Source organism: Phallusia mammillata, chromosome 6 (assembly GCF_965637545.1).
Source record: "Phallusia mammillata chromosome 6, kaPhaMamm4.hap1.1, whole genome shotgun sequence".
NCBI classification, from domain to species: domain Eukaryota; kingdom Metazoa; phylum Chordata; class Ascidiacea; order Phlebobranchia; family Ascidiidae; genus Phallusia; species Phallusia mammillata.
In genome coordinates, this window is record NC_137257.1 from 2,699,370 (window position 1) to 2,904,863 (window position 205,494).

Consider the following 205,494-nt stretch of genomic DNA (forward strand, 5'->3'; position numbering starts at 1 on the left):
CGACGAATTTACAAAAAAAAACGATTTTAAGTTGTTTTGTTTTCAGGAGAAAAGTATGTGGTCAAATGGTTGGTTATATAAAGCCACCACGCAACCTACAATGTCGCGTTGTTAAAGCTCTTCCAAGATTTTATACCTTTCAGAAGTGATGCTGTTTTTACAATAGTAGGTAATGCGAATTGGCTACAAAGTAATTGGTTTCGTAAAGTTTGTTTTAAGGGAGACTTGTGGTTCTAAGTTAAGAGCAGGGAAAGCCTAAACGTTTTTCCACAAAAGTCTTCTCTGTTTTGCGCGATGCAATAAATAGTGATGTGGTTTATTGTTTCAACATACCTACAGTGCTATGGTTTGGTTCCCTAAAGTTCAAACCCTCTACAAATAGAACTCGTCCCGTTGGGCAAATTAAATCGTTTCTTCACGAAACCTGAGGCAAACATTAAAAACCATCATTAGGAACCACAAGCCACCACAAGGCGGTTTATTCCGGTTTAAACCGGTTTAAAATCCAGGATATTTTCACAATATGTGCCTGCAGTTTGGTTGTTGGGCAAAATAACAGATACAAACAAAACCGAATTGTGCCTGTACCATGGTCAATGTGTACATATCATAACATTGAAAACCATCAATAGGATCCACAAGGCCACACAAGGCCACACAAGGCGGTTTATTCCGGTTTAAACCGGTTTGAATCCGGGGTATTTTCACAATGTGTGTCTTCAGTTGCTGTTTGTTGGGCAAGAAAATCTTTGAGCTGAATATTCAACACAGAACGCGCGGAGATTTAAAAGTCGTAACCACCGGTGGAGAATGCTTTACTTAGGATCTTGTCAAAGTAAACAGTTAACCTTTTTGTGGCACAAAGATCATGGAGGTACAAAAGAACGGCAAATTTTACCGGACTGCAAAAGTTTATTGGACTTACAACAACGTAGCTTAAGACGCTTAAATTTTTACAGTCAGCAGCCTTCATGAACAGAGGTCACAAAATTATGTAGGATCACAAATAACCAAATATATAACCTGGAAAAATAGCATGAACGCACAATGTCTTGTCACCAGCTGTACTGATGGTTCCATATAGGTTAAAACAGTGTGCACTGTCTGCAGCTAACATATGTATGGGCAAATTGATTTTAAATTAAACCAGATGAATATTCACAAAGTAGTCACGAAAACACCTTGGCTCAGAGATTACAACTAATAACCTAGGTTTTAGGTTTACAAAGATAAAAGCATTTTATCATTTTTTGCGTGCAAACACAATGCAACATGTCAAACAGTGGCCGTTGCAAGTTAGCTAACGCGTTTTAGCAGAAAGTTGAACTGGTTAAACAGGGTCAGGGCGACATCGACAGAATTATTGACAAGGCGCAAACATACCTACCGGTTTTCGCAACAACGGGGCCACACATAATCGTAAGCGTTGTGTGCATAACGGTGGCGCGATCTTAACCGATACGGTAATGTTGGCGAATGCCCCATGCTTGAGACGTAGAAACGGTTTCCACTTCGGTGTAAGAGCGTTGGGGTTGTAACGTGTACAGAGTTGTAAGCAGAACCTAAATTAGGACCCAAACCCCAAAGCATGGGGTTGGCAACCTTTTTTGCACTGCGGAACGTTTTCAAAAAAGTGAAATTTTTCGGTCTTCAAAAACTACAAAAATTTAGCAATGAAAACGCCTATAGTTTATCATCCCCGGGATACATGGGCAAAATGTTTCATAGCATTTAACCTGAAAAATTATACGGCCCGGTAACGAACTCCTCGCGGACCGGCGGTTGCCGACCACTTCCCTAAAGTAAAAGCCCCAAACTCGACCCTAAATCGATTTTTTAGGCTTAAACCGAAGTAAAGCCTGAAACAGACCAAATACCCACAACAACTTTAGTATATATGTCGCCGAGTGTAAATGCAGGACCGAATTACGCCAGTCATAATCAAACATTGGTCCAAACCCGAACCTGACCCGAAAAATCGGACCGACTTACAAATTTTGATATCAAATTCGTGTTAAGACTTTTGCTACAATATTGGCGTGGTTCTACACAAATACTTTTTCTTCATGCTGCTGCTCAACTTAAATGATCCTTCACCAAAACCAAAGTCAAACAAGGCACTGCATAAAACTATTCACAAACTTATGTTTTATCATTCATGCAATGTCATATATGAGCATGCTTGTAGGTATGTATCAAAAGTGCAGTGTCATGATCAAAATGACTCAGCAAACTTCTACATAGGAAAACTTTCTACAAAGCACATTTTTTTATTTACGAAATGCTACTCATTTATAAAGAGGCAACTGTGTCAAACACAGCAAAATATTTTCGAAAAACCGTTGCACGGGACTAAAATGGATATATTGGTGGTATATTCATTACCATAACTATAGACAATATTTGAAATTGTGGGAAACCATTAATGTTGACCCCAATTTGCTCAAATCAAAACGAATACGTACATGTATTGTTTCTTATGTTTTGTTCAAGAAACCCCACCGGGTGAAATTCCTTGTTTCAGCGGCGCAATCACTTCTTTGGTTTGTCACAATGTTAACACGTACATCACACTACATCAAATGGGATTTGTCGACAACCAAGTCTGATCAGACAGTTCTACGTTTACAAGGTGGTAACACGTCCGACTACACATGTCCACAAATACGAAGTAATATTTGACCGTGCTTGGGACACTGGTTTAGCAAGGCATGCGGTTAATCCCTTCATCGCCCCATTAACGAGCTCTTTTTTCACACAACGACGGCGCTTGTTTCTAAAAGGTATAAAGAATTCTTATATAATGCACAGGCAGTGCTACTGGGTGCAAAATAACATGGCTACAGCTTCTTGTGTAAAACTCATTTGAACATTCTACCTCTAGCGTCCAGAATTGTTTTAAAAATAAAGTCTTCATTACAACTCTATTTAGAGTTAAGCACGCGATAATAAAATCAATTATATTACTTCGCGACGAAAGCCATATATCTCTTAAATATATTGACATCCTAAACCAGTGGTTCTCAACCTTTTTTACTATGCGACCCCCTTTAGAGATTTTCTAACACCACGCGACCCCTTTACACACGCACACACACAGGAAGTTTAACTACCAGCATGTGTTGATTGTGTTCATCACACATTTGCAATCTAACGTGGCTCCGATAGTTCGGCGTTTTGCTGTATTCCGGAAAACGCCTATTTTTCACTAACTATTTCACTATGTCGTGTTTTTTTTATGTTAAGAAAAAACAAAACCCGCAATTATAGAAGTATACAATCGCAAATATTGTTGCGCCCGTTCTAAATCAAACGGTCGTGTGAGTTACTATATGCTAAACAAAAGTCACAGGGAAAGTTTTTTTGATACAGATAAAATAATTCCGTGTTCGGTTGCGTCTCCGCGACCCCCTCAAAAGTGCTTGGCGACCCCTTGGGGGGTCGCGACCCCCAGGTTGAGAAACACTGTCCTAAACCAAAAGTTAAGATTTTTTAGCCGCAAAACGCAAAAAGAAGAGTTTAACAAAAGAACATTTTTTTAGTTCAATTTGTTGCTTTTGTAAATAAATTGTACGACTACATTTTATTGCTGAAACAACATTTGTTTTTAAACTTACATAAAAAGATTTAAAACTTTTTTGACTACAAAATAATATAAAAAATAAAGTTTGTTTGTTGATATTTTAAGAAATTTGTCATTTATTTTTTTAATTGTTTAGGTTTAAAAACCTGACGAAAAGAAGATGCATACGAGACCAGGCATGGCGGGATATAAACTTGTAGGCACTGGACACAGCAGTTTCTGTTGGCGGACGCAATTCGGATCAACCTGCCCATTCGGTAAAGCTTCGTTTTTGGCCCCCAATTTTTTTAATTCGCCCCAAACCAACCTTATTTTCACCATATGAACTGAATACTCTAGTTTTAGTAGAAAATCTCCAATGTAACAAAAAATGTCGGTCACTTTGAAAAAAAAGTGCTGTAAGAGTAACAGAATTAGACACAAACCTTGTTTCATTGAGTAAAATCAGTGTTACATTTTTCACTGTATAAGTAGGATTTTCAAGCTGTTTGCAAAATATTTCACATTTTGTGTACCATATTATTTGCATTAGCTAAACTAAAAAAATAGTATCAACTAGTTTTCTTATATTACTAACAAGTCCTATTCAAAGATTTCACAAGAACGATTTTTTTAGATTTCATGCTTAAGTTTTTAGGCGGATGTTCTATGCTGAATGATGATAGTGACGTCACAATCACCAGCGCGGGTAAGCCTAAACGTGACTGACTCGGCCATTTTGCACGGCGACTCTCTGCCACAATTTCGCATTTATATCGATATTCTAAAATTGTCCGAAAAACTTTAGAACGTTCAGTATATTGTCATCATTATTGTTGCCATCAACAGCATGATGTAATGGGTTTTACTGTTTTTTTAAGGGTGTAGGCCACAGATTATTTTAATTTTTAAGTCTAAAAAAACAACTAGAAAATCTTCCAGCGCCTGCGTTGTATTAAATTTTAAATTAAAATTTAAATGATTTTTTAACGTAATGTCACATTATGACGTCACACAATCACACATCGAAATTTGCCTTGATTATTAAACGGCAAAATTTATAAAAAACAATTAAACTTTTCTTAAGGTATATTGCTTGTGAAAAAAAAGTTTTCAATTGTAAAAGAAACGAAAATGTTCAGAGACGCAAATATTGTATTTTCGAGAATTTTTTTTGAATAGTTGTCGCAAAATATTAGCGGCGTGAATTTCTCTGTGCAAAGTAGTGACGGGACAAAAAATTTCCACTTGGCCAAAAGAGAAAAAAGAACAAAGTTTTAAAGTTTTCGACGCTTCACGTTTGCCGAAGATCTTAGGAGACCAGGTGACACGCATGACTGATCACCGATCAACCGTAACGCGCCTTCCAAGCCGACAAACACTTTTTGACGTTAAACCGCACTAATTAAATCTTTGACGAAACCGTTGTAAGCACGGTTTTTAAATTCAAAAATAAACAAAGAAACAATTTCAATACTGTTAAAATGCCCTAACGTGTTCTTTCAAAATCACACACATGTACGATTAAAAACATTTTACGTAAAGCATAATTTGTTTTCAATGTATTTATGTAAGGTTTCTGACGAAACTGCCTATATTTTTTTTAATTTATAAAAGGAAAAGTGTATTAAGCTCATGGAATTTTTGAAACTCTTAGGAAGGGTTCAGTTTATTTCGCTTGGTGAAAGAAACATTTTGCAAAGTTTGTGACCTATTTGTTTGGTATAATATTTTTTAGCTGTATAAAACACGCCTTTAACCTGCAGGTACTTTACACTTTATGCTGTTGGACAAAAGATAGAATTTCACCGTACGTAAAATTTCGAATACGTTCTTAACCAGTCGACCGCGTTGGGAGTTCGAAATTTTATGACCGGCTGGCGCTTAGGCCTTCAAACTTTACATATGTACCCGAAACGTAGGCAGAAAGAGAACTGGCTTTAACGTTCCGCTTGAGCGAGCTCACGTGACGAGATAAAATTACAAACATTTTTCAAAACATAAAAATTAAAAGCGTTTTTCTTTTCAGCAACGAAACATACATGGTTTCGAAAAGTTACAAATGTTTTTGTTTGCAGTTTCGTAAGTTCTGAGCCTTCGCCTTCCGAACACTTTGGCTGGTTTAGCAGAATGAAGAACCTATGCGTACAATTGGACAACAAAGAATTTTGGACCCAATGGTGTTTAAAATTGAATTATATCGATGTGTTGGTGTCTTTCAAAGAGTGTCTAAAAATAAAGGCCCACATCGCAAAACAGGTAATTGAACACTGGTCATTGCCATGTACAAAAGATAACCACTAAGTTTAAAAACGCTCTGACACCAAATTTTTTTAGGTAAAGTGATTTAATACTTTGGTGCTAAACAACTTTTTCATCGCCTGCCGATGCGAAATTTGAGAATTTTTGACCGACGCACTTAAACAAAATGGGGAAAAATGCGAGAGCGCGCGCATAAAATGCCCTGGGTGAATCAAACTCACTGGCGATGACAGCAGTTTTTTCCGGGGACGGAGGGTGAGTGTAAGGCGGCCCTGTGGTAACTTTGTGTGCTGCTGGACAAATTTTCTTTCGCGCATAATTTGTGCTTTTTAAGTGTGTGGGTATCAAATTTATTTAAAAATCCCCTTTTTTAAATGCAAATGCAAACAATCAGATATTTCACGATTGCAGTAAAAGTAAACACCCAACTTTTTCATGATTAAAGTTAAAACCAACAACCTAACTTCTTCAGAATTTTAGCATTACATAAGACAAATTTATTTTACAATTTTACAAAGAGTGATTACACTGTATACTACATTGATTTGTTACTGCACTTTTGGCTTAGCTCCCGTCAGATGAGATGAAAACAATACTTTTGAAGTATAGGACAATCACCTTCAACCTAAATTATTGCCTGGTGGCTTTGAAATGATTACGCTAACCGATGTACATTTTCACAGGACTATCTACAGGCAACTCTCAATGTCCAAAACAAAATGAAGTGTGTGATCTTGAAGCAAATGAGTTCACCGCACTTTATGCCTAAAGGAGGACAGGCATGTTGGCAAAAGCTTTGTGGCTGTGCCATGGTTGACGTGCCAGAGACCAAACAGACCTGCACCGGACGGGGTATAGCATTGCATTTACGCAGCAAAGCACGCAACGCTAGATTCATTTTAAATTCCTACTCTCGGTCTCTATGTGTATAAGACGCATTTGCACACTTGCTATTTTACAACAAACGTCCAGATTTGGCCAGCATATTTAAACCTTTTGTGCAAGATTCTATTTGAAAAAGGAACTGCAGATGCGAGTTAGGCGAAATAATCCTATACTAATTCCATGGACATTCATTGACTGATTTTGTTCCTTGTAACACATTTTCCATTCTCAGTTATTTATTGTCATAAACAGTGATCATCAATGACCATGTTGTCTGTTAGAGGGTCTGATACTGCTCAGTATCACGTTCAGCTTTGTACAATTTTGTATGAATCTAAACAGCCACCGTTTACGCAGACTTTAATAGCTTTAAACTTGCGAAAAACATGCCATTTTTTGTTTACTAACGCATGAGTTGTTTTGTTGTAAAACATGTCTTCAGAATCCAAAGAGACCATTGTTACGCGTTTATTCATCAACTAACTCTTTGAAGACCACATCACAAAGTTTGCACAGTTTTCCGGTCACTCTTGCAAACCATATTTAGGAATGCTGGCCAGTCACGTGACAAATTATGACGTCAGATGTTTGGTAGGATTACATGTGATGTTTCAAAATTGTTGCATTTAATGGATGTAGTCATGGTCAAGTGCAAAAAATGGGAAGAGGTAAAATAAAAAACTGACTATTTTACAGGTAAAACCAAGTGAAGTTGAATTAACTGGATTGAAAGCCATTGTAACAAAAGTATTGTTCGCGAATTTACGGCACACATTGCATAAAATTTAGAAAAAAAACATGTTTTCCTCTATTGAGTGGTGCTCGCCCGTTTTAACGACAACTGGCCTAAAATACTCTTTGACATTGCATTTATCTTTTTAACGATAGTCACAATTATCTATGTTTTCTTTAATATAAGACGAAACCGAATTTAAAGACAACAAAAAGTGTCTCGATGTCATCATTTCCCTCTATGTAGTACCACCGAAACAACAACACCAACATCGGCTAAGGTTTACGTTTTACTGCGAGAATTCAGCACATCAAGTAACAGTCTACATCCGCTTGCTTGGATGGCTGCTTCGTAATTTGACCTCCACCCTTTCGTGCTAACATCTGCTAAAGTTCTTTTCTGGTCTGAAATGCTTCGTCATTGAGGAACCTTACGCCTTTAGGGGTCAGAGATTTGGGTAAACGACTCCAGACAGAAGTGGGGCAAACATAGGTTGGGGTTTGCTGTGAGGCTCACATGAAACTGTGTACAAAAAGTTGAGGTACGCCGCTGAGTGTAAGTGTGGACGACTTAACTCACTAAAATTGAACAACATTTTGTTTTCAAATATTAGTCACAAAATATTGCACTTTTTGTATTGTTCGAACAACAAAACGTGTAAAAGCTTATCTTGAACGAAGTTACATATTGTTTCCACTCCGTTGTGAGACATAATGCAAAGTTTTAATCAACAATTATTTTATAACATCCAAATTATGTTTTATGAAATTCTAAAGGTAGTTTGCTACAGATACAACCATGTTAAAAGTTTGTCTTTAAAAAGTTATAAATTAATGTTAACCAGTGTAGCTGTGTACTGTTGTACAGCCACATTGTATGTATATATACTAAAACAAACAAATTCGAATAATTCTAATAATAAATACACGATATTTAGGCAATACGATTTTAGCAATGAAGATGACCTGCAATATAATCAATCAGAGACATCAGATTCAACTTCTCTCGCCGAATGGTCTACGTTTTGCGATTTTGATCTCCATCGATCTTCAATCAGCTGTTCAGTGATTGACCAAAGCTTGGCAGCGGCGGTGGGATTCGAACCCAATTCGCTTGATTCACATTGACAACAATTGTTGAAATACATTCCACCGATGCCAGATAACTCTGGAGCCGTGGCCACAAATACGGTGCAGGCTGCGCCTTGTTTCTGCAAAGACGATTACGTATCACGATCAGATGAAAGCCGTGATACGTTCAAGTGGCATATTGGGATCACATGAAAGCCGTGATACGTTCACGTGTCACGATATTTTGTACATTTGCAAATTGTTTTGTTACCTTTCGCGTGCATAATGTTTCGACAAAATTTTAAAAAAATCATAACTTAATGAAAACAAGTGATTGCCAAATTCGATCAAACCTATTGGGACTTTATTCGAATATTTCTCGAAAGTCTTTCAAATTGCAAACTAAATATAAATGTAGGCTAGTAGGGGAAAGTATAATATGTAGTTCGTTGATGGTTACAAAAAAAAAACGTTAGAAGGTGGAATAGTCCATCTTTAAACAGAATTGCCTTTATAAAGTGTGTTGTAGTAAAAATAAAAACATTTGTTTACACTAATCTTGATTATTTTTTCTCTGTTTAAGATGCTAAGACAATTGACAGGAAGGCCTGAACGTCTAAAGTTGTCCAAATTTAAGTATTTTATGTGTTGCACAAAAAAACATGGACGAAAAAATTTTTTCAAGTAATTTGAAAATTTTAAATGCAAACAAAAACACTTCTTGTAAAGAACGCACAATTATGTGGCCTTTAAAACGATTCTAATTATTTCTTCATAGCGTTTACTTATTATACTCTTATGCTAGAGTTTGAATTATAGCACACTTCTATACAGTTCAAAAAAAAGTTACGCGTTGGCGGATGAAACTTCTAATAATACAGTGCACGAACAATTGCTCACAACCAGAGCAGCGGCGGTTTGCGCCACAACATCGTCGTATCGATTTACCGCCGTAACGCCTTCCTAAAAACCACAAGGGTGACGAGGCTAAGGGCCTGAAACTGAAAAACCGGTCCCTTGCAACAAGCGGCGTAGCTGCAGCGCGTTTAGCCACCATCCAACAATTGTTCACTTTTGTTTTGCGTTCCATAACGTTTTAACATTGCGCCGCTATTTCCCGCTATAGGCCATTGAAAGAATATATTTTTCTTCAAAACAAGTACATGGTAAATTTAAACTTTGAGCAAAAACCACTTCACAAAATGTACATTCCGCAATCTTGGTCAGTGTAACTGTGGACAAAATATTTGATTTTATGCTTGCAACAAAGTTTAAGAAATAGAAAAGGGTTTGCTGTAAAGTTTCAATGTAACAAAGGCTTGACATTAGTTTTAAAACAAAACAGAAAACTGACAATACGACCCAATCTGCAAACAAACAACCCAACCTTTACAATATGTCGAATAAGCACACCAACCTTCAAAAGAGAAAACTAGTTTCAGAAATAAAGAAGTGTTCGTATTCTATATGAATTACAGTAAAACCACAACAGTTTGAAATGTGTACAATATCAGTTAGACCTCTAGCTTAATAACAACCACAGGAAAACAAATACAACGTAACTTAGTATAAGTCCAACCAGCAGGGAAGGCATGTGCGATAGTTTTCCTTAGCAAAGTCGAAAACGAAACTGTATTTCGGCAATTTAACATAGGTCAGACTTCGTTCCGGTTGAAACCTTCATTCCGGTTCAATGCAAGTGCGTTTTTTTGGTTTTGCAAGATGCCTCCTCGTTAAAGCGTTGCAGAGGAGTCAGAATTTTCGAATTGGCGGTTTCAGGGGTCACGAAAAATGGGTCAAACGTTACTACAGTCTGTTTTCATATAAAGCGACAGGCAGTTTAAGTTGGAATACGCCAGTGTTTGAAAACCGTATTACTTACAAAAAAGTTTTATGGGCCAAAATTATAACAAATTAATTTGATTTTAAACGTGAAATATGAATCTCGGTTTTAAGAATTTTTTGTTTAGTGATTCGTGTCAAAGGCATTGCTTCCTTTTTAACGTTACTTTTTTGAGTAGTTAGGAGATCGTTGAAGTTAATATGCCTTTTATTAAAGAGGCGAATCCCGTGAAAACCGTTATTATTCAATCCAATTAAACGTTCCTCAGGTTCTCAAAAATTCAATGCAAGATGTGGGTTAAAATAAGACTTAAAAATCGTTTTCCACTGACGATAACCCTTCAGTTTGTCGAATAGAATTGATTCTTGGGTTTTCAGTGTTTAGGAAATTTTAAAACACTAAAGTAAAATTATTTCATCAGGCCATAAAAACATATAATCAAGAGGTAACACTAGGATAGGTTCAACGGCATTATAATCAGCCTACTTACATGCAGCAACAACATTAAAAGTTTGCCAGGTAAGAACGAACGACAAGCAGTTTAACGGGTATAAAAACGAATCAGCGAAATAAACAACTGTTCATATTACACTGATGTCTTGTGTTTTGTTAAATGTTTCGAAAGAAAGACATTATTATCAGTAAATAAAAAGCAATGAAACAGTTGGCATATAATACAAGCCGATAAATGACAAAAAAATGACAGTCTCAATTAATCAACTAATATGGTGACATTTAGTATTTTGCATGAGATATTTGTCTCCAATATTGTTCAAGTATATTTGAATAAGAGACATAGATGAAAAAGATCATAGATTAGGCAACATAATGTCTATTCAAAACCAGGAAGTTTCTCGAAGGTAGACCAAAAAACCCAAACACCATTTTTTCCTATTTAATTTTCCTATCTCTTCAATATCATTCCCAGGAGTTACGAATTACACCAACAACCTAAGTACAAGCATCCCCATGTTACTGTGGCACGCAATACGCAAGCAGAAACATGTTGTGGTGATGGCCATTTACGTTCGTTGAAACTGATAGCAGGGAATCCTGTAAAACGCTGTCTGCTAGACAACGTCATAGCTAGGGCCTCAAACGTCACTAAAGAACCGCTCACAGGCCTTGATTGTTAAGTTTTTGGTAAGTCACATACATAGTGAGGTTTTGTGTTTCGGAAATGTAGCGTTTTGTTATGTGCATTTTATGTGACGTATATCTAATGCGCATTTTTTTTCTACGTGCTAAACAAGCGCTGTAATTACGGGTCCACAAAACAAGTAATATCTAAATAGAAATGCATTTTTCAGAAGTGGGACGTGTATTAAAATCAAGGCATATTTTGTAAAAACTTAGGAAAATGTTCTATCAGTGAGAAGATTTTTTAAATTGCGCATTTGTATGTGTCAGTCTACTTTAAACTAGAATCTTCCTCCTCGTTGCTTGGTGGATGAAGACTATAATGAACCTTATGCTTATTGAATTAAATTTGAGAAACATTCTATTTGAATAAGATAGCGATGATGCCACATAGGTGAAATTTATTTATCCTGAATTCATAAGCATGGATGACTTGATGTTTTAATAAATTTGTATGTGATAGTTTTAATTTAAAAAACAAACAAACACATGTGCACGTTCCCATAATTGTAAAAAAATATGCTCACGATAACATATCATCGGTGATACAATTTTTTTTCATTTTCAATTTTCGGAAACAATTTTCCAGTACAAACAGCCCTTCCATAATTTCTTGCAACGATTAGCAAATTCTTTGCCTTTACTCCAAGTTAAGTTCATTTTTTGTTTTGTTTCTCATTTGAGTTTCGTGCGAAGCCCTAGTGCAAGCGGGGTCCATGGGGACGATTTGACGCAGACTGTGGATTTTTTGCAATTGCTGCTTCACAAATTCCGCTGGCTAGTAAATTCCTCACAGCTTCGCACGCAAACTGGATCCAATCAGCAGTAAACCAATGCAAAACATGAACCCCTGTCGTGCAAAGACTTCCACAAAAACATATCCACGAGCCGTCAACATACACAAGCCGAGCTTGCTCTTACGTCACCGGCTGACGCGCGCCCATGCCCTGAACCCGCCGCTTTCGTCAGGGTCGCCGCGCGCCGCGTGTCTGTGACGTAACAGGCAAAACAAACCGCCCTGTCGCGCCCCAGTGCGCACAACCCCAGGCGATCCCGCCGCACCGGGACTGATCACGCAGCGACCGCGTGATAGCTCCCAGCTTCCGCGTGCGCTTTGAGGCAAGGGTGGGAGCCTGGAGCTCTTTTTTGTTTGATCAAGGTGCGCTGAAAAGACATGATTTGACCCCATCGGGCGACGCTGGCAGGTTTACATAGTTTATGGTTGTTTAATGAGAACCGTGTTGACCGAGTATAAACGGACCCAAGGGCTAATTATAGATTGATGCTTGGTGCCGGCACAAGTGCAAATAGCGCCAGTATAAAACGAAGTGATTATGAAACACAAGTAGCTACAATAAGTTCTAGGTTCGTGACAATTGATATACAACCCACGGGAATTCGGGTGCGAACTTAGACAAACACACCCTCTTCTCGCTAAGACAATAAAGTTAACCGACAGTGTATAAAAATCTATTTTGCAAAAATTCGAAACGTTCTGCAATTGAAAATTAAGCAATTTTACAACAAAATCACCATGTATGGGACAACTAAGTAACAAAAACAAACAATTTGGTGACAGCAAGTATCAAACTTTGCAGCAAAAGCAACTATGTGATTGACCTGGTTAACCATTCGAAATTACATATTGCACAAAACGATTCGGCATCAAACAGTAAGCAAAAAAACAAGACAGGGTAAGCGCCGGTCCAAAGTAAAGCCACAAGGTGTGTTAAGTTTCGACCGCAAACGATTCTAGTCGGCTTGTTGCGCATGATTTCTCTAGTAGAGGCGGCATTGGTCCTGTTTTCACGCCTCTTCAGGCCTACCATGCAACAACACCAAAAAGAAACAAGAGACAAATAGAAGACAATTCAAGAAACGTGCGAAACTGTTTCTTTTTTTACGCGAAACACCTATATTGTGACTTCAATTGTTTGTGGTCTCAATGTGGAAGTCCACTGCGCATGCGCACTAATTCCGCCCCCATTACACATGCGTGAATGCTGTCTAACAAAGCGGCAAAATAAAGTCTAACTTCAACGGCGTAGAGTTTCAACCAATGCTGCAAATGGAACCGTATAAGTGCAAAAAATGAAGCGTTAGGTTGACAACAACAAGGGCACATTCAATGTTCACTGAAAACGTCAAGCAATCATACCATACCCGAACCTCAAGAAAATAGCATCTAATCAAAACGCCATAACGTAAACACAAAGTGGACTTCAGTTAATAAATTATATTCTTGATTTTTACGCGAAAACAATTTCTTTACTGCAAAAATTCGTTTCAAACTAATCCGAAACAAAGTCAATTAACACAAAAAACGGTGTTAATTGATTATTTATTATCAAAACAAGCATAAAAAGTTGGGTTGTCAAGACGGTTTAAAATGCAAGAATGGCTCGTTACCCCGATGGTATTCAGCAGTTGATTAGAAACCACGACGGAGACATTTTTTAAACAAACTAATCTCTAAACTAAAAACAAAACCATTAAACAAAACATATGATCAAAGTCTAAACGAGTAACGCTCATCCAGCAGTTTTATTATTATCGACGTTCCGACGTCCTATATTTATATGAAAAGTCGTTTACATTTGTTTAGCAAGCTCACATATACCAAGGAATAGGTGACAAATAACGTTCCTGCCAGATTTATGTTAGAAAAATAAAATTAGCCAGTAGAACAGTCATGGAAAAATATGTTTGTCCCCCATAAGAAAGGCCATAATACCCAATACATAGCCTAAATATGGTCAAGCTAGAATGTTTGCGGCAATTGAAGGCATGAATGCACACTCGCGTGCAATGAAATAAACGTAGGGAGAATGGATTCACCAGTAATAGAGCACCTACATAGGAATTGCCCCGTCATTGCAGATCAATTGGGGCGTAAAGGGAGAATGCTCAGTAAAACCAAGAGCACGGTTTCGCTGTCATATACCCGGTACAGCTGATGGCTACGGCGATGCATGCTTTGCTTCACGCAACAACACAGTCGGCGCGCAGACAAGGACAGATTGTTCGGCGTCGTTTTGCCGGCGCGATTTTGAAAAGGTCCTATCGGTTTCCCGGGGCAACCATGCAAAACCGAAAAACGTTTGCAAGATATATGTGAGCGTTGCAAAGCATTTTTTGCCACGATGCACAGTGAATGTTGAAACAATTTATATTATTAAAACTCTCACTTAAATATCTCACTTACAACAAAAGAAGACTCATACTGTACATATTTGTTAATATTTTTTAATAATGATTGTTTATAATCTTGAAAACACTCGAGCTGTAGATCAGGCGGGTTTTCCGTGTCGGGTTCAGGCAAAAGTTTAGATCAAACAGGTTAATTCGGACCTAACTTCACATTCAGTCACATTGGGGGAATTTAATTTAATTTACTACTCGGCCTGCAATTCGAGCTGATTTTGAAACGAATTCGGATCCAGGAACACTTAAATCTTTGATTCTGGTGGGAGGCAAAGCAAATGATAAAAAACTAACAATTTATGGCCTACACTAAACATAGTGAAATAGTTTTATGTGGTTTCAGGTCTGATGTACGTACTATGTTTTGATGGTTTGTATTTGTACATAAACATCTCAAAGTGCGGCTGGAATCAGTCTGTACCAACAAAAAAACCAAATTCTATATGAATAATGTACTGACGGTGCCAGTATAGGCGAACTGAATTGTACGTTTATTTTAACGTACCCACCGATCCTTATATGCAGGTAAACCGTTTTCTGGCGTGGGCATGGATCAAAAAATTTACATGTTCACATCATAGAACAACCACATCACAATTGACTTTTTGTACCACATCAAATCGTGGAAAAACGTATTGAGAAATTTGAAAGTGTTTTTCACACTAGCAAGGTGATTTCCTTCCCGCAGTTGTAGATGAAAAACCACAAAATGCAGCATGTTTTTGTCACAGTCCAACCCACAACATTCGCATCCAATACGGTTAAAATCACGAACAAAATCAACGGGACTTTCTAAGGTTCCGAGAGATTGGGAAACATGTTCTTTGCTGTTACACGTGCGCACCACAAACATAAGCCCGACGCGGGATTACTTAAATCGTCCACAAATCCGCGCTCGTTTCCAGTTAAAAATCAGGGATCGGTAAATGTAATCCCATTCAATCCACCTTAGTTAATCCCAGACAACACCTGGTGACGAACCAATGATTTTGTGACCTTTGGCTGCGCAACGTACATGAGTGATAGGTCAAAATCGCCCCGTGAGGCTAAAGGATGGACGTGACGTGTGGTGGTACGGGCGCTGGACTACAATGCTTGTGACAATGACCGATTGCGGGTGGTTGGCGTTAAGCACGTGCCGTAGTGTGATAAATATGTTACGCTCTTTGGTGAACAAATAGAAACGCAAACAAGTTGAAACTGAAATTAAAAGTTATTGTTTACCCCAAAATTTACAACTTAAAATGATAATCAATTTACTGAAAGTCTAACCCCTTATTCTAAAAAAAAATTTTTTGTTTATTTCAATCAGGATTTTTACAAGCTTTACAAGCTTTCTGTGCGTGTTACCAAAAACAAACTTGTAGGCAAAAAGTAATAAAACCATCCGTAACATAAAACTTTAACACCATCTTGGCTACTTTTTTACTTATGTTCTTATAGACAGGTAAAAAACATACAACAATATATAGGCGAACAACAAAATTGCAAGACTTGTCGTATACCTTTGGAAATCACCATGAATAAAAAATCGATATTTCCAAAGACTTTCTTGTAATAAATACGAAAGCGACGGTGTCCATATAGGGCAGTGACATCGGTAGGAGGACAAAGTATCACACTTCAACATAAAAAACACCGATATGACGCTGGGAAGCCGCAGAGATGAAGGTGCCAAGCACGAAACCACAATTTTCTGCGAGGATTCGGGCGAAATGAAAAGTTCAACATTCGATTTGTGTTAATTCTCGATCAACAAGGTCGAACTGCGTTTTACCACAAACCACCACTCACACCACCTCCCTTTAGGTCTTTTTTACCCGAATCTTAACCGAATAAAGATGCGCTTTGGACTTTTGTAATGAGATAAAATCAAGTTAGGGCATCAGATGAGAAAAGTCATAAACTTTCGACAAGAACATTATACATGGTCCTGACGAATTAAATCTACCACAGCGATAGTTTGCACGACAATTGCATGACTCACGACACGGTGTTGTGACGTATTGAAGGTCAACCGCAAGGTCACAGACATATGAATTGGCGGCTGTTAGAGTTGCATCCATCCGTATAATATTCCACATTACCGAAAATACCCGAAATTATCTAGGGCCCTTATCTTTGTCTATAGCAGTGGTTCTTAACCTTTTTTCCTTGCTGCACCCCTTTCAAATCACAAACCAATTTTCGCACCCCCTTTCAAATCACTAACCAATTTTCGCTCCCCCTTCTGTAATTGCTTAAATAGAATAGACCTAACCAACCTTAATGGGTCAGCATCCCCGCACCCCCTAGGAACAGTTCTCGCACCCCTTGGGGGTGCGTGCACCCCAGGTTAAGAACCCCTGGTCTATAGTATCTAGTTTGAAAAGTTAAAACAGTTGTGTTTTTTCACAATGTACCAAAAAAGCAAGAAAATTAAACGTCCAAAGACGTTCACAAACGGTGTAGAATGCACCAATGTTCACCACGCTGCTTCAAAGAGAAGCATCTAAAAACTCTAGTACCTAATACAAAAGATGCTGTAAAAGTATATATTTTGTCTTCAGAAATATAAGTCATTTTTTCACTTTTAAAATAGTGTTTCCTAAATTTATCAAGTCTATAAAAATTTAAAGCCTATCTCTAAAAGTGTGTTTGGTGCTGCGTAAAAAAACTTGCCGCCGTTTTTAACACGCAATAGCCATTGGCCAAGTACGTAAACAACCATTTAAAGAAAATAGTAAAACCGGGTCACAACAAAACAAAGTCTAATGTTCGTTCTCAACTCCGCAGCCAAGGTAAATAAACATGACAAGCAGATTAAACCAAGACAAAGGCTGGTACTTGTAGTTGCCCGCAGGTTGTGTTAGGACTTGCTGCTGTGGCCACGCGTCTGCAAGGAGAAGCTCTAGTGAAGGTTACTAAGTGTCACCGAAAACACACCTTGCCTCTGATTGGTTAGGTTTACCCACGTGGTCGATGTGATTGCGGTTAGACTTGCGAGATGTGTTTACACTTCGGGTGTTGTGCAATAGGGAATAAAACTGTCATTATATGCCGCGATGGCGCAATATACGCTCGAACTGTGAGGCGTGCGGTTTAAAGAGTTGTACGCTGGCTGTCAATCAACAGATATTGTGACATGAATAATGTTAAGGTGGTAAATAACGTGGACACGGAGTCACTTGTGGTCTAAAGTGCTCCTGTCAATTAAAATGTTCAAGTTATTTTGTTAAATGTAAAACACGCAACCACCGTAAGAACGTAAAACCAATTTTGGTTGAAAGTAATGTACGATTCTATTTGAATAAGTTGAACCTAGATCAATTTTCGTTAAAGCAATCATGATTCTATTTGAATAAGGTGAACCAAGATTAATTTTCGTTTAATAAAATGTATGATTCTATTTGAATAAGGTGAACCAAGATTAATTTTCGTTTAATGAAATGTATGATTCTATTTGAATAAGATAAACCAAGACCAATTTTCGGTTAAAGCTATGTGACAAATTGGACTTACAACTAAGATCGCTTCACACCCGAAACCAAAACTAAATACAAAGTGCTGATGTACGTTTTGTTTTCAACATCTTAACAACAAATACAGGGCCCCGAAAGCCAACAATCCAACTTAATACAAAAACAAAGTCCAACATCAGCTGGAATAGGATTGGATTTGGTGTAAGAAGCTTATTCACACACTCAACCACTGAAGCCTCACAGTAGGATAATGAACAAAGGCCAATTCGGCTTTAAAGGGCAACCTAGCCACCAACGACAGCTGATTTGTGGGTCACGTGCTCTGCGGCAAACAACCATCACGTCGCGTTACTTATACGGCCTTGGAAACGGATAAATAAGGCCATCGTCGCGGATTAAACATTGGAAAGTCGTGTTACAAAAAGTTGCCAAAACAGGATCAAGTCTCTTGCGGTCAAGACTTTGTTTGTTTTCAGTCAATAGGGATTCGAGCGAATGCTGAACAAGTTTTTCTGGTTGTTTTCCGCCACTTACGGCCAGGCGTCCATGGCGTTAGGCCCTTATTCGATGACAAATTGAGTTCGAAACAAACTGCAATGTGGCTACACTAGCCAATATAATTTTTGGTAACCAACTGCACTGATCTTATACGTCAACACAGTGTGTATTGCATGCTGCAAACTTAACGTGTAAATCTGCGACGAAATTATTAAGAAAACGTTACCCTACCCAAAGACCGGATTACGGTAGGAGGGACAGATAATGCATTTGGCAACACTTCCTTAGTACGAAGGACGTTTTTTTTGAAAAAAAACAAAACTACAAGATTTTTCCCTATTTGGTTTTGAGTTAATGATTTAGCACCAAGAATAACAACAGCGATTATCACAAAGCTTGCCGTACAACAGAGGTTCCCAACCTGTGGGTCGTGGGCACCACATTCCTTCCCTTCATTGTTTGTTAAAGTATGTAAAGTAGTAACTACATCTGGGGTGGATCTTTAATTTTCGAAGACTTAATTGTTTTCACAAAATGCTAATTATTGCCTTGTATTACGTAATAATACTGCATTCACATAATCATAACCATCTAGTCAGAACCTGCCAACTTGTTTTGTATTCTCGCGATAATATCACTATCCTCCAATTATAACTTGATAGTCAACAGACCTATAATTTAATTTGTAAAAATTCAGGCTGTCAATGATGCATCGAAAGACAAGTATTAAAAGAAAGTATAGTGAGAAATAAATTTTGCGGTATTTAGAAGTCAATGTTAATGTATAGCCTACTAATTTTATCCCTGGGGTCATAGGCGCCGTATAGGCGGTGGCGGCGGAGTGGTGGCAAACACCGTGGATATTTGGGTTTGTTTGTATCGGTATCTTACGAAACACCGTAAAATCTGAACAAATTTGGGAAAAGTTTTGCTTTTGAACAAGCGTGCTGACGAAAAAGCAACTAGTTTGGTTGGTGCCTCACTTGTATGACGTCAAACACACAATTGTTGGCAGTGAATGATTGGCCACTATGGTGTACAATGCGATTGTTCTGTAATAAATGGTCACTTTGGGTGATACAAAAGCAACGACTTGACGAAACTGTTTCTAAACATTGCTAAACCAAAAAAACGTTACTGTTCCAAATCAATATTATTTTAAAAACAATTTTTTGTTAAAATTGACGAACTTTGCATTTTATTAAAAGTATATTGGGCTTTGAGTTGGAGCTCGTTTGGCTGCACGCATTAGTGACGTCATAATTTAAATCCACCACCTTGCATTTTTGTAAAACTCGGCGCCTATGCGTGGGGTCACTGCAACTTGGGAACTGTTATCAAGAGGACACGGCACCAGAAAGCATTGGTACGCAAAATAACGTTGGATACAACGAAATGCTAACATACGAACACATCTAGACCATACAGTGTCGCAAAAAAACAATTCAATCATGACTAGCAACATGATAGGCGGAGCGGGTCGCCGGCATGTGCACGCATGCGTGACCGACACCGGCGGTTTGAAACGCATGAATGTACTTCAGGAGGTTAGCTTGCAGCGCAATGTTCTGCACAACCCGAAAAGCTAAGAAAAAAGTGTCCGATTTTTGGAATGCATTAAAAAATGTAAAATGTGTTTTGGATTACAACTTTGTTTTGAGAACGAAGAACTCAACCATATCCACCTGAACTTTACACTTAAAAAGGTATTTCGGTTCGTTTCCTTTGACATATAATTCGAAAACCTACACCAAATATAGTTTCGTGGGGCCTGTGGTTTTTAAATACAGAATGCGCTAATTTGTAAGATTATACAATTACGGTGCCTGCGTTGAGTAATAGCGGTTTGCAGCAAACCCTTTCACATGACGCACAAATTTTGTCATATCGAGGTATTGTCTCAGTCATAGAAATAAGACTGGAGACTTCAACAGAGAAGATGGTTGCTTACTACTGTTACAATGAGCATAAAAACTCATCTATGGCCCCTATTACGGGTAAAGTTAGTCACATATGTTTGATAATTTAATCATAAACAAAACTGCCAAAGTACTGGTGTACATAGAATACATCATGCATACGTTTCAACAATATCTGTTGTCGTCATCAGTGCAAGTTGTGATGTATTCTATATACGCAAGCACTTTGGCAGTTTTGTTTATGATTAAATTACTTTTGAAGTCGGTGTATAGTGTTCCTATGTTTAATAATTGTTGTAACACAAAACACAATATTAACAACTTTATCGGTTTAAATACAACAGTTAAAACAAAACAGTTTCCATCTGCGCCCCACTTAAGGCATAGAGAAACAGCACGAGCAATGAGACCGGTCGACGGGCGGCAGTTTTGTCACGCATGGGAACACAGATCCAAAAGATACCTGGCAAGTGGACATGCATTGACAGCTGGCCCTTAACATTCTTGCACGAACGGAATGCGACAAAAACGACCGTCGCTTTGGAGTTCTTTCCCGCAACTGTTACGTCTGTTTTTTTTTTAAAGTTTGAAGCACTCTTTTTTGACCAAACAGGTGAAACAAACCAGCGTTGGGCATAAGAAAACTAGGGACAAAAACAATATGTTCCATAAGTTTAGTGATGAAAATAACGGCCCAAATCGAAGTAAAAAGCGAGATGCTTTATTGTTCAAACACTGCGGCAAATGCTCATGTCATCATCAGTGGTGTGAGAGGCCACATCAGTTACACTCGTAAAAATTTAACTTATGAACCTATATATATGCAGTGTTCCAAATATGTTACCTTCATGAAAGAGGCTATAAAAATAATTGAAAACTGTGCTGCCTACCACTTAGTATCATTTTGGGGCCATAACATACAAAGTGAAATGTTCCGATATATCGCCAGACGATATATCTACAAAGTCACATGAAAAAGGAGACAATAAATGAAACATTCATTCCACCAAGCGATTCGCTATTGCGACAAACTTTGTGGGGAGAAATTGAAAATACAAAAATGCTACATCATCATGTTGAACATGTTGTAAGCATTTTTTGCGTTCACTAATTGATCGAAAGCCAATTAAGAACGCATGATATTACACATCTATAAATCAACAACGCCTCTTCGGTAACAACACGTCAGCAATTTGGAGTTGCATTTTGAGATGACGTCATACGTTAAAAAAACGCAAAACCTCGGTCAGACTGCATGGCCAATCAAAGAATGCATTGTTTGGAAGAAAATAAATACAATTATGCGTATGTTGATATTTTGTTTCATTCTGGTTTGTGGCTCTTTTAATATGGGTAAAATGTTAGCCGACAAAAATAACTAGAAGTTACTTTGAAACACATGTTCTGAGTAGAGTAAGTTTTTAAATACTTTCACTGATCACTGATGAAAACAAGAAACTCGGACAGAAGGTTTTGAACACCAAAACACCCAAAAGATTTATCTTTACAATTACAAACAATAACGTATTTTCCACACAGCAGGAATTCCCATAATCCACAAAGCGTGGTTCAAAAACCGTTACCTAGCGACCGTGCAAAGTGGTGCAGAGCACTCGACGTAACGTGCGTGCGAATGGGTCGCAGTCAATTCGGGGTTAAAGGTCACCACAAGACATTGAAACCGGCACAGATCTTGAACTGAGTTGCCTTCGGAAAAGTTCACAGTCTGCTGGAAGCGTAACGAACGTTGGCACACTTGCTTTCTGGGGCATACGAGTTTGGGTTTGCTGGGGCCTTATTGTCATGCCCGGATGTAGGTTTAAATTCCGCGCGTGTCTCCGAGAAAAAAGAACAAATTGTATTGAGGATTGGCAATGGCGTTTAGGCCTATATTTCTCCGCCTTTCCGATTGATATTTGTGCTCTTTGGTGAACGTATGAACAGGATTTTTTTGGATTTTGGTAATATGCTGAGCAGGATTTTTGTTTTGTATCTTGGTCACTATATCCCTACACCAGTGGTTCTCAAAGTGTGCGTCGCGACGCCCTGGTGCGTCGTTTCAATTTTCCAAGGGCGTCGCAGAATATTTCCGTTTCGTGACTGAACTCAGTTTATCTCATAAAAATGAGGTTTCAGTGCGGTTAACGTATCTACGTCCAAATACGTTTTGCGTAGAGTGCGGATTGACGTAAATTTACCTAAAATGTTTTTGATAAAAAACGCGGCAGTCCGTTAATGTACGTCGAGACCAAACAGTACAAGCAGCAAGTGCGTGATTGACAATTGCCGGTCGCACTAAAAGTGTTGAGTGCAGTTTTATAACTTTGTCGAAAAACAGTTAGGCTAAAATTGTTCTCCAAGTGCTGTTTAATAGATTTAAATTAACTGTTTATTGATAAGTTTCCTCATTACCTTTTATTTGCTGGTGCGTCGCAAGTCCAGAAAACTTTTCCAGAGGCGTCGCAACAAAAAAAAGTTTGAGAACCACTGCCCTACACATACACATCACATTTATTCATGATTGATTTTTGATATCACCGATGATGGCATAAGTATTTGCCGAAAAGTTTGCATTATAAAGCATGTCGCTTTTTACGTCATTTTGGGCCGTCTTTTTCCTCATTAAACTTTTTTTAACTTAATATTTTAATTTTCTAAATGAGAGAGACTACACATAGAACAAATTTTGGTGAACTAACTCAAAAAAGCATTTAATGGTTTGAAGTTATGAACGACGGTAAACGCACTGGTTGATGAAAAAACAAGTATTAGGGTTTGGATTTTTGCCTCGAACACTTATAGACGAGGTTCAATATAAAACACATTGACATAAAAAAACAAAAAACAAAAAAAAATATCATCAATTTGAAAAACCTAAACATACAACCAAACTTAACGGCATTTTTTTCTACTTTTTTTACGGGGTTCGAACCCAGGACACTCTCGGGGACGAATCCCGATCATGGTTTTTTATGTCTGTATATGGGTCAGGCGCGCCAGACCATTCGGCCAAGTTTCTGTCCCAACTTAACGGCATTCCTATTAAATCTGGGCTCACGTACATACAGCGCACTCAAGTGTCGAAAATAGCTTACATGATCACAAATATGATTTACAACCGGTCAATGATGCACAGCATTCACCATAGCGCCACTCTCTAACCACTTCCATCAACAAGAACGAACGCAACATGCCAGAGAAGAATCACTTGCGTTTGCAGTTTATGTTTTGACCCCCGTGGACATTGCGACATGCGGCCATTTGTCACCTACCGCTGAGACAACGACTTGATTTCGCAACGAAGACTTTGGACTTTAAAGCAGGCGAAAATACAGTTTATGGCCTCTAAGAATTTCGCGCCTTGTACTCCAAGAGTGTTAATCAGCGAAATTCTTCTGATCAATCCAATTAGCTGAATGATGACGAATTAATACCCCAACTTAACAGGGCTTATAACAAGGAATAAATGCTATATGAGTGGTTTTCTATACAATGCAATTGCCGTTAAGCAAAAAGATAGATTAGACTTGAGGAATGCATGCGCTGTTGCATTGTATGTACTTTACATACTGAAGTATTGTTTGTTAAAGTCGTACGGTGTGACATTATTTTTAACACAAATGGTTTACGTTTAAACGGGGTCGTGAAGCTTTTTACAGCCGGTTCAGTAATCCTTTATGTATTGCCCAAAAACATGTTCTGTTGATACGTTTATATGCTTAGGGTTTGCAGACATATTTCTAATAAAAACCCTATGCCGAAATTAACCGTTAAAAGATTACGCCTCGGTACGGTCTTGCTCAATACTTTACGTGCCGGCTCCAGTGTTTAATGGCACGAAATGTTCCCCACAATGAACACGACGATAACATAACATGATTGATAAGTCTGCCATAACTTATCGAGCAATTCAAAATTACGCACCGACGAAGGAATGCTTCAAAACACGATGAACGTTACCAAATCACGGTCGAACAATGTCCGAAGAAAGCACGCTTGTTGGACAGTACACCGAAACGGGGCATGACCGCTGCATAACAAGCTTGCGGTAATATATGCGAGCGTGGATCCAGTCTCTAATTGCCCACCAACCTACAATTTCGACAAGTGTATGATTACAATGTTGTAAGAGCGATTATCACCACATTGGGAGCAGGCCGTGCTAGGCGAGAGCGTTACGCCATGGTGTTGTTATGCATACAACTGCTTTGTAATCCTTGAAGTAATAAAATGAGCCATGGAAGATTTTGAAGACAAATTTTAAGTGATGTGATGACGTGATGTAAATAAAACAGCGCCACAAGCGGAAATAATGTTCTCTTGAGTTAGATTTGAAGTTTGAGTTACAAGATCTACACACAAGCAAGTTTCAACTGTTACAAAAAGCTGGGAAATTTAGTATCGCGTTCGTTTAATCGTTTAACAAAAGTCATATCAGGTCGCAGTAAAATCCACACTGTGGCCAATATAGAGTTGCTAGCGGACCGAACGCGAAAGCACAAGACCAAACCCGGCCCTAAGCCGAATTCTTTTCAATAAAGCCCGAATTAGACCCGAAATTTGTTCGAAATTGATGACACCCAGCCTGAATTTCCGCCAAAATCAAGCCCATTTTATCAAAACCCAATCCCGAACCTACAACTCTGTCTCAAGTATATTGTTTTGCATTGGGTAAATCAAAATCACGCCTAGACATACATCGCCCCATCTGCAACAAGATAACCTTATCACCCGATGTCGAAATACGTGTGCCGATTAGATAAGATAACCAACATCAGCACACGAGCACTCCCTAGCGGCGATAAGCACAAAATCGCGGTTAACCCCGCCTCTTGCAAATCATATTGTTGTGTAGCTTTGCAGCGATAATTGCGGCTTGAGATTGAAATCTAGGTTTAAGATACCCGACGTGTTAAGAAAGTTCGAGAAGGCTTGGGAGTTGGTTTACGGTTTGTGGTCGAGATAAGGCGACATGCACGTGTCCAACGTCAAGCTAATTGGCGATATTGATGGGAGGTGAATATGGAAAGATGATTGTTGCGCTACAGTGGCGTGAAAAACAAGTTTAGATTGACACTTTTGTGCACGTAGAGTGTTTCTTGAGGTACAAAAACACTTACATATTTACAATATAACATATATATTTAAGCAACAAAACGCTTTTTCTCGGCTTACAATAATGCATTTAATGTTGCCATCGTCCATAATATGTTAAAGTATGTATGAACTTATTAACGACTTAGACCTGATTAAAAGAGCAAATGAATGACAAAGTCAAAAAGCGAAAAACTAGACTGAAAGGGTGTTTGAAAAGAGAAAGATACTTAAACATCAACAAACAAGAAAAGATCTATGATAAAAAATTGAAAAAAAAGTTGTTCTCCAGTTTTAGCAATTCACAATGCATAAGCCTTTAAGCATGTTGCCATTTTGGTGTAAGAGGACCTTTTTACTGACCGCTAAATCATGTTAAAACTCGTTTAAACCAGTTTTCCCGACTCCCGTTTAGTGCGGAAAGGCGGCATGTGAGTCACATGATAAGCTGACACCAATCGGAAGACGCTGACTCCCTAGATCACGTGTCGCTTCCGTCACAACGCCCATTGTTTCGCAATAAACCGGTGGTCTTTCAAATACACAAGGCCTTATGTGCACAGCAAAAGGCGTAACTGCAGCAACTGCAAAATCAGCAGAGCTTTAAACCATTTTTGCAGAAGTCTTCGTTGACACATTTTCAACACAAAAAATAGATTTAAAGAACTTGTCCAAAACATGCTTAAAAAACGCTCCGCTAAGGCCCAGTAATTCTGGATAGCAAAACATGTAGATTAGGGATGTCCGTAAACGCGTGGATCACTTGGAAAGATGCAAATGTTCTGTTTACGAGGCAATGGGGAATTCGGGAGAACAACATTATGCAAAAAAGTCTGCAGCTTGTAGGATGTGAATCAGATTAAGGAAAAATTAATGGTGCTACGTGGGAAGCCAGAATAAATTTAAATCAGTGACCGCTATCCCAATTGGAAATTCCAACTTTATTTTTAACTTCGTCCGTTTGCACCACTTGCACCGCAAAACATCTGGAAAAGGGGTCACTTGCAAAAAAAACTGTTACCTAAGAGTTATCCCAAGATATTGCGCAAAGCCGATTTAAATCCGTTTCCAATTTGGAAGCCTATTTTGTGATCGTTGTCGTTTATCAGATTTCGTGCGACTCAACCGCGTCAATTACGAAAACCGCGATTTCACCAACAAGCAGAGTCAAGTTCGGACCTGCCCAATATCTCGAATCGTCAAAATAAACACAGCAAACCACGTGACTCGCACACCTGCGGTGCCGTCCCGTCACATGACAAGACTTTTGGCGCCAAGGTTTCGCGCCCAAACTGCTGTCAACAGCAATAATGATAAGCTGTGGTCAACCATATGCAAATGTGAGATTGCGATACATTTTTATGAAAGTCCCAGTTTTTAGCCCAGACGCAGAGGCCGGCTCCCAAGATTGGATCCGGTCCCAAACTTTGGGATATGGTCCAAATTTTTTGAGATCCGGTTCCAATTTTAGGATCCGGTTTCCAAAAATTTAATCCGGTTCCAATTTTGGGAGATAGTTCCTACTTTAAACTGGCCAAAATAATACAGATTTTTGGAGTCAGTGTTAGTAAGATTCATTTAGTAAAACAAGAACATCTTACAAGCTTAGGGTTTTCACATTTCACACAAAAACCATTCATAATCCACAAAAAGTCAACATGGCAACAAAGACCGGACCGTTAAACGAGTTAACTCTCGGAGAAGCCACCCCCAGGCGTTCACAATGGTTGATATACAGCCACGCGTCCTAAACGCGCCAGACGACACCAGAATTTGTGACTAAATATAGCGAAGGTTGCGCCACGAGAATTGAGGTCGCTCTGGGCCCCCGGGCTGTAATAAGTGTTGCAACTTTGGCGATGGTCTTGTTTTGACTGCGTTTGTTTACTACAGCCGTATGCCACGGTGCTATATTCACTTTAGGAAGATGGCTGAAGGTTTGCAGCCGAAAAGGCACCACCACGCGCCACAAATATAAATAAATCATAGTGCGCAAGGTCCAATATCAGAAAAACAAATACTGTAATGTGGAAAACCGAGAAACAGCAGTCCGAAAATGTATTTAAGGCACATTTCGGTTAAGAACCTTTAACTTTCATTCACGTCAAAAGAATCTCCGTTATTCTTTCACAATATTTGAACCCAGGACGCTTCCTCAATACGAATTCAGTTAAAATTCGTTTGTAGGCTATAAACCCCAGACCAGGGGTCCGCAAATAGTGGGTCGCGAGACCTTCCAGTCTGGGTCGCAAAATATTTTAAATTTTCCATGAATAAAAGCATCGCATCTATAGTATTAATGAACTTTCAGCTTTTTCAACCAAATTATTATTGCATTGTTACATATGACTACGTAACTGTTGCATGCAGTCTATGTAACAATGCAATAAGTTAAGCGTACCTCCGCAAGCAGTCATGCTTTTCTGTTACCATTTTGCTGAATAAATACGTTCGTTTACCTACTGTTTTATGTACTGAGTTTCGCTTTATTTTGTTCAAAAACATTTTTTAGGGTCGCACCAAAAAGTATTTGCGGACCCCTGCCTTACAGACCATCGACATTGCGTTTAAAAATCCTATTTTTTTTCAGAGTGCCACAGCATCACAAGTTTTTTCAGAGTGCCACAGCACCACCCAGTGGATAAACAAATTTTCGCGGTTGAAAGGATTTAAGACAAATATATTCATACTGGGATAAGCCCTAAAGCGTCGATGCAGTCCAGTGATCACGGCAAACTTATCGGTATAATGCCTTTAATAGGCCTGGTGTTCTTTGATTATCATGATTTAGGCCTAAAATTTACTGCTAGCAAAATACGTGGTGCTATATTACCATGGATTTGGTGAACGGTCTTGCGAGGAAGAAAAGTATCCGCATCGTCCAAGAGGGATTTGCCAGTGACGTATACATCATGTTACCCGGATGTAAAGAGTTTGACGTCACTCCGCGTCTCGACAAGCGTCGGTTGAGCTCGTTGCTATGAAGACAATATGTTACATGATGTAGAAAAAGTAAAAATAGCAAAATAAAAAAAATATTATTTGAAAGTGTTTTTTGATAATTTCCGTTTATTTCGTTCAAAGAGCTGAATGCGCAAAAAATAAAATTATGCGCAAAAAATAAATATGTTTAAACATAAAGCAATTTAACAACGATACAGTGGTTAGTTTCAAACAACAGTGGCAAGCATATAAGAAAGAAATTACCTGCATATAAGTAAGCGCTGAAAAGTTCAATTTGTTATATTTACACGTTTTAAAAAACGAGAACTTGAAATCTTTAAGACATTTCGATTTGCATCTTACATAAGCAAACTGACTGACAAGCTAATTTAGCAAATCTACAGGGATTGGCCCAACTTGTTGTGGATTATGCCGGACTATGGACCCACGCAGACACACTAAACATATCTAAACAAAACTTAAACCGCATTTCAAGTGACTTTAAGCCCAATTCTTCCGACTGTGTTACGGCATAGGACGAAAATTAAGCTTAAAACATGATTTTTATCACGCAAAAACGTCGGTACCAGCTTGGTGCCAGGAACAAGAAAATTTTAGCGTATGTTACACGACCGTGCATTCCCATTTGGAAACGAAAACCTTGGTTTTCGCGACTTTAAGCGGACGACTTTTAAAATAAAATTTCATCGCCTTGGGTGCCGTGATGTTGGAAAATGACTCTAGGTCGAATGAAGGTCAAACTATAAGCGGATTGCACGTGCACAAGCTTAACTTCAGGTCCTATCAATTCCCAGTTGGTTTTCAGCGCACGTGCAAATTACACAACACTGGTAACAAATCGCATTAGATCATGCATTAATATGCAATCTACACTTAGTCACCGCATTAAAGCCAAACCCACGGGGGACGTTCTATTGTCTGTTGACAGGCTCAACGACGCCATGGCAAGGTTACTATAGGTCAACCGCGAACGAGGTAATTATAGGTCACTCAAAGTTGGTTTCGAAAGGAACAGTGTCCCAAAGTGATAAAAAGTGACACATTTTTGACATTATCCCGCTTGATTTTGAGATGGGCAAACCGTGACCTCAAAGTTTTGACAGCTAACGCCGGTGACGTCATAGCAACGCCTTCTAAATGTTCGAAATGGATCAAGGGCGTACGCATCACACAACAAAGTTGGTATTTATCGATTTATTGTATCTTTAGGCGTTAAGCGGCAAGAGATACGATTATTTGAACCACATTCACACGCTAATAATCCATTTCACATTGGTTATCTATTGGTTAATTCATGGCGTCGGAGATAGGTATTGTGAAAAACAGCATATACTACAAAGATGTGTTCTTACAGAAATAACCCGAACCTTTAGTGCTTAATAATCCTGTTGTGCAAAAGAAAATGAACAACTCCATGATTATATCAGGCCTATGCGATAAATTGATGTAGCAGCCAGAATTGAAGGAATTGCGTTTAAGCAGCTCACACAACACTGCTATCAATTGTATAACTATACAGAAACACGCTTAGAACGCAAAAATGTAATACAGCGAAATTTTGCAATTATTTCCTGTCAAACACATAGAAATTGTCACTATTTTCTTGATTTTTTGCACGAAAAATATTTCTGTTTTACTTTGGCAAATTTTTAGTTAAAGGGAGTTTTAATGGATTTATAACCGTTGCAGGAATATCACCTTTGGTGGTCGTGGGCTTACCAATCGGTTAACCGGGATCAAAAGAAACAAAGTACAACTTTATACAAGTATCTATTACATGTGTAAATTTGAATAAGTTTTAATTACTGAAACGTGAGAATAGTGGGTCATGAACGAAAACAATATGCGTCCCCTTCAAATGACTTCACCAGTACGTACAAATATATTGTGATTTCACAATTGCGGTACACGGGTCGACATCGCAGATCTGCTGTCGTATAACAAGAGGTAGCCACACGCGATACCATAGGAAATGCCAATCAGCTTTAAGTGTTCTGTAAGTTAGACACCAACCTGAAGAGCACGTTGCATAACTTGGATCTGTTATACTGGGTCATGAACCAGAATTTGGATTTCGGCGGAGAAAGTTGCGCCAAGTTCATCTCGTTCAGATCCACGGGAAATCTGGAATACAAGTTTAAAGCCTTATGGAGCCATTTTGTATCCATAATCATGCAGCGGGAGCGGGTATAGGAACAAAAACGATTTTTACAAGCTGGAGAGCTTAAACGGGAATTTGATTCGTCAAATTAAATGAAAATTTCGGGTTTTAACATTTTAGCGTAATACTGCCAGCTGAATTGCTGTTCTTCATGTACATTTTGCCGCATATTTTTCATGTTAACTTTAAATAATTGCATGCATTGGAACGTTCGGACAGAAAGGTCACCAAAAGTATGAGCAAAACATTTTGAACCTAATTTCCTTTTCAAATGAAAATTTAAACTTCAAATCAGGGATTAATTTCTGTAAGGATTAAACAGCAAAAATATTTTTTGTACGATATGCATCTACTTTTTAGGTATGATTTAAAACGTATTTAAGCACAAAAGATGCAGAAGACTACAGCATATTTTAACACATAGGATCTCCAGCGACACCTGTGGGATTCCGACGACACGACCACCACCCGGGCGGGGGCGCTACGGAGCAAGGTGCTTTCAAGTAATCTGGTCAAATAGAAATGTCCAACGTGGTTAGTGGCGAATGTGCGCTCTATTTCGTCCTCTGTCTCTTCCCATGGCAACGCAAACACGGCGGCATTAAGAATAAGCATATGAAGCGGCCTGAAAGAGAAACACGTCGTATTTATATTTTTGAATCATATTGTTAAGGCGATGGGCCTTTTGTGTTGTACTTTGTAGTTTTTACTCTAATCAAGAAAATAACATTTGTATGTATGAAAAATACTCAAAACGGGCGGCAGACCGTAAGCGTTAGTGTTAACTATTATTTATAAAACAGAAATTTCAGTTTCAGTCAGTTATTCAAATAGAATGTTTGAATATAAGTATAGACTTCGGTTAAACAAGACTAGTTTGGACCAAACATTTGTCCTGATTAGACAAAGATCCGTTTTTATGTATCATACGTTTTGTTACTGTATGATATGTTTGAGACCAACTATATGGCCAACCTAGCCAACAGCACGAAACAACTAACTGTTTTACAAACACAATTTCCACTTGCCACTTAACACATTGCATACCCAAATTGTAGCCTTTGATGCGTAGTTTGTAGTACAAATAATAAAAGATAGTGCAATAAAACGAAACAAACCATTTTAAGGGACTGCAAATAATTGTTAGTTTATTGTTACTAATGGAAGTCAACATTTTTGTTTATCCTCTCATAAATTAAAATCCCATCAAACTGGACAAACATATACAGGTGAAAATGTTTGTTGTATGCTACACTGCGTTAGTAAAGTGAACACGTATTTTCAAGAGTTGATGGAATCATTAACTAGTGATATGTGTTGTTTAATCAGCGGTTTACTCTGAACACTGTGTTGTTTGACAAGGGCCACAGAAGACCTTTGAAAGGCAATTGGCAGCAAGATGTTCTTATAAGAACTAGCATGCTGTTGTTTTTAAATTTCAAGTAGACCGGACTTTGCTAATTTAGTGCCGATTGAGGTTGTTATTTCCAAACAAATTAAAATAGTAAGAAATTAATTTCGAACATCTTATGGTGTGAAATTGCAAAATGAAGAAAGGTTTTATGAGCACTAGAAATTAGTTTCCGTTTACTGAATTTGGATCTAGGAAAGTGCAAGTTAACTCCAGCCATCTTCTTTTTTGTGCTAAGAAGAGTACGTACATACCGACCATCAGCCCTGTAGCGTCTATGTAGATCAGTTATCACGGTATACTTATTCATAAGTCATAGTATACCTGGCCCATTAAAAGGCGTACCGAATCAACTCGAGACTGGTATGATTCTGTAACGCCTTCAATGGGTTCTATGATTCTTTTTTATGCAGTTGAACAGTGGTGTAAAGCAGTCAACACTTCCGCTATTGCACGGAAGGTATGAGATTAAGGCATGATCACACTTCGATGATAAAGAACGAGGAAACCTTTCCAAATATTAAGCGAAAAAAACTGCCGCCGATGGGATACCCACAACAGATAAGGGGCTTGACGGAATTAGAAGGACTGCTCAATCGGATATTTAAAAACATATAAACCTGTTATCTGTATGCCGGGTGTAGTGAACAGTGGTGCTTTCTTTGCTGTTGACACTCTGACCGAAATTTTCTTATTGATTTGACTATAAGGAAAGTTTATGCGAAAATTGTTAGCGTTTAAGATCAATGGTTTCGACCATCAGCATTCGATTGCGTGTTTCAATGATTAAACCAAATCAAATGCCACCAAACCTGAAGGTACAAGTCCGAAACCCAACTATTTTCAAAAAAGCCCGAGTAGAGTACAAAGTTGGTGAAATTGCGACCCAAATGAATCCAAATATAAATGAGGCCTGAATCAGGTTTATTTTGTTAGAGTGAATTCCGAACCTAGGCGCGACCTACCCGGAAGTTCGGACCCACTTACAACTCTAAACTGAAATGTTATGATGACACACAGAAGGAAATTTGGATCAAACAAAATACGTTAGAAGTGCCGGCATGGCATTGTGTGTTTATTTATTGACAACATATCAAATTTCGAAGCTTTCGTGGATTTAGTTTAGTGGCTGGCTCAAAATAAAGTCCACGTATTTGAAATAAAACAGTATTCCGAAGCGTCAAAAACCAAACAGATTAATTTTATTAAGGTCTCTTGTGAGTATATGTTGTATATGTAGTATATGTACCTAAACATACAATACGACTTGATAAGATTCATAAATTACGTAAAAAGTTCGTTTTTAGAAGATAACCGTTTTTACCAAAAAAGTGTTTTTCCAGCTTTAATGAACAAAAATACGGGCAATATTACGCCATACATACGTGACGTCATCATAGCTTGAATTGGACCCCAAGGTTACATGATGATTTGTGCTCCAAGCTTTAGGCCTATTCCCTACTAAAGAAGAATTTTATAACATCAAGCAGAAAACATATCTTACAAATTAATGGAAAGAATGTCATTCCTAACCGCTTAACAAGCTTGTGGTGAAGCGACAGACATACACACATCGGCAATATTAAATGTCCAAAATCGCTGCGTTGCAGCATTTACACCCAATATGCCGTGGCCGACGCGAAGCATATCAAGTAACCCAGGCATTGTGCGTGTTGTTGTGGTCGGCTCAAGGGACAAAACAATCTTAGTTAAACGTAATTACATGGCAGTCATCACTGTATATGCTTGTGTGGTGAAAATCTAGTTTTTACTTTACGTTTTGTACGTGGTTGGTGGTAGTATATGTAAACGTATATTCCATTATGTGTGCTGCGTTTTTGGTGTCCACATTAACAAAAAATATCACTTAGGTAAACTATATTTGTCTTTTAAGCGATCTGTCCGCTTTTTAGGGTGTTAGTTTAAAATTAAGGGAGTAGAAGTTAAGGTTACCTTGATCTATTGCTCAGTGGCGCAACGTACAAAGGCAACAGAATCAAACGTCATCGAAAAACAGGAAAAAAACGGATTATAACCTTTGTGCGGAAAATTAACAAAAAGCCAATTATCCAGCGCTCGAGTTACGGATAATTAAGAGTCGCCGGGATGGATGAGCGCAAGGCAAGTGCTACGTCGCAGTTTCGAGGCGAGGAGTTAACTGAAGGCGACATTGAGAGTATTTGGAAAACCATGATGGGCGGCAAAGGTGTTAAAACTGCAAGCAAAACCGGGCGTAACCCCACATCGGTGGATACGACCCCAACAACAGGTAAGAGTGTGTTGTTTAATAATGCAAGGTGACGCTACTTGCAAGAAGCCAAATCATTTGAGCAACCATGAAGGAAATTTTGCGTCTCAGCATTTCGACATAGGTCGCCTATACTTTATAAAGTGTTCGTAAACGGTATTACCCACTGCAGAAACCGTTCAAACCAGCAAATATATAGCGTATAGAGAGTGGAAAGGTGAATGGAGTCAACTATAAACGATCGCAACGTTAAAACGTTAAGAAGGGCACAATTTGTGGATCAAGACTAAACGCGCTGCAGCTACATCGTATTATAAAACGTTATGTGCTCACAAGAAAGCTCACAAGAAAGTGAGTTTGTGGCACTGTGAGTATAACACGACTGGGTGGAATCAGTCGAGAGGGAACCCAGAATCTAACCATCCGTGTTAGGAAAGAGGGTGGGGTTCGATAGTAAAAGAAAACACCGAAAGAAACCCTGCCAGATAGTTTCAAGCGCCGGAAGGAAGAGTACACAAAACATGAAACCTGAAGGATTTAGGCCTACTGCTAATATTTTTTATGTATGAGAAAGTAGTTTTGTTTTCATCCGATTTCAACATTTATACGAACTCACAACGCTAACAGTTGTTTAGTTGTAGGAAAAAGTGTTTAGTTGGGCTTGATACTAGCAGGTATCTTATATTAGCATATCTCACATGTGACAATGTTTAAAGATTATGGTGGGAACCTGATTCCCCTACACCCGGAAACTTTGGAGGAGGAACTAAAACAAGACCAGAACCTGGCAAGAATGACCAGCGTGCTTCGTTCCAAGAAGTTAAAACCAAAGTCGAATTTACCACAAGTGGGTAAAAGTAAAGCGAGGTTAAAAGAAAGCTTGGGCCGCCAAACGAAAGACCACCAGCCTTTATGGATTAGTGTGCTTTAATATGATCTATTTTTAGTTTATGTCGTATTGCATGGTAATAGGAAATTCTGAAATTCAATCATGAATCTAATCACAAAAGTGTCACGCAGTGTGCACGGTATCATGCCGTGATTCATAAACGCATGGTGAATGTAAGTCCCGGATCGAACTGACCGCGTTAAATTTCTGTCTCATGAAAATGCTCACGAAGTTATCACGCAGGTGATACTTTATGACAACGTGAGTCATGATCGAATGCTGAACATGAGACTCCGTGAACTTCGTGACGGAACAGTATATACTGTATAAAAAAGCCTACCATAACTGAATGCTTATCACCGGCATAATGATCGTTTAATTATGAAATTCAATGACATGAATCTCACCACAAATGTGTCACCCAGTGTCAACTGTATTATGCAGTGATTCATGACCAAATGCAAAATAGGAGCCCCGAGTTGATGTGATTTGTGTCACATGAAAATGCTCACGAAGTCGTCACGCAGGTGATACTTTATGACAACGTGAGTCATGATCGAATGCTGAACATGCGTCTTGGTGAGCTTCGTGATGCGCACCGAGTAGAGGCGAGACGAGCGAAGAGGCGACAAGAGTCATTCGTGAGATCGCTAGAGCGAAAACAAGATGAATGGCAAAGAAGAGACCTGAGGGCTGTTGCCAAGGTAACAAAATCAACCTACACCACCACATAATGTCAAGATGCAACAAACAAATTCTGACATTAATATGTTTTCTGTTTGCAACATAGCTCATTGCAACTTAGTTTACTTGAATTGTGTTTCGAAGATAACACATGTTTCATGTTTATGCTTATTATTAATATTGTTGATTCTATTTGAATAAGGAATTTATGTAAAAATGCTGTTGTCGATCACAAGAACTGGCGAAAACAGCGAGTTAAAAGATGTCGGAAGTAATTGACTTGTGTGCCAACTGAAAATGTTGTGTTTCACAGCTTGAACCTGAAAATCTTCCAGAGCTGACGTTTACATTTGGAAGATTATACAACAAACCGGATTTTCCTTACCAAGCTGCGATACAAACTTTAAGCACCAAGCAACCCCCGGCCAGGTAACATAAATAGTATGAGAACGCCTGAACAAGTTAAGTTTAAAACTTCCGATCAACACTTTTTTAAAGAGCTTGATCAACAAAAAGTTGTCAAACTAGTGTAAAGAATACCGCTAGTCTAGTAGAGTGTCTTCGCCTGTGTTATTACTTAAAAACAACTCGAAAGCCTATTGGAAGGTATTTTCCACCCAAGAGCTGTCTGCGAATCGAAAAAAAGCGTTTCAGACAAAAGCAAACGCAATTTAGACGCAAAAGTTAGATTCGCCAACATAGCATTTCGACACAATTTAAAAAAATAAGCTTCTACAACCATAAACATACGGTGAAAAAATGGGTTTACCTACTACTATCAGCTATGAAAAAAAATGAATACAGTTTTGTAGGCTACAAAATTTGTTTCATAATTTTTATTATTGGCACGCAATGTACTATTAGTTTATTGTTGTAGAGTACTAGCAGACCACGCCCGAAGAAGACCCACCATTTTACCCCAAGTTACAAACCGACCTATTTATGACGATGAAGAAGACGAAGACAAAACATTCATAACAAAACTACCCAAGGTACGCAAAATAACGTACACAGTAGGGTACATACCAGGGTAGCGCTTTTCTAGCCCAATTGGGCTCCTTTTTTAACATCATGTTGCGGGTTGCGTTTTTTGTGGGGTTTGTCGAAAGATATTTGTTTGTTATTTTACATGCATTTCGACATGTATGCATATTTGCAAGCATTTAATCGGGAGTGGAATTGGATTAATTTTTTATTAACTTTGTTGCGATTAAGGGCTTATTTTGACAAGCACAGTTGCGCTTTTTAAAAGTTCAAACTCGCAACCCCGGTTTATTTATGGTTCGTGCGTGCGTGCGACCAGGAAACGCCTTGTCCAGAAAGTTGGGTTTGTTTCAACAAGATTTCCACAGTAACTTCAAACTCTGTTGGCTAAACCGCTAAACGTTCAGTTTAGTACAGGGGTGGGCAACCTTTGTTACTGTGGGGCCAAAAACAATTGCCAAAATTAGATCGCGGGCCGCACTTGTGTACAACACAAGGTGATTTTACTTCGTTGCTTACCAAATATGCTTAACTACAAGTAAAACTCGCATTTGATTCTAGCCACATATTGCCAGGTCGCAACAAAATAGCATCAGCGCATTAATCTGCTCAAAAATGTATAATAGTTGGACTCGTTTGTCAGTACATTTCAAATTCAACCGTCTCCGCGGGGCGCACAACCTTGAATCAAGGGCCGCAGGTTGCCCACCCCTGGTTTAGTGCAACACTTCTTAAAATAAACTTTTCGATTTTCAGATGCACAGTTTGCGAAGAACCAACGATATGGATGTAACTAAAAACAAACTCCCGCCAGATGATGCCAAAGAGTCGACGAAAAGACGCGGCAGGCGCGAACGTCACGAGAAACGTCGAGACGATTGGACGTCAGATGCGAGGTTTAAGACACTTACAGACTTGTTGGGGGAGCGATACAGCCCCCAAAAGAAAGTCCGACCTCGAGTGACCACAAAAACTGAACCCCCAGGCTTGCTACAGCCAATTCTCTGAGCTTTTCAGTTTTGCTTCTTTATTTCAACGTTATTTACCGAAGATTTAAACCAAAGAGTTTTTTTCAGGTTTAAAAGTATTTTTCAAAAACACATTTTTACCAGATTTTGTTTTATGTGTGGCTTTTTCTAGTGTTACCTCATTATTATAGTCACATTTTATGGATGACACACTTAAATAAAGTTGCTCATTACATTTTTGTAGATGTTTGCAGTTCAGCTTTTAATTTTTTAAGTAAACATGTTTCAAATCATCCAACACTTACCAAGATTTTCTTTTAAACTCATCAGCAAATTCTTTTACACTTTGAAGAGAACATAAATCCAAATATATAAAGTGAACATCAACGCTTTCCTGAAATATCAAGAAACACATTGAAATATAAATTCATACACCATGTTGCTAACAGAATTAAGTCATAAAACCCAGTTTATTGGCAGCAACTAAATAGCAAAAGCAATGAGGTTGTGCGTTTTTGCAACTTCTTATAGCAGAAGTGAATATGTAACTTTTACACATGTTTTACAAGCATCAAGATAGCATCAAGAAGAAGTGCTTGGTGCAAATCTTGTGTTTACAGGGTTATTTCTAGTGATGCACCAAACTCGCCTAAAAAGGTTCGCGCCGAAACCGAAACATTGGAAAACAGCGTATTCGGCCGAAATGTTTGAGTCAACTGAAACTTCGGTGCATCACTAGTTATTTACCTGCACAAGAAACTATTTGGGCAAAGCATTTGAGAAGGATTGTCGAAACCAAAGCACACAAAGGGTTAAACCAAATTAAAATCAACTAAATTAGGTCGAAAAAAATTCTAAAACAAGTTCTTAGTAACCAATGTAACTGAAACACCATCACCAAATTTAACAACTGAAAATTTAAAGTAACAAACAGTACATAAGACTTTTTGCCCACCATATCATTTTTTATTGCTTTTATAGCTTCATGAGCTTTTCCTCCATTCCGGCAAGCTAAAATCACTTTTGCACCGTGACAAGCAAGTGAGCGAGCTGTTTCTAAACCTAAAACAAAATGTTGATTTTTACAACAATATACTTTTCATACTTTCTGGTAATTATAAGTATTTAAAGAAGTATTTGGGAAAAAGTGGCAAAATCAAAAACTTATTTGGGCAAAAAGTTGCGCAAAGTTTTAGCAAACTTTGAGTAAGTTGCGACATGCTGTCACACATTAAAAGGAGAAAACAGTTTTTCACTATAGGACTTAACACAAAACATTTCATGTCAAACTCATTTCGTAGTTACAAACACTACGATTTTATTGTGTCACACTTTCATGCCAAAACAACTCATGAATTTTATGGCAAATATAACAGCCCAAACATATGTAAAAACCTACATGCTTCATTATTCAAAACACAAGCTTTTTAATGCAATTACCGGACTATTTCCTCTACTATGTATTTTACAATCTCGATGCATATAAATGGAATATGTGCTGACTGATATGTGAATAACTGGATTCATCAGTACCATAATGTATAGGTAAAATTATTCATCTTTGTATTTTTATCATTAAGCTAACAAGGGTTTGGCTCAGCTTGGCCTATGTGTTATCAAATAAACTCTCATATTAAAAAGAAATCTAAAACAATACCTATGCCACAGTTTGCTCCAGTTACAATTGCTACTTTCCCTCTTAAATCAGTTCCCTGCAGAACTTGATCAGTGGTGCTACTTCCATCAAATCTTTGACGAAAATCATCTTTTGGTTTGTTTACCTCAGTTGGAAATGCAAGACGAGGGTCAGTATAGGTTGTCCTCTTGTTCAAGTGGCTGAAACAGACGTTGGCATTTTTACAGAAAATCACTCTCATATAGACATTTAGCTAAGATACGTTCTTAATGTCCAAGTTGGTCACTAAATTACTGCTATTAGAACCTTTTGGTGATGCCAATCTAGTGATTGATTTAATTTTGCATGTGGTTTGTCACATGTAAAATTTTTAGAGCTCTTCTGGCAATTGTGTTTTTATACCATTGTTTTTTTTTCTTTGTCTGTGCACTGTTTTGCATGCACACTGCATTCAGTGTTATTTACCCCGATGAAGGCGACCTGTAAAGGCTGTCAAAACAGCGGTATAAATACAATTGCCAGAAGACCTCTTAAAATTTGATATTATGCCCGGCAGCAACAGCATATATGTTTGTCACATGCATTTAAGTGATTATACACCTACTTTACTTACTTGATACAGTCACTAATGGGTAAATCTGAACACTTACTCCACATAATAAACTCTGTCTTTTTCATCTTGCATTCTCTCCCAGCCATATGGAAGATCTAAGCAAAAAGTCAATTAGCTTTATTATAAGAGATTATTATAATTCATTTTTACCAGCTGCAACTTTTTTTCTTTTGTGACTTTTTGGATGCTCCCATTTGGTTGATTTTGTAAAATGACTGCAAAACAATGTTTTTTTTTAACAGACATCAGCATACACTAAAGATAACCTGGAAATCCAATTTTGCTGGTTAGGTCAGTTTACAATAATTTCAAACGGGGGATTTGAAACATTTTGGTAAACTAATTTTATGTAGTGCTAGCAAGTGATTTCAATTATTTTATGGTTTCTGAATAGATCAATGCTTGCAAAGCTTTCAGAATAAGGCTGTTCCTGACATGATTGTGGGCATGCAGGACCACCATGTCCCGCGTGTATAACCTTAAAGTGTGGTGCAAAGTGATAAACAGGGCCAGGCAGTACTTTATTCTAAATTTCCATATGCCAAACAAAAATCACGAGTGCAGCTGCAATACCCTGCAGACTGGCGAAGTTTTTTCACCATTTGAATAAACCAAGTCTTTAAAAAACAGGATAACCTACTTGGCATAATAAACCCAGCCCTCAGGTGTAACCCTCTCTTCCCAGCCATGAGGAAGCTCATCTTCACTGTCCGTATCAAATTCAGGGTCATTCATTAAAACTTCGATATTTCAAACTTCTTCCAAACACCTAAAAACCATCTGAGAATGTGGGTGAAATTAATATGTGAAAACCAAAAAGTACATCCTACACAAAAGCATATATCAATATCCTGATTTTTGTAAGAACTTTTACTTTTTATATCCTTTACAATTTTAACATTTTTAGAAATTAAACAAGATTTAAGGCAAAGACATTCTACGAGTGGCAGGGAATCACAAAACACAGGTGTAAAATGGGTAAATATTCACATAACAAAATCACCTACCTAATATTCAAGCTTATTCGCAATTATTTGGACAAAATTTTGGTGAAAAAGCAAGCAGTTTAGGTAACACAGGGTTAAAAAAATTGGTAGATACCAGCTGGTTAAAAACAGAGAAAAGTAGACAACAACAACAATAAAAAAATACACCATGTCATAGTAAATGTTGTACAAACAAGAACTAAAGTATGGATTAAGACAAAATATTGTTATTATGTTGTTTTGTAAAGAAAGTGTACTTCAGTAAGCAAATACACAGAGCAAAGCACAAATTTTTGAAACATGCATTATAGTTAAGATTTGCTTTAGAAACAAATCAAATACAATAGTATTAAACAAGGAATGCAACCAGTTTCTTAGGGTAAAGAGGCTGACCTGTAAAAGTTGCAAAATCAAGCTCAACTAAACGACTTGCAACGGATTAGAAAAGTAAGTGTGGATGGTAACACGAAATAGAGGATGCAGGGCTAGTAAAATGCATTTTTGTAACATAAATAACGAATGCTAAATTGTCTTAATCATTTTTACAACCAAGTGCGATTACAAATTCATTCATAGATATCATATCAAAACAGGGGCTTTACCTGTGAATTTTTAACGAACATTGTCAAGTGTCCGGTTATGTGAATGGTGGTTGAATTCCCTTTTTCCAGGTATGTTCTGGCATAGGATCGCAACCGACCGCGTGAACCTGGCGGGGTACGTCTGGTTGCATAAGACGGTTGTGGACAGGTTCTGCTGGCCCAATCAAACCCGCATAAACGGAAACACCTGCTTCATGTGATCCCGTAGGGCCTACGGCGTAGGCCGACTTGGGCCCAAGATAACGACACAAATATCAGGCGAACTGTTTTGGGGCGGTTACGGCAGACTGCTATCACAGCGGTCATGGGTTCTAATCCTATCTCGGTAGCCTATGTTTCCCTGAGCAAGAAACTTAAGCGGCATTGCTTCAACCCAGCGGTTCCCGATGAATTGAACTAAAATTGAAGACGCCAACTGCCCAAGTAAAAAAAATCAAATTAAAAAATGTTCAATGGACTTGCGATAAAAACAGGCAGCTCGACGGCGGACTCATTGCGAGCATTAACGTATTCAGGCGTTGCCCGCCCACCGACGATAAACATGAAACAAACAACAATAACAAATCTACATGCGTGTCACGGGCCTTTGCAGCAGTTGCAATGTGTAATATTTGTGAGCGATTTGTTGAATCATTCTTTTTTACAAAAGCGTAAACAGATTTGATGGTTTAAAATTTTGCTGACGTTGTTACTGTACAAACATGACACATTCTATTCTTGTTGTGTAAAATCGTACTCCTCTCCTTTGTTTCAAAAACGTCAATTATTTTCTGTCGCTTTTAGATGCTTTTAGATGATTCACTATGATTATGAAACGTTGAAAAACTTTTGTTGCACATTTCGACTACTACCTTACTTGCTTTATCTTACTTGCTTTCAAGTGTTTTTTTACCACAGAACTTGTTTGAAATATTCTGTAAGATAGGATGGTGTTTTGGCGTTGTTCATTCCGTATTCTGTTGTTATTTTTTTGCTTCGATATATCTTTGGTTGTGTCGTCAATAACAGGTACGAAATCATATACTTGGTAATGTTTTTTTGTTTCGTGCAATCAATTTATAAGTAAGGGTGGTTATGTTAAGTGTTAAATTTTACACAAATTTAGCTGGCGGCTTTGAACGGTTTGTAATGATGATTTTGAGCTTTTTCAGTAATATTTTATGTTAATTCATATTTTAGCAGAGTTGAGTTGAGTTTATTTCGCTTGGTTAACAAAACAGGTACAAACATTTTGTATTAATTTTCAGCAAGTTGTGATACGAAATTCTCAGAGGTCACTCACCCTATAACTAAGGTCACATGTCCTTCTGGTTGCATGGAACTTGTGTTGAACGAATGTAACTTTTTCCACCAACCTGAAGAGCCCATTTGCTCTGCAGCAATAGCACATGGAGCATTGAGTGGTAAACTGAATTGTAAATTGTATTTGGCCGCCCTATTTGATTTAATAAGGACTGGATATTGCTAAAACCTCAAAAACATTCTGAATTACCATCAAAACGTTTTTTTGTCTGGTTCACATTGTTTGGCGAAACTTTCAGAAACACTTATTTACGTATTGTCGTTTTGTTCACTGACAGAGAGTGGTGGAAATGTAACTGTTTACGAATCTGAAATGAAGACATGTACGACTATGGTTTCTCAGTCTGAAGAACATTCTTCTTACTGTTCAACAGAAATCACAAAGTGGTGCAAGTTTACAAGTAAGAACAAACTAATGTCTAAACTGTTAAATGGAGAAATGCTTTGTGTTCAAAGTTTTTTTTTTATACCCGGGCAACTTATGAAAATTACCAGATAGATTAAGCGTTCAATTTTCACCTTCATATGTTTAATATGAAACCAAGCACATCTATTCAAATTTAGACAATAGCGTTGAAAAAAATTAAAAATAATCATTTAAACGGTAACAAAATTTTAATTGCCAAAAATGTCATTGGATTTGCCTAAATGAACAAACGTAAAACTGCTTTAGTCGGATGTACAACAGCGGGAGATTTTTCGGACACATATGCTGTAATAAATTGCCCGGCTGGCTGTTCCAATTCTCACACCGATTCGTGTGGCTCAGGAACGTTTCATCCAAGCAGCTCTTTATGTGCAGCAGCCGTTGAAGCGGGAAGCATTACAGGTTGACGTTTCAGATAATGGATAATATTCTGTATTTCTTACAAATATTTTTGTTAAGGTGGAGGAGGGCAAGTATTTTTTCAGATGATTTCGCATGAGAGCGACGTTTATAATCCGTGCGCACCCCAACCAGTGTTTCATTTTCCAGGTCAGAAAAATTTACACCTAACCGCGCGGTATTTTTTTTACTTGTGTAGTAGAACTGTTTTTGGTTCAACTGAGATCAAAATTCCCGACAAAAGTACATTTGGACATGTAATGAACCTTGAAACGAAGACGTCATTTTAAATTATTATCTATTTGTCTAGCGCATAAACTTAAACCTAGTGCCCCGTGTGGTTTAATTTAACAAATTCTTAGCTTTACAATCTTATTTTGACTCTAAAACAAATACAAAATTTGTAAAGACTTGGTATGTATGTAGCGAATTACTGTATTAAACGTCTGCAAAAACAATCGGCTGCTTTACTTTTTTAAAGAAGGTACTTTTTTATGTTAACATTTGTCAACGTGCATTATTAGTTGAACGTCACATTGTGATCACAACTCTAATGAACTGGCAAGATGCAAGAGATAATTGTCGTTCGATTGGAAGAAAACTTGCCACTTGGGGTCTGAGAGACGAAACAGTTCGCAAGTAGGTTTTAATGGAGTTTAAACCTGGCCAGGTTTCAACGTACTTATCTTCTAAGACGCCATATAAAACGCATAATAATTATTATCTCATAAGCTTCTACAATAGCTCATCAATCTTTGTGTGTGTGATAAATTAAAGTAGTAAGTCTGGGCAGACATTTCGGGTCGGGTTCAGACATTATATTGAATAATATACTGGTGATTCGGGCTTGAATTCACACTGACCCTATTTGTGCCACAATTTACAATTTTGTTTTTGTTTTTTATTTCGAACAAAACTAGAGATTAGGCCGGAATTGCAGTTTCAACTACAGTTTCCAACGACTCATGCGATGATTTCTTAAGGGGGGTATATGTAAAAAGGCAAAAAAATCAAATTTAAAGATTATTAAAGGGTAAAATTTTTTATTAAGGGTAATTTACATTTTGTTATTTTTTAAAGCTGGATAATAGACAAACTAATACGTCCCCTTTCCTATGAATATTTATGGATTGGTGCAACTGACCTAAACAATGAAGGAAATTGGGAATATGTTGATGGAGTTGCCATGACGGAGCAAAACTCGTTTTTCGGAAATACTGAACCGAACGGCGGGAGCGGTCAAAATTGTGGCAGATTAGCTTCCGTTAGTAACTACCTGGTTGACGATTTTGTTTGTGAAACACTTCATCCGTCAGTGTGCGAGAAAAAATAGTTCATTTTCCCTTTTTTGCAAGGTCTGCTGTTTGCAATGATTTTTTTTGCAATTAAACAGTGACAAACTACTTCCATTTTATTTCGTTTTTACCAGCTGCTACAAATATAAAATTTATTCATTAAAAGTGATTAAAAGATTCCACACATGGATAAAAAAATGACAAATAACAAAACATTAACAAATATATTCTCTTTTGAACTGGTTTTATGATTAAATCAATGATCCTGTTGACTAAAAACATCCACAACACATTTATGTGTTAGGGTTATAGTAATATATGATTTGGTGGCATCTATTTTAAGCAACTTTAATGACAAAAAGTGAAGGCGATTTTGAGTGATTCACCATTGTTATGACAATGTGTCGATTTGTTCACTTCAGGGTACAATCAAATGTTATACAGGGACATAAGCATTTGTTTGTAAGCTTTTAAAGTGAACCAAAAAACAGCAGAAAGTTGGAATGTAGTTTCGCAAACACTATGGTGTTGGTAATTTTATCCATAAATGTTTGTACGTTTGTAGTGACAACAGGTATTGAATGTTGACTTTGTAAGTAACAACACACATGTAGTTCTGTTATAGTTCTCTGTGAAATCGTAGTTGTTGAAATTGACAACAACGTGACCAAAAAACTTAAAAGCTATACTGGTTCCATTCCTTGTTCAATATTATTGTATTTGATGTTTTTAATAAAACATATAAGGATAAAAATAAAAACATATAAGGCATATAGAAATAGTAGAAATAGTAGATAAAATAAAAGACCAGCATCATAGGCTACTATGATGTCTATATGAGTTTGTCGTGATCTAAATTCTTAGGGACTAAATTTAGTAATAAGCTTAGATGTATGTTAATTTTACCTACATAATGGGTATTTTTATGGGTAATTAAAATGCACACCTTATGCATCACATAACGGAACACTTGACTCGATAATCCATGTCTTTTGGGTGTACGTGCTGTTTTAATGCAAATAAGACTTTGGCTTGGTAACATTTTTGTCTTCACTGAAATGTTTTTAAAATGAAATGCGCTGAAACGTTTTAAATATGGTTAGACTATCATGTATTTTGCCGGTTTAAACTGTGTTACAGCCTTTCACAGATCTGACGTTGGCCCTTCATGTTAAAAAAACTGGTTCCATTCCTTTTTCAATACTATTGTTTGTTTGTTTTTAATGCATATCTGAAACTTGCAAGTTTCATAAATTTGTGCGTTATACCCTTTCACAGATCTGACGTTGGCCCTTTATGTTAAAAAAACTGGTTCCATTCCTTTTTCAATACTATTGTTTGTTTCTTTTTAATGCATATCTGAAACTTGCAAGTTTCATAAATTTGTGCATTATACCCTTTCACAGATCTGACGTTGGCCCTTTATGTTCAAAAAAACTGGTTCCATTCCTTTTTTAATACTGTTGTTTGTTTGTTTTTAATGCATATCTGAAACTTGCAAGTTTCATAAATTTGTGCATTATACCCTTTCACAGATCTGACGTTGGCCCTTTATGTTAAAAAAAACTGGTTCCATTCCTTTTTCAATACTATTGTTTGTTCGTTTTTAATGCATATCTGAAACTTGCAAGTTTCATAAATTTGTGCATTATACCCTTTCACAGATCTGACGTTGGCCCTTTATGTTCAAAAAAACTGGTTCCATTCCTTTTTTAATACTGTTGTTTGTTTGTTTTTAATGCATATCTGAAACTTGCAAGTTTCATAAATTTGTGCGTTATACCCTTTCACAGATCTGACGTTGGCCCTTCATGTTAAAAAAACTGGTTCCATTCCTTTTTCAATACTATTGTTTGTTTGTTTTTAACGCATATCTGAAACTTGCAAGTTTCATAAATTTGTGCATTATACCCTTTCACAGATCTGACGTTGGCCCTTTATGTTCAAAAAAACTGGTTCCATTCCTTTTTTAATACTGTTGTTTGTTTGTTTTTAATGCATATCTGAAACTTGCAAGTTTCATAAATTTGTGCGTTATACCCTTTCACAGATCTGACGTTGGCCCTTTATGTTCAAAAAAACTGGTTCCATTCCTTTTTCAATACTGTTGTTTGTTTCTTTTTAATGCATATCTGAAACTTGCAAGTTTCATAAATTTGTGCGTTATACCCTTTCAAAGATCTGACGTTGGGCCTTTATCACAGCTGCGAACAGATCACAAAGAGTAAAATTATTTTTTTTCACACACTGACGATAGAAGAGTATTACAAGCATCATCGTCCAACAGATAATCAGTGTCGAAATATAATCTCCCACAATTTGCACTGCTTCCTCCGTTGGGTTCAAGAGGACCGAAAAACGAGTTTTGCTCTGTGAAGGCAACTCCATCAACATATGTCCAATTCCCTTCACTGTATAGATCACTTGCACCGACCCAGTAATGTTCAGGGGGGCGAGGACGTATTAGTTTGTCTAATATCCAGCTTAAAAAAAATAATCTGAATTAGGAGATTTTTCTTTATAGAAACTGAAAAAATCATTTTATTTGCTTTCACACATATAATCTAACGTAATCATCCCATTAAATTCCGGAAAACTTTAGTAAAAAACTATGATTTGCACCCAAATTATTGTCCAAAAAGTCCAAACTATGCCTGAAAGATGATAAAATTGTGGCTAAAAATAATGCCTAGTGCAGGGGTTCTTAACCAGGGGTGCCCACAAGGGTACCGATAGCTGTTCCTAGGGGGTGTGGGGATGCTGAATCATTAAAGTTGGTAAGGTTTTTTTTATAAGCAATTACGTAATTCTGTACAGAAGGGGTGCGAAAATTAGTTTGTGATTTGAAAGGGGTGCAGCAAAGAAAAAGGTTAAGAACTACTGGCCTAGTGTGAAGCCAAGCCTAAATCAAGCCGGTTTCATTCAAGTGAGGCCAAAACCTGAACCTAAAAGTCCGGCCAGACTTACTACTCTTATTTACAAACACAAGTATTAATGGTGACGTGAGCTAATGCAGAAGCTTACAAAATACCGCTTTGACGTCTTATATGGTTTGTCTTTGAAGATGTGTGCATTAAAACCCGACCAGTTTTCAGCCACATGTGTGCATTGAACCTGGCCAGGTTTAAACTGCATTAGAACTCACTTGCGAACTGTTTCGTCTCTCATGCCCCAAGTGGCAAGATCTCTTCCAATCGAACGACAATGATCTCTTGCATCTTGCCAGTTCATTAGAGTTGTGATTACAATGTGACGTTTAACTAATAATGCATGTTGACAAAAATTAACATAAAAAAGTAACTGGTTTAAAAAAGCAAAGCAGCCAAAAAGCTATTATTGTTTTTGCAGACCTTTAAGTACCTAATCCATGTTTAATAAAGTAATTTCATACATTTATGCCAAGTCTTTTTGGATTTGTTTTAGCGAAAAAATAATATTTTAGAGCTTAGAATTCTGTAAGTTTCAATAGCATTGGGCAGCGGGTTAATGTTTTACAATTAAAAAGAGGCCTTCGTTTTTGGTTTATTACACACCAAAATGTACTTTGATTTCAGTTACACCAAAAACGGTTTTACTGCAAAAGTATAACAGATACCGCGCGGTTAGGTGTAAACTGAAAATTTTTCTGACCTGGAAAATGAAACACTGGATGAGGTTCGCACGGATTATAAACGTCGCTCTCATGCGAAATCATCTGAAAAAACACTTGCCCTCCTTCACCTTAACAAAAATATTAGTAAGAAATACAGAATATAATCCATTTAGTAAACGTTAACCTGTAATGCTTCCAGCTTCAACGGCTGCTGCACATAAAGAGCTGGTAGGATGAAACGTTCCTGACCCACACGAATCGGTATGATGATTGGAACAGCCAGCCGGGCAATTTATGACAGCATATGTGTCCGAAAAATCTCCCTTTGTTGTACATCCGACTAAAGAAGTTTCACACTTAGGAAAATCCAATGACATTTTAGGCAAAAAATAAAAATTGTTACCGTTTTCATTATTTCATTTTACCTTTTCATAAACGCTCTTGTTTAAATTTGAATAGACGTGCTCGGTTTTATGTCAAACATAAGCTAATGTTAAAACTGAACTCTTTCAGTCTATCTGGTAATTTGTACAAGTTGCACAGGCATAACACAAAATAGGAACTCTGATCACAATGAATTTCTCCATTTAACAGTTTAAACCAGTGGTTCTTTACCTCTAGTACGCTTGCCATTAGTGTTACGCCGGAGCTTATCAGGTGGCACAGGCTAGTAGCTTTTTGTCATACTGAATTGAAGTCAAACTTATCAACCCTAGGTCAGGGCGAAACTGTCTTAAACATTCTTTTGAAATTGCTTTTTGAAACTATACTGGTTTTGAAATTATTCCAGCCAAAAGACTTATTTCTTGATCTATTCATCGAAACAGGGTTTAGTGGTACGCAGCAATAAAATAAGTTGTCGCCATTAGTAAAAAGAAACCCACTGGTTTAGACATTTGTTTGTTCTTACTTGTAAACTTGTACCACTTTGTAATTTCTAATGAACAGTGAGAAGAATATTCTTCAGACTGAGAAACCGCAGTTGTACATGTCTTTACTTCAGATTCGTAAACAGCTACATCTCCACCACTGTCTGTTAGTGAACAAAACCACAATAAACAAAGTGTTTGATGTTAATTCAGAAAAAAATGGACTTATCCACTCCAGATCCTCGGTCTGACAGAACATAATAAATGAAATAGGGTGGCCAAATTTAATTTACAATTCAGTTTACCACTCAATGCTCCATGTGCTATTGCTGCAGAGCAAATGGGCTCTTCAGGTTGGTGGGAAAAGTTACATTTGCTCAACAAAAGTTCCATGCAACCAGAAGGACATGTGACCTTGGTTATGGAGTGAGTGAGCTCTGAGAATTTCGTATCACAAGTCGCTACAAAAAGTAATACAAAATTGTTGTATCTAAATTATTAAGTATTATTAAGCAGACGAAATAAACTCAACTCAACTCTCTAAGGTTTGGAATTACATAAAATATTACTGAAAAGCTTAAAATCAACATTACAAACTATTCAAAGCCGCCAGCATAATATGTGTGAACTTTCCCACTTAACAAAACCACTATAGTTTATAAATTGATTGCACGAAACAAAAAACCTTGAGTATATTATTTCATACCTGTTATTGTCGACACAACCAAAGAAATATTAAAGCACAGAAATAACAACACAATATAGAATGAACAACACAAACGCGACATGCTAGCCAACAGATGCTACTAAACAATTCTAAGACGACAGTCTATGGCAGGGGTCACCAAACTTTTTTCACTGCGGGCCTGATAAGTTTAATAATGATTCGCGCGGGCCGCATAGTTGACATGCCCTTGCGCCGTCTTTCCAAACTTAGCCCGCAAAGCGATTTTTATAGGGGCGTCAAGATTTTTATATTTTTATAGGGGCGTATTTTTATAGCGACAACCCGTTTAAAATCCGGTTATGCGACTTTAAAACTGTATATTTCGTCACAAGTAACAAAAGAAGGCAATTATTTCCGCACAATTAACACTTGTAGTCTTATCTATAACGTAACAAGCGGGCTTTGGCTTAGTCCTGGGCGTTGTAATCCTGTGAGACTACGTAACATTGATTCTACATATCGCGACAGAAAAACTTTCGTAAGGAGTAGATTACTTTTTGAATGTTACAAAATTGTCAATACAATTTGACGAACCAAACAATGTAGTCGCGGGCCGGATGAAATAACCTCGAGGGCCGTAGTTTGGTGACCCCTGGTCTATGGTAACAAAACCACATTTGAAAAATACAGCAAAATATATGCCGGTAGTCTACGTGCGACCCCAAAAGTTGTATCATTAGAGAAGTGAATCGTATGAACTGCCCTGACTGAAAATAATTGACGTTGCTGAGAAAGAACAGAGTAAATGACATCGATATCATAACAGTTCTTTGCTTCAAAAACTTGAACAGAAAATTGTTATGATGTGACGATGACAAAATATAACCTGACATTCATAAAGTCATTCGTATGCTGGCTAGGGCGTATGTTGTATCTTATATAAAAAAAATATAAAATTACGCAGCCGTACAAACAAACATGACACATTCTATGCGGGTTTGTGTTATGATATCGATGTTATTTACTCTTGCTCATTTTCAGCAACGTCAATTATTTTCAGTCAGGGCAGTTCATATGATTCACTTCTCTAATGATACTTTTGGGGTCGCACGTAGACTACCAGCTTATATTTTGCTGTATTTTTCAAATGTGGTTTTGTTACCATAGACTGTCGTTTTAGAATTGTTTAGGAGCATCTGTTGGCTAGCATGTCGCGTTTGTGTTGTTCATTCTATATTGTGTTGTTATTTCTGTGCTTTAATATTTCTTTGGTTGTGTCGACAATAACAGGTATGAAATAATATACTCAAGGTTTTTTTGTTTCGTGCAATCAATTTATAAACTATAGTGGTTTTGTTAAGTGGGAAAGTTCACACATATTATGCTGGCGGCTTTGAATAGTTTGTAATGTCGATTTTGAGCTTTTTGGTAATATTTTATGTAATTTCAAACCTTAGAGAGTTGAGTTGAGTTTATTTCGTCTGCTTAATAATACTTAATAATTTAGATACAACAATTTTGTATTACTTTTTTCAGCCACGTGTGATACGAAATTCTCAGAGGTCACCCACCCCATAACTAAGGTCACATGTCCTTCTGGTTGCATGGAACTTGTGTTGAACGAATGTAACTTTTCCCACCAACCTAAAGAGCCCATTTGTTCTGCAGCAATAACACATGGAGCATTGAGTGGTAAACTGATTTGTAAATCGAATTTGGCTGTCCTTTATCTTTATTTTGTGCTGTTAGACCGAGGACTGGATATTGCTAAAACCCCAATTTTTTATGAACTAGTCAAAAAAGTCCCCATTTTTATGAAATAGTTTTTTGTCTCGTTCACATTGTTTGGCGAAACTTTCAGAAACACTTATTTACGTATTGTCGTTTTGTTCACTAACAGACAGTGGTGGAGATGTAGCTGTTTACGAATCTGAAGTAAAGACATGTACGATTGTGGTTTCGCATTCTGAAGAATGTTCTTCTCACTGTTCAAAAGAAATCACAAAGTGGTACAAGTTTACAAGTAAGAACAAACTAATGTCTAATCTGTTAACTCAGTGGTTCTCAAACTTTTTTTGTTGCGACGCCTGTAAAAAAGTTTTCAGGACTTGCGACGCACCAGCAAATAAAAGTTAATGAAGAATTAATTATTAAAGTTGTGTTTATTGATATATCAACAAAAAGCCATGAAACGGAACTATTCTGCGACGCCCTTGGAAAATTGAAACGACGCACCAGGGCATCGCGACGCACAGTTTGAGAACTACTGCGTTAACTGAAGAAATGCTTTGTGACCAAAGGTCCTTCTTTCTATTATGCCTGTGCAACTTAAAACTATGCTTTTTAACACTGGCGTTTCAAGTTACGGACAATTATATCATTCATTCAATGTTTTATTTGTCACGCTTTGAAATTTAAACAATTGCATAACCAAAATATAACGAACGTAGTAGAAGCGCGACCGGGTCAGTGAGAGCCAAACATTGGCCATCGAGTCACTTGACCCGTCAAAATGAAGCTTTCAGCACAGTCTAATCAGTCTACTAATTTTACCTTAGCATACTTTTGCTATATAACCGTCACTTATATTTAAATTTAATCATGTGCAAACTATTTTAGTTAGATGTACGACAAAGGGAGATTTTTCGGACACATATGCTGTCATAAATTGCCCGACTGGCTGTTCCAATCCTCACACCGATTCATGCGGCTCGTTAACGTTTCTTTCTACAAGCTCTTTATGTGCAGCAGCCGTTGAAGCGGGAAGCATCACAGGTTAACGTTTTCAGATAATGGATAATATTCTGTATTTCACAAATAATTTTGTTAAGGTGGAGGAGGGCAAGTGTTTTTTCAGATGATTTCGCATGAGAGCGACGTTTATAATCCGTGCGCACCCCAACCAGCGTTTCATTTTCCAGGTTAGAAAAATCTGCACCTAACCGCGCACTCTTTATTACTTTTGCAGTAAAACCGTTTTTGGTGCAACTGGCTTTAAAAATCCCTACAAAAGTACATTCGAACGTGCAATAAACTTTAACAAAAGTCGTCATTTTAAATTGTTATCTACAAATACAAAAACTTTTAAAGACTTTGTATGTAGCCTATGTAGTGAATTACTGTATTAACATGATTTGCTTAAGCTATTTTTTAAAGAAGGTACTTTTTTATGTTAATATTTGTAAACTTGCATTATTAGTTGAACGTCACATTGTGGTTACAACTCTAATGAACTGGCAAGATGCAAGAGATAATTGTCGTTTGATTGGAAGAGATCTTGTTACTTGGGGCATGAGAGACGAAACAGTTCGCAAGTGAGTTTTAGTGGAGCTTGAAAAGGGACTTGTTCAAAAAATTGACTCGCACACATCTTCTAGGACAAACCATGTATAACGCATAATAATTATTATCTCATAAGCTTCCACAATAGCTCATCAATACTTGTGTGTGATAAATTAAAGTAGTAAGTCTGGACAGACATTTCGGGTCGGGTTCAGGCATTACCTTGAATAAAACACTTTGATTCGGGCCTGACTTCACACTCAGCCTCAATTGTGCAGCAATTTTATCAACTTTTCGGCATAATTATTATTTTATTATTTTTGAATCGGGTTTTGGCACAATTCGTAGTTTTCAACGGGACTTTGGGAATTTCCCTTGAGTTAATGGGATGATTCGATTAGGTTTTATGTGTGAATGCAAAACATGGATTTTTAACTTTTCATAAGCTTATTTTTTTTTTTTTTTTTTTGTCATTTTTTTACATGAAGCTGGATTTTAGACAAACTAGTACGTCCACGTTCGCCTGAAAATTACTGGATTGGTGCAAATGACCTAAACAGTGAAGGGACTTGGACATACGTTGATGGTGTCGCCTTTACTGAGCAAAACTCGTTTTTCGGAGGTCTTGAACCTTACGGCGGGAGCGTTGAAAATTGTGGCACATTGTGGTCCGATGATAACTACTTGTTGCACGATAATATTTGTAATAAACTTTCATCATCAGTGTGCGAGAAAAAATAGTTCAATTTCTTTTTGTGCACGGTTTTCTGTTCGCAGTGGTTTTTGCTGCAAAGGGTGACAAACTACTTCGCTTTATGGATAAAAAGTTTTGTGGGCATTCAAAGCCAATCAAAAACAGCAGAAAATTGATATGTCGTTTTGCAATTACTATGGTGTTGTTAATTTTATCCATAAATGTTTCTACGATTGTAGCAACAACACGTATTGAATATTGACTTCGTACGGTAAAGCACACATATTGTTCTGTTTTCAAACTCAGTTCATGAGTTAAGAATGGTCTGGTGACTAAAAGCGCTAAGTTATATCATTTTTGACAAATATAAAAATTATTATTGTTACCTTTTTCAGTATGTTTAAAAAAATGTTGCAACGCTTTTACTTGTCCTGTTTATTGTGAATTATTATTACGTTTATTATGTGCGCTGAAAACAAATAAATTGATTGATCTATTGATTCATTGATCAACATTAGCTTTGCACCTGCAGCGAATTAGTGCATGTGTGACCCCTTATTTTGCTGAGCAATCACTCACATGAGCACAGAATATAAAGCGATGACTTTATCAACATTTTGACTATGCATGATTGACTGGTTTAGTAGAATGGTACTGTGATGAAATCATGTGATAAACAGCTTTAAATGTAGGTTTCGGTCAATTTCGATATCTTTTATAATAAAAAACGATCCTAAAAACACTATTTATTCAACATTTGTTTTGTGTACCGGTGCGCTTTTGGTACTCCCCCTCTTGCCCCTACGTGCCGGCGCCCATTATCCTAGTTTCTCTTTTGATGACGCCAATCTTGTTTTGAGCAGTTTTCGAGTAGCGGCCCAGAAAATTGCTTGCTCAAGTACATGCTTTTCCTCTCCAGGGCCCTGCTTTGCCTGCCTATATTTTTGCGACGAGACTTTAACGTTGGTAAATAAACCGTGAAAATGGCGACGATGATTACTCTGCGTATGATCTGTATATTTCAGTCCTTTTTAAATCCATTAGACTGATTTGAGTGTTCTAAATTTGTCAGCTAAGTAATTACTAAAATGGTCGATTGTACGAGCTATCAAACTTGAACAGAAAATTGTAATGATGTGACGATGACAAAATATAGCCTGACATTCATAAAGTCATTCGAATGCTGGCTAGGGCGTATGTTGTATCTTATACAAAAAAATATAAAATTACGCAGCCGTGCAACAAATATGATACATTCTATGCGGGTTTGTGTTATGATATCGATGTCATTTACTCTGTTCTTTCTCAGCAACGTCAATTATTTTCAGTCAGGGCAGTTCATATGATTCACTTCTCTAATGATACAACTTTTGGGGTCGCACGTAGACTACCGGCATATATTTTGCTGTATTTTTCAAATGTGGTTTTGTTACCATAGACCAGGGGTCACCAAACTTTTTTCACAGCGGGCCGGATAAGTTTAATGATGATTCGCACGGGCCGCATAGTTTACATGCCCCAGCGCCGTCTTTCCAAACTTAGCCCTCGAGGCGATTTTTATAGGGGCGCCAAGAGATGGTCTTTCCACAATCCCATTCAAAATCTGGTAATGCGACTGTTAAACTGTACAGTTGGTCTCATCATACGAGCAATGCTTGTATATTACGTCACAAGTAACAAAATGAGGCAATTGTTTGCACACAATTAACACTTGTAGTCTTGTTTGTGACGTAACAAACCGGCTTTGGATCAATCTTGAGCGTTGTAATCCTATGAAACTAGGTGATATCAATTCTACATATCGGGTAAACTTTCGTGAGGAGTAGTTTAATTTTTGAATGTTACAAAGTTATCAATACGATTTGGCAAACCAAAAAATGTGGTCGCGGGCCGGATGAAATGACCTCGAGGGCCGGATGCGGCCCGCGGGCCGTAGTTTGGTGACCCCTGCCATAGACTGTCGTTTTAGAATTGTTTAGGAGCATCTGTTGGCTAGCATGTCGCGTTTGTGTTGTTCATTCTATATTGTGTTGTTATTTCTGTGCTTTAATATTTCTTTGGTTGTGTCGACAATAACAGGTATGAAATAATATACTCAAGGTTTTTTGTTTCGTGCAATCAATTTATAAACTATAGTGGTTTTGTTAAGTGGGAAAGTTCACACATATTATGCTGGCGGCTTTGAATAGTTTGTAATGTCGATTTTGAGCTTTTTGGTAATATTTTATGTAATTTCAAACCTTAGAGAGTTGAGTTGAGTTTATTTCGTCTGCTTAATAATACCTAATAATTTAGATACAACAATTTTGTATTACTTTTTGTAGCGACTTGTGATACGAAATTCTCAGAGCTCACTCACTCCATAACCAAGGTCACATGTCCTTCTGGTTGCATGGAACTTGTGTTGAACGAATGTAACTTTTCCCACCAACCTGAAGAGCCTATTTGCTCAGCAGCAATAGCACATGGAGCATTGAGTGGTAAACTGATTTGTGAATCAAATTTGGCTACCCTTTTGATTTATTATGCATGTGCCGTTAGACCAAGGACTGGATAGCGCTAAAACCCCATTTTTTTCTGAACTAGCATCAAATGTTTTGTGTCTGGTTCACATTGTTTGGCGTAACTTTCAGAAACACTTGTTTCCGAATTGTCGTTTTGTTCACTAACAGACAGTGGTGGAGATGTAGCTGTTTACGAATCTGAAGTGAATTCATGTACGATTGTGGTTTCACAGTCTGAAGAATATTCTTCTCACTGTTCAACAGAAATCACAAAGTGGTACAAGTTTACAAGTAAGAACAAACTAATGTCTAAACCAGCGGTTCCCAAACTGGGGTCTGCGGTCCTTTAGGGGTTGAATTAATTCTATAATCTTATTTGGCGTCAGTTTGTGCCACTAAATAAGTTTAAATCAAAGTAGAATTGAGAATCGACTGTCTCCATTGCTAAACAATGGCCTTTATTAAATGACAACTATCAAAAATGCAATTGTTCGCGCACAATCGTAATGTTTTTGTCCTGTTTGTGATGTCACATGCTGTCTTTGGATGATTGTTATGCGCAATTTTGCAAAACTGGCTAAAATCCTGCAATCAACTTTCGTTTGTGTGAAATACACATTTAGGCTTAAGGACCGCGAGCCCTCGAAAAAATGGCGAAGGGACCGTTTTGAAAAAAATATGAAAAAGTTTGGGAACCACTGGTCTAAACTGTTAAATAGAGAAATTCTTTTGTGTTCAAAGTTTTTTTTTTATACCCGGGCAACTTATGAAAATTACCAGATAGATTAAGCGTTTAATTTTCACCTTCATATGTTTAATATGAAACCAAGCACATCTATTCAAATTTAGACAATAGCGTTGATAAAAATTAAAAAAATAATCATTTAAACGGTAACAAAATTTTAATTGCCCAAAATGTCATTGGATTTGCCTAAATGAACAAACGTAAAACTGCTTTAGTCGGATGTACAACAAAGGGAGATTTTTCGGACACATATGCTGTAATAAATTGCCCGGCTGGCTGTTCCAATTCTCACACCGATTCGTGTGGCTCAGGAACGTTTCATCCAAGCAGCTTTATGTGCAGCAGCCGTTGAAGCGGGAAGCATTACAGGTTGACGTTTCAGATAATGGATAATATTCTGTATTTCTTACAAATATTTTTGTTAAGGTGGGGGAGGGCAAGTATTTTTTCAGATGATTTCGCATGAGAGCGACGTTTATAATCCGTGCGCACCCCAACCAGTGTTTCATTTTCCAGATCAGAAAAATTTACACCTAACCGCGCGGTATTTTTTTTACTTGTGTAGTAGAACTGTTTTTGGTTCAACTGAGATCAAAATTCCCGACAAAAGTACATTTGGACATGTAATGAACCTTGAAACGAAGACGTCATTTTAAATTATTATCTATTTGTCTAGCGCATAAACTTAAACCTAGTGCCCCGTGTGGTTTAATTTAACAAATTCTTAGCTTTACAATCTTATTTTGACTCTAAAACAAATACAAAATTTGTAAAGACTTGGTATGTATGTAGCGAATTACTGTATTAAACGTCTGCAAAAACAATCGGCTGCTTTACTTTTTTAAAGAAGGTACTTTTTTATGTTAACATTTGTCAACGTGCATTATTAGTTGAACGTCACATTGTGATCACAACTCTAATGAACTGGCAAGATGCAAGAGATAATTGTCGTTCGATTGGAAGAAAACTTGCCACTTGGGGTCTGAGAGACGAAACAGTTCGCAAGTAGGTTTTAATGGAGTTTAAACCTGGCCAGGTTTCAACGTACTTATCTTCTAAGACGCCATATAAAACGCATAATAATTATTATCTCATAAGCTTCTACAATAGCTCATCAATCTTTGTGTGTGTGATAAATTAAAGTAGTAAGTCTGGGCAGACATTTCGGGTCGGGTTCAGACATTATATTGAATAATATACTGGTGATTCGGGCTTGAATTCACACTGACCCTATTTGTGCCACAATTTACAATTTTGTTTTTGTTTTTTATTTCGAACAAAACTAGAGATTAGGCCGGAATTGCAGTTTCAACTACAGTTTCCAACGACTCATGCGATGATTTCTTAAGGGGGGTATATGTAAAAAGGCAAAAAAAATCAAATTTAAAGATTATTAAAGGGTAAAATTTTTTATTAAGGGTAATTTACATTTTGTTATTTTTTAAAGCTGGATAATAGACAAACTAATACGTCCCCTTTCCTATGAATATTTATGGATTGGTGCAACTGACCTAAACAATGAAGGAAATTGGGAATATGTTGATGGAGTTGCCATGACGGAGCAAAACTCGTTTTTCGGAAATACTGAACCGAACGGCGGGAGCGGTCAAAATTGTGGCAGATTAGCTTCCGTTAGTAACTACCTGGTTGACGATTTTGTTTGTGAAACACTTCATCCGTCAGTGTGCGAGAAAAAATAGTTCATTTTCCCTTTTTTGCAAGGTCTGCTGTTTGCAATGATTTTTTTTTGCAATTAAACAGTGACAAACTACTTCCATTTTATTTCGTTTTTACCAGCTGCTACAAATACAAAATTTCTTCATTAAAAGTGATTAAAAGATTCCACACATGGATAAAAAAAATGACAAATAACAAAACATTAACAAATATATTCTCTTTTGAACTGGTTTTATGATTAAATCAATGATCCTGTTGACTAAAAACATCCACAACACATTTATGTGTTAGGGTTATAGTAATATATGATTTGGTGGCATCTATTTTAAGCAACTTTAATGACAAAAAGTGAAGGCGATTTTGAGTGATTCACCATTGTTATGACAATGTGTCGATTTGTTCACTTCAGGGTACAATCAAATGTTATACAGGGACATAAGCATTTGTTTGTAAGCTTTTAAAGTGAACCAAAAAACAGCAGAAAGTTGGAATGTAGTTTCGCAAACACTATGGTGTTGGTAATTTTATCCATAAATGTTTGTACGTTTGTAGCGACAACAGGTATTGAATGTTGACTTTGTAAGTAACAACACACATGTAGTTCTGTTATAGTTCTCTGTGAAATCGTAGTTGTTGAAATTGACAACAACGTGACCAAAAAACTTAAAAGCTATACTGGTTCCATTCCTTGTTCAATATTATTGTATTTGATGTTTTTAATGCATATCTTAAACTTTAACGCATGTTTCATAAATTTGTGCTTTACTCTGTACATTTGCTTACTGAAGTACACTTTCTTTATAACACAACATGATAATATTGTCGGGTTTGGGGCTTCAGGAAGATCGGCCACAAAAAGTGCCCGTTCAAACCTCTGCTGCCAACTATCATTTGCCCCAGTGAGGAATTAATGTCGTTTATGAAAAAAAAAAAGGAAAAAAGGCGGATAAAATAAAAACATATAAGGCATATAGAAATAGTAGAAATAGTAGATAAAATAAAAGACCAGCATCATAGGCTACTATGATGTCTATATGAGTTTGTCGTGATCTAAATTCTTAGGGACTAAATTTAGTAATAAGCTTAGATGTATGTTAATTTTACCTACATAATGGGTATTTTTATGGGTAATTAAAATGCACACCTTATGCATCACATAACGGAACACTTGACTCGATAATCCATGTCTTTTGGGTGTACGTGCTGTTTTAATGCAAATAAGACTTTGGCTTGGTAACATTTTTGTCTTCACTGAAATGTTTTTAAAATGAAATGCGCTGAAACGTTTTAAATATGGTTAGACTATCATGTATTTTGCCGGTTTAAACTGTGTTACAGCCTTTCACAGATCTGACGTTGGCCCTTCATGTTAAAAAAACTGGTTCCATTCCTTTTTCAATACTATTGTTTGTTTCTTTTTAATGCATATCTGAAACTTGCAAGTTTCATAAATTTGTGCGTTATACCCTTTCACAGATCTGACGTTGGCCCTTTATGTTAAAAAAAACTGGTTCCATTCCTTTTTTAATACTGTTGTTTGTTTGTTTTTAATGCATATCTGAAACTTGCAAGTTTCATAAATTTGTGCGTTATACCCTTTCAAAGATTTGACGTTGGGCCTTTATCACAGCTGCGAACAGATCACAAAGAGTAAAATTATTTTTTTTCACACACTGACGATAGAAGAGTATTACAAGCATCATCGTCCAACAGATAATCAGTGTCGAAATATAATCTCCCACAATTTGCACTGCTTCCTCCGTTGGGTTCAAGAGGACCGAAAAACGAGTTTTGCTCTGTGAAGGCAACTCCATCAACATATGTCCAATTCCCTTCACTGTATAGATCACTTGCACCGACCCAGTAATGTTCAGGGGGGCGAGGACGTATTAGTTTGTCTAATATCCAGCTTAAAAAAATAATCTGAATTAGGAGTTTTTTTCTTTATAGAAACTGAAAAAATCATTTTATTTGCTTTCACACATATAATCTAACGTAATCATCCCATTAAATTCCGGAAAACTTTAGTAAAAAACTATGATTTGCACCCAAATTATTGTCCAAAAAGTCCAAACTATGCCTGAAAGATGATAAAATTGTGGCTAAAAATAATGCCTAGTGCAGGGGTTCTTAACCAGGGGTGCCCACAAGGGTACCGATAGCTGTTCCTAGGGGGTGTGGGGATGCTGAATCATTAAAGTTGGTAAGGTTTTTTTTATAAGCAATTACGTAATTCTGTACAGAAGGGGTGCGAAAATTAGTTTGTGATTTGAAAGGGGTGCAGCAAAGAAAAAGGTTAAGAACTACTGGCCTAGTGTGAAGCCAAGCCTAAATCAAGCCGGTTTCATTCAAGTGAGGCCAAAACCTGAACCTAAAAGTCCGGCCAGACTTACTACTCTTATTTACAAACACAAGTATTAATGGTGACGTGAGCTAATGCAGAAGCTTACAAAATACCGCTTTGACGTCTTATATGGTTTGTCTTTGAAGATGTGTGCATTAAAACCCGACCAGTTTTCAGCCACATGTGTGCATTGAACCTGGCCAGGTTTAAACTGCATTAGAACTCACTTGCGAACTGTTTCGTCTCTCATGCCCCAAGTGGCAAGATCTCTTCCAATCGAACGACAATGATCTCTTGCATCTTGCCAGTTCATTAGAGTTGTGATTACAATGTGACGTTTAACTAATAATGCATGTTGACAAAAATTAACATAAAAAAGTAACTGGTTTAAAAAAGCAAAGCAGCCAAAAAGCTATTATTGTTTTTGCAGACCTTTAAGTACCTAATCCATGTTTAATAAAGTAATTTCATACATTTATGCCAAGTCTTTTTGGATTTGTTTTAGCGAAAAAATAATATTTTAGAGCTTAGAATTCTGTAAGTTTCAATAGCATTGGGCAGCGGGTTAATGTTTTACAATTAAAAAGAGGCCTTCGTTTTTGGTTTATTACACACCAAAATGTACTTTGATTTCAGTTACACCAAAAACGGTTTTACTGCAAAAGTATAACAGATACCGCGCGGTTAGGTGTAAACTGAAAATTTTTCTGACCTGGAAAATGAAACACTGGTTGAGGTTCGCACGCATAATAAACGTCGCTCTCATGCGAAATCATCTGAAAAAACACTTGCCCTCCTTCACCTTAACAAAAATATTAGTAAGAAATACAGAATATAATCCATTTAGTAAACGTTAACCTGTAATGCTTCCAGCTTCAACGGCTGCTGCACATAAAGAGCTGGTAGGATGAAACGTTCCTGACCCACACGAATCGGTATGATGATTGGAACAGCCAGCCGGGCAATTTATGACAGCATATGTGTCCGAAAAATCTCCCTTTGTTGTACATCCGACTAAAGAAGTTTCACACTTAGGAAAATCCAATGACATTTTAGGCAAAAAATAAAAATTGTTACCGTTTTCATTATTTCATTTTACCTTTTCATAAACGCTCTTGTTTAAATTTGAATAGACGTGCTCGGTTTTATGTCAAACATAAGCTAATGTTAAAACTGAACTCTTTCAGTCTATCTGGTAATTTGTACAAGTTGCACAGGCATAACACAAAATAGGAACTCTGATCACAATGAATTTCTCCATTTAACAGTTTAAACCAGTGGTTCTTTACCTCTAGTACGCTTGCCATTAGTGTTACGCCGGAGCTTATCAGGTGGCACAGGCTAGTAGCTTTTTGTCATACTGAATTGAAGTCAAACTTATCAACCCTAGGTCAGGGCGAAACTGTCTTAAACATTCTTTTGAAATTGCTTTTTGAAACTATACTGGTTTTGAAATTATTCCAGCCAAAAGACTTATTTCTTGATCTATTCATCGAAACAGGGTTTAGTGGTACGCAGCAATAAAATAAGTTGTCGCCATTAATAAAAAGAAACCCACTGGTTTAGACATTTGTTTTTGTTCTTACTTGTAAACTTGTACCACTTTGTAATTTCTAATGAACAGTGAGAAGAATATTCTTCAGACTGAGAAACCACAGTTGTACATGTCTTTACTTCAGATTCGTAAACAGCTACATCTCCACCACTGTCTGTTAGTGAACAAAACCACAATAAACGAAGTGTTTGATGTTAATTCAGAAAAAAATGGACTTATCCACTCCAGTCCTCGGTCTAACAGAACATAATAAATGAAATAGGGTGGCCAAATTTAATTTACAATTCAGTTTACCACTCAATGCTCCATGTGCTATTGCTGCAGAGCAAATGGGCTCTTCAGGTTGGTGGGAAAAGTTACATTTGTTCAACAAAAGTTCCATGCAACCAGAAGGACATGTGACCTTGGTTATGGAGTGAGTGAGCTCTGAGAATTTCGTATCACACGTGGCTGAAAATTAATGCAAAATTTTTGTACTTGTTTTGTTAACTAAGCGAAACAAACTCAACTCAACCTTGCTAAGGTATGAATTTACATGAAATGTTAATAAAAAGGTCAAAATCAACATTACAAACCGTTCAAAGCCGTCAACATAAAATGTGTGAACTTACCCACTTAACATAACCATTCTTACTTATAAATTGATGGCACAAAACAACACTATCTTCATGCATGAAGAATATTATTTCGTACCTGTTATTGACGATACGACCGAAGGAATATCGAAGTACATAATTATCAACACAATATAGAATGAACAACGCCAACGCGACATGCTAGCCAACAGATGCTCCTAAACAATTATACAACAATAGTCTATGGTAACAAAAAAACACAGTTGGAAAATACAGCAAAATATAAGCTAGTCTATGTGCAACCAAAAAGTTATAACGTTAGTGAATCATATGAACTGCCCTGACTGAAAATAATTGACGTTGCTGAGAAAGAACAGAGTAAATGACATCGATATCATAACACAAACCCGCATAGAATGTGTCATGTTTGTTTGTACGGCTGCGTAATTTTTAAATTATATACCATACAACATACGCCCTAACCAGCATACGAATGACTTTATGAATGTCAGGCTATATTTTGTCATCGTCACATCATTACAATTTTCTGTTCAAGTTTGATAGCTCGTACAATCTACCATTTTAATCATTACTTAGCTGACAAAATTCAGAACACTCAAATCAATCTAATGGATTGAATAGGGACTGAAATATACAGATCATACACATACTGATTTAAGTGTGTGCTAAATTTGTCAGCTAAGTAATGTCAATATATGTGACTGGAAACGTCTCTTGAGCATCCATAGATCAGCGCGATTACTGTGTTAGTACATCTTTATGCTACCGTTATAATCATCATATTATCGTTACCATTTTCGCCGTTTATTTGCCAACGTCAAATTCTCGTCGCAAAAATATAGACAGGCAAAGCAGGGCCCTGGAGAGGAAAAACATGTACTTGAGCAAGCAACTTTCTGGGCCGCTACTCGAACACTGGTCAAAACAAGATTGGAGTCATCAAAAGAGAGACTAGGATGACAAATAGTACAGTTTGGTGCGCAGTTAAAAAGTACGGTAGGGCCTACGTTGGTACACAAAGAACACCAAAGTATGGTACCGTACTTAGCTCCACCACCAGAGTATACCACCGTACCAAAAGCGCACCGGTACACAAAATAAATGTTGAATAAACGGTCTGATTGAGATCGTTTTTTATTGTAAAAGATATCGAAATCGACCGAAACCTACATTTAAAGGTGTTTGTCACATGATTTCATCATAGTGCCATTCTACTTAACCAGCCAACTAGTAGTCAAAATGTTGATGAAGTCATCGCTTTATATTTTGTGCTCATGTGAGTGATTGCTCAGCAAAATAAGGGGTCACACATGCACTGATTCGCTGCAGGTGCAAAGCTAATGTTGATCAATGAATCAATAGATCAATCAATTTATTTGTTTTCAGCGCACATAATAAACGTAATAATAATTCACAATAAACAGGACAAGTAAAAGCGGTGCAACATTTTTTTAATCATACTGAAAAAGGTAACAATAATAATTTTTATATTTGTCAAAAATGATATAACTTAACGCGTATAGTTACCAGACCATGCTTAACTCATGAATGGAGTTTGCAAAACAGAACAAGATGTGTGCTTTACCGTACGAAGTCAATATTTAATACGTGTTGTTGCTACAATCGTAGAAACATTCATGGATAAAATTAACAACCCCATAGTGATTGAACAACGACATATCAACCTTCTGCTGTTTTCTGGTTGACTTCGAAAGCTCACAAACAAATGCGTATGTCTCTGTTTAACATTTGATTACACTCTGAAGTGAAAAAATTCGACATATTGTCATAACAATGGTGGATCAGTCAAAATCACCCTGGCTTTCTGTCATTAAAGTCGCTTAAAATAGATTCAACAAATTATACTAGAACCCTACTAGAACCCTAGTACTAGAACCTAGTACTAGAACCCTAGTACTAGAACCCTAACACATAAATGTGTTGTTGTTTGACACCAGGATCATTTTTAATCTTAAAACCAGTTCAAAAGTTACTACTTGTTAATTTTTTGTCCTTTTTTATCCATATGTGGAATCTTTCTTAACTTTTAATCAGCTTTAATGAATAAATTTTCTAAACATATTTGTAGCAGGTGGTATAAAATAAAATAAAAGAAGTAGTATGGTCACGCTTTGCAGCAAAAATCACTGCGAACAGAAGACCCTATTTTTTCTCGCACACTGACGAACGAAGTGTATCACAAGAATGATCGTCCAACAGGTAGTTAGCATCGGGCCATAATCCGCCACAATTGTGACGTATCCCGCCGTTCGGTTCAAGATTTGCGAAAAACGAGTTTTGCTCTGTGAAGGCAACTCCATCAACATATGTCCAATTCCCTTCACTGTTTATGTCATTTGCGCCAACCCAGTAATGTTCAGGTGGACGAGGACGTATTAGTTGGTCTAAAATCCAGCTTTATGTAAAAAAAATAACAAGATGTAAATTACCTTTTGAGATTTCCCCCTTATGGAAAGTTAAAAATCCATGTTTTGCATTCATACGCACAACCTATTCGAACCATCCCATTAAATTCCGGAAAACTCAAGTAAACAACTATGATTTCTACCCAAACACAAATAATGGTCTAGAATTTAGTCCAAATTATGACTGAAAGATGATAAAATTACGGAACGAATGATCCTGAATATGAAGTCAAGTCCGAATCAAGCCTATTTTATTCAAGCTAATGCCTGAACCCGACCCAGGACTTTCTACTTTGATTTATTACACAAAGGTTTTGATAAGCTATTGTAGAAGCTTATGAGATAATAATTATTATGCGTCTAATATGGATTTGTCTTCAGAAATAAGTGCATTAAACGAGTCACTTTCGAGCTCCATTTTTTTCACGGGGTTCGAACTTAGGACACTCTTGGGGACGAATCCCGAAAAGGTTTTTATTATGTCTGCATGTGGGTCAGGCGCGCCGGACCATTCAGCCAAGCTCCTCCCCACTTTCGAGCTCCACTAAAACTCACTTGCGAACTGTTTCGTCTCTCATGCCCCAAGTGGCAAGATCCCTTCCAATCGAACGACAATTATCTCTTGCATCTTGCCAGTTCATTAAAGTTGTGATCACAATATGACGTTCAACTAATAACGCACGTGGACAAATGTTAACATAAAAAGTATCTTCGTAAAAAAAGCAAAGCAACCAAAAAGCAGATTTAAGTAATCCATGTTTAATAAAGCAATTTGCTACATTTATACCAAGTCTTTTTGGATTTGTTTTAGCGAAAAAAACAAGATTGTAGAGCTTATAATTGTGTAAGCGTGAATAGCATTGTGCCCTAGGTATAAGTTTACAAGTTAGACAAATAGATAATAATTTAAAATGACGTCTTCGTTTTAGGGTTCATTACATGTCCAAATGTACTTTTGTAGGGAATTTTAATGCCAGTTGCACAAAAAACGGTTTTACTGCAAAAGTAAAAGAAATGGCTCGGTTAGGTGTAAACTGAAAAGGTTTCTGACCTGGAAAATGAAACACTGGATGAGGTTCGCACGGATTATAAACGTCGCTCTCATGCGAAATCATCTGAAAAAACACTTGCCCTCCTTCACCTTAACAAAAATATTAGAAAGAAATACAAAATATAATCCATTTAGTAAACGTCAACCTGTAATGCTTCCAGCTTCAACGGCAGCTGCACACAAAGAGCTGCTTGGATGAAACGTTCCTGACCCACACGAATCGGTGTGAAAATTGGAACAGCCAATCGGGCAATTTATGACAGCATATGTGTCCGAAAAATCACCCGCTGTTGTGCACCTAACTAAAATAGTTTTCATATGATTAAATTTGAGTATAAGTGCTCGGTTTTATTTTAAAGTACGCTAAGTTAAAACTAGTAAATTGCATCAGTTGCAGAGGCTTTCAGTACAACTGCAGAACTAAAAGCACAGACTGATTAGAGTGTACTGAAAGCTTCAGTTTGATACGATTGTCCGTAACTTAAATCGACTGTATTAAAAAGCATAGTTTCAAGATGCACAGGCATAGCAGCAAAAAGGACTTTTGGTTACAAAGAATTTCTCTATTTAACAGTTTAATCATTTGTTTGTTCTTACTTGTAAACTTGTACCACTTTGTGATTTCTGTTGAACAGTAAGAAGAATATTCTTCAGACTGTGAAACCACAGTCGTGCATGTCTTCACTTCAGATTCGTAAACAGTTACATCTCCACCACTGTCTGTTAGTGAACAAAACGACAATTCGTAAACAAGTGTTTCTGAAAGTTACGCCAAACAATGTGAACCAGACAAAATATTGGATGCTAGTTCAGAAAAAAATGTGGTTTTAGCGCTATCCAGTCCTTGGTCTAACAGCACATAATAAACAAAACAGCGCGGCAAAATTCGATTTATAAAGCAGTTTACCACTCAATGCTCCATGTGCTATTGCCGCAGAACAAACGGGCTCTCCAGGTTGGTGGGAAAAGTTACATTCGTTCAACACAAGTTCCATGCAACCAGATGGACATGTGACCCTGGTTATTGAGTGAGTGAGCTCTGAGAATTTCGTATCACAAGTGGCTGAAAAAATTATACAAAATTGTTGTACCTGATTTGTTATGTTTTATCGAGCAAGCGAAATAAACTCAACTCAACTCTGCCCACTTCTAAAGTTAAAACTTAATAAAATATTACTAAAAGCTCAAAATCAACATTACATAGCATTCAATGCCGCTAGCACAACATAAACTACTCTTACTTCTAAATTAATTGCACGAAACAAAATAACCTTATAAAGAATATTATTTCATACCTGTTATTGACGATAATCCCGCAGGAGTATTAAAGCACAGAAATATCAACAGAATATTAGTTGTACAACGCCAAGACAGCATCCTATCGTACAGCAGCATTCAAACAAGTTCTATAGTAACAAAAACACATTTTAAAATTCAGCAAAGTCTAAATGTGCAACGAAACTTTTTCAACGTTTCACAACCATAGTGAATCATCTAAAGCGACTGAAAATAACTGACGTTGTTGAAAAAAGGGAATTGCTAACGATGTTACACAACAATATTTGAATGTGTCATGTTTGTATAGTTCAAGTCATCATAATTTTAGACCTGTTCAGGCTTTCTTAAAAAAGAATGTTTTAACGAAAAAAAATGTTTTTATTAAACTTTTTGCTGTTTATTAGATGTCATGAATCGCTCACAAGATTATACATTGTAAATGCCACCAGGGCCCGTGACAAGCAATTCCCCACTGGAGCAAATCATAGTATCGCAGAAACATTTATGGATAAAATTAACAACAGAATAGTGATTGCGAAACCACATGTCAACTTTCTGCTGTTTTTTTGGTTGACTTGAAAAGCTCACAAACAAATGCTTATGTCCCTGTATAACATTTGGTTGTACTCTTAAGGGAAAAAAGTAATAACAATAGTGAACCACTCAAAATCACCCTGGCTTTCTGTCAATAAAGTTGCTTAAAATACTTAAAACAAATCATATTACCATAATTTCACATAAAATTTGTTGCTTTTTGGTATTAAGAGTATTTTTTTATTATAAAACCTGTTCAAAAGTTACTATTTGTTAATTTTTTTTCATTTTTTATCCATATGTGGAATCTTTCTTAACTTTTAATCAGCTTTAATGAACAAATTTTCTAAACGTATTTGAAAATAAAATAAAAATCCATGTTTTGCATTCACACATAAAACCTAATCGAATCATCCCATTAAATTCCGGGAAATACCTAAAGTCCCGTTGAAAACTACGAATTGTGCCAAAACTCGATTCAAAAAAACCAAATAATAATTATGCGCAAAAGTTGATAAAATTGCTACACAATTGAGGCTGAGTGTGAAGTCAGGCCCGAATCAAAGTGTTTTATTCAAGGTAATGCCTGAACCCGACCCGAAATGTCTGCCCAGACTGACTACTTTAATTTATCACACACACAAGTATTAATGAGCTATTGTGGAAGCTTATGAGATAATAATTATTATACGACTTATATGGTTTGTCTTAGAAGATAAGTGCATTAAACTAAGTCACTTTCGAGCTCCACTAAAACTCACTTTCGAACGGTTTCGTCTCTCATGCCCCAAGTAGCAAGATCCCTTCCAATCGAACGACAATTATCTCTTGCATCTTGCCAGTTCATTAGAGTTGTGACCACAATGTGACGTTCAACTAATAATGCACGCAAGCAAATGTTAACATATAAAAGTAGCTTATTAAACAAAAGGTTAAGCAATTCATGTTAATACAGTAATTCACTACATAGGCTACATACAAAGTCTTTAAAAGTTTTTGTATTTGTAGATAACAATTTAAAATGACGACTTTTTAAGGTTTATTGCACGTTCGAATGAACTTTTGTAGGGATTTTTTTATGTCATTTGAACCGGAAACGGATTTACTGCAAAAGTAAAAATGGCGCACGGTTAGGTGTAAAGTTTCTGACCTGGAAAATGAAACACTGGTTGGGGTGCGCACGGATTATAAACGTCGCTTTCATGCGAAATCACCTGAAAAAACACTTGCCCTCCTCCACCTTAACAAAAATATTTGTGAGAAACACAGAATATGATTCAGTATCTTTAACGTTAACCCAGTGGTTCCCAACCTTTTTTGTTACATTCCTCCCTTCGCCCATTTTCGAACTATTCATTCCTCCCCATAAGACAAAAAAAATACAACATAAAAAATTATAGCAAATTATTTCACATTACAACTCAACGCACAATTTGCTCTTGTTTGCGCTCTGAAAGTAGTTGTATACGCGGCGCAGTTTGTGACAGTGCAATTAGGCTACAGCCAAAATCTACACAAGACAATGATACGCAACTAAGAATCTAGTTTCATTGCATATACTGTTTACTAACTGTAAACTGTTCAGTTTTTAAGCAACTAAGCAAGACTGTCCAAAAAATGTTAAAACAATGGACTTTGTTACGACAATAATCAATTAATTTAAGCGCCTGCAATGTAGCATCCGGCCGATATACAAGTATAGACCTTATAATTAGGGATGTATATTTCAGAATCCATTACAAGCGGTTTCAAATGTGAACTGCGTACAAATTTTAATGGACATCAATGTATTTACAAAAATATTTTGAAACATTTGTAATGTAAGCTTAAATTTTTTTACACTTTTTTTGAAATTCCTCCACTGAGCTCATAAAATTCCTCCCTAGGGAGGAATTCCTTCCCGGTTGGGAACCACTGCGTTAACCTGTAATGCTTCCCGCTTCAACGGCTGCTGCGCATAAAGAGCTGCTTGGATAAAACGTTCCTGACCCACACGAATCGGTGTGAGAATTGGAACAGCCAGCCTGGAAATTTATGACAGCAGATGTGTCCGAAAAATCACCCGCTGTTGTACAACTAACTAAAATTGTTTTACATTTGTTCATTTTGGCAAATCCAATGACATTTTAGGCGATTAGAAATTTTGCTACTGTTTTTATTGTTTCATGTAAGCTTTTTATCAACGCTATTGTTTAAATTTGAATATTTGTGCTCGGTTTTATGTTCAAGTTTTGCTAGGGTAAAAATTTAACTCTTTCAATATAACTAGTAATTTGCATAAGTTGTACAGGCTTTTAGTACAACTGCAAAACGAAACACACAGATTTAATAAAGTGTACAGAAAGCTAGTTTCATTTTTTAGGATTATACGCAACTTGAATCAGGCGTTTGTTTGTTCATACTTGTAAACTTGTACCACTTTGTGATTTCTATTGGACAGTGGGAAGAATATTCTTCAGACTGAGAAACCACAGTTGTACATGTCTTCACTTCCGATTCGTAAACAGCTACATCTCCACCACTGTCTGTTAGTGAACAAAACGACAATACGTTAACACAGTGGTTCTTAACCTTTTTGTAGTTACGGACCCCTTTTAAGAATTTTGTAAGTCTGCGGACCCCCAACACAATTTACCATAAGTCTTTTTATGTTTCACGCGTGTCTTGGCATTATACCCTGTCATGCTTTTGAAGCATTTCAATCCGCCTTCACAGTCCTTTAAAATCATTGACGTTCTGTATTGTCGTGGCCAACGCATCGAGTTGATAATATTTCTGGTATATATAACTTGACAAATCACTTTTCCTATGAAGTCTATTGTCCATGTGTGCTATGATGTCACAATAGGAAAGACAATCACAAAACGTAATTGTTCTTGGCATAATTAAGGTGTAATAAACAGCGTGCACTCGTGTGCAGGATTGTAAAAACGGTTGAGAAACTTGAAAATATTCTTTTGTTGGTTAATGCTACTTAACATATTTCCCTCCGTGGACCCCCTGAAACCATCTCACGGAACCGTTGGGGGTCCGCGAACCCCAGGTTAAGAACCACTGCGTTAACAAGTGTCTAATGCTAATTCAGAAAAAAATGGGGTTTTATATCAAGCTTTCGGTCTAACAGCACATACTAAATAAAATAGGGCGTCGAAATTCAGATTCACAATTCAGTTTACCACTCAATGCTCCATGTGCTATTGCTGCAGAGCAAATGGGCTCTTCAGGTTGGTGGGAAAAGTTACATTCGTTCAACACAAGTTCCATGCAACCAGAAGGACATGCGACATTGGTTATTGAGTGGGTGAGCTCTGAGAATTTCGTGTAACAAGTCGCTAAAATTTTAACACAAAATTTAATAGCCAACATAGTAGGCGAAAAATTAAATCCTTAACACAACCATTTTAGTTGATAAATTGATTGCATGAAACAAAAAACCCTACCAATTATATTATATCATACCTGTTATTGTCGACACAACCAATGAAATATCGAAGCACAGAAATAACAACAGAATGTTAATTGAACAACGCCAAAACACCATCTTATTTTACAGAAGCTTTTAAACAAGTTTTTTTAACAAGTTCTAGTGACAGAAACACAATTTGAAAACACAGCAAAGTAAGGTAGTAGTTCAAATGTGCAACAAAACTTTTTTAACATTTTATAACCACGGTGAATCATTTCAAAGCGCCGTGACTGAAAACAATTGACGTTGTCGAACAAAGGAAATGAGTACGGTTTTACACAAAATGAATAGAATGTGTCATGTTTGTATAGTTACAACGTCAGCAATATTTTAGACAATAAACCTGTGCATGCTTTTGTCGAAAAACGATTGATTTAACGAAATGCTATTTGTTTAAAGTTATGAATCGCTCACAAATTGCACTTTGCAAATGCTGCAAAGGCCTGTGACAAGCAAGTGTATTTGCTGTGATAGCAGTGCGTTTTTCAACTCTGCCGCAAGCTAGCGCCCCAGATCAGTTCGCCTGATGTTTGTGTCGTAGTCTTTGGGACACCCAGGTCTGCCTACGTAATCACAGGAAACGTTCCGAGGAACCACGCTGGTGTTTCTGTTTAGACCGGTTTCATTGGGCCAGCAGAACCTAAGGGTTCAACCACCGTACTAAACAAAAGGTTGGTGTGGTCTGTTGCGATCCTAAGATCGAATAAACAGCAAATATGTAAATAAAATATTTTTTTCGTTGAATCATTCTTTTTTACAATGCATGAACAGGTTTGATGGTCTAAAATTTTGCTGACGTTTAACCACAACTACAAACATGACACATTCTATTCGTGTTGTGTAACATTTCCTTTGTTTCAACAACGTCAATCATGTTCAGTCGTTTTATATGATTCACCACGGTTATGAAACGTTGAAAAAGTTTTGTTGCACATTTAGACTACTACCTCACTTTGTTGTATTTTCAAATCCTGTTTCTGTCACTATAGAACTTGTTTGAAAGGGTCTGTAAAATAGGATGGTGTTTTCGCGTTGTTCAAGTAATATTCTTAATATTCTTTAATATTTCGTTGGTTGCCAACAGATGCTCCTAAACAATTATATAATAATAGTCTATGGTAACAAAATCGCACATTTAAAAACGACAGCAAAATATAACCTGGTAGTCTATGTGCAACCCAAAAAGTTATAACATTAGTGAACGTCGTTATAACGGTGGTGAGTCATATGAACTGCCCTGACTGAAAACGTGGGTGAAAAACAATAATGCAAATGAGATAATAACAGAAACTAGTGATGCACCGAAGTTTCGGTTGGCCGAAACATTTCGGCCGAATCTGTTGTTTTCCAATGTTTCGGTTTCGGCCCGAACTTTTTTGAAAATTCGGCCGAAACCGAACTTTTTTGTGGCATGGAATTAAAGCCTTAAATTTCATTTTCGCCCATACGAAACATCATAAATTAACTATTTGTTATATTTATAAATTACGAGCCACGTTGTCTGCAAAATATGACAAGTTTAGCAAAGCTTACGCATTGTGAAAGTTATTTTGGTTTGTCATAATTGAGGTCACTCGCATCAACAACACAAGTTTCAGTTGACATCCATGAGAATGGATATTTCAGGTTCGGCCTGATTCGGCCGAAATTATTCGGCCTCAATGCCGAATATTCGGTTTCGGCCCGAACCTTTTTAGGCGGGTTCGGTGCATCACTAACAGAAACACGCATAGAATGTGTCTTGTCAGTTGTTACGGCAGAAGCGCAGTTTCTAAAATTATAACTAGTTCATGCTTTTATAAAATGTAAAAAAAATGTTTTAATGAAAAAATTATATTCTTTATTTTTTGGCAGTTTATTAATTTGTATTGGATTTTTACAAAGATTTCGCATTGTAAATGTCAAACTAAACTGTTAATAAGCTGCAAAATGGACACCCTGTTCCGGCCTATAAAATCTCATCAGTGCAGCTGGTAACGAGTGGTATGTAGCACTGGCAAGTGTAGCCACCCAACGGTATATCATTTTTTTGGAGAAACAAAATGTTAATGCTGCGCAGATTTGCTGTACGACGTGTGCATTTCTCACCTCTACCGCTAGCTAGAGCTATGAATGTGGGCAACTTTTCCACAGTTTTGTTCCGTGAAAACTTGGCTGCGTTGGTCCCTTTTGCTTTACTTCGGTAAACCAATTTTTGCAGGGCCGACATTACGAGCTACTAAAAGTAGGGATCAAAGCAGAGTCGTAATCGACGTTGATTGCTTCACAAATGACACGGAGTGTGAAATTAGCACCGAACCAAACCATTTTTAAGCAAATTTAAGCCTGAGTCCTACCCGAACCCAAACGCCCCAACCAGTGGGTCCTCATGTATTTTGACGAATTCATCCCTTAGCCATTTAAAACAAACCTTTTTCTCCCTAATGTATTGCATAGTATGCTAAACCATACGAAGATCATTAAAAATTGGGTCTTTTATCAACTTCACAGGTTATATTTCCAGAGCTTAAATGTCTATTTACAAACCAAATGAAAATAATTTAAGTAAATTCCTTCCCTTCCTGCCCGGTTGGGAACCACTGCCCCAAATCAAAGTATATATAAAACACAAGTAGTCCAACCCATTGTTACGCGATAGAGCCGCATGGACGCCATTTTGTGTCCACATTAATACAGCAGGTATAGGGAAAAACACATAAATTGTCTGATTTTTACAAACTGGTGGGATTTATCGCGAGTTTGATAGGTAAAATTGAATAAAAGTTTTGGGTTCTAACATTTGAACGTGATAATGCACGCTGAACGCAAATATTTAAAGTTTACATGAAAATTAAGCGGCCAAATTTACATGAAAAACAGCAATTTAGCTTTTAATGTTGCGTTGAAATGTTAGAACCCGAAATTTTCATTCAATTTGGGGAATCAAATTCGCGTCTATGCTCTCCAGTTTGTAAAAATCAGACAATTTATGTGTTATTTTTCTCTACCCACAGTATCATTTTGGACACAAAATGGCTACATAGGCTTTATTGCGTAACAATAGGTTGGACAACTTGTGTTTTATATAGACTTTGCCCCAAATCAATCGAACCGACTTGGTCAGAAATTCTCAGACAAATGCTGTGGGTTTTGCAATAGAACTATACGAAACAGTAACCAAAGTACAAATGTCATTAAATTAAAAAGGCACATTTGTGTTTGCTCACAAGACGCTAAAAGTTAAGGCTGTAAGTGCACGGGCTGGAAATTAGGGCCCGAACCCTTTGCAGAAAACAAGGCCCCAAAACGTCCTGTGTAAAATCAGGACCGAATCATGCCCGTTTTATTTAGTCATAAAACCTAAACCCAATCTGTTAGCCAAGCTCAACTTACACCTCTGTCAATAGTTCGCGAGCAAAAGTGACTTTTAAATAAAATATTTGCAGTGAAGTTCGAATAAGTCCAAAGGTTAGATCAAGGACAAGACGATGACAAATGTGTATTCTTCTTGGTTAATAAACTTCGCCGACGCAACGCATCAGAGCTTTTTGCGTGACCAAGTTTTTTCAGTGTCGCGTTTCAACCGTACTGCGCAAACGCTGCTGTGTTAGCAGATACCAAGGTACAACAAAATGCTGGCTTTCATAAGCTGGTAGCTACGGAAATTGTGTGTCGTCGACCGATTGATAATGACATGGATAAGAAAGATTACTGTATTTCAATGCCAAATATTAACTACTTCAAACAGAGTCCCGTACTCGGGCTTTATATCAATAGAAACAGGCTTTATTCGGGCCTGGCTTTACATTTGTAGCGTATTTTCACGTTTTTTTTATTTAGCTTTTAGGCTAACCTCTGGCTTTTGATTTTTGTAAACCAGGTTTAAGTCAGGTTTAAGCCCAAATTTTGAGCCTGCTTATCCAACTTTGTCTGCAAAACCACGACATGTATAAAAAAAATCATCAAATAAAAACAACGCTTACGTCCATGTTAATATGTATGCATACAACTGACGATGGAGCATTACAGTCGTGCTGCAGAGGGTTTGTTTGGTACAAAATACAAACCATGTCACGCCAAGTTGTCATGCAACAAACTTTATTTCATGCTTCGCAGCCTTCGATAACAGACAGAGGTTGGGATTTAACCTATACTCTCTAACTTCCGTTTTCAAGTATTTGGCACGACGTAATTTTTGTGGGGTCGTTAATAAAATACCCAAGTGTTGTCAGTTGGTTAAATTGGAAGTTTGGCAACACGCACACAGCTGTATATTGGTGATGGAAATAAAAAAAAATGCGCAAGGGCAATTTTAGGTCGTGTTCAGGTTCGGGCGTTCTAATACAACTCCTTTGATGCGTTTATAAATTATTCGGCTTTAATTAAAACGCAAATCGGGTTTGGGCCTAAATTTTCGGTCTGTATAAAACTTTTACATGCAAATAGAAGACGATCTGTTTGAATGTATTTAGAAACTTAAAGCAGTATTGAAATGTTTATAACATGCAGCCAGACGTGCAAGAATTGGCTTTGTATGATTTGTAATGTGGTAAGACTTGAACTAATTGACATCGGTTAATCCAGATCTTTGCTTAATCCGGACAATTTTTTTTTGTCCAAACGGGTCTGGTTTAACCGAAATTTACCATATTGTTGTGGACCTTATAAACTCAAGGGGCTTCTGGTATTGGTCTGACACTCAAAAGTTTTCAGATCCACTGAACCAAGAAGTTCCGTTTTCACAACAAACACAGTCTCGTGCGAAGCTTTGTTGATTTTGTTTTATTTAACAAAAGAGGTAAAATTCACAAACAAACAGAAAATAGAAAAAAGAAAACAAACAAACAACAGAAGTTAAAAAACGTGACTACGAATTGGGAAATTGAAAGTTTGTCTGCAAAAGCTTTGGTTTGATTCAAAATTTATAAAAAATGGGGACGTATGGTGTTATATATACCGATGTTGTATATTACAACTTAACAAGTCATCGACGCTTTTTGCAAATTGTTTTTGACAAGCAAATGCTATAACAAATGAAATATATCTTTCCAAAAGTGTTACCTACCGAATAATTTCAAAAACAGCCCTAAATCGAATAAACTACACGCTGTACATACAACTAACAACTACACAGATTGGTGATTTTCGGGTTTTGATGACTTCCTGGACTTGACTTGGGCCTGATTTTGCAGTCAGTCACATTTGCAAATTTTCACCATGAAAAATTAACATTTTAAGCCTTATTTTTTTCAATATTCATCCAAGCTTGGTGCGGGTTTCAGACCCAAATTTCACGTCTGCTTACAACTCTACGCCTGTGATGTTATTTACAAATCTGTACGACTACCCATTTTGGATTGAAAAAACGGTAAGAATTAAATAACATCAATTACAGACACAAACACTACGAAACAATGTCACTGCAGGCGAGTTTTCAGGAACGACAACTGCTTATGCCAGCAATGCTCTTGTGCTTTGCAGTGTGCAATCAATTCCCCTCCACATTTCAAAGCAATGTCAAAAGTAGGTCCAGGCTGGAATAGCACTGAACAGTGTGGAGAATAGGGCGGCTCCAGCATGTGGCCAGCCTCCTCGTAGTAGGCTATTTCAAAGTCCGGATGCTCAGCCCTGTTTAACAAAATCTCAGCCTCTCTAGCGCTCCGTTTTGCAGCGGCACACTGGTCATCAGAGCCAGCAATGAACATGTAAGATACATCGGGGCGATTGTAGAATGGAAAAACTCCATCAACCATATTGACAAGCTCGCCCTCCTCAGGGACATCAAAAAAGTCGATCAACGGAATTGGGCCATCAGGGATCTTCACGTTTGTCTTCATCTGCTGCTCAGGCCAGTACATGTCCTTGTATGCAATGCTTCCACATACTGCATTGATAGTGCAGTTCACCCAAACCATGCATCTGATGTCGTCCAAACAACTGGCCATTGCCAATGCAACCTGTGCATATAGAAAACCGTTGGTTAAGAAACGCCTGCTTGTCGTTTAATACAGAATTATTTTCTGCAGACTAAGAGTGCAGATATACAAAGAGTATTAACAGAATTTTTAGCTCTTCCGGCAGTTTTTTATTGTAATATGCCAACGTTTCGATGTCCCATACGAAACACCTTCATCAGGGTAATGACATACATTGCAAACACAAGTTATTATAAAGCGAAAAGGGCGGCGAAACACACACAAAAAAGGCGATAGAAATAACGCAGTGCGCACCAATGGTCGTGTGATAACACCTGGCTCAATGGTGCAAAAGCGACCGATAAGTTATCGGCATTAGAACGTCCGTTTTAACGTTCATCGTGTTGGTGTGAGAATGTATGTTCCACGACTCCAGGAAACCTCGCTTGTGAAAATCGGTTTCTCTAGCTAACACCTGGGCAGCAGAGAAGTTTATGGTGTGATACAAAGAGTATTTTGCTTTCTGTTTATGAATTTTATGATTGCAATTAACTTAATCTTTTGTTACAGTTATGGTTCTATGAAAAGAAACAGACCATATTCTTTTGTTTTCAAAGTTTTCTGTCCACTTTTATAATCTTCTCTTTTTTTAAAAAACGCAAGAGGGGCACTGTAGATAGCAATGAAGTAAAATGCAATTAAACAAGTGTATGATCTATGAGTGGTAAAGGCCATGTATATTGGATAAGCCAGAGTTGTTACCGGATCCATTATATTTACCAAAGTGAAATTACGACACTAATATGACCGAGTGTGAAGTCAGAACTGAATCTAACCTATTTTATTCAAGTTTGATCTCAGAACCGACCCGAAAAGCCAGGCCCCACACATAATTTTGGGCCAAGCAGCCATTTGACCACAATCTTGATTATATCTTTTAAACCCTTGATAATCAAAACACTTCCGGTATTTACCTGTGCTCCCTTGCAAATTCCAACCAATCCGATTCCAAGCTCACCCTGCACCGCTTTGTGCTGTTTGAGAAACTGGACAGCTTTTTCGAAGTAGGCAAGATCGATTGTGTTGGTGAAACTTTTCGGCATTCCCTCCATACCGAAGTAACACAAAGTGAGAGATGCGAACCCATGGGAAGCGTGTAAAGCGCTCTTGAACTCCAAAACTCCAGGGTAACCACCAAATAGGTTAATGATTCCTTAAAAACAAAGTCAAAAAAAGATTGTCTAAAAATTCACATAATACAAATTCAAAACAAATAAAGGAATTAAAATCGATGAAGACTGATGCTGCTTAAATGCAGTCAAGAAACAAAGAGCTTTGTTTGGATTGCATCAATTTAAAGATTTAAAAATGAACTTTGCTTTATTTTCTTGATATTCGAAGTTTACGTTTTTTAGTATACCAGATTCTTTTTTATTTCAACACACTTTGGGATTTCCATATTACAAAAAATCAGCCATCATAGCTTGTTTTTTTTTCAAATCGTGTGCAAAAACAAAAGCCTGTGCATATACGTTTTTACAGTTAAACTTTCGCAGGTGTAAGTCATGCATGGCAAGGGTAAGTACAGAACGACAACGAAGTTGTTACTTTGGCTGCAAACAGTTTTCCTTTCGTGGCGCGACTTTGAAATTTGACACTGGCGTCAGACTTTGACCAAAAACATTGACTTTGCTCTCACTTTCACGCGAGCTATACTGGCAACGTGACAATAAGTTTAATTTTCTCATGCATTAAGTTTCACTTTGGCGTTATTTATAGACGTTGTCACTTTTTTGCATTTCTAGCATTCATCTTTTAATAGGATTTTCGCTTCCGAGTTTTGCAGTCTTAAATATAGTTTCAAACTGTTTTTAATATTTCTTCTGCACGCGAAACTGCACATAAATTATCCTTTCGATATTCTACGTGCGTCAAAGATTAAATCAAACGTCCCATGAGCCAAAGGCCCTTTTATGTGATGGTCCTTTTTAGTGTTAGACGAAGTATTAAAGTTTTTTAATGCAATCACGGTTTGATTTTGTATGATACTGGCAAGGTATGTGTTTCTGCATTTGTTTGATAATTTTAAAGAAGAGCTCGGCCAGGTTTGCTACCAACAAAACTTAGCAAGTGTTTTTACACCTTAAATAGGTTTAGGAGTTTAAATTAACGGTGTTTTTGTTTTTTCATTTAGTTGAATCCCGTTGGTATTTAAATCCCGAAGATTTTTTCGCAAAGCCTGATTGACTAGAAACTGTTTACTTATTAAGATAAAAGGTAAGCTTCAGGATTTACGTACTGATCACTCATTAGCAGTAAATCCATGTTGTCTGTCAACTTTATCTCTAATTTCCGATCAAACTAACAATTGGGCATCAATCTGCGGTTTTAAATCCAGTTTAGACATCACCTCGTGGCACCCAAGTGATAAACATTTATTCAGTCACGGCTTGATAATGGAATTTGTAGGCAAAAATCTACTGACTTAGGGGAACGATTGTGGTGTTTGCAATTATGCATGACCAGCTCGGTTTCCGCCAGCAATGATACCTGCACTTAAACTAGTGATGCACCGAAGTTTCGGTTGGCCGAAACATTTCGGCCGAATCTGTTGTTTTCCAATGTTTCGGTTTCGGCCCGAACTTTTTTGAAAATTCGGCCGAAACCGAACTTTTTTGTGGCATGGAATTAAAGCCTTAAATTTCATTTTCGCCCATACGAAACATCATAAATTAACTATTTGTTATATTTATAAATTACGAGCCACGTTGTCTGCAAAATATGACAAGTTTAGCAAAGCTTACGCATTGTGAAAGTTATTTTGGTTTGTCATAATTGAGGTCACTCGCATCAACAACACAAGTTTCAGTTGAAAACATCCATGAGAATGGATATTTCAGGTTCGGCCTGATTCGGCCGAAATTATTCGGCCTCAATGCCGAATATTCGGTTTCGGCCCGAACCTTTTTAGGCGGGTTCGGTGCATCACTAACTTAAACGACTTAAACGACTTTTTAATTTGTCTACTTTTCGTGCTTGTTTATCCACGTTTGCACGCTTTGCAATGGTTTTGGCATGGTGGTGTCGAGAATGCTTGCCTGAAAGGTATTTGAAACTTAAATCGAACGAAACCATTTCAGAGGTAATTTCATCCAGCAAAATTTACTAATTTACCAAACTTATTTAAAAGTTTTCAAATCTGTCCGTAGACCAGGCGGCAAAGTTACGGCAAAGCTATCCGAGTTGTAAGTCGGACTTTTTAGGTCGGTATTACGCTAAAGTGCAAAAAAAACGGATTGATTAGAGTCAGACTCAGTCTTAACAGTCGTCAATATCGACGGAAACGATAGGAACTTATAAATTATAAGTCGGACTAGGCTTTTCAGGTCGGGTTTGATTCGGGCCTGATTTTACACCCAGGCCCATTTATGTCGTCATCAATTTTTAGGCCTATAACTTGGTCTTTCTTTTTTAGTTCGGGGTAGGTTTGGTTTTAGGCTTGTACTTTTGGGTTTGAGTCCCTTTGATCTCTGGTATCAAAAACAATGGGATTCCGTAAATTATGCTTCATTACTTACCAGGAAATGGCCCTTCGCCTTCAGGAAGAAACAGGACCCCATAAAGACCGTCCGTGTTTATTTCAATTCGTCTCACACCGTTGGCCATAAATCGCCTTTGAACCGATTTTGTGGCAACAAACTGTCCGTCATTGGCTTTGTGCATCGCTCTCAGCTCATCCAGTTTTCGGATTTCACGTTCGACCACACAGAAATCGTACACTCTGTGATTGAGCGCACTTTTGCAAGCGAACCGAATTCCTTCCTGGTGACAAAATGTACAAACTCAGCAACATGTAAATGTTACGCGCACGCAGCAAAAAGGTCGCGGAAAAATGTGGGAAGCAATTGTATCATTTTTCCTATCTAACTGGAAAACATTTTTCGGTTCACAAACTTAAAACGAAAATTAGGGTTTTTATGTGTAAACGTTGTCCAGGGTGCCAAGAAAATTTCCTTTAAAACCAAACAGGCTAAATGAAAAGTTTAAACCAGGTTTTCCACTGGAACATAACAATGCCATGAACAGCTTTGCGTGGGTGTCTCGATTTTACAAAATGAAAACATGTCCTGTGTTTTTGCACTGCGGCATTACTTTTTGGTGTTTTGGTCAACAAAGGCGCGCCAACTTGTCGTGTCGTTCGCCAATTACGGCTAGCCTCTGTGTGGCAGGTTTGTCAATAACCTTGTTTTAAGTGACCACAGGTGAAATACAACCATTTTCCAAGCTTAAGGTGGCTTAAACGTTGCTTAAAACACCGTTTTTTCAATCTTGAGTAAGGTCACCCAAATGAGCCGTTGAATTGGTTTTGTGAGTCAACGACCACTAACGAAACACAAAAACTCCATATTTTGTTTTAGTGAAAAAGTCAATTTAAAGAAGCACTTGCTTTAGTGTTTAGTCCATTGGTTTGATGATAAAGAGCGACTAACTCAGAAAACGGCCAATGAGGTCTCATATGTGCAGCTGGTGACGAAAGATCGGCCGTATTGGCTAGTGTAGCCATGTGGGTCGAAACAGTATGCACTGCCTGCATCCTATCATATTGGCTTGATACTTTTACATTGAATCAATATTGGTTGGAGATAAAGTAACAAATTTGCAATTGTTTGTATAATACCTATTTGAACGCAAAAAAACTTAACTTTAAAGCACTCAAATCTTTCTTGCTTTAAACTTGCTATTCTTTCAAACAGTAACGTTAGGTTTTCTTCTAGGTTACTTTAACAGCAAGTAACCTAGCCAAAATGTCGAAGATATATTTTTAGTTTTCGGTTGCCCTCCCGCGTGAAAGTTTTGCATCAGACTCTAGATTCTAGAGGGAGAAACAATGCCAGTTTCACAGCCCCATGGTTGACCCAGGGGAGAAATCCCCCTTTTCAGTAATCTGACACCTGGGACAACGCAACCGACTGCTCCCCACGCAGAACCCTGTTGATGTTCCGTTCGCGCCGCCAAATACTTTTGCTATGACGGATTTTCTAAACAAGCCGCCCTGTGAGAACTGAATTGTGAATTTGTTTACAAAGGATTCGATTAAAACCAATTGTTGATTACAAAACTAACCTTTTGAACGCTTTTTTATTGATTAAGTTGTAATAGATATGCATTCACTGATACCACAGAAAATAAAAGTTTGGACAAGTTCCAAAACCAGTCGTGGATTCAAATCCCACCTTAACCTAGTTTTTTAGCCTACGCCTTGCCATGGGATAATGTTTGAGAAACAGCTTGATTCGGAAAACGCCTATAAATGACTGGCATACTGTGATATAATCAATGAATCGATTGCCTTTTAGCGGAAAGGGCTTTACACAATTTGTGCAAGGCAGCGCTAGCGATACCGGAAATCAATTTTAAAGTAACATCACCAACGCAAAGTAAAATCAACGTACTTTTTCGGTTTCTGAATAAGCTTGCATGGACCAAAACAATCCCATTTGTTCCACACCAGAGTAGGAACCACCCAAACTGGCGTCCTTGGCCAAATCAACTGTCCCTAAAAGAACCACAAAAATAAACAAATAACTTTTGCAAACTTTGTGTTTGATTGCATGCTTTAGGTGGCGTTTATCTTTACCTGATTGTGACGATTTGTAGATTGCAAAACTTTCGAATATCACATCTTCGGATGTTGGCACCACAGCATATATCGTTACCAGCTGGTTTGGCGACAAACCTAAACAGCAATAACAACACGTATTAGCATTTTTACACTTGTACAGATGTTTTGTGTAATTTGCATGTTGGGTCTTAATTTTTGTACAGGCAATGTTGGGAAACAATGGCTATAAACAAAGAAATACGTTAAACAAAGAAGTAAACACTTAAATTAGCCAAAATATATTTATGATTTTGTGCAAAACACAGTCTGGCAGAAAATGATGACAACTCATATTTAATCACAAATGTTTCATCAATTGCTCATGTAATTTTTGTTACTATGACAATACAATCAATCTTCAGGCAAAATTAGATGTAAGTCAAAGACACAAATAAAGTTGAAACGGTCACGTTTTTGGACCTGTGTTAAGCCTCCACGTTGTCGACCACCTAACACCAAATGATCTGCTATTCACGTGATAACACCTGCGCGTTGGTGTCTTATTTCGTGAAACTTGACAAGTTTGTTACAAACGTAATTTCGTGTTTTGTGCGACCGTCAGAAATTTTCTTTCGACGAAAGTCTTGAATAGGTCCTTTGTTAACGATGAATTACAAAGGGTCATTTAGTATTGCATAAACAACTCTCCAAAAGTTGATGTAATTTACTTTCACGACAATGAATATGCTTTTTACCCCGATTTTGTTACAAGTTCATTATGGAGTTTATGCGCCAAGTTACCACTTGTAAAGTTACCTAATGTGTGCAACGACATGCCACACACGTTATAGACTCGTACCATATTTTGCAGTATCGACGTGTGCTAATTGGCCGCACCGAGGGTAATTTGCCAGACAAGCAACAACATCAGCTACATTAAAGTGTTTACAAAATCGTGAGTCTTTAGAGTGTTCACCCACCATGAATTGAAATAGGTATCTTCTCGTCAAACTGGCTCGAATTTGGCATTGCAATATAAGGACCAGTACGTGTCATCTTGTGGCCTTGAAGATTTTTAACCTCTGATAGCACAGAAGCGCAACTTACTTGTAAACATAGCTCTGCAAAATCAAAGCATATTCATGTAAACATTGTAAAGGACCTTCTGAACGTCGTTAATGTGAGGAACTGTTTAAACTGGTTTAAATAACTAATACAATTGTGTTGTTATGTTTCTGTCACAAAACGAAAAACGACCACTCAAACGTTGGAAAATTCTTTACACATTCTACCTTAACTGCCAAACTAATTCGTCACACAGACGTGTATTAATAGCATAGTACCTTGAATAACATAACACCAAATAATAAACCATAACAGAATAGGCAACCCAAAAATCTACTTATCATAATTTTTAACATACAGAACCTTCCATTGTGCTACTGTGCTACCAAATAACTTCCCATGACAAAACCGAAACATTTTTTAAGCTTAGAACTCACAAAAACCGTTTTTCGTAACTCGCGTTGTGGAAACTAACTTACAAACAGCGCGCAGAGTGCAGAGGTATTTATGGGGTCGTGGAGAAAATCCCCCTCACGTGCCAGCTGGGTGACGTTTTGGACTCAAACTTCACGTGACAAAAACCGCTCTGAGAGATAAACCAAATCCGGGGGCTTTTAGTGGAAAGTTTTCGCGTTTTATGGGGGTTTATTTTACGTGACAACATGCACTTTGTGGGGCTGTAGATTTTTTTCGTTCTGCATCAGGTTTCGGTTGCGGCATAACTGGGTCAAGTTAAGTCTTTCTATATTTTTAGCAACATATACTACTTGTGGCATTTCACATTAAACACAAAGTATTTTGATGCAGTATTTTTGGATCACATTATTAAATTTCAATTTCAATGTCAGTGAGGTTGGCAATGGCGGTCGAGGCAACCTTAAAACCCACAGAAGTAAAATTATGATGCAAAACAACTATCCTGTGGTAGAAAAAACATTGTTTGCTTTGCAGAAAAACTTGTGTTTCTGCCTCAAAATCGTGGCGTACGACTTGTAAAGCCACAATGGATTTGGTTAATTCGAATATGTTTGTTGGTAAAACTGCTGTTTACTCAGTTTCGCTGCGAAACTAATTCAGCCGTTGCATCACAAATACTTAAGTTACTGTATTGTTGCAAACATTTGGGGATCAATCAAAAAATGAAAACGATGATGTAAAACTGAAATAGGCCTGTAAATACACAAATGGTCGACGTTTCGACGTCCGCACAGGACGACTTCATCAGGATAATGGCATATCATGAAAGACAAATTTCTTATAAAGCGACAATTGCAACCAAACGCACACATAAAATGTAAATAAATATGGATTTTAGTCCGTTTTTCATGCAGTAAAGGAAAAGTCGTATGCCTATTTCATAATTAGATCTAAGAAACAGTAAAAGGCAAGTTTGCGGGACAGCAATATTACTGTTTTGCTTTGTAAACCCGCAATCAACCGACTAATGCCGTCACGCTATGTTTGCAAGGCAACGGTTTTCGCGACACGTAAAATACCAGACATCAAAATTCCCCTTTTGCGAAGCCAAATTGGCTTCGCCCCACTGCAAAGCGGTTTTCTGCCCTGGACTTATTTGTGTTCAAAAATTTCCATGCCGTCTTCGCCAATAGTGAGGAAGCGTTGGTATGGTGTATTTTTAGGTGAAACTTTGGCACTGATAAAATTACACATGAATACAGAATATACCCGGTACCTTCTAAAGCTGCAAGTCCAAGACAGTAGGTACGCGCAACTTATAAGCCAGTACGGGCTTTTCTACTTTTTTGAAAAATGCACACGTTAGGGCTATTGAGGTTGGGGTGAGAGTTTGTAAATCTCCTATAGCCTACCCAGGCTAAAGCAGGCTTTTCACGGACTTGGCGCTGGCTCAGTGTGAGCTACGTTGGCTTATTGGGCTGTAACAAATATGATTTGTGTGTTTAGTTTTTGGAATCGAGATTTCGCACGTTGCAACCATGGGTATGGTCGTATATGCATTTTTGTGTTTGGAACGATGATTCGTTTCGGCTCATACAAAATTCGTTTCGAAAATTAACAATTCGTTTCGAAACACTTTGGAAACAAATTGGTTCCATTCAAATTGTTCGTTATGTAGCAGTTTTTTTTTTCAAATGACATTTGAAACACTTCACAGGAAACGATTTGTGGACTTCAATTTGTTACCACATTGTCACTAGAGGGCAGAAGAGAGCATTTTAAAAACATACATTTTTTCAATGATTTTTGAATCGTTTAAAAACTGTGTCGAGTTCAAAACGTCCTACTTATGTTGTTTCCAATATTAATATAGTTATAAAAACGGCTTTACAATAACAATACTTCTCTCTAACAATTCGTTTCCAAAACGTTTCAGAAACAAATTACTTCTTAAACAAATTGTTTCCATATTTTACAATTTGTCGCCCGTTTTTGTTGTAAAAGATGAAACTATTACTGCGTTGGTTTGTACAATTATCGGTGCTAATTGTTTGATTCTATTTGAATAAGATCATACAGACAAAATAAGGAAACAATAAATCTGATTTGGTAAACTACCAAAAAGTGTGGAACGTTACACGGGCTAAACGGTTGTAAATGGCACCCGAAAAACTCTTTCGTCAGCATGATATTGCCAAAATTAGAAATCAGCAAGTAATGAAAAGTTTCATCTACAAAGTGCACTGTTAATGTTATAGTAAAGATCTTTGCAGATTTTTTCGCAAAAATAAAATCTGTTTTTTCCATGAATCTTCTTGTGCCTTACAATGAGGCGCCATTTTTCCACCCCAAAGCAATAAGGTAGGTTCACGGAGTAATCCTCTTACTACACTTTTCTCAGTATGAGGGCCATACGGCGGCTCTAAAAGATGTCCAGCTCCTGGGTACCTTAAGATTTCAAAGTTGGGGTGCTTGGCCAACTTTAAAAGCTTATGTGAGCGATTGACATAGTGCTCAGAACGTGTATCATCATCAGAAAGACTAGCAATAAACATAAATGCCACATCTTTTCTTTCATAGTATCTGATTACAGAATCTTCTGGGGGTGGTTCTGTCATGCCATAAGATGAATCAAAGGCAGGACAAATAAATCTGGCTGATACTCCTTCAGTGGAACTGGGATCTTCTTCATTAAAAAACCAATCTGGACCTTCATAAACCTTATCCTTGTATGTCAATGCTGCATGGCTTATGTATGTAGTACCATTGATACATATTAAACACCTTACTAGTGGTAAGAAATGTGCCATAGCAGTTCCAAGAAAACCACTAAAGGATAGAACAATTACTCCTACTCCAGAGGACTTTTGCACCTTTTCAGAGTTTAACAAAAAGTTTATAGCATGTTCAAAATACTCAAGCTTTACAACCCATTCATCTGTTTCACTTAAAAACAATTTTGGAAGGCCAGGAGCACCATAATATGCCAGTGCAAGTGCGACAAATCCATGTGAGGCCAAAAGTGAAGCTTTAAACTCCATGGTACCAGGATTAGATCCAAACATAGAAATAACAGCTGGAGACGAAATGGAATTGTTAAATTTACTCTGGTTAACCTGTTTAGATTTTATGCTCATATTAAGAAAACAATTTGTCAGCTAACCAAAGTTCAATACAGCAAGAAATCAAATTTTTAACTATTTAAGGCAGTGGTTCTCAATCTTGTACGAATCGCGTACCACCTGACAACTTTTTCTATCGCTGTGTACCACCTAAACCCTATTTGAATAAGTAGACCAAGAAATAGGCCCATTTTCTCAACCTTGTTAGCATATATTTAGCTATTTCAAGAGGATGTCCAAAACACAAGTTTCATCCAAACCAGGGCTGATCAGTTTTGTTAGTTGAATTTCAATTTTAGATAGGACTTAAATGAAGTAACAGCTTAAATTCGGTTAGGTATATCACAGAAAGCTACTCGCGTACCACCTGAAAAGTTCCAGCGTACCACTAGTGGTATGCGTACCACAGTTTGAGAACCACTGATTTGAGGTAAATAGTTGATTGATATGTGCAAAGTGGTATGAATGACCTACTGTGTTTATAACATCTCGCAAAATACCAATAAACATTTACTGGTAGATGCAACCCTTCTGTACCTGGAAAAGGTCCTTTACCAGGAGGAATAAACAAGGTTCCATGCAACCCATGTTCCTTAACAGTAAGTAGAATTCGTTTAGTTCCAGTTTCCATAAACCATCTGTTGATTTGAATGGATGCTATTTTATTTTCTTCCCAAATTATATCAGTCCGCATCTTATGGAGTTCATCAAGATTTTCAATTTCAACATTGTATACACAGATTGTAACAACTAAGGGAGTGGTGACATCAAGTTTCAAGAATCTTGCATGTGGGGTCTAAAAGTAAAATGTGTTACTTGAAAAAAGGCAAAAATATATCTAGTCTGGTTAACACTCACCTAATTGTTTGATTGGTGCTGAATTACAGAATTTACTCATATGATGTTTTTCACACACAAAGCAACATGGTTCAAATTAACATACAGCAATGGTTAGTTGATAATAACAACATATCTATAAGGCAAAGGAGGCTATGATCTAAAACTCTAAAACATAAATGCTGACTTTGGTTAGGTGACAAAAGTTACACAAAAATAAAAAACAATTGTTATCGTGCAAACAATTTCATTGAAAAACAAAACAAATTTCCAGTTTTCAAATTATTATCTACCAAGCCAAAAGTATATAGTGTTGGAATTTGTTAATGTTATAATTGGTTGAAATTAGTTTTTATGAAAGCTTTCAATTTTATCTATCTACACACAAGCTAACCTTGTTGGCAGGAGAACTTTCCATGGACCAAAACAATCCCATTGGCTCAACTCCTTCATAACTTCCCCCCAAAGCACAGTCTTGCTCCAGATTTATACAGCCTTTACATCATACTGAAAGTTTCATTTCAGCTTTTATTGCAGAAAGGGTTGGTACAAACCTTGTCTATCAGCTTTATATTTTACAACACATTCAAATAAACTTTTCGGCTGAGTTCTGGTAAATGAATGCAATGTGTAGACTTGATGTTTCTCCAGCCCTAAATAAACCAATATAAGAGTTCTGTATTGAGTTCTGCTGAATATATTAATGTGTTAATATATTCATGCTTACCTTGTATTTTGATGGAAATGGGCTGATCTGACATACTGTCAGTATGGTTGCATATAACTTTTGGTTTCATTGTTAAAGTTTAAAATTTAGAACTTAAATCTGGAAACACAAAGGTTTTTTAAAACAGTTGATTTTGGGCTGTTGTTTTCATTACTTCTGAATATGTTTTACGACAACAAATTATTAATCTAAATCATGTAGTAGTAAATCAAAGATAAAATCCTAAAGTGTTGCTACTAAGCCATGACAGTAAAAAAAACACTTAATAGGTTACACATGGATAAGAGAGTAACTGCATATACATAACATATGCAATACAAGAGCAAAATTACATTAAACACATTATTGCATTAAAAAAATATTTTAATGTGGATGACCGCTAAACGTATTCAATTGCGAAGAAAACAAAATTCAGAAATAATCGCTTGAGTGCAGTCACAACTTTGTTTAGCCTGAAGTCATCCACCGTTTATTTAACATATGTACGCAGATATTTATTTTGCTTAAGTAATAGATAACTGTAGTAGGTGAAAACAAAAAAACAGGAATAAAAATTGTCTACATGTTAAATAAACTGTGTACTGATGGTAAATGCATATACATATACTGATGGTAAACTTAGATATACAACTCTAGCCTCCATCGCTCATAGTCTCTGGTGACATGTGATTATATTATATACTGATAAAGTGATCACTGATGAATGCATAGTTGTTACATTTTAACACAGTGTACAAGATTGTTTCGCAAGAATTGTACTTGCTTTTTCCAAGCATCCTCCTGTGCTTTACAGTGGGGCAGTGCTACCCCACCCCAACACAGCAAACTTTCAACCCCAACAGTTCCTTTTAACACAGAAGACCTATGGTGTACAATGTATGGGGGTTCTAAAAGGTGACCAGCACCTGGGTATCTTAATATTACATAGTTAGGATGCTTTGCCAATTGCAGTAACTTTTGTGTGCGATTCGCATAGTGCTCTGAAGGGGTGTTCTCATCATCTAAGGATGCAATGAACATATATGCAACATCCTTGCGATTATAAAACTTCATTGAAAGATCTTCAGGGCCAGGAGCAGTAAGAGAATATGAGCTTTTAAAAAACTGACATAACCCTCTTAACACACTGCTATCTGAGTTGGGTTCAAAGTCTTCACTCATTTCCCAGTTTTCAGGGGCAAAAGTCATGCCCTTGTATGTCAAATTAACATATGCCGGATGAGTTACAGCATTTTGAAGTATTAAACATTTAACTTCCGGTATAAATGTTGCCATAGCGAAACCAATAAATCCGCTGAAAGACAGAACCATTACTCCAACCCCACTGGGTGCATCAACTTTTTCATGGTTCAAAAGGTATTTAACTGCGTTTTCAAAGTACTCCAGTTTCAGTGTCCATTCTTCAGTCACACTTAAAAACAGTTTTGGGAGACCAGGCGCACCGAAATATGCTAGTGCAAGAGCAGCGAATCCATGCGATGCTAGCAAGGATGCTTTGTATTCCATTGTTCCAGGATGGCTTCCAAACATTGTGATAACAGCTAAATAATAAACACAACATTGATAGTCAGATAAAAAAGCAAATATAATAGTATTAGAAATGTAAATGTATAAGTCACATAGGGCCTTATAATATGGTGTAGCTGCAGCATGTTCAGCCATTATCCACCAATTGTGCCCTTTACTGTTTTGCACTCCCTTAATGATATATTGTTTATTGACTTGGTGATTATTCTAGTGCTATTGTGTCGCTATGTGTTCTTTCATCAAGCGCAATGAACTGAACTCAACAAAAAGCAACAATTATTAATACAAAAAAGTTATAACCCATGATTAACCTGGAAAAGGCCCTTTCCCTGAAGGGATGAACAATGTTCCACATACTCCATGTTTTTTGACACTTAGTTTGATTCGTTTTGTCCCAGGTTTCATGTACCATCTATTAATCACCGTTGAAGCAACTTTATGTTTATCCAATGTTTTTTCAGTCCTCATTGTTTGAAATTGCTCAAAGGTGATTTCGCAATCATAGATGCACAGGGTAACTTCCAATGGAGTGGTAACATCTAGTTTGGCAAATCGTGGATATTTATTCTGTAAACAAAATAAAAAACTACCAGAATGACTACTAAGAGAAGACTAAATTTGCGAGACAAAACTAAATTTACCAAAACTATTTATCAGCTTAGATATTGATAGAAGTACATTGTTGTCATTGTTTATTTTGTGTTTTGAAATAATGACTTTTGTGTTAATAACTTAACCAATGTTACCATTCTTACCTTGTTTGTGGGAGAAGGTTTCATTGACCAAAAAATGCCCATTGGTTCAACCCCAGTGTAGTTTCCATTTGTAGCTTCACTTTTGTCCAAATCAATCACCCCTGAACAATGCTTAAATCTCAAAGTGTTTTTGTAATTATTGCAACATTATAAATAACAAAAATTGCATTAAAAACACACATATTTAAACATTAAAGTATCCTAATCCCACGATCATGTTAAACATAACATTCTCACCCTGACTGTCAGCTTTATAGTTTACAACACACTCAAAAAGATCAGATGATGGTTTGGCAAAGGAATGAAGGGTATAAGTCTTTTCTGGATGAAGACCTGCAAACACATTACAATACTCAGTTGTAATCTGCTGCCATGTTTACTAATACTGATAAGAAACTTGGTTATGAATTTTTGATTAGTGGAAATTAGGTTGAGGAATTACAAAAGAAAAAGTTGTAAAAAACCTTGCAATAAACGCATGAAAAACAAGATTGTGGCAAAACAATGTACCATAGTTGCTGTACCTTCTATTTTAATGAGGACTGGGTCATCTGACATGCTATCTATCTGACTGCACAGGATCTTGGGATTGTGTTTTTCCATGGCTAAGTGTAAATTTAACATAAATTCTACCAAATATACATGCCTGGAAAGAGGTAAATATTAAGTTGGATATAAAGACAGTCGACATGTAATGAAATAAACACAATGCAATAATGCCAGTTTAGCCAAAAAATAATTAAAGCAAAAAGAGAAAATGAATGGTAAACAACTTAGATTTGTCATAATTGTACCTGAAAGGCCTACACAAAAAACACAGTTTGGGAACCGATGTCAAAGTAACTTATTGCAATCAACACACTGACCATATGACACAATAATTTGTACTAAAACAATGTAAGACAAGATACAACACTTGCGATAATTACTACAGCTGAAAAAAGTGTTTTACATTGATTTAGGACTGACACACAAAACAAAGTGATATAGGCTAACAATTTATTCCCTGCACAAGACACAGGTCAAAGTGTTTGATCAAATATTTGCCACAGAATCTATCAAAAATTGTGTAATAAATTCAAGTAGGCAAAGGTAGTTTTCAGGTTGAAAATGACACTTTACTACTAGTTGTTACAGTTTGGCACAGTGCACAAGGTTGTTGTGCAAGAATTGTATTTGCTTTTTCCAGGCATCTTCCTGTGCTTTACAGTGGGGAAGTGCTACCCCACCCCAACAAAGCAAACTTTCAACCCCGAAGCGGTCAATTACATTAGTAGACTTATGGTGTACACTGTATGGGGGTTCCAAAAGGTGACCAGCACCTGGATATCTTAATATCTCGTAGTTAGGATGCTTTGCCAATTGCAGTAACTTCTGAATGCGGTTTGCATAGTGCTCTGAAGGAGTACTTTCATCCCCTAAAGCTGCAATGTACATGTAAGCAACATCCTTGCGTTTATAAAATGGCATTTGGAGATCAACTTGGCCAGGAGTAGTGATGGAAAAAGAATTATTAAAACACCGACACAATTGTCTAAATGATCCAAAGTCTGAATTTTCACTTAATTCCCAGTTTTCGCTTACAAAGGTCATGTCTTTATATGTTAATTTTAAGTAGGTCACATATACAGTAGCATTTAATAAAATTAAACATCGAACTTCTGGTATAAACGTTGCCATAGCAATACCAATAAATCCACTAAAAGATAGAACCATTACTCCAACCCCACTGGGTGCATCAACTTTTTCATGATTCAAAAGATATTTAACTGCATTTTCAAAGTACTCTAGTTTTAGGGACCACTCCTTGGCAACACTTAAAAACAGTTTTGGAAGGCCAGGTGCACCATAAAATGCAAGTGCAAGTGCAGCAAATCCATGTGATGCCAACAATGATGCTTTGTATTCCATGGTTCCAGGGCGGTTTCCGAACATTGTAATAACAGCTAAACAATAAAAATATTTCATAAAATCAGAAACAAAACAAGATTAGGGTTGTCACTAAAAAGTTTCATATATGTCTACATTGAGTTAGGATTATTACGCTCGAAACAATCATAGTAACATGATTGCACTAAAGCAGGGGTGTGCAACCTTTGTTCCTGCAGGGCCAAATATAATTGCCAAAATTAGATCACGGGCCGCACCTGTGTATAACACAAGGTGATTTCAATTTGTTGCTAACCAAATATGCTCAACTACAAGTAAAATTCTAGTCACATAGGCAAGGTTGCAGAAAAATAGCATTGGACGCATTAATCTGCTCAAAAACATATATTAGTTAGACTCGTTTGTCAGTACATTTAAAATCCAAGTGTCTCTGTGGGCCGCACAACCTTTAATGAAGGGCCGCAGGTTGCACACCCCTGCAATAAAGTATTCTTCATGCTGGAAATTGCACTGAGATGTTAGAAAGCATGACAAATTGGTGGTAAATGCACTGAAGCTAAACCATTACTACTACAAAGCATTATGTGGCAGGGACTCAAACAAAATGAGGTTGACACTTAGGTCATCAAGACTGGGGGCAATTAAAACATTGCTGGAACCTGTCAAGTTGGCATCTAATCTAACCACTTGTGTAAGGAAAGTAGGTGGTTTCGACAGAAAAAGAAACCACCAAAAGAAACCCTGCCAAATAATTTCAAACACCGAACGAAAGGGTGCAGAACCAGTCTTGGTACTTAATAAGGATATTGCAGAATAAAAGCTAACCAAGTTATTTGCATAATACAATTTACAAAGTGTACTTATGCAATTTACTGTAATGTCATTAAACAACTTAACTGTGACATGTGAATAAACAGACTGATCTGTAAATCAAAAGAAATAAATTTACAAGTACAAAGTTCATGGTTAACCTGGGAATGGTCCTTTTCCAGAAGGGATAAATAATGTGCCACAAACTCCATGTTCTTGAACAGTAAGTGGAATTCGTTTTGTTCCAGGTTTCATAAACCATCTGTTAATCACCATGGAAGCAACTTTATGTTTATCCAATGTTTTTTCAGTCCGCATTGTTTGAAATTGATCAAAGGTGATGTCACAATCATAGACACACAGGTTAACTTCCAATGGAGTGGTAACATCTAGTTTGGCAAACCTTGGATTTTGATTCTGCAGATTAAAGTTTTAATAACATTCTAATTGACAAATGTTTCAGATGAATGTTACTGTAGCACACTGGTTCTCAACCTTTTGTGGACTGTGGGCCCCTAAAAATAACTTTTTGGCCTCGTGGCCCCCTTAAAGTAACCTTGTAGGATCTGTGTGGCCCCCTTATTTGGTCTAAGTGGCAAGTATCAACTTGTATAACCTTGCATTTTGTCAGTCTGTAAGTTTTTTCAGTTACAGTTGTACATTTTGAAATATACTTTACTTTAGAAGTGTGTTTGTTCCAACTATTTTATGTATGATTTATACTTAGTCATAAAGATTCAAGGAATTATACCGAACCAAGTCAGTCAACCAAACATTTCCATATGACAAGACACAGGCCACAAATATGTTGGCAAGAATATATGCTCACATTGAGAAATACTGCATTTGTCATAAACAATAAACTATGCAAGAAAAATCCCATACCTTGTTTATGGGAGAGGGTTTCATTGACCAAAAAATTCCCATTGGTTCAATGCCAGTGTAGTTTCCACTTATGGCTTTACTTTTGTTCAAATCAATTACCCCTGAACAAATAACGAAATTGGTCAAACCTGTTAGTCATGGCCATGCCAAAAACATATTACACAAATAGATGTATTATTTTGGATGCAGTGCTTTTGAAATGCAAACACATGTAAAAATTATTGAGAAGTATTTGACCAAGATACCGATGATGCAGCATAGGCGAAATATATTTATCTTCAGTTCATAAGGATGAAAGAATTGATGTTTTAGTCAATTTGAATCGAGAAGTATGCATTTGAAAGTATAATGGCTTTCCAAAGTAGGAGTGTGTAATATAATGAAACATCATGTTTAATTTTTTTCATTTCCATCAACAATCAAGAGCCCAGAAAAAGGCATCTTACCAAGACTGTCAGCTTTATAGTTTACAACACACTCAAAAAGATCAGATGTTGGTTTCACAGAGGAATGAAGGGTGTATGTCTTTGCTGGATGGAGACCTGCAAAAAAAAAAAACAGAATAAAATACTCAGCCCACCATAAAAAAGCATACATATTGTGTGGCCCTGGTCTTTTTTCTGCACACTAGGTCCAGTTGAGTGTATCTTTTTTTGGTGAAAGAAAGCATTTAAACATTATGAGTCCCAAAGGAGTAATGGGCATAGTATTGGATTGCTAAACACACTACAATTATACCGTGATTGTGAGTGATCCGAAAAATAACTTCAACAATATAACAAATTTAACTGCCAATATGGATATAACATAGTTTGTTTACCTTCAATTTTGATGCACACTGGGACATCTGACATGCTATCAATCTGGTTGCAAAAAATCTTGTGATTGCATTTTTCCATGGTTAAGTAGAATTTAGCACAAAATTACAAAATACACAAGTCTGCAAAACAGACCAATATTGATGAGGATAAAACACAATAAATATAGAAACAAATAAAAAAATCAACATGAAATAGCTAAAAAAACATAAAAAAATCCACTAACACATAAGAAATGTTTCACCTATAAAGACATTAATTTTCTAATTTTTGGTTTTGAAATTTGACAAGATTGAAGCAAACATATATGACAAAAACAAACAAAAGCCACCAAAATATAGATGCAACATTAACTTCAATTAAGGCATTTCAGTTGCAATTTTTATCAAAACATCATACAGAAGTAGTGTGTTATAAACATTCCACCACAATGGACAACATTAACAAAACTATTTCAACAAAACATACAAATTAAATTTACAGCTCTAAAGTTTATGTATTTTTTGTGGCACCTATAGACAATCAAATATGACAGCCAAAAAAGTTTCATTAAATGCTTCTTATCAAAACACAACACTAAATTACATCAAACACTCCTTCACAATTTAGCTAAACTTCTTGTAAGATTTTTGCGAAGAAAATCAATTTGTGGCTTCCAAGAAGCTTCCTGGGCTTTGCAATGTGGAACAGAAATACCACCCCAGTCAAGAGTATAGACTCCAGCCATCGTAGTAATTCTATTGTGAATTCCATATGGAGGTTCAAGCAAGTGACCTGCTCCAGGGCACCTAAGTATGCAGTAGTTAGGGTGCTTTGCATCTTTTAACAGTCGTTCAGCCCAGTTTACACAATGCTCGGCTAGGATACTTTCATCATTGAGGCTTCCAATAAACATGTATGCCACATTATGCTGATGCTGAAAATTGAACACATAACCATCTGATGTTACCCAATCGCCATTTCTGTTTTTTACTGCAGTAATATTTTTTAGGAACCGTCGCAAGCGAGTTTCAGCAGGAATGTCTGTGGTGAAAGCGATCATACGGCTAATAACTGTATCTTTGTAGTAAATGTTGCACATTGTAGGTTGGAAAGATCCATTCACCCAAATTACACAAGTTACTGCTTTGCAATACTCTGCCAAGGTCAAAGCCACAGCGGTACTAAATGACAAACTGACTATACCAATGCCACAACTTGACTCAACCATTTTGTGATTACATAAATAGTCTACAGCGTGTTCAAAATATTCCAGATGTAATTTATCAGTGTCAGGTTGCATGAAAATGTCCCCAGGTAAACCTTCTTCTCCATAAAAGGCAAGAGCCAAGGTAACAAATCCATGAGATGACAACAAAGCTGCTTTAAACTCTAATGTTCCTGGGTAACCACCGAACATGACCACAACCCCTGTTAATAAGTGAAACCACAGGTAAACTTGTGATGCAATTGATTTCTCAATAAAAAGGAAACTATTTGTTCAAGTCTGAGGTGCACAAGCTTTTAGCTTTTATTGGTTGCGATGAAGGCCATTATCTTATGGACAGTTGCCAGTGTGTCCTTGTTTATAAATAGTTAGATTCACAATGAAACATCCTACCTACTTGTTACACCAGGTGTTTAACTGTATTAACTGGTTAAATTGAAGGACTTTCAGTATATTTCTAAATGCTTATGGAGTAAATATCTGCACTATTCAACATTGGGTTGCATATTTATTTTTCAATAGTTTCATAAGCTTGTAAGATATCTTTCTAGCCCAGAAACATCTATTTTGACCACTGACACAAGTATTTCTTTTATCAATAAGAATCAAACATGTAAATCAACCAAACAAAAAAATAACAAAAAAAGTGATAACATATTTACCAGGAAAAGGTCCAGGACCTTCTGGAATAAACAGAAATCCATGTATTCCATGTGTTTTAACTGTCAATGGTATTCGCTTTGTGTTTTTAGCCATCAACCATCGATTTATGCACACAGAGGCCAATTTAAACCGATCCATTTCAACATTTTCTTGCTTTAATTTGAACATTTCCAGGAGATTGTTGATGACTATGTTATAAACCGCTATGGTCACTTTTAAAGGTGTAGTGACATCAAGTTTAACAAATCTTGTGTTGTCATACTAAATGTAAACAAAAACAAATTAGATTACATTAACCTAAGATGAACATTATGAAATGTACATGACACAATTGTGATTTAGGATAATGCCTTCAAACAGGTGTGGCGTATGATGATAGATTAAGTTCAATGGCATAGTAGGCTAGACCAGTGCTCTTCAACCTTTTTTGGCTTGGTGAACCCTTAAAGTTGTTGTGACGAACTCATGCACCCTGTTTACTTAAAAAGGTTAACTGAGATAAAAGCGATATGAAAAATCATTATGCATATCATCATGTCAATCAAACCGAGCAGAGCTCGCAAAAATTGCTTGAATTGCTACCAATACTCCAAGCATGTGTTCGCGAATTTTCTGCAAAACACAGGAGAAAAAGCTTAAACTCGATGTCCTAATATAACCCGACTGTAACGCAGACACTATCAAACTTGACACGGGGATAAAACGTTAAAAAAGTTTACCTTGGTTCACATCATTTGAAACCTACATCTTTTTTCTAATATCCTGACAGTCAAATATTAATGGTTCATTAAAAGTTTGTGATGCACCCTTGTATACCCCTTCGTACTGGTGCACCCTAGGGTGCACCATGCACACCGGTTGAAGAGCACTGGGCTAGACCTATTAAAACATTGTACTAGTCAGTCAGTCATGGGTTCAAATCCCACCACAGCTAGATTTTATTTTCATTGCCTTGCTATAAAGGAATGCTTTGATGATTCAGGATAATGCCTTCAACAGGCCTGGCATACAACGATAGATTAAGTTTAAAGGCATTGTATGTACATTTACCTTGTTGCTTAGTGATTGCTGCATTGACCAAAACAGTCCCATTGATTCTAGACCAGTAAATGTTCCACCAAGAGATTCCTGCTTTCCCAAATCAATGTAACCTGTGGCATAAGAACTTGTCACCCACAAATAACTAGAGCTAGTTAACAACAAGTTTACATAAGTCAGCTGCAGACAGTTTACACATTCTTAATCTAAACGTTTTCATCAGTGCATTTCAGTTCCATAGATGATACAAAAACTAGTTTAGGTACAGAACCGTACAATACTCTGATGATTTGTCACTTAATTGGCAGTAGCATTTCAGAATACAATAAATAAAAACACAAAAACTTTCAAAGAAGCAAACTCATCATTTTTTATACATTTGATATGATGTCTCAACTACTTATAAACATGTTGCACGAGTGATTGATATGCTGATTAAAATATAATGGCATTTATAAAACAATAGGATCAAAAAAATAAAATACAGCAAAGAATACATAGGTCAAGAAACAGCAGATAAATACCTTGAGAATCGGACTTGTATTGTCCAATACTTTCAAACATACTGCCATTGTCAATAATTGTGCTGGCATGAATTGTAAGCAGCTTGTCTTTTGGTAAACCTAAATAAAATTCAGGTAAATTTATGGCATGTACATGTTTATGCAAGTGCAAACAATTTATTCTCACCTGATAATGTTATGTGGAGTTTTTCATCGTACATACTGTTCTGAGGGCAGTGTATTGAGGTCATTGCAGTCACAATTAGCAAGGGAACACAACTATATATTTCTACTTTCTGTGCATATTTAAAAGAAATCATGTAAAATTAGATTTATATTTTCTCTTATTAATAGAAAAGTTACAAAACAAGCTATAAAATTAGGTGTTTTGAACACACATATCCACACAAGCAAAACACAAGGTAATGATAAAAATGGGAACAGTGCTGATAACGTGGTACATTTTGCAGGATTCTGTTAAAAACAAAATACACTTACAGGAATTGGACTGATAAAGCATGACAGACAAATAAAACAATTTTAAAGCACATGTTTCTAAAATATTTAGCAATTAATTAACTAGAAGTAGTCACTTGATTATAGATTATAGTTTGTCTTGCACCAATAAATACAAAACATGTAAAAGCACAACATAAAGACTTCCTTAAATTGCATCAAAAGTACAGCATTCTGAAACAGTACAAACCTTATGTAAAATAGGAAATTAGAAAAATCACGTACAAGAGATTAAATAAAACACGATTTACAGAAAAAATGACAGATAGGGTTGCAGTGCAAAGTTGGGAAAAAACATGAAATAATTGCACCAATACATAAGAAATGTTTCACTTATTAAGACATTAAATCTCTTTTCACTTTTTAAGACATTAATTTTGGGTTTTTTAATTCCACAAGGTTGAAACAAACAGATATGACAAAAACAAAGAAAAGCTGCCAAAATATAGATGGAACATTAACTCCTATTTAAACAATTAATGTCGGAATTTTTATTGCAACATCATGCAGAAGTTGTGTGTTACAAATATACTACTACAATGATCAACACTTCATTTCAACAATGGGCCTGGCGTACTGTGATTCATTTCAACAAAAAATACAAATTTCAACAAAAACGTACAAACTAAATGTATTTTTTGTAGCACCTACAGACAATTAAATATGACAGCCAAAAAAATTTGCATTAAATGCTTCTTATCAAAACACAACACTAGATTAGATCAAAAACTCCTTTACAGTTTTGCTAAACTTTTTGTAAGATTTTTACGAAGAAAATCAATCTGTGGCTTCCAAGAAGCTTCTTGGGCTTTGCAATGTGGAACTGAAATTCCGCCCCAGTCAAGAGCATAGACTCTATGGACCCTTGTAATTCTATTGTGAATTCCATATGGAGGTTCAATCAAGTGACCTGCTCCAGGGCATCTCAGTATGCAGTAATTAGGGTGCTTTGCATCTTTCAAAAGCATCTCTGCCCAGTTTACATAATGCTCTGCTAGGATACTTTCATCATTAAGACTTCCAATGAACATGTACGCCACATTACGCTGATGTTGGAAATTGAACACATAACCATCTGATGTGATCCAATTGTCAGTTGTTGTTTTTTCTGGATTCAAATGTTTTAGGAACCTTCGAAAGCGGGTTTCACTTCGAATGTCTAAGTTGAAATCAATCATACAGCTAATAACTGTATCTTTGTAGTAAATGTTGCACATTGTAGGTTGGAAAGATCCATTCACCCAAATTACACAAGTTACTGCTTTGCAATATTCGGCCATTGCCAAAGCCACAGCGGTACTAAATGACAAGCTGACTATACCAATGCCACAACTTGATTCAACCATTTTGTGTTTACACAAATAGTCTACAGCGTGTTCAAAATACTCAAGATGTAATTTATCAGTGTCAGGTTGCATAAAAATGTCCCCAGGTAAACCTTCTTCTCCATAAAAAGCAAGAGCGAGGGTCACAAATCCATGGGATGAAAGCAAAGCTGCTTTGAACTCTAGGGTACCTGGATAACCACCAAACATGACCACAACTCCTGTTGATAAGTGAAAACCCATGTAAACTTGTTGCTTGCATTCTACTTCTCAATGAAAAAAAAAACTGTTAAACTCTGCACAACTGTTTAGTTTATTTTGTTTGAGATGCAGGTCATTATCCCAGGCACTACAGTCAGTGTGTCCACATTTATAAAAACAGTTAAATTCTTATTGAAATATCTGATCTCCTTATGCCAAAAGCACTACTAGCATCCAACTGTGTCTATACGTTAAATTTAACACAAATACTTTTTCATTAAAAACAATCAACACATAAACAAATTAAACAAACAATAAGGAAAATAAGTCATCACATATTTACCAGGAAAAGGTCCAGCACCTTCTGGAATAAACAGAAATCCATGTATGCCATGTGTTTTAACTGTCAATGGTATTCGCTTTGTGTTTTTAGCCATCAACCATCGATTTATGCACACAGAGGCCAATTTAAACCGATCCATTTCAACATTTTCTTGCTTTAATTCGAACATTTCCAGGAGATTGTGGATGACTATGTTATAAACCGCTATGGTCACTTTCAAAGGTGTAGTGACGTCAAGTTTCACAAATCTTGTATTGTCGTACTGAATGTAAACAAAAACAAATTACATTAAGTTAAGCTAAGATGGACATTAGTACATGCATAGAATCAGTCTTGAAGAGTGCATGCAGACAAGTGATCATACATATATCATAAAACCAGGTCAATTGAAGGCATTGCACTGAGTCAGCCGGTAATGAGTTCAAGTCCCAGCGCAGGCTAGATTTTAGGCCTTGCCATATGGGAATGCTTGGTGGTTTTACTCGGTATGCCTTCAACAGGTCTGGTTTATGATGATGGATTTATTTAAAGTTTAAAGGCATTGCAAACACATTTACCTTGTTGCTAGGCGATTGTTGCATTGACCAAAATAATCCCATTGGTTCTAGACCAGTGTATGTTCCACCAAGAGATTCCTGCTTTCCCAAATCAATGTAACCTGTTACACCATAACCACTCTAATACTCTTTGCATCTTAAGCTTTAGTAACAAGCAGTGAATAAATTCCAATTTATTCCACTAATTATTTTCAGTATTGGTCAAAAACTTAGGAGCTAAGAATTATCATGGCAAGGAACAAGCGCAACACATCATGAACCTAATATTTTATGAATCACCCTAAACCAGTGGTTCTCAAACTTTTTTTTGTTGCGATGCCTCTGAAAAAGTTTTCTGGACTTGCAACGCACCAGCAAATAAAAGTTAATGAAGAAACTTATTATTAAAGTTGCATTTATTGATACAACAACAAAAAGCCACGAAACGGAATTATTCTGCAACGCCCTTGGAAAATTGAAACGATGCACCTGGGCGTCGCGATGCACAGTTTGAGAACTACTGCCCTAAACAAAATCGAGATATTTTAAAAGGCTACATATTTTCTTGACTCGTATTTACTGTAACTAATAAACCACCGATAATATTTAATGTGACAAATAGATTTGAGAAACAGATGCATTAGTATAGTCTGAAGTTAAATACCTTGAGAATCAGACCTGTATTGTCCGATACTTTCAAACATGCTGCCATTGTCAATAACTGCACTGGCATGGATTGTATGTAGCTTTTCCTTCAGTAAACCTAAAAAAGCAGAGTCAATTTATCATGGTATCTTTTACTGCAACACAAACAATTTATTCTCACCTGATAACGTAACGTGCAATTTTTCATCATACATACTGTTCTGAGGGCAGTGTATCAATGCCATTCACTTAGTTATTCAATACAAGCACATGTTTTAAACTTCCTGTGTTTTTTAAAATTAAAAGTTAATTTTGAAATGAATGAAATTGAGGTATTTTGTAAACACATTTACACGATATAGTTAAACATTGAAATATCAAATATTATGGTCTGTACATGGTCTGTATGGTCCATAGAAAATAAATTAATGATGCAACAGAACAAATAAAAGCAACAAAACTTTTTGACCAAATGAAAGCGGTCATATATTGAATGTAAACTATCTTTTGAAATTGTTTAAAAAATATGCCTAAAATTGTTTAAAAAATATGCCTAAAATTATTTAAAAAATATGCCAAATGTTGGACAAATGTAAAATAAAAGCAAACACAACAGGTCTATATAAATTAGACAAATATTAACAAGCTAAAAATGCACTGTACAAGTTTAAAATAAATGTTCAAATAAATACAAAGGTTTATAATCATTGGCATTCATAACAATTGCAGCAACATAAATAATGACAACTTTATACAGCAAATTTACAAAACTTAAAGCCTTCCTCAATAAAGGAAATTCATAAACATGAACATAAAGTTTTATGTAAATGCATGAGTCATGGCACAATTTGCAAAACATTTTCAATGACTAACCAAATATTTTAAAAGCGAAAGCCTTAGGATTTGGCAACTTTTGATGATGAGCTACAGTGAAAAAAAAGCAATATTGCAGCAAATTACATTTTTAGCAAATCAAATAATTGGGATGTTATAAAAACCTCTATTTGTTAGTTACTTGGCTACAACACTACTAATAACTTTTTTGCAACTTTGTTAGTAGGAAATAGAGCATTGACCTAATGTGTTAAAAGCCATAAATGTACCAAATCAGCATTTCTGTTAAGGCAAAATAATCTATTATGTAGTACTTGTTGCTTTTTTAAGTCTTTCTAATTATTAATTTCAGATTTGCACCTTGCAATCTTTCTGCAAATTCTATGATAAGTCACTAGTCTAGTCCAAACATGTTCTTCTTAACAAACAGTTAAAAGTTGTTCATGTCTACTTAAATAGTGCAATAGGGCTTGCACAAATATACATACAACCATAAAAGTAGAATAAAGGAGGTTTAAGATGACACAATCATACAGACATAACAAAAACACCAGTAAAAATGCTAAAACACTGCACATTTGAAAATACAATATGTTCTGTTGTATATTTAAGAAAGTATATATATTATGACTTTGGTGTCAGCCCGTAGGTTATTTACCAGGCTCATAAAATCATCATAAATATATGAATTACAAACTAACTTCTTGCACAAACATCTTGTTTTCACGTTTATGTATATGATTAATCACAATCATGAGGTATAAGAGGTATAAGAAACAAAGATAGCAGTCGTGTTTGGTCACAAAATTAAAAATATTTAAGCACCAACAATTCTAACAAATTATGATAAAGAACAAACAAATTTACCAAAACACATGAAGGTGAAAAACAAAAATAATAAAATTTGGGACAAAATTCAAATGTAAGATAAACAAACACATTCAAACTAAACAATAATATGATGAAAACATGGTTTGTACACTTTTGCTTGCTGCTAGAAAATATTCTTTTTTAGCAAAAGAAATTACCCTTAAATTGATCTCTGAAAGAGCTATGTATATTTTTAAAAAAATTAAACAAAATAAAATTACACAGATGTGTCAACAACAACAAATATTCAAAACAGCCATGAATCAAAGCTTACATGGCATCAGATGCAATTAATTACAATAGACAAAAAAATGCTGCATAAAAAGATCAACAATAATAAAATTTTCCAAAACAATTGCATAACATTTCATAATACAGAGCATTTTTTATTTAAAAATCTAAAACTTGGCTTTAACAGGTCCAATATTTTCTCGCAAAAAGGCAAGTTGCCTCAACCAGGTGTCTTCTTGACTTCTGCAGTGCGGGATAGCAGTTGTTCTCAATTCATTGTTGTCAATTCATTATGGACACCATAGGGCAACTCTAACAAATGGCCAGTTCCTGGGTACCTGTATATGTGATAGTTAGGATGCTTGGCTTCTTTTAACAACATTTCTGCATAGTTTAGATAATGCTCCGATGGGGAATTTTTGTCATCGAGCCCAGAGACGAACATATAAGCAACGTCAAATTGGTTTTGAAAGTTTAGTCTAAAACCACTTTTTGTCGCCCTTTCGTCCTTTGCATTGATTTCTGACTCCATGTTATGAATGTATTTTCTGCAATAGGTGTTCTTCAGTGCACCATAGACATCAATTTCCATGTGTTTAAGGACCTTGTCTTTGTAGAATATATCACACATTGTGGGCTGCAGAAGGCCATTAATCCATACTACAGCCTTCACCTTGCCAATAAACTCAGCCATTGCAAGAGATATACAAGTGCTATATGAGATTGTTATAACCCCAACTCCGCGGCTTGCATCCACAGATGGGTGATTAACCAAAAAGTCAACAGCTTTTTCAAAGTATTCAAGTCGTATTTGCCCAATTTGGGGGTCAATTGGTAAGACTTCGGGCAGTCCCTTTTCTCCCAAGAATCGAAGAGCAATAGTGACAAAACCATGGGATGACAGAAGTGCTGCCTTAAATTCTGTTGTTACTGGGTAAACTCCAAACATAGCAATCACACCTGTAAAAAAATGGCTGTGTTATTAACATATTATTTTAAAGCTTTGCCAATCCTGGTTATAAACTGCATGCAGATGTCAACAAATCCTGCAAGGTATAAAAATAAAAGGCTTTTGCTAAAGACAGTAAATTGGGTGGTTAAATACAACCTTGGAGAATAACATTGGGGTTGGTATGTTTGCTATATAATAAGATTTTTTAAAATGGTTTAAAATGCTTTACAATTATGTGGAAATCAAACATTTGATGTGTGGTAAAAAAGCGACCTTAAGCATAAAAAAAACATTTATGCATTTGCAAGCATCCACACTTAAACCAACAATACCCACTTGGAAAAGGTCCTTTTCCTGGTGGTATAAACATGCATCCCCACAATCCAGTCTCTCCACGCAGTGGAATCCTTTTCGTGCCTTTTGCTATGTACCAGCGATTAATCAACTTACGGGCTACCTCGAATGGTTGAATATCTTCTGCATTCTCTTTAACTTGAAGCAGCTCGGACTCAGTTGCAAGTACAATATTGTAAACGCAAACAGTGACCTCCAGTGGGATGGTAACGTCCATTTTAGCAAATCTTTTATGAGGCCACTGTAAAATGTTTTACACTGGTAAAATAAGCATTATTGTTAACTTGAACTGAAAGTACTAGCCTTGTTGGTTTTTGATTGCTTCATAGACCAAAACAGTCCCATTGAATCAACTCCAAGGTAAGATCCACCTATCGATTCTTGGTTACTGACATCAATGCAACCTGGTAGTTATAAGTTAAAAGTCAAAATAAAGTTTGTTCTGAATGTGACATTGAATGATGAACTAAACTTAGTTTTTACCTGGAAGTCCTACATGTCCCTAATCTTATGGCGTGTGTGTCATAATGTTATTTTTTTCCATTTTTCAGGTTTTGCTTAATATGTTCCTGTGTCTTTACCCTGGTAAGGTGACCTTATTAGGACCTTGAAATATGAATACAAACAGTACATTGAATTAAGATACTCAGTATTTAGTCTATTTGTTTTGCATCAATCCCCAGGTAAGTTAGTTAAGAGTGTTCTGTATTGATATTAAAAATAAATAAAACAGAACACTGTTAAATACAAAGATTTAACTATACATGTTATAAGCTAAAACACATTAAAAATTTACATTTTTTAGTATACTGTACTAGTGAATATTTGTAAAAATGAAACACAAATCAATCTTATCATTTTAGCCAGGCATTCTCTGTTTTAGTTAATGCACACCAAGCAAAGAACTTACCATTTTCATTTGCTTTATACTGGGCAAAGCTAACCCACTTAGCTCCATTCTCTATCTTAGTGGACGCATTGATTGTGTAAACTTTGCTAGGCTTCAAACCTAAATTGTAATACAATATAAAAGCATAAAACCCCAAACTGAATAGGTCTGGGGTGTCCAAAGGTGACCCACTGCGGAATGTTATGTGGAAATTGTAGTTTTAAATTGTTATGACAGTAAAATATTCATTTAAAATCTTTGTAAAACAAAATGCAATATCTGTTTTGTACCAGTGTTGATTATTCTACTGCGTCAGTTTTGAAAACAATGATATTTTGTCAATCATATATTTGTGTTGTAACCCCAGGATTAAGAATTTTAGCCTGCGGGCGTCTTCCCCCAACATAAACTGGGCCTCATTAAAAAAGTTTGGACACCAATGGAATAGACAGACTAATTGACTTAATTTTATCAAGTAGGTAAAAGTGAATCTATTGTTTTTACCTGTAACAGTGATGGTGATTTTCTCATCACACATACTATTCTCTGAACAGTGTATTTCAGGCATTGTCACAAAATGTGAGACCTATTACTTATTGTTAACACCTATAATAGCCCTAAAATAATAATTAGACGAATAGAAATGACACTTACTCCACTTGTAAATTAAAATAAATAAATTACATCGCATGAATATGAACTACATTATATGCATATAGTTTTTAAAAGGTTTTTAGAAGCACATAAAACAAAAAATATTGAGGATGTTTGCATCAACACCAAGGATGTGTAAAATAAATAAAGGAAAAACACAATATTAATAACATGGTACAAACGAAAAAAGGGTTATCTCCACAAAACAATACCATTTGAATACCTTTTTTACAATGAAGTACAGTTATTATAAATCACTTAGTTAAAATGGTGTGAAGGAAAAAAATTAGTAATATGTTGGACAAGCGAAAACTCAATACTCAAATTGAGTGGTATTACAAAGTAAAATATGCACATACAAACTAAGGCTGTGACCACAGTTCTATTAAATTATTACATTACCAATTGCATAGGATATCTGTTAGACCTTCCAGAACAAGTTGCTTTCCAACAAAAACTTTAAACGATAGATTTTCTGAATTTGCTACTTCACATATACAATTTCAATCATATAAGTTTCAAAATAAACACCAACGTTTGCCAAAATTCGAAAACAGCTATAAACAAAGATAAATTAAAGAAAAACTAACATCTAGTTTCTTCTAATATGATTGCTCTAAATTGGGTACAAATATGAATATATGTTACTAAAAGCAATATACTGCATTGGCTAAACACTTATGCAGGCAAGTCACATTTTTGCTGCTACAGTGTTTACTAAATTATTTTTAAGAAACTTAATTTGTTCCTTCCATGAATGTTCCTGACTACGGCAGTGTGGAACAGTTTCGCCACCCCAAGCCATTAATAAATCCTCTATGAAAATAGTTGCTTTGTTCAGTGCACCATAGGGTGGTTCAATTAAGTGTCCAGCACCTGGGTATCTTAAGATTTTGTAATTGGGGTGATTGGCATGCTTCAAAAGCTGCTCGGCATAATTAACATTATATTCAGATGGAACATTATCATCACTGAGTCCAGCTATAAACATATATGCCACATTAGTTTTGTTTTGAAAGTCAAATCTAAAATCATCTTTCAAAAGTCCAGATTTAATGTCACCACGCCAGTTAAGTAGTGGATAAAATAGCCTCCAAGCATTGCTGTCAAAGTTAAGTCTGTTGTGAGGTTTAAATTCTATAGGTGGAAATGTTTTGTGCTTGCTAACAATTGCACGATTAAATGGTTTAAGCAGGCCATTAATCCAAATCACACATTTTACTTTATCACAGCATTCAGCCATCGCAAGAGCTATACATCCACTGAAAGACACTGAAATCACTCCAATGCCATTTTGGCTAACTTGTTTGTAGCCTAAAAGGTAATCTATGGCTTTCTGGAAGTAAGAAATTTGAAGAGGGTCAGTGCTGAAATATTCTGGTAGCCCATATTCATGTCCAAAAATGCCAAGAGCAAGTGCTGCAAATCCACGCGATGCAAGAAGTGATGCTTTAAATTCTGTTACTCCAGGTTGTCCACCAAACATAATTACCACACCTGAAAAAAAAAAGAAACAACTAAAAAATAGGCAAATTGTCATGTGATTATAGTACGCCAGGCCTATTAAAGGTGTCATAATAAATCAGCCAATCTCCCAAGCATTCCCATATGGCAAAGCACAGACTAGAAAAATCTAGACTGCAATGGGATTCGAACACACAACATGAGTCTTTCCGGGACTCACAATCTACTAACTGAGCTACACAGGCTCAGTGGTGAAGCTGCCAAATCGCCAGTTTGACCATATCAGGTTGTTATGTGCTTAATTACATAAAGTTTAAAAAATGTTATTGTAATTTACCTCTTATTGTTTCTCACAATACAGTGTTCACCACTTAAAAACTGTTTCTACTCTTAATTCTGCCAAAACTTACCAGGAAAAGGTCCAGGACCCTCTGGCATAAACAAAACGCCATGAATACCATCATTTTTCACAGTGAGTGGGGTACGTGTTGTGTTTGGTCCCATAAACCATCTGTTAATGTTAATAGAATGAACTACAGCAATGCCGTTGTTGTCAATGGATTCATGAATCTTCTCAAGACTCCAATAAGCTGACTTGTACACTTTGATAGCAACAGGCAATGGTGTGGTCACTCTGGTCTTAATAAACCGAACAAATTTTACCTAAAAAATAGTTGTAAACTGTATGCTATGTTTTTTTAATAAAAGTGTTAGGGCAACAGTACGTAAAAATTAGAGCAACAATAAAAAATATAAATAAAAATTAGAGACACACCAAATGGAGTTTAAGTTGGGTTTGGCTAAAACTGAATATTCGGTACCAAATCTTTGTATTATTGGTTGATGCTGTGGAATAAATTCCGCAAAGGGAACATTTGATACATTTCTAGTAGAAATGCCGTTAATGCATACCAGTTAATTGCGTGAAAAATAACAAAATCATTTGGTTAATTGCATACAAAAGCTTGATAATTTGGTCATGCAATTAACTGGATTTTGTCTGCAGAATACTGCTGTCATGAAATTCATTTTGTACTATCACATTTAGTTACCTTATTCGTTGGAGATGGAATCATAGACCAAAAAATGCCCATTGGACTGACACATGTATATGTACCACCAAGTGGGCAATCATTTGTCAAATCGATGCTTCCTAAAATCAAGCACTGTAAGGTAATGGCTTTAAAATTCTTCACAAAAAAGGACTGAAACGTTAAAAATTCTTGCTCTTCCAGCAGATTTTTGATTTCAAAGTAACCAAGTTTTAAAGGCCCTTATTAGATGTTTATATCAAGATAATGATACATTGTAGAAAACAATGTTCTTGCAAACTACAAAATCAGCAATAGCAAACTTGTGCAGCTGCAAACTGGTGCCAACAAAATAATAAAACTTTAGTTCACCAGCATAAAAGCGACCAATAACTTATGAACATTCGCTTCGGTGTTCATGTTGTTAGCATTCAAATACATTGGGAAATTAGGTAAGATGGACATAAATTCATAACTAGAATCAGCCCTTATGCGTCCATGCAGGGCAGCGATCACATCACACTTACTCATAAAACATAGCACACCAGGCCTATTGAAGGTATAAAACCGAATCAGTCGGTTACCAAGCATTTCCATAAAATCTAGATTTTCTGGCCTATGCCTTGTCATATGAAAATGCTTGGTGGCCAGATTTCGTTTTTATGGCCTGGCATACTATGATTTAGAAATGAGTGTGTTGTGATTGCTGATCTGCCTTAAATAGGTTTTCATATTATGGATTGAGAGAGACAAATACTGTGATTTCTGACCTACCTGTTATACTGCTTTTGAAAATTGCAAAGCTCTCAAATTTGGTTCCATTGTCCAATGTTGCACATGCATGTATTGTAAATTTTTTGTTTGATTCAATCCCTGCAATAAAAGCATTGTGTTTCAACAAGTCCAGCAATATACTTATAAAACACATATACATACCTGATATAGAAATAGAAACTTCCTTATCTGACATACTGTCTGTTGGACATTTAAGATGAACATGTGACACCATGCTAAAATTACAGTCAGCATACAAGAGTTTTAAAACTAGGACACTGGGGCCTTTCACACTTAAAAATCAAACCTCTTAGAAACTCAAATAAAATGAATGTTGGCTTGTCATTTTAATAACTCATAAGTTTACAATTAATACAATCCTATTCTGGCTTAACTTTGAAGTAGCATGAATGAAACCAAGTTTATATTGTTTAAACTTGTCACAAAGTTGTAATACAAGAGGGAAATGAGCTATGTTTCTTGCTTGCTGCAACTGCAAGACATCACTTGTTTGTTTGATTAGTGCCTAAGTCTATGTGAACAAATAAAACTGTAAACAGAACTTGAGGTACAGTATATGCATGTAGACATGACACATTTCTTGGAAAAAAATTAGACATCTTCCAGGTGAAAAAAATTAAACTGGACAGGCTAAAAGGAACATCTAAATATGGCATGATAGCAGAATCATTAACAGTTATAAAGGTGTTTTAAAACATGCTTCAGGTCCTTTACAACAAAAATGGGAGTAATTAAAAAAATCATAACAAAATTTGTGCAACAAAAACCAAACATTTATGTCAGAGTGTCTGCAGATTTATCATCTTGTGATTACAACAAAAACATATGGGTATGACAAAACCAACAAAATCGCGTTTTTCAACTTGTATTCCTGTCAGCAAAATTATAAACACCACAACAATGTTGTATTTTCTTTCAATTTATTACACAACATTATTTTATACATTGCTATAGTGCACAAAATAACAATACATCACTGTCATTACATACTGTCATGTAACTTACAAAAATTTTGATGATATACTAAGAACATATAAGTGCAAGGTAATGGTGTGACCACATTAATAAATGTTTCAAAACCCTTTATTATTCAGTTATGCCACATTATATCATGAAAACTAAGATATAGAATTGTGTGGCATACAGCCATTAAACTTACCAACAGAAAAACATACATGATTTAACTAACTACTAATGTGTTTGCATAAACAAATTTTGATGGTACAAACAAACTAAGCAACTTATCCAATTTAAACCAAATACTAAAATACTTCCATTTTTAATTTATAAATATTTAAGCACTTTTTTGCCAACCAACAGGTACCGTATACAATAAACATAGGTAGAATACAAATATATAAAAAAAACTACAAATGCAGTGGTCACTGTCTAATATATTGTAAATATACTACAGTAATTGCATAATGTGGACAATCATATCCATTTCAGGCAGCTAAATGGCAGCAGATCCACAACTGATGAGCTTTTGTGAACATGTGAAAACTTCATTCGGAGAAAGAAGTTTCCTTTCAGAAACGAAACCCGCTTCAACACAAATCATTCGTTTGTATCCTTCGTTATCAAAATCCGACATCGCCATCGCTTTTTCGGACCAAGGATTCCAAAGAACTGCCAAAAACAAAGGTAATACATAGTGAAAAAACACAAATTTTTTGTTTTATAATCCACTTTTGAATTAAGCTATCACATAAACACGCAATTTAAGCACATTATTAACAAAATTATGTGATACTAACAAAGTTAAAAAACAAAATAATAAAACTAAAATTTTCAATACACATAGGTTCATTATAGTCTTCATCCACCAAGCAACAAGCTGATAGATTTTAGTTTTAAGTTATAATACTAACCTGTGTAATATTTACAGATGACAATTTATAAGCTTGAAACAGTGCAATGTTGCTTGGTATAGGGAACAGGGAAAAATGACTTGGTTTATACACAACCACCTAACAAATTTCTTGAAGTTTAAATACCAGTTTCTCAACAGATTTTTTTGTTTTTAGCCTCTAGGTGGTGATATTAAGCTACAGCAGTTTATTATACACACCTGTATCTGGCAAGTTATGTTTTTCAATTCTCATGTTACCAACGGGTGTAGAAATTAAATGGCCACCAACATTTCCTGCATTTTTGTAAACCGCATCCACATTTTGACTAATTACAATTTCCTTTCGCTCCTCTTTTAAATTGTCAACACCAGCAACCTGTGAAAATCAAGTGAAAATGTCCTTTTTCACAACTACACAGAAAAGGTGTAGTTAGATTATTCATCCAGTAATCATTTATAAGCAAAAAGGACAGATTTTGCAAATAAGACTTTTCACTGATCAAGACAGTGATCAACATGTTGCAAAACTTTTTAATCTTGCCACTATGTTCAAAGTATTTATATACCTTATCATGATACAAGCAACCATCAAAGCCAGTCACTGTTGTGGTACTGATGTCAGGCACTTTCAAATATGTGTGTAATAAAGTGGTGAAATCAAATTCATCGGTTCCAGTGTTTGTAATACTCAGTTCAGTGGTTAGTTCGTTTTTTGCTATACCAACTTTGTATTTTAACAAAAACCTGCACAACAAAAATTTATTAATCACTTCAAAAAAAATTTTTTTTTAAATCGAATGTCGATAATTGATTTTGAATTTACCCATGGTTCCACATAGTCCTGGTGGTCTCATTGTCTTTTAGGTGAAGTTCAATACTTGCACAACCATTCGATTCCTAAGAAAACGATTATGTGTTTAAGTGCAAATTGATAAAAAAATTTGACTCACAAAAAACTGTTTACATATATAATACAGTAATTTTATTACAGCAAAACAATTTAAACATTTTGTTTTTATGTAAACAGTTTTACACCAGTGGATAATTAATAAAGCCAATACCAAACCTGCTTTGAAGTCTCTGCTACTGTCCACCATGAAATTCTAGCAAAGCCGTGTTGCGAACCGTTTGCCCAAGGACCAAAGTTTGCTTGAATCAAATTTTAACACGTTATACAAGTTACCACACACTTTAACACTAAACACAGACTTCAAATTATTCTAAACTCAGATGCAAATACACAGTGAAATACTTTCTTTGTACAGATAATACTGATGTTTGCATAACAATTGCAGCTGTTATTACATGTAACATTACTAAAACTTTCTTAGACAGTTGAAATGAGTAATTTTAAATCAGTATTGTTGAGAATGTAAGTACATGCAAAAACATTAGTGATGGTTGAAACTTTAAATCAAGAAATAATGATGACATCATGGTTCATTGCAATTACTGATTATTGTCACATCACCATTTTAAAAAACTAATGAAACAACTCACGAAACACAACAGGAATTCCTCCTCGAACTGCTTTAGATCCATCCATCTTGCTCAAGGAGCTGACAAATAATTTTTCCTGGCCTTTGCAAATCCAAGATATTACAGTTGCCCCGAATGGATGTATTTTAACACTATTATTTGCATCTAATTCTACAGTCACAATTTCACTATCCATTTTCAGGAAGTTTTAGACTAAAAAGTTTGCAAACAAATCTTCTGAAAATTGAATGGAAACACAGTTTTAAAAGCAAACACATATGGGCATAAACCTGATGGCACCAAATGCAGGAAATGATTTGTCACAGCTAATAATAGTCAGTTTCAAACAGTACAAACTACAAACTTCCTCATGAAATTAATTTACAATCGTAAATCAAATTGGTTCAATAACAAGCACAACAACATGGCCTAATAAAAATGTAAGGTAAAAGTTACTGTATGTGGAAAACTGTTAATTTTCTGCTGTGTTATAAAACACTACAACATCACATCTAGCCTGTTTTTTTGGCAACATGTTAAGCACCTTTATTTTTATGATTGAGCAGTCCTATAGTACAACATCTTTAGCTAGTGTTATTGTCCTCTGTAGTAAATACACACCAGCACGCAAGCCTCCAATGTTTATAGTATGGGATTGCTTGATTTTCCAAAGAGAACTCACTTTAGCAAGAGCAGTGATGATTGATCGCTTGTCGTGAGTCAGTAGGCAGGCCCTTGCAGTTCTCAAGCGTGAAACTCTTGCCATTTCATGGAGAAAACTTGGATACAACTTCCTGTTGTCAGCTTGGGAGCCAAGTCTTTTGCCAAATGGCAAGTCAGTAACACATACATCTACTGTAGCAGTTCTCCATGGCATTCTGGTGGCATCCCAATGCAAAACATCAATAGGAAATTTTGTCTTTGTGCATTCTTTGTTAAGAAACTTTACATTACTAGATGAACGCACTATTGCTGGGTGTGCATTGTCTGCAGCAAGGTAAAATGCATTTTTCCATTGAGCATAGCCCTCTATGGGTATAACCCCAGAGCCACACATCGGGTCAACCACAAAATCTCCTGTTTGGATATTGCATAAGCGAAGCATATTGTGGGCGATTGTTGATTTGAGTGTAGTCTTTCCAAAATGTGAGATATGCCGGTGATGCAAACTGCGGTATGTCAATGACATACTGATCATTATCGCATCGAAACCCATAGAAAAAAAGATCTCCATGTTGTAATGACTAAGATCAACTGTCCAGTTTGTTACATCTTGCAAAGCGCCACCAAAATGCAAATCCGCGTCTGGCGACGTCACGCACTGAGATTTGCCTGCTCGGCTTGAGGTAACCCTGAACCTAACTTCAGAATTATTTTCCATGTCATGCTTGTTTGGTACTCGCTTCGAAGACTGTTTGTTCTTGTTAGGTTTCTTGCAATGCTCCAAATTTAATCTCCAAAATTTAGTGACTTCATCCCATGGCAGCCCCACCGGAAATTTGGCTAAACTTTTTAGCATTATCTCTTTCTCATCAGGATAAACATAATGAGGAACATACTTTATTACTAAAAACAAATTGTCTACTGAAAGAAGTTTATGAAGTCCTGAAATTGCTTTCGGAAGCATTTGAATAAAAATTTTCCCTCGAATGTACGTCATGTCAATATGTTCAATTTTTTCTTTTATTTCTTCCATAGCAACTTTTTCGAAGCCTGTCACCACCGTTGCTCCTATAGTGACCATGCTGTCCGAGTCCACGAAATCCTGTATTGACTCTTCCAATTCCATATTGCAAAACTAACTAATTATTTAAAGTTAAGTGACACAGTACGGTAAAAAAATATTTTGCTAGTTTATTAAACATCTAGATACAACTGGTAAAAATAAAAAATGTAACTTTTGCAGAAGGTAGGTAAACTAAAAATAATAATGCTAGCGTTTTACAACTTTTGCAACTCTTTTGGATAACTTTAGGTGATCAGTTGTTGTAATTTTTTGTTGATGTGGTTATTTTTGTCAATAACACCACATACCAACTGACATTTAATACCCCAAAACACAAGGTACAGCGAATTACTATTATCAAAAGTCTTTCTTGCAACTTTTAGTCCGTTTATCTCAGCAAAAGTCATTTGCAAAGTTTATCAAAAATGGCGAAGCACTGTTTTTTTCTGTCACGTTGTCTCTCGCATTGGGGAAATTACCCTGTGACGAAAAAGCTCGGAAAATTAAAATGACAACAATTTGTTTTCTTGACAAGATTTGCAAGTCAGTTATTTGTTTTTTAACAAAGTTGTTTTTTACCTCAAATTTATGTAACATGGATTTTATTGGTACAAACACGAATGCATTTACAAGCTAATGCACATATAGTTGACTGAAACATGGCCACCTACGAATAATACACAGACAAACGACACGTATTGTTAGCACACAACAAGTTAGTGCAACATTCCAAATTAGTTTGTATTAGTTTTGTTTCGGAACGACGGTTAAGCATTGAGGTTGCGGAACTTGCGTTATATTCAAAAATTTAATGATGTGTAATTAAATAAAGGAACTTATTGGGAAAATATTTGCACCTACACACAATCATGGACTAATATGTATTTATACACGTATAAACTAATAATATGTACAGGTATGGATTTGTGTCGGGGATTTAAATACACAACAATAAAATTCTTCATGCACTTGAATGGTAAAACCTAAGTGTATCAAAGTTCTGTGTAAAGTGTCTGTGCCTAAGAAAGCACAATTCATCAGGGATTGTTAAAACTTGCCCCAATAATGATACCACATATCACTTGGGATAACACTACAGTGAGCACAGCATAGAAATAGGCGAATCTAGGGTGCTCTGGCCTCAGCTTGCAAATCTCACTCATGAATGTGGACACGGTAGTTAGACAGGCGCAAAAACCAGTCCCGATTGCAGAAGCCATGATAGCGCCCCAGCATATATCCACACCGGCACAATCGGACTTTACCACTCTTGTATTGATGACATGCACTATGGCAAGGACTGTAGCGCCAAGGACGTTCGCCAGAAGAGTGCCAAGCGGGAGTTTCAGCTTTTCAATTCTGAATCTTGACAACCAATTGCGAAGACTGGCTCCAAAGGGTGCCATAAGAACGGTCATCCAGACGGTTTTGCCAAGGAGTGTTGGGTCTACAGCTGCACCAATGATGAGGCCAATCACAGCAAAGACAAATAACACACCAACGCAGACATCAGCGATTTTCGGTCCGTTTTTGTGAACACGTTTTCCAATGAGATTTCCAACGTCCTTGCCAAAATCCAAGCCGACCACGTAGGAACCAGTGAAACAGTAAAATCCTATGAACCAAGCAGCTATGGAAAGAACCTAAAAAATGCTACGTTTAAGTACAAATATAGAAAGAGGTTTTTTTCATCATTAGTCAATTCAAAAGCAGAAAGCATCAACATAGAAGTAAACTTTTTACAATCAAACGTTTTATTGTGATCTAATGGCACAGAATGCGCGATTTTATTTAAGCATGAACCTACTTTTTCTCTTTTTTGCGTTAAAGAGTGGTTTGCAAAATTGAGTATGAGTTAAGTTAAGTTTATTTCGATTGGTAAAAGCACAGATAACGTCACAATGACGCTGACAATTACCAAGTCGGAAATAGCTGCGCAACGTTGGAAAGTTATGTAGCGCAAAACAGTGGATGACACAACTGGTGGATCATAACTAAACGCGCTGCAGCTACACCGTAATATGAAGCGTTATTTGTCGCTAGCTCACCAATTGATAAATTATAAACCGGTGATTAGAGAGTTAAGTATCTTTGCAACTTTTTCACCTGTGAATGAGAAGATGTCGGCGTTTCTCCAACCAAATTCAAACTTTGTTGTTGGTTCCATTTACTCCATGTTGTGTAAGAGCCACAGAACCCGGTAGTGAGACCCTTGTAGAGAGCGGCCAGTCGCGTTTTGCCCATTGGGGACCCGTTCAACGCACCTGTATACAGATTTATGTTAAATATTGTAATAGAAAATGTTTGCCACGTCAGAACCTTATGAAAATTTGATTTAATTTATTAGTTTTGTCTTTTGTGTATTACAAGCAAAAAGTTTAACAAAATTTATTTTTGTGTTCACAGGTAGAGCTACTAACACCATAACGCAAATGACAACCAAAGTAGATTTGGTTACATCTCCCAAAATGCTCACGGTTAGGGCTATTAGGGTCGGGGTAAGGTATTAGCACTAAAAATTCAATAAAACTAACCCAAAAAATTATTTACTAATGTAACAAATTTAAAAACTTATTTCCCAACCCAACCTATTTATAGCCGCTAAATAAAAAATTCAGCTCTTTACGCCCCCTAATCGACTTTGGATGTCATTTGCGTTATGGTGTTAGTAGCTCTACCGTGTTCACAATAGCTTTTTTTTAAATGTGCATACGATTTTTATCTTGAAACCATTGTTGCCAAAATTATTTGAGCAACTTGAAAAAAATCATTTTTATTTATTTTAAAACTGTTTTGTAATGGCAATAATATTTTTATGTTTGAAAATTATTGGTGGTAAACAGTGGAAAGACAAACACTGAAAATTGTATCAAACGTAAACTATTTAAAACACACTTATGTATATGCAAAGTGGTTTTCTTAAAAAACTACGAATAAGCCAATAACCAAGTTACTTGTATAAGATTTAAAGCTGTACGTTTAAAACATGACTGAAAGATAAAAACTCTATCTTATCAATAGTGATCCATTTTAATTACGAAGATGGATGAGACAGCGATTCTAAACTAACGCCAGAAAATCTATTGTCTGGCAATGTTCCAAGGAGGTGCACCTATCAAAACGGATCAAACACGAAAGCCGCCAAAACCATTATTGCAATTTTTCGCTTCCTGTAGAAACAGAAGTTTTCGTCCTTGCAATGTTTGTACGTGAGGGTTTACACAAGGCAGGGCGGCAAATAAACGTGTTTTTTTCGGTTGCAGTAATAGTTCACTGGCCCTTCTGAGGCAGGTCGTCTGTTTGCAGACTTTATGTTCCGTGTTTGCGAAGACACATGTAAGTACGCAGTGCACAAAGATAGTTGCGGCTCTCGTGCGTCATGCCTTCATAGTATTTGATGCAATAAAGCCAAACGCAAAAAGTAATATTGTTTCAATCGGTAAAAAAAAATCAAAAAAAAAAAACGGAAAAGAGTCTAAAATAGTCTTCAGAAACTATGCTTTAAATCAATTGCCCCATGAAAGCTTTACTGCTCATAAGTTTAGTTTGCTTATTTTTTTCAATAAATAGTTTAATAAAGTTTTCACCATCAGGGTGACAACAGGGGCTTTCGGCACAGACAGGCGACCCCAAAGGGACATGCCCCTTAAAAATGCTTATTTTGGGCGCCATAAACCAGAGTTTTAAGTCAATCTGTACATAAAAACATTTCAAACAATATTGCAGCCCTCAAAACATAATTATTGGGGGCCCTTAAAAACTTTTATGCTGGCTATGTACTGATTTGGTCCATATATATTTGATCGAGATTTGTAGAGTATTTTGTACAAACTACATTAAATTAAAAAGGTTAAGAAAAGAATTAAATTTCTTACCTAGGACGAAGCTGCCAAAGATGTTCGAAAAGAAGGATTGGTTAACCAACTCTCCTGGGTCTTCAATTCCTGCCAGTTTGCCAAATATTCGATCGGTGCCGATTCGAGCCAAACAGCCGCACATTGCGAAGAAACTGTAAAGAAAATATCGAATAAGAGACTTTACCAAAAGCAAAAAATCGTTTTTAATTAAACCAAAGAAACTAGATTTTACACAACACTCTACAGTGTACACGGATCTATTAATAAGTATAATGACGAACATAAAGGCTCAAATAGACGTAAAAAGGGACATGCTTTATTATTCAAACGTTTCGGCAAATGCTTATCCTATCATCAGTGATATCGTTTGCCAAAACGTTTGAATGATCAAGCATGTCGCCTTTAATGTCTATTTGAGCTGTTATAATCATCATTAGGGTTTCAAAGAGAGTTATGAATTGCTTTAAATTTGATTTAAATTTTATCAAAGTGTTACCTAACGTGCAGATAGAATTTGACTTGAGATGGAGGCTTTTCGTCTCGGACTACGACTCGTCCTTGGGACTGAGCAATTCCATCAAATTCCGTCTTTTCCTACAACAAATACACAACAGCCAAAAGTTACTTTTTTGGTTTATGCCACATGATGAAGACGTCTCGCATGGGGCGTCGAAACATCGTTTGTTTATGATAATACTGCTGGAAGAGCAATACACGTTGATACATTACGCCTGACAGCAACAGCTTTTTATTTTGTTGTAGTTTAGAGGTTTTCCTTTATCCTTAAATTTAATTCATTTAAAAACGAAAGCTAAATGCCTTTGCGTATATTTTCTGCATATATTTTACCCTGTCCATGCTGCTCATAGTTGCAGGTTTCCAAGTTAGAATGGGCAAAGATGGATTCCTGTCATTCCCTTTATATACCGCGACAACTTGAAAAATTCCATGACATTGTTTGAAAAGATCGTTTTTCTTCTTTTTCACTCATTCATTTTCTCCAGTACTCTAATACTATCTGGGGGGGTTTCTTGCTTTATCTCACGTCTTCGTTTTTCTCTGAATCCCTTTATTGCTCTTTTACCTCCCAAACACCACATGCACTAAGCCAATCGTTTTTAGAGATCAACCTTTTTTTCCATAAGTAGGCTACACTTTTCATAATGGTTCAGAAGGTGCAGCCCAACTTTGTTCGAAAAGTACATTAGTACAAACGAAACACAAGTTCTGGGTGTGAAGTTAAAGACGTTTATTCTAAATCTTATTAATGTTTCTAATATATGATTACATACTAAGTAAGTTTGAGACAGTGCACATGCAATGCAACCTATAAGGTCTTAACAGTGCAACTGGGAACAAAACAGGCCGTATATGTGTTGCCATATAATAACCACATTACAGCACTCCAGTTAAAATGGGCATGAACCACTGAGGAAAGGAAATCAATTCTACAGTATTATGGTTACTGTTAAATTTTGTAAAAAGCGCGTGCAGCCCGCCGTTGCCCAGAATTGGAGTGAGTCCGTATTACTTCAGGCACACTTGGTTGATCGCGGAACGCTTGTAAATCAAAGCTTTTGCCCTACACTCTGAAGTATGATGTAAGCACGTACCTGGTCTCAATAAGAGTTTCATGCGATTGCCAAGTTTAATGAATATACTTTGTACTTCGTATAAAGAAAGTATAAACTCTTTTTAACGAAGGAGTGATATTGCATGTAACATTATTGTTAAGCGACCTTAATATTGTTTTACAATGCACATAACACTTTTTTGGGGCTGTGCATGGCTAACGCATCTGTGGTTTGTCTACAAAAAGGGCCGCATGTGAGCAGAAATCTTTGTTTTGGGAAAAGGTTATACTTGAAACAAATCGGTATGTTTGAATAAAACAGTATAGCACCCTTGAACAGGCAGTATGGTCATCGACAATCACCGTTAAATAACTAAGAACGGAAAATATTTTCCTGTAGTAACGGATTCGGTCGATGAAAATTGTGGAATATATGTACTTCGCCTAATGGCCACCTTCAGTTCCTAACCTGTATGAAGCAAACCGACATGCCATTAGGTCGTACACGCGACATCTGGGTAAGTTTCAAAAATCCCTACGGCCCCACTTTACATCTGACGCCCCTGTATAAACAAACCCAAAGCCCCTATAAGCACGCAACAAGGTGACGCGTGCCTTCAAAGACTGAGATAAAAATTAGGAATTCTAATGGGCGCCTGGCCTATCGTATACCCCGACCATGGACAGTTTGTGTAGAAACTAAAGAACAAAGCACTGCAAATAACCGCTTTGATGTCTTTTGTCGCGAGATGGAGTTGCAAAAATATTTGTCTTTTCTTATGGCGACCTCGCCTTAGCACTGATACTGTAAGTTTAGATTGCATAACACAGTTAAGCCGTGTCGCGTGATGTCCCTTTAAAGTTTAGAATATAGAAGTCAGCTATGTGCTTCGATCACAGTGTATTTTAACATCTAAACCAGAAAAGCTAAAAATTCCATGACTCCAGTTAGACAATCTATGCCTTTGAACCAAAGGGGTTAAACATACAAACAAAGATATGCCCTAAGCTTAATTATCTAGACTTCTAATAAAGACTACCCTCATCTAACGCTTTTTAAGGAGTTATAACTGGCACTTCAGTCCTTCTTCGCGTTATGCCGGTCCCTATTTGTTTTTGCTAAAAAACAGTTTCGTTTTATTTGTGATAACCTAGGTCAGTAGTTCTCAAACTGTGCGTCGCGACGCCTTGGTGCGTCGTTTCAATTTTCCAAGGGCGTAGCAGAATAGTTCCGTTTCGTGACTTTTTGTTGTTGTATTAATAAACACAACTTTAATAATACTTATCCACAATAACTTTTATTTGCTGGTGCGTCGCAAGTCCAGAAAACCTTTCCAGAGGCGTCGCAACCAAAAAAGTTTGAGAATCACTGACCTAGGTAAAAGCTTTTGGGGTATTTGAAGGTTTTGTGAGAAAATAAAAACTGTATGTTAAAACCAATCTTCACAAAGACTGTGTGGTTCAAATCAGTTTATAGCTTACTGACGAATTCCCTGTTGGAAACGTAGACTCTGTTTGACAACAACACAAAGGTTTGCCGTACAAAAATATGGCGCTGTTTTAAACTCAGACAAAACAGGATTCATTAAAAAAACAATCTGTTTAGTACCTTATGTAAAACATTCAAAAGCAAGAAACAGACCAAGTTAAAACTAAATCGAATTTCAATTGACGACATTGCAAACATTTATGTTACGGGATTCGGAATCTGTCCGCTTAAAACAGGGGTTCTTAACCTGGGGTGCACGTACCCCCAATGGGTGCAAGAACTGTTCCTAGGGGGTGCGGGGATGCTGAATCATTAAGGTTGGTTAGGTCTTCTGTATAAATACAAAAACCAAGGGGGGTGCGAAAATTAGTTGGTGATTTGAAAGGGGTGCAGCAAGGAAAAAAGGTTGAGAACCACTGGCTTAAAACGATCATAATGTACACCAACAACCTGTCATCATATACACAACGATTCAGGCAGATTATGAGGTAATTGTTGTCACGGCGCGCTCAGAGCAACACCAAAGAGTAAAAATGTACCAAACATTGTTCGATTCGATTAAAACGCAAAAACGGTGTACCGGCTGGGATTAGAACCCATGACTATTCGTTTTCATGACAAAAAAATCGAACCGTCAGCATTTTGAAGAAAAATCAAGTAAAAATTTGTGAAGAAAAACGGCTATGTGAAGAACAAAAAACAAAAATGTAAAATAACTAAGAGTGCACAAAAAGGAACAGTGCATTTATATAGTGCATAATTTGCAACCAGTGTAAAATTAAAGTTAAATACAGTAAATTTTGTTTCACGCATAATATACAATTCTGCATTCAGTGCACGCAAATAGCTAGCTTGGCTAATGTAAAAATAAATAATATCGCACAAAAATGTTTTAAAATCACCAAAAAAAAATTCTTTTTCAAATAACATGATTTTAAAAAAATGCTTGATATTAAAAACACCGTTGGCAGAATCAAAGAAAACAAAAGTAAGTTGATCTACAAAAATAACTATAATCTAAATTGCATTGACAAGAGAGTACTATATTTTTGATCTGATCGAAAAAGTTTGGAGTTCTTAACTCAAAAACATAGATTTTAGCAAAGATTTTTCCCAATACTTCTTAGGCGTGTACAACCTGCAATGTAGCATAAGCACCAATAACCCTTGTACATTTATCACTCAAACAGCAAACTACAAAATAAGCAGGTTTTTTCAGTAGGTGTCATAGTTCAGGTTAATGCCGTTTATAATCCCAGTCAATACCTGACACGTGATTACTGTAAGTAGTACGTAAAAGTACGCGAAACGTGGGTGCTCGGGCCTTAACTTGTACACCTCACTCATGAACGTAGATATTGTGGTAAGGCAGGCACAAAAACCGGTACCAACCCCATAAGTAACTATGGTTGGCCAACATATACTTGTTATGCCTGTACCCGTACAATGTACTGCCCTAGTGTTGATAACATGCAGTCCTGCCAGTAATACAGCACCAAGTACGTTCGCAATCAAGGTGCCAAGTGGCAGTTTAAATCGTTCAATCCTGAAACGGGACAGCCAAGCCCGTAAACAGGCTCCAAATGGGGCAAAAAGTACCGCTAGCCATATTTGCTTGTTCACAGTGGGGTCCACGACGACCCCAGCGATGAACCCCCCGGTTGCTAGTAGCAACAGAACGGTGACGCACACGTTGGCTATTTTGTCTCCCTTCTTGTGCACGTGTTTGCCGATTAGTCTACCAACGTCTTTTCCGAAGTCAATTCCTACTGCGTATGAACCGATGAAGGTGTAGAAACCGATGAACCATGACGCGATCGAGAGAACCTGAAGAAAAAGGCAAATTTTCAGACAAGAGAAATTGTGTTTTTTTTCTCCGCGTGTTTTAGTGGCAGCCACATCGAATTTAGTTATCCACTTGGTGTCAAATAAATGAGTTTTCATTCTATTTAAATAAATTGAATTTATTTCGCATGATGAAAGAACACATAGCGACACAATAGCACTAAAACAATCACCAAGCCGGAAATAGCTGCCTAACGTTGAAACGTTATGGAGCACAAAAAAATAAATTGCTTTGCAGAAACTTATGTCTTAAATATGTTTTTTTAAGATAAACATAAATTCACAACTGGGATCAGTCCTGAAGCGTCTATGCAGACCAGCGATCACGGCACACTCATATATAAATCACAGTGGTGACCGGCTGATTAGGTATGGCGCCTTTAACGGGCCTGGTGTACTGTAATTTATAAAATGTTTTTGTGTTGTTTCCATGTGTGCATTACCTGCATTTGAGTTCCTGGGGTTTGTGATTCCCCGACTAATGTCAAGCTTATTTGTTGGTTCCACTTTGACCACGTGGTGAATGAGCCACAAAACCCGGTTGTCAAACCTTTCAGCAAAGCCGCCAGTCGTGTTTTACTCATGGGAGATCCGTTGAGCGCTCCTGCACAAAAACATGCATTTTAGGAAGTCTAGAATTCGTCCTTAAGATTTTGACATATATTTACATGTGTAAAAATATTTTGCCGTATAATATCACATAATCAGTATCTGTAAGCAGGTATAACAAATGAAGACTAAATATATACAACTTAACCAGAGTTAAAAACGGGCCTAAAATTAGAACCCGAACCTGTTCCGAACCCGATTCGTTTTTGAGAAGCCCGTTTAGGCCCGAAAGTTTGATTGACAGGCCTGTATACTGAAGCCTCAGGAAAGACCAAGACAAATTTATTCAAAAAAACTGAAACAGAGTGTAAAGTCATGCCCGTTTTCTTGAAGAAACCGAAGCCCAAACCCGGCCCCAAAACAGGTAAAGGCAGTTATGGTTGACATACGACATTTGATTTAAAGTGTTACAATGTTACTTATTTGTATCACTCAGGTTGGCTCAAAACACCCCAGATACTATAGTAAGCGAGTAACTTACCTAAAACAAAGCTTCCAAAGATGTTGGAGAAAAACGACTGGTTGACGATTTGCGCCGAGTTTTCGATTTTGGCGAGATTTCCAAAACACCTGTCTATCCCGATTCGACAAAGACATCCACACATTGCGAAAAACCTTTAAAAAATGCTTTGTAAGTTAGACACTTCAATATGTCAGCTAAGATGGACATAAATTCATAACTGGGATCAGCCCTGAAGCGTTCATGCAGACCAGCGATCACGACACACTCATATATAAATCATATGTACGCCGGGCTTATTGAAGGCGTTATACCGAATCAGCCATTCACTGAGCATTCCCATGCAGCAAGGTAGGGTAAAAAAAATCTAGCCTGCGGTGGGATTCGAACCCACGGCATGAGTGTTCCGGGACTCGCGATCAGCATACTGAGCTACATAGGCGAATTTAGACATTAAATAACACATTCATTCCTAAATAACGCTTTTCTATAGATTTTCAAATTTAGGCTGTAAGCTCTAAGCGCTAGTAGTACACTTAACATGATACTAATTTGGGATCATACTGAATTCGTTGGTTTGACAACAACATTTAAGCGATTTTTAAAGTCTGAACGTTCGGCAGCCATTTCCGACTTGGTGACTATTTTAGCGCAATTGTACTGCTAAGATTTTGCCCGGCGAAATAAAATCAACTCATAAAAGACATAACATCACTTACGCAATTTGTATGTAGAACCAGACTTCTGATGGTTGTGACGGTGTTGGTTGCGTGGCAACATCGGGGACGCCATTACCGTTCTTCTTTCCAACTACACTAGGAGTTCCGCTCCTCTTTCCGTCTGCAACGCTATCCTGAAGAAAAAATCAAATAAGTTTAACTTCTATAAACTAACGTGAGGAGAATATCATAAAAAAATAACCTTATGCCCACATAAATAAGAAGTGTGACACAAATTGCATGAACCAAATTTTATCCACTTTAGTAAAGCGCTGGTTCTTGACAATAACACCGGCGTCCATGTCAAAAACAACCATATGAACGGGTTTCAAACCATCGCTCTGAAGCCATAGTGCCAGGAGTACATAGGCAAGCCAGGGCTTCACCGGACAAATGTAAATGTGAGAGATGTGCTAATTTGCAGCTAAGTGTTAGAGTGTGTAAATGTTTTTCAATACATTTAAATGTGTTTTTTTCCAGCTTAGTGATTTTTCATATCTGTGAACTGGCACATAAAATCTTAAGGATGAGAAAAATAGACTAAAGAGCACTGATCAAAAGCCTAATAAACACTGGGGCTTAATGTCAACCCACTTACATATTTTGGGTCTCGTTCAGAGCTGCTCCCATCAACCTCCATCTCGATTCCTGTGCTCCTCGACGTCTGCGAACACAACATATGGAGGTCAATGTCAACGCCAAGACACGTAACAATAGCCTTTGTGATGTCACGCGCATGTAAATAGCGAACGGATGGCCGCGATTCTCGCCATATGGACGTTGTCATGGTTTCAAGCAAGGCGGGAATTATTTTTTATGATTTCTATGGTTATGAATGGGGCGGTTGTCAGAAGGATAACAAGATTAACGAGTAATAAAAAGGTAAAATTGATTGTTAGGCTGTCTCGGGTTTGGGATTGATAAAAATATTCTTTTGAGCTGAAATCCACAGCCCGTTAATCACATCTACATATATATATATATATATATATATATATATATATACAAATAACGTCGACCAAGGACAACTAAAGCATAGGAAACCCCTAATGCACATTTCACTGGATCAAGCAATTGGTTAGGTTATCTACAGCACACAATCTTAGGAGCTAAATCCTGATAGGAAATATAATTTGCGAGCGTCCGGGGTTCGAATCCCGCTATAAAACGTTGGCCCTACATGTACACCACATTTCGCTGCAGTTTTAGGGCTTGGTCAAATCTGTTCCCTTCTTTCGTTTTGAAAGAAATCGATGCTACAGTTTTTTTTCGTTAATGGTTGTTAATAAATTTTTGGTTGTTTTTCAACAAAACATTAGTTAAAGTTAAAATATAAAGACGAAAATTCATTTAATTCAGGGTTAAACCAAACAAAAAGCGTTTCTCTAATCAAAGATATAAAATATACCAAAAGCATTTCAACTAAAAACATTTGAGACCTGGACCTCGGCGTAAACAGTACATTCCTATGAAGACCGGTATTGGTCATCGTACGGTGACTTCTGGCCATCAGCACAAACAAACAAACAAGGCCTATTCCGAGCTCCATGTTTGTCCAAGATATTGACTGGCCATTATCATATCTACGTCTCTAACTGCTATAGGCCGCTACCGAATTTATTTTTCCTTTTGCATAGTTGGTCACCAGATGATTGAATAATTGGAATGTAAAGAAATTGATCCCAATATGGATTGTCTATTGTGGCTTTCGTAATCTGCTCGGACAATCGATGACGTCATGAAACGTGACGCATACCATAGTAAATACGAAGTTATTGAATAGTTTGTTGGCTTTGAACAAAATCGAGGTGCTTCTAAACGCTTTTGCATTATTAAATTAAAAACGTCAAACAATGATAAAAATACTCTTTTCTCCATATTTATTTTCAGTTTTTTGACAGTTTTGCTCTAATAGAAAACGATGTATAATGTTTTGCGTTGTCAAATGACAGTTGCTTGATGTGTTTTTGGCCAGGTTTAACCCCGAATATCGCGTCGTAACTGCACCCAGATTGAAACGTGAATCCCGACCGGACTCAAAAGTACAATCCCGAAACTAAGTCCGAATCGGATTTTTTTGACAAAATAGGCCCAAACGTTCGTAAAATTGCGAGACAAATTTGACAGAATGTGAAGTCAAGCCCTAATCAAGCCCGTTTCTTCGAACATACTATCAAACTCATACCCGACCCGGCTTATAACCTTGCTTTGAACACCAACCCCAAAGTGGTTCGGCCTATGAATTAAATAAGAACTGTTACTTTTGATGATATTATTTGCACTTTTGAAACGGGAAAAAATATTTTTTGCTCTTAATTAGAAAGTTTAGGTAATGACACTACCCCGAACATCAGCAATGTAAATAATGAACGCACTGAAGAATCGATCAACTGTGTGAAGAATCTGTGTATACAACTGTGTGGGGTTTCGCGTGATGTCGCTAGTAACATTTCTTTAATTTATTTTCGCGTCAATTGATTTTCCGTCTGTGTGAAGGATCGAAGCTGGAGGTGTAAACAAGCAATGCTGGATTCTTCCCCTGATGCTGTATTTAGGCAACGCAATTAGTGATGGAACTCGCGACTAATATAGCAGGTTGTCGATAAAAGTTTTTTTCCCATCTGGAAGGTTTATATTTAAGTTGCACAAAGTTTATATTTAAACACAAAATAAAATTGTGCGACATCCACCAAAGACAAATTTTTCGTGGATTTAAAAAAAAATTCGTTGGGTTCACCTTAAAATGACGTACTCATTTAAGCGAGTATTTTAGCCTGCTTTTAAATTCAAAGGTATTTCGCTTTAAATTTTGCAATTTTAACAATTAAATTCAAAAATATTCGCCGCGTTCTCCTTTAAATTACTTACTCATTTAAGCGAGTATTTTGGTTTGCTTTTAAGTATTTCGCTTTAAAATTCGAGAGATTTTAACACTTAAAACCACGTTCAAAAATATTCGTTACGTTCACCTTTAATTACTACCCATTTAAGCGAGACAGGGGAAGTAGGAAGTAATAAGTTCCCTGCTGTCGATCACAACACGTAGATAGAAACATGTCGGTCCATTAACACACTGTAACAGAACTACAGTAAGTTGACGTTGTCATATATAACCTCCACATAGAAGTTACTCTAGGTTACAATGCACTATGCTAATGCTGGTTTTGTTATTTTATTTCGGGTTCCATGTTGGTTAGTTGTCTAAACATCAAAATTTACGGTGTAGCTGCAGCGCGTTTAACCATTATCCAACAATTGTGCCCGCCGCGTTTTTGCGCTCCAACGGTTTAATTCCCGATTTGGTGATTGTTTTAGTGCAATTTTTTCGCTCTGTGTTCACCAAGCGAAATAAACTCAACATTGCTATGCTACATGATCTAAAAGTCTGCGTAAATCAGATTTATAGCATTTTTAATGGCGTTAAAATTGGTAACTAACAATTAAGGTAAGCAAATTCCTTAGAACTAACAATCTAGCTACTTTATAGCTTACCTTATCTATAATGCCAAAGTCCCTTCCTAATGATCAAGACCTTTCAAACTAACAAGATGCTGTATGACTAAACAATTAACTAGCCTGCGTATTGTATTAAGCCCTAGTGTAGAAGCAATTGCGTTTACGAGGTGCTGATTAGTACTAAATCAAACTTCCCTATGTGGTAATGCATCCAGCAGCTTTCGAACAAAGCAGGAAGCACGTAGAAACCATTCAGAGGTCAAAATGTGCCTTTGCAACACCAAGGCCCCCTTTTATACACATTTTTGCATCGAACCCATTGATTGATCACCTTTGGACAATGGCTGTTTCACTAGCGTTGCAGATTCGGTGATTAATTAAGCGTCTATCTTGGTTTGTTTCGCGACAGGCTGGTGATGCCCTTGGGAATGGCAAATGACCATGCTTGGTGGCCTTTTGATTTCCCCCGTAACAAATCATTAGCGACACTGACCGTTGAATGAATCAGGGCGTAAAAAAACCCCGAGGGTGGAAAATTAATTTGGCGGCGCAAGGAGCCGATGCACCCGGGGTAAATAATCAGTCAATTCGACCCGACAGAAAGAGAAACGGGAATTGACATTTGAACTGGAACTGATCAAACGCATGTCGATAAAGCTTGAGTTTAATTTGTTTCCAGAAAAACAATTATCGTTATGTTTGCAAGCAACTTTCCAAGGTACAAAACACAAAAACCTGCCAACTATGTCTGATTTGGAATTTCCAAACAACGAAACTTCTTCTAAGATGATTATTTCGGGTGAATAGCAAAAATGTTTGTCACATAAAGAAAAAAATAATGCGGAAATTACCTGGCTATCCTTTTAGATTTTGATACAGATTTACGGTCATATATTAAGGGTCGTATTCCGCATAATTATACCTAATTAATCCTTAAACCCGAGGGTCTCATTAAGTGGGTGATTTACTCCCGAGTGATTTCTTTTCATGCTTGCAAGTAATGAACGTAAAAAATAATAAGTGTAAGAAATTTGCGCGTATAAAAGCCTTAAAACAATTTTCTTAAAACAAAACGGAGTAAAAACAATCCTCAAAATCTGGATAAGGGGTAAAAGATAAGGGTAAAAGAAAATGTATTATAAATGTACGGTGTAGCTGCATCGCATTCAGCCATTATCCAACAATTGTGCCCTTCACTGTTTTGCGCTGCAGAAAGTTTCAACGTTGCGCAGCTATTTCCGGCTTGGTGATTGTGTTAGTGCTATTGTGTTGCCATGTTGTCTTACACCGAACGAAATAAAGTTAAGTCAACGTGAGTGATACTTACAATATAAGACAGAGACCGTTCCAAATTCGTCGCTGTTCCTTCGGCTTCGTTCCATTCTCCGGGAAGTTTGGATCGTGGGTTCGAATCCCGCGACGCAAAGGAGGTAAGTTGAATGTCGGGAACATAATGGGCGTTTTCGTACGACATCTTGCTTGATAGTTTAATATTATCCTATTTGAATTTGGTTTACATTTTAAATTCTTTGTTACACTTTAGGTTAGTTGACCCTAAAACAGAAAGAGAGGTGATATTTAAGTTAATAAAACACGGTTTTCAGTAAATCTTTTTTCTTTTGTTAATTCGCTAAACTGAGAAATTTGCAGACACTGTACACTGTTTCGGACTATAAGGTCTCATCAGTGCAGCTGGTGACGAGAGAGCTACACTGATGAGATTGTCTGCAACTAATCATTTATTGGTTTGAGTTCAAAAGTGTTGGTATGAAAATAACTCATTCAACTGCATGCTGAGGTCTAACAAGGCAAAAGTTTAATGGTTGTTAAACTCCTTTAATGACTACAATTAAAATATGCGGCATTCTCTATTACGAAATCGCTGGTGGTGAGGTTCGAACCAACACCCTTAACCTTGCCTTGCTATCAAAAGCTGTCTAGTTGTGACTTAAAAGAAATTTTGAAGCGCAAACTATTGTAGATGCGACCTAAAAGCTATTTCGGAAGGAACGCTTGTGTTTCTGACGAAAGAACATCACTTGATTGTAAACAACATTTCAAACTTACAACAGATTGAACTGTAAGATCTACTATTAAAATATAGCTGCAGATAGTTCATACTATGTCGAACTGTTAATTAAGGTCCCGTCAGTGTAGCTGAGGACAAAACATCGGAAGGCAAGGCTATAGGGAAGCCAGGTTACATATATGTAATAGCATTCAGTTTGTTGAAAGCTAGACTACAGCCATGTTAATTTCTTCAATACCATACAAACGTATCATTCTAATGCTTGCTCTTTCTTTTTATGTTGACAAATTTACCCAAGAAAAAAATAAACTTAAAGTTTTTTTGTTTTCGAGTTGAGTTGTTTTGTGTTATTCTCAACTTTGAATTGTTATAAAATATGTTGAGTAAGTCAGGGTATGGTGCTTGCCACAAAGTAAATACATTTTTAGCTGTCGGGTATTTCTCATGTATAGAACGTGACGTTCGCTTTGAACAGTGACCTCTTGTGTTTAACGTTGGTAAACACGTCTACAAGCCCACTAGCTCGATTTTGTGTGTTAAATAAATGTTACCATGTATCATTTTTGGCTTTAAATGGCTTCAAGCGAAAGATGAATACGATCTATTAATCATACAATGGCCATAATCGCTTTGAAACGAGTCGATTTTCTGATAAACGTAAACAGGATAGAATTAGAAATCTTAAAAATATTTGCTTAAAATTGTGATTTTATTTGTAGATCAAATCAGGTAAGATTGAAATCCAAAATCCAAATTTTGTAAAGTCTGTCCAAAAATAACCATTTCGAATTTTTAGTATGTTCAGTTTTAATTCTGTTCAAAAAATAACCGTTATATTTTTTAACTCAAGCAAGCTTTCTGTTTTTCATAAACAAGTTAAAAATCGCACGTTATAACCTAAGCCTAAGTACAAAAAAACTTCCAACATACAAAGCAAAACTTTGTTACTTCAGATTTTTTTCAAGTATAGTTCTCCCACTAAACGTGGCCACCAAAACAAGTAGCCTATGGCTTATTAACTTAAAGAGCAATTCGGCCAACGTTTAAAACATATGTCTCCAACTCACAAAAATCATCATTTAAAAAGTAAAAAAAACATCTTTAGAAAAAAGTAATTCTCATCCATTAAAAGTTACACTTTAGGTACAACCAACAGCGCTCTTTGTAGCACATTGTGACAAGTATGTCGGCGACTATAGGCATTTGCGCTAGGAGCATGAGCCTTAAGTTTGCAAAATATTAATTTTTACGATAGTTTTGTTTGCATTCCCAGGTAAGCGTACTTGCTGAGCAATCAGGCACAAAGAACGGTCAAAGTTTCGTACTCCTTTTCTGTATCAATGTTAATTTAGCCTATTGTCGCAACTGACTTTGGCTGGTTGGAACAGTAGCACGTTGGTAAAGACAATACCTTCACTCTTTTGGCACGCCTATACACCATAGCTCACAGGCCAATTCTAGTGTACTTTCCAAAGTTCAATCTTAGGTCATGAACTTGATAAACTACTGACAGCTATTAAGTTTATAGAGCTCTTCTGGCAAATGTGTTTTTTATTCTTTTTTCCTTTGTTAATCGTGCAATGTACTATCCGCTTTAAGTGCTATTTACCCTGATGAAGGCAACCTGTAGCCTATAAGACGTCGAAACGTCGAAATAAAAACACATTTTCCACAAGAGCGCTATAAACTTGATATTATGCCTGATAGCAATAGCATATACACTGACAGCTATGTTACCTCAAAGCCTTAGTAATTTTCTCATTTTGTACTGAATCTATGGACCTAGTGCCATATAACAGAATAGACCTTAGGAATGGACAACCTGATGGGACTGAAACAATGAGATTGGGCCCGTCTGTTATAAGCGACCCTTTACGTTGTACAAATAGCGCTGTTGGGTGTATTTGATATCACATTTCGCTCTTCATACAATCCAGCCGCTCCCACTTTTAATTAAGCCTCCGCGCGAATTGGATGTGGTGTGAAAAACGCTGAAACCTTGTTTGATGTTCAGTTCTGCAAGCAAGTCCGCATTTCGATGGACACGTTGAGTGCTTGGGCCACAAAAATGTTCAATATCAAAGTTTGGAGGCAAATAGCTCCAAGTTTCGAGTCTGTTTTTGCGTTATGCCTATTTTATAACCATGTTAAAAAGTAAATTTGTTTAGCTGTAAATCTTGCTATCCAAGCACATTGTATGCAAATATTAAAGAATTAAAACGCAAAGTCTATATAACTTGATTTAGAATCGGACTTTTGACAAATTTCCCGTTTTTGGTGTTTATGAACTGATTTTGTTGTACAAGCTATTGCTGCCAGGCATAATATCAAGCAAATTTTACCCTGATGAAGGCGACCTGTATAGGATGTCGAAATGCCGGATTTAAAATACTTGCCAGAAGAGCTGTATAAAGTTGATATTGTTGTACGTTTGTGAGAAAAAGCACAATAAGATTCGTCTGTCTGTCTGTTGATGCAATTAGTTTTAATGTGAATGTAAACTCATAGTTTGCAACGAAACAAAACGTGAAAAATGCATCAGTAAAGCACACAAGGTCAAATCCAAAATGACTTTCAAATTACTTTTGGTCTGATCCACCAATATTGCGCCTCCTACCTTACAGACTATCAGCTCCTGTTGAACACTCATATTTAACTTTACTATATCAACTTAAACATCAGACAGATGTAATTTGAGGAACTGAATGATGTTTGCTGTTGTCCAGCATCGGTGTTTCAACAAACACTTAACATGAAGGAAACATATTTGATTTGTCAATGTGGCAGCTTGTTGCGTAACAGAGATGGCTTATTGGAATGTGTTTCGGGCAACATGGCGCCACTGCAAGTGAAAAGACTGTAGTAAACGTTTTTCATATGAACGTAGTTATGGTCAGCACATGGTCGCATTCTGTGGGTAAACATATACATAGCACAGGCCTAAATATCGAAAAAGAAGCCTTTAAAAACATTCGTAATGAAGAGAAAAAAAATCAGGAGATGCATTTCAACAAACCATTCAAATGAGTCTAATTCCCCAAGACCACAACTATCAAAACCAAAACGAAAATTTACAAGCGTTTAGGGCAGTGGTTCTTAACCTTTTTCCCTTGCTGTACCCCTTACCCCTCTGGGTTTTAGTATTTATATAGAAGAGACCTAACCAACCTCAATGATTCAGCACCCCCGCACCCCCTATGAACAGTTCTCGCACCTCTTGGGGGTGCGTGCTCCCCTGGTTAAGAACCCCTGGTTTAGGGTTTAGTGAACAGTTAAATTTAAACATTTTTAATGCAATGTTTTAGCAAGCAAAGTCTTTATTGCATTAAGAAGTGATTATTTTACAGTCTAACAAAACTAAATGCAAAGATGTAAATGTATAAACTGGAAAAATACAAAATGCATAAAAAATCCCCCCACAGAAATCGTATTTGTAAACCACGTGCGAAGATGACGCAACATAAAAAGCATTACTTGGAGTGAGGGTCGTAACCAAAAATTGCCACTTGCCACTTGCCACGGTTGCCACTCAATCCGGTGGCAAGCAAGAAATTTTTGTGGCAAGTGGCAAGCGGTGTTGGCAAGTGGCAAGTGTTGGTGGCAAGTCTTGTTGGCAAGTGGCAAGCGTTGTTGGCAAGTGGCAAGCGTTGTTGGCAAGTGGCAAGTATTGTTGGCAAGTGGCAAGTTTTGTAGACAAGTCTGGTTGGCAAGGGGCAAGTAAATGTGTTAAATGTCTCAACGGCAAGAGATGTAAACCTCGATGCCGAGACAAGCAAATATCCATTCGTGGACGATTATAATGCGAATAAAACTCTCAGATTGAGTTTTGGTGAGGTGAAAAAGAAAAATTCTGCATGCTAATTTTTTTGATGAGTATATATAATGTAGATGATTGCGTCTGTCAAATGTATTTGGTTTCTATGACTGGACGTGTTCAAACTCAAAGAGACTTGCCACTGAACGTTCAGATCGGATGAGACTTGCCACTGAACGTTCCGATCGGATGAGACTTGCCACTGAAGGTTCGGTTGCCACTGAAGGTTTGGTTGCCACTGAAGGTTCGGTAGCCACTGAATGAAAAGTTCGCTTATTACCGAACGAACAGTTAAACGAACACCTTTTTACTGAACTTAACATCGTCGTTAGTTTGCAACGAATTTGCATGTGTTCATGGAATAATCCCGCCATTGTGAATTGGTCAGATTGAAATCGTTGAAAACAACAAGTCTACAAATTTCAATGGCTGAAATTTCTACTTAATTCATAACAATTGTGAGCCTGACTTAGCTGACAGTTGAAAATGAGATTAAGAAAATGAGATTAATTCAATCTGTAAAAGGACTTAACCTTGCTTTCAAACATGGAAAAGTAATCTCATAAACATTTGATTTTAACCATACAAAAACTCTCTGACATAAAGTCTCACAGGAGCATGAAAATACATGCAAAAGTGGAAATAGACAAACACTCAGACGATTATGTTCATTGAGACAGCAACATGTAAGTTGGTGAAATGTAATTTTTTTAGCAAGCTATGCCAAACATGTTATGTTACTTTTTTTCCAATTGCTAATGCTATAGGGAGTCAAGTACTGTGAACACTGTCAATTCCAACTTTTTGTTTGGGACTAATTACATATTTATCACATGTAGTTGTCTTGATACCCATCAACGAAGTGGAGAGTTGTCTTTTTAGAGTTAAGACACTTTAATCGTTAGGCCATGTTGAAAAGATAACCCCATGCTGAAAAAGTTGGCTCTGCCTCTGATTAGCACACAATCCCTTGTGGTGGGTGTGAAGGAATCCCTTAGCAGTTGCTTGGTTGCAAGGACCGTTTTGCCCTATGTTGATGCACAATAAGCTGTTCTTTTATGACATTTATATCAAGGTTGCTGTACCTGGTATTTAAATACTTGATGCAGAACTTATTCTCGCCATATATGTTTCTGGCCAAGGTTGCTACTTAAAGCCATGATGCCCACTGGCCATGGCAGCTACTTAAAGCCGTGGTGTCTACTCGCCATGGCTGTCAATTGAAACCATGATGTTGCATTCTAAATCAGACTCAGAGTGAAAGCAACAATTAATTAGTGACAATTTTTGACTTTTATCTTGCTTAGACTTAAATTTTGTTCTAGTACAAAGGAAACTTACATTGCTCTGTATCTGTTGTATAATTGCTGGCTCTATTTATCATTTCAGAATTGATGTGTGATTCTCTACGAAGCATATTTTAGTATAAGATTTAAGGACATTTGATTTGCATCACAATATTGTTGACCTGCAACTGAACATAACCTGGTCCATGGAATGCAAGCATTACATATATTTCATTGTTTTAGCATATTGTATTGATTGATAATAGTTTTGTGAATTATTATGGAATTTTACCCTATCCAACATTTATTCATTACACTTGAATGGTTAGCTATTGTGCCATCACTACTCTTTCCATGTTGGATTTTAATGGTCCTTTTGGCGATCGCCCAAGCATATTTTCTTACGTGGATGTTTAGTTGTTCTGTGATCTATTACCAACTCATCATGTGTTAGCATGTGATACTTTAATGAAAAATGTTTATAGGTAATAAATTTGTAGTTAAGTGTCGAGCAAGCACTCTCCTCCTCTGGCACACACACAAGCCTATGTGCATTGTCAAGCTTTTTGTTTGTTACTGCATTATGATATGTTATTTGACAATTACTAGATGGACTTTATATTTCCTCTTAATTATGTTTTTGCAGTAAGGTGACACAGACGTTAACCATAATGTTTTTTCTTACTGCTGTTTTGTTAGATGTGCTTACGATTTTGTTCACCTCCTTGAGCAACAGCAAAAGTATAAATGCCCTATTTGCACCCATTTTCTTTGTTCATGCAAGTTCATCAATAAACAAGATTAATGATTTATTTATGCTTGTAGTGCATCTGCCTAGGACAGGGGATTCCAACCAGGGCCCAGGAGCTGTATTTAGGGCAGTCATGGGTGTACGCTTGCTGTAACCACCCACTAAAAGTCAGTGAGCCCTTTTCTATTTTAAAGCTTAGAATTAATTATATGTTGCAAATGATTAAATAACCTAATTTAATCGACTATTTTGTGGTTTATGGTCTTTTTAATTTAGTTAAGTTTGTCAAATACATTTTTGCTAGGGGGGCACGAGTCTTACTGGGTTACCACTTATGGGTCCCATGAGGCCCAAAAGTGGGGGTGGGGGTACAGTGCATGAAAGGTTAAGAACCACTGACCTAGGAATTTGCCTAAATGTTCACGAAATGTATTCAAGTATTTTGTATTTATACATTGACAAAGAAAAATAATAATGTTTACAAGGAGCAAAATTGCAAAAAAACATAAAAAATAAGTTTGATCTTAAAGTTTACATATCACAGTACACACAAATTATGATAACTATATCCAAAAATTTTAGCGTTATACCCAATAAAATAATGCCATTTGTGTACACCACTTCTTAGAATATCTCCTTCAAGCCATATCTCATGTGCTCCTGGTAAAGACACCACACTCCACAGCAACTTGCGACTTAATAGCTTGTCAACGATCGGGAACAATTTGTATCAATTGATTTACTTTGCACTTGTCACCAAAACCAAACCGACTTGCCACCGAAACCGGTGACAACCCGAAACACTTGCCACTGAATCGGTGGCAATTGCCACTGAACCGGTGGCAATTGCCACTGAACCGGTGGCAAGTGGCAAGTGGCAATTTTTGGTTACAACCCCTGTTGATTACTTGACAAAATCTATCGTCTTTACAAAATTTTTTTTCGCACTTAATTAGGGCTAGAACATACAATCTTTGTCATTAATCAACTTATTTGATACCAATATGACTGATGTTTACCACGACGAAGTCGAAATCGAGGACTTTGAATTTGACGAAGAAACTGAAACTTATTACTATCCGTGTCCCTGTGGAGATAAGTAAGACCAAGTTTATGTAAAATTGCCTAATTGCTTTCTTGTAAAAGTGCTAGAACTTCGAAGTAATCTACAAGTCAAGTACTGTTGCATAAATCATCACTTTTTCATAATTCTTTTGTCCTTGAAAATATTTTGTTCATTTTTTTTCTTCTGTGGAACATTTATGCTAAAATCGGAGCATTTTATTGATATTAAACAGATTTATGATAAACTAACCACATGTGTGGGTGTTTTAGGTTTGAAATAACTCTGGAAGAATTGCAAAGTGGTGAAGAGGTGGCTACTTGTCCAAGCTGTTCATTGCTTGTGAAAGTTATTTATGATCCTGATGACTTTCTTCATGAGGAAGTTAAGGCTGCTGCCACCAGCGACAATCTCAAAGCAACCGCCTAAGTATGGTTGTGTGCAGTGGTGTGATTCAGCCGGTTTGCACTGGTTCTATAGAATCGTCTCACGAAATTTTATGAGATCCGAGATCAACCGGTCAGCATTACTGGTTACTGTCAATGGACTTTTTGTAACACAACCAACTGAAAAATATGACTTTTGTGATAGAACCAGCTGAAAAAAATTTGAATCCCACCACTCGTTGTGTGATCCAATATTTAACATTAGTTTTAACATTTTTGTATTGTTTTAGACACTTTCTTTCGAAACCTGTACAGCGTAGTCAATATTTTACACATTTACAACAAAGAAGCCTCAATGTTTGTTCCGTTAATTGTAAACACGAAAAAGTAAGTCTCACAGTTTTCTCACTCATATTGTTACATCTTCTAATGAACTAAACATATATACAGGTACAATTTCCATCACACCGAAAAACCAAGTTTGAAAGGCCAAAATTAAACAAGGACTTTCCTTTTAAAAAAGATTCAGGTAGGAATGTTCTGCTTAGAATTTTATTTTCATCTCACACAATGCCTAATCAAGATCTTTGTGTATTCTGTAGATAAACGAGAAAAAATCTTTAATAAAATCTTACAAACGCCGAACTCTGAATATTTACATGGAAAATCCGTTTGTGAAATTGTATTAAACTCTTCACGTCGATCAGTTTTCAAGTAGGTTTATTTATTGTTGGTCTAAGTCAGCTACTTGCTGGTGTATTGAAAAATACATGGTTTTGAATACACTCTTATTACACAAATGAAAAATATTGGTAAATGTTTATTGGAAGTTTCCAACCCTCTCAAAGTTCACAAACCGCTATAAAGGCTTTTGTATTATTTGCTGTAATATAAAATTATGACCAATATACATAGTAACGCAAATCAAGGATCATTTTCCATACAAACTACTTAAAAAAGAATTGTCAAACCATTAAAGCAAATGTTGGCAAAATTAACCCTCAAACCCTTGTTTAGGTGACTGCTTTATATGTCACTGTTTAAAACTTACTTTTTATAGGAGTTATTTAAGTTCCAAGTGGCAATTATACTTTCCTGATGATGTACGAGTAGACAATATCATAAAGCTTGCAAAAGACAGAGGAATATCCATCGAATATGTGGACAATTTGACTTTGGAACAGTTGTCAGGTGGAAGGTGGCATCAAGTGAGAAAATTACAATTATGTCTTTCTGTGTTAAGCAGATTTTTTAAACAGTGTTATTCTGCAAAAATGCACAGTTTAACATGCACATACATGATTTCAATTTTCTCTTGCTTTCAAAAAATATTTTTAGCACATAATTTATGTTGGAATTTCAGACTTGTCTAGAAAATTTGGGACTCATGGTAACCCTAATGTATTTTGGGATGTAAATTTTAGAATAACAACTATATTTTGACTGCTATACAGACACAGTAACCTTTGCACTTCCAGGGAGTTTGTTTGGAAGTTGGACAAAGAACACTGCCAATAATTGACACACAGAATACTGAGTTTCTGAACATGGAATATTGCGATAATGCCAAAAAAAAAACTTTGTGGGTGTTTTTGCAAAATGTTGGAGACCCTAGAAATGTTGGAGCTATTCTGAGGTCATGCCAGTTTTTAGGCATCCATAAGGTTTTCATGACTAAGCGATGGTAAGTCCATAAATACCTAGTATAAATTTTGATTTTCTACCTGTATAAAAGTGGCATAGAAAAGTACAAAACAATGTGTTAGCGACACAAACAAGAATAATGAGACAATTTTTTTCATAAACTTCTCAGGCTTTTATAGAAATATCTAACTAGAATAATTCTGTGAGCTGTTAGAAGTGAAGTTCTTCCGTTTTTATTCAACTTACCAACAGTATAGTAATGTTCGCTAAGATGTACATATAAAAAGGATTGTAACTTCTGCTAAAGAATGTTTAATTTTTTCTGCTAAATGTTTAATAATTTTTAAACATCCAAACCTAATTGTTTGTTTAATATTACAGTGCGCCTTTATCATCAACAACGAGTAAAGCAAGTAGCGGAGCAGCTGAAGTAATAGATTGCTACACTGTAAAATTTCCATCTGACTTTCTAAAGGTAATACACATGTATGTATAAGGTATATGTTTAGTACTTCAGACGAATATGGTTAATCAGATACCTGTTAATAACATATTCTACTTATTTGCATAGGGATTGTACTTCTCAACCGGAGCCACTTGTTAAGAAAATCATTTGGTTAATTTAAAAATCTGGTTAATTATTACATAAAAGAAGTTTAACAATCGGTTATTTATTTAACCAGATTGTCTGAATATGTTTATTACTACACAATACACATCTTGTACAATGTGTAGGCACAAGAGAATAAAAAATTATTTGATTTTTGCAGCAACTCCTCAAGAATGGTTGGGACGTTATTGGGACTGATGTTGCAGAAGACAATGAAATTGATGTTGATGAAAATTATCCTGACATGTTGCATGAAAACGACCTGACAACAAACAACAATAAAAACTTAGTTAATATTCAGAATGTGGTGTTAGAAAAACCATCTGTTGTGGTATTTGGTAAGTTAACAGCAATTTTCTTCTTAGGCACCGGAAATTCACACTTTATAGTTCAGTGGTTCTCAAAGTATGGGTCGCGACCCAAACATGGGTCGCGCGGGGTCAAAAAATGGGTCGCGCTATGGTGATTCAATTATGCCCAAACGAACTATTAGCGCATTAAGTAAACACAAACAAATTAACTTAATGTAGTAGTAAAGTCACCACACTCGACCACGTTGTACAGTAAAATGAACCAACCATTACCCCATAGGACAATAGCCTTCCAACTTTACTGTTACGCACATGACGATTGTACGGTCATAGCACCGAAAATAATAGGACAAGTTAATCATGCGAAACTGAACGTGGAGATGTAACAGTAAGCGTTCAAGGATGAGTAAGTATTCGTACAAGGAAACATTTTTAAATTTGGGATTCACTTCTATCAATGATCATGGCACTGCAAAGCCACAATGTGTGTTGTGTTATGCAGTGTTGGCGAACGAATCGACCTCGTTAAGCCTGCAGCCATTTTGACATGGGCAGACTCTTATGCGGCGATGGCATGGCCTCGAAATTGCGTCTCGTTAATACATTTTTTATGTTTGAGGCTTGGGTCGTGAGATGTTCATAAAACTCCGATTTGGGTCGCGGTCAAAAAAGTTTAAGAACCACTGTTATAGTTAAACTGAAATAGCTGCTAAATGTTTGTTGAGATAGGTTGTACTTAAAGTGTGTTTTTAGGTAGTGAAGGTGCTGGGATTTCAACTGACATAAGCAAATTATTCACAAAAACTGTCACCATTATGTCAATGCAAGAAAAAGGAGACACTGGTCAAGTAGTGCCCTGTCTAAATGTTTCGTGTTCGGCAGGTATATGATGGATTTTTTAATTTTTTTTGTAGTTGTAATTTTAATATGTAAGTAATGTTCAAAGAAATTGTTTGCTTCTGTTTTTAAATAAATAATAAACTCAATGCTGTGCTTATAGTGCAAGAAGCAAACAAGATAATGTTTTTATTTTACAGCAATTATTTTACATCATCTGATGAAGACAGCATAACCCGTGTCAACATAATACTTGAGAATACATGGCGACTCTTATTACAAAAGCGTTTTCAAGAATTGGACGCTGTTTGCTTTTAATTAGCTTTCGTCTGTAGTTTTTGTATCGCGAATTGCATTTCAATACTGTACTTTTTATACTTTGCATAAAATAAAAGGTAGTGTAACCGTTAAATTATGCAATGTTGGTTTTTAAAGAATTAGGGTATTTTATATTAGCTAAAAAGTTCATAAATTTTGACAGGTTGTGCAAAGATGTTTGATAAACAGAGCTGGCAAATACATGATTTCTCTACTGTACTTTGGGTGAAACAAAAGGTTTCATCGCTAAACTATGCAATGTTGGTGTTCGAAGAATATTTTGTATTAGCTAGAAAGCTTTGAAAAGTTCACAACTTTATATGACATGTTTGATAAGCATAGCCACTAAAATTAAGGTAGTTGTCTGTTGATTTTATTAGGGCAATGGTTTCCATTTATTCCTGGGTATGCATTAATATTTAACAAATTATGCCTGCATGCTTTCTTAACACGGCTCAAATTGAGAGAATCCCCACTACAGCGAATAAAAGACTCTGTGGGTGAGGATAATTTTACCGAGGGTCAAAAGGTAAAATAGTTTGTTTTCTTTGCGATTCAACATTTCAGTTTCCATTGTCAAGTGAAGTATGTGATTGTGGATTTCTCGAGCGTGCGCTTTACTTTGCGCAAACAAAACACTTTAAGCGTTCCAAGGCAACGAAGCGCTGATGAATTTTTTCAGGAAGCTAAGAAAGACAAATGTAACAGTTTTAGACGACACCGCAGCAAACGCAGAAACCGTAGCTAATTCGTCGGGCCGCAGCTCTTCTGGACTACGACGTTCTGGTGCAATTTCTGCGACTAATGGATATCACGACAGCGAAACAAAACTGTTTGTGGTATGATTTGTTACTTATCTAATTTGTAAAAGTTCCAATCATTGGTAAACAGAAAATAATAGAATTTTTGGGTTTCCAATAGAGTGTTTGTTTTGATTTTTGTTGGACTTTTCGAGTGTTGTTAAATCAGTTGTTTAGGAACAAATAATGCCATAGAAAAAGCCAATACATCATAAAACTTGCTCCTTAAACCAACGAATCTAACCAAAAGCGTTTTCATATTATCGTTAAACCAAATGTCTTTTTACCTCACAATTTAATATTTCATTGTATCTGGTTTTAAACCTTGTTTAGAGATTGCCATGATTCTATTCTACAGTATTGTGTTTCCAATGTTTTTCCTAATTGCTACAGTTGGTATTTACCATCCATATGCAATAAAATGGATTATGCGATTTACCGTTATGTGATTGACTGGTTTGGTCTGTATCTCTGGTAAAAAATGCTACCTTTTCTTTGAAATACAAGCATACATATGTCTGTGCAACATATCTGTACACAGCATAAAACGGATATATTTTGGAAACATATTATGTATGCAAGCTTTATTGCCAGGATTTATTTTGTTCTGCTATGCCTAAATTTTCAATCTCTTTTCAGGAAGCACCAATTGCCTCCACTGAACAGAACTTCTTAAGGCCTGCACAAGTTTCTAATAACCAAGGATATGCACAAACGGGTAAATAGAGCTGGAATATTACCACTAGCTGTATTACATTCAACATTGGTGAATCACTGGACCCTTCAACGTTTTTTCCCTTCTTGTAGAAGTTTCACCATACCGATTTAAACTTTACTTTTTTATGTTTGTTTCAATGTTGTATTATATAAACTAAATAATCTTATGTGTCACTTATTGTGTGTTAAAACTGATCATACACTAATGTATTTGTGCCTTTAGATCCCATAGATATGTCTGCTACTGCAGCCGTTCGACTACAACCAGACATCATTAGCAATGACCCACCCCATTCCTCTGCACATGTGCAGTTTAACACAAATAACAGCACAAACAACTACAGCATTTCTGCAAACCAAAACCATACACCTTCAGTAAGTACATACTTGATTCCCATCGGTTTGTCATACCTTTATATGACCTAAAATGTAAAAAAAACACTTTAGACCAACTCAGATCCTCCTGATGAAAACAAAGTAAATCGTTTGATGTCACTATATGCAGCAATTATTAGGGGTGAAAAATCAGAAGTTAAGAAGTTACTGACAGGTATGTTATCATACACATTTTTTTCATGTTATAAAGCTGTCATTGCCTTTCTTTTTCCAGCCAACCCTGATTTGCTGGAAGCGCCAGATAACTTTGGACGCACTGCACTCATGTACTGTGTACTGGCTGATAGACTTGAATGCGCAAAACTTCTGCTGAAAATGAAATGCAAGTTAGACCAGGTTGACAAAGCGGGCCGAAGTGCTTTACATCTAGCTGCACATAAGGTAACTTTGCAGCCCTATTAACTGCCTAAAGTATACGCCTCTGTGAACTTCCAAAAGTGATTTGCAAATTCATGTCCATCTAACATGCGAAACTAGTGTTCAAAACGGTATCCAAGAACAAAAATTTTGGTGAAAAAACTGGGGCCTGAACAGCTTAATACATCGCTGGTTCATGTAAGGGACCTTGAAAAGCTACAAAACTAGCCCGAAATTGGGAATGTTTGTGACATCACAATGCACTGAGCAACTACAACATTTGCAGTTTTGGCCCATGTCTAGATCTGTTTATAAGTTTTAATTTTATGACAAATATAATGGAACAAATAGACATAAAAGGAGCATGTTCCTTCTTTGTGTTGTGTGTACACACTGTAACTAATGTCTTTTTTTTTGCATTGTTCCCTAGGCAAGCTACAAGTTTTTGGAGTTGCTACATGATCGAGGTGGCAACATTGAAATTAAGGATAATGATGGTCAAACACCATTGCATTTAACAACCAGAAATCGACATGCAAGATGTCTGGACTTCTTACTGAAACGGCTTACACCAGGGATGGTAGATGTAACAGACAGTCAAAATGTAAGAATCTTGTTTAAAACCGAGACAAGAAGATTGCATTGAAAAGTAGTTGTTGATTTTTTACCCTAAAAACCCAAATGATATTCCTGAAAACCAAATAATTGTAAATTATAAAATCTTAGGAGTGTTGGACATAATACACCCCACAATCTGCAACCCAATATTAAGAGATGTACCTCAAAATTAAGCATGACAAAATACAGCACCTGTTGCAGAATGCTAAAATGTTGGCTTGATATTGGCCATGTTTAGTTACTACAGGCTACAGCATACATTTACATAGTGTTGGCTTGTTTTGCAGAGAACAGCGTTGCACTGGAGTGCTGCTTTCAACAATGCTGATTATGTGAAGCAGCTGATTAAACACGACAGTAACATTGCAATGCCTGACGCTGAAGGCAAAACACCTCTACATTGGGCAGCAAACACACATGATAATTCAGCAGTGGCCACAATAAAAGTCATACTTGTATGTTTTCGAAATTTTTAATTTTACTTTTTACGTGATTTTATATTTATAATGCAGCAGAGCTAACAGAAAACAACTCAAAAAATAAATGTGATTTTGTACTCTGTTCTTGAGGTTGTTTTTAAATTTTAACTTTTAATTGCTACATTTTTTAAAAGCTTGCTAATGGAGACATACACACAGACAGGTATATGTTAATATTGATGCTTTGATTTTGCTGCAACATTTTTTGTAGACTGTTCCTTCATTTAGGATTGTAATATTTACAGCTCATTTACATGTACATATTTTGCAGGAATATGCTTCCAGTGTTTTAAATTGGCAAGATTACGATGGCAGAACGGCGCTTCACTTTGCTGTGGCTCACGAAAATGTCGCTGCTGTGGATTATTTACTGAAGTTTGAGCCTGAAACCTGCGAGGTGGATAGATTGGACAATTCGTTTAGGACCCCGTTGCACTGGGCTGCACAACTTGGTGAATTTTAGTTAACACCTAAACTCTAGTTTTTAGTTTGCAATGTACAGTTAAAACGGATCTTTGCCTAAATCAGACAAAACTTAAGGCACAAATAATTTTTAATCTGGTAAGGTTTTAACTAATCGACATCAGTTAAACAGGATCTTCACCCAATTCGGATTTTTTGGAGGGCCAAACGGGAACAGATAAACATAGGTTTACTGTATATGTTACAGTAGTGTGAAGTATAGCCATCATTTTATAGGGTATAAGCTCCCAAACTACACTTTGCATACAGCATACATTAAAAGGATTTATTTTCTAAAGTTTAATATGATGATAGAGACTGCTTTTCCTAACAAAAAGAGTTGTGTATACATGTTTCTATAGCTGTATATATTTCCTAAGCTTTCTGCAGCTGTGTTTTTCCTGTTTGTTATACAATGTTGGTAAGGTCACTCAACGTTTTGTTATGTTGTGCATGGATTAAAAAAACAGATATCTTATAATGAAATTTTTAGGATAGAATAAATTTAAATAGAAATCCCGTTTTTTAGGTAACACCCAAATAGTGAAGTCATTGTTATCTGTTGGAGCGAAAAACTCTATTACAGACAGCAATGGTGCTACACCACTACTATATGCTGCGCTTAACAATCATTCAGTAAGTTGATTATATGTGTTTGTTGGTACATTTGTAATACATATATATATCAAACTTTTAATAGTTCAGTATTTTTGTACTGATCGAAAAGGATAATTTTATGCCAATCTGGCTACTAAAAGCAAGACATGTGAGCTTTTGATAAGGTGTACTGTTTTTTTAGTAAGATATCATGAAACTACCAAGGATTGATGCTTTTTTTGTAACAAAGCAATTCTACCAGTGGTCACCAAACGCTGTCACAACACACGACCCCCTTTGATCTCTATTGTTGTTTTTGTCAGGACGTCATTCTTAAGATGATAGAACACGACGTCAACATACTGGAGCAGGCCGACATTGAAGGCCGTTCGGCTCTTATGTGGGCAGCAGGCAAAGGAGCGACGGATGTCATACAAACTCTATTGGCCTTACAAAACCCTTCTGCCAATTTGGAGAAAAAGTTTACCGACGATACCCTAGGTAAGCCCGTGGGCATGAATATGAACATAATCTTCAAGGACCTCTTCAGGTGTTTAGGGGATTTTTAACAGACCTTGGTGTTGTGTTACCAAAACCACTGTAGAGTGTCCTTGGCTATATTTAGATTTGTGATTTCCGTTTGGTTTTCAACACCTTGTTGGCCAATTGAAGTTTCAAACTGGTGAAAGTGTTGTGGGATCCACGATATATTTATTTCTTCTGTAGCTTACAGAAAAAAACAGAAAAGTATGATATGATATGTCTTCACTTTTTAAAGCCTGTTTTTCTTTTGTTAGAATTCCTTAAAACCACCAGCAAAGCAGTTCATGAAAACAGCAAATTAAAACAAGCAGTTGACATCAATCGAACTGATAATAAAAGTAACACAGGTAAAACAAAACTATTAAAACAATCCTAACGATTTATCACATGCTTAGTACTGGCTTCATTAGCAAATTGTTATCTGTTTATTGGTGTATATTATGTGATTTAGCATTCAATTTACTTGTTAGTGTAATAAACTTTCACGATATGTGACCATTCCCATAATACAGTCTATTTTATATGAAAATTTCCACTCACATCTCATAATTTTTCACACTAGTTTTTCTATTCAATATACAGAAAAATTATGCCTACTTCCACCAAAAACATCAATCTTCAGTGTTTTCGAATAGCACATGATTTACACTCACTTTTTCAGCATTGCACATGGCAGCATGGAATGGTCATGCCCATTCGGCAGAGCTGTTGCTAAGAAACGGGGGACGACATGACCTACAAAACAACATGAGACACACAGCACTGTTTGGCGCATGCGAAAAGGTATGTACATGTAATTAATGTCACTCATCTCATGAAAGAAAGTATTTGTTGCAATTGGCATTGTTGTCAAATAAAGTCCCTGTGTTCTGGTTGGTCAGTAATAGAAAAAAAATGTTGCTTTATTTACAGCATACGCATTATTGTAACATAATACTTTTCATCTAGGTTCAAGCCTATGTAACAGAATAGCCATGTTGCAGTGCAGTATATTTATTTGAATCCAAATTTTGCGAAATTGGTTGTTTTTCATTTTTGTGTTTGCAAACACTATTTTTCCAAGACGGTTTATGATTTCTAGAAAGTAGGTGAAACACAAAAAATCATTGCTTTGAACAACATCATAAAATTGTGTAGATGCTGTTTATTGACTAAAATATGTATTTCAAAATCATTATCAGGGCACCATCAGTTTCTTTACATGCTACTGTGGGATTGTTTAAATAACCTAGAGGCATCATTTGTAAAGATTTAGTGGTTCCATTCATATAAGTTTATGTTATATAATTGCTGAAATGCACTTCACAATATGACATGTATACATTAACATTCATTATCAGACCAAAATCAGTACATATACATGCTACTGTAGACTTTTAAATGTCCTGGAGGCTTTATTTGTAAAACTATAAAAAGTTTCATTCATAGCGTGACTGTGTGGCTCTTTTGTTCATTGTGGGCATTATCGCTCATTTGATCAAATCAAGCCACTTCATTATTACAATGGGTGATTTGGCTTTTGTTAAGTGCAAACCAATTCACGTCAAGGGTCCATTGATAAAATTCATATGAATGGGTTTAATGAATCAAAGGCGTGATAATAATGCTTGTTGAATTCCATTACATAGTAACAGCATCCTGGTTTGTGTAATTAAAGACTTCATACTTTTAAAAATGTGTTATATGTTCTGGGAATATATTGAGCATAACCTTGTTATATTGTTTACTAGTGGACAAAGTTTGCGTTATTCTTACATTATTGGCCACAATGCATGGACATACACATTCATCAAACTGGCTTTGTTTCAAAACACAAACAAAGATCACAATTAATTACCAAAAGCCTGAAAAATAAACTTTAATTAAGGCATTTTTCCCTTTGTTTATCAAGCACTGTACTATGCGCATTGAGTGGTATTTACTAGTGATGCACCGAACCCGACTAAAAAGGTTCGGGCCGAAACCGAATATTCGGCCATGAGGCCGAATCAGGCCGAAGTTAAAATCCCCTTTCTTATGGATGTTTTCAACTAAACCTTGCTTTGTTGATGCGAGAGAACTCAATTTTGACAAACTAAAATCACTTTCACAATGTATAAGCTTTAGTAAACATCTAATATTTTGCAGACAACGTGGCTCGTATTTTATGGATACAACAAACAGTTATTTCCTGATGTTTCGTATGGGCGAAAATGAAATTTAAGGCCTAAATTCAATGCAATAAAAAAGTTCGGTTTCGGCCGAATTTTTGAAAAAGTTCGGGCCGAAACCGAAACTTTGGAAAACAGCGGATTCGGCCGAAACGTTTCAGCCCAATAAGCTGTTTTTCAATGTTTCAGTTTCGGCCTGAACTTTTTTGAAAATTCGGCTGAAACCAAACTTTTTCATTGCATGGAATTAATGCCTAAACTATCATCTTCGCCGATAGGAAACATCATAAATTAACTAATTGTTGTATCTATAAAATACGAGCCACGTTGTCTGCAAAATATTACAAGTTTAGTAAAGCTTTTGCATTGTGAAAGTGATTTTGATTTGTCATAATTCAATTCACTCGCATCAACAACACAAGGTTCAGTTGAAAATATCCGTAGAAACGATGAGTTTAGGTTCAGCCGAAATTATATTCGGTTTCGGCCCAAACTTTTTCGGGCGGGTTTGGTGCATCACTATTATTTACCTTGATGAAGGCGACCTGTATGGGACGTCGAAATGTCGGTATAAAAATACAATTGCCAGGAGAGCTTTATAAAGTTGATGTTATGCCTGGCAGCAACAGCTTATATAAAATATATAGGTATTTATTATTATGTTTTCAATTTAACTCTATTTCAGGGTCACCTTAATGTTGTAAAGCATCTTTTGGATTACAATGCAAGCATCAGACTCACCGATAACGAGGAAAGATCTCCGCTGCACTGGGCAGCTCTTGGTGGACATGCTGAAGTTTGTGATCTACTAATCAAGAAAGGTAGCCCCATACCAATAACACTGATGTTAAATAACAATGATGTTAAATTGTCTGCGTTGGTGGTTATAGTGCTTTATGTATGATCTCTGTGCAGTACGTTTTTTCTCTGCAAGAGGTGCTGACAAGAGATAGGCTGTATTGGCTATCCAATGGCACTCCAGTTTATTGGGAGCCAGTTTACTCTCTGGTTTATGCCCAGTTCTGGCATCGTACAGAATAGGTGAGGTATAGCTTTTTTGGCCTGTTACTCCCAACAAACTGGAGTGCTGTTGGATGGCTACACTAGCCAATACGGCTGATTTCTCATCCTCAGCTGCACTGATGAGACTTTATAGGTCGAAAACAGTGTGCACTGTCTGCAGCTTATCATTTATTGGCTTGATGCTTTTCCCTTTTTATTGTCCAAATTTTGAGGTTTAATTTTTATTGTTAAGGTCTTGACCCTGACCTTCGTGACTCATACCAGAGGTCACCTCTTCACTGTGCAGCATTTGGTGGGTTCATCAACTGTATGAATTTGTTACTCGAAAATCGAGCAAATGTGGATCTACAAGACAAAGAGGTACAAAGTTAACTGATTCGTTTGACCGCAATGGCTCATCCGAGTCAGAACCCAAATACTCGGTACCTATCATCACTGTTTTTTATGCCCGGTGCTTGGATGAGCAGTTGCACAAACTGGTGCAAGCATTAAATCTGCATATTTATAACATACGAAACTAGTGATTGAAATGGTATCCAAAAACAAATGATTTAAAAATGCGTTAGATAGTGGAAAAATGCACACTTCTGTGGGCTGAACAGATTAATACACCTCTGGTGATGTAAGTCTCCTGGGAAAGCTACAAACAAGCGTAAAATTTCGAATGTTTGTGATGTCACAATGCACTGAGTGAGCATTAATGTATGAAGCCATCACATAAATAAAGAAAAACACTTAAACCAAACATGCACAAACTGGTCAAAACCTTCTGAAAAGTCTTAATCATTCTGTTTTTTCTTACTACCACAGGGATTGTCTGCTTTGCATTGGGCTGCACAGTCGGGCCAGTTGGATGCCACAAAACTCCTTTTCCAATGCTCAGCGTTTCCCAATCTTATGGAGTTCACTGAGGAAAGATTAACTCCCCTCGACCATGCCTTGCTAAATGAAAGGGATGAGGTGGCTCAGTATTTAATTGAACAAGGTAAGTTGATTGCAAACAACTACAGCTCAATGTGGCCAGTATCATTGCGCATGCAAGTGAAACATTTAAAGTGTATTTAGAGTAAGACAAAGAACAATTTTTAGTGTTTCAAATATCCAGTTTGATCCTGGTGTATACATATTCAACTGTGCGATCATTATGTTTCCAATGCAATGATGGAATTACAAAATGAAATAGACCCATCCCCCTTACAGTGCTTTTTAGGTTATCCAGACCTGTTGGAATTACATCCAAAACCCATAAACTTAATGCATTTTGATTATAAAAAAAGCTTATACTTTATGTTTTGTTGACAGGTGCATTGTCATCTGAAACAATTAGAGATATTGCAGCTGCAAGAATTCAAGCCTGTTTCAAAGGTTTTCGGGTAACATACTGTCTATATAATATATATTCCAAATAGACATAAAATGGTATGTAAACAAGTATGACTGATGTCTGATGTCATTATATTACTGATGGTGGGATGAGCATTTGCCGAAACAGTTGAATGATAAAGCATGTCGCTTTTTAGGTCCATTTGGGCAGTTATATTCGTCATAGAATATCAGAGTTGAATATGGTGTTCTACAAAATGTTTATTGTTTTTCATAAATAAATATAACTGTCATTTTAAACAACGTAAAATAGTTGTAATGAATTTTTTTATGCGTTTTATAGGTTCGCAAAAACTTTCTAAGAAGGAAAAATCTGCTGATGAAACATGAAATGCTTAGAAATAAAAAGTAAGTGCATGTTTTATTTACTACTTTACTGTATTAGGAACTTATTTATAACATATATTTTACATGTTCTATAGAGGAAAACGAAGGCCTAACAATGCTGAAATTTTGGAACATCTTAATGGAGTTTCTGAAGAAATAGTTCCAAAATCACCTAATGCCGACTCAGCGTTTGCAGACAGTCTGTATTCAGGTGACGGTTCCAGACAGGATCAGTCGGAGGAAAACTTGTTTGAAGCAAGAACTATCAAATCAACCACAAATTTTATTGAAAAGAATGAACCAGATACATTGAACCCATCGACATCAGGTACATATATGTAACAGAACCCAAATGTGTTGTTTTTCTACAATATTTTCGGCAAGGCTTTTGCATATAAACTAAAATGCATAATTACTGTGTGTAGATATAAAGAAACTTTGTATTAGATACATGTAGATAAAACTGTGTTTTTTGCAAAACCCTTATGACTAGTTATAATCTAAGTGAAATGCATTCAAACTGTGTTAAACCGGATTCAGTTAACACAGATTTTTGCCTATGTCAGACAAAACTTGAGGTACGAATGATTTGTAATGTGGTAAGGCTTTAACTATTTGACATTGGTTAATCCGAATCTTCACTTAATCCAGACCATTTTTGGGTACCAATGGGTCCTAATTAACTGAGCCCACCTTGAGAAAAGCAAGAAATATGCTAAATGGCATTTAAAATTAGAATATACAGTATAAGTACTTCCATGTTTCAGATTCTAGCGACCATTCTTCTGAATCAGCATTTGCGCATGGACAACAAAATGAGGATCCAACAGTTTTCGTCGTCCCAGAAATCAAAATTCAAAAGTATCCACCATCAACGCCACCTCCAGATAATAATGCAGAAACTAATGAAGAAAAAGATGCCGCAATTTCAGACACTGAAAACCAAGACCAAGAAAATATTGAAAGTTTGCCAGCAGTAACTCACCACGAAGAAGAAGTAGATGCAAAAATAGATAAAGATCAGGTCGAATCAAGCAAAGACCCTGTTTCAATACCTGAAGAGACACCAGCAATAATAGTAGTTGAATCAACCAAAGACCCTGTTTTGTTAGTAGAAAATGAACCACCAACACCAGAAGTCGAATCAACCAAAGATTCTGTTTCCTTACTAGACAGGGAACCATCAATAACAGACAGTAAGTATGTGCCACCAGAGGTGCAACAAATGCCTACTGTTAGCGCTGAGCCGTCATCAGATGATATGCTTATAACCGACGGACATTTGTCACCAAATGAAACAACACAAACATGTGATTTACTGAACAAAGAGGTGGAGGTTCAACAACTGAAAGAAAATGGACAAACAAGCCCTATGAATAGTGCTAAAGAGGATAGCACATCACCAGCCATCTCCAGAACCTCACCTGATGTTAAGGTAATAATAATCCAAACCAGTTTTTCCCAAACATTTTTTCTGTGTCACCCCCTTACCAGCTTGGTAAAAGCAGCCAGTATCGCAAAACATTTCACTAAATTGCCTATGATGAACAATTAAATAGATTTATGACCAAGTCTTCTTTGCAGCTGGATTCTGTTTTAACTTACCAGCTTTATTCCAGACGTCCACATGTTTTTTAGGCTATTCCATGGCGCTTTAGTCATTGCTAAATACCATGCTACCAATGCCTCTTACATTCTAAAAGAACAAATGACACTTAACAATTGTATTACAATGCTATTGCTAAAAAATCAGCAAAACATTCTTCCAATCATTGTTTATCAAGTTTGAACTTACACAAGCATTTTTAAGTATCAAAACTATTTTTAACATCTATAGTATGTTTAAATCAAACAAAAAAATGTCTTTTCAGATTGACCAGTCTGAAGTCAGACCTGAACCTGAAACAACGCCAGCACTTCAGAGCAAAACTGACACCAGTGCAAAAGAGGCTGCAGAAGAAAAAGTTCCACAGAAAAAGCCACGTAAAAAGAAGCGCAAACAAAAAGTCACTCTGCCACTAGATGCTGCCACTGAGTTGTTACCACAAACATCACAGGCGCTGGAAAAATCAGAAAATGCTCCCGAACACCAAGACAATGAATTGCATTTAAAAGAAATCAAAGTTGCTTGCCAAAATGTAGAATCACCTGTGCAAAGTCATGCTACAAATGTTAACACAGAATTTACTGGTAAACAAGCCATGCCAGATGATGCACAGGAATCCCCACCATTGGTATCTGAGGAAAAAATTGAGCAAAATGGTGACGAAAACCTCAAGGCTAAAAAGCCAGTAAATTTGGAGCAAAAACAAACCAAGCGAAAAGATCACAAAAAGAAACGCAAACAAAAAACAGAAAACGCTGATCCTACTTTGAGCACTATGCAAAACTTGGGTTTAGGAGACAATGAGGAAATTAGGATGCAAAGTGTATCTGGTTTGGCTTACAAAGGTGACTCAGCAGAGCCAGCTTTATCATTGCATGACTCAGCAATTGCTATGCCAACTTTGGAATTGGATCCCAAAAGGTATTTGTCTTACAAGTTTTGTCTTGCAAATCAGGCAGATATTTGTACTGCCAAAATTTCAAATGAATGTCAATGATAATAAAGTAGAATTGAGCCCAAAAAAATTGTCAAAATGGTACAATATTGTTTATTTGTTGTGTAGTGAACTGTCACTGTCGGAATACATTGAAAGTTTGATGCTATTGTCCCCTGGTGAACGAAAGGCACTCTCAACGCTACAAAAGAATCGTAAATATGCATTTAAAAGGGCAAATGCAGCTGCAACAACCATTCAACATGCATGGAGGAGGTAAATTGTACACTAGTGTTACTACTGTGTCTCGAAGGTGAATTAAAACTAATGAATCAGAACTTGGCGCGATATACAAAACCTGATTGGGATTCGTCCCGGGGAGTGTCCTGAGTTGTCGAAAAATACAATAAAACTAATGACAATTGGGCACTGTTTCTGTGGGTTACTTTAACCATTTCTTTTGCTATATATTGTGTGATCACGGACAGCATAACTTTGTGTTTACAGTAGGACACAGGGCAATTTAAAGCAGATAATGGAATCTGTTTTGTATCATGTTAAATGTTATTACCTCTTCATATGTTTTCATTTTGTAAAAATTGTGGCATTAAAACTTCCGAAATGTTTGAACAACAAAGCATGTTGCATTTACGTCTATTTGGGCCGTTATTTCCATCATTAAACTTATGAACAGATCCGTATTTAGTGTTCTAAAACTTTATGTTAAAAAAAACAGTATCGGAGTTGGTATTTGGTGTCTAAGTTAACTTTTTTGAATAATTTGGGAATATTATCCTATTCTGAAATGCCCATGTGTACAATTTAGTACACCATTCCTTAAAAACCTAAAGATATTTATTCTTTTAAACAACATTATAACATTTTTTGACAGGTACTACAAAGCAAAATATCCCAACAAGCAAAAACAAAAACCCAAAAAACGAGTAAAAACGATACTTCCGAGTAAACCCACCCAAGATTTAGAAACAACCAAGAAAAGTGGAGATAAAACTGCAACATCAAACAATACCAAACCACATACAATTAAATATCAAGTAACAAGAGTCAATACAACCTCAGCTACCACATCTGATATTGCAAGTGAAACCAATACAAAGGAAGCAGAAACAGTGGTTGATCCAAAGTTTTCCGTAAAAGTTTCGAAGAAAAAACGTCCACACACAAGTCATGTTCGCCAAATTTCTTCTAGTGAGGAGCTGGCGCCACCCACTGGTTTGGAAATGCATGAAAAGCGAACGGGAAATAGCGAAAGCTGCAAAACATCTTTGGATAGTGGACTATTTCCTCATGCTACTGAGATTAGGTAAGTGGAATGACTAACACATCAGATATGTAACAAAAACGTAATGCAAACAGGATATATATAAAAGTTTGATTTGATAACATTATTTCTGTGAAAAATTGTAGAACTGTTGTTTACTGTAGAAAACACCAGCATGCGACGGGCACCTGTTCTGAGATTAGAGGCGCAATCATTCGTTATCGTGCAGTGTTTTCGTTGTGTTGTGACGTGCTTGCGTAGTTCTTTTTTCCCATCATTTATCGTGCACTATGCACATTCAGTGTTAATTACCCTGATGAAGGCGACCTGTATAGGACATCAAAACATCAGTATAAAAGAACAATTATCAGAAGAGTTTTATAAAGTTGATATTATCCCTGGCAGCAACACCTTATATAACACCATTTTTTGTTTATCAGAAAAACAAAGAAAATGCGACCAAAAACAGAGCATCGTGCCAGACGTAGCAAACTGGTTTTTGCGTCACAAGTTGACAACTCGGATGACCGACTTGAACAGCTCTGCAAAATATATGGTAAGGACATCATTGTTTGTCGGCATGTTTTCCACAAATGATTCTTGGTATGAGACCAAACCAATTGTAGCATTCTCGTTTCTGTTTTTATTGTTGTTATTCTTGACATGCTGTAACAATTACAGGCATTTTGGTTTAAAAGTACAGTAGACTTTGGTTAAACCCAGCAGTTCTGGATTAGGGGTCTGCTGGCCTGTAGGCACAATTTATAAGTGGCCCGAAAATCAGGATTGCCAACTAAAAAATTAGAATTATCAGTGTTGCCAAATCATTCTACTGATTTTAAAGTGGCCTGGATTTTTGACTGACCTGTAGGCACGTGTCTACTTTGCCTAACGGTTAATACGGCACTGAAACCCGGTTTAGGTAAATCCAATTCTTCATCTGAATCGGACAAAACTTGAGGTACAAATAATTTGTAATGTAGTAAGGCTTTAACTAATCGACATTGGTTACTCTAGAACTTCGCCTAATCAGAACAAAATTTTTGGCCTAAACGGGTCTGTATTAACCACAATTAATAGTAATATAAGTATTAATAAAAGTACAATTAATACCCAGATGCACAAACTAAACAAGTTACTTTCACAGGTCAGACACTAGTTTTACAAGATATGTATTACCCCACGGAACACAAGGCACCAAAAACTCGGTTTCGAACCGTCCCTGCTCCTTCTATGCGTCCGAAAACCAGCCGAGCAGTGGCACAGAGTTATCACTTCCAAGATGAATATGACTTTATGGAGTCTGTCCATCTGCATGATCCAATCACTGCTGTGCAAACTCAAGAATGGAAAAGCTCAAGTACCAAAAAGTATGAATAAAATTGTTGGGCAAAAGCAGTCTACTGTAATGCATGATGCTAGTAAAAATTGCGTTATGCAGATTAAAAAGGAATGGCTCACTGCAAAAATCGAAAGCTACATCCATTAGGGCACGAACAGCAAAAAAATATCGCTTTCAGGAATCTGAAGTAGCCAGTATGCCAGTTCAGTGGCAAAAAATATGTAAGTATAAGTACTCAATTTATTGATAACTGCATGTGGATTTGTTTGCTTGACAGAATTGCCAGTGATGTAAAAAAGCATTGCCACATTTTTACACACACCTTTCGACAAGTTTTGTTCCACATTTATGGGGATTTTGTATCTGCTCTTTAAGTCTGTGTTTTATGTACCTGCTTGTGTTTGGTCATTGATTGCTTTTTTGGTAAAGCCAGCATTTGTGGATTAAATTAACTTTTTCAAGGAACAAACATCCATAGTTTGCAAAGCATATGTGATGGTTTTACTTTGTTTTGCAGACAGCGAATTAAAACGTACTTCAATGCGAAAACCGGGAAATGCAGTACCAACCAGATTTTCCTACAATATGAGAAGCAGCAACTTTTGATTTGTACCCACACGGTTGTCTTGTTCTTCTATAAAGCTCTGCTAGCGTTTTACATATTGTTTTATATTTTACACATTTTTGCCAAAAAAAAATTCAAGCCCAAACTTACTATCTTTTAGCAATCAAGGAGTCATTTACTGCTAGAACTCAATCTACAATTAAAATGAGTTTTACATAAAAATCGTACTCTACCTCGCGCCAGTTCAAAAACTTTTGGTAACATGTGTATTTTTTCTGCAATGTTTTAAACCACTGTGCCAAACACCCACATTTTATGTATCCTATCTTTGCTTGCAAGCATATAGAGCTGCTGTATTGCATAGTCCACATGTTACTAACTTATTAGACTCCAGCCATCTTGGTTGATATGATGCTTTTTGACGACAACTCGATTTTTTCCTTTCGAGAGATTTGAACGTAGGTCTTTTTTTTCTGTTTGTTGAATTAATTTTACCTTTGATACTGTGAGCTCTTGCCTTTTAAGTAAAATATTTTTCTATGTTACCTTGGTGTCGTAAGTTTATCGGTTATGTGGCCACACCCCTAAAACAGTGATTCTGAATCTTATACTGATAGCGCACCGCCAGACGGCTTTTTGTATGGTTGTGTACCATCTTAACCTGTGGTATGCGAATAGCTTTCTGCTTTCCTTACTTCAAGTTTGATCAACAATTGCTGCTCAACTGACCCAACTCAGCCTTTGTTTTTGTGTAGAAACTGCGTCTTGGTTGTTTTTTAGGAATTGCTGGTTTCATTAATTTGCTTGTGTAGTCAAGTGTAACTCATGGTCTACCCATTTAAACAGGGTTTCGGTGATATGCAGTGATAAAAAGTCAGGTAGTACATGATCAGTATAAGGTTGAGAACCACTGATCTAAACACTGTTTAGATGGGTAGGTCAAAAACCAGGCCTGGTCTTCTTGACTAGGCTAGCATGTACTTCTGAAACCAGTAATGTTAGCAATTCCAAAGGAATGCTCAAGACACCAGTTTTGCCTAAAACAAGGGCTGATCAGTTGGGTCTGTTAAATAACATGATCGGACTTAAATTGAGCATATCAGAAAGCTACTTGTGTACCAGAGGTTGAGAACCACTGCTCCAAATACCTGGGCATTGTTAAACCATCAGTTATTAGGCAGGTGCAGTGGGTAAGGGAAAAGTTGCTTGGATTTAGGCTCATAGTTATATGGTAAAATGTGAGGATAGAAAATATTATTGTCTGTGGTATATGCAGCAGTTCATGTACAGTTGTTTTTTATCCTTGATTTGCAGAAACACTAAATCTCAATGGAAAAATGCTCTAGACTCAAAAATTTGCAATTCACCTGTTGTACACATTAGGATTTTATTGCGCAAAAGAACAACAATGCCCAGATTTAATTTAAGCTGCCCTTTTTCTTCTTTTCTCTTTTTTCCTTGTTGCCTTTTTCTCATCATCAATGGCTTTTCTCTTTTGTGTAAGTTGTTCAGCCTAAACACAGACATCAATCTTTTAAGAAATATGCCTTAAAATTTACGACATTAGACATGGACAACCAAAAACAAACCTGCAAAAGATGTACTGACCACAGCGGTTATTAAAACCTCTGTAAAGTGATGTATTCTTATGTACAAACTCTAGCAGTTTTGTTGTTAATGAAAGTTTTAAAATTTATGGTGAAAAGACTTTACCTCTCGTTTTTTTCTTCTTTCCCCATACTTGATCTTCTCATACAACCTCCTTTGCTTCTTTGGGATCATCATCACAGCAAGACGCTTCTCTTCAGCAGCTATCTGTAAAATATTGGCCACATGTTGATGAAAAACATATTACTCGACTGATTCCACACCATTTTTGCTACATCCCAATAAACCCAATGTGGCACAAAGGGTTGTGGAGTTAGACTCCATAGTCAGAGCGGGGAGTGTAACTTTTTAAAGTAGGATTAAATTTTTAATAATGTAGATGTAGAGTCAAGGTTTTTGGAATTTTGGCTTTCAGCCTATATTGTAAAATAGCCTTAAATTGTGCTAGGACAGCATAAAGGCTTGTTTTGGTTTAAGTTGGAGACAAATGTTCACAGAATAATGTCGTATAAATTATACCAAAAACACATGACCTTATGGTCCTTCTTCAAATTTTCAGAAATGCAAACTTTATAACTGGGTGTGACTGACGTAGCCTCATACCTCTAAAGATGACATGAGCATTTGTCAAAATGTTTTAATAATAAAGCATGTCGCTTTTGATGTCTACTTTATGGAAGTTATATTCGTCATTAGGCAATCAAACCGTTTACATCAAAAGTTGACAACATACGCAACACCCACCTGGTCAGGGTTGAGTTTTCTGTCCACATCTTTTTTTCCTGGCGTGATCGCAACAACAGGAGACTCATCTTCCTTTGAAGAAAATACCACATCTTAAATTTTGTTAATTTGATTCTCCACACACCTATTACCAAGCTATATAATGTGTTTAACTATTCCTACCTCGTCTATGTTTTCTTTAACTTTTTCTTCATCACTTTCACCATCTTCTTCTTCCTGTTCCTCTTCGCTTTCATCTTCTTCAGAAAGTTCATCTTCATCAGCATTTATCCCTACAGAGAAATCATTAAACTCGAGATCTTTAAGCATCACCAGGATTCTATTACCACATATGTATAACAATACATACCCCTGTATTAACTTTCTTAATGTAATGATGCCTTTACCTCTATTCAACTTTGTTATTTAAAGTTGGTTCAATCACAAAAGTTGAAAACTAATTTTGTAGTGACTTCAAATTTTACCAGTCCATGCTGGTCTGATTTAATATTTTTTTACATTTTTTTGTTTTTTTACAAATACTCAATTTTTACATTTTTTTTTTCACAAACACTCAATTTTTAACAGTAGTCTTCTACAATTGCAATACCTGGGTCTTCACCACGCTGTAAGGCAATCACCTTCTGCCTCTCAGGAGGGACATAAGCACCATTTTCTTCATTCACAAATGGTGAAAGATGGGGAGGCAAGACATCACCAGGAAGGTAACCTTTCACTGGTAATTGCATCTTTGCATTTACGCTGTCGAAAATCCATTGGGGCTGAACATAGTACCTGCAGAAAAGGAAATTTGGTAATCCATAAGTATAAACTCAAAAAAGGAAATAATATGCTGTGATTGGATTTTGTTTAGTAGTAACTTACAAATTCAACATTTTCAATACTTCTGAATCATCTTCAGAAGTGACATTTAGATTTGGCAGAAAATTTTACCAGTGATTGGAATAAAAATTCAAATTAATGATGAGTGCCACTTTTACATTGCAGACCTTTTCTTGCATCATTTATTCTTACCCCTACATTACAACCCATAAGTGGGGCATCATTTGATTTGGTTCATACATTAATTACAGTTAAGATTGGCATAAATTCATAACTGGGATCAGACTATAATAAGCATTCATGCAGACCACTGATCATGACACACTAGTGATGGGACGGGTACCTGGTACTCGGTATCGAATGATTTCAGTGGTATCGATACTCGTACTCGGTATCGAACTATTTTGTCTCAGGTTTCGATACCAACGTGCGAGTACCGAAGGTCGATTTACACTATAAGAACACTGAAAACTTTGTGCCAATATATGCTTCGGACAGTACAAATTTGGGAAAAAGTTCCGCCAGGTTACGTATTTTTTTCGCTATCGTATGGAGATTACTTTTTTCTGCATGTGTGTGTGCACGCCTTTACCCCGACCATGGCAGATAAATTAGCAGGTGATATACAACTAAGTACAACACTACACTTGTACTCAGTAATCGTACTCGGTATCGAAGGCATATACATGTGGTACTCGTACTCGGTATCGATACTCGCTTCAAAACCTGGTATCGTCCCATCACTATGACACACTCATTTAAATCACAGTATGCCAGGCCCATTAAAGGTGAGTAATGGGGTTGGTCAATGATTATGTTTGCAAAGTACTCACTTAAGTAAAGACCTTTGGATCAAAACTTGCAGACAGAAAAAAACATCTTACCTGGAAATGTAAGGTTTTTCGTTCATAGGTCTATCAACAATCTGATGTGTGATTTTTTCGTCGTCAATAGAAAATGTTGAACCAAGTCCAGCAGTTATATCCCATGATACCTCACCTCCAAAGCTCCTACAAAAATTTAAAAATCAAGTGTGAAATTTTGATTTCCTACGTAAACCTCTCTAGCAGTGGTTCCCAACTGGGGAAGAATTTCTCCTAAAGGAAAATTTAAAAACTTGAAGGCAGGAATTTACTTTAATCTTTTACATGTGGTTTGTAAATAGATACTTAAGCTCTGGAAATATAACCTGTGAAGTTAATAAAAGACCCAATTTTAAATGATCTTTGTATAGTTTAGCATCTACTATGTAGTCTATTAGGGAGGAATGAAAATGTTTTGAATTGTTACCACTGCTTTGTAGCACTCTATATACAAGGAAAATCTAGAAAACTGTCAAAACATACACTTTAAAAAAAATTCTCTCTTGGGTGATCTGTTGTAAATACTATACAGTTCACTAGGGATGTGCCAAAATTGCAAATGTTCTGTTTGGTCGAGCACCGAGCATCTCACGTTAATGCTCGGTGCTCGGCCGAGCACGCTCGGTGCATTATGACGTCACAAAAAATCCCCTTTCTACGTTTTAGCTCTACAAGGCCTCTTACGTCACAAGCGGTGTATTAAGCTGTACAGGCCTCAGAAGTACACGTTTTTCCACAATCTAATACATTTGAAAAATCTTTTGTTTTTGTTCATAGACACCCTTTCGAACACTATTTACCTATGTTAGCAGGGCATGAATATGCAAATTTAATGCTCGGGTCAGTTTGTGCAACTGCTCGGCCGAGCACCGAGCATCAAAAATAGCGATGCTCGGTACCGAGTACTCGGGTTCTGGCTCGGCTCGGCCCATCCCTACAGTTCACCCAACAAATCACTTGGTACCTGATTATAAACACCATAGCTTCACGGGGGACTTCTCTTGACAAAAACATCTTGCATCCTTCGAAAAGTTTTCGCTGTTTGATTTCATCTTCACTTTTCTTCTGATCTTCCTCTTGAGTCTCTGTGAGTCCTTCTTTGAGAAGATCTTCCACTTCTTCATCAGCAGCAGCATCCTCTTCTTGATCATTGGCATCTTGGAATTGAGCCAAGGGCATGTTCAGAGATGCAACAACCTGTTTACAGTTAAAAAAGTAAAAACTTTAAGCCAATAAATTACTAGTTGCAGACAGTGCACACTGTTTCAACCTATAAGGATTTTAGCCTGGTACTCCTAACGAACTGGATTGCCGCTAAATGACTACACTAGCCAAAACGGCCTATCTTTTCTTGTCACCTGCTGCACTGATGAGACCCTCTACAGTTAGAAAATGGTTTCACTTAACCAAGCCAAACATTAAATGCATTAGGGAGAACAGTGAATTTAAACAGTTGCTATTTTACCCAAATCACTATAAATAGAAATGTTATTTAAGTTTCATGGGACTTGGGTATTTAGCCAAGAAGTTCTCAAAAAAATGGGTAATAGAACTTTGAAAATGAATTGATTAATACTCTTCTAAACTGAGGACTGCTATTGGTAGTAATAAAAAGGTTGTTGGACTAAAAAAGAAACCTCCAAGCTTTTTTCATTCTCATCACACAGGTTTTGGATTTCTTCTTTTCTCTTTCTCTTCTTATTGTCATCATTAAGAGTGACATTGACATTAGAAAGAAGAGGGATTCTTGGTGGGTAATGCAGGTTCTGTGTCTGGTAAAGCTTGTAGAGAACAAAACCAAGCATGGCAGTGTAGAATTCGGTAAAGGTTGACATCACTCGAAAATCAACATCGGTTGGATGCTGGAGCAAAAAATAATGAATTTAATTCCAATTTTATCCAACACAGTTGACACATTTTTTTCTTGGAGAATTGTTCACTCAACTTGTTTAACAGCAATAAGACATGTAGAAATTTAGAATATTCTGCCAAATTTACAGTAAGCAGTAAAAACCACCATTTTGTGGATTCTATAGTTTCAATGGAACACAAACACTTTTGCATGCAAACTTTTTTAAAACTAGACAAAACTAAGAATAAATCCAAAGGAAGATTTTTTAATGTCATACATTTAAACTTCAGCCATATTTTATCTCCAAAGTTTAGGTATTTTTTTTATGTGGCTCCTTTGAAAGCTCATGTGTGGATGCACCACAATATTTCAGTGCCCATTTGACGTCAATATTTTGGCACAGTAGATAAAATTTAAAACCTTTAACTAATCTTTTGATAGTATATTATAATATATGTGCATTCACACAAGCAAAACAAAACAACATACATTGTGTGGAAAGCTGTGTGGTATGATCCATGTGATGGGTTGGGACATAACCTCAGCTTGAAAGTAGAAACCTTTTATTGAAACAAACACCTTTCGAAGAGATCTGGTTGCAATCACGTAGTGCATGAACTCGACTGCAAAATATAAAATTTCGGTTTTTAAATGTAAAAAACAACACTCATCACATAACAGTATCTAAGGTGCAAAACTTTGGTCAGTGCAACCAGGCACAAACCACAATGCTTATCCAGAAATGTAGCCTATAGCTGACTATATATGGCATATATCTTACCAGTTAACTTTCTGCACAAGTCAATGGTTTGGATATGCAAGCGACCAGATTTGGGTAGCGTGGCAAAAAGGAAACACATGCAGAGAGCATCGTCCAAATCCCGAACTGCATCAATAAAGTTTGGATATCTGCAATAAAATCATTGTGTCTGTATATGTTACAATATTGAAATAGAAACAGCAACGTTTAAAGATGTCATAGTTATAGAAATACAAGTATAGCTTCTTTACCTCTCTCGAACAATGTGATCAATTCTGTACGTAGGTTTGTTTTCTCGAATATGGTTGGCGATTCCTTTTTCCAACCTGGCTTCTGCCTTCTTTAACCTTCTTACATAAATCTGGAAAATAATAGTTTCGCTTTGTTATCAAATAAGTTTTACTAAATGAAATCAAAAAAACATTTACTAAATTTACTAAATGAAATAAAAAAAAAAAAAAAAGTATGTAATACATGCGCAAGTGCAACAAAACTATGTAGTTCATTAAGTACCTTGTATTCACGAAATTTGTTGATGACAGGTTCATGTAGCAAAAACTGGATATCTTTGAGAAAGTAGAAAGTTTTGTTGGTCGTACTTCCCTTGTTTACCTGACCAACATGAACAATACAATAAATTTAAAAAAATGATTATATGTGGTTTATGTGAAAACGATTGTTTACCCTCTTTTTATGAACAGGTTCATGTGGATAAATTCCCTTCAAAATACAAAGTCTCCTAAAATCAGCCAGAGAGAGCTGTAGTTTTCGACAAGCTTGTTTGCGAGAAATATACTGGGTGGCTGCCCCTGCTTCATACTGCAACAAAACTTATTTTATGTATTATCTGAGTTTCAAATGTCAGTATACATTGTTGTTTAAATTATATACCTTTTTCTTTATTTTTCCCATCAGATTTTAATCTTCTACTCACAATTTCAATAAACATTAAATCTGAAGAAAAAGCAAAAAAAAACTTAACAATTTGCATTGTGGAAAAAAAACATGTTTTCAAAATTTTACAACTTATACATGCATATTTAGCAAGAGCTATTACGTTACATTTGATAGTTAAATTGCATACGACATGCTGACAATATATAATTGAACTCATAGAATGACAAGCAAGTGTAATTATAAACAATTTTTGCACTATACATGAACAGCACTACATTTCAGACAATGCTACAATCGTAAATCTTAGCTCCTTTTCATCTCTTGACATAAACTCCCTACAGACTTTTGCAGCATCTTCCAGAAAAGTGTCATTTGACGTTGATCCATGGTTTATTGGAAACGGCTTATTGCCATCCAATTCATACAAACTATTATCAACATGGACCAATGCAACAAAATGCAAATCCACATTTTCTTCAGCTTGAATAGCTTCAGTTTGTCCCTCCTCTGCACATGTTTTATGTACATCTCTAATAGAAGAGTCATTTTCCAAACGCTTGCCGATCTCTTCTGGTGACATTGTTTTGACGTCGGTTAAGAATTTACTAAACACCGAAGCATCTTTAATCCCTATCCGATTCTTGTTATTGGCTACAGCATGAATCACACCAATGGTGCCGCAAGCATTTCTAATAGTTTGCTTCATAAAAAAAACTTCTGGACTAACTTTTTGTCCCTCCTTGGCCAACCTTTCACCTTCAGTTTTGCAATAGTCGCCATATTTTTCAGAAACTGGAAACAGCAGAATTAGTGCACAACATGGCTGAGGCACCATACATAAAAGTTCAGGGTCAAGACCATAAACATCTGTGAACTGCCATTTTTTCGACACCCCAAGTTTGTGGATAAATGTGTTCATTACTTCTGGATTTGACTCCAAAGGCATCCACCTTGTTTCTGCCATTTTTAGTAGTTTTGCTGCGAATTAAGCTAAGCCAGGCTAATCTAGATTAAAACAAACGAAAATTGTTCAAGAACAAGTTTAGTATGTTGCCTTCTTAACAAAACATAACATACGAACGACACAAAACCCTATGTTGCTTATATTTTACAAAAACAAGATTTCTTTCCAATTTTTACAACCTGAAACAATTGTGATGCGCACGTGGTTAGTGACGTCACGACCAAGCAACCATGCGTGACAACATTATTCATAGACATCGTACAATATCCGATGATTAAAAATAAACATAAATTAAAAGCAAACTCAATAAACAAATTGCAATCAAATATATGATTTATGGTCAATATTGTCAAGAGTTTTCAAGCGCCTGCTTCAAGATAGAACTTCCAGAGTTTACTCAACCCAAGTTTTTGCTGCTAAAGTTATTTCTTTCCGCTCAGCAGAGTGTCTGTACTTTGTAGCATTGGGCAGCACGGGGGGTTTAAACTGTGCATCAGGCAAGTAAAACGTTACTTTTGGTTGTATTGTTACAAGTTAGCAAAAGCCACAAATAACCTAGAGCGGATTTCTTAAAAAATTGGCGTGTTTTGATCAATATTTCATGTAGACAAGAACTGGAAAATAGTGCGTTGGCCGGTCAAGTAGCACTGACGTAAACATAGCAAATGTCATATGCAGACAACCAAATGTAGTATTCAGTTTGCAGAGTTCGTTGTACAGCATGTTATAAATTGATCTGAAACCCGTTTTAGTTTACTGCCAGAATTCAAAGCGACATTTGTTGTCGGTTTGGTCTCGAACAAAATGTTATGTGCGTTAAGTAGAAAACTTAAACTTAGCCTCACATGTTTGTGCTTTAAGAATATGATTGTAAGAGGACTAAGGTAGCGTCATTGCATTACAAGCACACGTTTTATTTCACATTGCACGAGTCGCATCAGTCGTGCCGATATTTATTTCGCAGAGTCACTTAGCTAGAATTGGGCTTTCATCGGGGCGCCGGGAGCTATATGTTACTGATATAGGCTTAATAAGGCCTTTGATATTCAAACTAAGGCCGGGATATGTGACTAGATGTTTCAGGCCATAGGTTGGCCATTAAAAACTCAAATTTAAATTGATACTTTTATGGTAGTCTTAACAGTTTTTATTATTAGCATTTGATTTAGGAATGATTTGTTTTGCAGACAATTTAGCAAAAGGCATTTTGAAACATCTGCACACAATTTTTTTGGTGCAAATTGTTCTTAACACAGTTTCAAACTACGAACTGTTAACAGTATGTACTTGCGTTTGAACAGTTAGCAAATGTCAATTGAGGTTATTTAAGCGTGAACTGAGCACCACTGCCATAACATTACCACGGGAAACGCCTACTCTTTTTTTGTTTACTATCGTCATTTTCAGCTTAGCGGAACGCCGTTTTCAATTCCCCACACCAAATTATACGGTCGTGTTGTTCAAAGGCTTCGTGGTGTAGGTTTATTGGAGCAGTGTTCACTTTAACTGCAATATGAGTGACGAGTTTTTTGAAGAGTCTGTTTGCAAAGTTGAGGATCTTTCTGTTGCTACTGAGAATGGAAAGTCAGAATGCATGAAAGAAGTTGAATTAGGACAAGGAAAGTGCTTAATTGTTCGGTAAATAGGTTCTGTTTTCTGTTTCAAGTAGCCATGTTTTTTTCTATCAGCCATGTAACTAAATGCCAAAGCTTACAGGCTAGATGTTCAATGTGTTTTTGTATATTATGATGGTACTATAAGTCTATGGGCATAAACGTTTCAATTCACAATTCATTTGATTGTTTTTTGTCATTGAACACTAAACGTAAGTCAGATAAAATCATAAGGTATGAAAGTGGAATATATGCCTTTACGCATTAAGCGTGAAAACCAAAAGTAACATATAGGTAGGGATACCCAAACCGTTTGAAAGTAACTTAGAAATTCTTTTGATGAAATTGTGGTACCGAAGTTCTGCCAAAACATCAATTACAAATAATCGCCTTTGTTCGTAGGCACAAGGATGGCAAAATAACCGCCGTTGGTCACAAATGTACACATTACGGTGCTCCATTGATCAAAGGAGTGCTCAACAACGGCCGAATTCGCTGTCCGTGGCACGGAGCTTGTTTTAACGCCGAAACTGGTGACATAGAAGACTTCCCTGGCCTCGACAGTATTCATTCATTTCAAGTAAACTAAATTTGACTCTTTGTTGATTTCACGTTTTGTTTACCTAAAGCAGCGGTTCCCAAACTAGGGTCCGCGGTCCTTTAGGGGTCCGTTAGGCAATTTTGTGGGGACCGTGAAAAGGTTGAAGTAATTCTATAATCTTATTTGGCGTCAGTTTGTACCACTAAATAAGTTTAAATCAAAGTAAAAGTGAGAATCGACTGTCTTCATTGCTAAACAATAGCGTTTATTGCATGTCAACTAACAAAAATGCAATTGTTCGCGCACAATCGTAATGTTTTTTGTCTTGTCTGATGTGAAATACTGTCTTTGGATCATTGTAGTGCGCAATTTTGCATAACTAGCTAAAATTCTGCAATCAAATTTCGTTTTTCTGAAATACACATTCAGGCTTAAGGACCGCGAACCCTCGAAATTATGGCAAAGGGACCGTTTGGAGGAAATAGTGAAAAAGTTTGGGAACCGCTGACCTAAAGAATATATCAAATATCGAGTTTGCATGTTTTAGGTGATGTTTGTACAATCAAATTTAGCGATGCATAGGTATTTAGGCCTTAACAGGGATATATAGCTGACTGCAACTTTATAAACACCTATTGTTATCCATACGCTACTTTTTTTTCTTTTTTTTGGTATTTTGACCAGTAGTAAACCCAGAAATTTCCTTTTCCGCCCCAAAGGTGAAGTAGAGGCAATGCTTTTAAAATCAAAACTTTTAATTAAAACTTTTAATTTTAAAACCATACCTTTTAACAAACCTAAATGTTCGCAACATTTAAAGCCCAGTAATAAACAAAAACATCTAAAACTATCAACGTCGTCTTTTTATTTCGTCACAGGTCCGTATCGAAAGCGATGACGTCATAGTTCGGGCAAGACGCGATCAGCTGACCAATAACAAACGAAATATGTTGGCAGGCAAAACAGGGCTAGACAGCTCCAGTAAGTAGTAGTAGTTACTACTGATTATTTAAATTGCTGAGTCATCGTGAATTTAAAGCCGGCGTCATGCCTAAGGTCGTTCATCACGATTTGCACCGTCACGGCTCATACCCAGTGGTCGGATTCAATTTTGTTTGTTAGTCGGTTTTATCACAAAAGTCATATTTTTCAGCCGGTCCTGTTCCAAAAAGTCCATTGACAGTAACCAGTAATGCTAACCGGTTCGCTGATCTCATAAAATTTTGTGAGACGGTTCTAAATAGAACCGGTGCGAACCGGCTGAATCCCATCACTGCTAGCAGTAAGCTTATACCAAATGCTAATTGGCGGGAATTGTTGTTATTTTGTTATTACAAAACTATATTCAGTTCCTTTATAAGCGGCCTTGTTTTGTTGTTTGCTTATTTCGTCTCAGGCGTATCTTCAAAAAAATGTTTGGGAGCATTTGAAAGGTTTAATTCCGATTGATCCAATTGTCTTTAAGGACTGAATGCTTTGAAAAATTTGGTGACAATTTTTTATAACATGGACGTTGTGATAATGTGGCACGAAAAACACGGGACACAACTGCGCAAACCTATATAGCAGTTGCAAATACGTTAAACTTTAACGCATTTACAACCTATCATTGCTCCCATACCCTTGGACTTTAACCGTTAATGTAACTCCAAGGGTATGGAAACATATGGTAACAAACTGTACCTGGTAAAGAGAAGGGCGTTCATATTAGTGGTAGGATTCAGCCCAGCCGGTTCGCACAGGTTCTCGCGAAATTTTATGAGATCAGCGAATCGGTTAGCATTACTGGTTACTGTCAATGGACTGCTTGTAACAGAACCGGCTGAGAAATGTGATTTTTGTGATAAAACCGGCTGACAAAAAAAATTATTCCCACCACTGGTTCATATATTGTTTAAATGCTGGTTTTAGCATACAAACCACACTAATGAGGCCTTTGGTTACAACGAAAATTGTAAAATACATTTTGTTTCGATCTATTCCTCTGTTCACAATCACCAACCTTTGTTTGCCATCATGAACAGATTGCTATGACGAAGACGGTCGTGTTGTGATAATTGGAGGTGGGCCTTCCTCTCTAACCTGCGCGGAAACTATGCGCAAAGAGGGCTTCACAGGTCGAATCGTGTTGCTAAGCAAAGATAGGCATCCACCCTACGATCGACCGAAACTCAGTAAAGCTCTTAACATTGAACCCGATAAAGCCTACCTTAGAGGCAATGCAGATTACTACAAGTCGATTGGAATCGAGTTACATAACAATGTGGTAAGCAAAAGCTAACTTAACACATGTACGCTTTAGCTAAGATGAATAGCCTACATTTGTACCTGGGATCGGCCATGAAGTATCCATGTGGACCAGCGATCACGGCATACACATTTGTAAATCATAACACGCCAGGTCAATTGAAAGCGTTATACCGAGTCAAGCCAGTCTTCAAAGCATTCCCGAACGGCACAGCAAACTAGAAAAATTTAGCCTGTGTTGGGATTGGTTCTCTACCAACCTTGCCTGTCTTGTATGTTGCACTTGTCAGCTTGGGTTCGAATCCCGCCGTATAATTTACAACGATTTATAATTTGTTTGTTTTATTTTTATCCTTGGTGGGGGCAAGCCTAGATGCGTTATGCTCACAATTAGTCGGCTGCCTGTTTTCTTTAAAAAACGTCCGTTAAATCATTTTTTGTGTGAGTTTTTTGTGCCATACTATTTTGCGCTACTTAACGTTTCAACTTTGCGCAGCTATCCGGCTTGGTGTTTGTTTCAGTGCAATTGTGTTGCTTTGTTGTCTTTCACCAAGCTAAATAAACTCCACTCAACCTTATGAACACAAAGCGCTTGAGCTAAGCACTCGACAATCTTGACGAAATAATTCCGAAGGTTTCTGACTTATAACTAAGACTAAACTGAAACAAACATTATCTATTCACAGGAAGTGGTCGGCGTGAATGTTGTAACCAAATCCGTGAAGGTTTCAAAGCCAGTTCCGGATTGTACAGCAAACGGAAACCTTCATGTTACTTATGATAAACTTGTGATCGCCACCGGTGGTCAGCCACGCACTCTAGCGCCCACTCCTGGATGGAATTTAAAAAACATTTTCGTTTTACGAACCCCAGATGACGCAAACGCAATTGCTGAAGCAAGTAAAGGTGAAGACGAATTTTTTCTACAGCCTAATTTGTATTCATTATGCGTCATTAGTTAGTGATAAAAGACCTGTTTGTTTGTTTGTTTGTTTGTTTGTTTCGTGAAACCTTATTTATATTCTTTAAGCATGAACAAAAATTGTAACTAAATTTTTAGGTTAATCGTTTCATTTATTTTTTGTTTTTCAATCTTATGGGTTTTTTGGTCGTAAATAATGTATTTTCTGCAAAGCACTTTTTGTTTCTGTGCAGATCGCAAGGTCGTTGTCGTCGGTTCTTCCTTCATAGGCATGGAAGTTGCAGCTTATCTGGCAGACAAGAAAATCGCTGAATCTGTATCAGTTGTGTGCGGCAAAAGATCGTCGGTACAATGATAAGCTACTTGCTTACAATGATAAGATACAGTTGTTGTCTATGCTTAAAATTGGACGGTTTTCACGATTTGGGCATACGAACTTTCGGGGACCTGGGACGTCATCCAAACGTGACGTCATAGCTTGTAATTTTAATAATTGAAAAATGAGTTGTCTATTAGGTTGTTTTCAAAGGTTTCTTCTCATGATGTCCAAATCACATCCAGTTGTCCAGGTCACATTAGGTTAATAAAAGCGAATTAAATAACAACAAATGATGTCCATTTTAGCAAAATTGCTTTAATGTTAACTCATGTTGTTGTAGGTTCCCTTTGAAGGTTCGCTAGGCAAAGAAGTTGGCACAATGATAATGCAAATGAACGAGGAAAAGGGTTCTGTACTGTTTTACCCTAAAGCGGGTGTTGTGGGTTTGGTAGGCGGGGAAGGAGATGGTGCCTCTAGTGTGAAGAAAGTAAAACTTTCGGATGGAAACATTCTAGACGCAGATGTCGTTGTGGTCGGAATAGGTAAATATTGATAAAGGCAGGAACTTGGCCGAATGGTCTGGCGCAGAGTCAGTTAATGGATTTACATTGAATATACATATATATCGCCTAACTGGCATCTTCAGTTCCATATACAAATAGAATCAATGGTCAGATAATAATGTTCATTAAACAGCGGGTAAACTGTTTTAACTTGCAAAATCATTGCCGCACAAACCGTAGGCTACTTTAATTTTTGTGTCCTTATGACAATTTTATAGGACTCAAATGCCACAATATTTTTTGTAACCATGCATGCACTAATGGAGGTGGTTTTAGGCGTGAATCCTGCAACTCAGTTTCTCAATGATTCGGAATTAAGGCTCACTGATCGTGGCTTTATACCTGTTGATGCAAGAATGCAAACAAAAGTGCCCAATGTGTATGCTGTGGGCGATGTTGCTCTTTTCCCGTTGGCCATGAAAGGTAGCTACAAAGTGAAATTGAAGTGACTAAAACTGTTACTAAATCAAGTTTGAAGCTAATTTTAAATTTAGCTTGACAAAATGCACCAATGAAGAACGGGGTTCTGTAGCTTTTTGGTGCTTATACCAGAGCCATGGTATCGACAATATATGGGCTCTGCTTATACTAAAACTTTATTGAAAAACAGATGGCGAATTGTCCAACATACAACATTGGCAAATGGCGCACGCCCACGGTCGCATTGCAGGCCTCGATATAGTGAAATCACTTCAACGTACAAAGAGCGGAAAATCTGCGGCAACTTCTTTCCCGACATCCGGCCAATCAGTGAACTCGGTCCCGTTCTTCTGGACAGTGCAGTACGGGAGCAGCATACGTTATGCTGGACACGGGTCAGGATACGATGACGTGTCTATATGCGGTGACGTAAGCGCGCGAAAATTTGCCGCCTATTACCTCAAAAAGGACGTTGTGGTCGCCGTGGCAACTATGAACGCTGATCCCGTGGCCGCAAACATGGCGGAAAAACTGGCAAATGGAGTTGTGATGAGACGAATTGATATACCACCCTGTTTAGTGTAAATGCTATATTCTGGAATTATATAAATAGTGCCGCACAAAAGGTTTGGTGTCAAATGTTTTTCAAGGGCCATGGACGTTAAGAAAGAGAGTTCAAATCAAAAATATAGACTGCACTGTTAATTGTGGCTTATTACCTTAATTTAGCACTGCAGGCATTGAATAGTTTCATTCATTTGGTTTGTGGACATATGTATGTACACATTTGCTATTAAACCTGTTACAAACTTATAACTATTTTTGAAATATTACAGCTGTTATGTTAACAATTGATGTTTTGTTTATTGCACATTTAGTAGTTTCTTCAAAAAAATGTGTGACTGCATTGTTGCAGAACTAATAAATAAATAAAAACACGTGTCAAAAAGATTTAAATGGAAAGTAGACCACACACACATTACAAAAAGACCATTGTTCTGTCTAACAAAGTTCAAAAAGTCCATGTGGACACAGTCCTCAATAGGCCAGGAGGTCAAAATTTTAGATGCTTTTCACTTAGTTTGGTAAATTGCCCACAGTGCTAACTACACACAAACAAATCAACAAAATTCAACTTCGAAAACCTTTAAAAAAGGCAAAACAAATATAAATTTATCTTTTGGATGCAGTCATAATGGGTAGATTGCAAAATATATTTAGAGAGTAGAATTTTTCAGTTTAAGATTTTAAACAAAGTCATCAAATGCTAAAGGAAACAACAGTAAAGGGAGTTTTCAGTTTAGCAAACAAACTTGAACCCAACTGTATCAAAATAACGCTCAAACAAACAGACAAAAGTCCACATGAACATTAGTGTTAGCTTTGTTTGGTAATTAACTTATGGTTCATGTTTATCATTGCAGCAGAGGTTACTGCTTTTCTCAAGGTGGATTCAATGCTGTTGAATGTTTCTTGAGTCTTTTCAATGCTTTGCAATACAGATGTCGCTTCAGTCACATCAAAAGCAAGGGTCTGTGGGAAATAAACTTTTGTTGTATAAATTCAGCACATACAATCTCTTGAACAATAAACAACATAACCTCATTGCAAAATTGCATGTTTTATGCTGTCTCAATATCGTAAGTTTGCAAAATCAATAACTTTTGGTAAGTATAAGGCAAAAAACATTTACAGTTTTTAAAAGCATGAGTTTGGGCCCACTTCTACAGTCTAACATCTCAAAACAGCAATTCTTGTGCAAAAAAGTCAAATTAAAATGCAGAATAGTGATTTACCAACACAAAAAACATGTTTTTTTTTTGCTCAAATGGTATTAAAAAAAGAAAATAATAACACACTAAGCACCTTTAATCTTGCACTGTCGGAAGATACGCTCCTCTGACATTCAACACACTTCGGAAGAGCTTTATGAATGTGCTGCTGTATTCGGTACAAGCCCATAGAAGGTTCGTTCGCAATCAGGTGAATTGTCTTGTTGATTCCGTCGCAGCATCGGCGGCTTTTTTCTTCCAACTCACGATCGCGGGTCAACCGTTTCGCCATGTCATTGCGAACCTTTCGGACCGGAAATTGGACTTTCCTGCAGACAAATTTTCCTGTTACAGCAACATCAGGAAAAAAAGAAAAAGGAAAATAGTCCGCCAAGATTTAAAGTGGATGAGAGTAACGTTTAAAACGGCGGTGTTGTCGATTTTTTAACTTTTCTTCCTGTAGTGCTGCTTTTAAAACTTTATTTTTAAAGACTATGTCAGTGGAATTTTTTTAATTTAATGCATGCACCTAAAAATCTATTTTGCGTTAAATTTTAATTCAGAAATCTATGTTGGGACTCGAAACTGATTGATGTCTCATCCGATGTTAGCGAAAGGGGCTGTTGCCAGAAAAGTGAAGCTTTCAATTGTTTTCATGATTGTGATAAAAATAGCGAATGCAAACAGCATTTTTTGACTCCTTTCTGCATTTAGCATTAGAATGTTACGTTAATCGTTTTTGTTTTTTTTTGAAAATATTGCAAGTCATGTTTTTATTATAAAATTGTTGATGTTTTCATTGACATGTGCTTATTTAATTGCCGTCTGTTTTTTCAAGTATTTTGTTGTTTATTAATAAATACTGTGTTGTAGTTTGAGAAATCTGGTTTGTGTAAAAATACCAATAACGTATTATAATTTTTTTGAAAAAGACGGATGATTTGCAAAAAGAAAATTTCAACTGCTTTCGCATCATGTTTTAATGGACATGGAAAAATTGTTTAATGCTGCAATTTAGCTGTTAACCGAGAGGTAAAATGTATTTTTTAATAGTTTTTGCCGTTTTGATTGTGTTGTTTTTGCCAATTGTGCACATTTACCACAAAAAGGATGTTTTGTTGATCAGCTGTTGTTGAAATGTTGTTTAAAGATTTCAGACCCAATAAAAGAAAAATCATAAAAAAGATTATTGTATTTGTAGAATGTCTGTCCAAGATGAGACGTCGCGAGATTCCTTGCAAGCTGACAGCAGTCCCATCGTACCAGAAACCAAAACCAGGCCTAAAGGATCGCGCAGAAAAAAGTTCGATCTGTTTAATTGATTTCTCTTCAACCATCAGTTCTTGTTTTTTAACATTGCCAAACTTTTTGTAAGCTGTGGACACTGCACACTGTTTCGACTTATAAGGTCTCATCAGTGCAGCTGGTGACAGGGCTTTGGCCATATTGGCTAAAGTGGCCATTCAACGGCGCTCCAATTTGTTTGGAGTAACATGTTGAAAGGCATGCCTTACCAATTCTGTTCGATGCCACACCTGGTCACAAATCACACATAGTGTTTTGTTCATATGCCAAACCATACTGATTATGTTTGTTTGAACCAGGCCAAGACATAGGAGCCGAACTCGAATACGTGATGATGTAGAAACAGGCTCAAATGACCCAGACTACAGTCCATATGAAGAAATAGATGAGGCCAGTGTTTCGACTTGTTCGACCCCAGTTCCTGATAAATTTTCATCAAATGATTCAACCCCTGTGCCTACTCCACAAGTCTACCCCAAGTATGGTTCAGATTTTGAACTTTTTGATGAAAACACAATGTTTTATCTGTAACATTCTGTAATGCGACCTAAGTTTTTCGTAGCAAAATATGCACTTACATTTTTTAGCAACTTTTCAGGGCAGAACTACATGTAAATATGTTTTTACCCATCACATACGTTTTTAGCACTGGGACAATTTGTGGCTTATGCTACTACGGAGAAAAAAGTCTTCTTGGTCAAGGGGAGTTGACTCGATATGACCCGACACCCAACTTCAACCCATTTAGACGGCCATCTTTGAAGACTAGAGGCAGTAGGGATTCATTATCAGGTCATTCTCCAGCTTCAGAGTCAGGAGACAGAACCGGAAAATCTCCTTCGCGGAGCAGAAGCCGAGAAACAAGACATAGGTACATGCAGTGCTTCTTACTGTATTTTGATGGGTTGTGATTACAGTTAGTAAACAAAGCCTTTTGACAACAGCTTGCAAGGAAAAGTATTTAATAAATCCTTTAGGTAGTGCATTAAGTCAAACTTGCTTTTTGGTTTTCAGTCGAGATTCGACAAGCCGTAGCTCCGAGCTTCGGACATTTGATGTGGTTGAAGAATTAAGCACAGTTGGAATTGGTGAAGTGGTGGAGCCAACACAAGTGTTTGAATCCACTGGTAAAAAGCTTAGGATCATACAGCATTAAACTGAAATAATCTTAATTTTGTGTTATATTTTGATGTGTCTAAAAAAATATATATATATACGGAAAAACAGTGTTAGGTGTTTTATTTTGTCGACTACTTTCCCTGTATTATTTCAAGTAATGCTTGGAATAAAATGAAACAAGGTATTTTATTCGCTTTTCAGGTCATGTTACTGCACACCACTGCTGTGCAGCTTGGTCAGAAGGTGTAACTCAAAACGAGCTCTATCAGTTACTCTGTGTTGATAAGGTAAACCTATAACTGTACTATAGGTGTAGTTAACAGTGCTTGTGGTTTGACTTTTGGCGGACTTACCACTGAGCCGGTATACCTCCGTTGGTAGAGAGCAACCCACAAAAGGCTCATGTTGTCAGTTTAGATCCCACCACAGGCTAGATTTTTTAACCTACGTTTTGCCACATGGGGATGCTGGCAAAACGACCAAAACAAAACTGGCATGGTTCAGTATGATACCTTCAATGGCCCTGACATATTATGATTTATAAATGAGTGTTGTGATTGCTGGTTGGCATGAAATGCTGTAGGGATGATCTAAATTATGGCTATTATGTTCATCTCAGCTGTATATATTTCTGTATAAGTTTCACTTGCCATTAGTTTTCACTGATGATTTTTTTTTCAGGCTGTCCACTGGGGCATGTCTCAGAAATGCAGTTACTGTCAAAGATTTGGAGCAACAATAAAGTGTAAAGCACTGAGATGCGATAGACTCTTTCACTACCCATGTGCTGCTGGAAGTGGATGTTTTCAAGTAAAAACTATACCACTAAACTACCATCTTACATTTTAGCAAAGGGGTGTCTTTTAATTGGAACATAATAATTTGTACACATGTTTAAACAATTTGATTTTGAAATGTTGAGAAAATATGTGTCTGTTGAAATAGCTGTAGTCCATTTTACTGTTCAGACAGTTTATTTTTTTAGAAAAGGATGAAAAACAACAGAAAGTTTTTTTGCAAACTCTGATGTCTTAAAATATGTTAAATCTAAAACGCCAACATTTATTTTTTAGTTTTAATTGAAAGTACTTCATTTCATTTATTATGTTACACAAACAAAATTGAATATGTTTCAGGCAGTTTACTGACTTGAAGTTTTATTATAAAACAAGCGATGTTTTAATGTCACATACTAGCCACCTGCAGTGTTTTTTTTAAGGTGTCCAAATTTCTCCAGCAGTTTCCCAAATAAGCAAATATGGCTATTTTTGGTATTTAAATGAAACACTTGCGGTCTCTTAAAACTACTTAGCGGTCACCCAAACCAAACCTTAAAAAAACCTGGCCACCTGTATCAGAATAAAAAGACCCAACATTTGTTCCTTTGTCAGGATATCAAAGCCATGTTATTGCTGTGTCCTGATCACTTGGAACAAGCTCCGTCCATCGCTTCACCTGAAGAACTAAACTGTGCCCTCTGTGATGATATAGGTACAGCACCAGTTGTTTTTTGTATTTGTGGAAAATTTACCCATTGCTGCTCCCAGAAAACATTTTCATACAGTTTACTAACCAATGGTTCTTAACATGTGTTTTCAGGCTTTACATAAGCTCTCTAAAATTACAGAAAGATATATTTTTTTTATTGTATTTTTCGACAATCAGGCGAAAGTTCGAGAACTGAAAATTGCCCTTTGTCGTTCACGGGGTTCGAACCCAGGACACTCCCGGGGACGAATCCCGATCAGTCTGTATATGGGTCAGGCGCACCAGGCCATTCGGCCAAGTTTCCACCCCAAAGATTGAAAAAAAAGGCAAACTTTCTTTCATGGGAACCGTGGCATTATAGAACTAATTATTGTGTTTTATCAATGCCAAGTTTATATATGAATGAAAATTAAGGAATAATTAAACTAGAATGTCATACTGTTCTTAAGTAGTTTCAAATTGTGCCATATTAATTTTGGCCAATTGTCTTCTTATCTTAAATGCTTATACATCACTTTAAAGAGACCTGCTGGCATAGAAAATAATGTCAGGGTCTGTCAGAAAGATTTGATAATTTTTTTTATCACAGGCGAGATATCGGACTTTCTCTTTTGCACCTCGTGTGGTCACCACTATCATGGCGGTTGTCTTCGCGTTGATGTAAATCCCATGGTACGGGTTGGGTGGCAATGTCCAGAGTGCAAAATATGCCAGACTTGCAGGTAAGAAAAAGTGTTTTTTTTTCTCCCTCAAATGATATCCTTTACAAAATGCCAATTTCTGCCTGTGGTGTACCTGTAGACTTTTATAGAAAGTGTTTTAATTTCTACAAGCTACAAAGTTTAAAATTTCTCCAAAATTTTAAATATTTTGTTGTTATGATGACATAACACTTTGTATCTTTTATCATGCATATTGGAATGAGCATATTAACCAACAATTTGTGCTGTTTTTAAAAACAATTATAACACTTGTTTCCTTAGGTACACAACACACGGACTTAAATAGTAGTTTTAGTATAAAACAAATTGCCAGTGAAGTTAAATAAAACGTATCCATTTTATTGAACAGACGTTTCGACAAAAAACTTTTGTCATCATTAGCGCTTGTTTTCGCTTGTACTTTATATTTTACTGATGATGACAAAATTTTTCCTGTTTTGTAAAACAATTTACTTTCCATTAAAAAGTACAACAAAACACTCACTGCTAAACACTGACCCTTTTTCCAACTTAAAAAGCCAGAAAATAATTTTCCCACTGTACATAATTGCTCATGTTTCATTCTTTGCAGACAACCAGGGGACGACAATCAAATGTTGGTTTGTGATTCATGCGACAAAGGATATCATACATATTGCCTTCAGCCTGCCATGTCATTTATCCCAAAGAATGGGTGGTGTTGTCAGGTAATGACTATTAGAAGTATTGTTATCTATCTAGCGCTGGTTTACTCAAGCTACGCAGTGATGTGGAACTATCCTTAATGCATATGGAATAGAGATTTAGTAGCAAAATATGTTTATGGTTGTAGGTTTCTTTACTGTGTACCTATTGAAGGAAATAAATAAAGCTTTTGCTGTCAGGCATAATGTGTTAACAAATATGTGGCTCTTTGGCTTGGTTTAATAAAAACTGCTGGAAGAGCCACATATTTATTTGAAGTAATGTTTAAGACAGGATGTGATATATAGGTCAGTTAGGCATGTAGGCAAAATCTGACAGTGATCAGGTTGTATTTAATGGTGTTTTTAGGTGTATGTATTTGTATTGTATTTCTGAAAAAAATGTGACTGTTATAGGCATAGGTTGTCTGTGTGCTTATAGGTGTATAATTTTGTAGTATATTTTAGGGAAAAATCTGACTGTCGTTTTACTGTTACACAGTGAATATCAAATTTTATTATTATTTTAGGCTTGTCGAAGATGTATTGATTGCGACCTGAAAGCACCAGGAAATGGTGTCAATTCAATTTGGCATTGTAATGACCAGGTGAGTGACTTAACCTTCTATAAAGTGACTTAACTATATCCTAGAATAAAATCTTGACACAAATGACATTATTAAATAAAGGACTATTTTGGAACACGGCATATGGATCTATTCATAAGTTTAATGGTGAAAATAACGGCCCAAATTTTTGCTGAAACGTTTGAAAAATAAAGCATGTCGCTCTTTACGCCTATTTTGGCCGTTATCTTCAACATTAAAGGACTATTTTTTCTGTTTTTAGCACAATGATATTTTTCTGCAAATAATGTCAAAACTATTTAAAACATTTTTTTATGTTGTGTCGTTGTGAGTGATGCATTTTTAATTCTGCATGATGTATCAGTTTACACAGCTCTTTGAAATATTTAAGTGTCTCTATTTATAAAAATAAATGGCCCAAGAGTTTTATGATTTGATAAATAATGCAACGGTACATTTTTTTTAGAAGCAAATTTTTTGAAGAACTTGATATTTAATGTTTTGCCATGTCATTTTTATACGTTCAACACTAATTGTTCAAATTAGACCTTCAATAATTGTTAGTCGAAATTAAAAACTTAATTGGATAAGTACAATATTCCACATGAACAGCACTGAAATATGCAGACGAAGTTTTTCCACTAATATGTGTTATAGGTTTGTGATAGCTGTTTTCAACTTCGAGGTAAAGGATCAAGTTGTCCAGTTTGCAAGAAAGCTTACCCAGCTGGTGCTCATAAAGATGATATGCTACATTGCAATGAATGCAAAAGATGGGTAGGTTAACTTGGGACACAAAGCAACACTTTGTAATTCCTGACCAGTAAAACCACTTGCTTACATCCTAGTCCATGGGTCGGCAAACTTTTAGGTGACGCAGGCTAATTTACTTGTTGTTTCCATGTCTTAATGACCTCACATGCCAACGTTTTTCTAAGTAATAGTGGTTTGTGCCAGCAGATCTCAATAATAAGGAGAAAGTAGAGTGTTTTGTGCATGTGAGGCTGAATTTTAAAGCAGTGGCATGATAAAAACTATAAACAAGCAATGTAACAGGTTAAATTGTTACTTCAAATAAACATGCAAATCGGTTGGCATGCCACGAAAAACCACCTTGCATGCCAACCTTGGTACGCGTACCAGCGGTTTGCCAACTTGTTACCAAGTAATTGTTATTGTTGTCAGGTCCATGACGAATGTGAGGACGTAATTGACATGGACACTTACTTCGATATGGGAACCGACTACAGCTGTCCTCGTTGCCGCGATGAAGCTGAAGACGTGCCTCCCCAAAGTGAAGATCTCGTACAGAATGATGAGACAATTGTATTTTCTTCACCGTCGACAAGTCAGCTGCCTGGAAAGTCAGGACCCTCTGGTATATTGCTGGAGGATGTTTCTCAAAAAGACGCTGCTAAAAGGTCCAATATATCAGCCAGTATGGAATCTGACCAATCATCAACTGGAATGAAAGGTTTGTTGTTTGTGTTTTAAACCAACCAATCAGGTTTGGGGTCCTTGGGATTAACAAACACATTTAAAAAAAAAAAAAAAAAAAAAAAGTTTAGCTAAGGTTCAGAATAGTGATTTAAAAAATAGGCCAAATTAGCTTGTTTAGTACAAAAACAAATGTTTAAGTTTGTAGAAAGCCTCACTTTAGTATAGAAGCCTGCTGGATTTGTACTTAATCGAGAATCTTTTTTAGTATTGTGGAATCATAGTTCTATGTTTGGTGACTCTAAATTTCTGTCAATTTTGTTAAAAAGCAGCAACTAATTGTTTATCATAAAGGCTTTGTTTTTGGTCAAAATCTTTGCACGCAAAAGTGCACGACTTCACAATCTTTGTTTAGTTTCGTTGCCACTTATTCAGTTCTTAATATGTGCTTACCACAATTTTTTCAGGAAGTAGCACGGATCCCATGTTGTTTTCTGCTGGAAATCAGCTCGGTGACTTAAAAAAACGGAATATTAGTGGAGATATTTCGCTGCATCATCCACGACTCGGCAGTCAGGATCGCAAGTCGTCCTCTGACAGTCATATCGGAAATATATTTCCAGATGCAGACACACAGGTTCGTTTTAGTTCTGGGATTATAGTGAGATAAATGTTGGCCTGTATAAGTAGCATTTAGGGTTTTCGATATGTATATCTTAACTTTCTTTTGTTGCAAACACAACATTTTTTTATGAAGTAGAATTTCACTCAAAAATTGGTGATTTTTTCAGATGCAAAGTTTTTCTATAACAAACACAGTATAAAATTTGTAAATTATAAATTGTAAAATAAAATCCTTTAAATTGCTAGTTCGCTTCTACGCATTTAAGTAAATTCCTTTTCTTTTTTCAGGATCCATTAAGTGGATTATTTAGTGGTGATGCTTACCAGCCTATTGTGAGCGTTCCAATGCTCTTCGAAGACTCCCAAGGAAATGTTCTTACGAAAGAATTACCAGAATGGCCAAAACGTAAAGCTCGTAGACTTTCATCAGACTCGTCCCCTCCAACGAAACCACAACCTAAACCTGCTTTATCCCCAACTGGTAAAGATTTACTGTTGTAAATGTTTTTTATATCAAATGTATTCAAAACAGAGGGTATGGTTAGTCCCATAATGCTATAGGTTATGTGAATTCCAAACTGCTTTTATTTGTTAAGAAAATTTTGAAGTTGCATAAACCTGGTTCATCACACAGAAATGCCCAGCAAATTGGTTATGTGACAAATTGGATTTAGCTGCACATGGGTTTTCAAGCAATGATAAACCAAACAACCAAGTTTCTGTAAAAAATCCATAAAACTAGCACACAATTTGGATGATACAAAACAACAAATTCTATTTTATTTCACACTGAACTGCTTTGCAAACCTATAAAACCAGCAACATAACAAACTTGTGTTTGATTTCCAGACTCTCCACCGAACAGTCATGGCAAAGGCATGGGTAAACCCGGTACAATGTTTGGAAAGGGAAAACCTTTCACTGCCAGAAGACGACCTGGAGTTCGGGGGGCAAGGGGCAAAGGTTATAGCCGAGGAAAAGGGTAAGTGTTAATATAGAAAAAGAGTTAGAAAGTGGTTGATTTTGAAAGGGTAATTGCCCTAGCAAATAATAACTTTAGGAAATTATAATACCAACAAACTTAAACGACTTAATTTGGCTACACCAGTTCATATGGCCAATATACAAAACATATTTCAACAATGACAAAAACAGCGACTGTTGAAGTATAAAAAAATCTACACACACAATATTACCAAATACTTTGTCTATGAAGTTTTTAAGTAGGGATTGTTTACCAGGGGTGCAACACCTATTATAAGTGATGTTCGAATTCTCTTTTAAATTTAAATATGATTTTTTAAGATTAGGGAGTTAGTGAAATTAGGGATTTGTTATTATTTTCTGCAAAATACAGCACAATGATGTGAGAACTGATTGTTGATTTTAAAAGGTGCCAACAAAAACACTTGGGCATCAAATTAAAAAAATACATTTTCACTCATGTGCATGTATGTGTTATATTTTACAGCCGAGGCAGCCGTCGGCCACGAGGAGGCCTCTCAGCAACCCCAGCACTAAATATTCCCAGCCCAACTGGACCAATGACTTCACCAGGACAACCAAGCCCGAGTCCGAGCGTATCTGCTCGACGAAGATCAAGGAGCAGATGGCGCAGTTCAGTATCAGGTAAAGTGGTATTCAAAGTGTTTGAATGTACATTAAACCTGGGTTAAACCGGATTTGGTTAATCCGGATCTTCACCTAATTCGGACATAACTTGGAGACAAATGATTTGTAATGTGGTAAGGCTTTAATTAATCGACATCAGTTAATCCGGATCCTGCCTAATTTGGACAAAATTTGAGGACAAATTTTTTCATAATGTGGCAAGGCTTTAAGTAATTGACTTCAGTTTATCCGGATCTTCGCCTAATTTGGACAAAACTCGAGGACAAATTTTGTGCAATGTAGTATGACTTTAGATAATTGACATCGGTTAATCTGGATCTTCTTAATCCGGACAAAACTTGAGATACAAATGATTTGTAATGTTGTAAGGCTTGATCTAATGGACTAATTTGCACCTTCATGTAATCCGGAACAAATTTGTGGTTTGAACGGGTCTGGATTAACCACTGTAAGTACTTTGTTACATAGATAATGTGTGTTGTAGGTGCCGAGAGTGTTTTGGGGGCAATCGTTGCTGCTGATGTGGGTCCTGAAAGTGCTGATGAGGAGTATGGAGATTCAATGCACAACACGGTCGTACTTTGTTCAGCTGATGATGATTTTACTTTAAATCAGGTATTTCAACATGTAACTGTAAAATACTTTGACAAACCAAAATGTAAATGATTTTCAAATTTATTTTTAGTGTAAGTAATATATTTCCATGATTAAAAGATTGGGTTTTAATACAAGTTTGCCAGCCTTAGAACAAACTGTTTCTCATGTTCAAACTTGAATTTTATTGCACCTTTTGTTCCACATTATACAAGCTTTATCGAATTTTCATCGAAATTTCCTCACTTCTAAACTTACAACAAACATAACATTTCATGTCCTTGGCATTGTTATTTGCCTAGGTGTTTGATTATTGGTGCAATCAAATACCCAATGAAGGACTTATTTTTCAGGACATGTGTGTTGTATGTGGGAGTTTTGGTCAAGGCGCAGAGGGTCGATTGGTTGCCTGTTCCCAGTGTGGACAATGTTATCATCCATACTGCGTCAACCTGAAACTTACCAAAGTTGTACTTCGGAAGGGATGGAGATGCCTCGATTGTACTGTGAGTAAAAAAAAACAATTTTCGTAATATAGTTGAAGACAGGCAATCGCAGATGTAAAAACTAAAGTTTGCCACTGAGTGTAGGGATAACAAGAAAAAACATTCAAAATATGGTAAGTTGCTATTAATATGTCTGCAGACAAATCTGGTTAATTGCATTCTGGTTAAACCCATAAACCGTTTAATTGCATAGCATTCAAAAAATCCTAGTCTATTATTGTTAAAAAATCATTCGCTTAATAACATAAAAAAGCTTGATGGATTTGTTTGCATATAAGTTGTACTTCTTGTTTTAAAGGTTTGTGAAGAATGTGGTGCAGCCGACAATCCATCTCATTTACTGCTGTGTGACGATTGTGATATATCGTATCACACATATTGCCTGAAACCTCCATTACAACATGTCCCTAAAGGGGGTTGGAAATGCAAATGGTTAGTACAACTTATAACTACTCCTGGATTTGAGACCAAAGTGTGTAGAATTAACTTGAAAACATATACCCAAATAAATTTGTTTATTGTATGGAAAACTTGGTTAGTGGATTGGTTTAAATCTCATAGCATGCCACGCCCATTTAATGTATAATACCGAATCAAACCGGTCTCCCTAGCATTTCCATATAACAAGGCACGGGCTAGAAAAATCTAGCCTGCGGGGGGATTCGAACCCACAACAGGAGTCTTTTCGTCACTCGTTTAAAACTGTACAACTTTCAGTTTAGTTCCTTGATGTCATGCAAGCTGTATATTTCTGTAATATTGTTGTGGGGTGTTTTACTTTGCTTGTCTTTACCTAACTTGATTTATTGTTCAAAGGTGTGTTCGATGCACCCACTGTGGTTCCACGTCTCCTGGCACGAACTGTGATTGGCAGGAAAACTACACCTCATGCGGTCTGTGTGCTTCACTCGCGCACTGCCCGTTCTGCAGAAAGTCTTATAGAGATGAGGAGATTATCATGCAATGCTCACACTGCGAAAGGTAAAACAATACAAATAAATAACTGACTGTTGGAAATGGTGTGACTTTCATGGACTTGTTAAACTAGGTCTGATTTGGTGTGTGGAGTTAGGTTTTATTGCTTGTCAACTTGTTTTAGCCCAAAATAATGAAATGTACATGATTAGACACAACCTATAAGTATGCTGTTTAAGCATCTCATGGTAAAAAAACTGAACAAAAAGGGTGCAAAATGCAAAGACCCCTTGGGGCTTTGTATTAATATTGATTTCAATATTCTTTTATGTTTTGACTGTTTAGATAAGGCATACAATCACTTTTTATGCTTATAAACTGCCCCATTGCTTAAAATATTAATGTTTTATGTCTTGTTAATTTTTGATGTCTTGTTAAGCAATCACTTTAGATTCTTGTATATTGACATTCAATGCTTGGTACTGATACTTTATGCTCGCTGAGTGTTCAATCATCAGTTAAATTTTGTTTTATGCAGTTAATGGTTTTATGTATGCTTACATAACAGCCCCGAAGCATTGCAATAAACGACAACCTTCAACTAACTTGTTCAATTGGTTCGTTTTAGGTGGTTGCATGCCAGTTGTGAGTGCCTATTCTCTGAGTCGGATATTGAAAAAGTTTTAGAGAAAGGTTACACGTGCATTCTGTGTCGACCCAAAGGTACAACTCCACCCCATCTTGACCTCAACCCTCACTCGATGGACGGTGACCCCTCAACGGGAATTTACCCAGGCCGAACACGATCAGACGCTGAAGCTGTAAAGGTGAGTTTTGGAAAAGTTACTCGATACAACCTGGTAATGTTAGATTTTAGACTATTTGTAATGAGGTCTCATCAGTGCAGCTGGTGACAAGAGATAGGCTGTATTGGCTATGGTAGTCATTTAATTTTTATAGTATTTAATTCATTTAATAACTACTTTTTTCGTTTACTCTTTACTCTAGGTAAACTGTTACTGTTTGTATTTTATACTAGTTGTAATAGTACTGCATGAAAGGAGTTGAGATAAAATTTTGTAGCAATTAATTACTTTGTTTTTTGTTTTTTACTCAATGCAAATTGCCACTGTTAGATCTTGCACTGGTTATAATGGTAATGCATGAAAGAAGTTAAGAAAAAATGTTCTCCCAATTTTTTGTATACTTTTTTGTATTGCTTTATTGACTTGAAGAAATTACCTATCTTGTCAATCTTATCAAGTTATCAATGAAACATTGTATTTTTGCAGGAGTATCACAAAGATGGTGTTGCTCTTACCAGTATTGGATTACAGCACATTCAGCAACTTATGCAAAAAGCTATGGGGCAAAATAAGAAGAAACCTCCAATATCAAGAAGGCAAGTTTTTTTTAATGGTTTATTGGCTCAGAAAAACCTGTCGTAAGTTTCGTAAGGTTTGTTAACAAGACTTTGACTTTGCAGGAGAAGTCAGGCTCAAAGAAATTCTGATAAAACTTCTGGGATATCGAGCACCAAATCATCACCTTCTGGGTTGGATACTTCATTGGATGGGATTAAAGGTATGTATACAAGTGCAGTTTGAATTTTAGTTACTTATAAAAATTATCTGGATAATCGTGTTAGTTGCATCATCTGGTTAATTGCATATAAAAGTTTGACAAAATGTATGCATAATTACCAGGCCAGCCTGCATATTCAACAGAGTACTACTTGTTTTGTTTGTCCATAGCTCGGTTTGTATTTCTGGGAAATGGGTCACCGAGCATTTTATGTTAAAGCTTGGTACTTGGCTGTGCATGTTCGGTGCATTGTGACATCACAAACATTCTCTATTACATGCAAGTTTTAGCATTAAAAGGTCGCTTATGCCACCAACGGTGTATTAAGCTGTACAGGCTCCAGAAGTACATGATTTTCCACCATCACAGTAATTATGGTTCTTGGACACCCTAGAACAGTGGTTCCCAACCTTTTTTTGATGCGACCCAAATACTTCCCAAAATTTTGTTTTGTGGCGTCCCGCGACCCATGGACAATTTCGAAACATTTTTTGCGTTTCAAGCCAAATTTCCTATCTCCACCACACCCATGGACATGTATTCTTACTATTTCGGTTGTAGTTTTTGTCTCTAAATCAGAAGTTTTTCGTAAATTATTACGCCTGTTTGAAAAAATTAAATATCAAACAAATACCATTCGCTTTTTCGACAAAACATTTCCATTTAGCCCGAACTTAAGAAGAAGAACTAATCATTATCATGCCAAGTTGTCTTAAAATTATTTTGGGTCAACAACTTACAGTTTGTTACATCATAAACAAAGAATATTATGATTATGCGCAAACAATACCCTTTTTTGTTGAAAACAATGGGACATTACTCGGCAGAGGAGAATACAACTACTTCACAGTTTGGAAAGCGCTTTTAGGCCTATAGGAAGTGTGAAAGCAAAACAAGTTTAAGGGAAAGCTCGTTACCGTTGTTTTCATAAAGTATGACCCGTCACCATACATAGCTTTAATAAAGTGTCCCCTGTGGCTAATTTAATGCCAAGCCTTGCTCTCAAAATCACAAAAAGCACAAACAATTGTCAGTAAAAAATATGTTCAAATAGCGGCACGTTTATGCTGATGCGTCCCTTGTCCCTGGTGTTTGTTTGCAAGACGAATTAAATCTGCTTGTAAGATAAAGTTAGCTGAGTTTCACAGTTCTTGTAAGCTTATATTGCTCCCAACTTTAAAAACTATCACCATCAACCCCTCGTTGGACGAAATACCCATCGTTTAAAATACCTGATTTAGCCTTGGGAAATTAAAAAATAACGCTACGAAATGAAGTCAAAGAGTAAATCCTATTATTGTCACAAAAACAGGCGACCCAACAGAATCTTCAGGTGACCCAACTTGAGTTTGTGCAATTGCTTGGCTGAGCACTGAGCATCAAAAACAGCAATGCTTGGTACCGAGCACTCTGGTTCTGGCTGGGCTCGGCCAAATCTCTTATACTTACCCTATTCATAATGCTTGTGGCATATGTGATTTCATTAGTGTTTCAAAACGACTTTGAAGTCTCCAGAATAACTGGGGAGCAAGCAGGTAATGCATCTGCTGTTTGTTAATAGGGTTGTGATCTACATTATTTGTGTTACTTCCCAACAAAGGTATATTATTGTGTTGTAGGTGAGGCGGATGTTTTGTCCACTTCTGGTGATCCAGGACAACAAACTCCAACAAAATCTGAGGCAGATCCAACTGCTGAGCAATGTAAGATCTTTGTTATACATCATTAATTGTCGATGTTTTTGTGCTAGTCTGCTGTGACCAAAAGAAAATTTGCAAGATCTTTTTTGTGTTAAAAGTTATGTAGGAGCTCTTACATAATAGGTATGTTTTGCTTCCTTATCAGACTAAAATCATCAAAATTGTGTCTGGTTACTGTGGCCAAAAGACTTTTTTACACTATTAAATATGCACAATAAATATATTGATCTTGTACTATACTGTAGATAGCATCAAACGTACATAAATTTAAAATTCAGACATGATGTTTTCCTGTGATAATCGTTGGGAAAAGAGTCCAAAGCGATTTTGATATAAAAAAAACTAGATCTTAGTGTTTTCTTCTGTTTTTAAATTCTGATCTGTGCACAACAGCATTGGACGTAACATACAGTGATGCAGTTTTGGCAATAGCTGATGAAAGCCCAACATGTCCTGATCCTGCTAAGCTAGTTTCTGGTAAAAATACGACCTCGTTTGTTGCATGTTTTGCGTTGTTTCAAAGTGGTGATCTCTCTTTTCAGTGGTATTGGGTCATCTGTTTGTATTTTTGCAGGAAATTTTGACAGTCCTATTGTTTCTGCATTCTTCTTTCAATATTTAGGATTGCTATTTGCATCATAATTTCTTAACCAGGGATGCATGGAGTTTGGGGTTTCATATGGGGCTTTAATTAGGTGTCTACATGCAATACAAGGAGTTGGGCTCATTTCTTTATTAAACCCTGACTCCTACAGTTCCAATTCTGCTTTGGAAAATTGTTGAGAAAAGTTCTAGAGAAAAAAATATCATTTTAAAGGAATCGTTACTTTAAACACAAGGAGTTGTAGTCATTAAAAATATAAAAAATAATGCTATTAGGAGTTGAAGTTCGACCTTACACATTTCTACTCTGCAACCTAATTTAAACAAATCTTTTTTCTTTTTATGGTCCCTGAATTTTCAATTATACCGTAATTTTCCGTGCATAATGCGCAAAATTTAATTAATTTATTGTCCTATAATCTGGGGTGCGCATTATGCATGGGTACAACAATTTTTGAAAAAAATCTCCCTCGAAATAAAACTAGAAATCACACCTTTCTTCTTGTTTGTTGTCAATCGCGCATCACATTCAGCCATCCTGCCCAACACACTTAGTCAGTAAAATTCATAATTGACGACACATTGTTTGATGCGATGGTGCAATCCTTGATGGTGTGTTATTGTCAAATATTGTTTGTTTTTTAATCTCCATCGCAGACCGGATATCATGTGGAGGCCGCCATTACAGTACTAGTTTAAAAATCGACACCTAGATGGCGCTAGATATTCAAACTCGGCGGCGGAAATTCGGATCCGATGCGCAGAACAGATGCGCAAGACACGTCAGCTATATAAAGAGCGAGAGTTCAGTTCTCTACCGATTAGTTTCAACAAATACTAAGCAGAGACTGCACACTGCCCATTCTTTTTTATTTCACAACACTTTGCCTTGTTCCTTTCTGCTCTGCTGTTCACTTCAAACACGCTCTATACGTACACAATGCTCTCGTATCAGACGCTTGCTCGATCACCTGCTCGTTTGCTGTCACAATGTACCCTACACAAATCCGAAACATTTCTTCGCTATCGAGTTTGCTAGCGCATGCGCAGTGATAAAGATCGGCAGAATAACATCCGGTTGTTCCCAAAGATGATCTTTTTTCTGAAATAATTTTACGTTTACGGACTTAAGTAAGAGTCAAAATTTGGGTGCGTATTATACATGGGTACAGGCTTTTTTCCAGCATTGACATGCCATTTTTAGGGTGCGTATTATGCACGGGGGCGCACTATACTTGGAAAATTACGGTTCTTTAAATTACACAAATGATAACTATTTTATGCTGTCACTTTATAGATTTTCGTAGCATGTCTTAGCATATATGATAACAGGTTTTTTATTAAATCATTGAAATACTGTATTTGTAATACTTCTTGTTTAAAATTTGCTATTATTGGTTGATTAATTATTGGGGCAATGGTTTGTTAAATGTTGTGGTGAATTGTGGATGAGTTTTGAACACTTTGAAATTTATTTTCCTGGTTCATATTCTTTAAATAAACTATGCATGGAAAAAATGAATGCATACAAAAAACTTGAAACAAAGTTATCAATTGGTGTTGTTCAGTTTGTCCAATAAACTATTATTGAGTTATCAGCTGTACAGTACTAATGTATGCTTTGTAAACAAATTATACTGAATGCTGTGATCAAGTAATTCCTATTTTGATGATACCAAAAGAAGGGATTTTATATCATTAGAAGGAATTTTGTGTTTCTATAAGTATATTTATTCACAAGAAGACAATTTTGCTGTTTAGTAACTTATCAACTTCAATTCTATGTGCCATACTATTTTTTATTGTTGCAACTTTAAACACAAAGTTTATGGTCTAAAAAGCTTGTTTTTAAAATTTTGACTATACTTTATGGAAATTCAGTTGAATTTTAGGCAATCAGAAAATATAACATACCATAAATTGCATTTACCAACTTAGTTTTTCATTCAATGCTTGAAACTGTTGCTTATTTTATTCCAGACGGATTACCGGGTGGCTTGGAGGTAGACAGCACAACTGGTGAAGTGATATTTCCAGGTGAAGTTAAACCTGCAGCATTAAAAGAAAAAGCTGAAGTGAAACGAAGAAGAAAACCGTATCGACCAGGTTTGGAGTTAGCATTTAGTCTTAAGCAATATTGATTTCAGCTGGTGCTTGTTACAGGTTGACACTAGATGTGTTTAGCTAGGCAAGAAATATTTGATGTTAATACTAAGCACGATTTTAGTTGTATGATTTTACAAATGCTTGTTGGAAAAACAGATCAATCCAGTTAATAGCATACTAGTTATTTACATAATCTATCTAATTGCATGGGATTTGTATATCTCAACCATAGCTATTTGTTAAGAAAATCTTCTGGTTTATTGCATAATTTAGTTAATGAAAACATGATGGCATAAAAAAGCTTTGCTAATAAGTCATGTGAATTAAAACATTCAACTGTTATAGGTTGGCCACCATATTTTAATGCCTAAAACAAACAAAAATAATCAATCAAATTGGCTCCAATATTGGCTTTGCAACCTTTTACAGGTCTACTTATTTTAATAACTATTTATTTTGTAGTTTTTGGATCTTTTTTTGCCACCTTGTAAAACCTATTTATTTCAGCTTTAAATGTTTTTGTCAAAAATGTTACTAAGCTTTTTTTTGTTTCAGGAATTGGGGGTTTCAATGTGCGACAGAGAGGTCGGGGTTCATACATCGGTTCAAGTAGAGGAAGGGCTAGGTTTCGTAGAGGTGGAGTGACGATATCGAGCGGCCGAATGATAGGTGGTGTTGGATTTGAGCAAGGAGACCCAAAATCAACTGATGTTAAAATGAGAGCGTCAGAAATCCAAGGAGGTGTGTACGGTTGTCTGGGAACAATTTTACATAATTTTACAAAAATGTTTGGCTATCATTTTTGATCCTAATGGGGTTTTATGTTCCAATTCCACCTATGTGTAATCCATTTTGTGCGGCAAGAAACTGGACATGTTATATAGAATTTTTTAGGCGAAAAAAATTAAATCACGAACTAAAATATGTGTAAAAAACAAAAATAAGGCTTATTGAATACAGCCACTAAAAATTAATCCCAAATTGTGCTCTATTATTTAATTGTACTCTCAAGCCCTTATATTGACTTTCTGTTTTATAGTAAAAATATAAATTATTATGGGTCCCCTTCCCTGAAGGGGACACATATTGTTTTTGTCCGTATTTTTTTTTCTTTTTTCTGTCTAACGCTGGTTTGTGAGACGCGTTTGGTCAAGAAAGAGTGCTTCAAATTTATTCAAATTTACAGAGATGTTAGTTAATATTCTAAATTTGATCCTCCTGAAGTTTGACCCCGATTGACCCAGCGTTCACCCACAGGCCCCCAAAATGCAAATTTTTTAAAACATGGTTTGTAACGCTCATTTGGTAAAGAAATAATGCTTCAAATTTATTCCAATTTGGACATATGTTAGTTATCAATCTGACCTTGATCCTTTAGAAGTTTGACCCCGAATGACCAAGAGGTTCACCCACAGGCCCCCGAAACGTAAATGTGTCTAACACTCGTTTGGTCAAGAAAGGCACTGTAGGCAGAAGTACCAAGAGAGTAACTCACTAGTTTACAATAGCGGGAGGGCTCAGCTTGACGTTGGACAGACGTTTTACTAGACGTCGTTTCAGTGATTAGAAATCAGCTGTTTTTGCACAGCAATGCTGTGTCGTTTTATTAAGTTATCACTCACATTTTTAGTTTTGGCGAAGGTTTTACACCTATGACGTGATTTAAACCTAATAACCGTGCTTCGGTTTTCTATATGTCAAGCAAAACTTTGTTAATCAAAGTAAAGATGAAAAAATTAACTTGACTTTTTTGCCAAATACGTGTTTATAAATGCTCGTTGTCAGGTTGGCCGCCGCATGATCACGAGTTACTTAAGGTCAACTAGTAGGTATTACAAACACAGTACAGAACTTTCTTTCGTTATAACGTAGCGTTTTTTTTTTGACGATCAATTTAGGAGTCAATACTCAAGGCATGTATAAATTAGGCTTAACAGTATTGTTGAACACTAAGGACGGCGTGCTATTGAAAACGGTGTCAAAAGGTCAAACAGTCGTTTGGCGTGTGCACCCTGAGAGGTTACTACAGGTCAATGGTACTCGTTTTGCGAAACAAAGTTAAATGAAAAACAATTTGTTATGTATACAACTATACACTTGTAGCAAATTGCTTTTTAATTTAAAGTGTCTGTATTACAAATGTTACAGCTTTCTAAAAAAAATTGTGTTCAAAACCTGACCTTGGATGACAATATCTGGGTCAAAGCAAGAGATTAGATTAAAGTATTTGTTACGTTTTTGTTAATGTTTTTGTAATTACATGACAATAATAGTGCAAAAAGAATACGAACAAATTTTTTTATTGTTGGGTTAATGCTTTCTAAAAATTTGTCCTCAAGAATCTAAAAATCACCGCAACATTTGTTTACTGTAAATCCGCACCAACGCGCGTGTGGGGACCCGTTTGTTCTTGCTTGCAAAAACAATCATATGTGTAGATCAAATGATGTGTATAATAAATTGGTAAATATCGTATAGAATATATAAAATGGAAGTATATCAGAAAGCCACTCTTCTAGTTTTTAAAACAATTATTTTGATTTTCAGAGTCTGGCTCAAATTACATTAAACATGAATCAGAAGGAGGAATAACAATTGCTCATGAGAATAAAACTGCAATATCTGAAGTTCCTGTGCCTCAGATAGAAGAAAAAGTTGATGGTAAGATTTTTGTGGCAAAGCAATGATTTATTTGTTGTAATAAGCAGTAAGTATTTATCGCTAAGTTATAAAAATTAGTATTTTCCAAGTTGCTTGTTATGTTTTGTTATATTGTTTAGTCAGATTTTTTCTTGTTCTGTCTAACACAGATTCATTTAAATTTTGACCCCCTTTCAAGCCATAAGCCTTTGAAATATATACTTCATTTTGTTGATTTTTCAAATTTAATTGCAGGTCAGTCAGGAGTTGTTCCACCACTTAAACTGAAAATATCAAATGTTGCTCAACCAGGCCACAAGAAACGTAAAAAACGAACAAGAATCATTGACACATTTCCACCGTACATTCAAGTATGTAATTTGGAATTCTATGGATCTTTAAACTGTGAAGTATATTATCACAAGTCACCAGAAACTCAGTACCACCGGTTTTTGTGTTAAGATATATATATTTACCTTAGTCAGTAGTTCTTAAACTGTGCGTCGTGACGCCCTGGTGCGTCATTTCAATTTTCCAAAGGCGTCACAGAGTAGTTCCGTTTCATGGCTTTTTGTTGTTGTATCAATAAACACAACTTTAATAATAAGTTTTCTCATTAACTTTTATTGACTGGTGCGTCGCAAGTCCACAAAACTTTTCCAGAGGCATCGCAACAAAAAAAGTTTGAGAACCACTGACCTAAGTAATAGGCATCATCAGTATCTTATCTAAATAGAATCTATGGATCTTTATTTGAATTTCAGTGATTTTTTTATCCTTTTGCATGTATTTTACGCTTGCCGATATGTTTCATTCACAGGAAGGATTTTTTGGCAATGATATTCTTTCAATAGCAAGAACAACCAGTGCTAAAGCTCTGGAGTCATTTGAAATGGAAAACAGAGAATCTAAACAGTAGGTTTAAATTTTTAAAACCTTTTTTTCTGTTCCTTGGCTAACAATCACTTTTTCAGTGCAACAAAAACCAGCGACTCTTCACGAATTGTTCTTCCTGAAAGAATTAAGTTGCGCCTCGAAGCCCAAGTGGCTCAAAAAGCGGCTGAAGCTAGAAAGAAAGCTGATCTGAAGCATGATCGTCTGCAGGTTTGATGCATGAGAATGTGTTGTTTATTAAACTGTAATTAAAATTTGTTTGTTGCCGAGTTTGCCCCTTGAAAAGTCTTACAAAAACTAAACCCATTAATATTCATAAAAACTACCCTCTACAACAAAGGTGGGCAACCTTTTTGCATGGGGTTGCCAGAGAAGTAATGATGCAATAACAAGAGTGTAGGCAACTCAACTTGTAAGTTATTGCTCAATGTGAATGTGTGCAATTGTCAAACAAACTACAGTACTTTTTTGCTAAAACTTTAACCTTGGACAGGTTTGGTTAGGTTGCTAACAATCAGACTCGTTATAACTATTAGCCTTTAGTTTAAAAACTCTTTTGTGTAAAAAGGAATAGCGCATAAATTCCATTTCGAACGATGAAGAATAAAATACGAATTTTTAATGCATTAGCAGGCCGGATACATGAAGCAGTTAGAATGCGTTTGCGGGCTGCTCAAAAGCTTGATGCGGACTGAATCCGGCCCCGGGCCGTAGATTCCCTACCCGTCATCTACAACTACCATTTTTGTATTTGTAGGCGCGTAGACTGCCCTCAGGTGATGATGAAGGATTAGTAATGGACAAGGAAAGCGAAGAATTGCTCAGTGTTCTTCCTGAAGATCTCCAGTTTAAAGATGATGAACTGCTTGGGATAATTTCTGGAAGCTTGAAAGCTGCTACCCATGGTATGTCAAAATATTTGTCTGTAAGGAAATTGTCCAACGGTCAAACTTTTGTATTCTTTCTGTTAAATGTTTTGGAATTATTTTGTATAACCCTAGATTACCTAAAAAAATTAGATTTTAGCATCTTGTCCCTTGGGATTGTGATAAAAATTTCCAAATATGTTAAATATGTATGATGATTACTATAGTAATCAACAGTTTTTTGTCGACTTTGAAAAATACAAAAAAGACCCAATTGGAAACAACTAATTCAAAAGAATGTTTACTGATTGCTCTATCTGATAGACTCTATCATAAAGCCACCCTTTGTTAACAATACAATAAAAGCATTTTGTGACCTGATATCAAACTACATCCAAGCTTTTTATGTATTGCTATTCTATGCAAAACTGAACTAACCATACTAAATTTGTAAAGCTGTAAAAAACCTTTCTGTTTTAGCTATAGCATGCCAGAACAATTAAAGGCATCATATTGAATCAAGTTGGTCAGCAAGCACAGACCGCAGGCTAGATTTTTCTATGCTTGGTGGCCGGCTGATTCAGTATGCTTTTAATAGGGCCTAGTGTCTTATGATTTATATATGAGTGTGCCATGATCATTGTACTGCATGAATGCTTCAGGGCCGATCCCAGTTGTGAATTTATGTTCATCTTTATTTTCTGTTTTAGGTGAACCAGACAGCCATGTGAATATTCTGAGTCCTAATGTGTTGGAATCCCTCGTTAAGGACGGACTTGCAAGCATGGATGGTGACGTCACTTCGTTGTTCTCCGAGGTTCTCAACCCAAGCCACGATGTCACCAACACTGGTGGTAAGCTGGGCTGTTCTGTTCTTTGTACGCTGTTACCAAGTCATGCCTACATCTTTGCAATGTCAATCATATATTTTTGCGTTTCTGGTAACCAATAGAAAAGTGCAAATTCTGACCCAACTTATTAAAGAGAATAATTGAACTAAGACAGTGCAGAATATTTCGACCTATTAGGTCTCATTAGTGATGCTGGTGATAAGAGATCAACCTCTTGAGCTAATGTAGCCCCTTAAGGTACTCCAGTTTGTTGGGAGCGGTAAGCTGAATAATTTAAACTTTATTTGTGACTGTGATGGGATGACCAGCGTTCACCACTGTACTATAAATACAAAAAGCATTTTTATTTGACAATATACATAACACTTTTTGCCTACTTTGTGAAGTCCTCGATTTTGTTGATACAAATGGTTTGGTAATTTTTGTTGAAAAAATAAGGTAAAGGGTGAACCAATACATCATAATTAAGCTGCATAGCTCATATGATTAATGTCTTTACTGATGAGACCCTATAGGGCAGAACAGTGCGCACAGCCTTCAGTATTAAAGTGAAAAGTGTTTGAGGTATATGTTTGTTGTTGAGTAATTTGAACTGCATTATTTTGACCACTTTTAATTTGATACTTTGACAAACAGATGATCATGGTTTACTTGGCGATATTGGAAACCTAAATGAATCTACAAAGACAGCCAACAACAGCTCTCTCAACACCAGTTCTTTGCAAGACACATCCATGCCTTCTAATGCTGCTGCAGTTTCTGCTGCGAATTCGTTCCTTGATCAAACAACCGCGATTATAAGTTCTATGGAGACCGAACAGGTATTTGCTTGTGTAACTGTATTGTTTTGTTAACCAACCAAGCAATCATAAAGTAGTAATGCACTAAATTCGCCCTAAAAAGGTTCAAGCTCCAAATCGAACGATTTAGACTCATTCTGATGGATTTTTTCAAGTAAATGATGCAAGTGAATTCATTGTTGACACTCCAAAAAAACTTTTAGAATACCTAAGCTGATAAAACTTTTCTACATGATGTGGCTTTTGTTTTCTATATGCAACAATTAGTGTATTTACTATGTTTTAAACTGGCAATTTTGAAAAAGATAGCATTGATTTCATACACTAAAAAAGTTTTGGTTAAAACTGAAACATAGACAACAGCACATTCAGCAGAAATAGCCAACCATAACTTAACATTATTAATGGTTTTCAAGTGCCCGTTATTTACAGTTTGTTAAGTGAAATTTATCTCACAGACATAGTATAGTGGTAGTTATTTTTGTTTTTCAGTCACAAAGCACTGCAACTGACAATAACACGACCATGGTAAAACAGGAGCCAGTTCAGATGCTGCCTACTCCCAAACAACCCCAAATCATGCAGCAGCAACAACAGCAACAGCAACAGCAAATTAATCACCAACAGCAAATGATGCTAAACCAGCCTATGCTGCAAAGGTAAAGAGATTGGTAATTTTAAACTTTTGTAGATTCAAGCTACGCATAAAATTAGGCCACACAGTTAAAATATTGACAGAGAGTGTTAAAATAGCAAAGGAACACAACAATCACTATGACAATGATTGTTATTTAGTGTTATTATGGGCACCTTCTGGATTAGGACATATATTGTTTTCTTTAACTTTTTATGGTTTGATGAAGTTTTTAACCTATTACTCCAGAAAGAATGGTTTAAATTCTTTTTAATTTACTTATGTTATAAAAAGATACTGGAAATTGTTACCTGTAAATTTTGACCCTTGATGAATTAACCACAGGCCACCAAAAGTTTAATTTGTTAATCACTATTAAAGATTTATACTTTAAGTTTTTGTGAACAGGCAACAAAGCATGCCAGTTATGCCATCTCAGATGACAATGATGGCAGGTGGCACTGGAGGCAGTGGCAGTGGTCAGATGCCAGCTGGCATGTCGATGGCACCCAGGCATATGATGCACGGTCAAATGCATGGGCAGCAGGGTCATGTGAAAATGGGAATAATGCAAGGCCAGCAACCATTTATCTCAGGGATGCCACCTGGTGGAGAAAAGCTGATGGAAGGACCAATGGGTTCACCGTGTAAGTTCAGCTTCTGTAATAAATGTTAATTTAAGTATATTAAGGTGGAATTTGGTTAATTGCATATCCCATTTCAACAAGTATTTTTTATGCAATTAAACAGGGTATGTGATTAACTGGTTGATTTTTTCTAAAAAATGACTTCGTTTGGAAATTATGTTCTCTATGCAATTACGCAGATAATATAGGATTCATCTGTATTTGAAACGTGTGATATGTTAAAGCTGTGGTTCTCATCCTTTTTAGCAAAATTCCTCCCTTCACAGTTGAAATATTTTAATTCTTCCCTAATAGACTACATAGTAGATACTAAACCATACAACGATCATTTAAAATTGTGTATTTTATCAACTTAACAGGTTATATTCCCAGAGCTTGAGTGTCTATTTACAAACCACATGCACAAATTGAAGTAAATTCCACCCCTAAAATGGGGAATTCATCCATGGTTGAAAACCTCTGGTTTAGGATATTTATGGGTCCCCTTCCCTGAAGGGGACACATATTGTTTTTGTCCGTATTTTTTTTTTCTTTTTTTCTTTTTTCTTTTTTCTTTTTTCTTTTTTCTTTTTTCTGTCTAACGCTGGTTTGTAACGCTCGTTTGGTCAAGAAAGAGTGCTTCAAATTTATTCAAATTTGGACATATGTTAGATATTAATCCAAACTTGGTCCACGTGAAGTTTGACCCCAAATTACCCAGCGGTTCACCCACAGGCCCCCGAAACGTAAAATTTTTAACGCTGGTCTGTAACGCTCGTTTAGTGAAGAAAGCGTACTTCAAATTTATTGAAATTTGGACATATGTTAGATATTAATTCAAACTTGGTCAACCAGAAGTTTGACCCCAAATTACCCAGCGGTTCACCCACAGGCCCCCGAAACGTAAAATTTTTAACGCTGGTTTGTAACGGTCGTTTAGTAAAGAAAGAGTGCTTCAAATTTATTCAAATTTGGACATATGTTAGATATTAATCTGCACTTGATCCACCTGAAGTTTGACCCCGAATGACCCAGCGACACACCCACAGACCCCCGAAACGTAAATGTGTCTAACGCTCGTTTGGTCAAGAAAGACACTGTAGGCAGAAGTCCCAAGAGAGTACGTTTACGAATAATAGGGCAGAGCGGGAGGGCTCAGCTTGACGTCGGACAGACGTTTTACGAGACGTCGTTTCGGTGATTAGAAATCAGCTGTTTTGCACAGCAATGCATGTCGTTTTATTAAGTTATCACTCACATTTTCAGTTTTGGCAAAGGTTTCACACATATGACGCGATTTAAACCTAATAAGCGTGCTTCGGTTTCGTATAATGTCAAGCAAAACTTTGTTAAACAAACTAAATATGAAAAAATAAACTTGACTTTTTTGCAAGATAAAAGTTTTTTTTAAATGCTCGTTGTTAGGTTGGCCGCTGCATGACCACGGGTTACTTAAGGTCAATTAGTAGGTATTACTAACACAGTTCAGAACTTTCTTTCGCCATAACGTAGCGTTTTTTTTTTTTTTTGAATCAAATACTCAAGGCATGTATAAATTAGGTCAAACGGTGTTGTTGAACACCAAAGACGGCGTGCTATTGAAAACGGTGTCAAAAGGTCAAACAGTCGTTTGGTGTGTGCACCCTAAAGGTTACTACAGGTCAATGGTACTCGTTTTGCGAAACAAAGTTAAATGAAAAACTCGTTTTGCGAAACAAAGTTAAATGAAAAGTTATGTATACACTTGCAGCAAATCGTATTTTAATTGTCTGTAACACAACTGTTACAGCTTTCTAGAAAAAAATTGTGTTTAAAACCCGACCTTGGACGACAATATCTGGGTCAAAGCAAGAGATTAAATTGAAAGTATTTGTTTCGTTCTTTTTTAATGCTTTTGTAATTATACGACAATAATAGTGCAAAAAAATACAACACAATTTTTCATTGTTGGGTTAACGCTTTCTAAAAATTTGTTCTTAAGAATTTAAAAATCACCGCAACATTTGTTTACCGTAAATCCGCACAAACACGCGTGTGGGGACCCATTAGTTTTTGTTTACAAAAACAATCATATGTGTAGATCAAATGATGTGTATAGTAAATTGGTAAATATCGTATAGAATATATAAAATGGAAGTATATCAGAAAGCCACCATTCTAGTTTCAGTTAATTCTGGTTAACCGTAACCATTTTTCCAAGCTTAAATGGCTACAATTAAGAATTACGACCTCTATGCAATTAAACGGATTTTGCAATTAACAAGATTCATCTGTATTTAAGATGGTGATGAATTAAAAATGCCAAAATATTTGGGTTACATATGTCTTTAAAAGAGTGCAACCTTTTTACAGCACCAGGAATGGTGATGCGACAACAGTCGATGGATGTTACGTCAGCAAACCAGTTCAACTTCCAAGGTCACCCTCCACAATCACTAACCCCATCTAGTGGGGGAATGCAGATGTTCAGAGCATCACAACAACAAGGCTTGTCGCAACCGGGAAGTGTTGTACATTCACCGGTACGTAAAGCAAAACAGTATGAACGGTTTGATAAATAAATGCTGTTTAATACAACTGACAATATTGTCAGTTTTGCAATGGCACAAAACATGGGCATTTGGCATTGCATTGGCTCAAAACACTTAAATATTCACGATTTTATTGGATGATATGGTTTGTTATTTAAGTTGTTTCCCAATCACTATCAATTAATAGGGCAATTAATAGGGTAGCATATAGAGCCAATAAATGATAAGCTGCAGACAGTGCACACTGTTTCGACCTATAAGGTCTCATCAGTGCAGCTGGTGACGAGAGATCGGCCGTATTGGCTAGTGTAGCCATTCAACGGCACTCCAGTTTGTTGGGAGCACAGAGTACAACCCCATGCATCACCTAGTCTGTGCGATGCCACAACTGGACATACAGCACAGATGAAACTGGCTCACAATGGCCAAGCAACTGCTTGGGAACCACAGTGAAGTCGGCTCAGTGTCACAGTATCAATGTAAAAGCATATAGAGCCAATAAATGATAAGCTGCAGACAGTGCACACTGTTTCGACCTATAAGGTCTCATCAGTGCAGCTGGTGACGAGAGATCGGCCGTATTGGCTAGTGTAGCCATTCAACGGCACTCCAGTTTGTTGGGAGCACAGAGTACAACCCCATGCATCACCTAGTCTGTGCGATGCCACAACTGGACATACAGCACAGATGAAACTGGCTCACAATGGCCAAGCAACTGCTTGGGAACCACAGTGAAGTCGGCTCAGTGTCACAGTATCAATGTAAAAGCATATAGAGCCAATAAATGATAAGCTGCAGACAGTGCACACTGTTTCGACCTATAAGGTCTCATCAGTGCAGCTGGTGACGAGAGATCGGCCGTATTGGCTAGTGTAGCCATTCAACGGCACTCCAGTTTGTTGGGAGCACAGAGTACAACCCCATGCATCACCTAGTCTGTGCGATGCCACAACTGGACATACAGCACAGATGAAACTGGCTCACAATGGCCAAGCAACTGCTTGGGAACCACAGTGAAGTCGGCTCAGTGTCACAGTATCAATGTAAAAGCATATAGAGCCAATAAATGATAAGCTGCAGACAGTGCACACTGTTTCGACCTATAAGGTCTCATCAGTGCAGCTGGTGACGAGAGATCGGCCGTATTGGCTAGTGTAGCCATTCAACGGCACTCCAGTTTGTTGGGAGCACAGAGTACAACCCCATGCATCACCTAGTCTGTGCGATGCCACAACTGGACATACAGCACAGATGAAACTGGCTCACAATGGCCAAGCAACTGCTTGGGAACCACAGTGAAGTCGGCTCAGTGTCACAGTATCCAGTGTCACAGTATCAATGTAAAAGCATATAGAGCCAATAAATGATAAGCTGCAGACAGTGCACACTGTTTCGACCTATAAAGGTCTCATCAGTGCAGCTGGTGACGAGAGATCGGCCGTACAGTGTGCACTGTCTGCAGCTTATCATTTATTGGCTCTATATGCTTTTACATTGATACTGTGACACTGAGCCGACTTCACTGTGGTTCCCAAGCAGTTGCTTG

At 36.6% G+C, this 205,494-nt stretch overlaps 24 protein-coding genes and 1 long non-coding RNA gene across 38 annotated transcripts; 7 read left to right on the forward strand and 18 right to left on the reverse strand.

The window, feature by feature from the left end:
* Nucleotides 1-7,161: 7,161 nt before the first annotated feature.
* Nucleotides 7,162-41,741, reverse strand: LOC145232255 (WW domain-containing oxidoreductase-like). Of its 10 annotated transcripts, XM_080096817.1 has the most exons (12): nucleotides 41,237-41,353; nucleotides 40,870-41,009; nucleotides 40,380-40,444; nucleotides 40,230-40,324; nucleotides 39,638-39,816; nucleotides 38,936-39,042; nucleotides 38,286-38,374; nucleotides 31,236-31,421; nucleotides 30,649-30,759; nucleotides 28,505-28,649; nucleotides 8,408-8,652; nucleotides 7,162-7,964 (listed from the first exon to the last, which is right to left on the reverse strand). In XM_080096817.1, exons 2-11 carry the CDS (start codon nucleotides 40,958-40,960, stop codon nucleotides 8,419-8,421), a joined length of 1,302 nt encoding a protein of 433 aa, XP_079952943.1. In that variant the 5' UTR covers nucleotides 40,961-41,009; nucleotides 41,237-41,353; the 3' UTR covers nucleotides 7,162-7,964; nucleotides 8,408-8,418. The 10 variants fall into 10 exon arrangements, with proteins under 10 accessions (XP_079952943.1, XP_079952944.1, XP_079952941.1 ...); XM_080096818.1 differs by lacking the exons at nucleotides 7,162-7,964; nucleotides 41,237-41,353 and adding an exon at nucleotides 41,609-41,741 and having other exon boundaries at nucleotides 8,064-8,652; nucleotides 40,870-40,998; XM_080096815.1 differs by lacking the exons at nucleotides 7,162-7,964; nucleotides 41,237-41,353 and adding an exon at nucleotides 41,609-41,741 and having other exon boundaries at nucleotides 8,064-8,652.
* Nucleotides 34,314-38,208, forward strand: LOC145232257 (uncharacterized). Its single transcript, XM_080096825.1, has 6 exons — nucleotides 34,314-34,476; nucleotides 35,172-35,302; nucleotides 35,872-36,048; nucleotides 36,342-36,457; nucleotides 36,906-37,020; nucleotides 37,769-38,208. Exons 1-6 carry the CDS (start codon nucleotides 34,314-34,316, stop codon nucleotides 38,018-38,020), a joined length of 954 nt encoding a protein of 317 aa, XP_079952951.1. The 3' UTR covers nucleotides 38,021-38,208.
* A 5,729-nt stretch (nucleotides 41,742-47,470) lies between the features above and the next one.
* On the reverse strand, nucleotides 47,471-49,794 carry LOC145232679 (perlucin-like protein). The gene is made up of 5 exons (XM_080097343.1): nucleotides 49,743-49,794; nucleotides 49,017-49,172; nucleotides 48,871-48,960; nucleotides 48,386-48,500; nucleotides 47,471-47,723 (listed from the first exon to the last, which is right to left on the reverse strand). Exons 3-5 carry the CDS (start codon nucleotides 48,932-48,934, stop codon nucleotides 47,471-47,473), a joined length of 432 nt encoding a protein of 143 aa, XP_079953469.1. The 5' UTR covers nucleotides 48,935-48,960; nucleotides 49,017-49,172; nucleotides 49,743-49,794.
* A 6,547-nt stretch (nucleotides 49,795-56,341) lies between these two features.
* LOC145232682 (perlucin-like protein) lies at nucleotides 56,342-59,293 on the forward strand. Its single transcript, XM_080097350.1, has 5 exons — nucleotides 56,342-56,348; nucleotides 56,669-56,824; nucleotides 57,017-57,139; nucleotides 58,484-58,598; nucleotides 59,041-59,293. Exons 1-5 carry the CDS (start codon nucleotides 56,342-56,344, stop codon nucleotides 59,291-59,293), a joined length of 654 nt encoding a protein of 217 aa, XP_079953476.1.
* Nucleotides 59,294-60,747: 1,454 nt separating this feature from the next.
* On the reverse strand, nucleotides 60,748-63,976 carry LOC145233785 (uncharacterized). The gene is made up of 7 exons (XM_080098570.1): nucleotides 63,863-63,976; nucleotides 63,464-63,619; nucleotides 63,201-63,323; nucleotides 62,473-62,628; nucleotides 62,327-62,416; nucleotides 61,842-61,956; nucleotides 60,748-61,179 (listed from the first exon to the last, which is right to left on the reverse strand). The coding sequence occupies exons 1-7, from the start codon at nucleotides 63,942-63,944 to the stop codon at nucleotides 60,927-60,929; spliced, it is 975 nt and encodes a 324-aa protein (XP_079954696.1). The 5' UTR covers nucleotides 63,945-63,976; the 3' UTR covers nucleotides 60,748-60,926.
* Nucleotides 63,977-77,265: 13,289 nt separating this feature from the next.
* On the reverse strand, nucleotides 77,266-82,230 carry LOC145233779 (bile acid-CoA:amino acid N-acyltransferase-like). The gene is made up of 3 exons (XM_080098562.1): nucleotides 81,993-82,230; nucleotides 79,389-79,627; nucleotides 77,266-78,456 (listed from the first exon to the last, which is right to left on the reverse strand). The coding sequence occupies exons 1-3, from the start codon at nucleotides 82,135-82,137 to the stop codon at nucleotides 77,917-77,919; spliced, it is 924 nt and encodes a 307-aa protein (XP_079954688.1). The 5' UTR covers nucleotides 82,138-82,230; the 3' UTR covers nucleotides 77,266-77,916.
* A 3,936-nt stretch (nucleotides 82,231-86,166) lies between these two features.
* Nucleotides 86,167-90,283, reverse strand: LOC145233055 (acyl-coenzyme A amino acid N-acyltransferase 2-like). The gene is made up of 5 exons (XM_080097719.1): nucleotides 90,185-90,283; nucleotides 90,012-90,110; nucleotides 89,852-89,952; nucleotides 89,158-89,416; nucleotides 86,167-88,574 (listed from the first exon to the last, which is right to left on the reverse strand). The coding sequence occupies exons 1-5, from the start codon at nucleotides 90,252-90,254 to the stop codon at nucleotides 87,751-87,753; spliced, it is 1,353 nt and encodes a 450-aa protein (XP_079953845.1). The 5' UTR covers nucleotides 90,255-90,283; the 3' UTR covers nucleotides 86,167-87,750.
* On the reverse strand, nucleotides 90,283-93,108 carry LOC145233054 (bile acid-CoA:amino acid N-acyltransferase-like). The gene is made up of 5 exons (XM_080097718.1): nucleotides 92,991-93,108; nucleotides 92,704-92,799; nucleotides 92,467-92,567; nucleotides 92,023-92,278; nucleotides 90,283-91,725 (listed from the first exon to the last, which is right to left on the reverse strand). Exons 1-5 carry the CDS (start codon nucleotides 93,088-93,090, stop codon nucleotides 90,899-90,901), a joined length of 1,380 nt encoding a protein of 459 aa, XP_079953844.1. The 5' UTR covers nucleotides 93,091-93,108; the 3' UTR covers nucleotides 90,283-90,898.
* LOC145233056 (acyl-coenzyme A amino acid N-acyltransferase 2-like) lies at nucleotides 93,102-96,958 on the reverse strand. Its single transcript, XM_080097720.1, has 5 exons — nucleotides 96,872-96,958; nucleotides 96,498-96,593; nucleotides 96,052-96,152; nucleotides 95,328-95,583; nucleotides 93,102-94,412 (listed from the first exon to the last, which is right to left on the reverse strand). The coding sequence occupies exons 1-5, from the start codon at nucleotides 96,948-96,950 to the stop codon at nucleotides 93,598-93,600; spliced, it is 1,347 nt and encodes a 448-aa protein (XP_079953846.1). The 5' UTR covers nucleotides 96,951-96,958; the 3' UTR covers nucleotides 93,102-93,597.
* Nucleotides 96,959-96,990: 32 nt separating this feature from the next.
* On the reverse strand, nucleotides 96,991-100,576 carry LOC145233057 (bile acid-CoA:amino acid N-acyltransferase-like). The gene is made up of 5 exons (XM_080097722.1): nucleotides 100,468-100,576; nucleotides 100,302-100,400; nucleotides 99,790-99,890; nucleotides 98,739-99,000; nucleotides 96,991-98,279 (listed from the first exon to the last, which is right to left on the reverse strand). The coding sequence occupies exons 1-5, from the start codon at nucleotides 100,529-100,531 to the stop codon at nucleotides 97,468-97,470; spliced, it is 1,338 nt and encodes a 445-aa protein (XP_079953848.1). The 5' UTR covers nucleotides 100,532-100,576; the 3' UTR covers nucleotides 96,991-97,467.
* An 855-nt stretch (nucleotides 100,577-101,431) lies between these two features.
* Nucleotides 101,432-104,086, reverse strand: LOC145233080 (bile acid-CoA:amino acid N-acyltransferase-like). Of its 2 annotated transcripts, XM_080097740.1 has the most exons (5): nucleotides 104,028-104,086; nucleotides 103,866-103,964; nucleotides 103,223-103,323; nucleotides 102,666-102,927; nucleotides 101,432-102,342 (listed from the first exon to the last, which is right to left on the reverse strand). In XM_080097740.1, the coding sequence occupies exons 1-5, from the start codon at nucleotides 104,059-104,061 to the stop codon at nucleotides 101,531-101,533; spliced, it is 1,308 nt and encodes a 435-aa protein (XP_079953866.1). In that variant the 5' UTR covers nucleotides 104,062-104,086; the 3' UTR covers nucleotides 101,432-101,530. The 2 variants fall into 2 exon arrangements, with proteins under 2 accessions (XP_079953866.1, XP_079953867.1); XM_080097741.1 differs by lacking the exon at nucleotides 104,028-104,086 and having other exon boundaries at nucleotides 103,223-103,300; nucleotides 103,866-103,922.
* A 1,791-nt stretch (nucleotides 104,087-105,877) lies between these two features.
* LOC145234039 (acyl-coenzyme A amino acid N-acyltransferase 2-like) lies at nucleotides 105,878-108,589 on the reverse strand. 2 transcript variants are annotated; one of them, XM_080098809.1, is made up of 5 exons: nucleotides 108,481-108,589; nucleotides 107,998-108,096; nucleotides 107,391-107,491; nucleotides 107,070-107,328; nucleotides 105,878-106,741 (listed from the first exon to the last, which is right to left on the reverse strand). In XM_080098809.1, the coding sequence occupies exons 1-5, from the start codon at nucleotides 108,542-108,544 to the stop codon at nucleotides 106,050-106,052; spliced, it is 1,215 nt and encodes a 404-aa protein (XP_079954935.1). In that variant the 5' UTR covers nucleotides 108,545-108,589; the 3' UTR covers nucleotides 105,878-106,049. The 2 variants fall into 2 exon arrangements, with proteins under 2 accessions (XP_079954935.1, XP_079954937.1); XM_080098811.1 differs by lacking the exon at nucleotides 108,481-108,589 and adding an exon at nucleotides 107,571-107,693 and having other exon boundaries at nucleotides 107,998-108,062.
* Nucleotides 108,590-108,593: 4 nt separating this feature from the next.
* LOC145234040 (bile acid-CoA:amino acid N-acyltransferase-like) lies at nucleotides 108,594-111,232 on the reverse strand. The gene is made up of 3 exons (XM_080098812.1): nucleotides 111,147-111,232; nucleotides 110,505-110,757; nucleotides 108,594-110,127 (listed from the first exon to the last, which is right to left on the reverse strand). The coding sequence occupies exons 1-3, from the start codon at nucleotides 111,186-111,188 to the stop codon at nucleotides 109,322-109,324; spliced, it is 1,101 nt and encodes a 366-aa protein (XP_079954938.1). The 5' UTR covers nucleotides 111,189-111,232; the 3' UTR covers nucleotides 108,594-109,321.
* A 1,586-nt stretch (nucleotides 111,233-112,818) lies between these two features.
* On the reverse strand, nucleotides 112,819-115,480 carry LOC145233915 (uncharacterized). Its single transcript, XM_080098685.1, has 6 exons — nucleotides 115,273-115,480; nucleotides 114,839-114,921; nucleotides 114,596-114,669; nucleotides 114,339-114,516; nucleotides 113,992-114,148; nucleotides 112,819-113,549 (listed from the first exon to the last, which is right to left on the reverse strand). The coding sequence occupies exons 1-6, from the start codon at nucleotides 115,445-115,447 to the stop codon at nucleotides 113,374-113,376; spliced, it is 843 nt and encodes a 280-aa protein (XP_079954811.1). The 5' UTR covers nucleotides 115,448-115,480; the 3' UTR covers nucleotides 112,819-113,373.
* A 6-nt stretch (nucleotides 115,481-115,486) lies between these two features.
* On the reverse strand, nucleotides 115,487-117,122 carry LOC145233914 (tRNA (guanine(6)-N(2))-methyltransferase THUMP3-like). The gene has a single exon (XM_080098684.1). The coding sequence runs from the start codon at nucleotides 117,038-117,040 to the stop codon at nucleotides 115,820-115,822; it is 1,221 nt and encodes a 406-aa protein (XP_079954810.1). The 5' UTR covers nucleotides 117,041-117,122; the 3' UTR covers nucleotides 115,487-115,819.
* Nucleotides 117,123-117,625: 503 nt separating this feature from the next.
* On the reverse strand, nucleotides 117,626-121,701 carry LOC145232685 (uncharacterized). The gene is made up of 5 exons (XM_080097354.1): nucleotides 121,684-121,701; nucleotides 121,331-121,428; nucleotides 120,853-120,986; nucleotides 119,084-119,241; nucleotides 117,626-118,620 (listed from the first exon to the last, which is right to left on the reverse strand). The coding sequence occupies exons 1-5, from the start codon at nucleotides 121,699-121,701 to the stop codon at nucleotides 118,015-118,017; spliced, it is 1,014 nt and encodes a 337-aa protein (XP_079953480.1). The 3' UTR covers nucleotides 117,626-118,014.
* Nucleotides 121,702-123,940: 2,239 nt separating this feature from the next.
* On the reverse strand, nucleotides 123,941-132,474 carry LOC145233692 (uncharacterized). Of its 3 annotated transcripts, XM_080098465.1 has the most exons (7): nucleotides 131,022-131,270; nucleotides 130,499-130,602; nucleotides 128,128-128,193; nucleotides 127,530-127,663; nucleotides 126,832-126,965; nucleotides 126,185-126,345; nucleotides 123,941-125,723 (listed from the first exon to the last, which is right to left on the reverse strand). In XM_080098465.1, exons 3-7 carry the CDS (start codon nucleotides 128,167-128,169, stop codon nucleotides 125,112-125,114), a joined length of 1,083 nt encoding a protein of 360 aa, XP_079954591.1. In that variant the 5' UTR covers nucleotides 128,170-128,193; nucleotides 130,499-130,602; nucleotides 131,022-131,270; the 3' UTR covers nucleotides 123,941-125,111. The 3 variants fall into 3 exon arrangements, with proteins under 3 accessions (XP_079954591.1, XP_079954589.1, XP_079954590.1); XM_080098463.1 differs by lacking the exons at nucleotides 130,499-130,602; nucleotides 131,022-131,270 and adding an exon at nucleotides 132,313-132,474; XM_080098464.1 differs by lacking the exon at nucleotides 130,499-130,602.
* A 4,014-nt stretch (nucleotides 132,475-136,488) lies between these two features.
* On the forward strand, nucleotides 136,489-138,018 carry LOC145232206 (uncharacterized). The gene is made up of 2 exons (XR_013860845.1): nucleotides 136,489-137,514; nucleotides 137,596-138,018. It is a non-coding gene; the product is annotated as an uncharacterized LOC145232206 (long non-coding RNA).
* Nucleotides 138,019-139,764: 1,746 nt separating this feature from the next.
* LOC145232205 (rRNA methyltransferase 1, mitochondrial-like) lies at nucleotides 139,765-144,128 on the forward strand. Its single transcript, XM_080096748.1, has 11 exons — nucleotides 139,765-139,964; nucleotides 140,201-140,357; nucleotides 140,605-140,701; nucleotides 140,765-140,843; nucleotides 140,917-141,028; nucleotides 141,375-141,522; nucleotides 141,793-141,998; nucleotides 142,340-142,433; nucleotides 142,729-142,906; nucleotides 143,633-143,761; nucleotides 143,917-144,128. The coding sequence occupies exons 2-11, from the start codon at nucleotides 140,284-140,286 to the stop codon at nucleotides 143,949-143,951; spliced, it is 1,152 nt and encodes a 383-aa protein (XP_079952874.1). The 5' UTR covers nucleotides 139,765-139,964; nucleotides 140,201-140,283; the 3' UTR covers nucleotides 143,952-144,128.
* Nucleotides 144,129-144,572: 444 nt separating this feature from the next.
* LOC145232204 (uncharacterized) lies at nucleotides 144,573-160,160 on the forward strand. Its single transcript, XM_080096746.1, has 26 exons — nucleotides 144,573-144,873; nucleotides 145,474-145,552; nucleotides 145,775-145,926; nucleotides 145,999-146,101; nucleotides 146,162-146,328; nucleotides 146,735-146,908; nucleotides 147,210-147,377; nucleotides 147,673-147,853; nucleotides 148,393-148,499; nucleotides 148,784-148,961; nucleotides 149,258-149,350; nucleotides 149,665-149,786; nucleotides 151,839-151,974; nucleotides 152,409-152,536; nucleotides 152,987-153,161; nucleotides 153,479-153,549; nucleotides 153,843-153,907; nucleotides 153,982-154,214; nucleotides 154,654-155,321; nucleotides 155,758-156,413; nucleotides 156,556-156,702; nucleotides 157,319-157,750; nucleotides 158,149-158,264; nucleotides 158,856-159,078; nucleotides 159,150-159,271; nucleotides 159,568-160,160. Exons 1-26 carry the CDS (start codon nucleotides 144,703-144,705, stop codon nucleotides 159,654-159,656), a joined length of 4,956 nt encoding a protein of 1,651 aa, XP_079952872.1. The 5' UTR covers nucleotides 144,573-144,702; the 3' UTR covers nucleotides 159,657-160,160.
* Nucleotides 160,161-160,985: 825 nt separating this feature from the next.
* Nucleotides 160,986-167,246, reverse strand: LOC145233442 (pescadillo homolog). The gene is made up of 14 exons (XM_080098169.1): nucleotides 167,156-167,246; nucleotides 166,949-167,083; nucleotides 166,778-166,876; nucleotides 166,516-166,625; nucleotides 166,286-166,413; nucleotides 165,994-166,127; nucleotides 165,290-165,514; nucleotides 164,617-164,849; nucleotides 163,674-163,799; nucleotides 162,557-162,741; nucleotides 162,130-162,239; nucleotides 161,968-162,039; nucleotides 161,329-161,430; nucleotides 160,986-161,128 (listed from the first exon to the last, which is right to left on the reverse strand). The coding sequence occupies exons 1-14, from the start codon at nucleotides 167,174-167,176 to the stop codon at nucleotides 161,039-161,041; spliced, it is 1,770 nt and encodes a 589-aa protein (XP_079954295.1). The 5' UTR covers nucleotides 167,177-167,246; the 3' UTR covers nucleotides 160,986-161,038.
* Nucleotides 167,218-168,198, reverse strand: LOC145233443 (ubiquitin carboxyl-terminal hydrolase isozyme L3-like). The gene has a single exon (XM_080098170.1). It carries the CDS (start codon nucleotides 168,123-168,125, stop codon nucleotides 167,433-167,435), a length of 693 nt encoding a protein of 230 aa, XP_079954296.1. The 5' UTR covers nucleotides 168,126-168,198; the 3' UTR covers nucleotides 167,218-167,432.
* Nucleotides 168,199-169,479: 1,281 nt separating this feature from the next.
* On the forward strand, nucleotides 169,480-175,699 carry LOC145233817 (apoptosis-inducing factor 3-like). The gene is made up of 9 exons (XM_080098603.1): nucleotides 169,480-169,763; nucleotides 170,141-170,318; nucleotides 171,158-171,260; nucleotides 172,304-172,545; nucleotides 173,213-173,432; nucleotides 173,682-173,794; nucleotides 174,108-174,309; nucleotides 174,607-174,753; nucleotides 174,941-175,699. The coding sequence occupies exons 1-9, from the start codon at nucleotides 169,639-169,641 to the stop codon at nucleotides 175,333-175,335; spliced, it is 1,725 nt and encodes a 574-aa protein (XP_079954729.1). The 5' UTR covers nucleotides 169,480-169,638; the 3' UTR covers nucleotides 175,336-175,699.
* Nucleotides 175,590-176,952, reverse strand: LOC145233818 (BLOC-1-related complex subunit 8-like). The gene is made up of 2 exons (XM_080098604.1): nucleotides 176,617-176,952; nucleotides 175,590-176,283 (listed from the first exon to the last, which is right to left on the reverse strand). Exons 1-2 carry the CDS (start codon nucleotides 176,812-176,814, stop codon nucleotides 176,128-176,130), a joined length of 354 nt encoding a protein of 117 aa, XP_079954730.1. The 5' UTR covers nucleotides 176,815-176,952; the 3' UTR covers nucleotides 175,590-176,127.
* On the forward strand, nucleotides 176,878-203,978 carry LOC145232686 (histone-lysine N-methyltransferase 2C-like). The gene is made up of 38 exons (XM_080097355.1): nucleotides 176,878-177,554; nucleotides 177,724-177,825; nucleotides 178,127-178,306; nucleotides 178,474-178,698; nucleotides 178,842-178,954; nucleotides 179,148-179,233; nucleotides 179,628-179,756; nucleotides 180,338-180,437; nucleotides 181,024-181,156; nucleotides 181,728-181,842; nucleotides 182,349-182,426; nucleotides 183,063-183,182; nucleotides 183,591-183,879; nucleotides 184,310-184,479; nucleotides 184,755-184,947; nucleotides 185,316-185,448; nucleotides 185,938-186,095; nucleotides 186,583-186,713; nucleotides 187,046-187,198; nucleotides 187,497-187,630; nucleotides 188,015-188,179; nucleotides 188,742-188,940; nucleotides 189,406-189,515; nucleotides 189,600-189,697; nucleotides 191,317-191,400; nucleotides 191,791-191,874; nucleotides 193,981-194,106; nucleotides 194,662-194,847; nucleotides 196,654-196,767; nucleotides 197,002-197,117; nucleotides 197,567-197,661; nucleotides 197,721-197,850; nucleotides 198,398-198,545; nucleotides 199,217-199,360; nucleotides 199,994-200,178; nucleotides 200,650-200,816; nucleotides 201,200-201,438; nucleotides 203,770-203,978. The coding sequence occupies exons 2-38, from the start codon at nucleotides 177,725-177,727 to the stop codon at nucleotides 203,976-203,978; spliced, it is 5,340 nt and encodes a 1,779-aa protein (XP_079953481.1). The 5' UTR covers nucleotides 176,878-177,554; nucleotide 177,724.
* The last annotated feature ends 1,516 nt before the right edge of the window (nucleotides 203,979-205,494 follow it).

Coding starts and splice junctions, on each gene's coding strand:
- LOC145232257 (XM_080096825.1), top strand. CDS start 34,314: ATGGATGAGCGCAAGGCAAGTGCTACGTCGCAGTTTCGAGGCGAGGAG. Junction 35,303..35,871: donor CAAAGTCGAATTTACCACAA/GTGGGTAAAAGT, acceptor GTCGTCACGCAG/GTGATACTTTATGACAACGT. Junction 36,458..36,905: donor ACCAAGCAACCCCCGGCCAG/GTAACATAAATA, acceptor TTATTGTTGTAG/AGTACTAGCAGACCACGCCC.
- LOC145232255 (XM_080096817.1), bottom strand. CDS start 40,960: ATGACCCTGAATTTGATACGGACAGTGAAGATGAGCTTCCTCATGGCT. Junction 39,817..40,229: donor CCCATTAGTGACTGTATCAA/GTAAGTAAAGTA, acceptor CGTCTGTTTCAG/CCACTTGAACAAGAGGACAA. Junction 39,043..39,637: donor TGGAGCAAACTGTGGCATAG/GTATTGTTTTAG, acceptor ATTTTGTTTTAG/GTTTAGAAACAGCTCGCTCA.
- LOC145232679 (XM_080097343.1), bottom strand. CDS start 48,934: ATGATTTCGCATGAGAGCGACGTTTATAATCCGTGCGAACCTCATCCA. Junction 48,501..48,870: donor TCCAGTGTTTCATTTTCCAG/GTCAGAAAAATT, acceptor ATGCATTATTAG/TTAAACGTCACATTGTAATC. Junction 47,724..48,385: donor AGAGACGAAACAGTTCGCAA/GTGAGTTCTAAT, acceptor ATTTTTTTTAAG/CTGGATATTAGACAAACTAA.
- LOC145232682 (XM_080097350.1), top strand. Junction 56,825..57,016: donor AGCACATGGAGCATTGAGTG/GTAAACTGATTT, acceptor GTTCACTAACAG/ACAGTGGTGGAGATGTAGCT. Junction 57,140..58,483: donor AAAGTGGTACAAGTTTACAA/GTAAGAACAAAC, acceptor GTGCATTATTAG/TTGAACGTCACATTGTGATC.
- LOC145233785 (XM_080098570.1), bottom strand. CDS start 63,944: ATGTCGCGTTGGCGTTGTTCATTCTATATTGTGTTGATAATTATGTAC. Junction 63,620..63,862: donor GGTCGTATCGTCAATAACAG/GTACGAAATAAT, acceptor ATTAATTTTCAG/CCACGTGTGATACGAAATTC. Junction 62,629..63,200: donor AAAGTGGTACAAGTTTACAA/GTAAGAACAAAA, acceptor AAACTTCTTTAG/TCGGATGTACAACAAAGGGA.
- LOC145233779 (XM_080098562.1), bottom strand. CDS start 82,137: ATGCACAAAGCCAATGACGGACAGTTTGTTGCCACAAAATCGGTTCAA. Junction 79,628..81,992: donor AGGCGAAGGGCCATTTCCTG/GTAAGTAATGAA, acceptor TTTGTTTTTAAG/GAATCATTAACCTATTTGGT. Junction 78,457..79,388: donor GAATTTGCAAGGGAGCACAG/GTAAATACCGGA, acceptor CTATATGCACAG/GTTGCATTGGCAATGGCCAG.
- LOC145233055 (XM_080097719.1), bottom strand. CDS start 90,254: ATGAAACCAAAAGTTATATGCAACCATACTGACAGTATGTCAGATCAG. Junction 89,953..90,011: donor ATATAAAGCTGATAGACAAG/GTTTGTACCAAC, acceptor TATGATGTAAAG/GCTGTATAAATCTGGAGCAA. Junction 88,575..89,157: donor TGGTAAAGGACCTTTTCCAG/GTACAGAAGGGT, acceptor TTTCGTCTCCAG/CTGTTATTTCTATGTTTGGA.
- LOC145233054 (XM_080097718.1), bottom strand. CDS start 93,090: ATGTTAAATTTACACTTAGCCATGGAAAAACACAATCCCAAGATCCTG. Junction 92,800..92,990: donor AGTCCTCATTAAAATAGAAG/GTACAGCAACTA, acceptor ATGTGTTTGCAG/GTCTTCATCCAGAAAAGACT. Junction 92,279..92,466: donor AACCTTCTCCCACAAACAAG/GTAAGAATGGTA, acceptor TTTTGTTTACAG/AATAAATATCCACGATTTGC.
- LOC145233056 (XM_080097720.1), bottom strand. CDS start 96,950: ATGGAAAAATGCAATCACAAGATTTTTTGCAACCAGATTGATAGCATG. Junction 96,594..96,871: donor AGTGTGCATCAAAATTGAAG/GTAAACAAACTA, acceptor TTTTTTTTGCAG/GTCTCCATCCAGCAAAGACA. Junction 95,584..96,051: donor AACCCTCTCCCATAAACAAG/GTATGGGATTTT, acceptor TTTAATCTGCAG/AATCAAAATCCAAGGTTTGC.
- LOC145233057 (XM_080097722.1), bottom strand. CDS start 100,531: ATGACCTCAATACACTGCCCTCAGAACAGTATGTACGATGAAAAACTC. Junction 99,891..100,301: donor ATACAAGTCCGATTCTCAAG/GTATTTATCTGC, acceptor CTTATGCCACAG/GTTACATTGATTTGGGAAAG. Junction 98,280..98,738: donor AGGTCCTGGACCTTTTCCTG/GTAAATATGTTA, acceptor ACTTATTAACAG/GGGTTGTGGTCATGTTCGGT.
- LOC145233080 (XM_080097740.1), bottom strand. CDS start 104,061: ATGTATGATGAAAAATTGCACGTTACGTTATCAG. Junction 103,324..103,865: donor ATACAGGTCTGATTCTCAAG/GTATTTAACTTC, acceptor ATGGTGTAACAG/GTTACATTGATTTGGGAAAG. Junction 102,928..103,222: donor AACAATCGCCTAGCAACAAG/GTAAATGTGTTT, acceptor GTTTACATTCAG/TACGACAATACAAGATTTGT.
- LOC145234039 (XM_080098809.1), bottom strand. CDS start 108,544: ATGCCTGAAATACACTGTTCAGAGAATAGTATGTGTGATGAGAAAATC. Junction 108,097..108,480: donor AATCACCATCACTGTTACAG/GTAAAAACAATA, acceptor ATTACAATTTAG/GTTTGAAGCCTAGCAAAGTT. Junction 106,742..107,069: donor AGGAAAAGGACCTTTTCCAA/GTGGGTATTGTT, acceptor ATTTTTTTACAG/GTGTGATTGCTATGTTTGGA.
- LOC145234040 (XM_080098812.1), bottom strand. CDS start 111,188: ATGGGCATTTTTTGGTCTATGATTCCATCTCCAACGAATAAG. Junction 110,758..111,146: donor TTCCATCTCCAACGAATAAG/GTAACTAAATGT, acceptor ACTATTTTTTAG/GTAAAATTTGTTCGGTTTAT. Junction 110,128..110,504: donor GGGTCCTGGACCTTTTCCTG/GTAAGTTTTGGC, acceptor TTTTTTTTTCAG/GTGTGGTAATTATGTTTGGT.
- LOC145233915 (XM_080098685.1), bottom strand. CDS start 115,447: ATGGATAGTGAAATTGTGACTGTAGAATTAGATGCAAATAATAGTGTT. Junction 114,149..114,338: donor GTTGCTTGTATCATGATAAG/GTATATAAATAC, acceptor TGATTTTCACAG/GTTGCTGGTGTTGACAATTT. Junction 113,550..113,991: donor ACATAACTTGCCAGATACAG/GTGTGTATAATA, acceptor TGTTTTTGGCAG/TTCTTTGGAATCCTTGGTCC.
- LOC145233914 (XM_080098684.1), bottom strand. CDS start 117,040: ATGGAATTGGAAGAGTCAATACAGGATTTCGTGGACTCGGACAGCATG.
- LOC145232685 (XM_080097354.1), bottom strand. Junction 119,242..120,852: donor CTTTGGCAGCTTCGTCCTAG/GTAAGAAATTTA, acceptor ATCTGTATACAG/GTGCGTTGAACGGGTCCCCA. Junction 118,621..119,083: donor CGACATCTTCTCATTCACAG/GTGAAAAAGTTG, acceptor AGCATTTTTTAG/GTTCTTTCCATAGCTGCTTG.
- LOC145233692 (XM_080098463.1), bottom strand. CDS start 132,459: ATGTCGTACGAAAACGCCCATTATGTTCCCGACATTCAACTTACCTCC. Junction 128,194..132,312: donor AACGGTCTCTGTCTTATATT/GTAAGTATCACT, acceptor TTGTGTTCGCAG/ACGTCGAGGAGCACAGGAAT. Junction 126,966..127,529: donor TGGTTCTACATACAAATTGC/GTAAGTGATGTT, acceptor CATTTTTTAAAG/GTTTTTCGCAATGTGTGGAT.
- LOC145232205 (XM_080096748.1), top strand. CDS start 140,284: ATGATCCTGATGACTTTCTTCATGAGGAAGTTAAGGCTGCTGCCACCA. Junction 140,358..140,604: donor ATCTCAAAGCAACCGCCTAA/GTATGGTTGTGT, acceptor GTATTGTTTTAG/ACACTTTCTTTCGAAACCTG. Junction 143,762..143,916: donor AAATGTTTCGTGTTCGGCAG/GTATATGATGGA, acceptor TTTATTTTACAG/CAATTATTTTACATCATCTG.
- LOC145232204 (XM_080096746.1), top strand. CDS start 144,703: ATGAATTTTTTCAGGAAGCTAAGAAAGACAAATGTAACAGTTTTAGAC. Junction 146,102..146,161: donor AGTTAAGAAGTTACTGACAG/GTATGTTATCAT, acceptor TTCTTTTTCCAG/CCAACCCTGATTTGCTGGAA. Junction 148,500..148,783: donor CTGCGCTTAACAATCATTCA/GTAAGTTGATTA, acceptor TGTTTTTGTCAG/GACGTCATTCTTAAGATGAT.
- LOC145233442 (XM_080098169.1), bottom strand. CDS start 167,176: ATGGGAAAAATAAAGAAAAAG. Junction 166,877..166,948: donor AACCTGTTCATAAAAAGAGG/GTAAACAATCGT, acceptor CATGTTGGTCAG/GTAAACAAGGGAAGTACGAC. Junction 162,040..162,129: donor TTAAAGAAAACATAGACGAG/GTAGGAATAGTT, acceptor TTTTCTTCAAAG/GAAGATGAGTCTCCTGTTGT.
- LOC145233443 (XM_080098170.1), bottom strand. CDS start 168,125: ATGGCAGAAACAAGGTGGATGCCTTTGGAGTCAAATCCAGAAGTAATG.
- LOC145233817 (XM_080098603.1), top strand. CDS start 169,639: ATGAGTGACGAGTTTTTTGAAGAGTCTGTTTGCAAAGTTGAGGATCTT. Junction 173,433..173,681: donor AATTGCTGAAGCAAGTAAAG/GTGAAGACGAAT, acceptor GTTTCTGTGCAG/ATCGCAAGGTCGTTGTCGTC. Junction 174,310..174,606: donor TGTCGTTGTGGTCGGAATAG/GTAAATATTGAT, acceptor AGGTGGTTTTAG/GCGTGAATCCTGCAACTCAG.
- LOC145233818 (XM_080098604.1), bottom strand. CDS start 176,814: ATGGCGAAACGGTTGACCCGCGATCGTGAGTTGGAAGAAAAAAGCCGC. Junction 176,284..176,616: donor CCGACAGTGCAAGATTAAAG/GTGCTTAGTGTG, acceptor TATTTCCCACAG/ACCCTTGCTTTTGATGTGAC.
- LOC145232686 (XM_080097355.1), top strand. CDS start 177,725: ATGTCTGTCCAAGATGAGACGTCGCGAGATTCCTTGCAAGCTGACAGC. Junction 187,199..187,496: donor GGAGATGCCTCGATTGTACT/GTGAGTAAAAAA, acceptor CTTGTTTTAAAG/GTTTGTGAAGAATGTGGTGC. Junction 196,768..197,001: donor GATAGAAGAAAAAGTTGATG/GTAAGATTTTTG, acceptor ATTTAATTGCAG/GTCAGTCAGGAGTTGTTCCA.